At 54.3% G+C, this 272,943-nt stretch overlaps 13 protein-coding genes across 47 annotated transcripts; 8 read left to right on the top strand and 5 right to left on the bottom strand.

Annotated features, from left to right (window-relative positions):
- Nucleotides 1-50,364: 50,364 nt before the first annotated feature.
- LOC110473425 (green-sensitive opsin) lies at nucleotides 50,365-56,156 on the bottom strand. Of its 2 annotated transcripts, XM_021535959.4 has the most exons (5): nucleotides 54,803-56,156; nucleotides 53,019-53,187; nucleotides 52,582-52,747; nucleotides 52,237-52,476; nucleotides 50,365-52,079 (listed from the first exon to the last, which is right to left on the bottom strand). In XM_021535959.4, the coding sequence occupies exons 1-5, from the start codon at nucleotides 55,161-55,163 to the stop codon at nucleotides 51,948-51,950; spliced, it is 1,068 nt and encodes a 355-aa protein (XP_021391634.1). In that variant the 5' UTR covers nucleotides 55,164-56,156; the 3' UTR covers nucleotides 50,365-51,947. The 2 variants fall into 2 exon arrangements, with proteins under 2 accessions (XP_021391634.1, XP_085417314.1); XM_085561188.1 differs by having other exon boundaries at nucleotides 51,961-52,476.
- A 9,946-nt stretch (nucleotides 56,157-66,102) lies between these two features.
- MLN (motilin) lies at nucleotides 66,103-70,733 on the top strand. Of its 4 annotated transcripts, none has more exons than XM_085561193.1 (5): nucleotides 66,103-66,302; nucleotides 66,717-66,842; nucleotides 68,469-68,591; nucleotides 69,732-69,834; nucleotides 70,594-70,733. In XM_085561193.1, the coding sequence occupies exons 1-5, from the start codon at nucleotides 66,300-66,302 to the stop codon at nucleotides 70,599-70,601; spliced, it is 363 nt and encodes a 120-aa protein (XP_085417319.1). In that variant the 5' UTR covers nucleotides 66,103-66,299; the 3' UTR covers nucleotides 70,602-70,733. The 4 variants fall into 4 exon arrangements, with proteins under 4 accessions (XP_085417319.1, XP_085417317.1, XP_085417318.1 ...); XM_085561191.1 differs by lacking the exon at nucleotides 66,103-66,302 and adding an exon at nucleotides 66,399-66,610 and having other exon boundaries at nucleotides 69,735-69,834; XM_085561192.1 differs by lacking the exon at nucleotides 66,103-66,302 and adding an exon at nucleotides 66,415-66,595.
- A 4,696-nt stretch (nucleotides 70,734-75,429) lies between these two features.
- Nucleotides 75,430-87,241, top strand: LEMD2 (LEM domain nuclear envelope protein 2). Its single transcript, XM_021542648.4, has 9 exons — nucleotides 75,430-76,830; nucleotides 77,968-78,008; nucleotides 79,162-79,237; nucleotides 80,447-80,523; nucleotides 81,168-81,247; nucleotides 82,958-83,103; nucleotides 84,015-84,116; nucleotides 84,199-84,301; nucleotides 85,347-87,241. Exons 1-9 carry the CDS (start codon nucleotides 75,465-75,467, stop codon nucleotides 85,495-85,497), a joined length of 2,142 nt encoding a protein of 713 aa, XP_021398323.4. The 5' UTR covers nucleotides 75,430-75,464; the 3' UTR covers nucleotides 85,498-87,241.
- Nucleotides 87,242-89,178: 1,937 nt separating this feature from the next.
- Nucleotides 89,179-104,352, top strand: IP6K3 (inositol hexakisphosphate kinase 3). Its single transcript, XM_021542618.4, has 6 exons — nucleotides 89,179-89,832; nucleotides 94,393-94,725; nucleotides 99,204-99,384; nucleotides 100,568-100,740; nucleotides 101,363-101,538; nucleotides 102,936-104,352. Exons 1-6 carry the CDS (start codon nucleotides 89,565-89,567, stop codon nucleotides 103,386-103,388), a joined length of 1,584 nt encoding a protein of 527 aa, XP_021398293.4. The 5' UTR covers nucleotides 89,179-89,564; the 3' UTR covers nucleotides 103,389-104,352.
- A 1,903-nt stretch (nucleotides 104,353-106,255) lies between these two features.
- On the top strand, nucleotides 106,256-110,228 carry UQCC2 (ubiquinol-cytochrome c reductase complex assembly factor 2). The gene is made up of 4 exons (XM_021542617.4): nucleotides 106,256-106,411; nucleotides 108,903-108,977; nucleotides 109,279-109,348; nucleotides 110,051-110,228. The coding sequence occupies exons 1-4, from the start codon at nucleotides 106,274-106,276 to the stop codon at nucleotides 110,143-110,145; spliced, it is 378 nt and encodes a 125-aa protein (XP_021398292.1). The 5' UTR covers nucleotides 106,256-106,273; the 3' UTR covers nucleotides 110,146-110,228.
- A 930-nt stretch (nucleotides 110,229-111,158) lies between these two features.
- On the bottom strand, nucleotides 111,159-148,639 carry ITPR3 (inositol 1,4,5-trisphosphate receptor type 3). Of its 2 annotated transcripts, none has more exons than XM_077789078.2 (58): nucleotides 148,328-148,639; nucleotides 142,204-142,274; nucleotides 138,653-138,774; nucleotides 136,082-136,168; nucleotides 135,796-135,954; nucleotides 135,586-135,684; nucleotides 135,416-135,499; nucleotides 134,238-134,384; nucleotides 134,058-134,153; nucleotides 133,042-133,092; nucleotides 132,446-132,588; nucleotides 132,214-132,313; nucleotides 131,771-131,931; nucleotides 130,966-131,107; nucleotides 130,598-130,759; nucleotides 130,343-130,515; nucleotides 130,138-130,257; nucleotides 129,570-129,752; nucleotides 129,234-129,485; nucleotides 128,863-129,007; nucleotides 128,568-128,715; nucleotides 128,077-128,273; nucleotides 127,819-127,948; nucleotides 127,508-127,565; nucleotides 127,169-127,334; nucleotides 126,863-127,027; nucleotides 126,613-126,681; nucleotides 126,136-126,261; nucleotides 125,884-126,006; nucleotides 125,521-125,721; nucleotides 124,879-125,130; nucleotides 124,658-124,783; nucleotides 124,323-124,448; nucleotides 124,103-124,223; nucleotides 123,254-123,438; nucleotides 122,998-123,146; nucleotides 122,712-122,820; nucleotides 122,480-122,570; nucleotides 122,106-122,275; nucleotides 121,501-121,675; nucleotides 121,227-121,411; nucleotides 120,430-120,630; nucleotides 119,970-120,080; nucleotides 119,537-119,632; nucleotides 119,189-119,290; nucleotides 118,875-118,961; nucleotides 118,194-118,304; nucleotides 117,612-117,804; nucleotides 116,762-116,887; nucleotides 116,172-116,344; nucleotides 115,915-116,079; nucleotides 115,236-115,428; nucleotides 114,802-114,897; nucleotides 114,348-114,469; nucleotides 113,978-114,143; nucleotides 112,921-113,081; nucleotides 112,334-112,495; nucleotides 111,159-112,040 (listed from the first exon to the last, which is right to left on the bottom strand). In XM_077789078.2, exons 1-58 carry the CDS (start codon nucleotides 148,414-148,416, stop codon nucleotides 111,972-111,974), a joined length of 7,992 nt encoding a protein of 2,663 aa, XP_077645204.1. In that variant the 5' UTR covers nucleotides 148,417-148,639; the 3' UTR covers nucleotides 111,159-111,971. The 2 variants fall into 2 exon arrangements, with proteins under 2 accessions (XP_077645204.1, XP_021398322.1); XM_021542647.3 differs by having other exon boundaries at nucleotides 114,348-114,472; nucleotides 148,328-148,552.
- A 16,230-nt stretch (nucleotides 148,640-164,869) lies between these two features.
- BAK1 (BCL2 antagonist/killer 1) lies at nucleotides 164,870-180,996 on the top strand. Of its 3 annotated transcripts, XR_014950148.1 has the most exons (8): nucleotides 164,870-165,121; nucleotides 168,402-168,507; nucleotides 172,566-172,701; nucleotides 172,771-172,914; nucleotides 175,579-175,759; nucleotides 176,699-177,322; nucleotides 177,370-178,039; nucleotides 178,143-180,996. XR_014950148.1 is itself a non-coding variant. In XM_077789033.2 (6 exons), exons 2-6 carry the CDS (start codon nucleotides 168,432-168,434, stop codon nucleotides 176,798-176,800), a joined length of 639 nt encoding a protein of 212 aa, XP_077645159.2. In that variant the 5' UTR covers nucleotides 164,870-165,121; nucleotides 168,402-168,431; the 3' UTR covers nucleotides 176,801-180,996. The 3 variants fall into 3 exon arrangements, 1 of the variants encoding a protein (XP_077645159.2); XR_014950147.1 differs by having other exon boundaries at nucleotides 177,370-180,996; XM_077789033.2 differs by having other exon boundaries at nucleotides 176,699-180,996.
- Nucleotides 180,997-187,865: 6,869 nt separating this feature from the next.
- On the top strand, nucleotides 187,866-192,695 carry TSPO2 (translocator protein 2). Of its 2 annotated transcripts, none has more exons than XM_085561195.1 (4): nucleotides 187,866-187,936; nucleotides 189,154-189,363; nucleotides 190,301-190,439; nucleotides 192,087-192,695. In XM_085561195.1, exons 2-4 carry the CDS (start codon nucleotides 189,191-189,193, stop codon nucleotides 192,267-192,269), a joined length of 495 nt encoding a protein of 164 aa, XP_085417321.1. In that variant the 5' UTR covers nucleotides 187,866-187,936; nucleotides 189,154-189,190; the 3' UTR covers nucleotides 192,270-192,695. The 2 variants fall into 2 exon arrangements, with proteins under 2 accessions (XP_085417321.1, XP_085417320.1); XM_085561194.1 differs by having other exon boundaries at nucleotides 189,159-189,363.
- Nucleotides 192,696-200,286: 7,591 nt separating this feature from the next.
- Nucleotides 200,287-205,096, top strand: APOBEC2 (apolipoprotein B mRNA editing enzyme catalytic subunit 2). The gene is made up of 3 exons (XM_021542645.4): nucleotides 200,287-200,443; nucleotides 203,627-204,174; nucleotides 204,563-205,096. Exons 1-2 carry the CDS (start codon nucleotides 200,319-200,321, stop codon nucleotides 204,165-204,167), a joined length of 666 nt encoding a protein of 221 aa, XP_021398320.3. The 5' UTR covers nucleotides 200,287-200,318; the 3' UTR covers nucleotides 204,168-204,174; nucleotides 204,563-205,096.
- Nucleotides 205,097-206,052: 956 nt separating this feature from the next.
- Nucleotides 206,053-209,208, bottom strand: OARD1 (O-acyl-ADP-ribose deacylase 1). Its single transcript, XM_021542646.4, has 6 exons — nucleotides 209,118-209,208; nucleotides 208,758-208,825; nucleotides 207,932-208,076; nucleotides 207,765-207,823; nucleotides 206,951-207,063; nucleotides 206,053-206,662 (listed from the first exon to the last, which is right to left on the bottom strand). The coding sequence occupies exons 1-6, from the start codon at nucleotides 209,191-209,193 to the stop codon at nucleotides 206,560-206,562; spliced, it is 564 nt and encodes a 187-aa protein (XP_021398321.2). The 5' UTR covers nucleotides 209,194-209,208; the 3' UTR covers nucleotides 206,053-206,559.
- A 326-nt stretch (nucleotides 209,209-209,534) lies between these two features.
- NFYA (nuclear transcription factor Y subunit alpha) lies at nucleotides 209,535-225,252 on the top strand. 26 transcript variants are annotated; one of them, XM_021542639.3, is made up of 10 exons: nucleotides 209,535-209,737; nucleotides 212,367-212,454; nucleotides 214,507-214,593; nucleotides 216,641-216,787; nucleotides 218,598-218,729; nucleotides 219,399-219,504; nucleotides 219,964-220,112; nucleotides 221,117-221,290; nucleotides 221,775-221,876; nucleotides 222,633-225,252. In XM_021542639.3, exons 2-10 carry the CDS (start codon nucleotides 212,380-212,382, stop codon nucleotides 222,684-222,686), a joined length of 1,026 nt encoding a protein of 341 aa, XP_021398314.1. In that variant the 5' UTR covers nucleotides 209,535-209,737; nucleotides 212,367-212,379; the 3' UTR covers nucleotides 222,687-225,252. The 26 variants fall into 26 exon arrangements, with proteins under 26 accessions (XP_021398314.1, XP_085417335.1, XP_021398310.1 ...); XM_021542635.3 differs by having other exon boundaries at nucleotides 209,608-209,737; nucleotides 219,946-220,112; XM_021542637.3 differs by having other exon boundaries at nucleotides 209,608-209,737; nucleotides 214,507-214,590; nucleotides 219,946-220,112.
- Nucleotides 225,253-227,373: 2,121 nt separating this feature from the next.
- Nucleotides 227,374-231,659, bottom strand: NCR2 (natural cytotoxicity triggering receptor 2). Of its 2 annotated transcripts, none has more exons than XM_085561214.1 (4): nucleotides 231,388-231,652; nucleotides 229,444-229,785; nucleotides 228,260-228,317; nucleotides 227,374-228,138 (listed from the first exon to the last, which is right to left on the bottom strand). In XM_085561214.1, exons 1-4 carry the CDS (start codon nucleotides 231,617-231,619, stop codon nucleotides 227,925-227,927), a joined length of 846 nt encoding a protein of 281 aa, XP_085417340.1. In that variant the 5' UTR covers nucleotides 231,620-231,652; the 3' UTR covers nucleotides 227,374-227,924. The 2 variants fall into 2 exon arrangements, with proteins under 2 accessions (XP_085417340.1, XP_021398291.3); XM_021542616.3 differs by having other exon boundaries at nucleotides 227,792-228,138; nucleotides 228,260-228,314; nucleotides 231,388-231,659.
- Nucleotides 231,660-232,375: 716 nt separating this feature from the next.
- Nucleotides 232,376-240,190, bottom strand: TREM1 (triggering receptor expressed on myeloid cells 1). Its single transcript, XM_085561196.1, has 8 exons — nucleotides 240,022-240,190; nucleotides 237,836-238,174; nucleotides 237,029-237,319; nucleotides 236,075-236,401; nucleotides 235,373-235,436; nucleotides 234,496-234,611; nucleotides 234,182-234,231; nucleotides 232,376-233,727 (listed from the first exon to the last, which is right to left on the bottom strand). Exons 1-8 carry the CDS (start codon nucleotides 240,068-240,070, stop codon nucleotides 233,527-233,529), a joined length of 1,437 nt encoding a protein of 478 aa, XP_085417322.1. The 5' UTR covers nucleotides 240,071-240,190; the 3' UTR covers nucleotides 232,376-233,526.
- Nucleotides 240,191-272,943: the final 32,753 nt, after the last annotated feature.

Raw genomic sequence — 272,943 nt, forward strand, 5'->3', positions numbered from 1 at the left:
ACAGAGCTGCCCTGCCCAGTCCGGGTGGGAGGCTCGTGTTGGGGTCGGGCTGTCAATTCAAGGAGCTGAGCTTGAGCTGGGGGCAAAGAGCCCTCGCTGGAGCTTGGAAAGTGAGTGGGTTTGATCTGGAAGTCGCTGGTGGGGAAAATAAAGTATGGGAAATCAAGAAATCATTGTTCCTTCTCTGCTTTTCTGAGTGCAATTTTTTTTTTTTGTTTAGGCGATTTTTTTCTTTTTATTTTTTTCTTTAATGTGAATCTGTGTGGAATAAAACAAGCGACTGCTGCCTGTGTGCTGCCCGTGCTTTCCATCTCTGCATTGATCCAATCTGCCTTTCAGAAGTGCTTCCAAAAAGTGCATGAACCTGCTGCTTCTGGGTGTAACAGAAGCTTCTGATTTTTGTTGTCGTTATTGTTATAGTTTTGGTCTTCTTTGGGTTTTTTTAGGGTTTTTTTTTTGGGACGGTTCTTTGTTTGTTTGTTTTTTGGTTTTTTTAATTAATGTTCCTGCCAGTTTAATCCAAAGGCTGCTTCCCATCAAGCCCATGGATTACCAAGCACAGGGATGCCCGAGGGTGCAGCCCAGACCCTGGAAATTCTGTGGGAAGGGAAGAATCTCTGGCCAAAGAAGGGGAAAGAGCTGGGAAAGGCCAGGGTGCTGCTGTGGAAATGTGCTCAGGCAGTGAGGGGTGATCTGCAGCTCCCAAACAATTCCCAGGCAGGACTTTGGGAACAATTCCCAGGCAGGACTCTGGGAGCAGCTGGACTGTCCAAAACAGCCTCGGACAGGCAGCCCTGGGAGCGTTCAGCTCCTTCCTTGCTTTGCTCTGAGTGCTTTGCGTGCACTTAATTCCAAACGCAGAGCTTGAGGGAAATGTTTTTCCTCCTGATTTTGAGGGACGTGCAGCCGGGCACTGGGAAATGGACTCGGTGATGGCCTGTCGTGAATGAATTCCCTGCGTTTTCCTTGGAGAGGCCTCGGAGATGGAAAAATCCTGCTGAGCTTTCAGAGAGAGGCCGTGCTGCCTATTTGCATGCGTGCAGCATCGAGCGGGCCAGCCGGGGCTGAAATTGCCAGTCCTGAGCAGAAATCACACCTTGTGCTGATCTGGTGACTTCAGGAGGTCCCCAGGCTGCTGGTGGCACTGGCACGTGCTCCAAGCTTCCCCAAAGCAGCTCCAGCTCCAGAGTTTTTTCCCCAGGAAGCTGCTGGAGATGGTGCTAAGCCAAACCCTGCCTTTCCCAGGCACCGTGAGCAGTGTTTGTTTTCCCCAGTCCCTGACTGAAGTTGCCATATACAGTGAATAAATATTGACTTAAACTCAGTTGCTGAGACGAGACCCTGGTGAAGCCGAGGAATTTCTCTTTCCAGCTGTTTGCAAGAGCAGAGGATGGGTCAGAGGAGGGGGAGCTGCTGCAGGAGCCCCTTTTCAGTGCTCTCATCACTCCTCCTGCTCCCTCAGGCTGTGACAGAGCAGTGCTGCAGGAAAAAAATCACTCCAGTGGTCAAACTCCATTCCAGCTTGGAAAAACATCTTCATTTGTCTTGAGAGGAAAAAAAAACAGATTTGGGTTTTGGTTCCTCAGCCAGGAACAAAACTCCCTGAGCGTGAAACAGGTGAGTGCCCACCTGCCATGGATCCTTCCCTTCCCAGGGATGCTCCTGCTCCCTCCTGGGGAAGTTGTTTAGTGCCAGGGAGCACACAGAGCCGACCCCTGGAGCCTGAGCACACAGAAACTGATGTTGGCTGGCTCTGGAATGCAGCAGGGAGGGATTTAGGGCCTGAGAGATCCCCCTGCAGCCTCTTTGCTGACACCACCTTTCTCTGCAGGTTGTGCTACTCCACCTCTGCGTCCCGAGATAAATCCCTTCCTGCTGTAATTACAGAAACTCATTTGCCTGTGATTAAGCACTCTGATGGAAGGTGTTGGAAAGGTGGGAGCTGAGCTCTGCCAGGTTGTGCTTTAATTAGGATAAAAGGGTTTCTCCCTCCCGCGGCTCCCCTGGCCCTGCCGTAGGGCTGATGGAGACAAGTTGCTGTTGGCTTGACCCCGCTGTTGCTGACTTAAATGAGTTCATTCAGCTCAGCGCAAGCTGTGGGATGTAAATATTCTGTAATTATTGGTGTTTGCACTGGCAGGATCACCCCGTGCCTGCTGGGCAGCAGCTCCCTGCTGGTCACCTCTCCAGGAATGGAGGAAGGGCACAAACCAGCGGATTTAGGGGAAGAAAGGATGGCCTGAGGCTTTGGGGCACTGGTTCAACTGAAGGTTCAACTCTTCCCATCAACTGGTAGGACAAATTTCCTGGTTCTTTATGAAATCCTAAAGCCGAGAGGGGAGCTGGGGGTGTTTGATCCCTGTCGGGTCAGTGGGAGCCGGTGTCTCGCTGAGCTCCAGGAGCAGTTTTCTGAGTGGATTTCAGGATTTCAGCTGGATTTCCTGATGCCAGGGATGGGGACTGTGCTGCCTGCTCTCCAGGGATGGATAGAGGCTGTGAGGATGACCTGGAGGTGAAGGGCAGTGTCGCTGTAGGACACGAGAAAGCACAACACGAGCCACTGCGATGACAAGATAAAAAAGAAGAAGGTTTATTTTCTGACTCCAACTTTTATACTTTTCCAAAGGTGACAGTGGATTGGAAAGTGAATGGGCCACCTCTCCAAAGACATTGGACAAACTACTAGTACATTAACTTCCTCCACCCTCATGAAGGAATGCAGAACAATATGTTGTTTATAGAAAATGTGTGGGGAAGTTTTCTAACAGAATGTGAACTCAGAAGGCTTTAGGAAATCTTAAGAATCAGGGCGACAGGGCAGGTCTGGGAATGAAATATCAGCCCCACTTTGGCAAAACTGGAGTGGGGAAGGACTCTGTGGATGGAGCAAACCCAGCTCCTTCTGCAGGAGACCTCCCTGGGAAGTGGGAGCAATCTGACGAACAGGGAGAAAACGCCGATCAACAGACGAATCGGAGTTTGTGTGGCTGCAGATCTTGTTCCCTTTAACATCCCTGCTCCCCGGCGACGTTGATTGCTTGCGAAGGCTCTGAAGAGTTCTGCTGTGAGGATGTGTTTGCGTGAGCCGCGAGCGACCGAGCCCCTGATTCACCCCCAATCGATGGGAGCCTGCTGAGCTGGCCGGGGGAAGGGGATGGGGTCCTCTGGGCTGAGCTGGGGGTGTTGGGGTGCTCCAGGGTGAGCTGGGGGTGTCAGGGTGCTCCGGGGTGAGCTGGGGGTGTCAGGGTGCTCCGGGGTGAGCTGGGGGTGTCGGGGTGCTCAGGAGCATCAGGAGGAAGAGAGGAGATGTCCTGGCTGCTCTGGGCCACCTGGGTTTTGTTTCTCAGCCTGAGCACCCCTCTGGGATGGAGACTGTGTGATTTAAATGAAAAGGAGCTGCTGGGATGAGCAGAGCAGTGTTCTGCAGAGCTTCATCTCAGAAGATGAGCTGCATCTGCCTGGGAGGTGCTTCTGTGCCTCCTTCTGCGTCTCCTGGTTCACATCTGGCCGATGTGGGCGGCTTTCCCTGCTGCTCATGCTCCTGCGAAGCCATTTGACTTTCCTGGCTAATAAACCCGTGTTTTATGAGACGGAAGCAGTTGTTTCCCCTCCTCCCCGAGGATCAGCCCTGGGCTCTCAGCTCCCATCAGGAGGCCAGGGCTGGAGCAGCACTTAAAGCACCAGGGCTTAAAGCAAACCCTGCTTGAGCTGCCATGGCAAGGATGCCCACGGTGGCTTTGGCAAAACCACCCAAAGCTGGGCTGCTCCTGAGCACCAGGGAGCCAGCAGCGGAGCCTCTTTCATCCCTGACATGCTTTTTGTGGTTAAATTCCAATTCATCTGGAAGCAGGAGTGTGTTCCCTGTATCCTAGCGTGCCCTCAGAATCAGGCTGGGCCGCCGTGTGCTGCTGCTTCCCTGGGGCTGGGAATTCTGGCTGCTGCACAGGGCAGACCTGCAGCAACACCCTGAGCCCTGCCTGGGGCTGGTGGCTCCGGGGATGGGGAGGAAACCACCCAAGGGAACGTTCTTGCTCTTTATTCTCTTTTTTATTTGCATTACCAATTTCGCTGCAGGGAGGAGAGTCCCTCAGATTGGAGCTGTCCGTGCTGGGGAGGCCCTGAGCTCTCTGTAGGTGTGAAGGATGCTCCAGTGCAGGGGACAAGGAGGGTAAGAGCAGGATGAGGGACAGCGATCGGTGACAAAGCCGGGATGTGACCCTGAGCCGTGTCTCTGCCTCCAGCTGCCGGCGTGGGAGACTCCCTGAGGAATCTTTGCATTCCCCATCAGCCCGAGGGGCGATGGGATGGGAAAATGGGATAATGGGATGGGATGGGATGGGATGGGATGGGATGGGATGGGATGGCATGGCATGGCATGGCATGGCATGGCATGGCATGGCATGGCATCCCCCGTGGCAGCTCTTCCCCGTGCCCAGAGCCAGCCCCGCTTGTGCCAGCGCAGGAGAGGCCGTGCCAGGCCATGGGAGAGGATCCCATCTGTGCTGGCATCGTGGCCTCATGCTGGCTCTGTCCCTCCTGTCCGTTCCAGGGGATGCTGGAACGACACTTTAAATAACTTTGTCTTTGGCACCTGTTCCTTTTCCTGCCTCTAAAGCGATGGCGCGGGGAGAATGGGCGGTTGTTTGTGAAAACAAAGAGCGCCCGGAATGGGCAATCACCAGAGGAACAAGGGGCCGGTGAAACACCCATAAATCTCCAATCTGTGTTTAAATGGAGCAGGGTTTGGTTTTTAATGCCCCTCTTTGTTCCTTCAGGGAGGATTATATCCTAACAGATGGGCAGCTCCAACTGCACCATCAGTCACCAGGCCCTGAGGAAGGGCACGGTTTTGTCCAATACCTCCAAGCTCAAGCCCAGTAATTTCTCTTTTTTCCTCCTTCCCTCTCTCCCTTCCATGGGCGTAAGAGAAAAAATCCCGCAGGAAAAAGGCCTTGGTTGTCGGAATCTGAGGTATTGATGATTCTGAGATTGTAAAAGTCTCTGTCAGCCCTGCTGCCAAAGCAGAAGCCATAATTGGTCTGTGCTGGTTTCCAGGTTGTTTATTCTGTTTATCTCTAACATGTTCTGCTGCCCTGCCCAGCTCTGTCCTGCAGGGCAGCGTGTGGGGCTCTGCCCTCAGTGGGATGTGACAAACATTAAATACCAGAAACTCCCTGGGCTGCATTTACAAGAACGTGCCAATATCTGTCACCTACGTTGGACAGTGTGTCCCCAGCCTGAACCAACAGAAAAATGCCAACACCACAGTGAGACATGGAGGGCATGAAGAAGGAGAAAAAGGACAAGGCACACCCAATTTCCTCCAGCTTGTCCCCTTTGGACCCCTCATCTAGAACCCTAAAATTTTACTTTTGCACCCGTGCCACACTTAATTATTACTGATATCAAACCCTCAGAGCTGGTAATTGATCCTGTAAGACTGAAAACTCTTTTCCATGGCCAGAGATCACAGCCAGTGTCTCTGGGGGCTCTGTCCAGGGGGGTTCCTGAGCCCTGCCAGGGTCCCAGGGCAGCCAGAGGGAAGCTGTGCATTGCCACACTCAGTGAGGCTGGACCTGGAAATTTCCACCAGGAGAAGCCCCGGGTGAAGCTGCACCTGCACCAGGAGGGTCCCGTCCCACCTGGAGCCTGAGCTGCACTGGTGGCAGAGATTCGGATCATCTGGAAATCTCATCCTCCGGCCTCTTAAGCACGAATCACTCGTAGGAGGCTCAGAGCAGCTTTGGCAAGAGATTATTTGATTCCTGGCTCTTTTCTTCCTCCCTGGCTGTTTTCTTCTCCCCAGAGCATTCATCTGGAACCTCCCGCTGGCCGAGGCTGGATGGATGGCCCTGGGACTGCCGGGTGCATTCTGCTGCTCTCGGTGCTTTTGAAGGCAGCAAAGTCGGGTCCTTGAAGTGCTGTCAGTAATCATTTTTATAGTGGTCAGATTGCTCATTAGCACATTTGTTTTCAGATGTTTAAGCTGGAAAGAAATCCATAGTCCTTGCATTTTTAACTTGATGACCACTCGATAGAACAAATAGAGTTGGAAATTAGAGCAGGGCTGGACTGGAACTGAGCCCTGAATATTCACTTTTTACTCCGAAGGGTTTGGAGGCAAGATTCCCCCAGAGCTTGGGGAATCGCACCCATTCCAGCCTGCAGAGAGCTCAGAACAACTCCAGCTTATTGTGGTGATTAACCTGCAGGTGGGTCAGGGCTTGGAGGTTGCACGAGCGGTTTTTATAGGGAAAATTCTGCCAGAGGCCAAGATTTCGGCAGTCAGTCTTTTCTTCCATTCAGAGTCCATAGGTTAATAAGATTCTCTTTTTTGGTGATGAGGAAGAACAATTCAGTGTCAGGAGTTGTTGAATCCCTTGATGAAATTTACGGGAACACTGCATTCACATGGATCTGCCTGAAGATTTCCATGAGATCCATCTCGGGATCTTCCTGAGGATTTCCATGAGATCCATCTCAGGATCTGCCTGAGGATTTCCATGAGATCCATCTCGGGATCTTCCCGAGGATTTCCATGAGATCCATCTCGGGTCCTTCACGTGATGATCAGCGCCTGGGGTCCCTGTATCTCTCCAGCCATGGCCCATCCCTGCTGAGCCACACCTTCTTACTTGTAAATCAATTTCCAAAATACACCCGGTCTCACTGTAGGGGGTGGGGGGACTCCTAATCCAAAGTGTACACTCCAACAAATATTCAATATCACATCTATCATACTAGAAATGGCGTGAATTATATCTCCTGCACACAACACCCCCTTCAGTGCTGGCAGCAAAGCAGGGAAGGGCTGCAGGACCGTGCTGGGATCATTTTATTTTCTGTAAAGCATTTTGGGATTCAGTTGGAGGCAAGGTGCTGTGCAGATGCGAGCTCGTTAGAAGATGATTATCATTATTTACCTGCTGTGTGTGTCTGTCTCTAAATAGCGTTACCTGCCAGCCTATTTATCCACGTTCCCCTCTCACCCTCAGAGTGGCGAACACCAGCTCGCCCAGCTCGCCTCATCCCTCCCCAGTTCCCACTGGTCGCCTTGGGCTGTGTGTTACGGGAAAAATCGTTTTTTTGTGGAAGCTTTGAAATGCAGGGAGCGTGCCCAGGCAGAGCGGGTCCCCCTCGCAGCCTCGGTGCCGCAGTGTCACAGCGCTGTCGTGGTGCTCAGAGGAGATAATTAGGATGAGGAAGCTAAAAATTTTGCCTTGCACTTTTTTTACAGCCTCTAACCCTATTAGTCAGGTCATTTGGAGTCCGGGGAGAGTTGTTTCTTGCCAGAATAGATTGCAAAAGAATTGAGTTCCATTACACTGTTAATTAAAAGGAATAGGAGGAGAGAAAAAAAAAAATAAAAGGAAAAGAGGAGAAGTGATGGCGTTGGGTGAAACTTTGGAAGGAAAATGAAAAACCACCTGGGGATTTTCCACTGGTGCTCCCACAGATGTTACCTTGGTGCTTGTGAAAAATGCACATTATATGGCTCTACACAGATAGTTACTTTATGTATTATGTTATATTGATTAGTTGTGCTTCTGTAGTTAAAAGGAAGACTTTAGTAGTTAAAAAAAATTATGTATATAGAGACTCTGTATGTGGGAGGGAAGGTTTTTTTATTTTTTTAGGATGAGATACTCACTTCAAGGAACACCTAAATCCTCCAAAGGAAAGGAATTTATGGTTTTCTTATCAGAATAAACTAATTTCTTCAGGCCTTGCTCAGATTCAAAGATGCCAGGGGATTAAAGGAAACAGTTGACATACAACTGACAGAGTTTCTTGTTTAGAATAGAACATATGCATAACCATGAAGGATATTTGAATATGCAACAAGTGTATGGTTTTAAGTTTATTCCTTTGTTCACAAGGGATGCTTTTCCTGACTTAGTGTCTGAGAGCATCCTGACATCCATAATTCATTTCTTTTTATTGTCTTGGAATTATCCTAACTCTAAACTTTATTACTCTAATAGTATGATTCTTTTTATAACCGTTTTATTATTATTAAATTTTTAAAATTTTAGAAACCACGTGGCTGGTGTTTTTCACAGTGCTTCATCCACCCTGTTGTTTTCACTCTTTTTTTTGCCACTGCCACCCCCCTGGGCACCCTGAGGGGTTCGTAGCTCGGAGTGGCACCCGGGGCTCAGGCACGGCGGCTGGGGCAGCAAACCCCAGCCCAGCTTTGGGTCCCGGCTTTTTATAAATGAAAATTTGTCCAGCCAAATTAATATGAACAAATAAAAAAATTATTTTGCAATCCAATTCTATCTAGCCAGCCACAAGGAAAGAACAGGGAAGATTCCAAGATGGATCTCATGGAAATCCTCAGGAAGATCCTGAGAGGGATTTCATGGAAATCCTTGGGCAGATCCCGAGATGGATCTCATGGAAATCCTCAGGAAGATCCCGAGATGGATCTCATGGAAATCCTGAGGAAGATCCCGAGATGGATCTCATGAAAATCCTCGGGCAGATCCATGGGAATGCAGCATTCCCATAAATTTCATCAAGGGATTCACCAACTCCTGACACTGAATTGTTCTTCCTCATCACCAAAAAAGAAAATCTCATTAACCTATGGACTCTGAATGGAAGAAAAGACTGACTGCCCAAATCTTGGCCTCTGGCGGAATTTTCCACCGCTCGTGCCAGGCTGGAGGTGTGTGGGCACAGAGGAAACCTCTGCTGGGGCTGACTCCTTGTGGCACACCCAGGGCCGACCCCGGGCTCGGCTCTGTTCTTTCCTTGTGTCTGTCTAGATAGAATTGGATTGCAAAATAAATATTTTATTTTTTCATATTAATTTGGCTGGACAAATTTTCATTTATAACAGGCTTGCCCAGCCTCTCTCTTCACCTGTGTGGGGGTTTTGCAGTGCTCGGGCAGACAGGCTGCTGTCCTGGCTGTGTCCCATGGAGCACAGGCACAGCTCACCCTTCCCAAAGCCTCTTCCCAGCCCAGAGAGATCCCAGGGGTGCCCGGGCCACACGAGGCACCACCGAGCCTTTTGCCTGTGCACGTTGGAGTCGTCCAATTTGCCAAGCAATGAGCAGGGAGGAGGGAAAAAAGGTTTTTAATTCCGTGTTTTTACCATCTTGTCAGCGCTCTCTTTGGGGGGTGGCTGATCTCTGACCTGGCGTAGCCACAGTCCTTGTTTAGCAGGCTCTGGGCTTGTTCTCCTGGTTCCTTACAGTGGAAAACAACTCATTAGCACGAGGAAGGAGCAGCCCTGGAGACTCTCCTCCTGCTTTTTTTTTGCACAGCACAAGGATGGAGTCTCTTTCTCCCGGCGCTGAGCAGCATTGCAGACTCGCCTCCTCATCCTCCTCCTCCTCTGTGCCCGTGTTCCGGGGTTAACGCCGAATTCTTCCTCCCTTTGATGCGGGCTGTGGAGCTGGGGGCAGCAAATCAAAAGTAGGATCCAATTTCCCCCTGCCTTCTCTCCTTAACGCTGTGCATTTATGTTTGTGTGCCGGGCGAGGGGCTCAGCCCACGGCGCGCCGGGTGGGGAAGGGAAATGAAGCACCAGGACGGCGCTGACAGCGGCTGGCGAGGGCCTGATCAATCAGGATGTAATAGAAAAATGGCTCTGGCTCCTGAAGGGAAGGGAAGCAAGGGATTTGATTAAAAAGTAAAGCAGAGGCTGGTTGGAGGGGATGTGGTGGAGGCGGATGAATCACCAGAGGGTTGCAGGGGGAGGTTTGGGTCTGGGAGCGAAGTGAGGGACTCTGTCCCCACCCTGGGCTGGCCTCTCTCATCACTGTCTGTCCTGGCTCTCTCTGCTTTTCCTGATGGGAATCTTGGGTTCCTGAAGGCAAAGCTGTGATGGGGCGTTGCTCGGGGAGTGGGAGTGCCCTGCAGCAGAGCAATGCTGCCCAGGATGGACTCGGGGATCAGGATGTGGGAAACATCAAACCCAAGGCCTGAATCCACTGGAAGAAGGGACAAATTGTCCCCAGATGGCAAATCCTGGTGTCTAAGTTGGTTGTGTGTCCCTGCTCCTGCCTGTGAGCTCCTGAGCAGTGCCAGGCTCCTGTCTAGAGCTGGGTGCAGGTGCTGGTAGTGCCCTGCTGGCATTTGGTGTGGGCAAACAGGCACTAAATAATCGGCAGCTCATCGATCCAAGGTCACCCGTGCCAAGGTGTGATCGATAGGAACGGACAGCTGAGTGCTTCTGTAATGAAGTGCCTTCACCTTAGTGGATTTGGGAGAGAGCGAGGGTATGGGAGATTAAATCCTCCTGCCATCGACAGCTCATCAAGCAAAAGATGTATTAGTGGAGAAAAATTATGCTTGCCGAGCCCTGAGGGGAGGAATCGAGCTGCTGGGAACTGTTTGTGCTCTTTGGGGGAACATCAGCCAGGGGAGAAGCTCTGCTGCCTCCCAGCACTCCCAGCAGGACTGCTGGGAACTTCCCGAGGCCTTGGAAGGGATTTGGGAATCAGAGAGGGAATTTGCCACCAGTGTGAGGCTGCTGAGGATGTGGCTGTGCCATGCTAAAAGCACCGGTTTGCCAGCAGCTTCCAGGATGCCACAAACCACGAGGGTTTGGCTGTCTCTGGTGGGATCAGGCTGGTGGTGTCTGGTGTTGCTATTGGACGCAAAGTACACAAAGGTTTGGTAAGTTTAAAGCCTAAAAAAAGAGTGTTTCATTTGAGCAGCTGATATTTATAGAATTCTAGAGGCGACTGTGGGTTGGAGGATGGAATTACTACTTTTCCAGCCACACTGGTCAAATTAACAGTTTATTAATTCTCTCCTCCTATAAAGAAGAATGCAGAACAATTATCATTTACATGAACAGTGCGTGAGAACTCCAGTAGAAATATTTAAACAGATCAGAAGGCTCAAGAAGTTTTATGAGAACTTGAAGACTTTTAAAAGAAAAATTAACACTTTTAAAAATCAGGGCAACAGTCTGAAGCAGAGAAATGACAGGAGCAGGGTTAGATCCCACATTTCCATCCCTCACCTGCTCCCGGCTGGCAGCGGGAAGGCGAGGAAGTGAAAAACGCCCCGACACCTCCCAGCCTGTTCTCCCAGACAAGCTCTCAGCCGTGATGCACACGCCGCTTTATTGAGCTCCATTTCCTGCGCTCGGACCACGGCACGGAATTGGCGGCGGCCGCGCTCGGCCGCGGGGCCCCCGGGCTTTTACTGCCCTGCCAAGCCCCTACATCACGGTGACAAGGACATAATTACATATTGGACCGGGGAGGATGAAGCGCCCGGCACCTCCTAAACGTGTCAACATGATTTGAGAGGTTTGGGCTCGGCTGGGCTTGGCAGGCACTGGATTGTGGACTCCAATCACACGGGCATCCGGGGGATCAATAGGCTCCCACCTCCAGGCGTCGGCTGCGAGGTGAGGGACGGGGGCGCCGCGTGTCAGGGACATCGATTAAGTTGATGTATGGCTTGGGTTCGGGGTTAGTCACTCTCCCTTCTTGCTGGGAAGAGGAAATCTCGTGGGCAGACCAAGCCTTGGCAGCTCCGTGCCACGGCAGCAGCTTTCCTGCAGCAGGACAGGACCATCGGCCCCTTTCCCCTCTTTCTCAGCTCCTGGTGGGCAAAGAGCCAAACGTGCCACTCATCCCTCTCCATTCCCTGTGCCCACATCCCTCTCTGTCCCCCGTGTCCTCCACCCTCACCATCTCCACAGGACCAGGGTCTCCCCTCCACACCACCATGTGCTGCAGGATGCTCAGCTCAGCCCCTCTCTGTCCCCACTCGTTTAATGTGACAAAATAATTTCCCAGTGCTCCAGCCCCAGGGCCCTCCTGGGATGTCCCACCCTGGCCCTGGCTCAGCTGGTGCCCCTGAGTGTGGCTCCCCCGCCAGCCCCGATTAGCCAGCGCCACTTAAGAGGAAAACACCTGCAAACAAATTGGATGCTTCTAAGTGCAAATTGGTTTTCCAACTGCTCGAGATTTAAAGTGGCACTACTGCAAAATAACATTATTTTAGGGCTGGTGTCCTTGGAATACAGATACTATTTTCTCTCGGATTGTCCTGGAGGAATGTGCCACGTGGGGAAGGCGAGGGAGAGGGGGAGAGGCGCTTCCCTTGTGGAGTGCAGGAAGTTTTTACCTGGCTCCTGGCACTGTGCAAGGCAGGCAGGTCCTGGGAGGCTGGTTGGACTGGGATGCCTTGGATTGCATCTGGAACAGCCAGTGGGGTAGGATTAAAATTAGGATTATGGTTAGGATTAAAGTTAGGATTAGGTCTCACACCTGCATTGCTGTCCTGAGCTGCTTCCAGCCTGATGCTCACATGGCAGGGAAGGGAGGACACACAGCCCCTGCAAAAGCAGAGCTGCGAGGCGCCTGTGCAGGTCCCTCCTGTCCAGGGGAGGATGTGACCCCTGCTCCGTGGGCTGCCTCAGAGCTGGGAGCTGACGGATCCGAACGGAAGGCTCCCACCCTGCGGCTCCTGCGAGGCTCGGAGCCCCTCCAGAGCCACCCTCCCCTCTCTGCAGCTGCTTTTCCACTCCATCACCTCCCTGGGCGGGAGCGGAGCCACGCTGCGAGCGCCAGGGCTGATCTTTTCTGACATTTAGCACCACTCCTGGCGGCGGCTGTGCCTGTTTAATTCACCTGTTGCTCTGCCCCCCGTCAATCACTGTCAGTGCTGGAGCAGATCTGACACGGGGGGCTGGCAGGGAGGAGTGTGGGGGGCTGGGTGAGACCCCCTCAATTTTTTTGGAGTGGGGACATCCACGTGGAACCGGTGCTGGTGGTGCCCTGTCCCAGTGTGCCTCGGCCTGCTGGCTTCTTCAGCACAGCTGGTGTGTTTTATTGATTATTGATATTGATTTGCTGCCTCAGCTCCTCACCCCCCACCCTGCAAAACCCCCCCTGTCTTTTGGGGAGCTGATGAGGTTCAAGCTGTTGAGCTTTGCATGGTTTTGTGGCAGTTCCCACCCCACCAGCCCCTGGAAGAGCCCAAAAAGCTCAGCAGCAGAGCAAATGAAGACAAAGCAGCCCGAGGTCTCACTTGTTGCCCTTTGCAAGAAGAAATTACATGAATACACCTGCAAGCCTGGGTGTAATAACAAAGCTGAAATTCCACAAATTTGGGTGCGGGAGGGGCTGAGCTGGCTGCTCCTGCCAGGAGCCAGGGCTGTGATTGATCTTCCAGCACGGAGAGGGAAATGCAGCAGCTCCGTGTGAGTGGTTTGTGCAGGGATGGCTTGCACGGCGCCGCTGCAGCTCTGAGCAGGGCTGTGCCGCAGAAGAGACACTCAGCCCCGGGCTCCCACCCCAAACCCCCCTCCTGGGGTGTTTGCAGCTCGGTGGCTGAGAGCTGAGCCCTTCCCTGGGATCCAGCCCCACGGGATCTGCTCTGGCAGCAGGTGGGAGCAGTGCTGGGCCAGCTGTTGGGGCTGTGGGACCAGCCCCGGGCTCGCTGCGTGGTTTTTGGGGCAGAAGCAGGTGTTCTGTGCACTTGCAGATGTTCTGAGCAAGTCTTTACTGCTCACAGCTGGGCTGTGAACCTCCCGGGCTGCTCTCAGCCTGTTGGCACCTTGGATGCGAGGCTGGCTTGGGGATGAGCTCATGAGAGTTTCTGTTGGGGTTTGGGACCTCAGGTTTTGATCATCTGCGAGTGATGGGCTCTCCTTCACCCCCCCAGCCCCAAGAGACAAATTCACTCCTTTTTCCAAATAAATCTCAGCCCTTGTCTGAGGCTTCCCGGGTTTTCTGGGCAGTGGCACAGGGCATGGGATGCTCTCATCCCTCCACCCAGCCTCAGAAGGGTCTGGCTCTCACCTGGCCTCAGGTGGCTGAGATTCACCCTCCAGCAGGGCTGGTTTGTGGGTGTTGCTGTCGAGGCAGGATGGGAATGAATAGACTCGACTCAGAAGGCCGTGAAAGTAAAACTCCGGTTTATTCAAAATACCCTGCTTTTATACAGAGCCTCGTGAGGGCCAACTCCAATGGTCCTGAACTGAAAACAACTCACACCATTGGTGCAGAGTGCTTGACACACAATGATAAGTATAAACAATGTGAAAAACAAGAGAGATAAAGAATTATTTACATCCTTCTCCAGCTCTTTCCCAGGCTTCTGCCTGTCTAGAAACTCTTGTTTGTCTCTTTGGCTGAACCTGAGTCCCACATATGGGATCTCCGTGTGGAGAGGCATTTCTCCCTCCAAAAAGGGAGGAGAGGATCTGCAGGAGCAGGAAGGGCTTCCAGCCTGGCCAGGGGGAGGCCGTGGGCTCCCCAAACGCTCCCAGCTGATCTCCTAAAACCTGGAACACGAGGATTTATAAGGGAATGGCTGCCGGAGCAGGAGCCAGCAGGGTGAATGGAGCTGCTCTAATGGATATTAAGTGATTTGCGGGGCTGCTGCTTGCAAACACAGCTGTAAATAGCAAAGGGGAGGGGGAGCAGATGAAGGAGGCTCAGACTCTTTAGCAGCAGCGTGTGAAAAATGGGGAGAGGCTCCTGGGCAGGGCTGGAGCAGCCCTGAGAAACAAAAGCTGCAGCATCTATTTTCATATCTTTTATGTCTTCCTTGCACTTCATCTTGTTTAGCTCCACAATTAAATTTTAAGACGCATAAGAGTGTTCGCTTACACACTTGGATTCTTCGCAGATTGAATTATTTAATAGAGTGTGGAGCGGCTCCAGGATCTCGGAGCTGTGGCACCGAGCGCAGCCAAGCAGAAAATTAATAAACACTGGCTGCCGCAGCCCGCCGCCCCCTCCCCGGCCCTGCTCCAGCCTTTCCGCCGGGATTTCCTCCTTCTCCTCCTTCCCTTCCCCTCTCCTCCTGTCATTTCAGCCCCCTCGGGAGCAGGGATGTCCAGGGCACCGAGCTGCTGGGATCCCATCCCTGTGGGAGCTCCATCCCCACCTTCTCTGGGAAGCCCCCGTGCCTTCCTACCATGGCATCCCTTTGCCCTGGGATAAATCACATTTCCAACACCGCCAGCTTTGTCTCTCCCCTTCTCCTTTATTCCCCCACCAACAAAGTTGTCCTCCTCTCCCTTTCCTTTCTTTCCTGGTAACCTTTCCAGGCAGCAAATGGCGGGGGGCAATTATGCCACGTGCTAAGGAGAACATGAAGGCAGCCCCAGTTTCGGCGGAGGATGCTGCTCGGCACGCAGCGACACAAGAGCGGGCTGTGAAATTCATCAAATTGCCTGTTGGCTGGAGCACACATTTACAATGCACCCGGAGCCCCAGCACATTATCTGAAATCAGTTTGTTATTTCTTCTCCTTTTATTTCCCCCTTTTTACAAGGAACCAAATAAAAAGGTTTGGAAATTGCTGTTGAAGAAAGGGTCTGGCCTCTCTTTCCTGGGAGACTCCGGCGGTTTTCCTCCATCGATTCTGGGCTGGAACGTGCTGGGGGTTGTGGCCAGTGCTGGAATCACTGAATCCTTGACTGTTTGGGTTGGAAAGGACCTTAAACCCATCCTGCCATGGGCAGGGACATTCTTCAGGGCGTTCCAAACCTCATCCAGCTTTGCCTTCTTCCCTCAGAGCCTCCCCTCAGGCTGTGCTGGTGACAGCTCTTGGACCTTGTGGTGGCATTTTGTGGGGCCACCCCCTGTGGGTGACAGTAACAGAGGCACCAGCAGATCCCCATACCCTGGGCCTGTGATCCCAACCCCTCTCCTCAGGGAGAGAGCTGCTGGAGAGGATCCTTCCCTTCCCTTCCCTTCCCTTCCCTTCCCTTCCCTTCCCTTCCCTTCCCTTCCCTTCCCTTCCCTTCCCTTCCCTTCCCTTCCCTTCCCTTCCCTTCCCTTCCCTTCCCTTCCCTTCCCTTCCCTTCCCTTCCCTTCCCTTCCCTTCCCTTCCCTTCCCTTCCCTTCCCTTCCCTTCCCTTCCCTTCCCTTCCCTTCCCTTCCCTTCCCTTCCCTTCCCTTCCCTTCCCTTCCCTTCCCTTCCCTTCCCTTCCCAAAAGCTACAGGGGGAAGATTTCTGCTGGATTGAACCGAGATTCTTTCTTCTATTTTCCTTTTTTTCTTTTTCTTTTCTTTTTTTCTTTTCCTATTTTTCTCTTTTATTTTTTCTTTTCCCAATTTTCTTTTTTCCCGAGTGCCGCCTTCCCCGCTCCTCCCCAAGGCTTTTTGGTGAGCCTGAGGGCAGGGGTCAGGCAGTGCTGCTTTCCTGGCCCTCACTTGGGTGGAAAAAAGCTCTTGTGGAATTGAAATTCTGGAGGGAGCAACGGACAGAGCAGAGAAGCAGCTAAAACACCTCTCTAATTGCTAATCGATAACCTAAAGAAACGCTGCCCTGCCTGAAACCTGCTCTGGGGAGAAAGAACAAAATTCCCCATGATTTGTTTCGTGAGTCCAATGAGGGGTTTATTTGCTTTCTGCTTTGCTGCTCCACCTCTGGCGTTCTTTGGAGCCCCCACACCGCGGGCTGGGGTTTATGAAGTTCTCATCCTTCCAAACCTTGGTTGGAAATTTGGGTTCTGCAGCCAGCCTGGCGCTAATCCCCTGTAATTGAATCATCCTATGGATGTTATTCGGCGGCTCCGAAACTCTTCTGTTCTCCAGTCGTGTTTTTATTAGCTCTGCTGTGGCTGCAGAGCGGGGTTTTTCCAGCTGTAATATCATTTCCTTGCTCTCCACGCCGGCTGCAGCGCCGCTCTTTATTGATGTCTTGCAGGGATTTTTGGGGCCGTCCTTAAAAAAATAAAATAAATTTCCCCGCAGGTGTGAGGAGAGGTGAATTCCCACTCCCTAATGAGGGCTGTGGTGTCTCCAAGACCGAGGAGAATCCACCCGTGGGGCCAGCTCTGATCTCCCTGGCAGAGCTGGCAGCTGGATGGGATTTCCTCCATCCTTTGGGAACGGGAAGGGAGATTTATGGGACACTCCTGTATGGTCTCTGCAACCCAATATCCCCAAATTCAGCTCCATTCCAAGGGAAGGGTGACCTGGATTACTCCTGAGGAAGAAGAAATCCTGGATCAGAGGAGAGGGGGAAGGAGCCGGGGTCGGGCTGAGCTGTCGGGGCTGTGGGAGGGATTTGTTGAATCCTGAAATTGCCTGAATTCCTTTCGATTATTGGCAGCGCTTCTCTACAGAACTAAATAAAGTAAAATAAATCAGGGAAGCAGAAGGCAATCCTGGAGCAGTTAGAGGGGATCAGTGGCGGATTGAATAATTCATTCAGGAGAGAAAAGGAGCTATTTGCCATGTCACTCTTATCTTGATTGTATTTACAGACAGGAACTTTTGACAAGGAAATTACCTGTAAATTCTTCTTTTTATTTTTTTTTTCTTTCTTCAATCTAGAAAATAACAGTCAGGAAGATTTTCTGCAGGGTTTTGTATTGGTTGGCTTTTTTTCCTGAGGTGATTTGATGGATCTGGAATTTCATGACCTCCCCAGGAGCCCATGGAAAGCTGCTGCTGGGGTGGAAACAGAGCTAAAGGCAGCTGGAAGCCAGGAAGGAAAGGAGGGGGAAATTATTCCTTGGTGCTTCCAAAGAGAGACGGAGCCTGGAGGTTGGAGCAGGAGGGTCTCAGAGTGGGACCTGGGGTGGTTGGAAGTCACTACTCAGGGTTTCCATCTCGTGGAAGTGGAGCTTTTGGGATTTTGGGGGTTGGCAGGGAGGATCCTGCAGGACAGTCGAGGAATGTAGAAAGGTGCCTGGGGTGCCCCAGCTCCTGCAGAGCCAGCAGGGCTGTTTGATTTCCAAAGACATCATCTGGAGTGAAAGATGAGTCCAGAAATGTGAATCCTGCAGAGTTCCTCCAACAGAGAGAGAGCCCCGGGCTTAAAAATTAATTTACAGCTCTTGTACCTCATGTTATTTCCCCTTCCTGAGAGGTGGGGCACTTTGGGGATCAAATTCCACTTTTCCACCCTAAAGAGTGGCCCTGGAGGGAGCTCACAGAAACCCAGCCCGGGGCAGGCTCTGCCACAGAGAAGCTCCAGTTCTGCCTCTGTTGCTGTGATTTGTTTTCCTGCCATTCCCCACCCTCCCATTTCCAGTTTTGGGGAAGCTCCAGCTGTTTCTGGCCCTCCCATTTCCAGTTTTGGGGAAGCTCCAGCTGTTTCTGGCCCTCCCATTTCCAGTTTTGGGGAAGCTCCAGCTGCTCCCGATCCTCCCATTTGCATGGAGGGGAGGTTGTGACGTGATCAGAGCATGGAGAAGCGCTCGTGGGGAGCTCTTGTCTCCAGAGCTCAGCCTCGTGGATAATTGGGTTGTTGTAATGAAGTCTGGGCTTGCTTCCTCAAGAAGGAATTTGTTTTGGAAAGAGACTCTTGACTTAATTTAGATTACACGCTCTTCCCCGGCGCTTGCTGCTGCTGCTGCAGGTTTGATGGGCCAAGTGGGTAATTCCTGGGGGTTGAGTGGGAACAGGATGTGGCTTTCCAGGAATTTAGGGATGGGATAACCAGCCAGTGTCCTGTGGCAGCAGCTACAGAGGGTCTGAGCACAGGGCTGATCCTGCAGAACAGCGGGAGCTGCCACATCCACGGGCTGGTGACATCCCGGAGTCCCCAAGGAGCTGGAGCTGGATGTTGGCTTTGCCTGGTGGAGCTGGGAGGAGTTTTCCCTGTTCTGTTCCAGCTGAAATGGAGGAAATAGAGGATAGATCTCCTTCCCCAGTGCTTCCTTACCCTGTTCTTCCTGCAGTAAGAACAGGTAAGGTTTGTGGGAGACACAAACCAGCTGGGTAATTCCTGGAGGCTGAGTGGCACCAGGATGTGGCTCTCCAAAGAATTTAGGGGTGGAATAACCAGTCTGTGGTCCCATGGCAGCAGTCACAGACAGGGCTGAGCCCAGTTCTGACCCCACTGGAGCTGCCACATCCACGGGCTGGTGACATCCCAGAGTCCCCAAGGAGCTGGGGCTGGATGTTGGGTTTGCCTGGTGGAGCACGTTCTCCAGGCTGGGAAAAGAAGAGTTTTCCCTGTTCTGCTCCAGCTGAAATGGAGGAAATAGAGGATGAATCTCCTCACCCAGGGGGACACAAACCATTTCCAACCAGGATTTCTCCTCTGCTGCTCCCTGGGAGATTCCCCTCCTGTGTTCTGGTGGATCCTCCACAAGCTCCATAACTCATCCCTGAGAACACATAAAAGCAACAAGCAAATAACTTCCTTTCCCTTCATTTGTGAGTCTGGGTTTTAAACAATATGTTTCCAGGGATAAACGCTGGCAGCACTTGAAATAAGTTGTATTAATTAATGAATGAAGCACTTAATTTTGGTTTAATGGGATAATCCTTTGCTGCGTGTTCCATAAATAGTAATTGAATATTAAGAATGTATTGAACAGGATTTCACTGCTGGGAGAGATGGAGTTTATGGCATCCCTGTTATTGCTCAGCTCCAGCCTGCTCTCAGCATGGGAAATGTGGATTTAAAGGCTCTGGAAGTCAATGCAGAAACGGCTCCGAGGTGTGTGTGGAGCTCAGGGTGAGAAATTCAGACTTTTTGTTCTTCCCCAGTCCATGGCCTGACCCAAAACCACGGGGCTGAACAGGAGAGGCTCCCAAACACTCCCAGGATGAAAAACCCTGGTGTGAGGCTTTGCTTTGCCAGCTCTGCTGGGTCTGGGCAGCACCAGGGTGGGTCCCTGACATCCCTTCACAGCTCAAGCTGGGAAAAGCTGTCCCAGGGCACCCTCTGGATCTGTCTGGTCCCCTCCCAACACGCCCCTCCTGAGAAATGCTGTCCCTCCCTTGCTCCTGGGGGGAATCTGCTGCCTTCTTTTACTCTGGGATTTATTTATTGCCACTCAATGACATCATTGCAAAGTGTGAGTGATAAACCCCTCCAATTACAGCTCATCCTTGTTTGAGGGATAATTAATGTGCCCCAAACACGGAGTGGCTGCTCAGGATGGGAAATTCAGCCTTCAAGGATATTTCCCCTGCAACTCCTGCCGCATCATTCAGCCTGGTTACACAAGAGTTTTGCTCTGTCTGGCCCTTAAACTTTCCCTCCTTTCCACATCTCAGCACTGAGCAGTGAAAGTGCTGCAGGCCCTGCTCAGGGCACCGGCCCAGGGCTGCTCCAGCAGCTCTGGAAATGACATTGCATCCCTAAATCCTGCCCTGCTGGAGCAGCAGTCCCTGAGATGCTCCCCCTGCTCCCTCCCTGCATCTCTGCCAGCTCCACCAAACCCCAAAATGCAGCTTCTGTGGGCTAAGCCCAAGCCTGGCACTGGGGGTCGAGCTGATCTCGGAGTTTCTCCGGCTCTTAGTTGTTGTTATCCCGTTTTTTTATTGTTTTTATCCCAGAAAAACTGCTGCAAGCCTCTCCCCTCCGTGTCCCCGCAGCCTGGCTGGGTGATGGGCGCAGCAGGAGGGAGGAGATTTAGCGATTGTTTCCCACCAGGTGCAGGGAGGTGGTGAGGATGGGGACATTTTTCACTCCTGACTCAGCTGCTGCCACCGTGGCAGGTGGGGAGAGCTGCACAATTCATCACCCGCAGCAAACCCAGCTTGCAGCATCCCTGCTCTACCTGGGCACGGGTGGCACGTGGGGGTTTGGGTGCCAGGAGAGGGGGGAACGGGCTGGGGTGTGAGGATGTTGGACTCCAGGATGGTTTGGGTGGATGGAGAGCAGAGATCTCTGAAGCTGCTCTTGGAATATCTGGTTTATTAGAGAGGGTGGAAGGCCCTGCTTGGAGTCACCAGATGTGACCCGTGGCAGGTCCCAGGGCATGGAGGAAGGGAGAGGCAAGGGGCAGAGGGAGATAAGAGAGGATCCCAAGAGGATGTTCAGGAGAGGGACCCTTCCAAGAGAACAGAAGTTCCAAGAGAGCGTCCGGCTCCTCAGGGACTCCTTGTCAGGGGGTTCAAGGTGGGCTGGAACAAGATTTAGGCCAGTGGGGTCACAGACTCCTGATGCTTCAGGGGAGGGTTACAGGTGTGGATGAACCACACATTGGGGTGAGATCCAACAGTCCATCTGACCCTTGGACCTGCCTGTAGGTAAGGGCTTTGTCCAAGCAGAAGGGGGATTGTCTTCATCCTGGCTGTACTATTGTTTTCTAGTTGTTCAGTAACTAAGGTTTGGTATCTCACAACTCGTTACCATCTCAATCTCTGTATTTCCTAAATCTTTTGCCAGGCAATCCTATTTACAAGGGTTTCTTGTTTCATCTTCCCCAGCACTGGGGGAGCCTCTGCCCGTCCCAGATCCAGCGTGGAGGCGGCAGCTCGGCGGCTGCACAGCCCAGTTCTCTCTCTGTGCTAATGAAATGGGACAGGCACACGGACCTGGCTCTGCTGGATGAGAAATCAGCTGGAAGGTGGCTCCTTTCCCGAGCCCTGCTGCTTCAGCAGCCGGGCTGCAGGGAAGGCGGGAGGAGGAGAACGTCCCTGCGTTAAATGTAATGAAAATAAATATATCAGCTCTGCACGCAGCAGACGGGACCCGATGAGGGAACAGCGAGCCCGGCTCATTCCTCAGGAGCTGTAGCTTTGGGCTGGCTCCCAGCCTGCTCAGTGGCTTGGTGGCTTTTTGGGAGGGGCAGGAATGATGCCTGGGAGGCAGGAGAGACAGCCTGGGAGACAATGATGGATGAAGTGATGCTTCAGGACGCTGGCACAGTGCCTGAGGATGAGGCAGTTGTGCTGGATGCTAAACTCCAAATGGTGACTGAGTGGTGCTGGAGGATGGAGACTGTGACCTCCCAGAGGATTTGCTGGGAAAAACTTCCAAACTTCCTCCAGAGTTCCTCAGAGGCGTGGGGGCCTCGTGGGCTCATTTGGATTTGTCACACATGAACTTTTAGATGCCTCAAGCAAACGGGTGTTTCTCTCAAGTGCTGAAAATAAGACAGCTGTGGTTTCTCCTATGGTTTGTTCAGCATCCCAGCACAGGTTCCTGTCCGTGGTGGGGGACCAGCACCTCCCTCCTCTCCCCATTCCCCTTCCTACACCTCCTGGGGAGTGGAAGAGGGGAGAGCCAGGGGGTGACTGCCCCCAGCCCAGGCTGAGGGGTCTGTCCCTGCCCTGGTGGAGGCAAAGGAGGGGTCTGTGTGTGTCCTGTCCTGTGTGTGTGTCCTGGGAGCCATCCTGGCCTCTCCCTGGCTGTGCTGGGCTCTCCCTGACCATCCTGGGCTCTCCATCCCCATTTTGGGCTCTCCATGCCCATTCTGGGCTCTCCATCCCCATTTTGGGCTCTCCATCCCCATTTTGGGCTCTCCCTGCCCGTTTTGGGCTCTCCATGCCCATCCTGGGCTCTCCATCCCCATTTTGGGCTCTCCATGCCCATCCTGGGCTCTCCATCCCCATTTTGGGCTCTCGCTGCCCATGCCAGGCTCTCCCTGGCTGCCCTGGCTGGCACTCAGAGCTGTTTGCAGGCAGGGCTTGCTTTCAGGCCCGTCTCAGCCCCGCCGTGTCTGGCAGTGACATTTCCCGTGGGGAGGATGGGGCCGGGGACGTTTGAGAGCCTCAGCGGGGAGGGACGGGGCGGGAGATGAGGGATGAAGGACGGGAAAGGGCTGGAGGAGAGGATCAGGGCAACAGTAATAGGAAGTGAAAGGAAAACAAAGTTCAAGTCAGGCCCCAAATGCCAGGACGGTTGGGTGGTCAGGAAGCTCCTGCAGAGGCCGTGGGATCTTTCAAAAAGCAATTAAATGCTTTCCTGGGGCAATGGGCTTACTGGAGAGGATAACCACTCCAGACTTTTCCAGTCCCTGCTCTCCTTAATCATCTTCCAGCAACTTGAGGCAGCTGGTGGCTGAAGGCAAGAGGCAGGACTTGCTGGAGGAGCTGGAAAAGTGGCAGATCCCGGGGCAGGTTGGGCAGAGCCACACGGGATGGGGGTTCTGGGGAGCGCTGCAAGGGAGGAATCCTCCCTGCTCCTCTGCCTTGGGCCCCAAGTGTCCCAAAAATCCCAATCCCCCACCCTCCTGGGGAGGAACAGAAAGGCATGGCTGCCTTTATTTATTTATTTATTTTACTTTCCTTTTTCTATCCCGATAGGAACAAATGTTGTGAGGAGATCTCAGGGAATGGGGAAAATAATGATTCCCTTCAGCGTGGCGCTTTGGGGACAGCTGATGGCAGGGAGCTGCAGCTGAGTGACACCTCTGACAATGTGAAATGTGCAGGAGACAGAGGGCTGGAAATGATTTCCCAGGCACAGCCTGCCCATGGCACCCTGTCCCACGGCCCTGGCTGTGCCCTGTCCCCCCAAACCTGAGTGGGGGCTCAGGATGTGGCTGCTGCCAGCACCCCTGGACACCCCGAGGCCGTGGGGAGGGGGGGCTTGAATTAATTTTCCATTTTAACAAAGGAAGTTGTGTTCTTTCACTCATTTGCATTTAAATCAACTCTGTTTCATAACCCTCTTAAAGGGGCTCTGCTGATCTTGGGAGGAGCAGAGTGGGGGGTTTTTCTGGCCCTGCTCACACCGGGGGCTCCCAATGGCACTTTTGGCTCCTTGGTGGCACCTGCTGACCCCCAGCCATGGGGGCTGGAGCATCCCAGACCCCTCCGTGGGATGAGCAGCAGGGTGAGGGTGGCACAGAGGGGAGCTGGAGGGCACCACGAGTGGCTCCTGCCAGCCCCGGGAAGCTGCAGCAGGAAGGAGCGCTCATGGCGCAGTGCACGGAAGGGAATTATAAATTTTTAAACCTGCTTTGGATGGACTCCAGTGTTCTGCTCTCAGCCATTTGAAAGCTTTTCTCCTTTCAGCTCTTTTTTGGCCTAACCCCATTCAGGCTCCAGCAGGAAACACAAGATCCTGATGAGAGCTGGCACTCGTGAAGGCAAACCAGGAGGAGATGCTCTGCTCTGAGCACCTGGAAAGCTTCTCCCATTCATTCTGCTCGGAGTGAGCTTCCCCTGCTGCTGACCAGCTTCCATAAAAACCCCTGCAAAAATTCTGCATTTTCCAGCACAAAAACCACAGCACCAGGGCCCTGCCCACTGCATCTCCTGCACTATTCCCCTCCCCATGTCCTGGGGGTGCCCGAGGTGCCACCTCCTCGTTGTCCCTTGAGGTGCCACCTCCTCCTCCTGGTCCCTTTTGTTTGCAGTGCCTGAGTTTGCCATCAAAGCTTTTCACCTGCCTTTTGTGAAAAATGCACATTTTATGATTGGCTTTTCGCAGATGTTACAATGACTGTTATATGTCTAATGTTATAGAAAGTGATGCTGTATTAATTCTCTTAAGTAGTGTGTTAAATAGAGTTTTAGGTTCCAACATAATGACTATGTATATGGGGAAGGTTTTTTTTTAGGATGAGATACTCGCTTCGAGGAACACCTAAATCTTCCAAAGGAAAGGATTTATGGCTTTTTATCAGAAGAAGCCAATTTCTTCAGGCCTTGCTCAGACTAGAAATCATCAGGGGATTAAAGGAAACAGTTGACATAGAACAGACAGAGTTTCTTGTTTTAAATAGAATGTATGCATAACCATGAAGGATATTTGAATATGCAACAAGTGTATGGTTTTAAGGGTGATTCCTTTGTTCACAAGGGATGCTTTTCCTGACGAGAGCATCCTGACATCCATAATTCTTTTCTTTTTATTGTCTTGTAGTTGTCCTAACACTAAACTTTATTACTGTAATTGTATTGCTATTTTTATAACCATTTTCTTATTATTAAACTTTAAAAATTTTAAAAACCAAGTGATTGGCGTTTTTCACAAGAAGAAACTAATTTCTTCAGGCCTTGCTCAGACTCGAAGATGCCATGGGGATTAAAGGAAACAGTTGACATACAACTGACAGAGTTTCTTGTTTAGAATAGAATATATGAATAACCATGAAGGATAGATGAATATGCAACAAGTGCATGGTTTTAAGTTTATTCCTTTGTTCACAAGGGATGCTTTTGGTGACTTAGTGTCCGAGAGCATCCTGACATCTGTAATTCTTTGCTTTTTATTGTCCTGTAATTGTCTCTTTATTACTCTAATTGTATTACGTTTTTTATAACCATTTTATTATTATTAAATTTTTAAAATTTTAAAAACCAAGCAATGGGCGTTTTTCACAGGCTGATGTGGTGACAACGGAGCTGCAGGGCCACCAGCCAGGAGGTGATGGCCACAGGGATGTGGCCTGGCTGTCCCCTCCTGCTGCCAGGGGACACCGAGGTGCCACCCGAGGTGCCACCCGGTGCTGTGCCACCCCTGCTCCTCCCTCTGAGGGATGGCAGGGGCTGAGTAAAGGCAGGGATAATTCAGTTTGATTTCCTGCCGGCCTCTTCATTTGCTGAACATGTCACCAGCCACGTTGTAGATGGGCTGCTCTGTATCAATTTCCCGTGATGCCAGGCCATAAATAAAGAAAATAAATGGTGGGCCCGTTAATCAGCCGCTGCTCATCCAAATGAGCTCCCTCTGCATTTTCCTGTTCTGTAATTACTTGTCACCTCTTGCTGGTTTGCAGCTTCTCGCTCTGTGATTCTCTTGGGTGCCTTTCCCCTGCTTCTGACAGGATCCATCGCTTCCTGCGGGGCTGCGGTGGTTTTTCTTTTCTCTTGTTGGGTTTTATTTGGCTTTTTCTTTATTCCTTTACCCCAGGTGCAGAGTGCCAAAAATCCAACTGATTGTAGCAAGTTGAGTCACGGGTGAGGAGCTGAGAGGAATCAGCCCCCACCAGAGCTGGATTTTAATTTCCAGAGTGTGGGAATGCAGAGCATCCCTGTGGCTCTCCTGGGACCCTGGCAGGGTCAGGAACCCCCTGGACAGAGCCCCCAGAGACACTGGCTGTGATCTCTGGCCATGGAAAAGAGTTTTCAACCTTACAGGATCAATTACCAGCTCTGAGTGTTTGATATCACTAATAATTAAGTGTGGCACGGGTGCAAAAGTAAAATTTTAGGGTTCTAGATGAGGGGTCCAAAGGGGACAAGATGGAGGAAATTGGGTGTGCCTTGTCCTTTTTCTCCTTCTTCATGCCCTCCATGTCTCACTGTGGTGTTGGCATTTTTCTGTTGGTTCAGGCTGGGGACACACTGTCCAACGTAGGTGACAGATATTGGCACGTTATTGTAAATGCAGCCCAGGGAGTTTCTGGTATTGAATGTTTGTCACATCCCACTGAGGGCAGAGCCCCACACGCTGCCCTGCAGGACAGAGCTGGGCAGGGCAGCAGAACATGTGAGAGATAAACAGAATAAACAACCTGGAAACCAGCACAGACCAATTATGGCTTCTGCTTTGGCAACGGGGCAAAAACACAGAGACTTTTTACAATCTCAGAATCATCAATACCTCAGATTCCAACACCAGAGCAGGTGATGGCTGCTGCTGGCAATTCCTGCAAATGGATTTTTTGCAAGCCCAGAGTCACTGTTCCAGGTGGCTGCAGAGCCACAGGAGCAAGAACAGATGCTGGGTGCTGTCCCCTGTCCCCTCTGTCCCCTCTGTCCCCTCTGTCCTTCTGCCTGGTTGTTGCAGCTTTCCCGTGCCCTGGAGTAGATCCTTCCTCCCGTGAAAAGCGCCCATCACTTGGTTTTTAAGATTTAAAAAATTTAATAATAATAAAATGGTTATAAAAACAGCAATACAATTAGAGGAATAAAGTTTAGAGTTAGGATAATTCCAAGACAATAAAAAGCAAAGAATTATGGATGTCAGGATGCTCTCGGACACTAAGTCACCAAAAGCATCCCTTGTGAACAAAGGAATAAACTTAAAACCATACACTTGTTGCATATTCAAATATCCTTCATGGTTATGCATACATTCTATTTAAAACAAGAAACTCTGTCTGTTGTATGCCAACTGTTTCCTTTAATCCCCTGGCATCTTTGAGTCTGAGCAAGGCCTGAAGTAATTAATTTCTTCTGATAAGAAGCCACAAATTCCTCTCCTTTGGAAGATTTAGGTGTTTCTTGAAGTATCTCATTCCTTAAAAAAAAAACAAACAAAAAAACCCCAGAAAAACTCTCCCCCCCCCACCTACCTAGTCATTATTTTAACTCCTAAAATCTTCACGTTTAACTACAAAAGCACAATATATAATCAATATAACACAATACATACATACCTACCTGTGTAGAGCCATATAACATGCATTTTTCCCACTCCCATCCCTGCTCTCCATCCCCTCCCGGGCAGGAATCGCAGCTCCCGGCTGCCCCGGGAGGTGCTGGAATCCCCCTGGATTTCAAGGACCATTTTAGAGCAGACAAGTGCAATGGCTGAGGAACAGCTGGAGCAGCTCGCTGGCATTTTTCAGCCGGGCTGGGATCCAAATCTGCCTCCCCCTCCCTTCCCCGTGCATGGAAATAATTCTAATTTGCACACCAAAGAGCAGCTTTGGCAGCGAGGCTTTCGCTGCGGCCACCCAGGGATGGGTTTGGGGGTGGGGGGGAGGATGCAGAGGTGGATTTTTGGGGGAAAAAGCAGGGAAAATGAGCATTCAGCACATCCCATGTCCCTCTCTGGGCTGGCACCGGGGGTTGCCTCATGCTTTATATCCTTCCAAACGCGCCCGGCAGTGGCAAAGTCCAAATTTTAACTCAGGAAAGGCTAAAAAAAACCCCAAAAAAACCCCACAACTTGGTTTTTAAAATTTTAGAAGTTTAATAATAATAAAATGGTTATTAAAAATCGTAATACAATTAGAGTAATAACTGTATTCCTGGCAGCGGGGCCAGGAGAGGGAAGGGTTTCCCCAGGGGGATGCAATTCCTCTGCTCCCAGAGGGAAAAGTTCATCACAGCAGTGGGGATGAATTCCCCTCTCCGGGGATGAATTCCCCTCTCCGAAGGGATTTGTCTTTACAAACAACCTGTGGGTCTGCTGATAAATCAAATTGGATACTGAGCTATGAAAGAAACAAAGGGAAGAACCATAAATTCCATAGGAATTCCACGGATGGATGGAAGGAAAAAGGAAAAAAAAAGTGGGGGGTAATACTAATAATACTAATAAATAATTAGAAGGGGTGCTTAGTTTTAGAGTTTTGGGAAGTCTGTACCTCCCAAGTAGCCCATGGGGAAAGAGAGAAGAAAATGAAGATAAAAAGGAGGCTGCTTCCCCTAAAAATCTGAGAGAAGAAATGGCCCATGGCCTCTCCCTTTATTTGAATAAATGTACAGAACTTCTCTGACTCCTTTCTGGGCATAAACCTCTGATTTTGTGCATTAATTTCCCTGGGATGCTGGCACTGGTTCCTGCAGGGAATTCCTGCTTCATTTTCCTCCAGCTCAGGCTCTGCGCTGGGTTTTTTGGGCAGGTCAGAACCTCGTCCTTGCCCTGGGTCTGCCGGTGTCAGACCCCCCTGTCCCCAGCCTGTCCTGTCCTTCTGCCAGCACTTCTGTCCAGAGCTCTCCTCTTAAAAACAGATTAGAAAATATTGTAAAATAGTTGATAATTCTGAAGCAGGTACTGTTTGGTTATGGTAAAAGGGGTTAAAAGGGTAGTTGTAATAAATACACGTGAGTAAAGTGCACCACCCCCAAGCTCTCTTGTTAAAAACAGGTTAGAAACCATTGTAAAATAGTTGATAATTGGATAATTGTGAAGCATGTACTGTTTGGTTATGGTAAAACAGGGTTAAAAGGATGGCTGTAATAAATACACCTAAGTAAAGTGCATCACACCTAAGCTCTCTTGTTAAAAACAGGTTAGAAATGGCAATAAAATAGTTGATAATTGTGAAGCAGGTACTGTTTGGTTATGGTAAAACAAGTTAAAATGGTAGTTATAAGAAATACACCTAAATAAAATGCACCACCTCCCAGTGAAACGATCCAGCCTGGACAGAACTGCAATGGGCCAATCAAATGCCTTAAATCTTCATGCAAATGAAAGATTCAAAAAGAAACCAATGCAAAGGGACAAAAATCAGAATAAAAAGTATAAAAAGGGGCATCTGACCCACTGAATCTCTGCCACCCCACCTGGGATATTGCTGTGCAGAAGACCCAGCTCCTGCTCAGCCACTTTGCTTTAGGCCTCTCTTTTTATTATAATAAATGCTGAAATCACTTTTAGCCCCAGGAGCGTGGCCCCGTTTATAACTCTGCTCTAGCCCTGAAAAATCCTGCAGGGGTTGGGATGACAGCTGCAGATTTGGGGTCCCTGGTGGCAATGGAAGGATGGAGCCCAAGCATCCATCTGGCCCGAGTCTGACCTGCTACAGCCCTCAAACCGCCCCGGGCCTTGGCTCCTCCAAAAATTCAGCGTTTTCCTGCAAGGATGTGGGCTGGAGAATTGTTATTTGTGTTCAGAGAGGCTGGAAATCAGCTGGGGGGGCCCAGGGGCTGAGGCTGATTGAGGCAGGCAGGGCTGTGCAGGAGGCAGGCTCGGCCTTGTTGCCAGCCCTGCGTTTCCCCACCAATTATTTATCAGCATTAAAAAAAAAAAAAAAAAAGAAAAAAGAAAGAGATTTGTCAGGATAAATAAAAAATTATTTATCAGAAGAAATAATTGTATCTGAAGGTCACAGTGGATGCAAATGATTTAATTAATAGTGCATGCTTTGAGAGGAATTTGCAATTTAAAGGGCTGTGTGAAAACCCAGTATTAGCAATACTTATTTTTATTAATTAATTGCTGTCTCCCTGAATCTCCATGGTGAATAATTTCCCCCATATTTTTAATTTTTAACTTATTTCTGTGGCTTTGGGAATAGGAAAGGCCACTTTGCAGGGAGCTCGGGGGGAAGGGTGGGATGGGGGTCCCTGCCCCTTTGGCCAGGCCGTGGCTTTGTTTGTTCAGTGCTGCAGATTTGGGGCTGGAGCTCTGTGGGAACCGGGGTCTGTGCTCTCATCTGCAGTTTCTAATCTTCTCAAACAGGTTTTGTTCACTTTTGCAGCTGCTGCCTGTCCCCAGGGACTGCCTTGCTGCTCTTTTCAGGGCTGGGTTTGTCTGCTGCTCCTCGGAGCTGGTTCCAAAATCGGGACGTGGAGCTTGAGCCGATTCCTTCAGCACTGCAAAAAAGAGATCCTGGGATTTACACCTTGGAAGGAGCTCTTTGCCTCTGCTTCCTCTTCTTCCTCTTCTTCCTCCTCCCAGCACAGAGAGCAGGGCTCCAGCCTGGCCCAGGACCTGCAGCCGTGGAGGCAGAGCTGCTGGAAGGGGCTGAGCAGGAATTTTGGGTTCATTTCCCCTTTCCAAGGCAGGAATGACACAGAAAAAGCTGCTGGAAGGGGCTGAGCAGGAATTTTGGGTTCATTTCCCCTTTCCAAGGCAGGAATGACACAGAAAAAGCTGCTGGAAGGGGCTGAGCAGGAATTTCGGGGCTCATTTCCCCTTTCCAAGGCAGGAACAACACAGAAAAAGCTGCTGGAAGGGGCTGAGCAGGAATTTTGGTCTGGGTGATGAGGTCCTGATGGATCTGTCCAACACTACCAGGGCTCAGAGCTCCAAAAATCCAGGAACCAACTCCAGCTGTTTTTTTGGGCAGTGAGGAAGGTGATTTCTTCTCCCAGCAGGGATCAAGAAAATCCTCTTTAAAGGGAGCTGGCTTTGCCCAGCCCAAATTTTGAGGCTGTGGAAGCTCAGCCAGGTTTCTGCAGGAATTTTAAAATTCTGCAGCCCAAATTTGGGAGCTGGGACCCCTTGGCTGGATTCTTCTCCCAGTCCATCACCCTCCAAGGCCACACCTGGCTCTGATCAGTCCTTACTGCTCCAATGTGTGGCCACGTGTCTCCTTCTTCAGGGGGGACATCTGGGGGGGACACGGGGGACAGAGCAGCCCATTCCTCTTCATCACCAGCAGCACATCAGAGCAAAGCAGTTTGGCAACAAATTTAATAAATTGATTCATCCTGGCGAGGCAAAAAGGAAGCGAAAAAGAGAGGGAGAGATTAAAATGTGAAGGAGGAAATTACCCAGAGTGCTCCCAGCAATTGTGCTGGATGGTAAATCTCTTCTTTATTACTCCTTTATTATTTCCAGAATCTGAAGTTTAAATAATTAAGCAGAATAAATGGTGGATGAATATTTTTTTTGTTGGAGTTTTATTTATTGGTTCTTGCAGGACAGATGTGCAGAGAGGGAGCAAATTCCCCCCCCCCCGTGGTATAAATCAGGGCAGGATCATTAACACGAGTGTCACTTAGGGGAGATTTACCCCAGCTGAGCATCCAACCTCCTCATTTTGGGAGGAAAACGTGGAAGGCTACGTAGATTTTAATAATTCTCTCCTCTGTCTGCTGTGTGATTAATTTATTTTCCAATTTAGAAGCACATCAGGTTTGGGTTTGGGTTGGGGCTATTTTTTTTTTTTTTTTTTTTAATTTAAATACCTTTGTTGGCAGTGCTGCTCACTCTGAAGGTCTTTGTGGGAGCCTGGGACTGGAGAGGCTCCACATGCCTGCGGGGTTGTGCTCAGAGCATCTGCCAGCCTGGGCTGGGGAGGAGGTGCTGGACCCCAAGCTCAGGCCTTGGGGGCATTCACAAAGCCCAGGCAAGGATTTTCCAGGCTTAATTCCCCATTTCCCCTTGCTCCTGAGAACACCCACTTATCCAGTGGGGGGTGTTTATTCTTTTAGAAATGAAGGAACGGCCCCAGAGGCCTGGAGCTCATCTCTCAGTGCATCCCAAGGCTCCAGGAGGATTTGGGGTGAAGATCTTGTGGTGCCTTTGCTGTTTTTAATGGCAGTTCAGTCCTGGGGGTGTCAGATTGCACGGATCTTCAGTTCTGGGCAGTTTGGGGCAGGAGAAGGAGAAGGAGAAGGGGAAGGAGAAGGAGAAGGAGAAGGAGAAGGAGAAGGAGAAGGAGAAGGAGAAGGAGAAGGAGAAGGAGAAGGAGAAGGAGAAGGAGAAGGAGAAGGAGAAGGAGAAGGAGAAGGAGAAGGAGAAGGAGGAGAAGGAGAAGGGGAAGGAGGTGGCAGCTGCTGCAGGAGAGGAGCAGGAGCCTCAGAGAAGCAGAGGCTTGGAGCTGGTGTTAACAGTGGGGCCAATTAAGGAGAGCAGGAATGAAAATCTGACACCTGTAAAGTAAATTTGTGCTACTCAGAGCTCGACAGGGACTCAACAGCCCCATGAGGTGATGATCAGGGGCTTCCCTTTGTCATCCAGACCTGTGTGCTCAAACAATGAGCTGGTGATGGTGCCCAGAGCAAGGCACTGCCAGGAGTCCCCAGCTGCATCCTCGAGGTCTCAGCATCACCTGCAGGAGTTTCTTGTGCCAGGAATGCCAGGCTGGGAGAGCAGCTCCAGCTCTGATGGCTTCATTCTCCACCCAGGAACTCAGATGGAGTTGTTGGAGTTGCAGGAGGTTCCCTGGAGTTGTGGAATTGTCCTTGCCCACAGCAGGGAGGTGGAACGGGTTCATCTTTAGGATCCCTTCCCACCCAAACCATTCTGTGCTTCTGGGATCCTACAAATCTGTTGTCCCCCAGCAGCATGGGGGAGAGTCTTGGGTGTCAGGAGCTTGAACTGGGTCTTCTCCCACCTATCACCAGCCTGGAAATGAAAAATCTGCCCGTGGTTGGCAGCAATTGCAGCGGGGCAGGAAACATCTGCAATCCCTCACTCTCTGTGCTTGCTCCTCACTCCTGGCAGCGTCTGGGGTCCCACCCCATGGCCCATCTCCCATCTCCTGGCTGAGCCACATCCTTTAATGTGTAAATTTGGTTTCAACATACACCAGGTTTCACCTGCGAGGGTGGGGGGACTCCTAATCCAAAGTGTATACTCCAACAAATATTCAATATCACATTTATCATACTAGAAATGGCGTGAATTATATCTCCTGCACAGACCAGGGGTAAGAGCCTCTTTTGGAAATCTTTGCCATCTCCTGATATTCCTCCCCTCAAAGCCTGGGATCTCTGGGCTAGCCTGATAATTTAGGGGCTGAGAGGGGGGGAATATCAGAGCTGGAGGCTGGGGAAGGAGCGTGGCCGTGCCAGCGCTGGCACCCTGAGCCCAGCAGGGCTGGAGCAGGAGGTGACACACGGAGCAGGGACCAGCTCTGGGCTGGAAGAGCAGCAGCACGTCCATTCTGTCCATTCCTGCCTGTCCATTCTGTCCATTCCTGCCTGCCAAAGCACCTGCACACGCTCCAGGAATCCACAGGAGCTTTTCCAGAAACATCCAGAGGGGACCTGCTGGACAAACCCCTGCCAGGGGCAGAGCAACTGAGGCACGAGAGCTGCCCTGAGCCTGGGGCAGCTCCTCTGGCTGGAGAAAGCTCTGGGAGATGGATTTGCCATTCTTGGCCGTGCCGTGGGATCCCTGGGGATGCTGGAGGACTGATCCTTGCAGTGGCAGGAATTTGGGGATGGATGGGGGTTCTCCCCCAAATCCCAGCCGTGCCGGTGAGGGCACTAGTGTCGTTTTGTTGAGGATTCCTGGGAGCTCTCCAAGCTGCTCCTGGGGAGGTGCTGATCCAAAAAATCCCTCCCTAGATCCTAAAAATCCCTGCCTAGAAATTGCTGCCAGCCTGTGGGAGCCGTGGCAGCAGGGCTGGTGTGTTTGGCACATGTCTCAGGGAGGATGAGGAACAGCCAGGAGAGGCGAGGAGTCTGGAATTCTGCTGCTGGAGGGGAGAGCCTGGGTCCCTTCTCCCACTGCTCCCTTCTTAAAAATTAGGGAAGAATTAAATCCCATCTGTGGTGTTTAAAAGCCAACTGAAAATGTCCTTTATTGAATTAGCACCCTATTGATCTCACAGTGGTCCAGGAGGGGATTGATTGAGGGCTTAAACAGACCTGCAGCCGGGCCAGACGTTCAATTAATGTGCATAAACGGGCAGGGGAGAAGCAATTTCCAGAGCAAGTCAAGCAAAAGATCAGCCCTGCTCTGCCTTCCATGCCAAAGTTGCTTCTGTATTTATTTTCATGTTATTTATTTATTTTTTGTTTTAATTCCCCTGTCCCTCTCATGATAAGCTGAGAGGCAGCTCTCAGAGCTCAGCTCATGAAGCTCAGGGAGCCTCAGCTCCCTTGGGAGGGTTGGGGGGAGCCACATCCCTTGAAGGTCTGAATCCCTAGGGGATTTTGAGTCCTGGGAATCCTGGGATCTTTAATTCCTGCAGGGAAGGGCCCCTGCAGCAGCAGAACCATCGCCTGCTTTGAGCATTCCTGCCTCTGATGGGCCTTGAAGTTCTTCCAAATCTGGGGAGGAATTTTGTGCAGAAAACCTCATTATTGATGGAGGCCATCCCACCCCTTCACCACAGGGTGATTCCAGCTGGGATTGGGTACAGAAATACCCAATTTCAGTTCAGCTTTGGTGTGGCTTGCCTGTGACGCTCCTGGAAGCAGAGGGAAGCACCAGGAGGCAAATCCCTGCTCTGGGTCTGTGAGCAAAGTACAGAGTGGATTTTTTCTCTGCACTTTGTGAAAATCCTGACAAACTCCGGCCTCCGAGGCTGCCCTGGCAGCTCCAGGGCTTGGCTCTTTGAAGCCAAGGTGGGTGGCACCGCCCTGGGCACACGGAGGGGTCACCTGTGGTTTGAGGTGGGGCGAGGGGAAGGAGCCCAGGGGGTCCCCAGGGTTGGGGCAGATGGAGAAGCCACTGTCCCCTCCCTGTCCCCTCCCTGTCCCCTCTCTGTCTCCTCACTGTCCCCTCCCTGTCCCCTCCCTGTCCCCTCCTTGTCCCCTCCCTGTCCCCTCACTGTCCCCTCCTTGTCCCCTCACTGTCCCCTCACTGTCCCCTCTCTGTCCCCTCTCTGTCCCCTCCTTGTCCCCTCCTTGTCCCCTCACTGTCCCCTCACTGTCCCCTCACTGTCCCCTCACTGTCCCCTCGCTGTCCCCTCTCTGTCCCCTCTCTGTCCCCTCTCTGTCCCCTCGCTGTCCCCTCCTTGTCCCCTCACTGTCCCCTCCTTGTCCCCTCACTGTCCCCTCACTGTCCCCTCACTGAGCATCCCCCTCGTGCTGCTGCTCCGTGTGACAAGGTGACATCTGCCACCCTTGGCAGGACACAGACTCGAGGTCAGGAGGCTGTGGCCAAAATCCCCACATTTATTGAAACCCCTTCTTTTATACCTCGGTCTGGCACAGCTGGGTCTCACTGGTCATTTAATCACATTTCACACGATTGGCTAATTAAGAATGTGAAAAAATGCATGTTTTATGGCCTTAGGCAGATATTTATATATGTGTTATGTTTTATTGATTCGTTGTGCTGTATTAACATTTTAATAGTATGGTAAATGTAGTTTTGTAGTTAAAATAGAAACTATGTATGTGTTTTTTTTTTAAATAAATGAGATACTCACTTGGAGATCACAGTCACAGAACACCTAAATCTCCCAGAGAAGAGGAATTTATGGTTTTCTTATCAGAAGAAGCTAATTTCTTCAGGCCTTGCTCAGACTCGAAGACACTTGAAGGAACAAAGGAAACAGTTGACATATACCAGACAGAGTTTCTTGTTTATGCATAACCACAGAGTATATATGAATATGCAACAGTGTATGGTTTTTAAGGGTTATTCCTTTGTTCACAAAAGGTGTTTTTGGCAGCTTAGTGCCCAAAAAACATCCGGGCAGCTGTAATTCTTTGCTTTTTATTGTCTTGTAATTGTCCTAAGTTTTTGTTACTCTAATGGTATTACTATTTTTATAAGAATTTTATTATTATTAAACTTTAAAAAATTCTAAAAAGAAGTGATTGGCGTTTTTGACATCCACAGGCCTGGTGGCCTCTCCTGTGTCCCCCGTGCCACAGGGGGAAATTGCTCCAAGCTGCAGCCAGAATTACCAGGAATTCCTCACAAATCTGATCAAGGACCTGCTCATTCCTCCCCCACTCTTTTATCAGCTTTTCATTCCCTAAAATTTTAAATTCCCTTTATTTGTCGCTCAGGAGCTCCCCACAAGCCCACGGCCCAGCAGCAGGCGGGGGGTTGGATGGTCCCTGTTAAATCAAGGAGAGCCCAGCAGTTAAAAGGCATTTCTTGTGTTTGTTTTTTTTTAATTTTTAACGGCTCTGCTTTGGGGTTCAGAGCCAGGGTTTTATATTAGCCCGTTACTTTGTCCCTGCTTGCACAGGCTGTAATTTAGCGATTCTGCATTAATAAGAGATCATTCCTCCTTCCTCTCTCGCTTGTCCTTCCTTTGGTGATAATCAAATAAATGGAGCGTGTCAGGAAGGGGCTGAGAGCTCCAGAGCGTGCCTGGAGCCACGGACCTGGCTGGACCTTCAATCCCTTTTCCTGCATCTTCACCATCCTTGAGTGTCTTTTTTCCCCCAAAAAAAAGTCCCTGCGGCATTCCCCCGCTCCAGGACAGAGGCGCAGCGCTTGGCTCCGCGCATTTTGGGGTTTACCCAGCACACCCCAACCCCTGAGCGTGGGATGGGGATGATTTGGGGGCTGCCCATCACCCAGCAAAGGCAACCGGGACAAACCTCTGTGCCAGGGGCTGCTGTGCCCATCCCGAGCTGGCAAACACCGGGATCGCTTCCCTTGGGAAGCCAAAGATGCCCGGAGCATCCCCGCGGGTTTGGGGGGCTGGGGGAGCGCAGCGATTTCCGCCGCTTTTATTTGCATTTTAAATCACGCTCTCCGGCTAAAAACCAACGGACCTCCCTATTTATAGCTGACTCCAGCCTAAAGTGACTGCTAATTACTACAATTAATACAGCAGCGAGCCTTTGCAGCCAGCTCCACTGCCAAGCCGGTCGCCTACTCATTTTCAATTAAGGCGCATTGACAGGGAGAATACGCGCTCATTAACGGCGCGGGCCTGGGGTGTAATTACATTTTGCCAAGGTCATTAATCTCCTGCAGCCACCTGGGTGTGCCCCCAGGGCCGGAGCGGACAGGTGAATAAAGGTGTGGGGGTTTTTTTTTGGCTGTCCCCTGAAGCCAGCCCCGCTTCTACCCGTCCCCAGCATCTCCCTCCTCACCTTTCCAAGGAGATTTCTTCACTCTCCCAGCCCGCTGCCTGTAAAAAACAGCAATTACTTGTTTTTTAAAATTTTTAAAGTTTGTAAGTAATAAAATAGTTATTAAAATTGTAATAAAATTACACTAATAAAAATTTGGACAATGAGGATTAGGACACTACAATAAAAAGGAAAGGATTATGGATGTCCGGATGTTTTTGGGCACTAACACACCTTGTGAACAAAGGAATAACCCTTAAAAACAACAGCCCGTTGCATATTCATATATCTCATACATGGTGCATAAATTCCTAGGAAATTAAGAATATTTTCTGGTTTTTGTCAGCTTCTTCCCCTTAATCCTAGTGGTTCCATAAAGATGGAGAGAAGGTGGAAGAATATTTGTCTTTTCTGATAAGGAGGTTGTAACTCTTCAGGTTTCCTGTTGCTGTTATCTCTGTGTGAAGAGCTTTTTGATTATCTTATCCCTTTTCTTGAGCTAGTAAAAAATATCTTACGTAGCAGCGTTTCTATTCTAGCATTCTGTTATAACCTAGAACTACACTTAACACACTACTTAAGAGAACTAACACAGCATAACTTTCTAACACTACACATATAATATTCATTTTAATATTTGCAAAAAGCCAATAATAAAACACGCATTTTAAGGCTTTCAAAAGAACTATACAAGAAAACGTAACGCTTTTAAAAACCAACGCAGCACGCTCTTTTTGGAACATGCCTCTGGGAATGCAGATCCTCCCATGGCTGCTGCTGGAACTCAAAACGTCCCTCAGACATTTTTGGATGTTCTAGGCCCAGGTCAGAAGCATTTGAGACCCTGGCACAGCTGGAAACAGCTGTGATTTTGGGTTTGAACCATGGAATGAGTTACCAACCTTGCAGGAAGAACAAGGAGTCACAAAAGTTTAGATATTAGAGTAGAAGCAGTCACAAAGTAGAGGGAAGAATTTCTGAGTGCTGTACAGGGGGTTTTGGTTTTGTACATGGGGGTCAGAGGGTTTAAGATGGATTTGGGCCTGCCCTGTCCTCCCTCTTTCTCCTTCCTCACCTCCATGTTCTTGGTGATGTTGGCACTCACAGATTGGTTTAGAGTAGAAAATCACCATTTAATATAGGTAATAGGCATTGGGAAAAACTGCAAACATGTAACACGTAATGTACCATATAAAAGATAGAAAAGCACCATTTAATATAGGTAATAGACATTGGGGAAAAACTGTGAACATGTAACACGTAATGTACATATAAAAGATAGAAAAGCACCATTTAATATAGGTAATAGGAATTGGGGTAAACTCTAAACATGTAACATGTAATGTACATATCAAAGACAGCAGCAGCCCTGGCGGGGAGAGAAGTAGCAGTCGGGGTCAGAGAGGATGTCAGGGTGTGTGTGTGCCTCTGCCTGAGCTGTGAGCAAACCACAGCAGCCCCAGAAGAAAATCTTTTAGATAACTTGCAATAAACTGCCTTGAGACTGAACAGCAAGAGCCTGTGCAGTTTTTCTTTGGAATCACAGGTTGGAGGAGAAATTTCACCACCACATGGGACCCCAGAGCAAGGCTGGGGTTCTCACAGCTGGGGAGCTGATGGGAGGAGGAGAGACACAGGCAGGGATTGTTCCTGAAGCACTGGGGGGGATGAGGATGTAGATCACCAGAATTGGCGGGGGACAGGCCATAAAGCAAAAATAAAAAGGTATTATAATTTATGATGCACAGTAAAAATACCCTGGGAACTGGGTTATGAAGAAGAATTCATTCTCTGCGTATCTTTAAAGATGACAAATGATTCTGGTTGTTCCTTGTATCCGAGAGCTGGGAAATTCTCTCCACCTCAGAGCTGTTGTCACAGCCCCTCTGTGCTGCTCCTGCTCCCCAAAATGGGGGGGTGAGCTCTGCCCTGCTCCCCAAAACACACAGATGAGCTCTGTCCTGCTCCCCAAAACAGGGGCTGAGCTCTGTCCTGCTCTCTCCTGTCCCTGTGCTCCCCAAAACACGGGGGCTGCCAGCAGGATCGGTGTTTCCCAAGCTGGATCAGAGAAATCTGCTCCTTTCCCCTCAGTTCTCCTCTTTTTGTTTAAAAAAACCCTCTTTATTCCCAAGCAAGTGATGGATGCGACAGCCGGAACGGCCCCACCGCCTCGGGCTCCTCCCGTGCCTTGGTCCATCTGCCACGACCAGGGGCCTGCGGCTGCTTTTGTGCTGGGAAAAGCTGAAAATTCTGATAATTCGGGGAGTTCTGTGCCTTTTGGCTGGAATTGTGGCTGGACACGCGGGGGGGAAGGAGGACAGGGAGCTCACACCCCCTGCCCACCTCCCAGCAGCTCCTCAGCCGCAGAGATTTGAGGATTTGAGTTCATTTTGCTGCCACCAGGAAAACACAAGTGGAGTGGGGATGGAGGGAGGGGACAGAAGGATTTGGGAGCTGAGGTGAGGGTGGGGAACAGCCCAAACCCTAACTAGAGAGGGAGTGAGCAATAAACAGGGGTGGGGATATTTGCCGAGATAAATGGCCCTCAGAAAATCTGCTCCTCGCAAACTTCGTGGGGATAAAAATGATTTAGGGAGACGCTGTCAAGATAAAAATCATATCTATTCAAGAACAACTCCTTACAAGTGTTATTAATAGCACTGGGGATGCTTAGGCCGGGAAGGGTTTGAAAATATTGTGTTTGCTTTGGGCTGCCTGGTGTAATTCCTGCAGGGAGTAATTCCTGCAGGGTGTAAAATTCCTGCAGGGTGTAAAATTCCTGCTGGACAGCGCGGGAAGTGGGAATAAGCAGGAAAGACCCCCGGGATCCCTGAACCTGCCTCCTCAGCAGCCTCGGGGATGTGGGGTTGGGGTGCAGGGGAATTCCCTGTCCCGTGTTCCAGCCACGTCCCACATCCCAAAGTGCCTTGAGGGAAACTGGGGAGTGGAGAGGGGAATTGGGGAATTGGAGAGGGGAACTGGGGAGTGGAGAGGGGAACTGGGGAGTGGAGAGGGGAAATTGGGGAGTGGAGAGGGAAATTAGGGAGTGGAGAGGGGAATTGGGGAGTGGAGAGGGAAATTAGGGAGTGGAGGAGGGAATTGGGGAGTGGAGAGGGGGATCGGGGAGTGGAGAAGAAAATTGGGCAGTGGAGAGGAAAACTGGGGAGTGGAGAGGGAGTTTGGGGAGTGGGACAAGGAATTGGGGAGTGGAGAGGGGAATTGGGAAGTGGAGAGGGGATTTGGGGAGCGGGGCAGGGAATTGGGGAGCTGGGCAGGGAATTGGGGAGTGGAGGAGGGAATTGGGGAATTGGAGAGGGGATTTGGAGAGCGAAGCAGGGAATTGGGGAGCTGGGCAGGGAATTGGGGAGCAGAGAGGGAAATTGGGGGGTGGGACAGGGAATTGGGGAGCTGGGCAGGGAACTGGGGAGTGGAGAGGGAAATGGGGAGCAGAGAGGGGAATTGGGGGGTGGGACAGGGAGCTGCCGGGAGGAGCTGCCCCAGCCCCACTTGGACACGCTGTGCTCTGCCCCGGGGCCAGCTCAGGGCCGGACAGACAGACGGACACCGGGAGCTCCCAGGTTTTTGTGGAATCTCGGGTTAGGGAGCCCCAGGCAGTCCGCAACCCCTCCCGCTCCCCCAGGCTGGGGGGAAGGGGCTGGTGACCCAGCCGGGGACACGAAGCTTTTTCTGGGAACGGGAGCGAGCAGGGGCCGGGGTTGGAGGGATGAGGCTGAGCTTTGCCTGCTCCTGAAGCTCCCCGGTCTGCCCCTCCACTGCCGAGCCCTCCGCAGAGCTCCCCTTCCCAGGCAGCCCAAACCTCTCCATCCCTGGCCCCAGGGACGGATTGTTCCTCTCCTCCTTCCCTCCCATCTCCCATCTCCCCCTCCCTTTGCAGCCCCCATCACTCTCGCTGCTCTCCCCGGGCTCTTTCCCAGCACTTGACACCTCTCAGCTGGATGAAGATTCATTTTCCCTGCTGGGATGCCTGGAAAAGGAGGGGGAAGTCGCTGCTGCGCTTGGGTTTGGAAGCTGTGAGAGCAGAGCAGAGGATTTAATGGCACTTTAAATATATGGCTGATTGTTGGGTCCAATTCTGATTTGAAAGCAAATACAGGCCTGGGAATTAAGGAGGAAGATGAGTTCCACTAGAAGGTAAATAAAAATTAACTGCTGGTGATATAAACATACCTGGGTACAAATGCAAGCATGTGGGTTTTGAAAGACACTCCATTAGAGAAACGAGAGTTTGGGGTTCTTTTTAATAAAAGGTTCATGGCAAAACTTCAAGGACTTACAAACAATAAAACCACCCCCAGCTGCACCATCCAGCTCAGGATGTTTATGGCTGTTTAGTGCTCTGAGCATAAAATAAAAGCACCACCACAAGTGAGCTGGTTGGTTGTGCCACCTCTCGTCCCTGATCCCTGCAGGCTCCAGGCCCTGACTGGGAGTGAGGAGGGGACCAGGGCAGCCCGGGTGTGGAACCCAGAGCATCCCTCAGCTGCCCTGGGACCCTGGCAGGGCTCAGGAACCCCCTGGACAGAGCCCCAGAGACACTGGCTGTGATCTCTGTCCATGGAAAAGAGTTTTCAGTCTTACAGGGTGAATTACAAGCTCTGAGTGTTTGATATAAGCCATACTTAAGTGTGGCACGGGTGCAAAAGTAAAATTTTAGGCTTCTTGTTGCCTTCAGGGGAAGGCAAGGCGACCTGGTTTTGAGGAACAGCACGGCAGCCTGGTCCTGCCCAGGCCACTCGGGCCACCAACACACGCTGACACCAACGTGGTGGACGGTCAAATGGGCTTTTATTGTCTTATCTCATGGGTTTAAATAGTCTCGGGGGACTTTGCTACGTCAGGGGGGGTTGGTAGGGTCTCTAGGGTTAGTGAGGGGTGGAAAACTACTGGGTTAGGTGAGGTTACATGTTCTGGGGGTAATGGATAATGTGTTGCAGGGTGAGGGAGGAAGGGTCTTGCTTTCTGTCACATCCCGAAATCTTCCGTTTGCCTGTTCCTATCTACTACAGATTCTAGATGAGGGGTGCAAAGGGGACAAGATGGAGGAAATTGGGTGTGCCTTGTCCTTTTTCTCCTTCTTCATGCCCTCCATGTCTCACTGTGGTGTTGGCATTTTTCTGTTGGTTCAGGCTGGGGACACACTGTCCAACGTAGGTGACAGATATTGGCACGTTCTTGTAAATGCAGCCCAGGGAGTTTCTGGTATTGAATGTTTGTCACATCCCACTGAGGGCAGAGCCCCACACGCTGCCCTGCAGGACAGAGCTGGGCAGGGCAGCAGAACATGTGAGAGATCAACAGAATAAACAACCTGGAAACCAGCACAGACCAATTCTGGCTTCTGCTTTGGCAGCGGGGCTGACAGACAGAGACTTTTACAATCTCAGAATCATCAATACCTCAGATTCCAACACTGGGATGTCCCTGGAGATGTGTCAGGCCTCCTGCCCAAGCTGGGAAATGGGAGGGTGTCGCTATAGGACTTGAGCTACCTGCTATTTGCAAGGTAAAGAAGAAGGTTTATTTTTCTGACTCTAACTTTTATACTTTTCTAAAGGTGATAGTAGATTGGAGAGTGAATGGGCCACCTCTCCAAAGACATTAAACAAACCACCAGTACATCAACTTCTTTCACCCCCACAAAAGAACGTAAAACAATATGTTGTTTATAGAAAATGTGTGAGAAAGTTTTCTAACAGAATATAAACTCAAAAAGCTTTAGAAAATCTTAAGAATCAGGGTGACAGGGGGGAATGGAGCAATTAGAGGAATTAATTAGCAGGGGCCCCTTGGCTGGCACTGCTGGGCATGGGAGAGGTGAAGCATCGCCCTGCTGCTGATGCTCTCACGGGTCTGTTTGTTCCCAGGGTGCTGGGGCAGGGCTGGGGCACTGGGGCTGCTGCAGCACCAATGTGGGAGGTGAGAAATTGGGGAGGTGAGAAACTGGGAGGTGAGGAATCGGGCTGGAGCAGCTTTGGAGCAGCTGAACTCACATTTTGCGTGGGCAGCACCTCTGGGAACCTGCTCTGCTTGGGGAACCCAGCTGGGCTCCGTGAATCCCAGGGGCCGGGGGGCTCGTCCTGCAGCTCCCTTCAGCCACAAAATCCCTAAAATGAGGCAGGAGGTGAGAGAAAAGAGAAAACAGGGAAGGGAAAACTCCTGCTGGACGCCTGCGGTTGTTCCCAAACTTCTCTCGCGAGCGGGGAGCAACAAAGGAGTGAAACGTGGAGATAATTAAGGACATAATTGTACACACACAACTGCTTAATTAAGCTTTTCCTCTTTAAACCTGACAGAATCTGCTTACAAGGTGCGAGCATGAGGGGAGGCTGCCCATATGCTGGGCCATCTGCACCGCAGGCGGGAGGCAGCAGCCCCGGAGCGGGAGGAGGAGGAGGAGGACTGGGAAAAGGAGGAAAAACATAAAAAATATGGGGGGAAAAAAAGTGGAAAAGGAGGCGGTGGCTGCTGCCCTCAAAAAAAAAAAAAAAAAAAAAAAGAAAAATAAAAAAAAATGAAAAGAGCATCACAGTCCTGCTCTGGGCTGCCAGTGGCCCTTGGTCCCTGCCTGTGCCCATGGCATGGATCAATCCAGCCCCCACTGCCCAGTGCTGGGAGCTGCCACTGCTCAGGACCTCCAGGATGCAGGAGCCCCAGGAAGTCCCAGAGCTCAGGGCAGGGGCAGAATGAGACCCCTCCCTCACTTCCCTGCAGGTTCTTGGGATGGGAATTAGGGAAAAACTTCATTTTTTTGGTTCATTGAAACAAGCAGGACTCAGTAAAGCTCAGGATTTTGGTCCCAGCTCTGCCCCAAGGGTCTCTGTCATCTCTGACAGTTGGGTATAGATCCAGATAAACCCTCGGGAGTGTGACAGGATCCAACCAAGCCCTAAATCCACGTGCCAGCCCCTGCTGTGCCAGCCCCTGCTGTGCCAGCCCCTGCTCAGCACAGCCCTCAGCGAGGGTGGGCTCTGTCCCTGGGGCTGGGGTCCCTCCTGGCTGCTCCCAGCTCCTCCTGCCGTGCATTTCAGGTTATTTCATCCTCCTGCCTCCTTTTTGGGGCTGGACAGCAGAGATCCCTCCCAGCTCCAGCTCCTCTCCCTGTTCCACCCCCAGCATCCATCGCTGCGGCCTGTGGGGATTGGGACAAGGAGTGAGGATGAGGAAATTGTTATAAATGAAAATTTGTCCAAATTAATATGAACAAATAAAATATTTATTTTGCAATCCAATTCTATCTAGCCAGCCAAAAGGAAAGAACAGAGCCAAGCCTGGGGTTAGCCCTGTGTGTGCCACAAGGAGTCAGCCCCAGCAGAGGTTTCCTCCATGCCCACACCTCCAGCCTGGCACGAGCGGTTTTTATAGGGAAAATTCTGCCTGAGGCCAAGATTTGGCAGTCAGTCTTTTCTTCCATTCAGAGTCCATAGGTTAATAAGATTTTCTTTTTTGGTGATGAGGAAGAACAATTCAGTGTCAGGAGTTGGTGAATCCCTTGATGAAATTTATGGGAATGCTGCATTCACATGGATCTGCCCGAGGATTTCCATGAGATCCATCTCGGGATCTGCCTGAGGATTTCTATGAGATCCATCTTGGGTCATTCACAGGATGATCAGCATTTGGCCATCCCTGGATCTCTCCAGCCATAGCCCATCTCCAGAGGAGCCACATCCTTTAATGTGTAAATCGGGTTTCAACATACACCAGGTTTCACCTGCGAGGGTGGGGGTACTCCTAATCCAAAGTGTACACTCCAACAAATATTCAATATCACATCTATCATACTAGAAATGGTGTGAATTATATCTCCTGCACAGAACAAAATGATGAGGAAGGGTGGGGGCACCTGGCCTGAGCTTCTCCTTCCCAAGACCCCAACTGAAGCCCCCCAGCACTGCTGGGAACGGGATGTGGAGGTTATAAACAGGTTTTGAATGGATCCATCCCCACAGCCCCCCAGACTCCTGGGAAATGATGAGGGGTGACACTGCAGTGTTGGTTTCATCCCATGGAAATCCTGGGTCTGTGTCAGAGCAAATTCCAGCGTCTGGAGACTGTCCCAGGCTTGTGGCACAGCAGGACATGGGACGCCACCTGTGCCCCCCCTGTCCCCAAACCCGCTGGCCCAGAGCCTGCAGGACCCACCCAGGCTCCATCCCACCTTCCCACTGGCATGTGCAGCGTGTCCCTCCTGCCTGGGCACCCCCAGCTGTTCCTCTGCATGGAGCAGCTTTATTCCATTTATTCCTTCCGCGCTTCCAGCAGCCAGGACCTGTCACATCCCGGCTGCCGCAAGGAGCAGGCTCTGCTGCCCTCTACCTCCGCCGGATCCGCGGGGCCGGGAGGGGCTCTGGGGAGCCCAAAAAATATCCCGAGGCGAGGCTGAAAGTGCTGGGAGCTCTCAGCAGCAGCACCTGGGCTCTCCTCTCCAACTTCTGCTCTCGCTCCGTGCTCTCCCTCCAGCATCAGCCCGGGGATTCCTCGCTGGGAATTCCGCCCTGATCCCTGGGGAGGAGGAGGGAAGGAGGTGGAAACGTCCCCTTGGCACCACGTTTCATCGAGGTTTGCTGCCAAAACCTCGTGTCCCCGCAGCTCGGCCCCCGAGGGCAGCGGCATCATCCTCTGACACCAGCCTGTGCCACCTCCCTGCTGGCACCTTCCTCCCTCCCCTCCCTGCTGGCACCTTCCTCCCTCCCCTCCCTGCTCCCGGGGTCACCCTTTCCTTTGGAGGGGCACAGCACAGCTGGCAGGGCACATCTGGATGGGATATTCCCCCCCAAAAACCCCTGGCTGTGCTGATCCCACTGCAGCAGGGTTGGCATGTCCTGGTCCTTCCCTTCCTGGCACATCCCTGTCCCTCCCTTCCCTGCTCCAGCCCATCCCCTCGCACTTTTTGGGCTCAATTTGTAGTTTTGTGTCACTCCCCCTCCCCAAATCCCCTCTCCCACCGATGTGCTCCAGCCCTTAAAGAATATTTAACCAGCTGGTAAATGATTTATCCCTCGGAGGTTGGGGTGCGCTGGGGGCAGCTCGGGGCCCTCCTGGAGAATTAACAAGAGCCATAAATCAAAGAGATTTTGGAGGAATTCCCCATTCCCGAGCTGAGCCCCCAAATGCCACTGGCAGGGAGGGAGCCGGGCGCTGCCACTTGCTGCTGCCGCTTGTTTAGGAGCTTGTTAAATGTTAAATGTAGAAGTTAAATAGACTCCAGGAAGAGGACGAGACACAGCAGTGGCTGCCTAAGGGGGAAATTGGGCGGCTGCCACCTCCTGATGCTCCTTTTGAAGGTGTTTTTTCCCCCGGCTTTGCAAAGCAGGGCCATCAGTGCCGCTCCGGGGCAGGAGGAGCCGCTGTGCCCGGGGGATGGGGACGGTGGCAGGGCTGGATCGGGGGTGGCACAGGGGACAGCGGTGCCCACGGGGCTCCTGGCAGCGCTGGGGGTGGAAAAGGCCGGTGGCTTTTGCCCGGCGTCCTGCTGATGGGCTGGGGATGGAGCGAGGTCCCTGCATCCCACCGGGATGCTCGGGCTGGTCCTGCACTGCTCGGGGACAAGGGACAGTGACACGGCCCGTGCTGGGTGTCCCGAGAGCCCCCCAGGCAAGGATTGGATCAGAAGGAGACCCAGGGAAGAGGAATCCAGCACACAGCACGGATCCCAGCTGGGACAGCTCTCCCTGCACCCTCTGGCTGAGATTTTAGCAGGGTTTGTGTTTATTCCCACACTCCAGGCTCATCCTGAGGGGCACAGAGGGGTCTGGGACAAGCCCTGGCAATGGTGGGATCCCTCCTCCCCCTGGGACAGGCTGTCCACAGAGGGGCCAGACAAACCCCAGCTCCCTTTTGGTAATAAAAGGATTAATTTATCTCCCCGTGGGGTGATGTGAAGCTGCAGGCAGACCCCCCGAGGTGGGAGGTTCCCCCCTCCCATGCTGCTGCCAGCCTGCCCGAGCCCTGCTGCTGATTCCCCTCAGAAATGGGAATTTTGGTTTCTCACGTCTGCCTGGCGGGCAGCAGGAGCTGCACAGCGAGCCGGGGGAAAGCACAAGGTAATAGAGGTATTTATTAAAGCAGGGAGGGAATTTATATGCTATTCCTGCTTTTTCAGCCCTCAGTCATCGCCGAGGGGAGAGGAGGAGTGGGCAGCCTGTGCAGGAAATCACCAGGAGTCTGTTTTCTGCCCATTTGTCAGTCTGATGAACAAGAAAAATACGGGCAGGCTGGGTGAAGGAGAAATGGAGAGTGTGGAGCACGATTCTGCACGGGCAGGAGCAGCCCCAGGGGCCTGGGGAAGCCTCCCCAGATCCCTCAGGAGCTGGGGGGGATTGTGCCACCACGGGCTTGGGGTCCCTGAGGCTGCCTGGGTGGGGAGGGGGAGATGGGAGAGGGAGAGGGAGGAGAAAAGGGCTCTGGAGGGGATGGGCTGGAGGGAAAAGGGGTTCTGGAAAGGAAAGTCTGGAAGAGAAAAGAAGCTCGGGATGGGAGGGGATGGGAGGGGATGGGATGGGATGGGATGGGATGGCATGGCATGGCATGGCATGGCATGGCATGGCATGGCATGGCATGGCATGGCATGGCATGGCATGGAGGAGAAAAGGGCTCTGGAAGGGAAAGTCTGGAGCATTAAAGGGGTTCTGGAGAGGATGGAACAGAGGAGAAAAGGTTGGGCTGGAGGAGACAAGGGATTCTAGTGGGGCTGGGCTGGAGCAGGGGCCTGGCAGTGGGATGAGGTCGATCCCAGTGTCCAAAGCCACCACCCCAATCCCTGCAGCCCCCCTTGGCAGTGCCCTCCCAGCTGCTGGAGCACCAGAGCATTTAGCATCTCCTGGAGAGGAGCACTGAGGAGTGCAAACCCACCAATATTAAGTGCTAATAATTCCCTCCTTTCATTTGCAGTTATCCACCTACATGTGAGAGGCTGGGATTTTGCTGACACGTTCTGGCTGGGAATTGAATGCTGCCTGAATCATCCAGCCAGGGCCATTTGTTCATAAAAGTAAGGAATTGCTGTTTGAATCCTTTTATTGCTGCTAACGTGACACAGGCAGCCGTGATGGATTCGGGCTGGGGATGTGACACAAACACAGACGTGGCCCTGCTGGCAAGTGACACAAATGTGGGGACACCTGAACCCTCCTGGGTGGGAGGCAAACACTGCCTGGGTGTCCCTGGGGCTGTGCAGGGTCCCCCTGGCACTGTCAGGGGCAATCCTGGCTTCTCCCAAGCTCTAATTCCAGCAGTTTTTCCCTTAAGGAGCAGCTCTCCCCCCTGGTATCAGCATCTGGGCACTCCAGAGAGGGATTTGCCCCCCCAGTGCTGTGTGTGATGGCACAGAGGGAAGGGGGGAGTGTTTGAGGGTTTTAATCTTCTTGTTCCCAGAGCTGCTGGAGTGGCTGGACAAGGAGATGTTTTTCCTTTGGCAGAGACAAATGAGCAGAGCCAGACCCTCTGGCATGGAGCTGCTCCTTCTACACTGATGGGATAAAAACGGCCTGGGAGAAATCCAGGCAGTGCCATTCCAGCCTGGAGAGATCAGCCCTGGGCAGGATGTGGGTTGTGGGGAACAGCACTGGGCCAGGACCCTGCTTTGTCCCTTTTTGGGGGCTTCTGTCTTGTGGGAATCCAGAGCTTCCCTCTGGCTGCCCTGGGACCCTGGCAGGGCTCAGGAACCCCCTGGACAGAGCCCCCAGAGACACTGGCTGTGATCTCTGGCCATGGAAAAGAGTTTTCAATCTTACAGGGTGAATTACCAGCTCTGAGGGTTTGATATCAGTAATAATTAAGTGTGGCACGGGTGCAAAAGTAAAATTTTAGGGTTCTAGATGAGGGGTCCAAAGGGGACAAGCTGGAGGAAATTGGGTGTGCCTTGTCCTTTTTCTCCTTCTTCATGCCCTCCATGTCTCACTGTGGTGTTGGCATTTTTCTGTTGGTTCAGGCTGGGGACACACTGTCCAACGTAGGTGACAGATATTGGCACGTTCTTGTAAATCCAGCCCAGGGAGTTTCTGGTATTTAATGTTTGTCACATCCCACTGAGGGCAGAGCCCCACACGCTGCCCTGCAGGACAGAGCTGGGCAGGGCAGCAGAACATGTGAGAGATCAACAGAATAAACAACCTGGAAACCAGCACAGACCAATTATGGCTTCTGCTTTGGCAGGGGGCTGACAGACAGAGACTTTTTACAATCTCAGAATCATCAATAGCTCAGATTCTGACACTGTCTGTGCCCAGGGCTGTGGGGCAAAGACCAAGCCCACCTCACTGAGATTTCCCCTCATCCCCGTGGATGTTCCCAATCAGGACGTTGTTAACTCCGAGCTGCTTCTCCCTGAGTGCTGCTTGTACAAATGAGAACTGATTTAAAATGAATTGAGCCAATTACTGCAGTTTTCCTAAACCAGCTGACAGCAGTGCTGGGATGAGGGGGAACAGTCCCAGCTGCAGAAAGATGGGAGTCAGACACTGAAATGCCCTTTGGGCTCGAGATTCCAGCTGTCTCCATTCTCTGGAAGGGTCTGGCTGCTTTCCTCAGATTGCATCTGAATTTAGGTGGCAGCAGTGCCAGGCCAGCGGCGCTGGAGCAGCTGGTGGTGCCTGCTCTGAGTGGGTGATGCCAGGATGGTCCCTGCTGGTTGCAAATGCAGTGCCTGGATAAATCCATGTATTTATGGAAAAGAGGAAGGAAAGAACTCCTGGATGATTTTTCAAGGGGAACTTTGGAATAAGATGCTTTCTGCCATGGGAGGGTTGGGTCTGTTGGGCTGGGTGAGGTTTGGGTTTTTGGTTGTTTGGTGGCTGCTGCTCCCCTGCCCCCATGGTTTGAAGAAATCAGTTCTGGGCTTGGATATGGGCTGGGCTTGGGGCTTTGTAGGGAAGGAAAAAAGGCTCCTGGGTTGGGCAGAGTGGCCACAAATCACCCAGTGTCGAAATCTGAGGTATTGATTATCCTGAGATTGTAAAAGTCTCTGTCAGCCTCGCTGCCAAAGCAGAAGCCAGAATTGGTCTGTGCTGGTTTCCAGGTTGTTTATTCTGTTGATCTCTCACATGTTCTGCTGCCCTGCCCAGCTCTGTCCTGCAGGGCAGCGTGTGGGGCTCTGCCCTCAGTGGGATGTGACAAACATTAAATACCAGAAACTCCCTGGGCTGGATTTACAATAATGTGCCAATATCTATTATCTACGTTGAACAGTGTGTCCCCAGCCTGAACCAACAGAAAAATGCCAACACCACAGTGAGACATGGAGGGCATGAAGAAGGAGAAAAAGGACAAGGCACACCCAATTTCCTCCACCTTGTCCCCTTTGGACCCCTCATCTAGAATCCTAAAATTTTACTTTTGCACCCATGCCACACTTAATTATTACTGATATCAAACCCTCAGAGCTGGTAATTGATCCTGTAAGATTGAAAACTCTTTTCCATGGCCAGAGATCACAGCCAGTGTCTCTGGGGGCTCTGTCCAGGGGGTTCCTGAGCCCTGCCAGGGTCCCAGGGCAGCCAGAGGGAAGCTCTGGGTTCTGACAACCCAGCGCAGCAGGAGTGATGTGGGAGCTGCTCCAGGGCAATCCTGGCCAGGAGCCCCGAATTTGGGTGGGTGCAGAGACAGGAGGGTGCCTGGAGAGCAGGGCTGGGGCTGGGGCTGCATCCTTCCCCTCCCAGGCCTGCTCTTTTGGGGCAAAAAGTCCTTCCTATCCCTGCCTTCCCATGCCAGGGATGAGCCTGGGACTGCCCGCTGGTTTTGGTGGCTTTGGACCCAAAAATGAGGAAAAACACCGGAGAGGGGAGGTGTGAGCTGGGCAGGGAGGGGAGGAGGGCGAGGTTCTGGCAGCGATGGCACCGGGATCGCTCTCCAGCAGCTCCTGAATGAATTCACTGACACAGGGAACAACTTCTCCCTGATTCTGCCAATTCTGCCCAATTTTTCCCTGATTCTGCCAATTCTATCACGACGCTGCCTGCAAGGGTCCCGCAGGAAGAGGAGCTTGATCTCTGCGAGAAGCTCTCAGCTGAAGATTTATTTAAGGCTACATGGGGAAATCTTAAATATTAAACTACAAAAGTCCCTGGTTTGGCAGTGAGGGCTGTGCCCTGTGTGTCTCTTTTTGCCTCTAAACACCTCCAGTGCTCCAGCTAACGGGGCTGTCACCCTGTGGGGATGGTGTCACCCACAGATCCCCCTTCCCATGGATTTTGGGACAGCTGCAGGCTTGTGTCTCCAAGAGCAGCTCATGTTCCCCCAGCTGGCCACCAGCATCTTGTCCCCACAGCCCAAGAGAAAGGACAATTACTGAGCATCTGTGTTTTTCTCTGTGCTGCTTCTGTTTATTTCTTATTATTTTAAATCCCTACTCCTTGGCTGCAGACATCCTTGTGCTGGCATGAGATTATTTATTTATAAAATATGTACAGGAAAGCGCTCGGGTCCCGGCCCCACCCTCCAAGGTTGGCTGTGCCTGTCCAGCCAGAGCAGAGGTGGAAGGGGAATTTCTCTGCTTCGGAGTGGGGAAGAGAAGGAGAAAGGAAAGGGCTGAGAGAGATAAAGATTTCAAAGGACATGAGCAAATATTTACAGGTTCCAAGACAAAAAAATGTATCTACAGTGTTGTCTTGGGGATAGAGGGAGCCGAGCTGGAAGCGGAGCCGCTCGTGGCTGCGTTTGTTATGTTGATTTATAGAGACTGCAGGAATCGATTCCTGGTGGGAATCCCGGCGAGAGCCTGGCTCCAGAGAGCCCCGGGCTCAGGCCCTGCTGAGGGGCAGGTGGGGCCACCCCAGCCACGGGGTCCTGCTCCTGGGGATTGCCAGAATATTTAGATTTTTGCAAATGAGGCTTGGATGCTCCTGTGATGCTGCTGGGAGCACAGGGAAGGGCGATGCTGGCCAGGAATGGGATTCAGGCAGGAAAAGGTTTGGGGTCCCCACCAACTGCTGCTGTTTGAACTCGATGGGGACAGGGAGGGTGTCACCCCCAGAGGTGACGAGCTCCTGGGAGCTGGGGCACGGCCCTGGGCTCCCCGGGCTCGGAGTGGCAGAGCTCCGAGTGCCACGCGTGGGTCCCCGTGGGTGCGTGGGGTGGGGTCTGCACAGCTATGGCAGGACGGGCACAGCTAAATTCCCCTGCAGGGGAGGGGGCCAGGGCACGAGGGAATGGCTGTGGGGCGTCTGTCTGGGTCCCCGAGCTCGAAAGGTCACCCCAGTTCAAACTGTCCGTGCTCTACGCGGGTGATACTTGGCTGGAGGAGACGGAGGAGACCTCGGTCTTGCTCTGGGATACGGTGGAGGAGGTTTCTTCATCCCCAAAGGGGTTCTTGCCGCAGCAGATGGTGGTGATCATGCAGTTACGGAACTGGGGAAGGGAGAGAAATGACAATGGTGGCACTGGGGGGCCAGCAGGGACGTGCTGCAGGCGCAGGAGTCCCTGCATGGACTGAGATCCCTTCTGGGAAGGAGCAACGTGCCCGTGGAGCCCCCAGACGTGCTGCCCAGCCCCGGGGGTGTCTCACCTGTTTGTTCATGAGCACGTAGATGATGGGGTTGTAGAGGGAGGAGCTCTTGGAGAAGAAGGCAGGCACTGCCATCAGCGTGGCCGTGAAGTCGGCGCCCTTGTTGGTGAAGATCCAGAACGCCACCACGGCGTAGGGCGTCCAGGCCAGCATGAAGCCCAGCACCATGAGGATCACCATCCGCGTCACCTCCTTCTCCGCCTTCTGGGTGGTGGCCGACTCCTGCTGCTGGGCAGCTGCCTGTGCACACAGAGGCTGGTGAGGGGCAGCTCCTCACCCCCAGACCACGTCCCCCATCCTGCCCGAGCCACCCCCCTGTCCCCAGGAGTCCCATCCGGCCGTTACCTCCCGGACTTTGCAAACGAGGCGTCCGTAGGAGAAGAAGATGATGACGACGGGGATGATGAAGTGGATGACGAACATGTAGAGCACGTAGGACTCGTTGTGGAAGTCGGGGTTGTGGGTGTAGTAGTCGGGCCCGCAGGAGCACTGCATCCCCTCCGGGATGTACCTGGCAGGGAGAGAGGTGGGAATCTGCTCCAGGACCCCACTTGGGGGCAACAGGGATGGAATTCCCTGAGGATGGGGGATGCTGGAAGGTGGCACGCGTGGTTTGGGCGCACTCGGGCACGCAGTGTCAGCTTGCTGTGACACTCCCTCCCTCCCACGGGCACAGGACATTCATTTCCCTCCTCCAAGGCCAAGCACTTCCCTGTGGGAGCCACCTGCTCTCCCCGCACGGCCAGAGGGATCCGGGAGCTGCTGGGGATCCTCGGGCTCACCTGGACCAGCCGAAGAGCGGCGGGGCGGCGCAGGAGATGGCCATGACCCAGGTGAAAGCGATGCCCATCAAGGCGTGGCTGGCGGAGAAGCGGAAGTTGCCCATGGGCTTGCAGATGACAATGTAGCGCTCGATGGCCAGGACAACCAGGGACCACAGGGCGACCTGGCCTGCGGGGAGGAGAGGGAGAGCCCACCGAGTGGTCAGTGCCCCTCTGGGCTCCACCTTCCCTTGGTGCTCCCAGAGGAGAGCAGAGGGAGCTGGGATCAGCGTGGGATGAGCAGCATCCTGCTAGAAAACAAGGAATCCTCCACCCGTAACGTGCAGAAGCTCTGGGAGCTGAGGGGATGCTGGGGGCAGAGGGGTTTTAATAATAAATTAAGAATCAAGGGAGTGAATCCCACCTGGGCATGGGGAAACACAATTCCTGGCAATGCTGCCAGATGCCTCCAAACCTGTTGATTCCTTTAAATGTGCATTTCACCAGCCTTCTGCTGGTGCTGGATCAGGGGGAAGTGCGGGGAGGGGGGACTGTGTGGGTGGGAAATGTGCACATGTATTTATGAGGGATAATTAAACTTCAGGGGATTTGGGAGCGTTTAGTCGGTGCTGTAAGCCTGCTAATGCCCCCAGCTGTGATAAGCTGCTGATAACGACACCCTGTGCTGGGATTCGCTGGGGACCTGCTGCTCAAACAGCCGCTGCTTCCCAGCCAACTTCCTTCCCTGGGAACAGGAGCCTCCTCCTCCTCCTCCTCTGAGCTACAAACATTGGGAAGGCAAACTAACGCTGCCCAAGGCTCAGTGAGCAGGGATGGAGCAGACTTTGGGGTCTTCTGATGCCAAACCCAAGCTTTTCCTTGATTCTTGGCTTGGATCAGGACATTCAGCTGTGCCTTTGGCAGAATATCCGTATTTTTAAAATGTGTATTTTCAGAGCAGCTTCACTGTGGGAAATGGCATTGTTTAGGGGAAGGAAAGCAAAGTCCCTGTGGTGGCTCTGGGTGTCTCCAGCAAGGACTGGCGGCTGTCAGATCCATCACGAGGTGTGGCGTGGGCAGGGCTGGCTGCGTGGGCTCTGGCTGCCGAGTGAATTCTCCCCGGTTTTCCGCAGGGCAAAGCATTGGCAGCACTTGTGTGTGTCCCTGAGAAATGCCTCAAGAAAAATCCCAAGGGCGCCCAAATCTGGTGCAGCTGGGACAGAGCTGAGCTATCCGTGTGGAACCTGAGAACCACCCTGGATCCTCCTCCTGAGCCTTCTCATCTCTCTACGCCTCTAGCTCTTCCGTGGGGTTCCCCTCCTGAGGGATTTCTCCTCCCCTTCTAAACACTGCATTTCCCCAAAAAGGGAAGCCTTTGGGCAAAGGAACAATCATGGAATCGTGAAGGTTGGGAAAAGACCTCTAAGGTGATGAAGTCCGAGCCTGTGCTTGGTCCGAGCTGCTTGGTGTTGTTTCGGGAACACGCTGTGGTCATCCCTGGCAAGTCTCTGGTAACCACCTTGGCATCACACCCCCAGTGACCAGCAGGTCCTAGTGACCTCAGGCTGGACCCTGCGAACAAGGATCCCTTCCCAAACTTCCCTTCCTCGCCACCATGCCATGGAGGCTCCTTGCTATCAAGGTCAAACACGCAGAAATCTCTTTTCCTCCCCTATTTTAAGCGCAGGGCGAGCGCCACACGAGGGAAAACGATGCTGCACATGCCAACAGCGCCATGAAGAGATGGAACCAGACTCCCAAAGCCCCGGAGAAGAAAGCCCCAAGCCCCCATTCCCATCCCTTACCTCCCAGCGTGGCAAAGAATCCCTCCACGGCGCAGCCGATGGGGCCGAACACGAAGTAGCCGTTCCAGGCGGTGTAGAAGGTGACGGTGAAACCAAAGCAGGCCATGCACAGATCAGCCACCGCCAGGTTGACCAGGATGTAGTTGAGGGGCTGCCGGAGCTTCTTGTGCTTGAAGGTGACCAGGAGGGTGAGGAAGTTGATGGGGAAGCCGGTGGAGATGAGGAAGAAGATGTAGCAGCACACCAGGCGGTATTTCCAGGGCTCGGCCAGGTAGTACTGCGGGTACTCGAAGGGGCTCCGCACCACCCCTGTCTTGTTGGACATAGGCACGTAAAAATTGATCCCCTCCGTCCCGTTCATCCTGCCCTGGCTACGGGAGCTGCTCTGCCGGAGGGGTTTTCTGCAATTAATCACGTTCCAACCCTGATTAATTAAAAAAGGGAAGCCCCACCCCTCCCAGCGCGGAAAGCGCGCAGCGAGAGGATTCCCCTCCAACCCAAAGAGTGAAGGAATTGCAAGGAGCGGCAGAAGTTGAGGGGATGGAGGTGGTGCCCTGCCCTGTGCCGCGCCGGGGGCTGGCGCTGCCACGCCTGGGGTGGTTTTATACCCTCCGGCCTCCTCCAGGGAGGGGGGAGGCTGACGAGGGGCTCGGCTAACTTTGTATGACAAGGCCAACGGGATTGAGAGGGGTTGATGGTTTAAGCACCCTCTAAGCAGCCAGTTGGCCCCAAAACCTGCATTAAAGAGTATTAATTGCCATTAAGTGTTTAATGTTTGGGGGCAGGAAGGGATGGGGTGGGGAGAGCTTGGAAAGAGGGGCAAAGGTGGGAGGAGCAGTGGGGAGTTTGGGAGTGGCCGATGTGTAAATGGGCTGCTCTGGGGTCCACAGTGTGTCACAGGTTTGGGGTGTCCCTGGGTGGCTGAAGGACCCCGTGAGACCACCTGAGGACTGGGGAGTGGCCAGCTCTGCCCCACTGACCTTGGGGAGGTCACTGGGGGAAGACTGGACTGGGCTTTGTGGTCTGAGCTGCTGGCTAGGCTCTGTTTCGGGTGCCTGGTTCAGTGTGGGGGCTGCTGGGGTCTGCATCCCAAATCCAGGCTCTGCTGACACAGCCAAGGGCCTGGAGCTGGGCAAAAGGTAGGAGGGGAAGCCCCTTCCCATCCCACAGGTAATGCAGTTGATAATTTTTTGGTAAATGTAGCATTTTGGGGCAGGGCTCTTGGCTGTGTGACCCTAATCCCACCCCTGGTTGTGCCACAGGGCAAAGGGCAGCAAAAATGTCCTGAGGTCCCTGCAGAGAGTGTGGAGAGACCAGCGTAGCCTGGGAGAGCCAGAGGGATGGAAGGGAGCTTTTCCCAGGCTCCCAGCACGGAATGTGGGAGCTTTTTCCAGGATCCCAGCACAGAGTGTAGGAGCTTTTCCCAGGATCCCAGCACAGAGTGTGGGAGCTTTCCCCAGGATCCCAGCACAGAATGTGGGAGCTTTTCCCAGGATCCCAGCACAGAATGTGGGAGTTTTTCCCAGGATCCCAGCACAGAGTGTAGGAGCTTTTCCCAGGATCCCAGCACAGAATGTGGGAGTTTTCCCCAGGATCCCAGCACACATGAGCCTGGGAAACCACTCCCAGCAGGGCCAGCACCAATGCTCCATCTCACCCAAGTTCTTCTTCCCCATTTCTTTCTTTTGGGTCATGGGTGCTCCTTCTCCAGGGGAGCTGCCTAAGGCGCCTTAGGGAAGCTCTTCCATTAATCCTGGGGATGTGGGGCGTTAAGGGAGCTGATCGGATAATGAGGTAAGCTGGGCCTCCTCCTCCTCCTCCTCCTCCTCCTCCTCCTCCTCCTCCTCTTCAAGGCACGGCCCATGGAAAAAGTCACCGCTGTCCCGTGGGATGAATGAGGTCTCCTGCACGCCTGGAGCATCTCCGAGCTGGAGGTCGGGAGCGGAAGGCTAAGGGGGAGCTGGGGTGGATGGTGTCCTAATCCCTGATCCGTGGGAGCAGAAGTAGGACGAGGTGCAGGGAACTGGGTCAGGTCAGCCTCAGGTGCCCCGGGAAGAAGGCTCCCCACGGGATGGATGTGCCTCTTGGAATCAGGCACCAAATTCCTGCTCCAGGTCTTCCCTGAGGAGATGAGGGGAAAGTGGAGGAGTCCCATGGCCCTGCTTCTCACAGAGCGTTCCCTGGAGGAATTTCCCGCCTCTTCTGGCCATAGTCAGGCTCCAGATGTAAAAAAATTGGGCACAGAGTTACAGAATGAGTTGAATATCAAAGGAGATCCCAGAAATTCTAATCCACAAAAACAGCTGTGCATCCATCTCAGTTCCAAGTGTGCACCTCCCAGCTCCCATGGGAGAAAGCAACTTTCTCCAGCTCCAATATTTCACTGTGGTGACCCACCTTCAAAAGAAGAAAGCAAGTCTTCAGCTCCAATATTTCACTTCAAAAACACTTATGCCTCGCTGCCAGTGTCAGCAGAATCCCAAAGCTCTGGTGTTTCTCCAAGGTTTTGCATGTGGACACCACGGGTAGCCCATGGGAAAGTTGTCACCTCCCATCCCTTCCTGGCACCCCTTTGAGGTGTCCTGCCCTCTTCTAAAGTCAAGAGTGGTACAAAGGAAGCTGTGGGGGGAAGAAGGATGCTGAGTCTGGGTGCTGGGGGAACACTCAGCTGCACTTTTTGGGAGAGGGACCTTTCCTGGCTCAGCAGATCCTCTCCACTCACCCTGGCAGCTGAATGTGGAGGAGATTTGGCTTCATGGGTGGCCCCCAGCCACCTTTCAAAGGGACAAGAGAGACTTGAAAGAGGACTGGACTGCACTGAGAGGGTTTCAGCCAACCAGGACCAGGCAAGGCTGAGCCACCTGTGTTTTGTGAGAGCGCTGTCCCCTCCCAGCTGTGTCCCCTGGGGTCACTGCCCCGAGGCTGGTGGATTTAGAGCTCCGGGCAGGTCAGCACAGCCGGAGCAATGGCCAAGGCCTCGAGTAAACCCAGAGCAGGGAAATGACACCGCTGAGGGTGGCTGGTCCCTCCAGGACGTGTCCTGAATGCAACCTCGGCTCCTGTTGCAGCCCTGCCACAGAGATGGCTTTAATTTGCTGTCTCTTAGCAGGGAAAGTTTATGAGCCGCTCTCTCTCCAGGAGAGCTCCCAGTTGTTTTCTGTGCTGACTCTACAGCAGCAGCAAATTCCAGGCCCTGCCTAATGCGGGAGGAGAGATTTGCTGCTCTGTGTTTGTGCTCAAGAAAAGGCTTTTCGTGCCCCTTGCAGGTTTTCCTGCTTTGAGCTGGGATTGTCTCTCGCTCGTTGTTTGTTGGCGTGCGGCGTGACGGGGCCCTGAGCTGCTCTGGGCTTTCATGTCCTGTGTCAAGCAAGAGATGATAATTATAATCAAATAACCGGCTTGCACAGAGCCGACACGCCTGGTTCACAGGGATCAGCGACAGGCAGAGCTCACATGGAGGAGCTGGGCTCCCCCTTTGTGGTGCCCATCCCCAGCCCTGCTGGGCACAGGAGCCGCTTGCCCGGGGGTGCCCAGGGAACACCTGGCAGAGCAAGGTGGAGGGAAATGCAAAAGCACAACAAATCAGTCATGAAGGGAACACCTGCGCTGAGCTCCTGCTGCTGGGCTGTGCCGGCTGTGAGCACGGCTCTGACTGCACGGCTGAGCTCACTCCTGTGCTTCTGGCTGGTTTTGTAACCAGTGCTGCCCTGAATCTCCCTCCCGTGGGGGCTCATTCCTCCCCGGTGGGCAGGAAAAGAGGGAGGAATTGCCTCTGGGTGCCCTGGGAAGACCCCGTTTCCCGTATCACATAGCAGCCACCCCGGGCTGTGGCGCTGAGCCGCTTAGGCCGGGCTTGTGAGCTCCCTCACCAGGAAAGGGGTTAAGGCAAGATAAAGCCACAGCGTTATAGAGACCATATGGAGGGGAAGAAAACCCTTTATCCTGTAATTGGATTCGCTCTGCGCTGGAGGTGAGGCTGAGTGGAGCTGACAGGCCGTGATGGGCGAGGCGCTGCCAGCCGCCCGTCCAAAGCAGGATGTGTGTGCACAAACTTGTAGATCAATCCATTAGAGTGGATCAAATAGATTTAAACGTGTGGCAGGGAGAAGGAGGACACTGATGTATTTACAATTGAGTTCACTGGGCTGGCCTTCCCCCAGCAGGGATTACCTGGCCATGGCTGGTGGCTCTGTGGCTCTGTGGCCGTGCCCTGGAAACCCACTCAGGACAGGGGCTGGGTGTGGATGGGGAGGTGACCTTGCTTTTGTCCTAAAAAATAAGAGTGCACAGCAGGCTGTCTTTTGTCTTTCAAGCACAAAATTTGAGCTGGAGAGACCCCAGCTCCCGTTTTCCATGCAGGTTCTCCATCTCCATCCTGCTCAGGCTCTCCCCCATAAAGCAGCTGGGGTGTGGGGAGAGCTCCCCAACGCCAACCTCTTCTCCTGGTATCTGCACTCTCTGTCAGCTCCCAGCCTTTTCTTCCCAGGCTGCAGGATTTCCTTGGAGCGACAGGCACGCTTTGGGCCCTGTCATTTCCCTGCCAAGGAGCTGAGCAATCCCGGCTCAGCTGCGAACCTGCTCCGCTCCGTGTGGTGCTGTCAACACTTCTCCCTCGGTGACAACCCGGGGCTGTGGCAGAGTGGGCAGGTGTGCAAGACATTCCCCCGGCCCCGCAGCGAGGAGCAGCCGGCACAGCCGGCAGATCCCGGCAGCTCCGGCAGATCCCAAAAGATCCTGGCAGCTCCGGCAGATCCCAGCAGCTCCAGTAGATCCCAGCAGCTCCGGTAGATCCCAACAGATCCCGGCAGCTCCAGCAGATCCCGGCAGTTCTGGTAGATCCCAAAATATCCTGGCAGCTCCAGCAGATCCTGGCAGCTCTGGTAGATCCCAAAAGATCCCGGCAGCTTCAGCAGATCCTGGCAGCTCTGATAGGTCCTGGCAGATCCCAGCAGATCCAGCAGATCCCGGCAGCTCCGGCAGCGCTCCCGCAGCTGCGCCCAGAGCGAGTCGTGCTCTGCCGGGGTGATGGCAAAAACGCTGCTCTGATCTTCCAGCCTGGCAACCTGGAACCAGTCTGGATTTCGGTGTGGTTTCTGGGCTCTCGGTGGAGTTGGACAGGAGTTACCAGGGGAGTTACCAGGGATCTGTGTCCAGCTCTTCTCCTTTGCCTGACACCGGGCAGGTGCTTGACTGCAAAGTCAGAGGGGCAAAGGAAAGGCTTTTCCCAAATTCCCAAGGGATCCACGTGCATGCACCCCTCCCCACCCTGAAGCATCCACTGGAGGCTGGCTGAGCAGCCAGGAAAGGGGGTTCAGGCACACAGAAATAATCCAGCTCTTTTATTTTAAATTTGTAAATCTCATTTGAAGTGGAATCCTGTTACTCCCAGGGGCCTTGTTGTGGCTGCTCATGGGCTTCCACAGCGGTGCCGTGAACGTGCTGCTTCGTTTTGTCATAACTGGGTCATTTTATTTTTTTTTTTTTCCCTCTTTCTAATACAAGCCCTTAGTTTTCTCAGTGGAAGTCTGGAGCCTGCTGTGACACGGGCAGCTGGGTTATAATCTTATGGAATCAGCACGGAGGAAATTTGGGGGTTGCCTGCTTGCTTCCTCTTTCCAGCAGGGCTGTTCCCTGCCGCCTGGCTGGGCTGGCTCCTCGCTCCAACATCCCCAGGAGCAGCCAAACTGGTGTCCCAGCTCCCAGAAGAACCACACCCTGGCACTGCTCCTCCCTCAGCCAGGAGCAGAGCCCCATTCCTGCCTCCTGCCCCATTCCAAGGCCCCAGCTCTTCTCGGTGGTGGCCGCGTGTCCCGCACCATGATTCGTTCCTCTTGCCATCCCTGCTATAAAGCTTTTTAGGGATTTGCTCCAGACCAAACGTGTCCATCCTCTCCCTGTGCCCTTCATCCTGTAATTGGATTCATTTCCTCCATCCAGGCTGGGCTGCTCTCCATCCCTTTATGTAACAGCGCCGCTCTGACCCGCAGCCACTGACACCAGCGCAGGCTTGCTGCACGTTGAATCCCATTATTGGCCCTTTTTTTGGGCAGTCCCTGCTCTCTTTTCCCTCTCCCGTGGGATGTGGGCTCTCTCCAGGCTCTGTGTGGCTCGTGCTGCAGCTCCATCCCAGCACGATCCCTCCGAGCTCGTGCAGCTCCCGCTCCAGAGAGCCAAAACCCAACGGCCCCGGGCAGGGGAGCACGGGCGGGGTTGTCTGGAGAAATGATGCATTTTCCCACCCCTTTAATTAATATTTATTCTCCTTAATTCCCAATCTTTACCGTTTAGCCCTCTAAAGCCTTTGTGGTTGAGAGGCTTTCGCTGAGGTTGCTATTCCACGCCTAAGCAAAACATCCACGGATTAAACGGGCATTTTATCAAAAGTGAGCCCTGGGTGGGATCAGGCCTGGCTGCACAGGCCCCGAGGCTCTGCAGATCTTTCTGCTGCTGTCACCATTTTCCATTCTGCTTTTCCCACATCCCAGCTGGGATGGATGTGCTGCTGTTCCTTCTCCCCAGTCTCTCCCGGGATTCCTCGCCTGGGAGCTCACTGACCTGCCACACGTGAGTCTCTTTTTCACCCTGAAGCCATCCAGCTCTGCCTCCTTGTTCCTCCCAGGATGAATTGGTGCCTTGAGAGCCACAACCCTTCTCCTCTGTGGCAGATAAATGGCCACTGATTGCTGAGAGGTGCTGGGATGAACGGGGAGACTCCAGTGAGAGCACCAATAAATCCTGGGAATCTGGCATCATCCAGTCTTGGGAAATCTGCTGGCAGCTGGCACTGCTGAGCACAACGATGCTGGACCCCTTCTGTCCCTCTTCTTACTTCTTTACCTCCTTTTATTCTCCTCCCTCAATTATTTTCCCTGGTCTTCTTTCCCTCTCTTCTTTTTTTTACCCTCTTCTTTCCCCACAATTGTTTTTCCTGCCCATCTTTCCCTCCTTTTTTCTTTCTTTTCCTCCTCTTCTTCCTTCTGCTTGTTTTCCCTGCTCTTCTTTCCCTCTTTTCCCCCCGCCTTCTTTTCTTTCCCCTCAAATGTTTTCCCTGCTCTTCTTTCTCTTTTCCCCCCTCCTTTTTCCCCATCCCAGCACCCCAAAAGGACAGTGGGGTGCCCAGGGACACCACCCAGCCCCATGGGACATCCTTTCCCTGGGTGTGGGGCTGCATTTTGTACCATTCCTAAAAATATTCCTGATCCCTCAAGTGAAAACCGGGTGGCTTGGATTTGAAAACCGAAATGGGAACAGCTGAGCTGCATCCCATCGTGATTTCTCACCTCCTCTCCTTTCTCTCTTTGCTCCTTCCAGATCGGGGAGAGGGTGGCAAAGGAGTGACCAAAAATTAGAGAAACAAGGCAAGGAAACATTTTTCTCCTGTTTATTTCTTTCCTTATTTGAGAGTAGAGAAAGTTTTTATAAGCCCAGACATTTATTTTATTAGAAAAAGGGATTTTTGAAACTGTTTGGGTGTTTTTTTCAGTGACAGAGTGAAATCCAGTGACAGAGGATTGTTATGGGATAGGATGTTTTGGTCAGTGCCTGTCCCCTCCAGCACTTGTAGAGGAGCCAAATCCACCCAGGCTCTGTCCAGAAAATCATTTTCCCTCTCTTTTATTCTTTCATGGAAAACTGAGGCAACAGGCAGAATTTCCCCAGTTTTGGGGTGTGCAGGTCACCTCAGGGCTGGTTTCCAGAAGGGGCTGGGTGTGCTGCTGGCACGGGCAGCTCGTTCTGCCCCTTGTTCCTTGGCACTGCTGCCAGGCCCACTGGGCTGCACTCCACTGCCAGTTTCCTGGGAAAACGACTCCCAGTTGTGCCAAACGTTTAACTTTCAGAACGAGCAGAGCTGCACTCAAACCCATCCTGCACATCATGTTTCTGTTGAGCCTCTAACCTCTGCTGCCACTTGGCACCGCAGCCCAAAGGGGAGTTTTGGGAACTGCACGGTGCAAACTGTGCCAGGGATGCAGCAGGATGGAATTTTGGAATTACAGAGCTGGCAGGGAGACCTCCAGCTGGGATTTTTTAAATTTTATTTTCATTTATCCTTGTTTTGCAGCCAGGATGTGCCAAAAGCTGCATTTATGGACTGAGCCAAGCCAGAACCAGGAGATGCCTGTTGCTCCCACCTGCCCCGGCACTTCCAGAGCTGGAGTCAGATCCTTTATTTTCAGCTCCACAATTCCTTCCTGTCAGAGCACTCTTGCATAATTAAGAGGTGAAGCTGGCAGGCTGCATGCAGCTAATACAGATATGATTAATTTTCATCCCTCTGTTTGATTTGGAAGGTTGTCCTTCCCCAGGCAGAAGGCTCCATCCCAGATGGATGGAAAGCTGCCAGCCAGACACGTCTTGGAGGGACAGTGGGACAAGACACGGGGAAGTTTAGTGCTTTGGAAAAGTGACCTTTCCTGGTAACTAATTTGTCACTTCCCAGCACCATCTGCTGACTCGTCAGCTGCATCCATCATAACCATGTGAAGAAAAGGACTGGAAAAGTCGATTAAAATGGGAATCGGATGGGGTTTGTGCAAATTGTTTAGCGAAGGGAGGGGAAAACCCCACACTGGGTGGGTGACATCCTGCCCACCACCCCCAGCCGCGTTCCCAGGGAGGTTTCCAGGGAGCAAAGCTGCTCTGGAGTCTCTGGGAGCTTTCCACTGCCCAGGGGTTGGTAAGCTGGGAGGATGCCCAGGGACCCGGGAAGCAGCTCAGTGCTGGACATGAGGTTTTTCAGGAGGGCTCTGTCCCAAATCGAGTGTCACTGACAGCTGGGACAGCAGCAGGTCCCTGGTGTGCCCCTGTCCTATTGACTGGCTGCCGTGGGGCCTGGTGACAAAAGCCATTCCCCGTGACAAATGGAATTCCCAGATGACAAATACCATTCCCAGGTGACAAAAGCCATTCCCGGGTTACAAATGGAATTCCCAGATGACAAATACCATTCCCAGGTGACAAACGCAATTCCTAAGTGACAAATGCCATTCCCAGGTTACAAATGCCATTCCCAGGTGACAAACAGCATTCTCAGGTGACAAATGCCACTCCCAGGTGACAATCGCCATTCCCAGGTAACAAACACCGTTCCTAAGTGACAAACGCCATTCCCAGGTGAACAAATGCCATTCCCAGGTTACAAATGCCATTCCCAGGTGACAAATGCCATTCCCAGGTGACAGTTGCCATTCCCAGGTGACCATCACCATTCCCAGGTGACAAACGCCATTCCTAAGTAACAAACACCATTCCTAAGTGACAAACGCCATTCCCAGGTGACAAACACCATTCCCAGGTCACAAATGGAATTCCCAGATGACAAGTGCCATTCCCAGGTGACAAACGCCATTCCCGGGTGGGCAATCGCCATTCCCCATCTCCCTCCCCAGGCAGGCAATGCTGCTGCTCCCCGCTCTGCCAGCCCACGGAGCCCGTGGATGCAGGAGGATTTCCCAGCTCGTTTTTCCCTCCTGCTCCTCGCCTGGCTGCTCCCAGACTCCCTCAGGAGCAGCACCAGGAGGTGCCTGGCCTGATCCCAAACCCTCTGGCATCAGCTCCTGGCTGATGGTCCCGGGAGAGCTCGGATGAGTTCTTGCACAATTCCCTCCCTCTCTCAGCACCTCGTTTGTCTGGAGAGGGATGACAGTGCAGGATTTGTGTTCCCGAGGGGGATCAGCGTGCCAGGCTCAGCGAGGATGGGAGAAGGAGCCACTTGAACACTCAAAGTGGCAATTTTGATATTATTGTGATTTGCAATTACAGTAGAAAGATAATTGACACAGGTGTCATTGTAGTGCTGGGACATTCACATCCTAAAATCCTTGTCTCGGTGCCTAGAAACACAAGCCAGGAGAGAGGGATTTCTCCAAATTAGAGATGGAGAAACTGAGGCAGCCTCAGCTGTGGGGCCACCAGGAACAGCTGAAGAACCTGGGGAGGGAGAAGAGGGGATCTGCCTGGAAACGAGAAACTCAGAAAACTCCAGTGCAGATAACAACATTCCCTGCCTGGGAAAGCTGTTTCCATGCAGGCCAGGCAGCCGGGCAGGGTCACAGGTGAGTGCCTGCAGTGCCTGGGTGGGTTTATAAAGGGAGGAGAAGCAGCAGGAGCACCCAGGTGTGTCAGGAGGGAGAAGAGCTCCGACCGCCAGTGTCCCGTGGCTGCACTCCCAGGTAGGTCTTGGCACCTCTTGGCCACAGAAGAACCAGCTCAGAGGAGGAGGAAGGAACAAAATCGATGCTGAAACAAGGGGGAAGTTGCTTTTCCCTCATCCCCATCTCGGGAGCACCAATTCCAGCAGCTCCTACCTCCTGTGGGCACCTGGCACTGCCACAGAGCTGTGCCCTCTGAGCATGGGGAGCTGCTCTGAGCAGGCAGAAAATGACTCTCAGACAAGTCCTAGAGCCAGGAATGGTTGGATTTTTTGGGAACAGCTCAGTAGGTGAGTGTCCTGTCCTGTTGCTGTGCCAGCTGCCCACCCCTCCTGCCCCCACACTGGCACTTGGCTGGGTTTTGGGGGGTGAGCAGAGCTGTGTGCCCGCAGTGCTGATGCTGAACTCGGGATCCTCCTGCTTTTTTCTTTTCCCTTTGGAGCTGAGAAGCAAATCCACCGAGTGCTCCCTGCCTGGAGAGGTGCTGAGCTGGAGCTCTCGGGGCTGGAATGCAGGTCCTGCTTGCCAAGCAAGGGAGGGCTTTCAGCAGGGACGTTTCTGAGTGGAGAGGTCTGTGTGGGTGTTTTTCTGGGAGAAGAGGGAGACAATCAATTCCCAGTGGGATTAGCCAAGAGGAGATGAAGGAAGTGACTGGGTGTATTTTCTTTGTATTCAGCAGTATTTTATTTATTTATATATTTACTGCAGGGATAGAATAAATGAAAAAGCGCCAAAGATTGATGCTGCTGAGGTTGCATTGCAAGGGCAGAGCCTGAGAATTCCTGCTTGGAGCCCTGCAGGAAACAGGGCTGGGACACCCTGGGACATCCCAGGGCAGGAGGTGGCTCTGCTGGTCCAGTCTGGGTGGGCAGGGGGAGGTGGCACCAGTGCAGTGCCCAGGGAAGGGAGAGGAGAGGATGTGACTGACAGGGGCTATGGAAAGGGAATATTTATTAACTTCCACTGGCCCTTGGTTCAATCCCAGCTGATATTTATGGGAAATCTAATTCAGGAGTCAAATCTAACTTAACAATGTCTTCTCAAGAATGTCCAAACCAAGAGGTTGCTGAAACTAATTAAGGATCCAGCTCCAATCAGGTGAAGAAGTTAAGCTGTAGGACCAGACTTCATTAAGTCTGTCCAGAGAGACTATTTTAATATTTAAAGAGAACATTCAATGTTTACATAAGTCCTTTCCTGATGTGAAGCCATAGTTAGATCACTTCAGAGGTGGTTTTTAAAGCCTTTTATTCCAGGCTCAGAGCCGGGCTGGAAAATGCCTTTCCCATTTCCCTTGGACTCAATGAAGCTTCTTAAAAGATCCAGTCCACCCAGGAAGGTTTCCAATGGTGAGGAAAATCAACCCAAAAATTAAAGAACCGTCTGTGTGAAGGTTTTTCTCTTTCCAGCATCTCTGTCTGCCGTGCTGGAGCTGGGATTGATGGGTTTGTTCTGGATGTGTTCAGGTCTTAAACCAACACAGCTGCAGGGCTGAGGCTCGAGAACTCGGGGAGGTGGAGCAGGGCTGGGCTTGAAATCCCTGGAGATGTTGCTCGAGAACAAATCTGTTTACACAAACAGCTTTGAGAAGGGAATTGCCAGTCAAGGCACTTCTATTCTCAGCTCAGGAGCAACTGCAAGAGTAAATATCCCTGAGGTGGGCTGGGGCTGAGCTGGGTTGCAGCTGGTGTGGAGCCAAAGGCGTTTCATGTCAAAGCTCCATCTCCATCTTGCCCTGGTGTCTCCTTTCCCGTGTTGTCCAGGCTCTCGGGATGGTTTCGAAGAAGGTGGTGGCCAGTTTGCTGCTGGTGTCCCTGCTGTCCGTGCTGGCTGAGCAGACCCAAGGCTTCATGCCCTTTTTCACCCAGAGCGACTTCCAGAAAATGCAGGTAACCCCTCCGGAATGAATAAATCAGGAAAGGTTTCTCCTGCTCTCATCCCCCAAACTGCAGTGACACTCTGACATCCTTCTCCCAAAATCCACGCCTTTGGGAGGAGGCAGAGGGAATTTTTAAGGTGTGAGGTAGAAAGGAAGAGCCTGGACGCCCCTGCCAAAGGTCTGCCACTCCTGTGGGGGCGTCACCTGCAGCCCCTGCGGGTCCTTTCCCTTTCCTCGGTGCTGGAATTCTTCCAGAGCAGCTGCAGCCTCCCATCAGTTCAGTGATGGCTCTTTTGTTGTAACAAATAATTAACCATCCCCCGGCTGGTTGTCACCTCTGGGACGTGCCGAGAGAACGTTTTTTCCTTTTGAAGTGAAACAAATACCGTTGAAAGGTGTCAGGCAGGCTCAGAGCCGGCAGCTTCTGAAACACAGCCCGGTGAGCTTCCCCCGCACTGCCGAGCCCCTGGATACCGGGAGAAATCCCATTTCCAACACCCACCCCTGGATAACAATTGCTTTTTGTGGGCAGCACAGGCATTCCTCAATGTCCTTGAGGAGGATGGGGACCCACGTGGGCTGTGTTTGTACTCCACAGCCCTTGTAGCTCCGTGTCTGCCAGGGACTGGGGTTTTGGGACGAGCAAAGGGGAAATCTGTCCCCAAAGGCTGTCCCTGCCCCTCCTGTGCTCACACGCTGGGCACTGAGCACGGCCTGTGCCACGTTTGACACGTCCTGCTGTGTCTGTCCTATTCCAAAGCACCTTTGGCTTTTTCCAGAGGGTTCTGAAGGCAACTGAATAAATGGAGATGGGCTGACATTACAGACCTGCAGAACGGCTGGGAAAACGTGACCGCTCTGCACATGCAGGGTTCAATTTCCTCACAGTGCTCCAGCACAGAGCCAGGCCAAGTTCTGTGGGACAGCTGGGGCAGGTCCCGGTGTTGTCAGTCCCATGGACAGGTCCCGGTGTTGTCAGTCCCATGGACAGGTCCCAGTGCTGTCAGTCCTGTGGATAGGTCCCGGTGCTGTCAGTCCCATGGATAGGTCCCGGTGCTGTCAGTCCCATGGGCAGGTCCCGGTGTTGTCAGTCCCATGGGCAGGTCCCGGTGTTGTCAGTCCCATGGGCAGGTCCCGGTGTTGTCAGTCCCGTGGGCAGGTCCCGGTGCTGTCAGCTCCCATGGACAGGTCCCGGTGCTGTCAGTCCCGTGGGCAGGTCCCAGTGCTGTCAGTCCTGTGGCAGGTCCCGGTGTTGTCAGCTCCCGTGGTCAGGTCCCAGTGTTGTCAGCTCCCGTGGTCAGGTCCCGGTGCTGTCAGTCCCGTGGGCAGGTCCCGGTGCTGTCAGCTTCCACGTCCTGCTGACAGAGTTCCCCCACCACACGTGGCTCCTGTTCACTGCAGACCTTCACACCCTGCCCCATAACCTGACCTGACCTCACCCGCAGCACTGCTGAATTTCAGTCCCCAAAGGCCACTCGGGTCACAGCTGATGGGCCCTTCCCAGCAGGATTCAGCATCCTGCTGGTTCTGTGCCCAGCACCGTGGGTTCCTGGCTGTTGGGACAGCACAGAGTTTGGGTTTGGGTTTGCTGCAGTCCCAGCATCACCAACTGCCCCCTCTGCTCTCTGCCCCGAAGCTGCAGGAAAAGGAGAGGAACAAGGCAGGGCAGAAGAAATCCCTGAGCTCGCTGCAGCAGCTGGAGGAGGAAGGTTTCTCTGAGCAATCTGGTGTGGATGTCAATGCAGCCAAGACCCTCCAGGTATGTGGAGCCATTTGACTCTGAGAAGCCCACGAGGACGTGCAGGGGATGAGGAGTCCAAGAGGCGTCCTCTGCCAGCCTGCCTGCTTACATCAGAGAGAAGTTTTAGCTCCATCCCAAATTATCTTGGTCGTTCAGCAGCCAGGTCACCCCTGAGGCCCAACAGCTTCTCCCTGAGGAAGGTGGGAACAGCTTGAGGTCTCTTTGGCAGGCAGTGAAGCCCAGCCAGGTGCAAGGCAGGAACTCCCAGTTCTGCTTCAGCTCCTGCTTGGTGGCACCTCTGACCCCACAGTTCTCTGCACTGGCAAAGCCTTATTTAAAATCTTGGCCTCGAAGTCTGTACACAGAGCAGAAAATGGGCAATTTGAGGGATTGAAGTGCCAGGCTAAGCCCTCAAAGGCAGACTTAACTGGTGAGCCAAGTCTGAAAATTGTGCTTTGCCACTTGAGCACAGGCAACTTTTTCCAGTGTGGGCAGCCACTCCTGCAGGGAGCTTGGCTGTGCTCTGCCAGCAAAAGGAGGGTGCAGATCCCCCAAAACAGGGACAGATCCCGTGGGACAGGCAGCAGGATCAGCCAGGCTGGAGTTTGTCCAAGGCACAGCTTCATGTGCAGCTCCTCCTGCACTCGTGATGCTCCAGCACTCGGTAACAGGATTTAAACAGCAAAATGCCCAGTTCAAAGTGTGAAATACCCAGCACATCCCCACGGCTGGCCAGCACCAGAACAGAGCTCCTTGCTTCAGGCACAGCTGGCTCCGAGTGCAGCAGGCTGGAGCAGGACCACAGCTCGTCCTCAGCTGTTGCTAGGGCAGGAGCTCTGCAGGCTCAGGCTGGAAGGGTCCATGTGCCACACAGTGGAGGATTAGAAGGTTCAGAAATTATTTTCTTTGCAGTCCCTGCTGCCAGGAGGTGCCTTTATCTGGATTTCTGAGCCAGCCCACGGGTTATGCAACAGCACTGTGAACGACTCAAGAGTGTGCCGCCTTCAAAATGTTGCTTTTCCCCATATGAGGCTCATCTTCTTCCCTCCAAACCCTAAACCTTCCACTAATTCGATCCAAGTGGGGTCAAAGCACCCCAACCTCCCCCCCTCTGCTCCCTCACCTTTTTTGTTTTGACTTCTCTGGTTTCCTCCACAGCAGGCCCTTCCTGTCAGAGCTTGGCTTACCCCAAGGCAGCTGGAAAAATACCAAGATGTCCTGGAGAAACTGCTGGCAGAGCTGTTACAGGACACCCCAGATGGTACTGTCAGAGGGTTGATTTCTGCCTTGGGAATTCTGCCTTTCCTTCTTCTCACCAGCTCATCAGCACAGAGATATTTATATTCCCCAGAAGGGTTTTTGTGTCATGTTTGCTCACTTGTGGAGCCCTCAGATCCCAACCACTCCCGTGTGCACCCTTCTGGGAAGGTTATTCCCTTGTCAGGTGCTGCCTGTGCCCCAGAGCTGGTATTGACTGGAAGCAGCACCACAACCCTTCCCAACAGCTCTGTTTGCCACTTCCCTGCTCCTCCTCCTCCCCAAAAAGTCCTCAGTCTCCAGGGAACAATTTCCAGCAGAGTTTATAACAGCAACTGTACCTGCGAGGCAGCTCAGCATGTGCAGCCAGCTTGGAACACCTCGCTGCCTGCACGGGGGCTTAACACTGACACTTAATTACACTGCAATTTGCTGCAAATCCTCCTTTTCCTTTGGGAGATCGTGTGTGGGAATTGCAGCAGCAAATATCCAGGGGCAGGCTGTTGTGCAGCTCTTCCTGCCTGCAGGATGAGGGATGGTGGGATGGGGCTGTCCCCGTGCCTTTGCCTTTTCTGGGATGTTTAAGCCCAGGAAAGGGGGTCCCACTCTCCCTGTGGGATTGCTCTGCTCTGCCTGTGCTCATCCCAGTTTGCCTCTGAGCTTTCAGCCGGGGAGCTGAGGAGGAGGAAACAACACATAAAGCTCTGGAAAGACTGAATGCCAGATTTAAGGACACTTGTGCTTTTCTCTCTTTTCTATTTAGCTGACTGATATCTGCAGGATCAGAAGAGAAAGCGCTGGAGCTGCTCAAGCTGAAAGACTCCACTTATGTAAATGAAATTTGTCAGAGAGATTAACGAAATCTGAGGTGAGATAATAAATATGCAGCGTAATTAAAAAGTAGGATTTGTGTCTTCTGTCCTGCAAGCTTCTCAAACAGATGGGGAGTGCCCAGTGTGGGAAAGAAGAGACAGGAAAGGCTCCAGGTTTTGGTGAACATCCCTGTTTTCCTGAGCACTGCTCTGAGAGTCCTGTGAGGAGCTGAAGGAGCTGGGAAGGGGCTCAGCCTGGAGCAAAGGAGGCTCAGGGGGAATTTCTGGCTCTGCACAACTCCTGACAGGAGGGGACAGCCAGGGGGATTTGGGATCTCATCCCAGGGAACAGGGACAGGAGGAGAGGGAACGGCCTCAGGCTGTGCTGGGGAGGCTCAGGTTGGACACCAGCAGGAATTTCCTCATGGGAAGGGCTGGAAGGGGCTGCCCAGGGGGTTTGGAGTGCCCATCCCTGGAGGTGGCACCTGGAGGTGGCACTGAGTGTTCAGGGTGGGGATTGGGCACAGCCTGGACTCAATGATCCCACAGGGATTTTCCAACCTCAGGTATTCTGCGATTCTATGAAAGTACGTGGAAAAGCCCAGGAAATCAATCTTCGAGGAGGATTAAGTCTTATCCCTCCATTTTAGCAATGAGGGAAACTGAGGCAAACCTTTACCAGATCTCCTGGCAGAACTGGTGAGACAAGTGGGGGGACCTGGGTGTCCCTAACGCAGTTCCCTGCTCCAGGAGGGTGCTCTGGCACACTCCCACACTGCTGGAGAATGCAGGAGCCCTGATGGGCAGCCCCTCTCTGTACCCAACCCCTCCTGTCAGCCTGGAGCTATAAATCCACCAGCACAGTGAGGAGCAGCTGTGCCAGGCACAGTGTGAGGGAACTCACTCTGCCCTTTCTCCTGCCTTTCAAACACACCCCGAGGTGAAATCCTAATTCCACTTGAACATCCTGCTCTCCATTTCCATACCTTTGGCTTGTCTGAGAGCTACTCCTCTCTGCTGGCAGCAGGAAATCCAACATATGTAAAGTAGGGATGGATGAGATCAATGGTATGTACGTGAATATATCCAATTCCAATCCAATTTTATCCTCTCAACCTAACAGGACTTCTGTTCTCGCTGAGCTCATTCCAAGAGCTCTGTTTGTGCTGGAACAACACCCCTCGGAGCACTCTGCCATAAGCAGCCCTGGGGAGAGGAGAAAGCTCCCAATGGGTAATGGAACAGGCAGCGTGCAGTGGATTACAGCTCTAATGTTTGATCCAAAGGCACACTCCTTGTCCAGGGACTGATCAGCTCCGGGAAGCTCCCAGTATTGCTGAGGCAGTGTGAGCTCTGGAAGCTCTGTAATGACTCTGAGTGGGAGGGAGATGGGAAATAACACATTCCATTAGGCTGGGAGTGAGAGCAGTCTGGGCTGCAGGAGCTCCATCTGCACAGGGGCGATATCCATGGAAGAGCTGGCATGGGACTCGCAGGAGGAGCTGTGCCACATTTGGGACATTTACACCAGTGTGCAGCAAGGTCAGAGGCTTGCTGGCTTCAGAGGGCACCTCTTGCCTTGTTACTTCACAGACACCCAAACCTTTACTCCAGGTTTGATTTTGCCACATGGAAACAAAAGAGAATTCCCCCTCGAGGGGTAAACTACCCCCAAACCCCCTCCATAAGCTCCAATGCAGGTCAGAGCTGTCCCCGCAGTGTGCCCTTTCCCCAGCTCCTTCTCTCCCAGGAGATCACCTCCCCTGTGCCACCTAGGAAGGAAAGTTTTCCAATGATGGAAAGAAAGAAAGTGAACATGAGCCTCTTGGATTTGCTCCCTGGACCATTTCCCACTGGGGTGATGGTGGGGCTGACACGGTGGAAAATTCCAGAGGGAGATCCACCAGCAGGACTCTGCTCCTACCCTTGGACCCAGACAAGCTGCATCAGCAAGGGCCAGTCTTGAACCCAGCCATGGATTCTACCAGTGGCTTGTCCCAGTTGTCCCAGTTATAAATGAGCTTGGGATGTAATGGCTGGTTGTGACAGAGACCACAGGAATAATTCCTGTCCTCTCCTGCAGCACCAACTGTGGTGTCCAAACAGGCACCAAAGTACACCTTCAACTTTTGGGAGTAAATTCCTTCCACCATCAGGGACCTGAGCAGGAGAAGCAGAAACGTTTCCAATGGAAAGAGATGGAGGGACCCCAACCAGGCCCCTCCCGGCTGCCCAAGCTCTGGCTTTGGGTAAGAAGGAAGTGGTCTCCAGGTTTCAGGGCAGATCTCCATTTTCCCCTGCCCTGGAAGGTGCTTTGGCAGCCAACAGCACCCAGGTCACACCTGCTGGCAGGCAGGAGAAATCTGCTGCTCCAGAAACCAAACAAGAATTTCATGGTGGGATGAGCAGCCCAATAGCTGGGGAGAAGAGGAGGGAAGGGAATGGAGTCACCTCTGACTTCCTAAGGAACCGGGCAGGCGGCTGAGGGCTCTTGGGTCACACCTGTGCTGTGGCTGTCAGTGACAGGGTGACAAACAGGCACAGCGGGCTCCCAAGAAAGCCCTGACACTTCCCTGGGTGCCATGCGCAGGGCTGTCACCCAAAAGCCACGGCTAAGGAGGTGGCTGGGGACGCGGGGTTTCAGCAGCCCATCAGTCAGCGGTGGAAGGGTTCAGCTGCGGGGTTTGGGGTGCAGCCGTTCCCTGCTCCGGCACGGATCCCTTCCCAGGGCTCTGCTCACGCCAGCCCTGTCCCCAGGCTGCCAGAACCGGAGCGGGCGTCTGCTCCTCTGGCACAGGAGCCGCTGCCAGCAGCTCTGAGGCAGCTTCTGGGCGCGCAGGGAAAGTGGAGGCTGTCCCCCTGTGCTGTCCCAGCTTCCCACAGCCAGCTCCGGCTGTTTCCAGCCAAGAAACGCTTTTTGCCGAGCCCATCTGCAGCCTCGGCACCGCTTGGTGCTCCCAGAGCCACGAGGATGATGAAGGGGCTGCAAAAATAGAAAATCCACTGTCAAATTCAGCATTGGCACTGTGGGCAGGGGATGGGAACAAAGATTGCCCGTGGGGGATATAGGGTCTGACACGTCTGTTCCTGCTGCCTTCCCTGTGGGGGCCAAATGCCTTCCAGGGAAGGCAGAGATTCTCCCATGGGGAGGAAGGCAAGGGGTGGTGGATTTCTCTCCACAAAAAATAGGCACCTGATCCTGCTGAGCTTTGCTGCTGCCAACCTCCTTCTGAGGAGGAATCACAGCTTTTCCCCCATCCTCCAGTTGTCCAACACCAATCCCATTTCCTCCCCTCCAAAGATTGTGCAATGGGGCTGCTGGGCCTGGGGTAATTCCCACGATGGGCAGAGCCACAAGTTGAAAGGATAGGTTTGGGCTTTTGTTGCTGTTTTCTCCAGAAAAAGGTGAGTTCATGTAATTCCAGGTTTGCACCAGCTCAGCCAGCGCGCAGCTGCATGCCCAGGCAGAGCTTCTGCAAAGTGAGAGCTGTGAGCTCACAGGATCCGTGTGATAGGAGCAAATTGGAATTTTTTATTTACTTTAGACCCCTCTCCACATCATGAGCTGGCAGAGGAGCACAGAGGAAGCTCAGCTTAGCGCGTTCACACTTCCCAGCACAGCTGAGTTTGCTCTTTTAATGGGCTCCCTGGCCTCTGCTGAGGATGTATTTGCTGTTGCCAACCTGATGAACAAATCTCAGCATCTCGTTGCTGCTTTCTTGGATAAATTGGGAAGAGTGATGTGAGCTTTGGGGACCTGCTAAGGAGAGTTCCTGAAAGAAGGAATAGGGACAGGACAGGATGCTCCTGCTGTGCCAGGGGAAGGTCAGGTTGGACATCAGGAGGAATTTCTCTGTGGAAAGGGCTGTTAGCATTGCTCAGGGAGGTTTGGAGTCCCCATCCCTGGGGTGTCCGAGGAAGTTTGGACATGGCACTCAGGTGGGGATTGGTCACAGCTTCGACTCGATGGTGTTGGATGGATTTCTCAGCCTCACTGACTGGGATTCTGTGATTTATGTCGGGAAGAGCTTAGCTCCTTCAGCTTCGTGCTCCTCTGGAGCCTCCTTCTCCCCACAGGTGCCATTCCCAAGGGACCACGGCGTGTCCCCCACGCCAGTGTCACACATCCATCACCAAACCCGCGGCACACAGCCAGCCCTCAGCACCTCCAGCACCGCTGCTCCACTACCTTTCATTAAATTCCAACATGACGCCACCGTATTTCAGCCGCTTTCATCGCTTTCTTTAGCGGCGGCAGCAGGAAAAAGCAATTACTGTTCATCACAGCTGTGCCAAAATAAATTTGCAAGTCAACGCTTGGGTTTGCTGTTTTAGGTGTGGGGTGTGGAGAGATCTCCCCTTTCCCGGGAAATATTTCATGGATCTGGATCCTGGTCCTGCCTGAGGTTCTGGCAGAGCTCAGCAACTGGGCAGCGATGATGGAAACGCGTGTGGGGGTGGCAGTGGCTGGGAAAGGGACGTTTTGTAGGAGAATGGCCCTAAAAGTGTCAGAACATGGGGGTGAGCGAGGCGGGACTCACTCCCACACAACCCCTCATCGACACCGGCTCGTCCCGCAGATGAAGCAGCTTTCGCCTTTTGCTTTCCCCGTTTTTTCCGTTTTTTCCTGAGGGAGCAGCGCGGAGCGGGAGCGCCTCCCCCAGCACACGGAGCCCGCGCCCCGCTCGCCCTTCCCAACATGGCGCCCGCCCCGCGCCGTTCCCCACACGCCCTCCCCAACATGGCGGCGCCGCCGGCTCCTCCCAAGATGGCGGCGGCGCTTCCCGCCCGCGGGGCGCTTCCGGCGGGGCCTGGCGCGGCCATGGCGGAGCTGACGGACGCGGAGCTCCGCAAGGAGCTGCTGGCGCTCGGCTACCGCCCGGGGCCCATCACCGCCACCACCCGCAAGGTCTACATCAAGAAGCTGGGCTGCCTGCGGGCCGAAGTGGCGGCGGACCGGCGCAGCGGCCGCACCGCGCCGCCCAGCCCCGGCCGCTCCTCCGCCAGGCCGCCGCAGGCCTCGCCCTCGCGGCAGCGCTCCGGCTTCACCGGCGGGGCCGCCCGGGAGAGTGAGGAGGAGGAGGAGGAAGAGGAGGAGGAAGAGGAGGAGGAAGTGGGGCGGCCGCCCGCGTCCCGCTGGGGGGCGTCGGGAGAGAGCGGCGGGCAGGCCTGGGGAGACCCGCGGGGGTCCCCGCCGGGCCGGGCCGGAGCCAGCAGGGTTGAGGGCGGCTCCTCCCGGGACAGCCTCGGGAGGCTGAGCCCTTCGGAGCAGTGGGGCACGACTGTGGAGAGAGGTGGCGGTGGGCTGGGAACATCCCTGGCCGGGCACGGGGGGCTCAGTTCGCCCTCGCAGTGGTACACGTCCATAGAGAGGAGCGGCGGCCTCGGGGCGGACAGGGCCGGGGCGTCCCGCTGGGAGACATCCAGAGATGTGGCAGAGGGGCTGGGGGCGACCCTGGATGGGTTTCGGGGCTCCTCGCTGCAGTCGGGCGCTTCAGACAGGAGTGGGGGGCTCAGCAGTGGGCTGAGACCCACCCTGGACAGGTTCCGGGGGTCAAACTCCACATCCCAGTGGAGCCCCTCGGCAGAGAGGAGCGGGGGGCTCGGCAGCCGGGCTGGCTCGGGCTTGGATGAGGTTGGGGGGCTGAGCTCCACACCCTACTGGGGCTCCTCGGCAGCCTCCAAACCCCTTCCCAGCGAGGAGAAATCCAGGAGCCATTGGTGGACATCGGCAGGGGGAATTGGGGCGCAGAGCTCCCGGGCTGCCTGGGACACGGCCGGGGAGAGGAGGGGGCTCTCCTCCGACAGCTGGTGGAGCCGGGAGAGCGAGGTGACCCCCAGCACCCAGTGGGGCTCCTCGGCAGCCCCCGGGAGGTTCAGCAGCCTGTTCAGGAGAGGGAAGGAGGACTCGGCTTCCAGCGTAGAGCGGGACGCGGGCGGCAGGGCTGGGGGGCTGATCCGGCGCTTCCCGTGGCGGGCGGGCAGCGATGGGGGGCACGGGGTGACCCCGCGTGCCGCCCTGCTGCGCTCGGCGCCCCGGCAGCAGCCCGAGCGCAAGGGCAAAGGCCTGGAGTATTACCTGTCCCAGTTCCTCTGCCTCGCCAGCTTGGTGCTGCTGCTGATCTTTCTGGGCATCCTCATGGTGAAGATGGCTGGGTCAGGCTGGTTGGACGGGAGAGAGGAGAGCTGTACGTGCATTGGTTTAATTCTCATTTCAATGTTATTCCTCACCTGCCTGCCTGCTTTCTCTTTATTGCTTCCATTCCCATCACATTTATCATTCTCATTGCCATAACCTGACATCTCTTGTTTCTGTCCCTTTCCCCTGTTCCTATGGGGACCCTTGTTAGCCATGGGAATCCAATCAAAAGTTTGCTTTTTCCAAACGAGTTTGGCCTTCAGTCCCTCAGATCCATGGGGTTTATGTGGAGTGCCATTCCTGCTGGGCCAAGGATGGATTTTATGGTGTGACACGAGGTCTCTGTAGTACCTGGGGTGTGTTTTTGATGTTCCCTCTGCCAGCACGGCCCTTCCCAGTCTTTGTTCTGTCAAGGGGGAAGTGCAGAGATCAATTCAGCACTTCAGGTGTGGCAGAGTGTGTCTTTCTCTTCTGTGACAAATGAAAAGGAGTTTCCCCAGCAACTGGCTTTTAAGGCAGAGTTCCCCAGCTGGAACAGTTGGAAATGGGGATATTTCAGGCTTTGAGCTGAACAAAGAAGGGTTTGAGGGCTGTTTTGGGAAGGTGCTGGTCCTGGGCACACTGTGCCCGTGGTGTGGGCTAGGAAAGCTGCTGCATTCCCAAAGCCAGGATAAAGCTGCCCATTGTCACTGGTTTGTCCTGTTCCAGCTGTGACAGGAGCTCTGCAGGCAGGAATGTTGCCCAGGTTTGAGTTGTGCCACAGGTGCCAGGAGCTGTTCAAGCCCTGCAGAGCCCAGAGCAGCAATCAGCCCTCCAAGGGGGGGTTCATTTCCCTCCTTGGCTGTGCTGGGATATTTCAGGTGACCCTGGTGGGCAGCAAGAGCCAGCACTGGGGTGCAAAGATCAGCATGAAGCTTCTCCTCAAACAGGAGCTGTTCAAACATCCAGCCCCACTTTTCACCCCCTAGCTGAACACATTCATCAGCTCCATCACTGGTGTGTTCTTCCTCAGGGCTGCTCCCAAAGCAGCTCCTGGAGGGGCTCTTTGCATCTCCAGGTGCTGCCAGGGGGAGATGAACAATAGCAGAACCAGGCTTTAAGTTGAGCCCGCTTTTAAAAAGATAATTATTTTCTTGATCAAAGCTCTTGTTTGCAGACAGCTAACTCACCCTCTTCTCTCTCCTAGTTAATCTCTTGCCTGTGGATTGTGAGAAAAGAACGGATGATGTAAGCATTTATTTATTTTTCCTCAATCTTGTGAGCTCTCACAGAACAGTGATTATTCTAGGTAGTCGATTCTACCCATAACAGTATCACTGTAAAATGATTAGTTCTGTCGTTTTACAGAAAAATTGGGACTTGATGAGATGGAATTAATGGGCCAGATTAAGTTAGGAGCGTGTATGAGACTCTGAATGATAAAAATTTAAATTCTCAATTATGTGAATCAATTTCTTTCTTAACAGTTGTACCAGCAGTGGTATTGGTTTGCAATAAAGCTGTTTTCAGCTTTAACAGTCTAAGATTTAATCCAGCTAATTCCCTGAGCTCCACTGTGGAGTGCCTGCACAGCCCTGCTCCCTCTGTCAGGATGGATTTTGGGAAAAGCTGGGGCTGCTCCATCCCTGGGAGTGCCCAAGGCTGGGTTGGATAGTGGATAAATGGCAACCTGGGATAATGCCAGGTATCCCTGCACAGGGGATTGGATGATCTTTTCCAACCCACACCATTCCAGGATTCCATATGCTGGTTTGGATGGGATATTGGGAATAAATCCTTTCCTGGGAGGGTGGGGAGGGGCTGGGATGGAATTCCCAGAGAAGCTGGGATGGAATTCCCAGAGAAGCTGTGGCTGGAATTCCCAGAGAAGCTGTGGCTCCCCATCCCTGGGAATGCCCAAGGCCAGGGCTTGGAGCAGCCTGGGATAGGGGAACGTGTCAGGGATGGAACTGGGTGAACTTTAGAGGTCCCTTCCAATCCAAATATTCCATGATTAGGAGGGAGAAGGTTTCCTGTTGGGTTCTGAGTTCTGGTGTGTGGGAAGTTCTGGAGGTGATGCATCCATCTGTGGTGGGTCCGAGGCTGGTGCTGCAGGCTGGGCTGTGGGTTGGTGGCACTTCCAAGAATCCCAGAATCCCAGACTGGTTTGGACTGGAAGGGACCTTAAAACTCACCCAGGTCCTCTGGGCAGGGACTTCCAGAAGATGCTCAGGATCAGTTGTGCTGGAATGTTCCCCTGCTCAGGAGATTTGGCTGGAGCTGGTGGTGCAGGACTGAGCCAGACTCCAGTGCTGTGGTTCTGCCTGGTGCCTGGAGCTGCACTCCCACTGTCCCCGTGCCAGTGCTGACGTGTGTCCCTGTCCCTGTCTGTGCCCTGCAGTTCTGCCAGGCCAAGCACAAGGATGCGACCATGGCTGTGCTGCATGAGCTCTACAGTTACCTGTCCGTGCAGGCAGGTGAGTGCCAGCACATCCCCACCCCTGCTGAGCCTGCAGGAGCTGCCTCTCCCAGCTCCTGCTCACTTCTGTCCCACTCTGGAGGAGTTTATGGAACAGGCAGTTCCCTCTGAGGAGTTCTGAGGCAGGCAGGGAATAGGAAAACAGGGGAAGGTGGGTTTATTTTTGTTCTGAGTGGTGCTTGGCTAATGCACTCCTGTCACCCTGCCTGGGTGAGTGGGCCTTGTTTGTACTTGAAGTGTTGGAAGATTCAGGTAGGATTGGTTGGGTTTGTTATTCTTTTCTACCAACAGCTTGAAATTGTCATCAGGATAGAGGCAGGAGTGTAAACTGATGTGTTCTTACACATGAAGTGTCCTAAGAAATTGTCATTTCTGCTGAAATGTGGCGGCAGACGTGTGAGTGCCTCTCCTTTTCCTCACCACAGAATGGGACAGGCTCTCTGAGATGAGGAGCTGACCCAGCACAGTCCCTGCTCCAGGAGTAAATCCAGCTCATCACTGTATTTTGGGATGGAGTAGGCTGCTAGAAATCCACTCTTTGAGCAGGGACTTGTTCAGCAAGATTCACAGCAGTGGTAATCAGTACAAGGGTTTCAGTTCCATTTTCTGCATTTCAGACCTCAAGGCTGAAGCCTTTGGATACTGAAGCTGCACAGAATTCCTAAATCTTTTCAAATCTGTCTTTGGATTTCCACCAGATTTACTTAGCACATTTGTTTAGTCAACTCGGTGAGGCAAGATTTAGAGGATTTAGTGCCTCGCCAGCATTTCTCTGCCTGGGTTGGAGGCAGAGCTGTGATTTCAGCTCCTTGGAGGCATTTTGAACACTAATCATTAGCTCCACACCTGATACCTGGTGGCAGCTGTGGTTCTGTGCTCTGCAAGGGGCAGGAGCAATACTCTGCCCCTCATTGTGTGTTCAGCAGCTCTGAAGTGTCAGCTTTGATTGCCCTTATCCAGCAGCAGCTCTGAAGTGAGAGGTTTGATTACCCTTATCCAACCTCTGTGCAGTGGCTGAGCATTTTATTAATAGTCATCTGATCTGCCTGCAGTATAAATCTCACCCTGGAATCATTTTGCTGAGGGCTGGGGCTGATTGGAAAGGAGAGCATTTCTTGGTGTGCGTTCAGAGCCTGGTTCTGAGCTGTTCAAGGGCTTTTTTTTTTTTTTTACAAACATGATTTTTCTGTTTGACTTTTCTTACCAGGTAATTTTGAATGTGGAAACCCTGAGAACCTAAAAAGCAAATGCATTTGGGTTAGTGAGGTGAAGGATCACGTGCTGGTGAGTGGGCTCTGAGCAGCTTTGTTACAACCCAGTGCTTAGTCTCTTATAAAGCAATAAATAATAGACACTAAAACAATTCACCATCCATTTTGCTTCCTCATCCTGCTTTGATTCTCTCCAATATCTCTCACTTCCCCTTTGGCCAGTCCTGTTCTCAGCAGTTCTTTTGAAAATAATTTTCTCCTCCATCTCTGATTCACCCCCTGTAAATCTTAATGGTTTGTTGTTTCACTGGAGCCATCAGTCATGTGCAACCAGAAATTTCCCAGGATTGAGGGCTGGGCAGAAGAAGGATTTTCCTCTGCTGCAGAGTGTCAGGAGACAGACTGCTCTGATCCAGCATTCCATTTCTTTCCTGGTAACCTGTCAGTAAGATTATGTTGTATTTAGTGGTTAGCCCTAAAAGTCTGGGATGGTGTTATTTCACAGAGTGCTTCATGCATCATCTACCCAGTCAGAAGATTTTAGGCCAGGCAGATCTTCAGGCTTAGTTCTCCTCCCTCCAGTTTGCAGAATCCTGATAAGAATTAACCTGGGGGCAGCCCCTATGAAATTAATTGCCCCACTGCTGTAATGAAATCATGTTGGTCAGTATTTTAAATGAATGGAGGGCTAATCTCCTTATGGCTTCCTTTGCACAGAATGTAACTGGCAGCACCTCACAGAAGTTTGAAGCTGCCCTGCACTGGATACTGAACAGCAACAAGGATTTGGGAATTTGGTGAGCAGAAACCCCCTGTGTCAAAGTTAGGGATCTGCTGGTATGAACAGTAGCAGGGATTTGGGATTTGGGTGGGCAGGAGCCCACTGTGCCAAAGCTGGGGATCCGGGTGTTGGCTGGGGTGGAATTCGACAGGGTCAGTGGTGCTCGTTGGGCTGGGATTGGCTGTGGCTGGGCTTGCTGGGCAAATTTCCAAAGGAAAAGTACAGCCCAGGCTGTGGGACACTGTCCAGGGATGTGTTGCAGGTGAGATGGACCTGGGAGGTCAGGGCTCCTTGTGGCCATCAGTGGTTGTGTTGTGCCTCCTGTGGCGTGGTCCTGGTGTCCTGCCCATGGTCCTGTGCCTGCAGCTCTTCCTTAACTTGCCCAGGTGGTCACTTTTCCCAGAGTCAGCAGCCATCATCACCTTCCTCTAGGAAGCGTGGGCTGCCTCCAGTCTGCTCTGACTCTAAAGCCTTAACAGTTGTTTGCATTTTCACGTTGCTAAATGTGTCTCTGATGAAGTGAATTGCAGCAGTTGTGGTGCTGGGGTTGGTGGGCAAGCTTGTTGGAATTCCCACTGCTCCATTTGCTCTTAAATATTCCTGCAGCTGCTGCTGTGATCCACGGATCAGACAGCATCTGCTGCTTTGATTCCTGGGCTGTGCAAATTCCCAGGACAGGGCACGGCTTCTTTAGGGGCAGGGCTGGATTTGTAGGTGGGCTGGGATGCAGAGTTTTCAAATTTTGTATTTTTATACTCCAGCACTTTTCCAGTCAGAAGCTGTGGTATACAATATCCTCCCACTTTTTATTTTGTTAATTAGCAGCTCTGCTGGCTGGTCCCCAAACTGCTGCACTTCCCCGGAGCCAGCGTGGCAGCATCCCCAAAACCCTGCCCCTGGCATTTTTAGCTACGTGAGATTATTTTTTAGTTGCTAGTCTGAGAGGCAGGACTGAAAATGAGCTTTGCACTGGGTTATTCTGCTGCGTGTTTTAAATATTTCTGTGGAATTTGGGTTGTAAATAAGAACAGGGGGGTGGGATCCAACCGTGTGTGTGCAGCTCCTGCAGAGCCCAGACCTGCCCGAGCTCTCTGCAGTTTGTGAGCTGAGCACCTGTAAATTGAGCAAACCTCTTTGTCTAACGGGCTGTTCATAATTAGGAGCTTAAAAAAGTACAATCCCCTTTGTTTCAGCTCCCCTGGATCTGCTGGCTGTCCTTTGGACCCCTCAGTGCCTGGGCTCTCTGGGAATGGCTCAGCATGGAGCGAGCCTGGGCTTGGGAGCAGCAGCGCTGCAGGGAGGGGAGCTGGGGGCTCTGCAGGGCTCTGTGCTGCTGCTCTGTCGCTCTTGGAGCTGCTCCTGCTCCCAGCCTGGGTCCCCCAGCTCCCACTGCCAGGGCTCTGACTCAGGGAACGTTTCCATGTCCGTGCTGGGAGGTGGGAATCCAATTCCCAGTTGAGAGGGGACCAAACCCTGGCTGAGAGGGGCTGTCAGGGAGGCAGTGCAGGGATGCTCAGCGTGCCAGTGGGAGCTGCAGCCCCGCTGCCTCCCTGGAGCCACATCCATCCCTGGCTAAGCAGCCAGTCCCCAAATGTTCTGGCAGGAGGCTGTGCCTGGGTGTGGGGGCATTTCCTGCAGCCGCAGTCTGCTCGTTCTCCCGGCCTTGATGAAAGACTGCAGTTGCAGCCTGCTCTCTTCAGTGAGTGTTGCTTCCTCTTCCCATCAGGTTGAAAGGCAGGGACCTGTCGGAGCCAGTTTCCAGCGTGGAGGAAGTGTTCTGCCTGGAATCTGCCCACCCCCAGATGGGGCTGGGCTGCCGCTTCCGCCGGGCCGTGGTCACGGCCATCACCAACCTCTTCTTGTTCTTCTGGGGTAAGTGGCTCTTGGGGCTCGGCTGCAGGGATGAAGCCCCTGTGATCACACATTCCTCAGCTACAGGAAACACCTAGCAGAGGTGAAATAAATCTGCTGATGAGTTAATGTCTAATTAACCTTTGTTCTGGCAGCAGAGGAGAGCCACATCCCTCCTCTTGTGCTGTGAGTGCTTAAAAGTTGCTTTAAATCAGGCAGCTGATGAGCTCTCTGGGTTTTCCTCAAGTGCCCATTATTATGGGCTGCAGAATAAGTGTGTTAACTTACCTTAAGGAGTCAATTTTTCTTTTTTTCTTGCTCTAAGCTCCCAAGTCCTCCAGCCTCTTTAATAATGACTTGTAGCATTTCAGGGTTGGAGGTTTTATTGGAATAGTCTGTCACGCCTCAGCTGAGACAGGGGTTTTACCCAGAGAGGTGATAACGAGAGCTGTGTGACTGCAGGAGTTTCTAATCCAACCTGACAGGGAGGGGGTGACAAGGGACAGTTCTGTTTATTGCAGACACTGAAGTTCTACTGGGGGCATTGTAACTGCTAAACCTTCCATACACATCTCCTTCATTTTGGGCTGCCACTGGAGCCCCAGGCTTTATTTCTCTATCCAGCAGCTCTCCAGTGAAACCTGACAGTCTTCCAGAGTGATCCTTGTAGGGGAGGCCTCTGGCAAAGCCTCCTCTGGGATTTGCAGACATGGGGCCCTGTAGTTGTGCTGAGGCTTCCCCACCACCTCATCCCACATCCACAGGTGCTGCAGGGGGGCAGCACCAAGGGGTTTTTGGGGTGCAGCTGCTGTGGGGAACGAAAGGAATCGCTGGGATTCGGTTCCAAGCAGGCCTGGGTCACACTGTGAGATCTAAAACAGCATCCAGCAAGCACACAGCAGTCTGAGTCCCCTTTGTTTTTATTCTCCCAGGTCTGATAACCCTTTGGGGCATCCTGCTCTACCTCCGCTATCGCTGGCGGAAGATGGAGGAGGAGGAGCAAGCCATGTATGAGATGGTGAAGAAGATCATAGGTAGGAGCTGTGGGAGCACAGGGGAGCCCTGCTCTGCTCCTGCAGGGTTGAGTTCTCACTGCTGTGTCCTCCTGTCCTCCAGCTGTTGTCCAGGACCACTACAAGGAATGGGAGCGGAATTTGGAGCGTTACCCCTACGTTGGCATCTACCACGTCCGGGACAGCCTGATCCCTCCTCAGAGCAGGTGAGCTGCTCTGGGCACTGCAAGCAGCAGGATGGGATTCAGCACAGCTCCAAAATACATCCCTGGAGCTGCTCTGCAGGAGGAAGATGGAGCCTTTGGGTTGGGAGAGGCTTGGGCACAGCTCAGGCTGGTGCAGATCAGTGTGGCAGCCCCAGGGTTGTCACTTGTGCAGTGCCACAGTTGTGTTGTCCTTGTTCTGTCCAGCAGTACCTGGGTTTGGTTTGCTTGGACCTGGAGCATCAGGTGTCCTCTGCTTCATCTGCTGGGTGTCTGGTGCTGTCCCCTTTCCCAGCCATCCTGCCTGGCTCTCCAGACCAGAGCAATTCCCATGAGCTGAGCAGGATATTGGGGCTCCTCTGCAGTGATTGTGTGCCTGGAAAGAGGCCAGTTGGAGTTGTGCAGCTGGGAAGGGAGCTGGAGTGAGATGATTTGGTTTGGGGCATTCTCAGGTTGGGTTTGGGGCACTCTCAGACAGGAATTGTTGTCAAGGCCGTTGCTGTGTGGGTGGTGGGGCTGAAAGGCTGCAGGGCTGGATCCTCATGTTTTGCTCCATTTCTGCAGGGTTATTTATTTCTTGTGTTTTGGTTAAATGGAGCTGCTTTGTCCTCCTGTGAAGTGTTAAACATCCTCCCTCTGTATCAGAAACAGGATTCCTTTTCCTACAAGGGATGACTGCAGCTGTTAGAGCCATCCCTGGCTGTGAGATGCTCAGGACAGCTGGATCCAAAGCTGGGGTGAACATTGGGGTGTTCCCCTGGCTGAGATCTCTGTGTGCAGGATGGGGGAGGGTGATTTGCTCAGCGAGTCCCTTTGCAGCACAAATTGAGGCAGAAATTCAGGGCACTGCCAGAGCCTCTCATCTTCCCCCCAGGCAGGATTTGTGTGGCCATGCCCTGGTCTGCAGTCTCTAACCCAGGGTTTGTTTGATGCCCTTTTCTGCCTGCACAGGGAACAGCAGGCAGCCAGATCCACGGGCACACTTGCTGTAGGCACAGAAGCACAACCAGCTTGGGATTCTCATTTATTTTCTCGCTGTTCCTTGCAGGAAGAAGATGAAACGGGTGTGGGAGAGAGCCGTGGATTTCCTGGCCTCCAACGAGTCCAGGATCCAGACAGAATCCCACAGGGTGGCAGGGGAGGACATGCTGGTGTGGAGGTGGACTAAGCCCTCGTACCTGTCGGACTCGGAGCACTGAGGGCAGCAGAGGAGCAGCCCTGGAGCCGGGTGGGACACGGAGCCTGTGCAGCCCTCGGGGCCCTCGCTGCTGCTGGGAGGAGCAGGGCCTGGCCCAGGGTTGCTCTCACTGCTGAAACTCTCCAAACACACACGTTCGGGGCAATACTGGCTTGGAAAGAAGATGGGCTTGAGCTGGTGGGGAGCTGGGATTGCACCAAAGTGAGCCTTCCACAGAGACCTGGCTGCCCTGGCAAGCAAACAACCTGCCAAGGATAACTGCACCCCCCTCTCCAGGGCTGGGGGGCTCTGCCAGAGCCTGGGGGTGCAAAATTTGACCTCAATTCTGCAAAGGCCAACTGGTGGCAGAGTCCATCAGGGAATGTACTGAAAGATAACATTTCCCATGGAAACATTAGGGTGGCAGTTGCAGGCGTGTCTTTGTGTTTGTTTTTATCAGTGCAGAGACAGTGAGGAAGCACTCGCTGCTTCCCAGCAAGGAAAATGTTTTGTGCTGGCTTCATCCATCCAAAACTGGGGAGAGGGGGAATTGGGGAAGGTGGGCTTGGAGAGAGGGGGGAGCCTGATGTGCCTTGGTGGTTTGGGCTGGGCTGGGGGTGGTGGAGGAGAGTTTGTGATCCTGTTGCATTTTTAAGTCTGCAGTCTGTGTGCTTTATTATTTTCTGGGGGCGTGGGGGGGAATTTGGGTGGAAAATAAAGGATATAGGAAGCTTCTAAAGGTGTTTTCCTGGGGCTGCTGCCCAGGACTGCTCCGTGGCTGTTACAGAGCAGCTTTGGGAGGGCTCTGAGGGCTCAGTGTTCATGGCTGAGCTGGGCAGCTGCAGTGTCTGTGTTGGTGTCAGAGCAGGAGGTGCCAGCTCTGGGGCTGGCGCTGTTCCTGCAGCCCCCCACGGGTCCCAGGAGCAGCCTGGCTCTGTCCCAGCCCTGCTGCATCCTGTCTCATGTCTGTAATCACTTGGTTGCTTCAGTTTCTGTTCTGTGAAGGAACGTTTCTTTCCCAGGAAATGGCACCAGTGCTCGGCAGAGGAGCTGCTCTGCTCCTCCCAGGGCTCTGCAGCAGCTGCTGGGCCTGCAGGACCCAAATCCTTTGCTGGCCTGGCAGGAGGAGTCACGGAGTGAAGCCAGCAGTGATTTGAGTCCCTGGATGTTGCTGTCCCCGAGGACATCCTGGGGCTGGGTGCTGGGGTTGCTCCTGCCCCGGGCCCTGGGTGGCTCAGGGCACAGCCCTGGGCAGCTGATGCCACCCCAGGTGTGTTCCTTGTGCCTGCTCACCTGGCAGAGCCTGCACCTCTCCCCACGGGAGTGGAGCAGAGCTCTCCAGGAGCAAAACCAGCAGATCTTTCCCGTTAAATGGGGAATATCCTGCATGGAGGTGGCTCTTAGCCCAAATTTTTGGGTGTGGGTGTTTGGGGAGGAGACTCAACAGCTCTCCTAGGCAAGGACCAGCTCCTTGCACTGCAATAAATTGGGAATAAAGGCAACTTGATTTTTCCCACATGTATCATCAGTGCTGCCAGAGAAGATCTCTCAAACACCGGTGCCTCTGTTCTTAAACCTTTTTAAACTCTTGGTGGGGTTTGGGTGAGCTTTTTTAACCATCCAGAAGCAAAGAGTCAGGCATTGCTGTCATCCTTTTGTATTAAACCTGGTTTTGTAGAACAAACTTCAATGGCTTGGTGCTGTTTCTATGTTCCATTTAGCTCTGTAAAAAAAATCAATATCCAAAATAAATTTATTACCAATAATTTACTACTTTTATTTGTGCTGAGACATCACAGACTGTCCCGAGTGCTTTTGCTTGGATCGAGTCCCAGCTCTCTGGGGTGTGGCAGGAGTGGTTCCCCACCACTGTGACCTCTGTGGAAAGGGGTGACTCAGTTGGGGTGAATTCATCTCCTCCTGTGGCTCTGGGTGCCAGAGGGGATTTCCAGTGGCACAGGAAGGGAGTGGCACCCTGGCCAGCAGGAGCTGCCTCCTCCTGGCTGTGGTTGTTGCTGAGATTTGGGAACAAAGGGGAGGGAATCAGTGCAAGGCTGATTCTCCTCAGGCCCCACATTCCTGGTGGGATGCTTTTATTGAGGAAAGGCTGCTGAATTCCAGCTGGAATCCGTTCCAGGTTAGGAAATGGTGCTGTTTGGAGCCACTCCATGTGCCAGGGGCTGTTGCTGTCTGATGGTGGCTGTGAGTGTCACACACCGTGTCCCCTGTTCCATCTCCTCTCTCCAGGTGGAGCAGCCCCATTCCATGCCAGACTGGACTGGAATTCTGGCAGTTTTCCTGGGAAAAGCAGGTTGTGCCCCCCTGCCCTGCTCCCCTCCCAGCCCCCACTGCCAACCAGAGCTGCTGAGGGCCTTTTCCCACTTTTTTGCAAAGTAAATTTGTATAATGAACCACATTTCTATAAATAACTCACCCACTGGAGCTGCTGCACCCCTCCCTGTCAGGGAGGCAAACATGGCCCAGGGAGGCTCTGAAATGAACCCAGCTCTTCATCTTTTCCTTTCCTGCTTCCATTTAGGGCCCTTCCCACGGGATGTTTTTGCTGCTGCTGGCACCAGGGCTGATGCTGCAGGAGTCAGGGCACGGGGCCAGATCTGGAAAGATCCAGGGGAGCTGGGGAGCCAGGCCTTGGCAACCTGGGTCTTCCTTTCATCCGTGTCTTCCATCTCAGCCTCTGCCCTTGCCACCATTCCATCCCTCTGCTCGAGCCTGCTGTCTCCCCTCCAGTTCGTGGGCATTTCCACATCCACCTGAGATAGGGTAAAAATTTAACGGGGTAGAAATCCATTTGGATTTAGGTGAAATGTGCCACCTTGAGCTTGCTAAATGTGCTGTTTAGTCTGGTGACTGCAGCCCTAGAAAAACTACCCCAGCTAAAGAGAAAGAATGCAAATTTCCACACTAAAAGATAAGATAAAAAAGACTCCTCAGACCTTAAAACGGACAGGGCAGAGTGACCCAAGAGTTCTTTCTGTACTTTCTGACAAAAACTGAGTACAAGTGTAACTAGCTATACGTGTAATGCAAAATCAGCAAAATAAATATACCTATTGTGAAATTCTATGCATATAGAAATCAGTAAGGGTAATTCATCCGTGTTTCACACTGATCCTTATCCCCCAGCTGTGAGGTTTTCTTCCCCAGCATTTCCCCCATGGCATCCTTGGGGACCCCAGGCCTGGGCATGGCTGTGCTGAAGTCCTCAAGTTCCTGGGGTGAGCGTGGGCACCGTCCCCTCCTTGTCCTGGGTGCTGCCCAGGCTGGGTGTTCCCTGTGATTCCCTGAAAAACACATGGATCCCATTCCCTGTGATTCCCTGAAAAACACATGGATCCCATTCCTCGTGATTCCCTGAAAAACGCATGGATCCCATTCCCTGTGATTCCCTGAAAAACGCATGGATCCCATTCCCTGTGATTCCCTGAAAAACGCATGGATCCCATTCCCTGTGATTCCCTGAAAAACGCATGGATCCCATTCCCTGTGATTCCCTGAAAAACACATGGATCCCATTCCTCGTGATTCCCTGAAAAACGCATGGATCCCATTCCCTGTGATCCCTGAAAAACGCATGGATCCCATTCCCTGTGATCCCTGAAAAACGCATGGATCCCATTTGTTGGGGGTGCAGGGGCTGGCAGGAGCCCTTGGCACTGGCTGCGGCGGCAGCGAGGCCTGGGGGGACACGCTGTCCTTGAGCAGTGGCTGCAGGGGACAGCGTGGCCCTGGCAAGAAGCTCCCTGGGACTTTTCCATTCCCATCACGGCTCCCGGCTCTGACGCGTCTCCCTCCCCGTTGGCAGGGCTGCAGCTCTGGATCCACTCATCTCCTGCCCAGCTTCGGACAAACCCTGGCCTTGCCCACACCCTTCCCTTGCCACCAAGGAGGATTTGGTGTCCCCCAGCCCGTGTCACCCCCCTGTGCCTCTCCTCCCCATCTCCCTGGGCCGTTCTTCCCGGTGCTTTGGGAGCTCTGGGAAGCTCCATCCCTCCGCCAGTGTCAGCCCACTGTGCAGGGAGGTGACAAACTCGAGCTGAGGGGGGAGTTCCGTGGAAAGCAGATGGACAAATGCCCAGCTGTTTTCCTGGAGAGCCGATTTCCCAAGGCGGCCGGAGCGCACGGCCGGCTCCTCTCGTTCTGTTCCCTGTCCCGGCCAGGCCGCTCCTGCTGGAATGTCAGCTGGGCATTCCGGGCTCCTGCCAGCGCCGACGCACTCGGGCCATGCCCAAATGTTCCCTCACTGCTGCCTCTGGAGCTGCAGCGAGAGGCAGCGAGGAGCCCGGCCCCGGCAGCGCCCCGAGCTTCCGCAGCCCCCGGCGCTCTCCTGCACCCCCGGGTGAGCTCCCGGGGCAGGGTGGGCACGGCTCTGGAGGTGGCTGGGATGTTGGCAGGGATGGGAGCAGCAGGGACGGCGCTCGGGGCTGCTGGCAATCTCTGCAGTCGCCCTGGAGCTGGTGGCTCTCGGTTCTCCATCGTGCTGGTGGCATGGCTGGAAAGCGTTGGGCTGGGAGGAGGGGAGGGAGGTGCTGTGGAGGGCAGAAAGTGGGCAGGGGGGTGAGGGAACCTGTGCCCTTTTCTGCAGGGTGTGGTGGCACTGGGTCTGTGGTGGCACTGTGCCCGTGGTGCCACTGGGACCCTGGTGGCACTGGTCTGTGGTGGCACCATGTCCGTAGTGGCACTGGGTCTGTGATGGCACCGGGTTCTGTGCTGGTAGCTGGTCTGTGGTGACACTGGGTCCCTGGTGGCACTGTGCCTGTGGTGGCACTCAGTCTGTGGTGGCACCGTGTCCCTGGTGGCACTGGATCTGTGATGGCACTGGGTTCTGTGGTGGCATCTGGTCTGTGGTGGCACTGGGTTCTCTGGTGTTACTGGGTCCCTTGTGGCACTGTGTCCGTGTTGGCATTGTGCCTGTGGTGGCACTGGGTCCCTGGTGGCACCATGTCCGTGGTGGCACCATGTCCGTGGTGGCACTGGGTCCCTGGTGGCACTGGGTCTGTGGTGACACACAGTCTGTGGTGGCACTGTGCCCGTGGTGGCACTGTGCCCATGGTGGCACTCAGTCTATGGTGGCACTGGGTCTGTGGTGACACTGGGTCCCTGGTGGCACTGTGCCCGTGGTGACACTGGGTCTGTGGTGACACTGGGTCCCTTGTGGCACTGTGCCTGTGGTGCCACTGTGTCTGTGGTGGCACCGTGTCCCTGGTGGCAGCAGGTCCCAGCTCCGGGGCTCCGGGCAGGGCTGCCTGGCTCCAGGTGAGCTGCAGCCCCGGGAGCTGTGCCCGCACACATCTCAGCCACGTCCTCTTCTTGCCTTTCTATGGAGCGAAGAATCCGCGGGGAACCCGACCTCGGAGCCCTGGGATGCTCCTGGAGCGGGGAGGTGGCCACGAGGGGACCCCGAGAGCACCGGGCTGTCACAGAGCTCTGCTTTGTAGAGGGATTTTGCATTTTAACATTCCTGGCTGTTCCTGCCACAAGGACTCAGCTCAGCTGTGCATTCCCATCGGGGGGAGTCGATGGGATGGGATGGGATGGGATGGGATGGGATGGGATGGGATGGGATGGGATGGGATGGGATGGGATGGGATGGGACGGGACGGGACGGGACGGGACGGGACGGGACGGGATGGGATGGGATGGGATGGGATGGGATGGGATGGGATGGGATGGGATAGGAGTAGGTGCCATTCAAAAATTAGCGAATGGAACCTGCCCAGTTCCTTCTGGCTCAGTTTGGAGTCGGGATGCACAACCCCTTTCACTGAGCCTGCTTTGACACTTGGCCCTGCCTGGGAGCAGGGTGGGAGGTGACGGTGCCAGGGGAGCAGCGCTGTCCCCAGCACTGGGGCAGAACTCACCCAGCTCCAGCCCTGCCAGGAGCAGGGACACCTCCCATGCTTTCTGCAAAGCCCCATCCCCTTCCTGGAGAATGGAATATTTCTCTTCTATGCAGAGGAATGTTCTCCACATCCTCCTTCCCCAACATTTCCTGGCTCACCTCCACCTGCACCACCTGAGCTGCTTTTCCTGTAGCTGGGGAAAAAACACTGACAGATTCTGGTTTTTCTTGGAGGGTCTTGATTTATCTGCAATTCCGTGTATTTTTAGTGACATAAATATCTCCTGGCATTTGCGATACCTTGAGCCAGTGGAAGTGATTTATTTCCAGTGTCTTGTTTCAGGGGAGCTCAGTGTTCACAGGAACATTTATCTGCTCCGAATGGATGAGCAGAAACTCCCAGAAAAGAACCTCCTTCTCCTACTGCAAATCCTGCTCCGAGTTTTGCTTGGGAGAAAACATTCGGGAGCTTTATCAAGCTGTGGATGCTTTTCCCCCAGTTCCCTCTGCAATGCTAAGGTTGCCAGAGCTGTCAGGGGGTTGAGGCAGCTGAGTCTGAGCCTTGGACTGTCTCAGAAGCACGAAAAGGATTTAAGTCGTGTTGTTCCCTGCTCCAAAGAGGTGTTATGACAAATCCTCTTGCTTTTGGCTTTTCTCCTTCTTTTTAAGGATGGAAGGAAAGGGGGGAGGGCAAAGCCACACAAAACAAACCACAACAAACCTGCGGCTCCTGAGGCAGAAAATCCTCTTTTTAAAATGCCACAACTTAACAAAATGCTTTTATTAACGCCCAGGAAAGCTCCGAGGAGCCGCTTTCTTCCCGGCTGGAAAGCGCTCGGCTCGGGGGCCTGGCTTTGTTCCTCCGGGAAAGGTAATTGTAGAGCAGGAATTCCTCTCCGAGGAGGAATAATTGGAGGGGGAAAACCCCACCCTGGCGGGGATAAAGGAGCGTTTGGAGGTGGGAGCGGCTCTTCCCTGCCTTCAGCCCGCTCCATCCCTCCGCTCCAGGTGGGAAACCAAGCAGCGCCTCCGCCGGGTGCTTCTCCCTCGGGGGTTAATCCCAGCAGGAGGGGCAGGCTTGGTTTGAGCATCACAGAATATCCCGAGTTGGGAAGGACCCAGAAGGATCCAACTCCTGAGCTCTGATCCTTCCTGCAGGGTGGGGAATGGTCAAAGCCCTTCCCGCAGAGCCCTCGCCCACCGTGGGGAGCTCCAGGTGCCTCCAGGAGCTGCCAGCACCCCTCTGCTGTTCCCTGTGTTATGAATGACAATTTGTCCAAATTAATATGAACAAATAAAATATTTATTTTGCAATCCAATTCTATCTAGGCAGCCACAAGGAAAGAACAGAGCCGAGCCCAGGGTCGGCACCAGGAGTCAGCCTCAGCAGAGGTTTTCCTCCATGCCCACACCTCCATCCTGGCACGAGCGGTTTTTATAGGGAAAATTCTGCCTGAGGCCAAGATTTGGCAGTCAGTCTTTTCTTCCATTCCGAGTCAATATGTTAATAAGATTCTCATTTTTTGGTGATGAGGAAGAACAATTCAATGTCTGGAGTTTGTTGAATCCCTGGATGAAATTTATGGGAATGCTGCATTCACATGGATCTGCCCGAGGATTTCCATGAGATCCATCTCGGGATCTGCCCGAGGATTTCCCTGAGATCCATCTCAGGATCTTCCCGAGGATTTCCATGAGATCCATTTTGGGATCTGCCCGAGGATTTCCATGAGATCCATCTCGGGATCTGCCCGAGGATTTCCATGAGATCCATCTCGGGATCTTCCCGAGGATTTCCATGAGATCCATCTCGGGTCCTTCACGTGATGATCAGTGCCTGGAGTCCCTGTATCTCTCCAGCCATGGCCCATCCCTGGCCTAGTTGCACCTCCTTACTTGTAAATCAGTTTCCAAAACACACCCGGTCTCGCCAGGGGGGTGGAGGGACTCCTAATCAAAGTGTACACTCCACCAAATATTCAATATCGCATCTATCATATTGGAAATGGTGTGAATTATATCTCCTGCACAGAGCACCTGGCTCCTGCACGAGGGGTGACAGCGCTGCCCGGGTCTCACCTGCCCCGTGGGGCTGCCGGGGGGGCAGCTGCTCACCTGGAGGCTCTCCTGGCAGAACTGGGTCTTGCAAAGGCATCGTTGTCCCTGGCACTGCAACCCTCTGCAACCCTCCCCAGGCTGTGCTGAAGCTGGAGCAATCAGGAGAAAGGGCCTCTGCTGCCATGGACCCGTCCTCAAATGATGATTTTAATCTTTTTCTCCCCATCCCTGTGAGTCTGGGATGTGGAGTGTCCATCTCTGGTGTGAAGCCAGGCTGCTCCAGCACCAACATCAGCTCCTTTTCGTCATCCTTGGTGCCTGTGGGATTAAATTCTTGATGTCCACGAGCCATCCGTGGGTTTCCTGTGAGGGATGGGGGAAGGAGCAGGTGTTGGTGGCTGCTGCTGGGGATGCACCACGGATGTGCTCCGTGATTTTCCTACACTGCTGCTTTGGAGCCAGGCCTTGCTGCTGTCAGAATCAAGGAGGAATTTCTGGAATCAGGGGTCAGGGTGAAAAGCTGGGTGTGAGCCCTGTGGGTGCTGCTGTGACACATCCACATCCCCCTGGTTGTGTGTGTCACTTTGGGAATGAAATGCTGCTGCTGCTGCTCCGGTGTTCAGTGACAGGGAATGTCCCAGGCTGAGGTTTCTTTGGAAGGTTCAGGAATTGTTGTAGAGCAAGGGAGTGCCTGGGGACTTGCAGGGGCTTTGCAGCAACGCTGCTGTGCAGGGGAAGTCCAAGGGAAGGACTGGGACAGGCTGGGGGTGTTTCACAGATCGGTGCAGTGTGTTAATCCTGCTGCATCGATGAGGCCACGGCTTTAATTCACAGCTCTTCCGATCTCTGTCTCTTGTCCCCAGCAGATCAAAACTGGGCCTTTCCTGGACTCTGTGTCAGGCTGGGGCTCCCTGCCAGCCCCTGAGCGCTGACAGACTCATCCCACCCAGCTGCTGGGTGACCCTTCTCCTCTAACTCCTTCACCCCTCTGTTTTGCAGATTCCCTTAGCGCAAGGCCAGCGCGGAGGAAAACCCAGCGCGGGGGAAACACCAGAGTGGGTGAAAAGCGGCCCGGCCCTGCCCGTGCCAGGCTGCGTGTCCCAGCTCCGTGTGCTGCTGGAGCCCCCCGGGCTGTGCCTGGCACCATGGTGGGGCAGACTGCGGAGCCCAGGGCCGCCGTGCTCCTGCAGCCCTTCGTGCACCAGGTGGGCGGCCACAGCAGCATGCTGACCTACGACGAGCACACCGTCTGCAAGCCCCTGGTGTCGCAGGAGCTCAGCTTCTACGAGTCCCTGCCCCTGGCCATGAGGCAATTCACGCCTCAGTACAAAGGTAAGGGGAGCTACAGAGCTCTCAGCTCCCTAAAAAGCATCCCCAGCTGCTGCAGGTGAGGCTTTGCCAGGCACAGAGGGATTTTCCTGCTTGCCCCATCCCTGACTCCCATTCCCAGCTGAATCTCTCGGCCCCTGGAAAGCAGCACTGGGAGAGCAGCACCAGCGTTTTTTAAGACATCCTCCCTCCCTTCTCTTTCTTATTCCTTCAGTATTTCCTGCTTTTACTGCCAGGCTTGTGCTGCTCATAAAGCTCCCGACCCTGGCTTTTGGGGGAGGCGAGAAGCTCGGTTGTCACGTAAAAACTTAAAATATCTCTTGGTCCTTCAGCGTTACAGCAAAGAGCTCAGTCAGCCACGGCTCCAATGTGCTTCCAGCCCAATCTCTCCCTTTCCCAGAAAGTCAGGGGCCTCTGCAGATTTATGGGACAATATTAAAAAGATGCTTAAGGGAGAGAAGTTTCCTCGGAGCGGTTTCCTCTGGCAGGAGCTGGGGTTTGGTGCTGCAGCACCGGGCCCTCACTGATAAAACCATTAAACAGTCCCACTTTAACCAGGCCAGGGGTGCCCTTGTTATTCAAACCTTTGTGTCTTTTCTTCTCCTATTTCAAATCCCAGAGAATTTTATGATGGAGGGTAATTAAATAGCAATTCTCCAATCTGGCATTGGGCTCAGATGTTTATTCCTCTCCTGGCTGTCCCAGCCCTGCTGCCAGGTAATTAAAGAGCTGGAACACTTTCCTGTGAGGATGATGAGGGGGATGATCCTGGTGGCTCCATCCACACGTAGCCACGTAGCTCATCTCTATTTCTGGGCTGTGGGAACAGCCCTGGGACCGTTACATAATGATGACATTCTGTGCAATGGTGACACTGTGCAATGGTGACACCCGTGCAATAACCATGGCATTCTCCACAATGGGGATCAAATATCATTCAAGCCTCACCCCGAGCCCGTGGCTTTTGCTGCTCACCTCGCCCACATCAAGCATTTTGGTGACCTTGGGACTGACTTTTATCCCCTCTGAAGGCCCTGCCGTGTCCCAGTTGAGCTCCCAGCGGGATGCTGGGCTTGTTTTCCAGCCCAGTTGTGCTCAGGCTCCCAGCGCCCCGGGCAGTAGAGATGAATGTGCTTGTAAACACCAAAATAAACCCACGAGGGCAGAGTTACAGAATGAAACCTCCTGAGAGCCTCTGGGATGACTCCAGCGTGGTGACAGCACCCAGAAATACCCTCTGGCTCCTGGCTGGTGGCGGCAGGAGGGGTGCTGGGGTGTCAGTGACACCAAAGGCAGCTCAGACAGGCACCCAAAGCCTTTGGAGAGATGCAGCACAGGAGCAGCTCTGGGGGTTGTCTGCCACACACAGGTCACGGCAGGACACCTGCAAACCCCTGTGGGATCCCCCCAGCAAACAAAAAAAAACACATTCCAGGCTGATCTGTAGGTTTTTTGAGAGCTGAATTTCCAGCTGGGAGGAGGGAGAGGATCACATTCCCTTCCAATTTAACGCTCGGTTCTCGCCTTTGAAAATCTCCCCATTAATTTTCATATTAATGGCTGATATTTAACAATTCTTACTTTCACGCTATATATAAGTTTTCTGGGGCCAGCCTGTCAGCACTATGCAAATGAGCACAGCCCTGCTGACTGCAGGCAGGAACTGGGACAGTTTTTAAGGTTATGGTGTTTGCAATCGAGGGCTCTGGTTGCTTCCCAGTGACTTTTTTAAATGAAAAATGCTTTGATTTAGGGAAAAGACACGCTGGCTTTTTTTTTTTTTTTTTTTTTTTTTTCATGTCTACATCACCTGAAAATGTGAAGCAGTCATCCAGGCTGAGAGGAGATCTGTTTGCTCTCAGAAATATGGATTTTTTTAAGAATAGGACTCAGGGAAAAGGTAATGCTGGAGCCTGAGCAAGATGGAACTCCCTGAGCTCACCACAGAGGGTTGGGAGGGATACAAATATTGCTTTTTCCCCTAGTGAAGGTTTGCAGCCCCTCAGCAGAGCAGCCTGGGTAGATCCCCCCCATCTCTGTGTACAGCCAGCCCATTTAACCCAGCCTGTTCACAATAATGCTGATTGTACAGCAGAAGGGACCAGGAATGGCTGTGGGGAGGGAAAAGCATCCAACCCCGAGGTTTTGGGGCGCAGGACCCGGGGAGGGATGGGCACCCCAGTCCAATAGGGTGGCTGCAGGGACAGTTCAGGTGGGGAAATCCCTGAGGCAGCAGAACCTGGCAGGCGCAGGAGGCAAAGGCTCTGCTCCATGTTTGCTCACTGGAATCACACTTGAAATGGAGAGAAGGGGCTTTGCACCTTTTCTGGCTTTGGCACCTCTGCCTGGGAGAGCAGGACTGTTTGTGGAGCTGCTGAGATCATCTCCCCACATGCCCAGAACACCCGTGAGGATGCCCTGGGCACAGCTGGATCCAGCCCAGCTCCCCATGCCCCCAGCTGGGCTCTTCCTGCTGGTCCCACTGCCCTGTCCTTGGACCCTGTCCTTGTTCCCTGTCCTTGGACCCTGTCCTTGGACCCTGTCCTTGTTCCCTGTCCTCATTCCCTGTCCTTGGTCCCTGTCCTCATTCCCTGTCCTTGGTCCCTCTCCTCGGTCCCTCTCCTCGTTCCCTGTCCTTGGTCCCTGTCCTCTCTGGGAGCTGGCAGCCCCCCAGCCCCAAATCACAGAATGAACCAGGCTGGAACAGAGCTTTGAGATCACCACGAGCTGACCTGACACCTCCTCATCAGCTAAACCACGGCACCGAGTGCCACGTCCAGGGTTTTTTACTCACATCCAGGCACGGTGACTCCGCAGCAGCTCTGGCCACAGAGAGCAGGCACAGACTTCTCCAGGCATTTTCCTGGGGAAGGCTGTGAGAAGATCAGAGAAAAGAATGAGAAACAATTCTTATCTTATCTCCACTTGTTGCACCTGCTTACCGAAGGGTGATTTCTTAATTGGACACTGGATGGTGTTTAGATGGATTAACCAATTACGTCCAAGCTGGATCAGTCTGGCTGTAAGGGTTACTAATTTTCTTAATAATAAATATAGTATAACATAGTATAAGGTGATATAATAAACCAATTAATCAATTTTGCAATCATAAAGTCAATGCTAATTATTCCCTACAGCGACACACCACCTCCGTGGGCAGACAACTGCAGTGTCCAGCCACTCTTTCAGCGAATAATTGGGTTTTTTTTAAATATTTAACCTAAACTTCCCATGGTGCAGCCTCAGGCTGTGCTCTGAGGAGGCTCAGGGAGCCGTGGCAGAGCTGAGGGAGCGGGCTGGCGTTATCAGCCTTTCCCAGAAAGGGCAGAGCCGGCGGCAGTGAGCTCCGTGGCCATTCCTGCGCTGTCACTTGAGACCAGCACACAGCCGGCCCCGTGCCAGGGATGGGCTCGTGTTGGGCTAAATCCGTGCTGGACTGGCTGGCATTTGAGCCCTGTGATTCCTGTCAGAGTCAGGGAAAATTGCGATGTTCAAATGCAGAATGGTGTTTTAAGCACTCAGGGTGGAAAAAAATAACCTCCGGTCACAGTCCTGGTCCCTGTCGGGTACAAACATGGATGTGTGACACTCCAGCCCCCCATGGGATATTTAGGAGCTGGTTCTTGGTGCTGGGGGAAGGGCACAACCATGACAATGTGTGGGCAGCGCTGCCAGCCCATGGCCACATCCCTGCCCTGCTCCTGGGGCTCTCCAACTAAAAGAAGCTGTTGGCACGCTGGGTGTCCTTGGAAAACGCCTTGTCCCCAACCCTGTCTTTGCTTCCTGCCAATGAAAAGTGTTTCCAGCCATGTGCTGTCTTTAAAAAGCACTTAAATCCCATGTGACAAATAAGCTGAGAGCTCCTAGGCTTCTCTGGGTCACAGCAGAACTCAGAGGGGTGGGGGACAAAGGAATGTGGGGTTCAGAGGAGGCAGGTTTCAAACTGAGCCTTGAGAGGGGGAGCACTTGAAAATGCTGAGAGTGTTTCCCCAGGTCTCAGCCTAATGATGCTTTATTGGGCTTGAAATCAGAGTGGGATCAGTAAAAGGCCACCAAAACATCAGGTGGTGGCCAGGCTGTTGCCTTCAGGGGAAGGCAAGGTGACCTGGTTTTGAGGAACAGCACGGCAGCCCGGCCTCGCCCGGCCACTCGGGCCACCGACACGCACAGACACCAACGTGGTGGACGGTCAAATGGTGTTTATTATCTTGTCTCATGGGGTTAAATAGTCTAGGGGGACTTTGCTACATCAAAGGAAGGAGGTAGGGTCTTCTGGGATGAGTAAGGAGTGGAAAACTACTGGGTTAGGTGGGGTTACATGTCTTGGGGGTAATGGATCACATATTACAGGGTGAGGGGGAAGGGTCTTACTTTCCGTCACATCCCAAAATCTTCCATTCACCTGTCCCTATCTACTGCACCAGGCCTCGGTGATACCCCACGGGCTCATCTCTGTCTCGTTTGTTTTCCCCTCTGTCCAGGCATCGTGTCCGTGCACCTCAAGAAGGACAGCCTGGGCAACCTGACCCTGATTGCGAGCCCTGGCCTGGGCCAGCCGGACGGCTGCGGCCGCCTGGACAGCGCCGGCGGCGACCCCGCCGTCACCCTGTGGCACAGGTGCAAGTGGAGCCACACCCAGGTCACCAAGACCTTCAAAGACAGGTGAGGGTCGGTCACTCCCTGCCACCCTCCTGGCTGTCATCTGCCACGTGGGTGGGGTTGGGATGGGTTGGGATGGGTTTGGGATGGGGTTGGGATGGGTTGGGATGGGTTGGGGTGGGTTGGGATGGGTTGGGGTGGGTTTGGGATGGGATTGGGATGGGGTTGGGATGGGTTGGGGTGGGGTTGGGATGGGGTTGGGATGGGGTTGGGATGAGTTGGGATGGGATGGGATGGGTTTGGTGGTCCAGCTGTGAGTTTAGGGCAAAAGCAGCAGCCAGCCAAGGTGAAGAACAGCAGAGCCGAGCCCTGTGTGTGTGGTTCTGCTCTTCCCCAGTTTGGGGACAGAGTGAGGTGGATCTGGGATGTTGTTGCTCAAATATCTGCCTCAAGTTCTGCTCTAAACCCCATTCCTTGGAGCACAGCAGGCTCCAGGAGAGGGAGAACACTCATTGAGCACAGAATGTCCCTTTGCTGGCAGCAGAGGGGCTTCAGTGCCATCCCATCCCATCCCATCCCATCCCATCCCATCCCATCCCATCCCATCCCATCCCAGCCCAGCCCAGCCCAGGGAAGAGCTCTCCCAGGAAGGCCCCCAGTGCTCCCAGCACCTCTGCCTCACAGAGGTTTTCTGCAGGACATCCTTCATCCCAAACTGGCTCAGAGCAGCCCTGGGCCACCTGGGACTGGAGGTGGAATATTCCTGCTGCCTTTGGAGAGATGGGAGTGGTGGAGTTGGGATGAGCAAGACCAAAGAATGACCACCCAAGGAGAACAGATCTTCTCATCAATCTTTCCCTCCCTCCCCTGCTTGGAGCCAGCCCTTCCAAATTGGGAATCATTCCCATTGTTGGAGCATTTGCCTGTGCTGTGCCCATTAGTTGGATAAATAGAGATCCCTGGCAGCTGGGGCTGTGAATGACTTTTTAAGGGAGCCAGCACACTTTAAATTATAATGAAAAAAAAAAAGTATTGGCAGGCAGCAATAGCTGGCTTTCTGAAAATTACTGTTATGGAGTAACAAAGGATCTCTGCAGGTTGGACATGATCAATATGGTTCCTTTGAGAGTCCCTGAAAATCCACCTTATCAAGTTTAAGGCTCTACAGGAAAAAATAAAATGGGGAAGAGAATATTCTCCTCTGGAGCTCATAAACCTGATGTGTCCCTTTGTGTGCTTTGTCTAGCTGCCCTGGGAAGATGCTTTTGAGGACAGACCTTCAGTACCACACAGATTCCCTTCTGGAAGATGCAAATGGGAAGCAGGCAGAAAGGAAGAGCTACAACCCCTGGGGACTGCACTGTCACCGGCAGCACCTGAACCGCATGTCCTCCAAGCACAATGAGAACAAACTTCATCGTATCCTTTCTCCTCTCTCCCCTCCAGCACAGTCCTGGCCACAGATAGCAGCTGGGAATCAGTGTAGGGTTTATTGCAGCGGGATGCATCCCCTCCTCTGCACAGACTCTGGGAAAATAGGGAATATTCTCTGTTATCTTCTATAAAAAAATAAAAGAGAAAGAATAAAAAAAAACATTTCCCATAAAGAGTTCTCAGCAGAAGTCAAAGATCCCCTTGGCGTACATTTAAAAACACAACTATACAGGAATTAGCAGCTGCCTCGCCTTTTATTTTCCTATTACACTTCATTACCCACCAGTCATGTGAGTAATAGAGTTTAACAACTTCCCCCACCCACCGGAGCGAGCTCAGCACCTAGGGAAGGTGTCAGAGTGACAGCCCAGGGCTACGGTGTCACTGGAGAATGGAGCTGCCGGGGCTTTAATTGGTAGGGCTGTAGTACAGTAAATTAACTGGAATTGGCAGCAGGAGGCCCATAGCAATGACACGTCGGAGAAATTGGCTGAGAAAGTCTCATTACAGTTGTGAGCTGTTATGGAGAGTGTCAGCAGTTGCTTTGATTTAAGGCCTCTTTCAATTAGAATATAAAAGTCTTGGGTTTGCCTTCACTCGCGCTCAGAGTTTCTCCTGCTGGAGAACGTGGTGTCCAAGTACAGCTACCCCTGCATCCTGGACCTGAAGATGGGCACTCGGCAGCACGGGGATGACGCCTCGGAGGAGAAGAAAGCCCGGCACATCAAGAAGTGTGAGCAGAGCACCTCGGCGTCGCTGGGCGTGCGCATCTGTGGGATGCAGGTAAAGCCTCCATCCCCTCGGGATTTAAGTGCTTTTTGTTGTTGTTGTTGTTGTTGTTGGTTCCCCCCTTGGTTCTTCCCTTGGAAGCAAGCTGGAATCTCCAGGGGTTCTTGGCTGATGTGAATTGAAGCAGTTTTATTCTCTTTTCCCCTCAAAAACGGGCTGTAAAAAGTGGCCACTTGTGGGAATTGTTAAAATCAGAAGGTTTTGGAAAAGCTGTGAAAGACACACCTCAGAAACAGCAGAACTGCTGTTAGAGTTAAGCAGTAGCCTTAAGATTTGTCAGAAGAAAAGTTATTTAAGAAGTAGAAATTGGGGACAAATAGAACAATGGTCTGTGTATTAACCCTTGGATAGAATAACTCCCTAACTACAGAAAAGTGTATCTAGCAAAATATTAGGAAGAACCCTCTGATTTTAAGGATTCTCACAGCTGCTCGGCTCTGTGTCCTCTCAGAGAGGGTGTCAAAAGTGGCACATTTAGGGTGACCCTTTCTCTATGCCACTGCCACCCGTGTGAGAAGCTGGAACCCTTCACCCCATCTGAGAAGCTGCTTTTACACACAGATTCCTGCTCAGCTCTTGGCTGCTGCATGGAAAAACCCCAAAGCACCACATTGCCTCACTTGTGCTTTCACTGAGCTGTGAGAGCCAGGGGTTCATTTTGAACTAAATTTCTCCTGCTGGAAATCCCCATCCTTCCTCCTGGAAACCCAAACCACACGTTTCCCTCTCTCATTATTTCTCAAACAGGTTTCAAAACCCTGCCTGAAGAATAATTTGAAGTAATGAGAATAGAATATAAAGCAAAATATATAAAGTCAAACCCCATGTCTTTTTCTGATCTCTGGTATCCTCAAACAGACAGAGTTGAACTTCAGTGGTCATATTGATCCTTGGAGTGGCTACCTAGAACAGAGGCTAGACAGAGTTAAGAGAATAAAGTGGGTATTTATTAAAATTAATAGATACACCTTGGGCAGCCAGAAGCCTCCCAAAGGCTACACCCAAGATAGAAGATGGTCACAAACTTTTCAGACAGATATGAGTTTGGTCTATTTGCATATCAGGGGTTAATTCTCCAATTACAGCTTCAGTTAATCAAGTCATAGACCCTCAGTTTGCTCCTCCCCAACTCACTTTTGTTTATACTTTTCAGGGCCTGAGGCTGTAGGATGTCCTTGGGTTCCAGGCCCAGGGGAATTGTTTTGTCTGACCAAAGTGTGTCAGTGCCAAGTGTTAACTACCAAAGTAGTTATATGAAGTTTAAAGTTATGCACTAATACAGCGCAGGATTTGAAAAATATAGATGCTAAAATCTTTATCTCTAGGGCATCATTTGTGAATCCCTCACAACTCGGGATGATTTTATGGATTATTCCTCTGTTCCCTTCCAGGTTTACCAGGCAGACACGGGTCATTTCTTGTGCAAAGACAAATACTACGGGAGGAAGCTGTCTGCGGAGGGGTTCCGGCAGACGCTGCGGCAGTTCCTGTGCAACGGGAACCAGCTGAGGACCGACCTGCTGGAGCCCATCATCCTGCGCCTCAAGGCCCTGCTGGCGGTGATCAGGAAGCAAAGCTCCTACAGGTTCTACTCCAGCTCCCTCCTCATCATTTACGATGGGCAGGAGCACAAGGAGAGTGCGGATCAACACCTCTCCTTCCCAAAAACTCAGGGCACGAACCCCTCCAGGGTGGATGTGAGGATGATAGACTTTGCCCACACCACCTTCAAAGGCTCCAAAAGCAACCCCAACCCCACCCCGCATGATGGGCCGGACCATGGCTACATTTTTGGCTTGGAGAACCTCATCAAAATCCTTCAGAACCTGTTGGAAGGGAAGTGAGAATTTCTGTGAAACGGCCTGGATTTCCTAATGACTGATAGCCCTGAAAATCCCACCTGGGATCGGCTGTGTGGGACCCTCCGGCCGCTGGATGTGGCACAGAAAAATCGGGAAGTGCTGAAAACTCTCCATGTGTTGTCACTGAACTGAAGCGTGGAAAGCAGAGAGCTGGAAGAATCTGCTCTCTCTGCCATCCAGCAGAAGATTTATTTTGCTTTCTGGTTTTACTGCTGTCCTTGATTTATTTGTGAGCCAAAGAAAGCATTGCTTGGGAAGAGTCTTAATGATAAACCAGGAGATGCTCGCCCCACAGCTGAGCGGGAGGAGGGGGTTTGAGGCAGGAATGAACAGATGGAGCTTCCCTTTGGAGCTTCCTTTCCTGCTCCTGCTCAGGTGGGAGGGAAAAACACCCTCCAACATTCCCAGTGCCCTGCTTGGGATTCTCTGTGCACGTGTTCAGAGCAAGAGCCGCACCTCACCGAGCTTTAACATCCCTGTGGGGTTATAACAGGGAATTTTCCACGCATTTTCTAGGAGAGCGGCTCCACTGGACTGGAAGTGTGGGAATGAGATGACTCTGTCAGGTATCAGCCACAAAAAGCATTCACATCAAGGGATTTTTGCTTAAAAAAAAAAAAAAAAAACAAGAAAAAAAGAAAAAAAAAAGTGAGTTTGAGTCAGGGACTGGACGTCAAAGGTCACCCAGAAATTCTTTGATACAAATACTGTGTGTGTGTGTGCGCGTGTGTGTGTGTGTGTGTTTGAAGGAGACAGTAACAAAAGACTCTAAAAAATAATGTTTACAGCTTTTGTGGACAGATTTTATTATTATGATGGAACAAACACAATTCCTTCCTGCATGGTGTGGGAAATCTGAAGGAGAAGTCCTTGCACAAGGAATAGAGCTACAGAACTCCACTACTGGGGAGAGGGGATATAAATAAAATTGTGAAAGTAACTCCCACCCTTGTCCATCTCTTTTTCCTTCCCACAGCATCCTTGAGGTGCATTATCCTTTGTTTAAGCCCATCATTTTTTACGAGAGCCGTTATTGCCATGGGTTTAAACACCAGATCCCGAGGGAGACACTTTGCTTGGATTTACAGCAGAAAGCTGGGGAACTGCTGCAATTTATAGCTGGAAAATTTCAGACATCTGGCCCAGCTGTGTGTTTGGCTTGGCCCGGAGTCCACCTGGGAAGACTCTTGTTCACAGTGCTGGGTTATTGCTTGACCACAAACTATATAAAAAAAAAAGCCACAAACACCCAATTTTAGTAGGGGTTGAGCCACAGATTGTCCTGGCTCACACCAGAAGTCTGTGATAAGATTTTGTGGATGAGTTTTACAGAGCCACCTGAGCATTCTCAGGGTGCACGGCAGGACACGGGTGGGGTGAGGGATGGATGAGAAGAGTCTGAGCGTGACACCAACGCCAGAGCGCCTCGTTGGGCAGCCCCTCGCTCCTCATTGCTGCACAGAAAACAACTTTTGGCCGAAAAATTAGAAAAATCTCCATGTGCCCTCCCTTTTCACCCCTCACACAGCTGCACGGTGTGGCTGCCCCATCTCTGGCAGTGTCCTAGGGCAGGTTGGACAGGGCTTGGAGCAACCTGGGATAGCGGGAGGTGTCCTTGCCATGGCAGGGGCTGGGATGAGACGGGATTTAACTAAAACCTTCAACTAAAACCATCGTAAATCCTGTGAGGAGTGGCTGAGGGAGCTGGGAAGGGTCAGGAGCACCAGGAGAAGCTGAAAGAGATGGGAAGGGTCTGGAGCACCAGGAGAAGCAGAGGGAGCCAGGAAGGGTCTGGAGCAGCAGGAAAAGGGGAAGGAGCCAGGAAGGGTCTGGAGCACCTGGAAAGGATGAGGGGGCTCGGAAAGATCTGGAGAAGCAGGAGAGGCTGAAGAAGCTGGGAAGGGTCTGGAGTACCAGGAGAGGCGGAGGGAGCCGGGAAAGGGGCTCAGCCGGGAGAAAAGGGGGATCAGGAGGGATCTTCTGGCTCTGCACAACTCCCTGACAAGAGGGAACAGCCGGAGGGGGTCATGCTCTGCTCTCAACGGAAAAACGCCCTCAAGCTGAGCCAGGGGAGGTTCAGGTTGGAACTCCCTCACGGAAAGGGCGGTCAGGCTTTGGAAGGGGTTACGTGGGGCAGTCCCCATCGCCGGAGGTGCAGCGCTCGGCGCCCCGGGCTGCCCTCAGGGCGGACGCCGAGCGCTCCCCGCCCCGCCGCCCCTCAGGGGCTTTTCCCCCTTAGAGACTTTTCCCCCTCAGGGGCTTTTCCCCCTCAGGGGCTTTTCCCCCTCAAAGGCTTTTCCCCCTTAGAGACTTTTCCCCCTCAAGTGCTTTTCCCCCTCAAAGTGCTTTTCCCCCTCAGAGCCTTTTCCCCCTCAAAGGCTTTTCCCCCTCAGGGCCTTTTCCCCCTCAGGGGCTTTTCCCCCTCAAAGGCTTTTCCCCCTCAAGTGCTTTTCCCCCTCAAAGGCTTTTCCCCCTCAAAGGCTTTTCCCCCTCAAGTGCTTTTCCCCCTCAGGGGCTTTTCCCCCTCAAAGGCTTTTCCCCCTCAAGTGCTTTTCCCCCTCAGGGCCTTTTCCCCCTCAAAGGCTTTTCCCCCTCAAGTGCTTTTCCCCCTCAGGGGCTTTTTTCCCCCTCAGGGGCTTTTCCCCCTCAAGTGCTTTTCCCCCTCAGGGGCTTTTCCCCCTCAGAGCCTTTTCCCCCTCAGGGGCTTTTTTCCCCCTCAAGTGCTTTTCCCCCTCAGGGGCTTTTTTCCCCCTCAAGTGCTTTTCCCCCTCAGAGCCTTTTCCCCCTCAGAGCCTTTTCCCCCTCAGGCGTTCCCGCCCAGCCGCGCCCGCACGTGACCCGGCGGCGGCGCCACGTGACCCGGCGCCATGGCCGCCAGCCGCTACCGGCGCTTCCTGCGGCTCTGCGAGGAATGGCCGGTGGAGGAGACCAAGCAGCAGCGGGACCTGGGCTCGTTCCTGCGGCAGCGGGTGGCACAGGCCTTCCGCGAGGGCGAGAACACGCCGGTGAGGGGAGGCAGGGCGGCACCGCCGCGGCGCCGGCCTGGGAGGGCGCGGGGAGCGGCGCGGCGGTGGCTCTGAGGGAGCTCTGAGGGGCTGTGAGGGAGCTCTGAGGGGGATGAGGGGGATGAGGGGCTCTGAGGGAGCTCTGAGGGGTTCTGATGGAGCTCTGAGGGGCTCTGAGGGAGCTCTGAGGGGTTCTGATGGAGCTCTGAGGGAGCTCTGAGGGGTTCTGATGGAGCTCTGAGGGAGCTCTGAGGGGTTCTGATGGAGCTCTGAGGGGCTCTGATGGAGCTCTGAGAGAGCTCTGAGGGGGATGAGGGGCTCTGAGGGGCCAGGGCAGAGCACGGGGCTCGGGGCTCCCTGGTGCTTCACGGGCATCCTGAGCCCCAGGGGTGATGGAGTCCTGCTGCTCCCAGCTCCTCCGGGGCACTCAGCAGCCTTTGGAGAACACATCCCGGGAATACCGGCCACAAGCTTGTGCTTCCATGGGGCAAAGTGTACCTGGGACACATGACTGGTACCCAGGACAGCAGGTTTGTATCCGGGACCACCTGGTTTGTACCCTTGACAGCGGGTTTGTGACCAGGATAACAGGTTTGTACCTAGGATATATGGTTTATGCCCAGGACACTGGGTTAGGTACCCAAAATAAATGTTTGTGCCCAGGACACCTGGCTGGTCCTCACGACAGTTTGCACCCAGGACACCTGGTTGGTGCCCTGGACAAATGGACACTGGGTTTTGTACCCAGGATAAATGGTTGGTGCCCAGGACACTGGGTTTTGTACCCAGGATAAATGGTTGGTGCCCAGGACACTGGGTTTGGTACCCAGGATAAATGTTTATGCCCAGGACACCTGTTTGGTGCCCAGGACAGTTTGTGACCAGGACACCTGGTTGGTGCCCTGGACAAATGGTTTGTGCTCAGCAGGCCTGGTTGGACCCAGGACAGCTGTTTGATCCTCAGGATAACTGCTCTATGCCCAGTTCTTGCACCCTTTACGCCGTGTTCTTTGGTGAACCCCGTTCCTGTGCTTATGGGAGCGGGGTGCAGGGCTTTGGGAATGTGTTAGCTGTGCTGGAATCCAGTTAATTCCTGTGATCTCCTTACCCCGGGGGTGGGATGATGGGATGCTGCAGCACTGCCTGACACTGATGGAATGCAGCGGTTGTACAATTGAATTCCGCCTCCAGCTGTAATTCTGTTGGAGTTTAGGCTTTGCTGCTGAAATAAATTAGGGAATCCAATGCCTGACTTGGCTGCAGACCTTCCCAGGCATGGAGGTGTTGCTGCAGAATGCAAATGTGCCCTTTCTTAGCATAAAAACATTGTTCCAGAGATGCATTTTCAACCTCAAGGGGCCATTAGAGGCTCCTAATCCTGTACTGGTGACCAGAATAGTCTGCAGCCCACATTTTGGGAAGGGTTTTATTGCTTTTCCATATGCTCAGGACAGCTTAATGTGTTGCACCAGTTGGCTCCAAGATCCCAAAGCTGCCACTGATCCTGGAAATCTGAATTGATGCCTGCAGCAGTGGTAGCAATTTGTGTGTAGAGAGGTTGAATGTGCTGGCAGGAGGAGCTTCTAAGAGGGGAACTAGAGCCACAGGGCTTCTTTAACCATCTAATGGGATGAGATTTGCTGGATTTCCAGGGGAGGGATGGTGTTTGTGCCACCCTTTTAATGGCTGGATCTGCTGGAGCCTTGGCAGGGCCTGTTTGGGCTGCAGGACAGAGGTGGGGATCACCTGCAGGGGGATGTGGCTGTCCCTGTGTCCTCTCTCCTGCAGAGACCTTTTCCTTACTCTTCCTATTTCATCCTGACACCTTTCTCTTGGTGTTATATTTTCTCTTGACCTGTTTTAACCATTTGTGGACCAACATTGAGTTCTGGGGTGAGCTGGTCTCAATGTACCACAAAAAAAACCCAAAAAACCCAAAAAAACCCCACACAGACCAAAAAAATTAACAGGGAAAACAGGGAAAACAGCTGAGCAGGGGCTGTTCCAGGCAGACACCAGGGTGAGCTGGATCTTCCAGCTGAAAGAGAAATCCAGTTACCCCTCAAGCTGTTCCTTGTCATTGGTGCTGATTTCCCTAATCAATTACAGGCTATTTTTAGCTCCCTACAGGGAGTCCTGGCACCTTGTCCTGGGTGATTCCCTACCACGAGGCAGGTGACAGAAGCAGCCTCGCAGCAGGAAGGGCCACAGATTTCACAGCACCAGTCAATAACGTTCTCTGAGGCTGAGTATTCACTGCCAGATCTTGCTGATGCAGAGTTTCAGATCCAGTCTGGAAATCTCAGGTGTTGTTATTCCTGCAGGCTGAGCTGGAGAGGAAAAACTTGGAGCAGGACAGCAGATGGACAATATCCAGCAGTGCACTGGGAATTCTGAGCTACTCCTTTGTGGCCATTGTCCCTTGGAACAAGGAGGGTTTTTGCTGTGGAGGTGTTAAACCAGATTTGTGTGACATTTGTGTCCCCTGCAGATCTCTGACCCCGAGGCCTGTGACCAAATGTACGAGAGCTTAGTCAGGATCCACACCAACTTCTACAAAAACAAGGTGAGAGCTGTGGCACTGGCCACTGCCCCTCTCTTTGGAGGGGAGCCACCACCTGCTGCAGGATTCCTGGGAATGGCAGAATTCCTGGAATGCCTGAGGGACAGCTGAGGGGTGGATGCAGCCGTGCCTGTGGTCACCTAGGGCAGCTGCTGGGTGAACAGGGCAGGCCTGGTTCTTGGTGTGGGTGAACAGAATCCCAGCTGAAAACGCTCTCAGGCTGTGCCAGCTGGTGACACTTGCACCTTTTTCGTGCACTGCAAGTGACTTGTCTCTCTCCCTCCTTTTGCTGCTCTCCTGGAAGTACCCCCGCCTGAAGGACACCACCTTCACTGGGGTGACAGTGGAGAATTGCAGGACAATCCTGGCCACAGGTACTGCTGCTGGGCTTGCTCTGAGAGGGCAGGGCAGGGGAAAGGGACATTTGGGGTTTTGGGGTGCTCCCTGGCATCCCTCCTCAGCCCCTGGCACTGGAGGGTACCGAGGGGCTGCCTGCAATTCTGTGGAGGAGTTGGATGAGGAGTAAGTTCAGGAATAATTCAGTTCAGGAGTAACTCATTATTTTGGGGTGAAGAATCAATTGGATTTTGCACCGTCAGGAACCACAGATGGTTTGCAAAGGCTCTGTGGGGTCAGCCAGCAGGATCCGTGTGGAAGGAACACATTTGCTATGTCATCCCAGCACTGAGCTCAGCTTCTCTTTCACCATCTTCCAATTCCCTTCGTGTTCCTTCTGTGCCAGACCTTGGGAAGGAGCGGGTGCCCCACACAGAAATGCTCTCACCACATCCCTTATGAGGGGCAGAGCTGGGAGCCAGAGCAGTTTTGTTCTGCTCCAGTTCCTAACTTTGATTTCAGTGCGTGGAAACTGAGTATCAGTTGTTAGTGATAAGAGACTCCCTGCATTGATTGGAAGGGAAACCAACCTCGCCTCAGGCCTGGAATGAAAATTCATTAAGAAGAAAAGTCAGGAAAGGAAATTAGATGGAAGGCAGAGCTGTTTTAAGAGGGTTTCATTCCTCTGCTTTCCTGCTTATCTTCCTCTGGCCCCATCTCTGTCATTTCTCCTTTTGCAGACATTCTGAAACAGATGGAAGACAGGAAAAAAGGGACGTGGAAAAGACTGCGGGAAAAGTTCTCTGCCAAGAATCCTGAGGAGGACTTGAAGTGAGGGCCCAGCTCTCAGCTTCTCACTGTACATATCCCTGAATCTCTGTGTGTTGCCATGATGAATAAAACCACTTATTCCTCTTAGCAACAGCATTTTTGTTCAGCCCTACCCTGTACATTCTTCATATTTAGTGCCTCCTTTTTTTTTTTTCTGCTGAGAATCTGGGGCAGAATTTAACACATCCATGCTGGAGCAATGTTGGGAAGGGAACTTTGTGGTGTCAAACCTGGCCCTTTGTATCTCAAAAAAATGGAACAAGCAGGAGCAGCCCGGAGGGAGGTGGTGCAGCTTTAAATGTTCCTGTGAAGGGAACAGAGAGGATGTGAGAACCTCGCTGTGCTTGTGTTTGTGTGTTAGCCCAGGGACCAGGGCAGCACAGGGAGGGAGAACTTTAATCACCACATTTATTTTCCTTCGGAGGAGACAGGGAGGACGGAGGGTGACTTTGCCATGGTGACAGTGGAGCACTGCACGAGTTTAATTGAGATTTTAATCAGCTGCTGCTGGAGGAGCCAGCTCAGTGCAGATTCCCCCCAGCCTGAGGAGAGGGATGTGTGGGTTAGTGCAGAGCTGAGGGTGAAAGCAGCATTAAATGACATGCTGCTAGATGGAGCCATAAACACATTTCAAGTGTTCTGCAACTTCCCTGTTATGGGCTTTTTTATTCCTTTTTAGAGCTTTACTGCTTTCATCAGTGTCTGTTCTTGGGCTTGGGAAGGATGAGTGTCTGGAGCAGAGCTGTGCCAGGGCTCCACAGCACCAACAGCTGCTCCTTTCTATGGGTTTCAGCAGCGATTTCCTGGCAGGCACTGAAAGAATTTGAAACTGCAGCGGGCTGTGGTCCAGAGCTCCAGGAACCAAGGCTGGTGCTCGTGGTGGCTCTTCATGGCAGCGTTTGGCAGGGGATGTGCAACACCTGGAGCTGGGAGCAGCGGGCTGGGGAGCACCTTGGGTGCCAGCCCTGCTTGGGTTCTGTTTGACAGCCCCATCACACACCAGAGGGCACAGGGAGGGGACTTTACCACCTTGAAGTTTTTATTATAACATGATTCTGTATTTAATTTAGTTAAGGCAATTTACACTTCAGTTCTTAAGTAACAACGGTAACAACTAAAAAAACAAAACAACAAAAAAAAAAAGGTAGAACATGACACCAGAGATGAAACTAAAACACAGGACACCCCTTCACAGTGAACTCCTGTAAACCTGCACGCTCCTACTACTGCTGCCCAAAGATCCTTGGTCCACAGAAGGCAAAAGATTTTTAGTTCCCACTAGGGCAAGCTCAGCTCCTCATCTGACAACTTAATTAAATTAAATCCACCTCCTTGAGTTCAGCTGCTCTTTACTGCAGCACAGGATGAAGAGAATTCTGGAAATGGAGAGAGGTCAGCGTGGAGCAGGCACAGCAGATAACGAGGGCTGCTTGGCAAATACCCACAGGGACAAGTGGCACTCAGAATAAGTTAAATAGTGCGGCCCTACAGCTACTGACCCCACAGCCGAGGGGCTGGAGCACATGGAGATAAAGATACAACCCTCCACAGTTGCAAAATAAAAGAGTTATTGCAGTGAGGAATGAAAGTCCTGTATGGTTTATCTTCCTACGAGGGTGTTATTAAAACACCTGGGCCCAGGTGTGGGTGGGCTCCGGCCCGTCCCTGCCCCTGGCATTGCTTACAAGCGCTCTAAGGGAGATGCTGCCTGGGAAGCCCTTTCCATGTGGTCCATTGTCCCCAGGCAGTGACAACCCATGCCTGGAGCCCAGGGAGGAGCAGCCTCCTCAGCTGACACAGGTGCAGTCCCTCGGTGGCTGGAGCTGTGTCTCAGTGGTTCATGGAGTTCTGCACATCCACAAACCCCATCCTCTGCCTGCGCTTCCGCTGCTCCGTCATCTGCAATTCCAACAAGGACACGCTGAGGCAATTCTGGGCCCTCCTGCTCTTGGATGTGCTTCCCAAGTGTCTGACTCTGCTGCTTTGAGCCTCTGCCAGCAAAGTCTGAGCTGGTGAGGCACTTCCCAAACCCACGTGTCCCAGGTGTCCCCAGTTCCCCCAACAAAGAGCTGCAGGGGCCCTGTGCTTGTCATTGTGCTGCCTTGGGCAGGACCTGCCTCCCGCTCCCTGCCCTCAGTGGCTATTTCGGGAAGAACAGAGAGTTCCTACAGGGGCTTTCCCATTTCCCATACCTGTTCCTTCAGCTCGTTCAGCTGGGAGGTGAGGTGGGACACGAGCTTCATGGTGGTGTTGAGTTTGTCCTGCAGATTGCGGATCTCGTTCTGCTCCCCTTCCCCTTCATTGCTGACCAGAGACATGGCTCGCATCCGGGGGAACCAGTCCAGGTTCTTGTTCTGGGAATGGGACCACGGACAAGGGGAGTTGGGGTGAGAGGTCAGAGAGGAGGAGGGAAGAGAGAGTTTAACAGGTAACCTCCCTGTGTTGAGGGATTAAAGAAACTCTCTTTGCAAAAATCTGCAATTTTCCCATTTCTAGGCTGATTCATGGGCCCAAGTGCAGAAGTTTTTCTTTCCTTGCTTTCCTTTCCCTCCCTTGCCTAGAAACCCCATTGAAACCCCACTCCCTGCTTGGTTCAACCCTTCAACTCACAGGACAAACCCTCAAATAAGACCACGTGTTAAAAACCAGCAAAGAACAAACTCGGGCACTGCGCCATTAGCCAGTATTTTCCAAAAGGACTTCCCAGAGCTGTTTTTCCTTGGCCAGCCCCTTGTCCCCGGAGCAGGCAGATTGGGATAGCCAAGGAGGGCACCTGTACCTTGATCATCTGTGCCACGTAGCTCTCGGGGCCGGTGTAGTCGGTCTTGTTCTTCACCCGCACCAGCACGATGAAGTACAGGTAGTTCCACATGTTGTGCTCGTATTTGATGTGCTCCTCAAAGGACACGGTCTTGTTGTCAAACTTGTCCCTTTCCAGCCCTGGGAAAGGCAGGGAAGGGTGGAGGAGGACAGGGAAGAGATGGGGAGGGGAGGAGGTGAGTGAGCAGCAAACACGTGGAAGGAAATTCAGCCCTGTGCATCCCCTCCCAAAGGTGACATTCAAGTGGTTTTAATAATTAGTTGGCATTTAGCACATAAACATCCAAACCAGGAGGCAGCAACCCAGCTGGGGGTTCAGGAGACTTCTCTTTAAAATCACAGAATCAAAGAATCATGGAGTGGTTTGGGTTGGAAGGGATTTTCCACCCCCTTCCACTATCCCAGGCTGTTCCAAGCCCTGTCCAACCTGGCCTTTAACACTTCCAGGGATGGGGCAGCCACAGCTTCTCTGGGCACCCTGTGCCAGGGCTTCACCACCCTTACAGGGAACAATTTCTTCCCATGTCCTGCTGGTTCTGCCTCTGCCCAGTAAAATAAACCCAGAGGATCATTAGAGGAAAAAGCAGAGAAATTTACTGGTTTTTTTTGTTTGTTTGTTTGTTTGGTTTTTTGTGGGTTTTTTTGTTTGTTTGTTTGTTTGTTTTTCATGCCTACTGCTGACTGAAAAGATTCCAGAGCATTTTGTCTATTATATTTCCCCAGTGATATGCTGCTTTTTTCCCCCCACTGGCCAAGGGAAGGTCTCAGGAGTGAGATGCACAGTGGTAAGAACCCTACAACGTGGGGTTCAGTAGCAGGGTGAGGAACAACTCCTTGAATTTCCCTCCAGCTGATGCCTTGTTTAAACCCTTCCCAGTGCAGTGACCTCCACAATGACCAGTTTCAAGTTTTGCAGTGATAAATAAAAACCAGAATCCAGCTGAAATTCTTTTCGTTCCCCCAGCCTGGGAGAGGAGGAGGAACTTTGGGGCAATTCCTGTATTCCCAGTGCTCACCACAAATAAAACAGGTGGTCTTCAGGATCTCTTCCTTCTTCTGTTTCTCGCTCCTCAGATCAGCAAAGGTGTCAATAATGACCCCAAAGATGAGGTTGAGGACAATGATAATGACAATGAAGAAGAAGAGGAGGTCGTAGACAACTCGAGCAGGGAACAGGGACTCCTGTAATGGATGAGAGGGAGAACTGGGAGTCTTGCAGAGCTCTGCTCCAGCCAGCCCTGTGACACAGCCGTGGCTGAGGCACCAGCGGAGGAGGAGAACGTCAGGGACGGAGCTGGATGTGTTGCAGCTCCCAGGAAGAGGGCCAGCAGTGATTGCAGCAGGGTTTGGCAGAAGAAAGAAGCCCCAGGTGCTGTCCCCACTCACATCCTTGGAGGGTTTCCTCAGGATGTCCCCCACGCCGCCGCCGTTGCGCAGGCCGTGGTTGAGGACGGTGACGATGCACATGAGCAGCGTGTCACAGGCACGTTCCCACTGCTCCGGCTCGGCTGCTGGGGAGAGAGCAGGGCAAGGGCTCGGAGCACAGCCAGGGCACCAGACCCTGGCAGTGACAAGGAGCAGCTGCCTGTTGTGATGTCCCAGCCAGCAGCATCTCGGCAGCTCCTCCAGCAGCCAAACACTCCTGCAGCTCCCACCTCCTTTCTGATTAAATGAATGCACCCCGATATTTTTTTATGCCAGGGTCAGTGCAAAATTCACAGGCCAGTTATGTCTCAGGAAGTGGATTGAGTTTCTGCCTTGGAAAAGGTGGGATTTTCCTCAGCTGGCTGGCAAATCCATGCTGCCACACACAGCTGGCATTTCCACAAGGCTCTCTTACCTTCCAAGGCAGTGGGTGCAGCAGAGCAGCTGATTTTGTCACTGCTGCACGACTCCATGAAGGACTCCATGTTCTTCTGCATCCCCAAGGGATCATCTGCAAGGAAGAGACCCCAGCGCTGTGAGAGCAGCACCTCTCCCCAGCAAACCACTGCCCGTGGGCTCCCAGGAAGATGCCAACCTGGGAAAAGGTTGGCATCTCCTTTCTCCTATTTTTAATAGGCCCTGAAGCTTTTTCTCAGAGTTGAGACCCTGACCCTTCATTGGTAGCTCTGTGCCCCCTTCTCTGCCACCACTAACCCCAAACCCTGCTCTGTGCAGCACGAGCACAGGGCTGTCCCAAAAGCAGTGCTCGCAGTGTAAAACCCACCCAGCACACCCTGAGATGTGTCCGGAGGGTCCCACAGTGTCCCCCGACCCCCAGCACCGCCCAACCTTTGGCTTTGCTGTCCGGCAGCCGGTCCACCTCGAGGATGAAGTCATCCTTCAGGAAGAGGAAGCCCACGATGGAGAAGAGGTAGACGAGGATGAGGGCCAGCAGGGCTGTCAGCAGGATGGAGCGCCCGTTCCGCGTCACGCTTTTGATGACGTTAAACAAGGTCTCCTCACGGTAGATCAAGTCAAACAGCTGAAAGGACCCAGGAGCAAAGAAATGCTGCGGGGTGCTTCTCTTGATAATGCCTGGTCTATCTATATCTCCTTTTATCCTGAGATCTTCGATCGCTCAGCAGACCTTGACTAACTTTTCTCACAAAGCCTTTAAGTTTCCCAGCTTACTGAAGGGAAGCAGAGAAGAATGGAGTGACTTATACACAGCAGGAGAGCCAAGAATAGGCCACATGTACCCTGGCTCTGCCCTCACCAGCTCACGTTGCCTCCCAGCTGACCCAGATAAAGCACACAGCAGATTAGAAGGAGAGATACAGCCCAGGACCAGGAAAGAGACAGCAATAGATACTGTCAGGAGGCAGAAAGCTCAGCCTGTGCAAAGATTAGAGCACAGGGAATTGTTCTCTCTGCAATCAATCAGCCCCTGGGAGGTGTCACAGGAACCTTCCAGCTCCTAAAGCACAGCCAGGCTGCCTGTGCCCCCAAGCACCTGAATTTATCATACCAAGATGCTGTAGAAGAGCTCGTGCACGAAGAGCCCCAGGACGCTGGTCACGATGTAGCCAACGTGGTACAGGAATTCCACATCCATGATCATGGCCTTGTAGCCACGGATGAAGGTGCCTCGGTTGCCCACGAAGCTCACCACGAACACGATCTTGTTGGTCAGCTGGGGACAGCCAGAAACGGGAGGGAGCGGGGTTTGCTGCGCTCTGGGAAGGAGGGACAGCTTCCTGATCCCCCAGCAGCTGCAGAACTCACATTGAGAGCCCCCAGGATGTTGAGGGTGAGCCCGATGCCCAGGTAGTAGATGGAGCGCAGGATCAGGGCCACCAGCAGCGGCCTCACCCCGTAGCGCTTGGTGAACAGGGCCATGATGGAGAAGCAGATCAGGATCCAGAAGAGCAGGGAGATCAGCGGGGAATCCAGCACTCCTGGCAAGAGGAACACGTGGATGCTAAAGGCAGGGGCACTGCTGCTGCCAGGCTGCCCAGCCTCACTAATGAGCTCTTTATCAGAAATGATGGTGCTGCACTGCAGGATTTGTGTTGGTTCAGATGGTTTTTCCTGATACATTTTCTAACATCTTTTATCCGAGAGCTCAGAACCACTGTAGGTGATGGAGGCTACATCCATCACTGCTCCCCACGTTGTACAAACAGGGGAAGGGCAGCCCAGGAGAAAACAGGTTTCCCTGAGAAGGAAGGGGTGGGAGAGCTGGAATCTGAAATCCTGAAATCCTTTATCCAGCAGAAAGGATGTGGGGTTGTAGGAACCCAAGGATCTGCCTTTATCCAGCCCAAGGACCTTCTCCTTCCACCCCGAGGAGCAGCAGGTGCTGGGGCACTTACCCATGGAAGTGGCTTCCACGTAGGGGTAGAAGAAAGCAATGATGATGTTGATGAAGACGGCCAGGTTGAAGGAAATGCTTCCCCAGAGCGTCATTCTGCGGGAGAACCAGTACATCAGCGGCATGCCTGGGGGGAGAGGAGGCAACACACAAACCTCAGCCAGCCTCGTGCCAACCGGGTCCTCCTGGAGCCCCTGTGCCCTCCCTGCCACCCCAGAGCCCTGTGGGCTCTGCAGCTGCTGCCCCCAGACTGACCCAGCCTCCCACCTCCTTCAAACCATTCCTGAAGTGTTTTGGAAGCATTCCTGCTCATCTCTTAGGAGTGCACCTTCCAAGTGGCTCTGCTCACATTCCTTGGTTTCCCAGCCCTCTGCAAACCCACTCTAAGACCCTGGATTCAGGTTGGTTCTGTCCTCCCTCACAGCTCCTTCACTATTCCTCAGCTGCATCCCAGTAGCCATACTCATTTCATGGGATTTACAGCCAGGATTTCCACCCTGGAAGCCCCTGAGCAGGTCTGCAGGGAGCAGAGAAACAGGTTTTATTTCCCGTGTGCAGCTACAAGCCTCTGGCTTAGGGGAAGGCAACTGAAAGGGCTTTCCAGGGAAAACACCTCAGCTGGAATCCCAGGGGAGGTGAGCAAGGTGCCCCTCAGCCTGTGCAGAAACTGCCCTGAGAGCAGAGAGGAGCCCCATGGGTGGGCTTTTAACCCTCACTCCCTGCACTCTGCAGGTGTGGGGTGCTCTGCAGAGCTCGGGCAGCTCAGCACAACCATTCCCAGGTGGGAATTCCTGCTCCCTGCAGGAACATCCCCCGGATTCCCAGCAGGGGAGGCTCTGCCTTGCTCTTACTGCGCAGCTTCTTCTGCCACTCCATCTCGTTGTGCAGGAAGGAGGACTGGTCGAAGAAGTCGCTGACTTTGCTGCCCTGCTCGTCCTGCTCCGTGGTGGTGAAGAGCCTGTACTTGGTCTCCTTGGTGAGGAACTCGCAGATCCCAGGCACAGGGAAGATGATCTGCTCCATGCTCCGGTCCAGCCGCACGATCTGCGGGAAGCAGAGCCCTCAGATCCTGCCCTGCTGTGGTTTTTTCCTCCTTCCCAGATCCAGCTGTGCCTTCCCCTCCTCCTTCCCGCTCCACAGGGCCCAAATATTGTCAGCCACTCTTTTTAAAGTTTCCAAAGCGCCCTGAGCAGAGGCAGCCCTGGCTGGGCTAAGTGGGACTGTGGGAATGGGGGATCCATGCCAAGGATGAGGCTGCTGGATCAGCTGCATCCCACTGCTGCTGGGAGAGAAGGGAAGGGTCCAGGGGGCTGCTGGAGCTAATGGGGGTGGGAAGAGGGGACAGCTCCCGGTGCCAGATAATCAGATGTGAGGTATCTGGAGCCAGGTGGGATTCATGGAGCAGGGGTGGGCTGGAAATGCAACAGCCTTGCCTCGATCTGGGACGTGTGCTTCTCGTAATAAGCCAGCGGATCCTCCTCTTCCTCCTGCACTGGGGCCGTTGACTTCAGCATCTGCGACAGCTGCTTGTTGTTCAGGCTGAGCTGGATGGGGAGAGGTAAAGGGAGAGGATGAGGATCCAGCCAGAAGCTGGATCCGACTGTTCCCACAACGTGCCTCAACATCTCCCACAGCTGATGAGGTTTTCAGGGAAAAGCAAATGAATTAAAGCTTCCAAGAGGGGTGCGAGTGCTCCCTGCAGTGACAGACAATCGATTCGCTGCAATAATTACATCCAAGTGCTGCTAATCCACAAATTACAAACCAGTGCTCACAAAACCCCCGGGGAAATCACATTCCTGCTGAATCTTGTCGGGTACCTGGGCAAGGAACGGCAGCAAAGGACTCGTCCCTTCCCTTCTGAAGGGAAGGGGGGCAGTGGGTAAGGGCAGGACCCCCCCAGGGCCACCAGCCTGTGTCACCCCACAGCAGGGCACACACACCTTTGGGCTTCTACCTCTGGCTAAAAGGGCATTTAGGTGTCTCTCCCTCTTTAATCCCCTGGAGAACACCAAAATCCATCAAATCCTCAGCAACAAAGCCCAGGTGAGCTCTGCAAGAGCTTTTTACAGCGTTGGCTCAGAGCAGCTTGTGGGGGCTGTGCCTCTCCATACCATGGATGAGATTCCCTCCTCCTCCTCCTCCTGGATTCGCTTCACCGGCTTCAGGAGCTGCTGCAGGGACTTGTTGTGTCGGGAGAGCTGGGAGGGGACAGGGATGGTGACAGTGAGCACAGGGTGGCAGGCAGCCACCAGCAGCACCACACAGGGGGTGCAGGGTGGCCAGCAAGCCATGGCTGCTCCCCACAGCCAAGGGCACACTTGGCTCCCTAGGGAGGCCAGTCTGGCTGAAGGAAATGTGCACAATTATGGGGGAAAAAGTGCAAGCTGTGAGCACAACCTGGCAGGATGCTTTTACAGCTCCCTACCTGCAGCGCCAGGATATAAATGTTGTGTCCGACTTCCCGGGGGGAAACCTCGGCGTTCTCACACTCCTCCTCCTGCAGGTAGGCTTTCTTAATCACATCCACCTGCAAGGCAGCACAGGGCACTGAGCTCCTCCCCACACCCTGCTTCATCCTCCAGCCAGGATTTGGGCAGCAGGAGCAGCACAGGGGGCACTGAGCTCCTCCCCACGCCCTGCTTCATCCTCCAGCCAGGATTTGGGCAGCAGGAGCAGCAGTGGGGCAGAGGAGGCAGAATCTGCAGCATGAGCCAGGGCAGAGGATGTCCAGCTGTGGGCTGGGGGCTCAGTGGGACATTCCGAGTTCCCTCACCAGTTCCTGGGGACGGAGGCTGATGAGGATCCGCTCGGCGTTTTCGCTGTCGTGCCTGCTCTCCATGAGGGCCAGGAGGAGTTTGGAGGCATTGTCCTGGTGAGGAGAAGCCCTTGGTGAGGGGAGCCGTGCCCTGCCACTGCCCAGGGCTTTGGGGTGGGCAGAATTATCCTGTGCCCCCGCCAACTCCCTTGTGCCAGGGACATCTGAGTGTGGTGGAGATGCCCCAGCCCTGCTCCACCGAGCCCATCTGCTCCCACACCCGAGGGTCTGACACAGGCAGGGTCCCCTCTCCAGTGCCACCCTCACCCCACAGCACAGCCCGTGACCCTGCCAGTGAGTCCTTGCAGTGACACGCGTGGTGACACATGCAGTGACACACCCAGTGACACACAGACACGTCCCCACCGCCCCAGCCCAGGCCTCGGTGCACCTTCAGCTGCAGGACCAGGTCCATCCGGTACTTGCAGAGGGGGCTGATGTCGTTCAGGATCAGGGCTGTGATGATGTCGATCCCGTTGGACTCGTGGGTCACGATGCAGCTCTGGGGTGGTCGGGCAGTGTGTTAGCCCTCAGATCCTGCCAGTCTTCCCAGCCCCACCCTCCAGCACAGCCCTGGTCTGAAACACTGCCCTGCCCGCAGCCCTGGGCCCCCAGACTCCCCTCTCCCTGCAAAGGGCCCCGATCACACCACTGAATTATTTACCCCCCATCTGCATCACCCCATTTTGCAGCCAAGCAGCAGCTGGTGACCTGTGCAGGAGCCCTGTGACCTCTGCTGCCCACGTTCTGCTCCTGCTCACACTCTGAACCCAAAAACCTGTCCCTGCTTCACCCACATCCCCCCAGAAGCCGCCCTGGTCTGGGACGAGGTTTGGGGATTGTCCCCGGACCTGGTTCTCGTGGCAGGGCCCCTGGCAGTACTCGGTCAGGGTCTCCAGGGTCTGGGTGATGAGAGCCACGTTGTACTCGTTGATGTAGAGGCCGAGCAGCCCCAGCCCGCCCGTGGTGCTGCCACACATGATGTCCAGGAACTGCAGCGTCTCACACACCAGGTTGTAGTTGGTTTTGTTGTTCTGGCACCGCAGGAAGTTCTGTGGAGCAGAGCCCAGCAGTGGGGTCCTGATCCCTCTCTTCCCACACCCCTCCAGCCGCAGTTTGAGGGACATTTGGGCTGGGATTGCCCCTGCAACCTACGGACCTCAGTCCCACAGCCAGTCCTGCCACAAACTCCTCCCACAGCCCCAAGCTGGACGGTGCACTGTGGGACTCAGATTCAGTCAAAGAGAGAAACAAGAGTTTCTAGCCAGGCAGAAGCCTGGGAAACAGCTGGAGAAGGATGTAAATAATTCTTTATCTCTCTTGTTTTTCACCTTGTTTATAGTTAAGTTCTATCACTGTGTGTCAAGCACTGTACACCAATGGAGTGGATTGTTTTCACTCCAGGACCAATGGAGTTGGTCCTCACGAAGTTCTGTATAAAAGAGCAGGGTATTTTGAATAAACCAGAGTTTTACTCTCAGCAGCCTTCTGAGTCGAGTCTATTCATTCCTGTCCTGCCTCAACAGCGACAGTGCACTGATGGGGAAACTGAGGCACAGAGCTGCTGGGTGCCACAGCATTCTGGGGGCCAAAAACTGGGGCAGATCCCAACCTTCCCCCAGCCCAGCCCCGGAGCCCCAGCAGCAACCTGCAGGTCGCGGTTGTGGTTCTCGCAGAGCAGCTGCAGGAAGCGCAGGATGGGCTCCATGATCAGCACCGTCACCCCCATCTCGTTGTTCTGGCCCTGCTCCCCGGGGTCGTGGCCCTTGCGGAAGCCCACGGCCATCGGGTACCGCGTGGGGGTGCCGGGCAGCAGGAAGGTGTCTCCTCGTCCTGGAGGCAATTGTCCCCTCGTCAGTCCTCAGGCTGTCACCCAGCCGTGCTGGCCCTGCCGAGGGGACGAGGGGACACAGCCCCTGTACCTTTGGTGCCAGGCTCTGGCTCGTCCTTGTCCTCGCGGGGCTTGTTCCCGATGTCGCTCATGTTCACCGACACCGTGGACTTGGTCTCCTGCTGAGCCTTCTTCATCCGGTCGTGCAGAACCTTGAAGAACTTCTCGGACTTCTTGTCGCTCGTCATGAGGTTGTAAAAGGATTTCTGGTGAAAGGACACTCGTTCAGGTCCCCACCACGGGATTCAAAGTGTCCCTGCCTGTCCCTCCGGGCAGCAGGCTCAGCACTGCAGACATTGCCCAGCATAACCTGCTTTTTGCTGGAGCCCCTCTGGGATTTGCACACACCATTTTTCAGCTTCCCTGTGACAAAGGGTTTGGGATAACCCTGGTCCCCCACCAGTGCTGCAGCCCTCAGCCATTTTAGGAATTCCCAGCAGAGGGCATCAGCAGAGCTCCAGAAACAACCTGGAACCACCTGCTCCTCCCACAGCCTCCAGCCTTTCATCCAGCCCTGGAGCTGGGGAACTCAAATCACCAGATTTCAGCACAAACAAGGGGTATTTTGGCCAAACCCACTGCCCGGGGCTGAGCACTGCACCCCCACGCCGACCCCTGCCCAATCCCCCTCAGCACCTGGATCTCGGTGTTGCCTCCATCCAGCAGGCGGATGGCCAGCAGGATGCTCTCCTGGAAGATCTTCTCGTTCTTGGTGTTCATGATGAGGTCAGCCACCAACTTGGTGGCCCCTTCGCGGTCCAGCCGGCACTGGACAGCGGCGATGGCCGACCAGTCCTGGTCCTGGCCTGCGTGAGAGGACAGGAGGGGTGTGATGCTGTGCCAGCACTGAGCCAGCACAGCTCCACCACTGCTGGGGCACCTCAGTGCCATCCCTTCACCTCCCCAAATGCTCTGTGGAGGTGGAGACATGGCAACCAGCCACACACCTGCTCCCATCCCTGTTTGGGAGATGGGAATTTGAGGGGAAGGGGCGGCAGAGGGGCACTCACCTCCCCCAGCAGCATCCCCCATCTCCCCCTTGGAGCTGGACCTCTTGTTCTGCAGGTAATTGTTCATGAGCATTTTCCGCAGCAGGTTGCCCTGTCGAGGCAAGCAAATGTCACCAGTGTCCCCACGCCAAGGCTGGGGCCAGGGCAGAACCAGCTGAGCACCCCTGGGTGCCCAGGGTGGGCTCTGCCAGCCTGGGAGTGGGGCTGGAGGGACACAGATCATGGTGCTCACCCTCTCTCCATACTTGTTCCTCTTCACCAGCATCTGCTGCAGCGTCCTCAGCACCTTGATGCAGAGCTTCTCCTCTGTCTCCATGAGGTCCTTGGTGTGCTGCACCAGCCTGGCACAGCAAAGCCATCGTCACACAGCCAGGATGGACCCAGGGATCCCTGAAGGAGCCACCCCACCGCCCCTCCAGGCTGCAGGCACGCAGGGATGCACAGCCCACCCGGGATGAGGGTCCCAAACCCTGCCCAGCACCCCCAGCACCCCCAGGGTGGTCCCAAACCAGCCTCACTTGGACAGGAACCCCCCGCTCTCGCATCGCTGGAACGCCTCCGTCCCCTCCATGAAGAGCAGCTCCGGGCGGTGCAGGACATCCACCAGCACGGACAGCTCGGCCTCCACCAGCGGCTTCAGGCGATCCTCCAGGGCGCTGATGATGTCCTGCAAGCCACAGCACCCCCCTTCAGAGCCAGGGGACACACGGGACAGGGACCCCGCAAGGCCAGCGCCCTCCTGCCACCCGAGCCCTGCCACGCCCTGCCCGGTACCTGCAGCTTCTCGATGATGTTCTTGTAGTCCCACTGGTTGGGCGTGGTGGACACGCGGGGGAAGGAGCGTGTGGCCGCCTTGTAGCTCGAGGTGTTCCTCTGCACCGTGCTGGTGGAGCTGCTGTTGAGCAGGGAGCTCACGTGGGCGTCCAGGTCCATGGGCAGCGCGATGGAGCGGCTCTTGGCTGCGGGACACAGGGATGGGGTTGGCACAGCCACCACCCAGCTGGGTCCCACCACCCTGTCTGGGCACCTCTTTGCCAGCGTTCACCTCATTTGCAGCAGAGATTTGGGGTAAATACACGAGAAAACTCCTCCAGGCCAATATGGGCTGGAGTGTTCCCACACATCCCAACACCCACAGTCCCACGGAGGTGGAAACTGGTGCCAGCCCCAGTTTTTGGTTGGGAAAGCCCAGTGTGAGGAGGCTGCAAGCACCCTGCTTGGAATTCCAAAGGGAAATCCCCACCCAGAGCCCAGCCACCAGCAATCCTTTCCACGGTGACTCAGTGCTAACAGCCCTCAGCCTGAGCCAGGCAGCTGCACACCGAGGGCAAGGTCCTGGCCAGGGAAAACCACTGTCAGTGTTGGCTTTGTGGCCAGGGACACACCAGGGAGCTCCCAGCCAAGCCCAGGCTCTGCTTATCCCCACGTTACCTTGGGAGTGCTGAGATGAAGCTCAAAAAGAAGCAGATCCCAGAGCTGAATGTCCCAACCCCAGCTGGCAGCCCCTCACCGTGGTGTCCTGCCATCCCCACAGGAGGGACAGGCTGTCCTGCTCGCTGCTGGGCAGAGACAGCCCGGGGTGGCCCTGTCCCCTGCCCCCTGGGCACAGCAGTGGCTCCTTACCGACCATGGCCAGCGTGCGGATGCAGGACTCCACCGAGCTCTTGTGCTGCTGCTGCAGCCACGGACACTCCAGCAGCCTCATGGTGGACTGGAGAAGCTGCACCACGATGGTCTGGTGGGTCTGGAGGAGACAGGAGTGTCAGCACGCGCATCCAGACCGTGTTTTGGGGGCCTGGCTGAGGCGCTGTGCTCCCCCTGCCACCCTGGCCAGCCTCGTCACCTGCAGCGAGGTGCTGTTCTCCGAGAAGGGCGAGCTGAAGAAGGCGTTGATGGTGTCCAGCACCACTGTCAGCACATACTTCTCCAGCGTGGCGTCCGGCAGGCGCTTCTCCCGCTTCTTGCACATCTGTGGGGACAGGGAGGACACTGATGGCACCAGGGACAGCTCGTGTCTGCCCAGAGGCTGCTGGCACCACCCTGAGCTGAGGGACGTGGCTATATGAGGTCCCACATGTGTATCCTTGCAGGAGGCTTCAAGGGAGCCTTGGTGACACCACCCTGTCCCCATCCAAGCCACCACTGCTGCGTCCCTCCCACCCAACCCTCCCCACGCACCTGGGCCATGTCCAGGGTGAAGTTCTCAAAGAGGGTCCAGATGTGGTTGCTGGTGTAGATCTCCTTCATCTCCACCTCCGTGTCCACGTAGCAGTGGTTGACAAAGTTCACATAGGCCATCTTCACCTGTCAGAGAGGGGGAAAGGGGCAGGGACAATCAGGGGACAGTCAGGGGACAATCAGTGCAGAGGCCCAGTGTCCTCCTGGCTGCCACCCCGCACCTCCGTGATGCAGTCCTCGTGTGTCACCACCCGCACCACGTCCTCCAGGGGCAGCAGGGACGTGCACTTGATCTCGGTGTAGACGTTCTTGCCCTCGGCGCAGGCAGCCAGCAGGTCCACCAGGGAGATGTGGTACATCAGGGGGCTGTTCTCCTCCACCCCATCCCTGGCCGCCGTCATCATCTCCAGCAGGGTGGCCAGTGAAGCCTTGTCGTTGTAGAAAACCACCACATCATCCCCGGCGTTGGTGAGCTGCAGGGAAGGGTCAGTGCCCAGTGCTCAGGGATCACCACTCCAAAAAAGGAAGGTCAGAAGCCTCCAAGGCCAATGGTGTCCCCTCTGCAGTGGGGGATAAGCAGCAGTGGCTGGCAAAGGGGACAGGGATTTGTGTTTACAGAGAAAACCAGGCATTTGCAGTGCAATCAAAAACTGTGGGACTCCCAAATTGACTCGTGGACCTTGCATTGAGCCCCTGGAGATGGCTGGTGGCCACTCAAGATGGCCACCAACACTGGGGCTGGCTGGTTCCAGGAGGATCCAGCATGGCTGGAAGGCTCTTCTCAAGGAAGAAGCCAACAGTGCAGGTTCCCAGAGCCTTGTCCTGCTTCCTCCCCACTCCTGCCCCACAGGAGAGGTCCTCACCTCTGTCATGATCATGTCCTGGCACTTCTTGACGTACTTGCCCTCGGCCTTGATGATGGTGTGCAGGAAGTCGAGGTACTGGACGTGGCGGCCGTGGGTGGCCACGCAGTGGATGAAGTGCTGCGGCACCGTCTCGTTGATCTCCGAGCACAGCTGGTAGTTGTTGAGGAAGATGTGCTGCATCGTCTCTGCCTCCAGCAGCTGGGGACAAGGGGCAGAGTGAGGTCAGGGGGCTGCAGGAGCTGTCCCCAGCTCCTGCCCTGCCTGCTGTCTCCTCCTGGCTCTTCCATCCTGTTCTCCCAGCCCCAGGAATGGTGCCGAATTCCCTCCCTGTGCTGCTGCCCCTCCGTGTCCTCTCCTTACCCCCGGAGTCAGGAACAGGTTGAGGTGTTTGTGCAGCAGGGCCTGGTTCTCCTGGTTGCCAGCACAAAACTTCTGCAGGAACTGGTGGGTGAACTTGAGGATCTCCATCATCTTGGCATCCCCCTGAGGAGGGGACAGAGGAGAAACACGTGAAGCTGAGAGGGATGGGAGTGGCAGGAGGCCACTCAGGGGGGTCCCTGCGTGCCCCCTTTGCCCTGGGCACTCAGGACCAGTTGGTTTCTGTCCACCCACCTTCTCATAGGGGATCTGCAGCAGGTCCAGCATCACTTTGTGGGCGTCCATGTTCTTCAGCAGGCGCTGCTGCTTCTTGCGCACCTGCTCCCCCACCCCGCACATCTTGTTCAGCCTCTCCAGGATCTGGGGACAGAGGGACCATGGTGGGCAGGGGCTGAGCCTGGAGCCCCTCAGGATGGTCACCAGCACTGGGGCTGCTTTGCGTTCCAGGTGTTCCCTCCGTAATGCCAGGTGTTCCCTGCTTTGCTCACCAATCTCAACCCCTCTCAGGGATCCTCCATGCACAGCTGTCACCCACCCAGTCCCCTCCAGTCCCCTCAGTGCAGGGATGTGACAGCTTTTCCCTGTGCTGAGCTGGCAGGAGCAAGCCAGGCGTGGACTTGTTTCTCCTGAAGCACAGCAGAACTTGGAAATCCCCCCCAGGATTTCAGCCCTTTCCTTCCTGCTGGTACACCAGGGTTTGGTCTCACTCACCCCCTTCACTATCTGGTAGTTCTCGCTGCTCTTCTCTCCTGGAGCAATGACCTCCTCGTCGGCACCGTGCTGCAGGGGACACGGCAGCACTGGGGTCACACCTGCCCCTCCAGCCACACCCCACAGGACCCTCTGGAGCCTCCCCATCGAGCCCATCGAGAGGCATCAGGTGTTGGATTAATGTGAGCTGCTCCCCTGCCTGCCACTCCTTCCCCACCCTGGATCCCAGGATCTTGCTCAGGGCTCTCACCTCCTTCTTCTCCTTCTTGTTCCCCTCCCCTGTGCTGTCCCCTTTGGTGCTGCCCTTCTTGTCCACCCACAGCTCCGATTTCTCCACCATCGTGCGGAGTTTGTCCAGCTCCGACTTGATCACCTTGTAGTTCTCCACATCCTGGGCTGAGATCAGGAGCTGGACCTGCAGCGACATTCCCAGGGGTTTCCAGTTTGGGGCACAAATCCCACTCCCAGATCTCCCTCCCAAGAAAAGGCCAGGATCCACGCCACGTCCCCCACCCACAAGCCAGGCGTGGGATGCTCCAGGTCCCTTCAGCATCACCTGTTTGAAGGTGTGCAGGACCTCCTGCCTCTGGCTGAAGTGCTTGAAGAGGAGCTGCAGGGAGCCGGAGATGAGTGGGGGGTAGTCGTGCATGGTCAGGTGGATCAGCACCCGCAGGAACATCCTCCCTCCCTCGTCATCCACCTCCAACATGCTGCTCGACTTCCTGGAGCGGGATGGAGGCGCTGGGTGTTAACCCAGAGCTCAGGGGCTGATGGGGACAGCTTTAGAGCCTTTAGAGGCTCACCCTGCTCATCACCTGCAGCTCCCAGACTGGGCAGGGTGGGCAGAACGGGAAGGGCTCTATGGCCAGGGGAGCTGTGGGGGGCAGGGACTCACCCCACACCAAACATGGCCTCGGCGTGTTCCCCGATCCGGTCCAGGTTCATGGCTGCGGCTGCAGGGAGAGGAAGGGAGTGACAAGGGTGGACAATGCCAGCCCTGTGTCTTGGCAGGAACCCACAGGAACCAACCCAGCTCCCTGATCCTGTTCCCACCAAAACACAGACTCCATCCCTCCCTGCCTCCTGCCAGCAGCAGCTGCTGGAGATGGCACTTCTGCTGGAGATGTCACCTCTGCCACCTGTGTCCTCCCAGCCCCTGGGGATGGCTGAGCCGGGGGTGTACCAGGAGCAAAGTGGGAGAGTTACTTGTGGAGTCAAAGGCTGGAGCTGTCCCATCGGCTGCACTGTCCTGCATGGGGTAAACCTCCACAAACTCCTTCTTGAAGACAGAGAGCAGGTAGGAGATCCTGTAGTCCAGCCGCACGTTCAGGATGAACTGGAGGCCGCAGGGAAGGAGAAACCAGAAGTGACTGAGTGCCCTCTTCACACCAACTGTGCCCCTGCTTGAGAAAATCACGTTACACACCCCCGTCCCACCGGTCCCACCGCTCCTTTGGCTCCAACCTGCAAGATCTCCAGGATCTTCAGCTTGGTCTCCATCACCACAATGTTCTCGTTCTCAATGCTCCTGCCTCTGTCCACTTGCTCCGGGGCAGAGCCGGTGCTGAGGCTGGGGGGGCTGAAGATGGACTGTTTCCTGCTCAGCACCATGGTGGACATCATCTGCCCCACGCCCTGGATCGACCTCCGCACGTTCTTCCCTGCAGAGGCAGCCACAGTTAGCGTGGGTGGAGAGGGAGGTGGCAGAGGACCAAGGGAGGACCCACTTGGACTGGAAAATGCCCTAGACTAAATCAGAGAATGAGCAGAAGGCACCGAATATTTCTTTTGACATGGGCAAGGGCTCACCACCCCACGTCCTACTGCACACCCAGCCCCATCAGCAAGCCAGTGTCTGGTTCTCTTGCCAGAAAAACTGGAAAGCACTGGACAGACCATGGAAAACATTGGGCAGACTGTGGAAAACACCTCCCTGGCCATGGACAGGGACTCACCTGTCACCTCGTCATTGTAGACTGCCTGCATCATCAGCTGAGGGTTCTGGACGCAGTCGATGATGCCCAGCAGGGTCCGTGTCAGGCGCAGCAGCTCGCTGAAGCTGTAGAAGCCGAAGTAGATGAGGTTGTGGGCAAGGCTGACGACCTGGGGAAGGACAAGGCAGCTCCAGACCTTGCCCTGCTCAGGGCTGAGCAGGAGAATCCATGGTGGGGGACAGGGACATTGGACAGCAGCAGCAGCCAGACCGTGCCACACCCTGCAAGGTTCTGGCGACACCAGCAGTGCCCGCACCTCGAAGGTGAGCTTGTTCTTCTCCTCGTTGGCGAAGGGCACGGCCTCGCTCACCACGTTGTTGAGATAGTCCTCCACAAACTCCATGGTGCTGGCAAACTTGTTCTTCTTGTCATCACGCGAGACGTTGAGGTTGGAGTCGTAGCTGCAAGGGGACACATCGGGGTGAGCTGGGGACAGTGGGTGTCCTCTCACACAGCTGGCAGGAGCACTGCCTGAGCCACCATGACCAGCAGTGATGCTGTGACAGATGGAGCCCACTTCCTTCTGAGGGCTCAAACCCACCCAGGTCACTCCACAAACTCCCTGCATCTGCCACCCCTGGTCCTGCCCTGTCCCTCAGAGCCATGCCGAGCCCTGGCGTGTCTCACTCTTTGATGGTGATGGCTGTGGGGATCTCCGTCCAGAGCCGTGCAAACTTCACGGGCATCACCAGCTCCTGGGGGTCCCTGTCCACGTGCACGTGCAGCATGAGGTGGCAGAAGGAGGCGCGCAGGTCGAAGGGCAGCATCTCATCTGCCATGCACAGGAAGATCAGGTCCACCCCCAGCTGCTGGGAGATCTCCTTGATGGCCAGGTACTGGCGGTCCAGGCACATGCGGGCAAAGAGCTTCAGCTGGTACCTGCCCAGGGGTGAGGGGGAGAGGGAGTGAGGCCGTGCAACCCTCACAGCCTCACCTGGAGAGGAGGTGCCACAGGAGCATCACCTGTAGTAGCTGAGTACGTTCTCGTCGTGGGCATTGCCAGCCCGGGCCTCCTGCGCCAGCTGCCGGATGCTTTTCTCGTGGTGGTCGTTGTTCTTGTCCGTCCAGGTGAGCCAGACCTCCTCCTCCAGGTACTCGATGCTCAGGTACTCGTGGGTCTGGGACGTCTCCTTCACTGGCCTCAGCCTGGGACAGGAAAGGGGAAATCTGGAGATGCTCCCATGGATGGAGGGGCTGCACCTCAAGAGGTGATGGAGCTTCAGCGGGACCAGGCCCATGCTGTAGTGGGTTTCTTGTAGGGTGGGGAGGAGGTGTAAGGGTTGGATTTACCTTCTCATTATCCTGCTCTGATTTATTTAAGAATAAACTTAATTCATATCCCTAACTAGAGTCTGTTTTGCCTGTGGCTGTATTTGATGAGTGATTTCTCCTGGTTCTTATCCCAACCAATGAACCCTTCGATAAATTTTCTCTCCTCAGTCTGGCTGCAGAGTGAGAGCCTTTGGTGGGCGCCTGACAACCAACCCACGACAAACCCCTGATGTGGCAAAACTCTCCCTCAGCCACTCACTCGGTTTTGATGAGGATGTCGCTGTTCTTCGAGTCCAGCACGCACTTGCAGATCAGCTCCTGGGTGACGGGGATGGCGATGTGGTTGGACACGCAGAGATCCGAGAGATAATCCAAAAACCTGCCGGGGAGAGGCAGCTCTGCCGTGAGAAGGGGGCTCCCCGTGGCTCCCCTTCCCCTCTCACCCCGCAGGGCCCCCCACGCACCGTGGCTCGCGGTTCTTGCGCACCAGGCTGACGAAGGTCTCCACCTCGGTCTTGGTGATGTGCTTCTCCAGCAGCTTGCGGTTGTTGTGCAGCAGGGCCGTGATGGTGTCCTCGGCCAGGATGTCGTAGCCGATCTGGGACTGCATCATCCCGAACTGCTTGGCAATGTGCTCCTGCAGCGGGCACAGAGGGGCTGTGAGCGATGTCCCCCTGCCCCCCGAGGCCCCACGGGGACGGGGAGTCACCCCCTGGCACCTGGTTCTTGCGGTAATCCTCCTGGGAGTGCCGGAGCACGCGGTAGCACAGGCGGAACATGTATTGGTAGGGAGCGTTCTTCTGGTCTGACAGCTCTTCCAGCCTCACCAGGGGCCCTTCCCCGCCCTTGTCCTTGAAAGGGGCCTTCAGGATGCCAAAGATCTGCCCAAAAGCAGAGATCAGGGCTGTGTCCATCTCCACACCAGCCCCTTGTGCATGGCTGGACACCATGGCATGAGCTGGAGGCCAGACCCTCCTCCATGGTGTTTTCCATCCCTCTGGTCCCCAGAGTGGCCCTGAGCAGGACAGGACATGTCCACAGGACACGTCCCAGCCTTGCTGGGATGCAGGGCCCCAGGGCCACCCACCTGCTTCAGGATGTTCTGCTCCCGCATCAGCTTCTGCCGCTCCCGGTTGGGCTTGGTCACCACGATGTCCAGCACGTTCTGGCCGTTGTTGGGGACATCACTGACAAAAAACACCAAGTCCTCCAGCAGCTGGATCACAAACCTGTGAAGGGACATGGGGTGAGTGGGCTGGGGGCTGCTCACCTGCCCAGACTCAGGAGCAATCACCTGCAGCGATGCTGGTGGGTTTTGGGGACCAAAGAGCCTCAGGAACCTGCCAGGGGAGCTGCTGGCCCATCCTGCACTCCCTGATGGAGCTCAGTGGCTGGATCTGCAGCCCCTATGGTTCCCATATGTGCCAGGGTGAAGGTCTGGGGGGCTTTGCTTGTGGCTTACACCAGGGATTCTGCATTTAACACCACTGTCCCCCTGGTCACCCCTATGGTCACCCCCGTGGGCCAGGCTGGCGGGGCGGAAGCCGCTCGCTCTGTCCCACAGGGATCTGTGTTTGCTCAGGAAGCACCAAGAACCCACCCACCTAAAAATAATACAGTGACTAAGGCGGCTGCCCCTATCGTGGGGCCATCTCCCAGCCCCTCGGATATTTTTCTGGGATATTTTTCTAGGATATTTTTCTAGGAGGGGCCAGAGCGGGGCTGTGCCGTTATCTGGTTTCCTCGCCAGGCTTCTGGGAGAAGCAGGCATGGATTGGGGCTGTGGGCAGGGAAGCGAGGGCAGCACTGGCACCAGCAGCAGGCAGGGGCCCTGTCCTGCTGGGGAGCCCTTGGAGGAGCCCAGCACGGCCCCATCTCCCAGGGGCTTTTACCTCCGGTCGTTCTGGCTGAGGAAACCCTCGTTCATCTTCTCCACCACGCTGGCCAGCATGGAGCTGGCATCGTTGGCAAAGTCCAGGTCCCGGATCTCAGACACGGGCACGGAGACGATGGCGAAAGCTTCTTTGTCCTCTTTGGTGGGGCACGTGCCCAGCTGGGAAGCAGCAGAGAAGCAGCATCACACAGACAGGGCCATGCCAGGCGTGTCCCCACCATCTGCCACCGCCCCTGCTGACATCAGTGACCCAGTTTGTCCCCATCAGAGCGGCTGGGGTGGGCTCTGGCTGACTGGAGTGGGCTCCAGGCTGGTGTCCAGCCACCCCTTTGGATCACCCAGGGTGTTTCAGTCTCTAGGTGCTGTGAGGGAAGGAGCAGCCTTGGAGCTCTCGGGGAACAGGGAGCAGCCCCAGGGAGAGAGGAGGGAGCGGGGCCGTACCATGAGGCGGATGGGCCTCTCCTCATCGATGTCGATGGGCACGTTGGTGCTCTGGATCCAGGTGTTGGTGCAGAGGTGGCGCAGCCTCACGTAGGAGTTCCTGCCAACAGCACAACATCAGCTGAGTGACCCCCCCAGAGTGTCCTGGCAAGTGACCCTCACGGGGACACGCCAGCACTGCCCTTCCTCCAGCACTCGGCCTCCTCCCCTCGTCCCGGCCCCGCTGCCGTACCGTGGCACGAAGGAATCCGTCTTCTGCAGCGTGGTGGGGTCCAGCTCGAAGAGGGAGGCGATGTCGTTGCCGTGGGGCACGGCCACCAGCCGGTACTTGATCTTCTCCCCGGTGTTCCTGCGGCTGGCACGGCTGCTGCCCCCCTGCACGGTGGGGAGGGGGTCTCTGAGCCCGGCTCGGGGGTCCCCTGTGCCCACGGCATCGGGGGGACGCAGCAGAAGCTTTGCTGGGGCTGAGCCTCGCACGAGCGGAGCACAAGCGGCATGGGTGCACCTGAGCTACGAGGCCCCCCCCGACCCACACCTCACCAACAGCACAGAAAAACCCCCCTGAACATCCAGCTCCCTCATCTGCCAAGCGTTTCCCTGCGGCCTGGGGAGCCAACATGCACTGGGACCCCTCTGAGAGGTTTTGGCAGGGCTCTCTCACGGGCGGGACACTGCTCTAAGTGCAGGGCAGGGGATGCTGGGCTGGCACCATGGGACAAACTCGGCTCTAGTCCCCTCAGAGGGCTCTGTTTTGGGGCATTTCTCTGCTTTCAGGGCATGGCTGAGAGCTGGCGTGGTTGGGGCAGCGGCAGCAGCGGTTCTGCTCACCGTGGGCGCTGCTTTGGGCTCAGCCACGTCTCCTTTATAACTTGGGTTTTCCTGAAAAGTTAAAGAGGGAGATGAAAAGCAGCTGTCAGTCCTCCTGCTCGGTCCCTCCAAACCCCTGGGGATGGTGTGTGATCCCTGCTCCTGCCTTCCCTGAACACGGAGAGGGAAACATGCCTGGCTGGGGCTGGAGGATGTGACCTGTGCCCAGTGCACAGTATCCCAGCCCTGGGAGGAGGATGGGGGAGCCCAGGGGAGCAGACCTGGGCTCTGTGTGGCACCAAGAACTCCCTGAAGGCTCCAGGCTGAGCTCCCAGTGAGCAGCACCAGCCCAGGATGGGCTCAGTCTGAGATCTTTGGTCTTCAAGTGTTAGCAGAGAGTCTTTGGGTTTAAAGCACCCATTTCAGAGCCCCAGCATTTGCCATTTTCCATCCTGCAGTGATGGAAGGGTCCTGGGAGCTGGGGAGCATCCCCAGGATGTCCCTGCTGCCCTGACAGTGCCAGGCACACCCCAGTATCCAAGTGCAGCAACTCCTTTGTGCCTCGACCAGGAGACCTTGAGCTGGCCTTAAAAGGGAGCAGAAAAACCTGGCAGATGGAGCCTCCAGACCCAGATTTTGCCCTCTGCCAGGCGAGGACAGTGGGATGAGTCACGTCCCATTTCCACCTCACTGGGCTGTGCCAGTCAGTCCCTTGGCATGGGGTGAGCACAGAAACGCCCCAGCCACCTCGTCCTGTGCCCCTGGGCCAGGAAAGGAGCCAAGCCCAGCCATCTGAGCAAGAAAACCCCTCCACTGGGGGATTTCAGGGGGAAGGTTTGGTCCTAAACCAGGGAAATGATGGTGGTGGTCAGGTGTCAACGTCTCCTGCCAGCAAGGAGTCACAGGGGCTCGCAGAGCAAACCAGAGAGGACCAGAGGAAACAGTGGGCATCACTCCTTGCCTGAGGTGGGCACTGCCTTTGCCAGGGGTGCCACAGCCCCAGGGCACCTTCTTGCACCCCTCTGCCACCCCCTTACCTCTGCTGCCAGGTAGTTGCCCGTGGCGAGGTGCTTGAAGCGGTACAAGCCATTCCAGTGCCCGGCTCCCCCTCGGCACGGGTCGTGGTGAACCACCTGGGAGAGGCAGGGCAGAGCTCAGCCACAGCACAGGAGGGACTGGGAGGTCTCCAGACACCCCCTCAGACCCTCCCTGCTCACCTCCACCTCCCACAGGGCGTTGGAGCTGGTGGCCGAGGTGGCTGACTGGCGCAGGGTGGTGCGGAGGAAGACGTGCAGCTTGCCCTTGTACTCGTCACAGGTGAGGAATTTCTCCTGCTCAGCGTGGAACAGCCTCACCACATCCCCCTGCACCGGGACACAGGGGTCAGGCTCAAAGAATCCTGGAGTCTTTCAGGTTGGAAAAGACCTCCAGGATCATTAAGTCCAATCTTTCATCACCATGCCCATTAAACTGTATCCTGAAGTGTGTGTCTACTCATTTTGGAGCACTCCCAGGGAAGGTGACTGTCCTGGAGAGGCTGTTCCCATGTTTAACCCCAGTCAGTGGGGAAATTTCTCCATGACTCTCCTGCAATGCATCTCCTCTTGTGACCCCTCGTGCTGCAAAGGGGATGGGATTTCTCCTGGACTCAGCTCCCAGCTGCATGGCAGGGCTGTGGAACCCTGGGGACCACAGGACACTGTCACCTCTTCCCATCCAACCTCCTGGAGCTCTGCTAAAACCTGCCTCAGGCAGCTGAAATGCTCCTCTGAGCCCAGGAGACAGGACACAGGCACCCTGCACTGCCATCACTCCCTTTATCCATGCAGTGACCCTCTGCTTCCACTCCCAGGGGATGAGTGGATGTGAATCCATCACTTTCCACCCCTGGGCTCTGCCCCTGGACATGTTTGAGGCATTAACACCCCGGGAAGGAGGATGTGGGAAGCTGGGATAAGCACAGTGCCTGGGGATGAAGGGCTGTAAGATCCTAACAATCCACATCCATCCAGCTGCTTCCTGGAGGGCCTCAGCCCCGAACAATAGCTCAGCAGGGAAAGTTCCTTTCCCAGGCAACAGCCACCCTGCTGCAGGGCTGAGCAGCTGGAATTGTCCTCACACAAGAAGCCACCGCTGGCACTGCGTGGGGTTGTCCCCAAAAGTCAATTTAACACCCTGAGGTCAGTAATTTGTGCCCTCAGCTCCCTGCTGCCAGCAGATCCTAAAATATCCCACTCCGCCTTGCTGTGCTGTTCTCCAGGTGATGAATTCGAGCAGGAATTACAGCCCTCAAGGCAGGAGCTCTTTTCTGCCCTTGTCACGGAGCCAGGTGGCTGCTCACACGTCCTGTCCCCCAGAGCCTGCCGGGTCCACGCAGCCAAAGCTCCTTCCTTACCCCCTTCAGCACTTCCTCCATGTGGTCGCAGAACTGCATGAACAGGTTGATTTTCCAGCTGGTGTTACAATTGACCGAGTTCACCTACAGAGCAAGAGAGCGTGGTCACGACCCCAAGACAAAGGAAAAAAAGGGAAAAAGAAGGGAAAAAAAAACAGCCCCTCCTGTACCTCCTTGCAGCCAGCATTGTCAGCCAGCTCGTAGTTGCTGGCGTGCAGCGGCTGCCCGGCGTTCACGGGGTTCAGGATCACTTTGTCTCCCACGACTACCTGGGGAGCAAAATGGGAAAAGGAGAGCGAGGATGAGACCCGGTGTGGAGCCGAGCCCAGGCACGGAGCTCTTTGAACATCCCTCCAGGGACTGCTGGGCCCCACGCTCACGTTATCCCCGTTGCTCCTGAGCTTCCAGAAGGGTTGGATGAAGAGCCAGGAGCCCTCGTTGCCGGTGGCATCCAGGGTCACCCGCATGGCGTTTTTCTCCAGCAGCGCCGGCAGCCGCTTGTTCACCGTCAGGTACTTGTTGCTCTTCATGTGCAGCAGCTGGAGGAGCCAAGGGTGGGAGAGATGAGAAGTGCAGCCCTCAGAGCACCACCAGCCCCTTCCCAGATGTGCTGGATCCGTGCTGGATCCGTGCTGGATCCGTGCTGGGTCTGTGCTGTCCCCATACCTGGATGACGCTCCCATACTTCACCACGTCCCCGTGCACCTTCTTGTTCTCCGTCTCATTCTGCTTCTGCTCCATCTGGGCCGCATGCTGCTCCAAAAGGAGAAGAGCTGAGGGTGGAGCAGCACCCTCCTCCCTCCCCAGGGGCAAATCCCAGCAGGGTCACTCACAGCCTTGGCTTTGGGAAGGATGGGACGGGCTGGGATCAGGGTCAGCATCCCTCTGTGCCCCGGGGCCACAGCAGGGAGCATCCAAGAGCTCAGCCCAGGGCCGAGGTGTGGCCTTGACAGCCCTAGGAAGGCCATGAGGGCTTTAAATTGAGGGCTTTAAAAACTAGGACATGGAGAAAATGGTACCAAAATTCCCCCAGGACAGCAGGTTTTGGGATAACACCCAACAAGGATGCTGGGCTCAGGCTGGGGATGGGGGTACAACACCCAAATTAGGGGATGTGGGCACTGGCAGCACCAAAGCCAAGCAGCCAAAGGCAGCGTGCCAGCGGTGCCGTGCCCAGCGATGGAGCAGGCCTGGACGTGCTGCTGCAGGATGTGTCCCCAGGAGTGAAGGCTCAGCAGCCCCTCTCCAAAACCACAGAGATTTTCCATGCGCTGGCCCTGGCAGTCGGAGCAGTGACGGGATGTTGACACATGTGGAGCGAGGCAGGAACTCGCTCCCACAGCAAATCTGGGAATGGCGAGGGAGCGCCGACAGCCCTGGCGCCAGGCTGGGCATGGCCCGGGCAGCTCCAGCCCAGGGCTCCCCCAAAACTGAGATGGGAAGATGGGAAGCAGTGAGGGATGGAGCTGAGAGAGCCTCTGCCCTTTCCCAGCCTTCTCTCAGCCCTTCCACCTGAGGGCACAGGAACTGGGAAACATCTGGAATCACGGCTTGGCACTGGGTGGGAGGATGGGACTGCAGGTCCTGAGTGCCCAAGGAGGTGAGGGCTGCTTGGTACCCACAGAGCTCTGAGTGCCACTGGGAGTCACCCTCCATCCCCACAGGGCTCTGGGTGCCACCTGGAGTCACCCTCACCACCCTGCAGTGGTGGCTGCTGCCATCAGGAGAACAAACCCGCTCCAAGAAATCCCGCAGTGATGCTGCTCTGGGAGTTTAACAACAACTCCATAGAGCAGCAGGGCTCTGAAGGGAGATCCAGCACCTCGGGATATCCTAAATCTCCCTCCAGATCTGAGCCACCAGCCAGGGGGGCTGGCAGTGGCAGCTGGCTGCCCCAAGCACTCAAGTTCCCGGGGCTGATGTCCCCACACTGTCCCTTGGATGGGGAGGGTCTGTCCCCAATCAGGGATGCCCACAGAGGATTGGGGAGGACTGGGAAACATCAGCAGAGGGTCTGGAAAGCCCCCCAGCCTGTCTGAGCTGCTTTGGGCCAAGAAAATACAGAGTTCAAACCACTGAAACACAGCAGCGAGGGGCACGAGCTCAGGAAGGCAACCTCGGGCATGGCAGGCAGGGCTCCCCCACTCCAGCCCTGGCTGCTCCTGCCTCAGGAGATCATCTCCGTGGGCTGGGGGATGCTCTCAGCCTGTGCTGACGAGGGCCAGGCTGCAGCCCGGTGCCTGCAGAGCTCGGCAGGGCTGGGCTGAGCTCCGGCCACAAAGGGAAGCACCGGGAGCAGCAGAAAGGAGCCAGGAAATGGCAGAATCTCTTCAAGACGAGCCCTAAACAAGGTGCAATCAATCAGGCTCAGAAATGAGCCTCTGGGGCCACTCGTGGCCAGGACAGCTGTGAGGTTACAAGCCCAGCTGAAGGGAGCAGGAAAATGGGGGTTCTGTGTGCCAGTGACCGCGCAGGGCTGGGCACGGAGCAGGCACTGACCCTGTCCTGGCACCTCCAGGGCAGCACACCCTGTCCTGGCACTGCTCAGCACCCCCTGCCCGAGGCAGAGCTGGGGATGGCGGGGCTGGGGCTGGGCTCCAGGCCCGATGAGATGATTTAGTGAAATCTCTCCCCAGCCTCGGTTTTATGAATCATCGGCGGGGCCTCGCCAGCTGCCTGAGGCCGTTGTGCAATGTTTGATGTGGGCCCTGGCCAAGGCTGGGGGAAGCCAACGGGAGCCTTTCCCTTCCCCAGCCCTTTGGAACACGTTCTGGAAGCAGGGCTCCCTCCTGCATGGCTGTCCTGGGGTGCTGAGGGGTGTCCTGAGGTGATGAGGGGTGTCCTGAGGTGCTGAAAGGTGTTCCGGGGTGCTTTGAGTGTCCTGAAATGCTGAGGGGTGTCCTGGGGTGTCCTGAGGTGCTGAGGGGTGTCCTGAGGTGCTGAAAGGTGTTCCGGGGTGTCCTGAGGTGTCCTGAAATGCTGAGGGGTGTCCTGAGGTGTCCTGAGGTGCCCTGGGGTGCCCCAGGGTGCAGGGCTGTGCTCACAGAGCTCCTCTGCCACAGCACCTCCACACAAGAAGCATCAGGAGGGTGACACAGCAATGACTGGTGGGGGACAAGGGGGAGAACATGGCTGGAAATCCCTTCTCATCCCAAACCAGCATCAGCAGAGGTCTGGATGCCATCACCCAGGCAGCTCGTGGGCACTGCCAGCTCTGGCTGCCTCGCTCCTGCTCACCTGGAGCTTCTGCAGCAGCACCACGTCGGCGATCTTGTCCTTGTCCTGCTTGGTTTGCTTGGCCTTCCAGTACTGCTTCTGGGCAGAGTAGCGGTTCATGGGACACACTTTGAAGAGGCAATCTGGGAACAAGAGCAGAGCCTGATGAGGCTGCAGCAGCCACCAGGGTGTCCCCAGCGGGGCCAATGTCACCAAGGGGCAGGGACACTCCTGGGATGGACCGTGGTCCCCCCATCAGCGAGGGAGGCACGGCGGGGACTGGTGGAGGTCACGTCAGCGTGTGCTGGCTGCTGGGCCGGCTTTAAATCAGGATAAATAATGAGTCCAGGAATTACTGCACTTCTTGGACTCGTGATTAGAAGTGTTCCCATCGGAAATGGCTGTGCCGGTCGGGAAGGAAAGCTTCAGGGGGGAGAAGGAGCTCTGACGGAGCCCAGCTGCACCAAAGCAGGAGAGGATCCTGGTGGGAAGGATCCAGGAGGGAGTCTGGGACACCATCGGCCACCTCCACATCCCTTGTCACCCACGGGACACCCTGAGCCTGCAGGAGGTGTGGAAGGAGCCTGTGATGGCCGTGCCATCGGGACACACGTGTCCATCCCTCCCTGACCTGGATCACCAGCACTGGATGCTGCGAGCGCCCGCTCCCCAGATCTCCATGTCAGCAGCTCTATTTCAAGATCCTGAAGGATGCACAAGATGCATCCCAGCTCCTCCAAACCCTGCACTGCAGATTGCCCCGACTGGCCTGTTTTCCCCCAGGATGGTGGGCGGGAAGTGCAGACAACCACGGCCAGGCTTCGGGAACTGAAGCAGGAGAGCAGATGTCTGGAGACAACGAGGCCCTCGCATCTCCCAACCCCCTTCCTGAGCTGGAAGCAGCACAGGGCGAGGGCAGGAAGGGCTCTGCAGCCTGAATCGCCCTAATTATGCCTGAAATAGCAGCCCAGAAAGTTCAGACACAGAAAACAAAATTAAAAAAAAAAAACCCAAAAACAAAACAAAAAAAACCCAACCGAGTCCCTTCCCTGGCTGGCGGCGGGCCCGAGCGTGTATTTATTTACCTGGGAGTGCCGCTGGGGCAGCGCCGAGAGCGGTTCTCACCGGCCGGGGCCGCTGGGGCAGGGCCAGGTTTCACATCTCGTTTCCCCAGCCCCGTTTGCCCGCGGCACGTCCCGTGCCAAGCAGCCGGAGCAGCCGGCGGGGCCGGGGCAGCGGCCGTGAGCCGCCCCCGAGCACCTGCACGGGGCTCCAGAAATGGGAAATGAACGGGAACCATTAATGGGAGGTGAAAGAACCCAGCACAGCCGCTCTGAAATGGCCGCGAGTCCTCTGTAAAGCCGAGCCCTGCTTTGCAAGGAGGGAAACTGAGGCACGGCGGGGGTTGGCGTGCAGAAAATCTCCAGCTCAGCTTGTCTTGGGAGCAGGAGGTTTTTGGCAGCTGGGCTAAAGCACCGCCAGATTTCTGAAAATGGGTTGGGATGGAAGAGGGGAGGTGAAGGAAATGTCTGCACTTGCAGTGCCCAGAGTGAACAGCTCGGAGGGTGATGTGGGGCCGACCTGACAGGACCCAGAGTGGCTTTGGGGGCAAAACTTCCCACACAGAGAGGCCTGGGGGGCAAAAATTCAATCTAGAGAAGCCTGAGGGGTAAAATTTCCATCCAGAGAGGCCTGAGGGGCAAAACTTCCACCCAGAGTGACTCTGGGGGGCAAAACCTCAACCTGGAGTGACCTGGGGGGCAAAACTTCCACCCAGAGGCCTGAGGGGCAAAACTTCCACCCAAGGTGGCTTTGCAGGAAAAACTTCCCATCCAGAGAGGCCTGAGGGGGAAAATTTCCATGTAGAGAGGCCTGAGGGGCAAAATCTCCTACCCAGAAAGGCTTGGGGGGCAAAACCTCTGACCCAGAGTGGCTCTGAGGGCAAAACTTCCACCCAGAGAGGCCTGGGGGACAAAACTTCCATCTAGAGAGGCTTTGAGGGCAAAACTTCCACCCAGCATGGCTTTGGGGGCAAAACTTCCCATCTAGAGAGGTCTGAGGGGCAAAAATTCCATCTAGAGAGGCTTTGAGGGCAAAACTTCCACCCAGCATGGCTTTGGGGGCAAAACTTCCCATCCAGAGAGGTCTGAGGGGCAAAACTTCCATGCAGAGAGGCCTGGGGGGCAAAATCTCCATCCAGTGTGGCTTTGGGGGCAAAACTTTCCACACAGAGAACCCTGGAGAGCAAAACTTCGACCCAGAGAGGCCTGAGGGGAAAAATCTACTCAATGTGGATTTGGGTGCAAAAGTTCCACCCAACGTGGCTTTAGGGGCAAAACTTCCCATCCAGAGAGGCCTGGAAGGCAAACCTTCCACCCAGAGAGGCTTTGAGGAGCAAAATCTGCAGGTGACAGGGACAGCAGTGGCACCGCTGAGGGTGGAAGCTTTTCCTGACGTGCCTGAACCGGGCTGGGAGAGCCTCGGCGGGAGGAGAAACCGCAAGAAATAAAAAGCAAATAACGGAGAGGTGTCGAGCGTGTCTCCAACAGGAGCAGCTCCCAGGTGGATTCTGGCATTTCCAAAGAACCTTTCGGAGCTGCCCTCGGCGGGAGGGTCCCGTTTTCCCAGCGGGAAGCCCCGGCACGACCCGTGTGCGCTTCAGGATAGGGCAGGGTCCGGCCGCAGGATGTGGGGACGGCGACAGAGCACGAAAATCCCCTGCAGCCTCTGGGCCAGCAGCCCCAGCCTGTTGTTTCCATGTTTCCACCTCGCTGCGGGCGATGGCTATCGAGCAGGGAGAGCTCTACCTTTCCGGCCATTAAAACAAACAGCTGGATATCCTGATAGCGAGAGCAGGGCTGAGCCCAAAAACCTGCGCCTGGAAAAGAGATTCCAGCCACGTGCATGCCCGGGCAGGGGGACGGGGAGGATGCTGAGCATCCAGCCCTGGCTGGAATCTGGGGATGGAGCTGCTGGGGGATGCTGGAGATGCTGGATGGGTGGTTAATTAGATTAGTGAATAAATTAATGGTAATAATGTCCGTGGAGAGCCAGGTCACTGCTTGGTGGGATCCTGAGAGAGTGGAATTGGTGTCTTGAGACATTTTGGGGTGTGGGGGGAAAGGAGGGTGGTCAGGGGGATGGGTGCTGTTAAAGCCACCCTGAGAAAATGTGGAGGCACAAGGCAGAGTGGAGAATGGATATTTAAAAATTCTTATTTAAAAGAAGAGATAAAATGACAACAGAGGGGGATGAAAGGAGCAGCTGCCCTAAACCAACTTCCCAGTCGTGGGTTTGGGGAGATTTCCCAGCTCTCTGCTCCCTGGTTGTGTCATCCAGGCACTCAAATCCTGCCGGGATAGGGCTTTTCCCTGAGTGTGGAGCACCCTGAGCACATGGGGTGGACCATGCCAGCACCTCCCAAGTGGGTGCAGTGCAGGGCAGAGCTGTGCCCCCATGCCATGCCATGCCATGCCATGCCATGCCATGCCATGCCATGCCTGCTGTGGATGCTCAGGACCAGAACTGGCCCCGATGCTGCTCGCAGAGTGATGGAGCTGCCCCAGCCTCACCTCGGAACTTCTTGGGGGGATTGTCCAGGTCTCCGGCTGCTGGCTCCACCACGCACCGATCATCCACCAGCCTGAGGGGGACAAAAATTGAGAGCGGGGTCAGGAACAGGAGGGCTGAGTGTGCAGAGTGGTTGTGCCACCATCACCTGGCCCAGAGTGACAAATCCAAAGCTGCACCTCCCATTTCCCACCTGTTTCCCGCCCATAAATATTTTTTAGGAGCTGAATCCCCCTTCCCTCGGTTCCCACTGCTTCCCTGGGTGTTTTCCACGCTGTTGCCTCAGGCACACAGGGCTGGTACAGCAGTGAAGGACCAGGGAGGGTTTGTGGCAGTCACTCCAGGCCCTTTTACAGTGCCCTGTGCCACAGGGGACCCTGCCCTGCCCAGCTCTCCCCTCTGCACACAGAGCTCTGTTATGGCACCCTCAATCCAGCAAAAATGGATTTGGATTTCAGCTCTATTCACCAGTTCTCCTTCCCTGGCTGGGAACTCTTCCCACGGGGACACGGAGGGTGCAGGTGCTGTGCATGGAGGTGGCAGGGCACCCCCAAACCCAGTTATTAATTATTATCTGATCAGAGCTGCAGGCTCTGCCCATCAGATCAAGGCTCCGTGTCTGCTCCCTGCCCACCTCTGTTTTCCCAGCGTTGAGCAAAACCCTTGAGGCTTGGCCTTGGGTGCTGAGAGCTGATTTTGGGGTGGGTGGGACGTTGCTTTTCCGAATTAGGGAGAACAGCAAAGCAGAGCCCGGCAGGGGGATCAGAGGGGCGAGCATCGCCCGAGGGGCTCCCTGTGCTGGGAGCCCGGTGCGGGGCTCCCGAGGGAACCGGGAGCTCCAGCAGGACAGGCTGTACCCGCTCGCCCGCTTTCCCCAGCCCCGGGAAGCCGGAGCAGCAGGAGAAACTCTGCTCCTGCCCGGGAGAGCCAGAGGGAAGCGTGCCGGAGGATGCGGGAATGGCCCGCAGCGCTGCCATCCATGGGGACAGCTCTGTCCCGGGCACACGAGGGCACGGACAGCCCGGAGCAGCAAAGGCAAAGCGGAGCCTGCGCTGTCCCCGCCGTCCCCGAGGGACTCTCGGTGTCCCCAGCAAAGCAAACACCCCGAAAATCGCTGGAGATGGACGCGCTGCTCTGCAAAGGGCTAAAACCCAAAAGATCCATCCCACCCGCAGGTCCGGCCTCCCTCCCTGAGCCCAGCCGCTCTCTGGAGGAGGGGAGAATTCCTTTCGCTCGCACAGAGGAATTTGGCCTCGGTGCTGATGGATGGGGACCCCGGGGAGCCCGGAGCTGCCGTGTCCTTGCGGAGGAGGCGTGGGCTGGCACCGGGCTCTGGCACCCCTGTGCTCCTCACGGCTCCCCGGGGCCGGGGAGAGCAGCCTCACATTGCACATGAAGAGAAAAGCAATTTGCCCGGTGGCAGCTTCAAAACCATTAGCACAGACATGGAAGGTTGGAAAAACCCCAAACCCACGAGCTGTGGCCAGACAGGGCAGCCTGGGCTTTGCAAACCAGGGGGTTTGGGGCTGTTCAAACACCTTTTCCTTGGGTCGTGTCAGCAGGGAAGTAGGCAGGGACATTCCCAGGTTCTTGCAGAGCCTTGGGAGGGCAGGGAACGAGGGAAAGGGGAAAAACCAGAGCGGCTGCAGCACCACAGGGGACATGCAGCCCAGCCCTGGTGTCACTCGGGGGCAGTTTTGATTTCTGTTCTGTTATTTTGATGGGAGACAGGGCAGAACAAACCCTTGGGATGTGCCTTGGAGCAAAAACCACCGAGGGCTGAGGACACCAATCCACGGGTGGGGCTCAGGGAGTGAAACCCTGACCCTCAGCACATCCCCAGCTCCCATCAGTGCCCACGGAGGCAGAAAGGCTCGATTGATTTGGGCACTTTAAACCCCCAAATCCTCCACTCTTATTGCTGGAGGTCTCTGAGGAAGGGCCTGACCTGCCGGGTTTATTTTCAGCACTGAAGAAAAGAGCAGGAGAGCCTCTCACTCCTCTTGGCCCTGCTGCAGCCCTGCCCTGTGCCCGGCATCCCCGCTCCACCGGGCAGGATTACAGACAGTGACCTGCCAGCCTTGAAGTCTTAATTAGTTAACGATCTCAAGGCACTTTCAGCATCTGTAATCCCAGGATTACGCGCTCGGCAGGAACACGAAGCGTTCTTTTTATTAAACTGATACTCTGGGCAAACATTCCTCGGTTAAAAATTTCCTAAAAATATTAAAAAAACAGGGATTCTGACAGAGTGGACATGAGTCACCTGGGAGGCTGCTGGGGCCGGGACATGCTCCCGCTAAAAACCGGCATTCCCGCGGTGGGATGGGCCGGGGAAGCTCCCCAAAGAGCGGCGGGGATGTGCGAGGGCACCTTTTAATGGCAAACCGGTGTCCAAGCAGCGGGAGGAGGATCCTGAGCGAGGCAGAAGGCGGGATGCAGCCATGGAATGTCATTTTGCCATTCCAAATTCCCCCTCCCCGGGAGCAGGAGGATCCAGCGCTGGTGAGCCCCTCAAGGCGCGGGCGAGCATCTGGCCGGCTCTTAGCCCCGGGCTTCCAGCGGGGCTTCCTGGTGCTTCCGAACCCCGAGCACAGAGTGATTCCCTGGCCCGGGGCCAGGGCGTTTGGCCTCTTGCGAGGCAGAGCCTTCGCCGAGGTCAGGAGAGAAGGAGCTCGTCCAAAATCCGGAGCAGTCGGACCCTCCCGACCCCTCTCCGGGGACAGCCCCCAGCTGGAGCCCGCTGGGCTGGGCAGAAACTTTCCTCAGATGTGGCACAGAAACTTCCTCAGATGTGGCACAGAAAGTTCCCCCAGATGTGGCACAGACGATGCCAAGGGGCAGTTCAGGCATGCCGGGGTCCAGGGAGCTCTGGGAAAAGGGAAACCCCAGTAGAGCCAGGAGAGCCCCAATACAAAGCCCAGCAAAGCCTGAGGTGAGGAAGAGGAGGAAGAGGAGGAGGAGGAGGGTGATGAGTGCTCGTTGTTGGCCGTGGAGCCAGACCAGCCCCTCTGGCACCCGCAGGATGGGCACTGCCCCAGGGAGGAGAGAGTAAAGGGAGTGGGGCAGCCACAAAAATGCAGCTTTTTGGTGCTGTCCCGGTGCCAGGAGGGCTTGGACTCCTCCTCCCTCCTCCTCCTCCTCCTCCTCCTCTCGGCAGGGACGGGTTCATCCTGACCCGGCGGAGATGGAGTTACCCTTTAACCAGTGCATCTCCCCGAGCTGCTCCACCCCGAAATCCACCTGTAACCACAGGTACAGGTGTTATTTCACCTGCAACAGCCACCCGGCACCCAGCTGGGTTTGTCACCGACCCTTCCCCTCTGCCAGTGTCTGTTCTGAGCCCCTGAAGGGTTCTAGGAGCCTGGCAGGGATGCGGCAGCACAAAATCCTCCAGGGCAACTTCCCACATCCCCAAAACCACTTCTGGCCACTCCAATCAGCCCATCCCGTGCCCCAGCCCCGCAAGGGTCACCGTGACCAGCCCTGAGCCCGGTTCTCCCTTCCCAGGGCACTGCTTTGGGCTGACTCGAGCATTTGGGCTGGTTTGGGTATTTTGGCTCGGCATTTTCCCCCCTCCGAGCCCAGCCTGAGCTCCACACCCGGCCCGGGATGTTTTTCCTGCTCAGGAGCAAACGCCCACTGCAAAGAGGGGGTGACAGGGAGAGATTGGAGGAGCAGCGGAGCCTCAGGTGGGGGCTGCAGGGCTCCCCTCACCTCTGCCCCACACCCCGGAGACCCCCGGGGCTGCTCCACAGGGCGCTGGCACAGGGATGTCACAGCAGCCACCCTTAACGTGACACTGGTGATCAACACCTGGGGACACTCCGTAAAGAGAGGATCCCGCTGCAGACCCCAGGCGATCCCACAGCCCGGAGCCAGCCCCTCCACAAGGAAGGATGTCAGGAAAGCTTCCTGAGGGCGCCCGCGTGGGCTGGCAGAGCTGTTTGCCTTGCAAATGAGCTAAGGAAGGTCCCTGTGGCAGGAGAGCACTCTCGGTGAGTCACCTGGTCCCTTATCGCAGGAGTGATTTAAGGTGCGGTTGGGTCTCCCATGTCGCAGGGCACCAGGGAAAACAATTTTAGGAGGGAGGGGAGAAAGAACCTGCAGGAAGCAGAAGGCTGGGAAAGTGGGGCTGCCCAGCAGAGGATGTGTTGGGCCAGGAAGAAGAGGCTCCCCAGGCAAGCCCTGCTCTTCAGCTGCTTCTGAGGAAGTCTGGGAAAACACCTGGCAAAAAGGGGGATGTGAGGGCCAGAGCTGCAAAGGGATCAGAGCTCTGAAAAATCCACATTTTTCTAACTGAGCTACTGGGACGTGTTCTGGGGGCAACAACGAGTGCTGCTCCCTGCAGAGCCTCCTGCAGAGCCCATTTCCAAGAGGTTGGAGGAGTGCTCAGCACCCCCTGCCTGGCACAGCTCTGGCACTGGGGCAGCTCCAAGGAGACCTCTCCAAAAGCACCCGTGGGGTGCAGGGAGGGCTGGCTCAGCCAGGCTGCACCTGCAGGACCTGCTGCCCGGCACTGTGGCTGCACACACGGGGATTCTGGGCACTTCTGCACCCCATTTCTGAGCAGCCAGGTGGAGGGAGCCCCGGTGGGCAGCAGCCCAGTGCCACGCGTGCCCGGGGGTGGGTGAGGGGACGCGTGTGGGCGCAGGTATGTACGGCTCCGCTTCGGCACAGGCATGTGGGAGCAAGTGCATTCAGCGCAGATTATAGAGCCGGGCAGCTCCTGCCCCAGGAATCCCATCCAAGTCAGCATTCCTGCCTGAGCTCAGCCTCTCCTACACGCAGCGGCGTGGGGCAGGAGCTGGCACGGCCCCACATGCCACTCGCCCGGGGCTGCGGGCACGCTTTGGCATCCTGAGTCAGGGCAAGGAAAAACCCACCCGTGCCCCAGGGCGGCCCTGTCGGAGCCCTCCCTGTCACCCCCCTGTCCCTGTGCCACCGGGCAAACATTCCCGGTGGGAGCAGAGGGGCATCGCTGGCCTGGCTGTGCCCAGCGGCGGCTCCGGCCGCACCCTTGGCTTGCAGGGACACGGGACAGGTCCCCAGGCTGGGCAGAGATCCCCCGGCCCGTTCTGCCACGTCCAGGGAGCTGCCTCAGCCCGGAGCTGGCACTGCCCTGTCCCTCAGCCCCTGGCAGCACTTGGTAGCCACGGGCAGCCCGGCTTGGTGACCCTGCAGCGATTCCCGCTGACCACCGGCTGTGTGCGACACTGAGGGGACAGCGGCAGCCGCCACTGCCTGTCCCCGGCCCCGCTGGGCAGGGCTGGGGGCACAGAATGCCCAGGAAGGGCCCCGGCTGGCCGAGCTGTCACCCCCAAGTGTCCCCGTCCTCGTCCCACTGACCCCTGGCGCTGCTCAAACCCATCTCATCCGCCAGCCCCTGAGCGGGGGGAAGCAGCTTCTGGCCAGGGGAAGGGGGGCTGAGGGTCCCTGCAGGGCCACATCCAGCCCCTGGCAGCAGCGGGAGCCGGGGACAGCCCGGGGACAGCCCGGGACAGCCCGGGAACAGCTCGGGGACAGCTCGGAACAGCTCGGGACAGCTCGGGACAGCCCGGGAACAGCTCAGGACAGCCCGGGAACAGCTCGGGGACAGCCCGGGACAGCCCGGGAACAGCCCGGGGACAGCCCGGGGACAGCCCGGGACAGCCCGGGGACAGCTCGGGACAGCCCGGGAACAGCCCGGGGACAGCTCGGGGACAGCCCGGGACAGCCCGGGAACAGCCCGGGGACAGCTCGGGGACAGCCCGGGGACAGCCCGGGAACAGCTCGGGGACAGCTCGGGGACAGCCCGGGACAGCCCGGGAACAGCCCGGGAACAGCCCGGGAACAGCTCGGGGACAGCCCGGGGACAGCCCGGGACAGCCCGGGAACAGCTCGGGGACAGCCCGGGGACAGCTCGGGGACAGCCCGGGAACAGCCCGGGACAGCCCGGGAACAGCCCGGGGACAGCCCGGGACAGCTCGGGGACAGCCTGTCCCCCTGCCCGGCTCCTCTCCCCGTCCCTGCTGAGCTCCCGGCGCTTCCCGGCTCCTTTTCCCACCGCGCTCGGGCTCAGCTGCCCCGTCCCGTCCCGTCCATCCCGGAATCACCGCGGGGCGGCCCCGGGAGCCCCTCGCTCACCCCAAGGTGCTGATGAAGCCATTGACGGAGCCCTCGGCGTACAGGGAGACGATGTCCCCGATGTGCAGGAAACTCGACATCTCATTCATGGTTACCCTGACCCGGCGCGGCGCCGCTTCCTCCTGCAGTCACCTTCCCGGGCCGAAATCCAGCATGGGCGAGCGGAGCCGGGGGGGTCCCTGCTCCGGGGGGCGCGGAGGGGTCTCTGCTCCGCGGGGGGACGGTCCCAGCCCGGCTCCTGCCGCCAGCAGCACCGGCAGCGGGACGGGAGCGGAGCCGCACGCACAAGTTTTACATGTGCCGGGCAGGAAGGCAGCCGGGCAGGGAGGGAGGAGGAAGACGAGGAGGAGGAGGAGGAGGAAGAGGAGGAGGGGGCGGGGGATGAAGCTCAGCTAAGGGTCCGCATGGGCTCTGTCCGTCTGGCCGTGCCCCGTCCCGCACAGCTGCGCTACCTGCGGCCAATGCGGCGGGATCAGGAAGTCCCGCCGGCAGCAGCGTGCGGGGAGGGGACCCGGGGCCGCCCGGGACGGGGGGGGGACACCGGAGGCCCCACCCCCGCCCCCGCCTCCCGTCGGGGGGGGCGCGGGCTGCGCGCCCCGGTGCCCGCGGGCAGCCCCGGCTGCGCTGCCCGGGCTCGGCTGCGCGGCCCCCGGCCCGGCACGAAACCTCCTCGGGCCGCTCTGAGCCAAGCACGGAGCCCCCAGCCCGGGGGTCTCGACCGCGGCTTCCCCGCTTGAACGGCCCCGGGCGCTCGGGGGTCGCGGGGAGCCCCCGCGCACCGTCCGCAGCCGCCGGCGACAGCGAGCGGGCACTGCCCGGGCTCAGCGGGCTCAGTGGGCACTGCCCGGGCTCAGCGGGCTCAGCGGGCACTGCCGCGGCTCCGGCCCCTCCCGCACGGCCCCTCGTGTGCCGTCCCCTTGGTGCAGCCCCTCTCAGGTGGCACCTGTCCCTATCCCTGTCCCTGTCCCTGTCCCTGTCCCTATCCCTGTCCCTATCCCTGTCCCTGTCCCCATCCCTGTCCCTATCCCTGTCCCTGTCCCTGTCCCTGTCCCTGTCCCTGTCCCTGTCCCTGTCCCTATCCCTATCCCTATCCCTGTCCCCATCCCTGTCCCTATCCCTATCCCTGTCCCTGTCCCTATCCCTATCCCTGTCCCTGTCCCTGTCCCTGTCCATATCCCTGTCCCCATCCCTATCCCTATCCCTGTCCCTGTCCCTGTCCCTGTCCCTATCCCTATCCCTATCCCTATCCCTATCCCTATCCCTATCCCTGTCCCCATCCCTGTCCCTGTCCCTATCCCTGTTCCCATCCCTGTCCCCGTCCCCATCCCCATCCCTGTCCCCATCCCTGTCCCTATCCCTATCCCTGTCCCTGTCCCTGTCCCTGTCCCTGTCCCTGTCCCTATCCCTATCCCTATCCCTGTCCCCATCCCTGTCCCTGTCCCTGTCCCTGTCCCTGTCCCTATCCCTGTCCCTGTCCCTATCTCTGTCCCTGTTCCCGTCCCCGTCCCCTCGGCCGGAGCATTCCCGGGTCCCGCACCGCCCCCGCAGCAGGGAGAGCCCCAGGTGAGGCCGAGGCGGCTCTCGGTGGATTTTCCTGCCCCAGGTGGCTCCTGCAGCTCGGCGCTCCCAGCTCGCACCTGCTCTGCCTCTCACCAGCGCTGTCCCCGCAGCGCTGCCAGACCCTGCCCGTCCCCGCCGCGGGGACAGCCCGACCCCGGGAGCGGCACAGGGCTCAGCCAGCACCCAAAAGGTCACCTCCAACCCCTCCATCACCACCAGGAGCTGTGGGCAGGAAGGAGAGACCCTCACGCCCTCCTCCAGAGCCCACCCCGTCCCTGCAGTCCTTTGAGGAGCCTTCCCAACACCTCCAGACTGGGCCAGCTGCTCTGGGCTCCCAAATTAACACTGGTGGGAAAGGACCACGTCCTCAGAGCATCTTCTGGACAGCACAAGCGACCCAGTTTTTCACTTTTAATTAAAACTTGCCTGCTGTAAAAACAATATTGGGAGAGGGAAAAAAAAAAAAAAAGCAGCATGATGCTTTTCTCATTTATTTCCCTCCTGTCCTCTTTTCTCGCAAACAAACACAGGTTTCAGGAATATAAACCTTGCCCTAAATAGTGATTTTTTTTTTTTTCTTTCCACTAGGAAACGGACAGGTCCCCTGGCAGAACAAAGGGAAAAAAAAATTAGTGCAATTCCTCTGGGGGGGAGATGCGAATTCAGGTCCATCAGGATTAGCTGCGTTTTCAGCACAGGACAAATTTAGAAGCCTTTATCTCAGGGCAACAGAGGGGGAAAAGAGAAGATCATGAGAAAAAAAAAAAAAAACCCAACAAAAACTCACTGCTTTTAGAAGCAAATGAAGGTTTCACAACAGGAGCTCAAGGAAACCCCAAGGAACCAAAGTCCCAAACTTCACACCCGGATCAGCTGCTCTGAGCACAGACACGAGCAGTGCCTCAGCTGAGGGGCACACCAGTGCCACCAGCCTCACCGGGCATGGCTGGGCAAGGAAAACCCTCTGGGAGTGTAAAAAACCCCGTGGCACTAAATAAACTGGCACCTGGCCTGGTTTCTGCCTCCCAGGAGGACTGGGAACAGAGAGATGGAGCTTCTGGAAACCTCCATCCCACCCATGGCACCACCAGGGTGCTGACAGTGCCCAGCCAGGCACTGAACGTCCCAGCTCAGCTGAGGAACCCAAAATATTCCAGGGGTGTCACCCTGCCCACTCTGAACCCTGGGAATGGTGACACAACATCCCCAAATCTGCCCTGGATGGAGCTGGGATGGAGGAAACCCTCCTCATCCCCCAGCTCTGGGGCATGGCAGCTCTGTCCTTGTGGGGGGCACAAAGAGGGACCCTTGGCACCCCAGGGTTGGTGACAGCTCTGTCCTTGTGGGGGGCACAAACAGGGACCCCCAGCAGGTCACCAAGGTTTGTCCCCACAGGAGCAGCAGCACAGGCAGGTGGCTTTAAGGGCAGAGAAATGAATTTTCCCCGGGGCTCAGCGGATCTCAGCTGCCCTCAGCGTGGTTGTGCCCACACCGAGTCATCCCCCTGCCCACCCTGGGTGTCCCCACTCTGCACAGGGTCCCTCGATGCTCCCAGCCTGAGGGGACACTCCGTGCGTGGGCTCAGAGCCTGTGGGGAGCTGCCAAAGCCTGCAGTGCTCAGGTGAGGGGGAGCCCTGGCCACAGGGATGCTCCTGGTGGTCACCTCACCATGCCAGCGCTGGCCCAGGCCCCGGGGACACAGAGGAGTTAAAAATAAGAACATTTCCTTCCTTCACCCCTACTTTAAGCCGTGTGATAAATAAAAACTGGGAGTTTCTGCCTCCCGGAGAGGAAGCGGCTGTGAGGAGGCCGCCAGTGAGTCAGGCCAGCAGAAATCATCCCTATTCCTGAGCACAGCCTCCATCCCATCCCTGGCAGGGCCGGGAGCCACATTCCTTTCTCATGCTGAAATTGCTCCTCTGAAGGAGCTGCAGGGTCCCCTCCCTGCCCCAGGCCCCCGCCCTGCCCGCGGGATGCTCCCTTGGCAAAGCTCCCCTTACCTGCCCACCCTTCCCACGGGGAGGCTGGCAGGGAGTGCTCCCTGCAGTTCCTGCACTGGGATGGGGTGGGATGCCCAGAACAGATCACCGGGGTCGTATCCTCGCCCCCAAAGCTCCACAGGATCCCGCGTGGAGCTCAGCTTTGTGAGGATGTCCTGGGAGCCAGCAGGAGGGGATGGAGCAGGTGTGGTGCCAGTGCCCAAACACCTTCCCAGCCCTGCCAGGGCCCCCTCCGGCTTCTGGTCCCCTCGGGAATCCCAAATCAAGGCCGGCAACTCAAGGGTGAAACCACTTGGAAGAAGAAGAAGGCGAAAAATAACTGTGGCTGCCTTTGTCTGGGGAGGAGGGAGGGAGACACTCGGTCCCTTGTGCCAGGCACTGAGAGGGCTCTGCTGAGGGTCAGGCAGAGGAGGGGGGTTCTCAGGCCAGGAGAGGAATTTGTCCCCTCGTCTGGTGGCTCTGGGGGCAGCAGGGGGGTCAGGGAGCACCCAGAGGCAGCACAAAGCCTGTGTGGAGCCTTTCACGCTGCTGCCCCGTCCTCCCATCCCAGAGAGAAGCAGCGTCAGGGCTGGGATGGATGAAACCAGGGCTGACCCCAAGCCAAAAAAAAAAAAAAAAGGGTTGTTTCACTCCCATTTCTCCTGAGTGAGGATTTCAGAGCGCAGAGCAGCTCCCACTGAACAAAGCCGCTCCTTTGGCGCAGAAAATCCACAGGGATGAGGGTGAGACCCCAAATCTGAGCTGCGAACCCAAACCTCCCCCCGCAGCAGCCGCTGGAAAGGCGCCCCAAGGTCTGCGGGGAAGGGCTGAGCCCCCTCGGGTGATTTCACTGCCGGAGGAGACGGGAGCAGCTCCCTCCTGCCTGTGCCACCCGTGGCCGGCCGGCTGCGGCGGCTGTGCCGGGGCTCCCGCGGGAGCAGCCGCGCTCCCCTGAAATAGCATCTCAGGCTGGATGACTTTGGCCCACATCCTCAAAGGTGGTGAGGCTCCGGGTTACCTCGGAGCACCCCAACCCCCCCACACACACCCACAGCGGGGGCAGGAGGAGGCTGGGAAGGAGGAGATGCTCGGGGCGACCTCGTGGGTCGGGGAGAGGGAAAAGCGGGGCAATTCCTAGAGGAATATGGGGTCAATTCCTCAAACGCCACGTTTCTCCATGCCCAGCTTGCTGTCCACCCGTCCAAACCCATCCTGCTCCGAGCAGGAGCTGAGAAAAAGGGAAGAACCCCCCCACACACACTCCTTTCCTCCCACTCTCCCTCCTGGGAAGGGTTAAACGGCGCTGGCGTGGAAGACACTTTGTACTTGGATTTAAAAATACAGCCAAAGCCCCGGTGGCCCAGCGCCATGCAAGGCACAGGTATATTTCCACACTCGAGCCAATAACCTTCCCCGAGGGAAATTTAGGCTTTTTATGATTAAAAGGGGAAAAAATAATAGTGGGGAATTAAATATAGTACAGAGAGCGAGAACAATTAGCAGTTGCTCTTGGCGACACCGGGCCAAGTTTGGGACAAGCGCCGCGGTTGTGTGGGAGCGGCGGGGTTGGGGACAGCCAGCGGGTGACACGGGACTGGGCTGTGGCAGGGAGGGATGCTCGGACCTTGCCAGGTGGGCCTCGGGAGCCCCCGCTCGCCCCAGACCCCTGGGAGGAGCCACACCTCGTGGGCAGGGCTTTTTCTTCCCTTGGCTTTATCGAAAGCAAATGGAAGTGTTTGCACAGGCTTGTAACTCCCCTAATAAGCAAACACGGGTTAATTGGGGGGTGGAGCAGCGGCTGGGGCTGCCAGCTGTACCCTCAGCCCAGGCCAGGATGGCAGGATGGGTGAGGGAAGAGCCCTGTTCCTCATTTCCCATCCCTTCGTCAGCTGCACAAGAGGTTTTGCACTGCCCAGCCCTCCTGGCTCGCTGGCCACCCCTGCCCTGCACCTCAGGTGTGCAGCCACCTTCAAAATCTTCCACAGCTGTGCCCCAAATCTGCTGCTTTTTTGCCCATTGCAGCTGTGCCCATGTGGGAACAGCACTGGCTCAGCCCCACACAATTTATATCCCAGGAAAAGCCTCCTTTATTCACCCAAGGCACATCAGGGCAGGACCCAGGCCAGGCTGGTCCCAGCAGGGTTTGGAGCAGCCTGGAAGGTGCCAATGGCAGGAGGTGGAATGGGATGAGCTTTGAGGTCCCTGTCACCCCAAACCTGCCTGGGATTCTGTGACAAATGAGCAAATTTCCCAAGCAGCCCCGAGCAGTGCTGGGATCGGATCCCACAGCGTGCCCAGCCCCTGAAGAACCCCAAAGGGCTCCACCACGGCCAGGCACAGCCTCTCCTCCCAGCAGCAGAGGGGCTGCCAGGCCACGCCGCGTTTCCTCTGCTCCCAAGTGGGCCACGCCGGGCCTCTCATGTGGCCTGTGGTCAGCACACAGCCGTGAATGAAGGCACATCTTATCAGAGCCTGGCAGGAAATGCGCCGGGGCACGCAGCCCGCCGTGCCCTGCCAGCCCCGGGGCACGCTCAGCTCCAGCCCAGCCTGAGCTGGCCTTTGGGGGGTCTGCCAGGCAGATTTGAAGCGGGGGGGTACAACAGGGAAGCTCCTCTTGGGGGTGGTCTGCTCTGAAAGGACCCATGGGAATGTCACAGAGAGAAGGGACAGAGCCAGCCCTGTCCTGGCTCCGTTTCTCCCAGCACAATCCCACGTAAAATGGCTGAGCTGTGGTTTCTCCCCTCCTCCCCGGCATTTTAAGGCAAGTTAGTGCCAATCAGCCTAATTACAGCCCTTGCTGAGCAAACCACAGCCTTGCCTTCCTTCCTGCTGAGCGATGGGCTGGGAAGCCAGTGGCCCATGGCCTGTGCCTCCCTGGCCGGGCCAGGCCACCACCCCTGTCACATTGTCCCCGAGGGGCAGGGGGACGGGTGGAGGTTGCTCCCCTCGGTGCTCACACCCTGCCTGGGCTCCTCCAGGTAACAACGTCAGGAACGGGGCTGCCAGCTTGGAGCGCGGCTGTTCCTGCTTGGATGGCACCGGAGATGCTCGGGGCAAAGCTGGAAGGGACCCCGTGCCCTGCTGGACCCCCATCCCAGCACAGCCAGGAGTGCCCTGGGCACCCTGCACATCCTGCTGGGAGAGGATCATGGATGGGTTGGGTTGGGTTGGGAGGATCCTAAATCCCATCCCGTTCCACCCTTGCCATGGGCAGGAACAGCTTCCACCATTCCCAGGCTGCTGCAAGCTGGCCTTGGGCACTCCCAGGGATCCAGAGACAGCCACAGCTTCCCTGGGCACCTGTGCCAGGGCCTGCCCACCCTCACAGCCAGGAATTCCTTGCGTATTATTCCTTCTGTGCACATATTCCATCACTTTAAACCGGGGACTGAGTGTGGGGTAGCAGAGCCTCATCAGACGTGTTTCCACCCTCGGGGACGGCGGCGGCTGTCCCTCCCAGCTGAGGGAAATCCTCACTCCCAAATCCAGATGAGGGAAATCCTCACTCCCAAACCCGGGGAATCCTCACTCCTAAACCAAGGTGAGAAAAATCCTCACTCCCAAGCCAAGGTGAAAAAAATCCTCGCTCCGAAGCCGAGGTGAAAAAAATCCTTGCTCCCAAACCTAGATGAGAGAAATCCCTGCTCCCAAACCTAGGTGAGAGAAATCCTCACTCCCAAACCTAGGGAATCCTCACTCACAGACCCAGATGAGGGAAATCCTCACTCCTAAACCCAGGAAATCCTGAGTCCCAAACCCAGATGAGGAAAATCCTCACTCCCAAACCCTGATGAGGAAAATTCTCACTTCTAAACCCAGGAAATCCTGAGTCCCAAACCCTGATGAGGAAAATTCTCACTCCTAAACCCAGGAAATCCTGAGTCCCAAACCCAGGTGAGAAAAATCCTCACTCCCAAGCCCGGCTGCTGGAAATCCTGACTCCCAAGCCCACCCCATGATGCTGGAGGGTGAGGACAGGCTGGTTGCAAACCCCATCAGGATGGATAAACCCTCCCAGCGTGCCCAAACCCTGCTGGGGAGGAAACAACCCAAGGAGCCCCGGGAAAGATGGGCAAAATCCAGGCTGGCAATATCTGATTTCAAGGCGGCACGGGGATGCGGGGTGCGATCCCAGCCGGACATCTCCTCCTCGGGATGAGTCAGCCGGTGCCAGGGCGGTTCTCCGGCAGCGCGGAGCAGGGCGCTGGGCGAAGCCGCCATCCCTGTTCGCCGGAGAGGGAAGAGTTAGTCACGCCGGGCTGAGTCACGGCAGCCGGGACGAGGGACCGAGGGACAGCGCGGGGCGGGAGCGACTCTTGATGGGCTCCGCATGGAAATCGGTCCCGAGCTCGTGGCGATGCCACAAACCGGGACAGGCACGGGCGGAGGGGAAACAGCCAGAGCTGGGCGGAATTTACAGCTGGGAAAGGAAAAAAGGGAATCCCACAAGGGCTTTGTTTTGCGGGGTTTTAAGAATTATAGGTGACATTACGGTGTGTTTCACACCCCACCAGCAGACCCCAAAGCTGTTTGCTGTGCTGAGCGGGGCTGGATGTGTGGATGAAGCAGCTGGGGATGGCCCATCCCTGGAAATATTCCAGGAGAGGTTGGATAGACCTTAATGATCTCCCAGTTCCATCCATCCTCTGCCATGGGCCTGGACATCTTCCACCAGTCCAGCTTGCTCCAAGCCCTGTCCAACCTCCCCTGGAGTAATTCCAGAGATGAAATAGGTGCATCTGGATCCTACAAAAGGGTTCAAGTCATTCCCAAATGTAAAGCAGGAATGATATCTGCCTGGAAAAGCAGCCCCGGCTCTCACTGCAGCCATGGCAGAGCTGCTCAGCCCATGACAGGAGAATTTCCTACCCACGGCTCCTCGGCCGCCTGTGCCAGAGCTTGAATCATTTCTGTCTTCGAGGCAGAGAGTCAGAGGATTTCCTTGAAAATAGAGCCTTTGTTTGGCAAATATTTCTCCCATCTGCTCCGGAGCTGTGAGTGCCCTTTGTTGGTTTGATGATGGTCCCTTCCTCAGCCAGGGCAGTGCCAGTGGCACAGAGGGGACCCTGTGGCCTGTCTGAGCTGCCAGGGCAGGGAGGAACTGCTGCCTGTGTCAGAGCCCGGGTTTGGTGTGTCAGAAATACCAGGCTACATCCTTAGCGGTTTGGAATTTGGGGCACAGATCGTGGAGCTGTTCCGTGCTTTTAGAGCACCTGAAAAAAAAAAAAACCCAAAAAACTGATCTGAAGTTGGAGGCGACCGCCTGGAGCCTCCCGGCCCCATCATCCTACAAATGGGTCATAATAAAAAATAAATTAGTGTGAGTCCACAGAAGGCAGCAGAGCTCTATCGCTTTCGCAGGCTGAGGATCTTCATGAATATTTTATTTAAAATATTCTCCTCTGCTGGCTCGGATCACTGGAATATCCGAGTGGCTCACATTTGTAATGCAACTTTACAGCAGCTTCATGAGCCCCGTGAATCTCAGCCTGGACGTTATTCCAGGCCTTTCTTTCCCTCCATGCTGGTGCAGCATCCTGCACGGAGGAGGCCACGAGCAGGACTTTGTGGAGGTGCAGCAGGAGCAGGACAAGCCCGAGTGACTCAGGGCGAGGAGCAGGGTGATGGAAATGGGATCCAGCCATCCCACCAGCCCATCCACCTCCACAGCTGGGACAGCTCTCCAGTGCTGGATCCTGGTTTTCCATCGGCGCAGGGGAAGCCAGCGAGGCTGGCAGAGGCTTTTCGTCATGCACGGGCCATGTTTGTAAACTGCTGCCCTAAAATACTGCCAGCAGGATGTGGCAGCACCTCGTGCAGCTGTGCCAGGGTGACAAGTGACCTCAGAGGGCACAACAGCCCGCTTCCCACGGGGACAATGAACATGGTGACACCGTGGAAAGGCCCGGCTGTCCCTGCCAGGCTCCTCTCGGCAGATGACACCAGCAGCTTCCCTCAGAGGTGCCCAGACCCCGCCAGGAGCTGCCCTGCAGTGACTCAGCCGGGTCAAACCCTTCCTCCCGACGCCTCCGCCGTGTTTGACACTTGCCCTGGCAGAGGCTGAGTGCTAATAATAACCCCCACATCTGCTCCAGCTTCGGGAAATCTCGAGCGGTTTTGCACAGCCTGGAGTCTATTTGGAGCTCAAGGCTTCTAAGGATGTGTCAAGGACGGAGAGTTTTGGTACCCGGGAAGGCATCAGGAGAAGGGGTTGTTGCCATGACAGCTCGGCTAAACCACACCATCAGGAAAACAACGACGGCTGCATGAATTTGCCCCTGTCAGGGTCCGGATTAAACACCCTGGGGGTGACCAGGGCGTGCATCTCTCTCACAGCCCTGGGTTCAGGCAGTTTGGGTGCTTCATCCCCGTGCTGTGACGTTCCCCAGGGATGGGCAGGAGCACGAGGCGGCTGGGAGAGCATCCAGGTGTCACCAAACTCCGTCCCACACCTGGAGCAGGTGCCCAAGGCTGGGCAGGGAGCAGGAGAGGCCCCGGGACGGCTCCAAAGCAGCGCTGGGGCGCTCCGGGGGAAGCTCGGGAGCGCTGGAGCGTGGAGCGAAGCCTTTGTCCCGGCTGGGTGTGCCCTTCCTGGCATACAATTCCCAGATTAGTCCGGGCGGCGCTGCCAGCAGCTCCTCCGGCCCGTGACCGGCGCTGGGAACGCTCTGAGGGCTGGGAATGGCCTGGGAATGCTCTGAGGGCCAGGAATGCTCTGAGGGATGGGAATGCTCTGAGGGATGGGAATGCTGTGAGGGCTGGAAATGGTCTGAGGGATGGGAATGGCCTGGGAATGTTCTGAGGGCTGGGAATGGCCTGGGAATGCTGTGAGGGCTGGAAATGCTGTGAGAGCTGGGAATGCTCTCAGATCTGGGAATGCTGTGAGGGCTGGGAATGCTCTGAGGGCTGTGAATAGCCTGGGAATGTTCTGAGAACTGGGAATGGTCTGGGAATGCTGTGAGGGCTGGGAATGCTGTGAGAGCTGGGAATGCTCTCAGATCTGGGAATGCTCTGAGAGCTGGGAATGATGTGAGGGCTGTGAATAGCCTGGGAATGCTGTGAGGGCTGGGAATGCTGTGAGGGATGGGAATGGGCTGGGAATGCTGTGAGGCCTAGGAATGGACTGAAGGCTGGAAGTGCTCTGAGGGCTGGGAATGGCCTGGGAATGCTCTGAGGGATGGAAATGCTCTGAGGGATGGGAATGCTGTGAGGGCTGGAAATGGGCTGGCAATGCTCTGAGGGTTAGGAATATTCTGAGGGCTGGAAATAGTTTGGGAATGCTGTGAGGGCTGGGAGTGTTCTGAAGGCTGGGAATGGTCTGGGAATGCTCTGAGGCCTAGGAATAGTCTGTTAATGCTGTGAGGGCTGGGAATGATCTGGGAATGCTCTGAGGGCTGGGAATAGTCTGGGAATGTTGTGAGGCCTGGGAATGCTCTCAGGGCTGGGAATGCTCTGAGGGCTGGGAATATTCTGGGAATGCTCTCAGGTCACCGCTTCCAGCGCCCGGCACTGCCCGGCCAGGCCAGGGCATGGCTGGGGATGGATGTGGGGACAGGGACGCTCCTGCTGCACCCCAGGGAAGGTGAAGGGACATCTCATAAAGGTTTGGATCAGGAGGGACCCTAAACACCTCTGCCATGGGCAGGGACATCTTCCACTATCCCAGGTTGCTCCAAACTCCATCCAGCCTGGCCATGGACACTTCCAGGGGTGAAGCAGCCACAGGGACAGGAGCCAGCCCCTCTCACAAACCTCTGCAAGCTTTAACCCCTTGGGCTGGAGATCGCCCCCAGCCAAAATGATCCCACTGATCTTTTCGCAGTGTGGGAGGGGATAGATGCCTCTTCTTACTACGAAATTAATGAATAAAGCCCTTAAAAGCCACAGGGAATAAATAATATAAAAGCTGGGGGGAGGAAGGTTGGGAAAGGAGGAAAAATAATTCAACACAGAGCTGTTTAATAAAGAAAAGGGAATAATCAAGAGGGAGAAGTGAGAACATCTTAGTCACACTAAACGCCTCATCTTAAAAAGAAAAAATATCCAGGCCGTGGCAGTCGAGGTGGGGGGAGACTCAAGGGTCCTTCCCCAGGAAGGGGAAAGGGGAAAGCAAAGAGGAAAATGAAGTTTTTTCATTAAGCCAAGGGAAAAGAAGAGACAAGATCTGGAGCCAGGCCTGGGGTGGGGAACGAGGCAGCAGCACCGACCCCAGCTCGGGGGATGAACGTCGGGAGCCGCTCCCCGTGTCGCTGGATCTGGGCAGGGATGGGAATTAGACTGGATCTAGGCAGGGATGGGAATTAGGCTGGATCTAGGCAGGGATGGGAATTAGGCTGGATCTGGGCAGGGACGGGAATTAGGCTGGATCTAGGCAGGGAATGCCTGGCACTGACTGGCACCATTTCCCCAGCCCTGGCTCCCATGCCCCAGACCTGACCCACAGTGGGCATGGGGCAGCCCTGGAATGCCCAGGGATGCCCAGGGATGCCCAGGGATGCCCAGGGATGCTGGGACAAGCTGGACCCCAGCATTTTCCAGATGGAACCACGCCAGGCGTGTCCCTGCTTCTCTCTGTGAGTGCGGATCTGTTCCCCACAGACACCCCCCTGGCTGAAAGGAGCCTCTGTGCGGCTCAGGGGCGGAGGGTTCACACGGAGGAGCACCGCCGGAACTCGGGGCGCTCTTCCAAAAGCCTGCCCTGCCCACGCACTGCCCAGCTGGGAGGCTGCGGGGCGGGCACGGATGGGGAAGAGCTCGGTGAAACTCCTGGAGACCCCGGGCTCTGCTTCCCGGTGTTATTGGGATCTTCCCAGCGCTGGATGCAGCTGGAGAACGCGTCTGCTCCTTGCGGGAGGGAGAAGCCGGGAGCTGAGGTGCCCCCAGGTGCCCCCAGGTGCCCCCAGGTGCAGATACCCGGCGGGCAGCGAGGGCACCGAGCCCCTTCCCCAGCTCCAGGCGGCTCTTCCTGTGCCCGGAGTGAAGGAATTCGTTTTTCCCTCTCTCCCGTGCTGCTGGCTGAGGGCAGCCAGGCTCGGGAATTCCCCACCGGAATGGAGGCTTTCCTCAGCCAGCGGGCTGATCCTGCCCAAAGCCTCTCTCAGTTTGAAATTTAGAAGCGTTTACAAGTCCGGCAGTGACCCATGAGGTGCTTTGGAGGGGAGGATGTGCTGTGCAACCCCGCCACAGGAGAGGGGAAACTGAGGCAGGGAGTGCTGGTCCAACCTTCTCTCAGGAGAGACTCCAAACTGGGCTCGACTGAAACGTGCTGGGTTTGTCTGCAGGAGGTCCCAGCTTTTCTGAAAGGGATTTATGGACCTGGCACTGCCGTTTTAAGCACGTTGGCCCAGGTGGTGCCACAACGAGGTGGCAGAAAAGCAGCTGTGACCAGGGCACACCATGGTGACAACACAGCTCCCACAGAGATGTCCCAGGTCGCAGCTCCAGTGGTGCTTTCCCCTCCCAGACTCACCTCAGCCATTTCCAGAGGCTCTACCTGCTCCCAGCTGTGCCCAGCTTCTCCCAAAGCAGCCAAAAGCTTCTGCTGCTCCATCCACCCTCAGGAAACCTCGGGGAGAGAGAGAGAGAGACCCGTCAGACCAGGCAGGGTGAGGAAAAGCACGTTGGGGTGGCATTCCCAGCTGGAATTCCCGCCACCACACCCTGCAGGACCTTCCGAGCTTGTCCCAAGGATCTTTCAGGATCTTTCCCGAGGATCTGGGAGCCTTTCCAAGCTGCTGAGCCTCAGGACTCACCCCCAGCACAGGATGCCTTGGATTTCCTACCTGAGTGGATTTTTCAGCCCTCCCACAGCCTCTCCCTCTTCCCGTGTTTGTACAGCAGATTATCAAAGGGGGATTTGTGAGGAATTTTGTCCTAACCAGCCTGGCAGCTCTTCCAACACTTGGGAAACACGAGCTGGCTGTGCTGGCTGCTCTGCACTCCCAAACCCAGCGTGATTAAGCAGCTCCAGGAGCTGTTACAGGAGCCAGGCCTGGATCTGGTGGGGGTTTCAATCAATTTGATGAATCTGTGTGTGAGAAGCGCTTTGCTTTGCCCGAATCCTCATGTTCTGTGCTTCTGCAGAGCCCAGAGGCAGCACAGGGTGCCACCCCGGCGTGGGGACACAGGTGGGACCAGGGAAAGGTGCCCTGTCCCCCTCGGAACCCCCAGAGGGCACCGGGAGGAAACTCTGGCACAAACCTGACCAACAACAGGGGTTTGCTGGGTGGGGTTTTTACCATTCTGGGATTTGCTGAAGGTGCAGGAGGTGAATCCAGCCACCCAAAAAAAACCTCGGAAAACCCCTTTGACCCGTCCGTCGCTGTCCCATCGTGCTGTCCCCGCTGGCCCTGGCCCGGAGCCGGAGCCAGCGGTGTCTGCGTCTCCCAGCCGGGTTAGCCCGGCTCAGCTCAGCTCGCTGGGAAGCCGGAGAGTGCCACCTGGTGCTCCGAGGAGATTCAGATCCACAGAATCCTCGCATGGCTTGGATTGGAATGGACCTTAAAGCTCCTCCAGAGGCACCACTGCCATGGGCAGGGACACCTTCCACTGTCCCAGGCTGCTCCAGCCTGGCCTTGGGCACTGCCAGGGATCCAGGGGCAGCCACAGCTTCTCTGGGCACCCTGTGCCAGGGCCTGCCCGCCCTCACAGGGAGGAATTCCTGCTGAAATCCTGTCTAGCCCTGCCCCTGGCAGTTAATTTCTCTCCTGGCTCAGCTCCTGAGCAGCAGCACATCCCAGGGGTTTGCAGGGCCCTCTGCAGCCCCTCTCAGGAGCGGCTCCTCCCTTCCCATCCCACTGCCCAGGGCAGGAGCCTGCAGTGCAACCAGGAGTGGGAAGAGATGATGTCAGTGCTGACAGAGTGGCTGTGCCCAGCAGCTCCCTTCTGATGGAACCGACACCAGCAGAGTGTCAGTTCTGGGAGAAAACCTTTCCCTGTGCCCCCCACCCGCGCAGTTTCATCACCCAGAGCTCCTGGAATGCTCCGTGGCACGGGGCAGATGTCCCCTGGCACCGATGGGCCAGGCAGTCCCAAAAGCCAAGGGCTGCCCGCTGCTGACCAGCAGCACCCCAAGGTTATTCCCTCCTCAGCTGGGAAGGGCCATGGAGGGATGGAAGAACCTCCAGGGCACCCCAGGGGGGCACAGCATCTGACAGGGCGGAGCTGGGATCAGTTTTGCTCATGGTTCTCCACCCTTACACCTTTTTTTCCAAGGTCTGGGGGCACTGGGACCCTCCTCAGTAGCATCCCCCACTCTCCCCATCCTCTCACCCACCTTGTCTGAAACCCTTCGCTGTCTGCTCGTGCTCCAGAGCCTCTTCTCCGGGGACACCTCTGCTTTTGGGGGCCCTGCACCTTTATCTGCTGATCGAAACAAGCCCAAAAAACCCCCCAATGACTTGCCCAAAATGCCACCTCCCCTCCCTCGTGTGGGAATTGAACTTTCCTCAGGAGCGGCTGAGAGAGGATCCCGTGCCAGCTCCAGATATTCCAAAGCCAAGGGACCCATTCTGGGCATGTTGGACACTGAATTTGGAGGGTGCCTCAGCCTCCCACACCTCCTGGGTGCTTTCCATGTCCACTCACTCCTCAGGGCTCCTCCCCCAAGCACCAGGCAACCCTCGAGTCAAGGGTGAGGGGGGATTTCCCTTCTCTCTGAGCCCTCCCCTCACCTTCCAGGAGCTGCTGCTTCTCCCACTCAGCATCAGAGCCCACGGAAAGCGTTGGCTCAGGGCTGGCACCACCTTCCCCATGGGCACCCGGAGCTGGTGGGGGCCCATCCCTGTGGGATGCAGCACCGGGGGGTGAGAGCAAGGGGAAGGCTCAGGGAGATGAAACCTCCTCCATCCATCCTGGCAGTGGCTCCTGCCACTCCTGTCACCGCCGTGTCACCCTGCCAGGGCGAACTGCAGGACCTGCTGCTCCCTCAGCTCCCTCAGCCCCTCATCACGTTCCCAGTGCTGTTTTCCCAGGGCTGCAGCCTCTGGCAGGGTTTCCCCACGGTGTCCGGGTGGCTGCAGTGACATGGAACAAAGCTGCTCAGGACCCCTGGGAGGAAGGCACAGCCTGGTGGGCACAGCCCCCACGAGCTGATTCCTCGCTCCATGATGATCTTCCTTCCCTGAAGGACAGCCAAGTGGGAATCCTTTTTTTCTCCCTCCCAGCAGCTGTTTTGCACTGTCAGTACAGCCCCACCCTCAGCAGGGTGTCCAGGCCAGTCCCCAAACTTCCGAGGGAGCCAGAGCAGGACCCTCTGCAGCCAGGGGCCGGTTTTCCCTGGAAAAGCTCAGCCAGTGAGCCAAGAATTCCAAAACCCCTGGCTGCGGTGCAGAGGAGGTCCCGTGGGGGCCTCAGAGCGCTCCTGCCATGGGGCACAGAGGTGATGTGATATCAGTGATATCAGCACTCAGGCTCTGCCCAGCCCCAAAGCTCTGCTGCTTATCTGGCATTTTCCAGCCCCAGCAAGGCCCTGGCAGTGGCCCAAGGAGCGAGGAGAGGAAAAGCAGCTGGGGCAGATTGCTGAGCCCTCCAGGGCTGAATCTCTCCCGCGCTCTCCTCGAGCTGCTGGGATTGCCCCAAAATCTCCAGGGATTTCGAATTCCCAAAGGCACTCGGTGGGAGCCGCCTCTGCCACCGGGGACTGTGGTTTTTTCCCTTGGATCGATACAAGTTTCCCTCCCAGGAGCCAGAAACTCTCAAAATCGTTACTTTAACCAGGCTCTCAGCCGGGGAACCTGGCAGAGGGCGAATTTAAGGTGCAGCCATAGGGAAAAGCTCCCAAAACCGCTGGAGAAGCCAAGGAGGAGCCGAGGATCTCCGGGAGGCTGCGGGGGCGGCACGGGGTGTGCGGTGCCAACCCCGCACCCGGCACCCCCCGATCCTCTTCATCGTCCCCTGAACCCCCCAAAAAGGAGGACCCCCAACAACTCCCCAAAAAGGAGGAGCCCCAAGAACCCCCCAAAAAGCCGCCGGTGCTCGGCGCTGCCCCACGCCGGGGTTGGTGCCTCTAGAGGGAGCTGAACCCTGCGCGGCTCTATCTATGGTCAGCGCGCTTGGGTTTCTGCTTTCTGCTTGATTTTTTTTTTTTCCCCCTCCTTTTCTTTTTCCCTCCTCCTCCTTCTCCTCGCGCTTCCTTTGGCCGCGCCGCGCTGCGGGCGGGACGCAGGAAGGGAGCGGCCGGAGGGATGGAGCGGATCCCGGCAGGGATGCGGTAGCTCCCGGGATATCCCGACCCGCTGCACCCCGCCGGGACGCGGTGAGTGCCGAGGGCAGCCCCGTTTCTTCCCCCTGCCCGGACTCTCCTGGGATGGGTTATCCCTGTTTTCCGGGACTCTCCTGGGATGGGTTATCCCTGTTTTCCGGGCCGGGATGGGCAGGGACGGAGCGGCAGCCGCGGGGTGCGGGGGTCCGGGGGTGCGGGAGGGGTGACAGGGACAAAGTGCGCCCTGGCTCCTCAGGGGACGCGTTTGGGTGCGGGAAACTCCCGGGCCAGGGCTGGAGGTGCCGCTCCGGGCGGTCGCTGCCCCAAAAAGGGAATTTACCCGCCCCAAAAAGGGAATTTCCCCTCTTTTAACCGTATTTTCTTCAGCCGGGCTTTTTACGCCGCGGTGGTGACAGTGCCCGCGCAAGGCCCGGAGTGCTCAGGGGAGGGGACATCGGTGGGCAGAGCTGTCCCCGCTGGGGAACGGGTGACACCCGTGCCGCCACTCCCGGGCTGTGACCGGGCACGGGCACGGCGCGTGTGGCTGCGCTGGCCCCGCCGGGGACCGCGGCCACGGGCGCGGCTTGGGGGGCGACCTGGGCTGGGTGGATGCTGGGGGTCGTGTGCCCACCCTGGGGCCCTGCTGGGTGGGCAAACCCCCAACTGGGCAACCCCCAAACTGGGCAACCCCTGAACTGGGCAAACCTCGAACTGGGCAACTCCCAAAATGAGCACCCACCGAACTGGGCAACCCCTGAACTGGGCAACCCCCAAACTGGGCACCCACCGAACTGGGCACCCCCCAAACTGTGCAACCCCCAAACTGTGCAACCCCTGAACTGGGCACTCCCCAAACTGTGCAACCCCTGAACTGGGCACCCACCGAACTGGGCACCCCCCAAACTGGTCACCCACCGAACTGGGCACCCCCCAAACTGGTCCTGGCCCCGCTGGCCGCGCGGGTTTGGGGTCAGGGATCCTGCGGGATCTCTGGCCCGGGAGGAATCGCTGCCAAAGGCTCGTCCCAGGGGATGCCACATCGATTTCCTGGCATTCACAACATGTCAGGGGGTGATTCCAGAGCCCGTGGCCGGGATATGGGATTGCAGCTGCTTTTAACCCCTTGCAGCCTCCTCCAGGACCCTCGTAGGGTGGATGAGACCGTGCAGTTCCCCTGAACCCTGACTCAAATCTTGGAGGGTTTTCATTTCCTGCAGCCCAGGGCTGTCTCTGGGTGTTCGGGTGTCACCTCCTCCTTCACACCCTTCCCTGTTCCTGTAACAAAGGTGGAATGGGGAAGATGGGAAGCAGGAGGAGCACGAGCAGCAGCTCTGGAACGCAGGGAGGATGGTCCGAGGCACTCTGAGCCCTGCAGAGAAAGGGAGATTTTGGGAGAATGGGCACTTGGGGACGGCAGAGGGTGGGGACAGCAGTGATAGGGCTGCAGCGTCATGTGTCACCGTGAAGATGGTGAAAACAGCGCTGCCAGGCCGCAGAAGGAAACCGAAAACAAAAGTTCCCGCAGGGTTCAAAACGAAATTCAAGTGGAAAATCATGAGTCATCTTCCTCTGGGTTTCTGTGCTACCAAGTCCTTGCTCCTGATGGCTCTCACTCACAGGCCGAGCTGGAAAAGCTCCAGAGGCTCCTGAGCTCTTTGCTGGGTGCACCCACACCCTGCCCAGCATCCTGTGCCACCTGAGCAGTGGCACCGTGGGGTACAGAGGAAATCCCCACTGTTTCCACAGCTCCAAGGAGCTGCTCCCAGCTTGGGAACGGCTCTGAGTCCTCCCAGTGCAGGTGGGCTCAGGCATGGCCTGGGATGGGCAGAGGATGAAGCACAGGAGGCTCCTCAGTGGAGGAGGGGATGGACACCATCCAAGGGATGGACACCATCCAAGGGATCTGCACCATCCCAGGGATCGGAACCATCCCAGGGGATCTGCACCATCCCAGGGGATTGGAACCATCCCAGGGATCGGAACCATCCCAGGGATCTGCACCATCCCAGGGGATTGGAACCATCCCAGGGGATCTGCACCATCCCAGGGGATCTGCACCATCCCAGGGGATCTGCACCATCCCAGGGATCTGCACCATCCCAGGGGATCTGCACCATCCCAGGGGATCTGCACCATCCCAGGGGATCGGAACCATCCCAGAGGATCTGCATCACCCCAGGACAGGGAATTCTGTGATTCTGAGAGCCAGGAGAGGCAGCTCTGGAGCTGATCTGGGCAAGTGGCCAGCAGCTCTCCCCAGGGATTTGCCCCTGGCCCCAGCTGATGATCCTCACTGCGTTCTCAGCTCTTCCTTGGATGGGGGTGTTTGAGTTTGGGGAGGAAGGGGGAAATCCTGTCCTCCCATCCTCGGAGTGTAGGAAAAACCAGCATTTCCATCCTGGTCAGCAGGCTCAGGCCCTGAGTTCAGCTGTGCAGGACCTCGTGGTTTTCCAAGCTTTGCACTTCCAGGTCCCATCCCTTGGAAAATGGGCTGTACTTCCTGTCTCCCATTTCTTTTCCTTCTGAGCAATCTCCAGTGTGATGCCACGAGCTTGAACCACCTTGTGCACTTCTCTCATACCCATGGGTGGTTATTTATCCCTAGCCCAGCTCTTCCTTTATTTTTGCCCAGGATGCAATTTAAATTTCGGGGTGTCAGGAATTGTGTTTCATCTGTGAGTTCAGGCTTGGTGCAAATCAGGAAAGGCCCCAGCTCAGCCCTGCTGAAGTGTGGGCTGGGAATGTGCTCTGGAATGTCAGACAGCAGCCAGGAGCTGCCCTGATCCCGTTAATCCTGACAGGAACTTTGTGGCCTCAAGGAGCTCTGATGAGCCCTGAACTGCAGGTTTAGGATACCTATGAGCTTCAGGGAAAAGATGAGCTTTGTGTTTTGTTCTCATTTAATTTTCTTATTTTCTGAGAGGGGAAATGTAAAGAACAAGGGGAGTCAGAGGAAACGAGTGCTGGAGAAAATCAGGGCTCATCTCGTGTGGTCGCAGCCGGGGAGTCCCGGAGTGCTGGAATTTTTGTTACAGCTTTTTATGAACCTCTGTGGTCTGGGCTGAGGAGAAGCTGGTGCAGCCCACGGGTCTCTTCGAAGCAGGAAGGAAGTCTGTTAGCATGAGTGTGAGATGCGAGGTCCTTTCTGTGATGAGATCCTCGGAGAGGGTGAACCCAGCCGGGTGGGAGTGGAGCCGGTGTCCTCACTAGGTAGGGAAGGAGCGTGCCCCGAGGGAGGAGCCAGCCCTGGCAGAGATAAAAGCACAGGGCTCTGATCCTCGGGCTCTGAGGGACCACAGAGCTCCACCACTCACCATCTCCATCACCCTTCCAGGTGAAGCTGCCATTCCCAAAGCTCTCTGCAATGGCCTCGGGGAATGAGGGGGACCCTCCGCAGGATCAGGGGCGCCGGGGGAGCCAAAGGCGCAGGCTCAGCGCAGGTAAAGGGTTCTGGGGTGCTCAGGGGAGGGAGCAGCCTCAAACCTTTGCTTGTTTATTCATTCCCTGGCTGTGTTCCTTTGGCAAGATGGGATTTCCTGTCTCCAGGGCTTTTTGCAAGCCTGGGGTAAGGAGCTGGATTGAACTGGGAGGTGCTCGGTGCTTTTGGGACATGAGCGTCCTGGTCTAGAGGGAGGCGTCCCTGGGTGGAACAGGGTTTGAGGTTCTTTTCCATCCAAAATAATCAAGGATTGTGGGCTTGGCATTGGATGGGCAGCAAGGTGGGATTGAAGCAGGGAGAGAGAACAAAGTGCTGGGAGCTGCCTGGTGTCGAGTATTTCCTTCCCTGAGCACGAGAGAGCAGGAGGTGCTCGGGGTTTGAATCACAGAGGAAACCACAGATCTCAGGAAGTCTGGGTGGCTTTGGGGTGACATCAGGTCCCGTGTGCCCTGGCAGGGCAGTGGTGGCGAGCTGGGAGCAGGGTCAGTGTCCCCCTGCGAGCCCAGCCCAGCCCTGCTCCGGTCAGTGGGTGAAACTGGGAATGGGAAAAGCTCTCGGCTCATCCCGGCAGAGGAAAGGTGGGACACGGGGACTCTGGTGCTGCTGGCCAGGCGGGGAGGGCAAACCAGCTGAGTCAGCTCTGTCAACACCCGGAGCTGCTCGGGGCTGGTGGAGCTCAGCCCAGCTCAGGGCTCGGCCCTGCAATGGCATTTCGGCTCTGCTGCTGCCTGGGCTCCTCTCTCAGTGCCAGACCCTGAGGCTGCACCAGAAGGAAAATACCCCGTCCTCGCCATGGCGGAGTCCAGGAGGTACAAAAATCCACAGACAGGAGCAGTTTGCTGATTTCCTGTTGAGGCCAGCGAAAACCAGTGAGAAATCAGTAAGAAATGAGGTGAAAACCAGTGAGAAATCAGTGCGAAAACAAGTCAGAAATCAGTAAGAAATGAGGTGAAAACCAGTAAGAAATCAGTAAAAAATGATGTGAAAATCAGTGAGAAATCAGTGTGAAAACAAATAAGAAATCAGTAAGAAATGAGGTAAAAACCAGTAAGAAATCAGTAAGAAATTAGGTGAAAACCAGTAAGAAATCGGTGTGAAAACCAGTAAGAAATGAGTAAGAAATGAGGTGAAAGCCAATAAGAAATCAGGCCCTGAGCTCTGAACATGCTGGGTCACAGTCCCAGGTCCTGTTTTCTCAGACTCATACTGGCAGCCCCAGCATTCCCGTGCTTCCCAAAATTCAGGGTGGGTCAGGAGGAATTGCCCCTCTGGAATTTGGAGGGGCAGAAGCCCGGTGGGCCCCAGCGGGAGCAGGGACATGCACTGTGAGACCAAGGGCTGGAAAGAGGCTTTGTCCCAGGGGCTGAGCCTGGATTTCATCTGGGACTCTGCTTCCCTGCCTTTGGATGCAGCAGAGATTTCTCTCCTGCTCAGGGATTCGCTTGGGCATCGTTGGGATCAAACCCAAACCCAGCTGCCCATCCCACACTCAAATTGCAGCTGCAGTGAGGTGGAGCTGGGCATCCCTGGGGGCAGAAATCTCCAGAGGCTGCTTCTGCTTCCTGGGGCTGTCTTCTTTTTCCAGGCTGGAATGTCCCAGTCTGCTGGGCTCCGAGGGATGGGGCCAGGTTTCAGCAGTCCCTGTCACTGCCTGGAGTGGTTTTTTGGGGCTGACGGAGATTTTTGGCCAGAGCTGCCAGTTTTTCCCCACAGCACGGCTGCTCCTGGGAGATGGGAGCAGTGAGAAATGAAGGATCTCGGGGAGAAATGCAAGTGTTGAAGGTTTGGGGCTCTCTGGATCCGGGCAGTGCTGTGGATGCAGGGTGTGGATCCCAAAGCTGAGTGAGCTGGGGGTGGAGGGAGCAGCCACGGAGCAAACATGGAGCAGTTCCTTCCTTCCAGAGATCCCTGAGCAGCTCCAAACCTCCCGTTGGCACTGCTGCCACTGGGAACCCACCAAGCAAACCCTGACCCAAATCCCTTGGGAGGGAGAGATTCCAAGCCAATCCCAGTGGGGGTGGCAGCCGTGGGAAGGGGGGATGTGTCCTCCTGTTGTGGTGTTACTAAAAACAGCTCCAGGGATTATTTTAGGGCAGAGATTTCCTCTTGTGTCTGGCTGAGTGTTTGCCCTCCTCTCCCTGAAACTCTGACTCAGTTGATTTCGTTTTCTGATTCTCTCTGGAGTGTCACCAACTCCAGTTCCTGGAAGGTGAAGGATTTGTTTGTCACCAAACAAACCCGTGTCTGAAAACAGAAAGCAACCCCTGGAAAGTGACAGCAGCTTTCCCTTCAGCTCTGCTGGTGAAACCTGAGCTCAGCAGATCCAGGACAGGGAGGTGGGAGCAGCTGGAAAAGCCCGTGAGGAGGATTTGGTGTGATCTGGGGGCTTGGGGATGGGGTCTGTGGGGCAGCACTGCCAGCACAGCTGTGCCCTCACTTCCCAGCAGGAAGATCTCAGGTTGGAAATGCAGATTCTGGAGAGCTGCGTGGCCAAGTCTGCATTTCTGGGATGGTGGGACAGGTTTGGCTGCTGTGGAGCTGCTGAACGCTGAGGACAGGGTGGTCCCCCAAACCCACAGTCCTGCAGGACCCCCACTCCTGCCCCTCCTGTACCTGGGCAGTGGCTGGGTGCTCTGTGAGAGGAGCTGAGCTCTCATCCTGCCCCTCTGCTCCTGATCCCAACAAAATTTTATCTTGGGAAAGAAACGGGGAAGAGCGATGCTCCTGGTCCCTGTGGGAGCCACTGGCCCTCTCCAGGTGCTTCTGGAGCTGCTGAAACCGAGCTCTAATCCAGGACATCCGTGGGGACTTGCCCTGGAGCCACGGAATGTGTGAAGAGGGATGACACTGAGGGGTTCCTGCTGCAGGGAGCTGGTCCTGGCCGTGTCCCTGAGCAGTGTGGGGACAGGGACACGTGTGTGGGTCTGGAGAAGGTTCTGTGGGGACGTGTGTGGGTCTGGAGATCGTTCTGTGGGTTTGGAGATGTTTATGAGGGGACAGGGCCGCATGTGTGGGTCTGGAGAGCATTTTGTGGGGACACGTGTGGCTCTGCAGAAGGTTGTGTGGGAACAGGGCCGAGTGTAGGTCTGGAGATGGTTCTGTGGGTGTAGGGACACCTGTGTGGGTCTGGAGAAGGTTATATGGAGACAAGGACAAATGTGTGAGTCTGGGGAGGGTTGTGAGGGTTTGGAGATGTTTATGTGGGCACAGGGACATGTGTGGGTCTGGAGAGGGTTATGAGGGTACAGAGACACATGTGTGGGTCTGGAGAAGGTTTTGTGAAGACAAGGACCAATGTGTGGGTCTGGAGAGGGTTGTGTGGGAACAGGAACATTTGTTTAGGTCTGGAGATGGTTCTATGGGTGCAGAGACACGTGTGTGGGTCTGGAGAAGGTTGTGAGGGTGCAGAGGCACATGTTTGGTCTGGAGAGGGTTGTGTGGGGATATGTGTGGGTCTGGAGAAGGTTGTGTGGAGACAAGCACAAATGTGTAGGTAAAGAGATGATTCTGTGGGGACGTGTGCGAGCCTGGAGAAGGTTCTGTGAGGACGTGTGTGGGGCGGGAGATAATTCTGTGGGTGCAGAGACATGTGTGTGGTCTGGAGAAGGTCGTGTAGAGACAAGGACCAATGTGTGGGTCTGGGATGATTCTGTGGGGCCGTGTGCGAGTCTGGAGAAGGTTCTGTGAGGACGTGTGTGGTCTGGAGAAGGTTGTGTGGAGACAAGGACCAATGTGTGGGTCCGGGATGATTCTGTGGGGCCGTGTGCGAGTCTGGAGAAGGTTCTGTGAGGACGTGTGTGGTCTGGAGAAGGTCGTGTGGAGACAAGGACCAATGTGTGGGTCCGGGATGATTCTGTGGGGCCGTGTGCGAGTCTGGAGAAGGTTCTGTGAGGACGTGTGTGGTCTGGAGAAGGTTGTGTGGAGACAAGGACCAATGTGTGGGTCCGGGATGATTCTGTGGGGCCGTGTTTGGAGAAGGCTCTGTGGGAATGGCCTCATCCAAGCTCGGGGAAGGGAGGGAGAGGCGTGCCCGCCCTGAGCGCTGTCCTGCCCGCGCAGAGGGCCGCGTGGCGGAGGAGGCCGAGGAGGTGTTCCGGAGCTACGCCTTCTACCGCTACCAGCAGGAGCGCGAGGAGCGCGGGGCCGAGCTGCCGCGCGACCCCGAGATCGAGCAGATCCAGCAGGACCCGTGCAGGTAAACCCGTGCCCTGCCCCTCGCCCGCCGCGCTGCCCGGCCCGGCCTGACGCCCTGCCCGCCCCGCAGCACCGAGAGCCAGGTGGGGCAGCGCCTGGCCATCATCGGCGACGACATCTACAAGCGCTACGACGCCGAGTTCCGCACCATGCTGGGGAGCCTGCAGCCCACCCGCGACAACGCCTACGAGCACTTCACCAGAATTGCCTCCAGGTAAAGCCTCAGGAGCTCCTGGCGTGGGCTGGGGGTTTTCCCTGGAGGAGAAGGGAAGGGGAGGTCGGGTGTGCTCAGTGCTGTTGGTTAAACCCGCTCTGTCCATTTGATTTCGCTCTCCGGCCCTGGCCGAGCTCCCAGCGAGCTGCCCAGGATGGTTCCTGTGTCTTCTGCCTGGTTGCTTCTCCTCTGCACACTGCTCCTGTCATTGTCCCTTCCCGGTCCTTGCCCAGCTGTGTGTAGGTGACACACAGACGGGCTGGGCTCTGTCAGGGGATGTCCCTGGGACCCCTGTCCCAACCCCCTCAGGGGCACAACCAGCTCCTGCTGTGCCCTGCTCCAGGCTGGGACGTGCCAGGGAACAACCCCAGCCACAGCTCCACATCTGGAGGTGGGATGGTCACAGAGAAAATGGAATCGTGGAATGGTTGGGCCGGGAGGAACCCTGAAGGTCATCTCAGAGCAACCCCCGCCATGGGCAGGAGGCCACACACGGGATGAGGTGGCTCAGAGCTGCCACCCAGCCTGGTCCTCATGGACACATCGGTATGGGGGCTGCCCCACGGGCTGGCAGAGCCTGGAGGTGACACACAGAGCCTGGAGGTGACACACAGAGCCTGGAGGTGACACACAGAGCCTGGAGGTGACACACAGAGCCTGGAGGTGACACACAGATCCTCGTGTAGGTGACACACAGAGCCTGCAGGTGACACACAGAGCCTGGAGGTGACACAGAGCCTGCAGGTGACACACAGAGCCTGCAGGTGACACACAGATCCTCGTGTAGGTGACACACAGAGCCTGCAGGTGACACAGAGCCTGGAGATGACACACAGAGCCTGGAGGTGACACACAGAGCCTGCAGGTGACACAGAGCCTGCAGGTGACACACAGAGCCTGGTACAGGTGACACACAGAGCCTCCAGGTGACACAGAGCCTGCAGGTGACACACAGCCTCCTGCAGGTGACAGCCACCCAAAGCACAGTGCCAGGTGAGGAGTGAGGGCACAGACCCAGAAAACTCCTGCCAGGATTTCCCAGGGAAGCTTGGATCGAGATGGGATCGAGGGGTTCTGTCTGCAGGGAAATGTCCAGCCATGCCAGGCAGCCCCTGGCACAGGCAGGACGGGTCTCTGCGCTCCTGCCCCTCCTCCAAACACCCCTGGCTGTGACAGCCCTGTCCCTGTGCCCTCTGCTCGTGTCTAATTCCTTCTTTGCTCCAGTGTTTAACTCCTTCCTTTCTGTCCTTTTCCTGCTCCCCTGTCTGGGAAGCTGCGCTGGCTGAGGCGGCAGCACACGCAGGTAAATTAACCCCTGTCCCTGTCCCACTCAGGTAAATTAATTTGACCCCTGTCCCTGTCACACTCAGGTAAATTAACCCTTGTCACACTCAGGTAAATTAAATTAACCCCTGTCCCTGTCACACTCAGGTAAATTAACCCTTGTCACACTCAGGTAAATTAAATTAACCCCTGTCCCTGTAACACTCAGGAAAATTAACCCTTGTCACACTCAGGTAAATTAAATTAACCCCTGTCCCACTCCTTGTCACACTTGTCAAATTCAGGTAAAATAAATTAACCTCGTCCTTCCCCTCATCACACTCAGGTGAAATAGCCCCTGTCCCTGTCACACACGGGTGAATTTCCCCCTGTCCCTGTCCTCATGCCACCTGCTTTTTGTGTCCTTTCCCAGGCTCTAAGTCCCTCTCCAACCAGGCAGGGGCCACCAGCCCAGGGCAGCAGATTGAACCAGAGGCCTTCACTTTATTCTTCTTATTATTCTTTTATTGCCTTTTCCCCTTCTTGCTGGAAGCCAGGAAAAGCACCTTCCAAACCTGGTGTAAATAATCGGTGCCAAGCCCTGCAAGAGCATCGAGTGACACATTGTGGAGCCTCTTCCAGCCACAAAATCTCTGTGTGGCTGGGATGAGCCTCCCCAGGGTTCAGCCACGGAATCACAGAACGCGTTGGGTTGGGAGAGCCCTCTCAGAGTCCACGGCCAAGGCCACCACTAAACCCTGTCCCCAAGGGCCACAGTCGTGTGGCTTCCACATCTGTCCAGGGAGGGTTCTGGCAGCTGTGGCAGGGCTGCAGAACCTCCCAGTGAAAAGATTTCTGCCTTATCCAACCTAAGCTTTTCCTGGTACAATTTGGGGCCGTTTCCTCAGTTTTGACTCCACTGCTCAACATTCCCTGGTGTAGACAGCTGCCCCTCCAAGGCTGGGCAACCCTTCCAGAGAAAAAAAATTCTCCATAATACCCAATCTAAGCTTTTCCTGGTACAATTTGGGGCTGTTTCCTCAGTTTTGACTCCACTGCTCAACATTCCCTGGTGTAGACAGCTGCTCCAAGGCTGGGCAACACTTCCAGATAAAAAAATTCTCCATAATACCCAAGCTAAATATTCCTGGTATAATTTGAGGCCGTTTCCTCAGTTTTGACTCCACTGCTCAACATTCCCTGGTGTAGACAGCTGCTCCAAGGCTGGGCAACCCTTCCAGAGAAAGAAAATTCTCCATAATACCCAATCTAAGCTTTTCCTGGTACAATTTGGGGCCGTTTCCTCAATATCGACCCCGCTGCTCGAGTTCCCCCTCCCTTGGCAGCTCAGAGCTGGGATTTGGGGCAGGAATTCAGGGAATCTCCTGGCCTTTGTTGCAGCCTGTTCGAGAGTGGCATCAACTGGGGCCGGGTGATCGCCCTGCTGGCCTTTGGCTACCGCATGGCCATGCACGTGTGGCAGCGTGGCGTCAGCGGCTTCCTGCGCCGCATCGCCCGCTACGTCGCCGACTTCATGCTGCAGAACCGCATCGCCCGCTGGATCGCCCAGCAGGGAGGATGGGTGAGCAGGGCGGCTTTGGGGTGGCTTTGGGGTGGCTTTGGGGCTGGGTTTGGGGCAGTTGTGGGGGCAGGTTTGGAGGCGGGTTTGGGGTAGGTTTGGGGGTGGGTTTGGGGTAGGCTTGGGGGTGAGTTTGGGGCCAGGTTTGGGGGTGAATTTGGGGCAGGTTTGGGGTGGGTTTGGGGGCAGGTTTGGGGGTGAGTTTGGGGCAGGTTTGGGGTAGGTTTGGGGGTGAGTTTGGGGCAGGTTTGGGGGTGAATTTGGGGCAGGTTTGGAGGTGGGTTTGGGGGTGAATTTGGGGCAGGTTTGGGGTGGGTTTGGGGGCAGGTTTGGAGGTGGGTTTGGGGCAGCTTTAGGGCAGGTTTGGGGTGGGTTTGGGGGCAGGTTTGGGGGTGAGTTTGGGGCAGGTTTGGGGGCAGGTTTGGGGGTGAGTTTGAGGCAGGTTTGGGGGCAGGTTTGGGGGTGAGTTTGGGGCGGGTTTGGGGTATGTTTGTGCAGGTTTGGAGGTGGGTTTGGGGCAGCTTTGGGGCAGGTTTGGGGTGGGTTTGGGGGTGGGTTTGGGGCAGGTTTGGGGTGGGTTTAGAGGTGCGTTTGTGGCAGGTTTGGAGGTGGGTTTGGGGCAGCTTTGGGGCAGGTTTGGGGGTGAGTTTGGGGCAGGTTTGGGGGCGGGTTTGGGGCAGCTTTGGGGCAGGTTTGGGGTGGGTTTGGAGGTGGGTTTGGGGCAGCTTTGGGGCAGGTTTGGGGTGGGTTTGGGGGTGGGTTTGGGGCGGGTTTGGGGGCGGGTTTGGGGCAGCTTTGGGGCAGGTTTGGGGACAGGGGGTGGGTTTAGGGGCAAGGGGCAGTGTTTAGGGTTAGGGGGGCCAGGGGAGCTGGGGGAGTCAGGAACTGGGGGTCAGAGTTTGGGGGTCGAGGACTGACCCCGCTGTGTCCCCTCCCTGGCAGGAGGCCGTGAAGACCCTGGACAATGTTTACATGAAGTACGTGCTGGTGGCAGCCGTGGTGGCACTGGGCTACCTGGTGCTGCGACGCTTCTTCAACCCCTGACGGGGCACGGGGCCGGGGGGCACCGGGCACCCCCTCCTCTGCTCCACACCCCCGGCACGGGGGAACCCCAGGAACCCCCAGGAGAGAGCATGGCCTGGGGCTGGGAGCCTCCTGCTGCGGGGTCTGGGGTCTCTGCACCCCCAGGAGAGGACTGGGGACAAGGGGGGGCTCTGCTTCGTTGGGTTTGATGCCTCAAAAAGCTGCTGAGGAGGGGACATCTCTGGGAGGGGACATCTCTGGGAGGGGACACGTTGGGATGGAGTGTCTCTGGGATGGGCCATCTCTGGGAGGGGACATCCCTGACCCCCTCCCCGGTTCCTCTGGAGGAGCAGAGGGGTGTGACAGTGCCCCAGCGGCTGCGTGTGACAATGACAGTGTGGCACACAGTGGCTGCGTGTGACAATGACAGTGTGGCACACAGTGGCTGCGTGTGACAATGCCTGTGTCCTGCGCCCCTGGGGTGGGAGCAGAGCCCCCTCCCCATCGCTGACAGCTCCAGCTGAGGCTGAGGCTGATCCCAGGGTGACCCCAAGTTGATCCCAGCCCTGGCTGCTCCAGGGTGATCCCAGGGCAATCCCAGGGCGATCCCAGGGCAATCCCAAGGTGATCCCAGGGTAATCCCAGCCCCGGCTCCTCCAGGGTGATCCCAAGGTGATCCCAGGGCGATCCCAGGGTGATCCCAGGGTGATCCCAGCCCTGGCTGCTCCAGGGTGATCCCAGGGCAATCCCAGGGCGATCCCAGGGTGATCCCAGGGTGATCCCAGGCTGCTCCAGCTGTTGGAAACCCCAGCAGGGACAAACCCAGTGGGGCTGCTCCACCTCCCGCTGCTCCTGAGCCCAGCACTTGATCCTTTCCCAGCCCTTGATCCTTTCCCAGCCCTTGATCCTTTCCCAGCACTTGATCCTTTCCCAGCCCTTGAGCCTTTCCCAGCCTTCCCATGGACATCCCCACCCTTTTCCATGGAACCCCTCCTGCCTGGAGCCCTGCAGCTCCCGGGGGCACCAGCAGCTCTCCCATCACTAAAAGCTGCAGGCTTCGGGACAGGCAGGGGCCCTGCTCCCCTCCTGCCCCAGTTGGGCTCCCTGGCTCTTACTGGGAGGCACTGGAGCTGCAGCCCAGCCCTGGGGCAGCTCCGTGCAGGACCAGGCTGCGCTGGGCAGGGGCTTGTCCTGGTCCTGCTGAGTGATTTTAGGGTGAGGAGGGGAGCAAGCTCCTCTCTCCCATCCCAAACCTTCCTGGTTTTTGCAAATCCAAGCTGGCTGTTCCCTGTCCTGCCCAAGCTGCAGGTGAAGATTCCCTCCCTTTTCTCCCCCTGCAGCTGCCCAGGCTTAGCAGGACCAGCCCGGATTTTTTAAAACTCCCATTTCTCCTGTCCCTGCTTCTTTTTTAACAGAATCACCAACTTTTCGGCCTGTTTCCAAGTCTGAGCTTGTCATTTTCCTCCTGGCTGTCCCTGCAGGATCCCTTTTCCCTGATGGGATTGCTCTGGGCTGTACCTAAGAGAAAAAGCATTAACATATTTGCTGTATTATTCCCACTCCTGCTCGGCTGTGCTTGCCCCATGCAGGGCAGCACAACTTGGCCACAGCTCAGGTTTTGTGCCCATAATTCAGGATTTGTGGCCACAGACCAGGTTTTGTGGCCACAGACCAGGTTTTGTGGCCATAACTCAGGTTTTGTGGCCATAACTCAGGTTTTGTGGCCATAACTCAGGTCTTGTGGCCACAATTCAGGTTTTGTGGCCACAACTCAGGTTTTGTGGCCATAATTCAGGTTTTGTGGCCACAATTCAGGTTTTGTGGCCACAGCCCAGGTCTTGTGGCCACAATTCAGGTTTTATGGCCAAAATTCAGGTTTTGAGGCCACAATTCAGGTTTTGTGGCCACAGACCAGGTTTTGTGGCCATAACTCAGGTTTTGTGGCCACAATTCAGGTTTTATGGCCACAATTCAGGCTTTGTGGCCACAATTCAGGTTTTGTGGCCCCTCCTGGCTCACCTGAGCCCCCCTGGCTGCTTTGTCCCCTTGCAGGTTCGTTTCTCCACCCAAAATTCCCGTTCCCATCGTGCCCCCTCTTCTCCCAACTCGGGAGGAGTTTAAGCTCGAGTTTAAAGTGGAGTTTAAGCCCTGGCTCTGCTCTGGACCAGTTTAACCAGCACGGTTCAGGCTCCCCCTCGCCTCCCCAGCTCCTTTTTGGGTGCAAACGCCACCAGATGGAGCCTTTTGGCCACGATGGGTACGAGCCACCGCTGCTTATTTCCCTTTTTTTCAGCCCCTTGATCGACAAATCACCGTCGGTTCTCTGCTTGGGTTGTGTCCAGCAGGACTTGGGGAAAAAAAGAAAAAAAGGAAAAAAAAAATCAGTGCATCAGCTTTAATTCACTACTTCAGACGCACTCCTGGAACCTCAGCAGATCAGGGAGAGCTTTTGCTGCTCGTTCATTTTCATTTCCCAGCTAAAGGTTCTCCTTGCAGCTGTGAGGCCATAAAGGATGTTTTTCAGATTTATGGGAAAGGATTGAGCCTCCGTGAGGTCCAGGACAGAGGGGAGAACTCTTCAATGGGTGCTGTACAAAGGAAAAATTCCATTTTTATCCGTTTTTCTCAGGGGATTTGCAGAGGGAGGAGCCTCTCAGGATTTCAGTGCCTCTCCTCCCTCTGCTCTCAGCTGTCCCAAGTTTCTTGGGTGGAAAAAAGCTTGAATTGGGGCTGTGGCAGTGCTGGACTGGGGCTGTGCCCCAGCCCCGTGTGGCCACAGCCCCGCTGCCCCTGCCAGCCCAAAGCAGGGAAGGGAAAAGGCACCTGGAGGGATTTCTGGTGCTGCCCAGGAGGGGAATGCAGGGCCCAGAGACGGGGAAATTCTCCTGGGCTGGCAGGAGGAATTCACCCAGGAGGAATTATCCAGGAGGAATTATCCAGGAGGAATTATCCAGGGGAATTATCCAGGAGGATTAATCCAGGAGGAATTCACCCAGGAGGAATTATCCAGGAGGATTCTTCCAGGAGGATTCATCCATGAGGAATCATCCAGGATTAATCCAGGAGGAATTCATCCAGGAGGATTAATCCAGGAGGATCCCTCCAGGAGAATTTATCCAGGAGGATTAATCCAGGAGGAATTCACCCAGGAGGATTCCTCCAGGAGAATTTATCCAGGAGGAATTCACCCAGGAGGAATTATCCAGGATTAATACAGGAGGATTCCTCCAGGAGAATTTATCCAGGAGGAATTAATCCCAGAGGTTAGGGTAGTGCATGGAAAAGGGGTGAGATCCCAAAGGAGTTTCATTTCCTCCTCTCGAGTCGATTTTTCCTCCTCCTGAGCCTCTTTTGACACCTTTTGAGCCTGGTTTTTACCCGGATTGAGCCGATTTGAGGGCGGGTTTGGATCCCACCCTCTCCCTGCTGGATGCAGGGTCTGTCCCAGCTCCCGGGGGTCAGAGCCAGCGCTGCATCCCGAGCCACCCCCAGCCACCCCCGGCCACCCCCGGCCACCCCCGGCCACCCCCGGCCACCCCCGGCCACCCCCAGCCACCCCCGGCCACCCCCGGCCACCCCCGGCCACCCCCGGCCACCCCCAGCCACCCCCGGCCACCCCCGGCCACCCCCGGCCACCCCCGACCACCCCTGGCCACCCCCGGCCACCCCTGGCCACCCCTGACCACCCCTGACCACCCCCGGCCACCCCCGGCCACCCCTGACCACCCCTGACCACCCCCGGCCACCCCCGGCCACCCCTGGCCACCCCTGACCACCCCCGGCCACCCCCGGCCACCCCTGGCCCAGGGCTCGGTGAATGTCCCCTCCTGACCCACGCTGGCACTGCCACCTCTGCTCCTCCCCTGCCCTGCTGGCCCCCAGGGCACAAAGGGACACTTGCTGGTGGCCCCCAGGGCACAAAGGGACATTTTTTGGTGGCTCTGGGAGGGTGGGACAAGGACACCAAGCTGTTTTTCCACGGGGAGAAGAGGGGAGATGCTCAGCTCCTCCCTGGGCGAGCGGGGAGGAGCGACCTGCAGGTCACCTTTGCACTGTGGGACACGGTGGGGTGGCTTTGACCTGCAAAAAACAAAACAAACCAAACCAAAAAACAAACCCGACCCGTTTGTTTTTTATACAAATAATCTGTTTTTAAATGATATAATATATAAAAATATGTATCTGTGTCAAAATAAAAATGGTACAGTGAGTGCAAACTCACCTGGCTGCGTGCAGGGTTTGCTTCCAGAAGCTTCCAGGAGCTTTGTTCACTCCACGAGCTCTGCAGCCTCAGCTGCTGCCTTAATTTCAGGATCCCAGGGCTCCTTTAGGAAATTGGGATGGAAGATTTTGGGGGTGGAAAAGGGGAAATTGGGATGGAAGATTTTGGGGTTGGAAAAGGGGAAATTGGGATGGATGATGGTGCTTTTCGACTCTAAACCAACCCGTGAGTGCCAACATCACCAAGAACATGGAGGTGAGGAAGGAGAAAGAGGGAGGACAGGGCAGGCCCAGATCCCAAATCCATCTTAAACCCTCTGACCCCCATGTACAAAACCAAAACCCCCTGTACAGCACTCAAAAATTCTTCCCTCTACTTTGTGACTACTTCTACTCTAATATCTAAACTTTTGTGACTTCTTGTTCTTCCTGCAAGGTTGGTAACTCATTCCATGGCTCAAACCCAAAATCCCAGCTGTTTCCAGCTGTGCCAGGGTCTCAAATGCTTCTGACCAGGGCCTGGAACATCCAAAAATGTCTGAGGGGCATTTGGAGTTCCAGCAGGATCTGGGGGCTGCCCCAGGGGGTGGCTCTGCTGTCCCCAGCCCAGCTGTCCCCCCTGTCCCCATGCCCAGGGCAGTGCCAGCGCCCCAGGGGTCCCTGGCTTGGGTTTCAGGATGCCAGGGGGGGTGGGACAGGATTCCTGCCAGGATGGTCGGGAGCAGCCGGAGCTGAGCCCTGTTCCTGCAGAATTAATCCCTGGGAATGTGCTGGGAGCAGAGAGAGAGGGAGGCTCTGCAAAAATTCTGCAGGAGGAGCAGGGGGGGCTCAGGCTTTCCACAGAACCCGCCAGGAGCAGATGAAGGAGCAGAATCCAAAGAGTTTTATTGGATATTTCCCCCCTCCCAGGCCCTGGGGGTTATAAAGAACCTCCCCCAGCTCTGCCACTTTGGGATCTCCCCCAAGGATTCCCAGAGCTGCCCCTGGGAGAGCAAAGGGTGAATTTAAAGGGAGGAGAAATGGCCCAAATTAAAGAGGCAGCTGCTCCCCTAATCCACTTTGTGCCCTGCCCCAAACCCAGATCCCGCTCCTAATTAAATACCAAAAAAAAAAAATAATTAAGGCCACACCATCAGTGCAGTGTTTGCCTTTGGCCATTCAGATTTGGGATCGAGCCCAAAGCAGAACCCAGGATCTGGTGCCAGGGTAGATCTGGAGCTGGAATTTCGGTCAAGTGTCCCCAAAACTGGGTCACACCCCAAAACCCCCGAGTTTTGTGGGAATAAAAGTTTCCATACTCCAAAATCCCCAAATTTTGTGGGAATAAAGTTCTTTCAAACCCTAAAACACCCAAATTTCATGAGAAGGAAGCTTTTTCAAACTCCAAAATACCAGAGTTTTGTGGCAATAACACTCTTAAACCACCAAATCCCCCAGTTTTTGTGGGAATAAAGATTTTCATATTCCAAAACTCCCAAGTTTTGTGGGAATAAAGATTTCCAAACTTAAAATCCCTCCGTTTTTGTGAGAATAAAAATTTCCATACTCCAAAACACCCAAGTTTTGTGGGAATAAAGGTTTCCATACTCCAAAACCCAAGGTTTTGTGTGAATAAAGATTTCCATACTCCAAAACACCCAAGTTTTGTGGGAATAAAGATTTCCATGCACTAAAACCCCCAAGTTTTGTGGGAATAAAGATTTCCAAAATCCAAAACCCCCAAATTTTGTGGGAATAAAGGATTTCCTAGGTAATTTCCAGGGCACAAAGTGAAAGGGACTGAGGAAGGCCATGGAATAGAGATGACGTTGTTGAGAGGCAGATTGAACTAAAAATAAGTTTTAAAAAATAAGTTAAAAATAAGCCTTAATAAGTTTGAAAGGGTGGCTTGGCAAAAAGACCAGATATTTTAGAGAATTAGAACTGCAAAAGGTGCATTGTAGTAGGGCTACGCGGGGTGCAAACATCGGTGATTGGTGACGGAGGTAAGAACAGCATCGTTCTCACCTCTAACAAAAATAAAAGTGAAATAAAAAGAGCCGGGGCCGCTGGAATTCGCTCCTGCGGGCAGATAAGGGCGAGTCCCGGCGCGGCGTTATCACCGGAGGCAGCTCCTGCCGGCCCCTCCAGCTCCCTCCAGCCACTTTCTGTCCCCTCCTGTCCCCTCCTGTCCCCTCCTGTCCCCTCCTGTCCCTTCCAGCCAGCTCCAACCCCCTTTCCATCCCCCTTTTCCATCCCTCATTTTCCATCTCCTCCTTTTCCATCCCCCTTTTCCATCCCTCATTTTCTATCCCCCCTTTCCCATCTCCCCTTTTCCATTTCCCCTTTTCCATCTCCTCCTTTTCCATCCCCCATTTTCCATCCCCCTTTTCCATCCCTCATTTTCCATCTCCCCTTTTCCATCTCCTCCTTTTCCATCTCCCCTTTTCCATTTCCCCTTTTCCATTTCCCCTTTTCCATCTCCCCTTTTCCATCCCTCATATTCCACCCCTCATTTTCCATCTCCTCCTTTTCCACCCCCCCTTTTCCATCTCCCCTTTTCCATCTCCTCCTTTTCCATCCCTCATTTTCCATCTCCCCTTTTCCATTTCCCCTTTTCCATCCCTCCTTTTCCATCTCTCATTTTCCATCCCCCCTTTTCCATTTCCCCTTTTCCATCTCCCCTTTTCCACCCCTCATTTTCCATCCCATTTTCCATCCCCCTTTTCATCTCCCCTTTTCCATCTCCCCCTTTTCCATCCCATTTTCAATCCCCCCTTTCCATCTCTCCCCATCCTCCCTTTCCATCCAAAAAAAAACCCCAAAAACCCAAAACCCCCAAAAAACAACAACAAAAAACCCACCAAAAAATTTTAAAAACCAACCAAACTAAACCACAAAAAAAAAAAAAAAAAAAAAAAAAAAGTATGGCGGTAAAAAAGAAAAGCTTTGGTTTGATTTTTATTTTTTTTTCAGTACAGCACAAGGAAATGCCGCAGTGTCGGGGCTGGCAGGTCGCAGGATGGCCACAGGGTCCCCTGGCACGTCCTTGGTGGCAGCCGGGCGCGTCCCCATCCCTGCCCGGGCTTTTATTGCCGCTGTAAATCAGGGGAGCTCCGCCGGCTCTGCGGATTGATGCCAGCGGCTGACCCGGCATCTCTATTTTCAAATCGAGGGCGGATTGAAATATGCTGCTTTTCAATAATATATTCAGGTTAACAGGGACTTTCTAGTTGAGCAATTAATCTTGCAGGGAGCCGGCACCTCCGGGGAGACGTGCGGGGGTTGCTAAGAGAGGAGGAAAACAAACAGGGGTTGTGTAACCCTGCGTGTCGCACACCTGCAGGGATGCAGCACAGCCCAAATCCCAAATCCGGAGTGTCCCAGCCCTGGGAGGGACTCGGTTCCACTGCAGGGCAGCCTCAGCTCGGCCTGGATTCCAGAGAAATCACCCAAAACTGGAATATCCAGGTGTAAATCTATGGGAAGGGGAGAAAATCAGGGTTGTGCTGGAGGAAACCTTCCCAGAGCATTCCCAGGGCTGTTCCCTGCTCCAGGATGTGCCCAGGGCACGAGGGGCACTGAGGGCATCACCCACATCCCTTGGGGTGTCTGGGCATGGATTTGTGCCACAGGAACCCCTCTGGCTCCAGCACTGCTGGTGCCACCAAAATCTCATCCCAAACCTGATCCTGCTCCTTCAAGGCTCTTCCCAAACCTGATCCTGCTCTTCCCCAGCCCTGGGATGGACTCGGTTCCACTGCAGAGCAGCCTCAGCTTGGCCTGGATTCCAGAGAAATCACCCAAAACTGAATATCGAGGTGTAAATCTGGGGGAAGGGGAGAAACTCAGGGCTGTGGAGGAAACAAACAAACAAAAAAAATTAAAAATACAAACCAAAGCTTTTTTTTTTACCACCATACTTTTTTGGGGGGGTTGATTTGGGATTTTTTTTTTTTTTGCTAGTTTATTCTGGTGGGTTTTTAATTTTTTGGTGGGTTTTTTGTTGTTGTTTTTTGGGGGTTTTGGGTTTTTTGGGGTTTTTTTTGATGGAAATGGAGGATGGGGAGAGATGGAAAGGGGGGATGGAAAGGAGGGATGGGAAAGGGGGGATGGAAAAGGGGGATGGAAAGGAGGGATGGGAAAGGAGGGATGGGAAAGGGGGAATGGAAAATGAGGGATGGAAAAGGGGGCATGGGAAAGGCAGGGCTATGCTGGAGAAAACATTCCCAGAGCATTCCCAGGGCTGTTCCCATCACGGCAGGAGGACACAGCACACATCTCTCACGGTGGCTGTGCACCGAGTCCTGCCACAGGGAATTCCAGGCTGGCTCAGCCCCCAAAACTTCCCAAACCTGATCCTGCCCTTCCTGCCTCCCTCTCGCCATCTCCTCCCAAATTTCGGCTTCATCCCCACCCAATAACCACCGGGAGAGAGGCTCCAGGCCAGGCAGCTCCCTGGTGCCCAGGAGGGAATGGGAACCTGCTGGGAGCTACCTGGGACAAATCTCAGCCCATTTTTCTGCGCCCCTCAGCTCTCCATGGGAGTGACTCAGGAAGGGATTGTTCCCTGAGAGGGAGGTGAGAATTCCCAGAGCAGCTGTGGTGCCCCTGGATCCCTGGAAGTGCCCAAGGCCAGCTGGAGCAGCGTGGGGCAGTGGGAGCCATGGCAGGGCTGGCACTGGGTGATCCTTAAGGTCCCTTCCCACCCAAACCATTCCCTGGGCCTGATCCTGTTCTTTGCCCTAAAGCTCAGCAAAGACACAACTTTTAGGCCTGGAACTCCCTCTGTTCTGTTTTCCCTGCTCTCATTTTTCTGTTCCCCCATCACCAGCAGCATTCCCAGCGTCACACACTCCCAGATCCTCGGGATCCGACCCTCGGCTTCTCCATCCTCCAGCACGCTCCATCCCAAACCAGCCTGGCCACTCTCCTGCCCACTGCAGGACTGGGCTTGTGCCCAAGGGGGAGAAAAATCTCCAGCTGAAAATGGTCAAATTTTGCCTGGCTTTTTGCCAGAGGTGCTGGAGGCAGCGGGGGCTGACGGCGATGGAAACCATTCGGGCTCTTTTAGGAGCTGCATGCTTCCATGACACAAATTTCCAGGCACAAATAGCAACAGGCTCTGGGAGAAGGTGCAGGTGGCTGGGGCGTGATTAACGAGCTGTCACTGGAAGTGGGAATTCCATTGGGCCAACCCACAGCAGGGCTGAAAATCTGCCTTTTTACAGTGTTTTTTTCACCCCCCTTTCTTTCTCCTCCCGTGGAAAAAAAAAAATCATTTCCTCGGGAGCTCAGTACAAGAGGAGCCAGCCCTGCTCCTGCCTCCATGAAATCCAGGTAATGACCCAGAACTGCTGGGAATTAGTGCTTCATTTTGCCAGACAGCTCCCTAATGGAAATGGATTTCTGGCTTTTCCCTCTGCCATTTCACACACCCCTGCAACAGCTTCGTTTTACCTGCCGGGGAAATTTCCGCCAAAGGACCGAACAGGCGGCCCCGGGAAGCACCCGGTTAATTAATGGGGTGTTAATGAGTGTCTGGAGGAGGGTGGGACAGGCCAGGAGTGTGGCAGGGACACCCCGTGAGTGTGCCAGGCAGGGACACCCCCTGAATGTGACGGTGAAGCTCCAGCACCCCAAATTCCCAGTGGTTGTCCCCAGGTTCCACCACCCCAAATTCCTAGTGATTGTCCCAGGGCTCCAGCACCCCAAACTCCAGGCTCAAATATCCCAAATTCCCAGTGATTGTCCCCAAGCTCCAAAAACCCAAATTCCCAATGATTGTCCCCAGGCTCCAGCACCCCAAATTCCAAGCTCCAATATCCCAAATTCCCAGCAATTGTCCCCTGTGTTCCACCATCCCAAACTCCCAGTGGTTGTCCCCAAGCTCCAAAAACCCAAATTCCCAGTGATTGTCCCCAGGTTCCACCACCCCAAACTCCCAGCGATTGTCCCGGGGCTCCAGCACCCCAAATTCCAGGCTCCAATATCCCAAATTCCCAATGATTGTCCCTTGGGTTCCACCATCCCAAAATCCCAGCGATTGCCCCCAGACTCCACCATCCCAAACTCCCAGTGGTTGTCCCCAAGCTCCACCGCCCCAAATTCCCAGTGACTTTCCCCAAGCTCCAAAAACCCAAATTCCCAGTGTTGTCCCCAGACTCCACCATCCTGAAATCCCAGTGATTATCCTGGGGCTCCACCGCCCCAAACTCCCAGTGTCGTCCCCAAGCTCCACCGCCCCAAACTCCCAGTGTCGTCCCCAAGCTCCACCACCCCAAATTCCCAGTGATTATCCTGGGGCTCCACCGCCCCAATTCCCAGTGGTTGTCCCCAAGCTCCACCGCCCCAAACTCCCAGTGTCGTCCCCAAGCTCCACCATCCCAAACTCCCAGTGTTGTCCCCAAGCTCCACCGCCCCAAACTCCCAGTGTCGTCCCCAAGCTCCACCATCCCAAACTCCCAGTGTTGTCCCCAAGCTCCACCGCCCCAAATTCCCAGTGGTTGTCCCCAAGCTCCACCACCCCAAACTCCCAAGTGTTGTCCCCAAGCTCCACCACCCCAAATTCCCAGTGATTATCCTGGGGCTCCACCACCCCAAATTCCCAGTGGTTGTCCCCAAGCTCCACCATCCCAGATTCCCAGTGATTATCCTGGGGCTCCACCGCCCCAAATTCCCAGTGGTTGTCCCCAAGCTCCACCGCCCCAAATTCCCAGTGGTTGTCCCCAAGCTCCACCACCCCAAATTCCCAGTGTTGTTTCCAAGCTCCACCGCCCCAAACTCCCGGTGTCTGTCCCCAGCAGGAGCTCCGGGTTTAATCTGATGCAGCCCCTCGGCACCGCCCAGTCTGGGGCTATTTGGGTCCAACCCAGCTGCCAGCTGTGACACTCGGGGACAGCCACTCCTGGATGTCCCAGCCCTGCCCTCGCCACCTGCAGCGAGGCACCGACCCAGGTAAGGCTCAGGCAGCTCCAGGGGCGGCAGCTGAGAGGCAGAAGAAGGTTTCCAACCCTCCTCTACCTCTGCAGCCCCAAAGGAATTGGGAAAAATCCGATATTTCCCCATATTCCGTTCCTGAGAACTCGGCAGGGCTGGGTCACATTTAAAGCAGAACTGAATTTATCTCATTTTCAGCCGTTTCCTGCTTCCCTGGGTGCTCTGAGAGCGCCATGAATTGTCATGTGAAGAATTGTTGGGTGAGGGGTGTTTGTTCCTTGGCAGGTGGGAATTTGGCACTCCCAGCCACGTCGCGGTGCGGTGACAATAATGACAATTAGCGGAGCGTGCAGCAGAGTGTTAATTTGTTAATTGCGAGCCGAAATCCCAAGCGGAGCCTGCGGAGCTCAGTCCCAGCCGCTATTCCCGGTTTCCCTGGGCAGGGCTCCGGGATATTTCCCTGGCCCGGGGAATTTCCCTGAATTCCTGGATCCCAAACCTTGCCAGGCGCGTTTTGTGCCCGTGCTGGCAGCTCAGAACTCCTGCGAGCCATTCCCGAGGAATGCTAATGAGGGTTTCATTCCTGGCATGGATCCGGAGGGAATTTGGGGAGGATGGAAGAGCGGCAGGTTTGGAGCTCTGCAGGGAAAGATGCAGGACAGACACAGAATTCGGGATGAGTCCTGCTGTTACTCTGCATTGTGCAGGAACGTTTTTATTATTAAAGGAATTTTCCTTTGGTTTTATACAAAAGGAAGTCCGTGAACAAATTCAGACCCTCCCCCTGTGCCAAGGTGAGAGTTTTCTCTGCTGTGGGTTCCTGGAGCACTTCAAGCTGCTGGAAGGACTTTTCTGTCATAGACCTCTTTTAAAATCGAAATTACAATAGAAATCCACGTTGAAAAATCAAGTCTGGATGGGGTTTGGGTTTTCATCCTCAGGGCAGCAGGGATGGGGGAGCAGCTCCAGGAGGCACCTCGGAGCCTGCCAGCCCCGGGAGCAGGGATGGGGACAGCCCTGACAACCCTCCCAGCTCACCAGAATATTGCAGGGAGCTGTCAAAGGGTGGGGAAAACATCCCAGACAGGAATGATCCCCGTTTCAGAGAGGGCTGAACACATGCAATCCTCTCCGTCTGCCTTAGGGGCTGAAGTGGAACACGGAGTTAGAGGATGGAAGCAAGGAGGAAAACGTGCTTTAAAAAAGCGATGCTGTGATTTTTGCTTTTAACTTAGAGCAGGGACAAAAGCAACCCCAAGCCCCCGAGGGAGGATGTGGGCTTACACCGTGGGCTTCACCGTCCTGCCCCACGTCGGAGGATTCCTTGGCTGGTTCCTGAACAGGAAGGAAATCCCAGCGTGGTACGAGAAGCTGAAAAAGCCCTCGTGGTGCCCGTCGCGCAGAGCGTTCCCCGTGGCCTGGACCATGCTGTACACGGGCATGGGGTGAGTGCTGCCTCCCGTCCTGCCCGCCTGGCACTGCCCTGCCAGGCTCTGCCCGGCTCTGGGGGCTCCTGGCCCCGCCAGGGGTGAGCCTGGCATGGCACAGCCTGGGGGGTGGCACTGGGCAGGGCCAGGAGCCACTTTGGTGGGACCGGGGAGGTTTGGGAGGAGTGAGGGACAAGGAATGGTGGAATGGAATAATGGAATAGCCTGAGATGCAAGGGGGTCATCCAGTGCAGCTCCTGGCCCTGCACAGACACCCCGAAATGACAGCCTGGGCATCCCTGGGATCCCAAAATGCCACCATGGGCATCCCTGAGATCCCAAAATCCCAACATGGGCATCCCTGGGATCCCAAAATTTCCCCCTGGGCATCCCTGGGATCCCAAAATGCCACACTGGGCAACCTCGAGATCCCAAAATGCCACCCTGGGCATCCCTGGAATCCTAAAATCCCACCCTAGGGATCCCAAAATCCCACTCTGGGCATCCCTGAGATCCCAAAATCCCACCCTGAGGATCCTAAAATCCCACTCTGGGCATCCCTGAGATCCCAAAATCCCACCCTGAGGATCCTAAAATCCCACTCTGGGCATCCCTGAAATCTCAAAATTTCCCCCTGGGCATCCCTGGGATCCCAAAATCCCACCCTGGTGATCTCTGGCATCCTAAAATGCCACCCTGGGCATCCCAAAATGCCACCCTGGGCATCCCTGGGGAGCTGTGGCAGCCTCGGGGCCGTGCCCATCCCTGAGGGAAGAACATTCCCTGACCTCCAGCCTAACCCTGCCCAGAGCTGCTCCCCGCTCCCAGCCAGCAGCTCGGTGCCCGGCGCGGCTCCTGCTGGGTGCCAACCTCTGCTGGGGACACCGCTGGTGCAGGAGGGACTCTGTCGGTGCCCGGGGTGGCAGCGGGCACCGACGGGTGTCCCTCCCCACAGCTACGCCTCCTACCTGGTGTGGAGCGACCTGGGGGGCTGCAGCAGCAAGGCCATCGTCCCCCTGGGGCTCTACGGGGCTCAGCTGCTGCTCAACTGGGCATGGCCACCCTTGTTCTTCGGTGCCCGCAACCTGAACATGGTAATGGGGCTTCCCTGCTGGTTTTGGGGCGCTTTGGGGTGTGCTGAGGGCAGTTGTGGGGCTGGGCAAGGGGGTTTAGCCCAGCTGCAGCCGCTGCTGCCCACGGACACGGGTATCAGCCCCCTGCAGCCTCGCCCCGCTCCGATACCGGGGTGGGGGATCGGGGATAGCGCCAGGGCTGCACCCCCCAGTTAAGGGTCCGGGCTGGGAGATAAAGCCCTTTGTGGGGTCACACCCTGAGTGACAGCAGCTCCGTGGTGTCCCTGCGGGGAGCAGCTCCCCGGGGCTTATCGGGCACAGCCAGGGCGCGGCCGGGCACTGCCACACCCGGGCTGGGCCAGCGGGCTCTGCCCCAGGTGCCACGGCCCGAGGGGACAGGGGCACAGCTGGGGATTCGTGTTCCCACCTGGATTTTGTCACCCAGGGGGTGAAAGGAGAGTTGGGGGGTTTGTTCAGTGGCCACCAGCACGAGCAGGTTGTGTCAGGTTGGCCACGGGCAGGGGGTTCATCTGCAGGATTCCATCGTGAGCAGAGAAAAGCGCATTAATTATTCATGGTGTGACACACTCGGGTGTGATCAGAGCCCAGGGACAGCATCCAGGGGGTTGGGGTCTCTCCAGTGGGGTAGGGGTCACTCAAGGGGGGTTGGGGTCACTCCAGTTGTGGTCACTCCAGTTGAGGTCTCTCCAATTGCGGTCACTCCAGTGCGAGCCCCCATCCCAGCCCCAGTTCCCCCATCCCAGCCCCAATTCCCCCATCCCAGCCCCAATTCCCCCATCCCAGCCCCAGTTCCCACATCCCAGCCCCAATTCCCCCATCTCTGCCCCATTTTCCCCCATCCCAGCCCCAATTCCCCCATCCCAGCCCCAGTTCCCCCATCCCAGCCCCAGTTCCCCCATCCCAGCCCCAATTCCCCCATCCTAGCCCCAATTCCCCCATCCCAGCCCCATTTCCCCCATTCTAGCCCCATTTCCCCCATCCCAGCCCCAATTCCCCCATCCCAGCCCCATTTCCCCCATCCCTGCCCCATTTCCCCCATCCCAGCCCCAATTCCCCCATCCCAGCCCCAGTTCCCCCATCCCAGCCCCAATTCCCCCATCCCAGCCCCAATTCCCCCATCCCAGCCCCATTTCCCCCATCCCAGCCCCAATTCCCCCATCCCAGCCCCAATTCCCCCATCCCAGCCCCAATTCCCCCATCCCAGCCCCAATTCCCCCATCCCAGCCCCATTTCCCCCATCCCAGCCCCAATTCCCCCATCCCAGCCCCATTTCCCCCATCCCAGCCCCATTTCCCCCATCCCAGCCCCATTTCCCCCATCCCAGCCCCAATTCCCCCATCCCAGCCCCAATTCCCCCATCCCAGCCCCAATTCCCCCATCCCAGCCCCTGTTCCCCCATCCCAACCCCAATTCCCCCATCCCAGCCCCAATTCCCCCATCCCAGCCCCAGTTCCCCCATCCCAGCCCCTGTTCCCCCACCCAGCCCCAATTCCCCCATCCCAGCCCCAGTTCCCCCATCCCTGCCCCATTTCCCCCATCCCCGCCCCAGCTCCCCAATCCCCAGCCCAGCTCCCCCATCCCCGGGCTGTTTTGGCCGTGTCCGAGCCGTGTCCGAGCCGTGTCCGAGCCGTGTCCCCGTGTCCCCAGGCCGTGATCGACGTGCTGTGCCTGGACGGGCTGGCCTTGGGCACGCTGTGCTCCTGGTACCGCATCAACCGGCTGGCAGCGCTGCTGCTGCTGCCCTACCTGGGCTGGCTGGCCCTGGCCACCTGCCTCAGCATCCGCGTCTGGAAGGACAACCCCGAGCACAAGTCGGGAAAAAGCGAATAAAAAAAAAAAATCCCATTTTTGTGCGGCTGAACTGTCCCCCAGCGCACCCAGGCGTAACAATTCCGGGCGTTCATTTTTTGGGATTTCCATCCTCCTCCTCCTCCTCCTCCTCGCAGCTCCGCGGTGAGATGTTTGCACCGTTCCTTCCGTCGTAGCGTTTTTTCCAGCAGGTTTGGTGGCTCCAAATCTGAATTTCATGGTGCCAGGTCAAATTCCAGCAGTCAAAGCATCTGGAATAATCCAGGCTGGGAACCCCTCACCACTGGCACGGTCCCCCGAGAGCAGAGCTTGGGCAAACACGAGGCAAATCCCATCTCCTCTGCTGGGACCAAGCCAAAATGGCCTCACCTCTGCACACCCAGTTTTTAAGAACTTACTTGATTTGGTTTTTTATTTTGTGAGTTTTTTTCTTTTTTTTTTTTTTTTTTTTTTTTTAATAAATGGATATTTTTAAAAGAAATTACTTGTTTTTTAAAGGAAATTACTTAATTTTAAAAATAATATATATTGGGGTTTTTTTAAGCTATTACTTGTTTTTTTAAAAAAATTATTTGATTTTTAAAATAAATTACTTGATTTTAAAAGAAATGATTTGATTTTTAAAATCATATATCTTGATTTTTTTAAAGATATTACTTGGTTTTTTAAAAGAAATTATTTTATTTTTAAATGAAATCACTTGTTTTTTTAAAGAACTTGTTTTTTTTTTAATGACTTGATTTTTTAAGAAAATATTTGATGATTAAAAAGACATTTCTCCATCTTTTTTTTGCTCTTTGTGCTATTGCTTCGTGTTCCTGTGTGCCCTAGCTTTCCCCTGGAAAGCTGAGCTCTGCTGTCTCCAGACAGAATTAATATCATTTTTAATTGCTAAAAGCACTAAATGCAAAGACAAGGGCCACGTGGATCTTCTCCCTGGCCCTGTAATTTGGGCTGTAATTAATTGGGTTGTGACTGGGGCTGTAATTGGGGGTGGGGGGTACCCCAGGGAGGGTGGGGGGGGCTCAGCTGGGGCTGTACCATAAATTGTATTTGCTTTGAATAAAACAAGCCATTGTTGTGGTTTTTTGGATAATAAATCAATAAATCCGAGTTATTCTGGCCGGGCTGGTTTGGGGTGAGGCTCCCAAAAGCTCCAGGCACCAAGGGAAGGGATTTGGGAAGGCTCCAGAGGTGGATTCGTGGTTGGGAGCGCATGGCCTGGGTGGGTTTGGAACTCCAAAGGTGCCCAGATCCCTCCTTGGGGACACCCCTGGGGACATCCCCGTGGGGAGACCTCCGTGCCACCAGCCCAGCTCCGAGGAGAGCAGGACAATTCCTGCCCCCGGGACCCCCAGCTCCCACCCAGCTGGATTTTGGGAGATGGATCCAGCTGGATTTTGGGAGACACTGAACGTTCCTGGGTCCAGCTGGATTTTGGGAGATGGATCCAGCTGGATTTTGGGGGACACTGAACGTTCCCGGATCCAGCTGGATTTTGGGAGATGGATCCAGCTGGATTTTGGGAGATGCTGAACGTTCCTGGATCCAGCTGGATTTTGGGAGACACTGAACGTTCCTGGATCCAGCTGGATTTTGGGAGATGGATCCAGCTGGATTTTGGGGGACACTGAACGTTCCCGGATCCAGCTGGATTTTGGGAGATGCTGAACGTTCCTGGATCCAGCTGGACTTTGGGAGATGATGAACGTTCCTGGATCCAGCTGGATTTTGGGAGATGCTGAACGTTCCTGGATCCAGCTGGATTTTGGGAGATGGATCCAGCTGGATTTTGGGGGACCCTGAACGTTCCTGGATCCAGCTGGACTTTGGGAGATGATGAACGTTCCTGAATCCAGCTGGATTTTGGGAGACACTGAATGTTCCTGGATCCAGCTGGATTTTGGGAGATGATGAACGTTCCCGGATCCAGCTGGATTTTGGGAGATGGATCCAGCTGGATTTTGGGGGACACTGAACGTTCCCGGATCCAGCTGGATTTTGGGAGATGGATCCAGCTGGATTTTGGGAGATGCTGAACGTTCCCAGATCCAGCTGGATTTTGGGAGACGCTGAACGTTCCCGGATCCAGCTGGATTTTGGGAGACACTGAATGTTCCCGGCTCCAGCTGGATTTTGGGAGATGGATCCAGCTGGATTTTGGGAGATGCTGAATGTTTCTGGACCCAGCACCACAGAACCACAAACCCCAGGAGCAGCCGGAATTTGTAGTCCCATGGAAAATCTGGGGATTCTCTCATTTGGATCCATTCTTTTTCCCCCTCCCTGGCTTGGGATTTCTTTCCCCAGGGCTGCTGCCAGCCCAGGGCTGCGTGTCCTGAGGAAAAGCTGCAGGAAAAGGCTCTGGAGCAGGAGCAGCCCCACAAAGCCCTGCCAGCAGCGCTGGTGACATCAAAAACTGCTGGGAAAAAAATCCCATAACACTTCAGGGCTTTTTTTCTGTGATACCACTGCACCAAAGGACAAATGTAAATTATTCCTCCCTCAAATGAAGGTGGGGTCTGGCTGCACGTTGGATTTGGGGGAATTTGGGCGGATTTTGGCTCTGCCCATCCTCTCCTCAGGGAACAGGGATGAGCAGGGCCATGCAGAGAGGGCAGGAGGGATTCCAGGAGCCTTTATCTCCTTTTGGAAAGGGAAGAGAATGATTTAAATCTCGTTTTAATTGATGGCTCCAGATCTGGCTCATACCTGCAACTCTTTAATAACATTTCCAATTAAATAGATGAATGCATATTTGATCAGCTTTCATAAATTGGGTCTATTTCCTCTTCCCACTTTTTTCTGCAGGCAATGGAGAATCTGAAATTAAGATTAATAGATTTTTTTTATCATGTGTGCCCATTTTCCCAGGTGCTGGGACTGGCTGCCTTGCTCTTGTTTTCCTTCCAGTTTCTCCTCCTCCCAGCCCACCTGTAAGTACAGAAGGAGCTTTTCTTTGCCTCCTGCCTCTCTCACAGGCAGCAAAAATAGCAAATATTCCTCCCTGTACTATCCAGAGCAACTTGAAATTAATTGGGAAAATTAAATTCAGTGAGACACCCTCCTGTATTAATATTTAAAGCATCATTTGGTGTATTTGCTGTTTAAACAGATACACCGAACCCCCTTGCATAAAAATAACTTTAATGACATTTCAAAGTCATCTGGAGGGTTTCTTGCCCAGACTGCAGCACAGCCCCAAACCAGCCTTGGTTTCACAGAATCCTGGAATTCTGGAATGGTTTGGGATGGATGGGAACTCAAGGATCATCCCAGGGACTCCTCCCACTGTCCCAGGCTGGTTCAAGCCCTGTCCAAGCTCATGTTTGTCCAGCCCCAACCCCAGATTTTCCTTTGGAATGAGAAAATAATCTTCCTTTCCTTTCCTTTCCTTTCCTTTCCTTTCCTTTCCTTTCCTTTCCTTTCCTTTCCTTTCCTTTCCTTTCCTTTCCTTTCCTTTCCTTTCCTTTCCTTTCCTTTCCTTTCCTTTCCTTTCCTTTCCTTTCCTTTCCTTTCCTTTCCTTTCCTTTCCTTTCCTTTCCTTTCCTTTCCTTTCCTTTCCTTTCCTTTCCTTTCCTTTCCTTTCCTTTCCTTTCCTTTCCTTCTTTCCTTTCTTCCTTTTTCCTTTCCCCTTTCTTCCTTTTTCCTTTCCCCTTTCTTCCTTTTTCCTTTCCAATTTCTTTTTCCTTTCCCCTTTCTTTCTTTTTCCTTTCCCCTTTCTTCCTTTTTCCTGTCCCCTTTCTTTTCCCTTTTCTCTTTCTTTTTCCTGTCCCCTTTCTTCCTTTTTCCTTTCCCCTTTCTTCCTTTTTCCTGTCCCCTTTCTTTTCCCTTTTCTCTTCCTTTTTCCTGTCCCCTTTCTTCCTTTTTCCTTTCCAATTTCTTTTTCCTTTCCCCTTTCTTTCTTTTTCCTTTCCCCTTTCTTCCTTTTTCCTTTCCCCTTTCTTTTCCCTTTTCTCTTTCTTTTCCCTTTCCCCTTTCTTCCTTTTCCCTTTCCCCTTTCTTTTTCCTGTCCCCTTTCTTTTCCCTTTTCTCTTCCTTTTTCCTTTCCCCTTTCTTCCTTTTTCCTCTCCCCTTTCCTTTTCCTCCCCACTTCCTTTTCCCTCTCCCCGCAGCTGTCTCAGCTCCCTGCTTTGCTGCTCCCTGCTTTGCTGCTCCCTGCTTTGCTGCTGCCTGCTTTGCTGCTGCCTGCTTTGCTGCTCCCTGCTTTGCTGCTGCCTGGAGCTGTCTCAAAGCACCCACCGAGGTGCCAGCCAGGCTTTGTCACCTCCGTGCAGGTGACACAGCTGCTCTGCCGGGCCCTGCCACTGCAGGACACAAATTCCTGCGCTCGGAGCTCTCTTCCCACCACAGCTGCTCGCAGGAGGCCGCAGCAGGAGCTGCAGGGAGCTGTCATTAACTCCCCGTTGGGATTTAATTAATTGGGGAGGCAGCAGCGCCTGCCAAGGCTCCTCGTGTGCCAGGCTGGGAATGGGGAGCCAGGGAGGCTCTGGATGGGAGGGTGGGGCAGTGCCCAGGTGAGGGCATCTCTCACCTGGGCTCAGCACAGCTGGAGCATCTTCCAGCAGGATTTGGGCACTGCCCAGGTCAACCCCGTGGGTTTCCAACCCTCCTTGAAACCTTTTTGGTCCTGAGGCAGGAGGAGAAGGTCAGGTGAGAACCCCAAAGGAAGGGAGGAAGGGAGGAAGGGAGGAAGGGAGGAAGGGAGGAAGGGAGGAAGAGAAGCTGTCGGTGTTTATTTATTTATTTGTCCCGTAGTTACAGCTGCAAAAAGCAGCAGGGGGCTGGCTGCCAGACAATGTCTCCAGGGAGACATTTGTTAGTGCCACCAGCTGTCCCCTCGGCATGGAGAGCACGGCTGAGCCGTGACTCACTCGGCCTGGCTCCTATTTCACTCTCCCATCTATCCCAAAATGTTCCTCTGGCCCCAAAATGCCATCAAAGCTCCTTTTTTTTTTTTTTTTTTTTTTAAATTTTTTTTGGCACAGCCTGTGGCAGGCAGGTGTGGGTGATGGGGAAAGGGAGCAGCCAGGTTAACTCTGGGAATTGCTGCTGCAAGGAGAGGGATGGCAGCGACCTGAGGGGACACGGGGCTGCAGAGATCCCTGGGGGGATAAAAGCCATGGGAGCGCTCCGAGGTGCCTCTGAAGCTGCTGAAGAAGCTGCTCTGGACTTGGATGGACGCAGGACCCTCAATATCCAAAATTCCAGCAGAGCCTGGAAGCTTCTCCCAGCACAGGCTGTCCCCTAGGAGCCGGGGAAGGGCCTGGAGAGCCCTGAGGGAGAATCCTGAGGGAGAATCCTGAGGGAGAATCCTGAGGGAGAATCCTGAGGGAGCTGGGAAGGGATTGGAGAGCCCTGAGGAGCTGGGAAGGGTTTGGAGAGCCCTGATGGAGCTGGGAAGGGTTTGGAGAGTCCTGAGGGAGCTGGGAAGGGTTTGGAGAGTCCTGAGGGAGCTGGGAAGGGTCTGGAGAGCCCTGAGGGAGCTGGGAAGGGTTTGGAGAATCCTGAGGGAGCTGGGAAGGGTTTGGAGAATCCTGAGGGAGCTGGGAAGGGGCTCAGCCTGGAGCAAAGGAGGCTCAGAGGGAATTTCTGGCACAGCCAGGGGGATTTGGGATCTCATCCCAGGGAACAGGGACAGGAGGAGAGGGAACAGCCTCAGGCTGTGCTGGGGAGGCTCGGGTTGGACACCAGCAGGAATTTCCTCATGGGAAGGGTTGGAAGGGGCTGCCAGGGGGGTTTGGAGTGCCCATCCCTGGAGGTGGCACGGAGAGCTCGGGGTGGCTCGGGCACAGCCTGGACTCGATGATCCCACAGGCATTTTCCAACCTCAGTGATCCTGGGATTTCATGAACAAATTCCGAGGCAGGTGGATAAAATATGAAATCAGTGGGGACAGGGACAGGTGGAGAGGAACCTCAACACAAACTCTGGCTGGCAGGTGCACAATTTGGGGTTCCCTGCGTGCTGCTGGGTGGCCCCTCCTGAGCCCCTGGGGACACATTTGGGGTCACAAGCAGCCAGCAGAGCCCTCACCCACCCCAGCTCCGACTCAGCAGCTCCGTGGTGCCCTTTTATATTTTTGGCTGCAGTGGGGGGAGGATCGTGGCTGCTCCAAGCACTGCCCTAGAAGGAGCTGGGGAGCAGCTGGGAAGGGCTGGGGAGAGGGGGAGCCTCGGTGCCACATTCCCCAGATTAGATTAGAGCTCAGCCCTCGGAGGGGCCAGGCTAAAGCTGCAGCAAAACTGGGACCCCAGCCATGAAGAGCTTCCAAAAATAAAGCAGAGTGGGTCAGAGGGATTGGAGAGGGGCTGAGATGCTGCTTGAAAATATCAGGATTAGGAGGAAATGAGCTGTCAGTCATTGGGAGAGGATTCCCACCCTAAAAGCAGCCCCTGAAATGTCAGAGGTGACAGCAATTGGAAAGGGGAGGTGGAATTTGAGCGTTGTCACCACACAGGAGGCAAAACACTACCCCTGCCCTGCAGGAAAGTATTTTAGGCTTAAAAATAAATAAAATCCTGCGCCGTGGAAGATCTATGTTCCATGGATAGGATGTCTTGAAATTTGTCAAATCCTCGGTTGGGCTGTCACCAGCTCTGTCACCTAAACAACACCACCTAAACAACAACTCATCAAAGGGGTGCTCTGTCCCCAAAACCTGCATCCAGGGTGGCACTAGGGAAAAGCTCCAAAGGATTTCCAGCCCAGCAAAGGCAGGGTGATGACAAGGGGGCTGGGAAGAGCAGCCAGGATTAATTATCTGTGATAATTTGTTATTAATTTTCTCTGATAATAAATGACCTGGCTGATGGCGTGGATTTATTTCACTTTGTGATGGTGCAGCCTCCTCCCAAGGCTCTGAAGAGCTGAATTTAACAGGATCACAAAGGCTGACTTGGCTCCAAAGCAGATATTCCCACTAATGTGATTTTTATGGAATTCCTCTTCTCCTCCTCAAACTAAGAGCAGGTTTTCCCACTAATACTGACTGAATACTCCATCAAATACAGGTGAATATTCCATATTTACTCAAAGTTTGCTGCTGGTGGGTTCTGAGCTAAGTGCAGAGCCCACATTGGCTTCCAGTGTGCTTTGATTCCAAAATCCTGCACAGCCACACTTTTCCCACTTCCTTTGCCCCATGGCATGGCCAGGATTGGTCCCTGGGAAAACCTCACCCAGGTTTTTAATTAAACTCAGCTCAGGCAGGATTGATACAAACTGAAAATGATTGAAATTAATGAGACGCTGGGATAGTTTCATATAACCCTGAGGGGAACAAAAAAGAGAGGGAACAACCCCTCCAGCCCAGATCTATCCCAGTGCACTGGGAACTTCTGGAACACTCAGGCAACGGGGAGGAAAATGCAGAACAATGGGAGAAGCAGCACTGCTGCCCACTGGGAATTCCAGCTGCACTTTCAAACATCTGGGAGAAGGTTCTGGTTGGGATTTACAGCTCCAATGAGGAGATTTCCCCCTCAGAGTCCTGCTCGAGCAGGGTGGGAGGAACCACAGGATGCTCCAGGTGATCCAGGAAGCCAAACCCACCAAAACCAGAGATTTTCCAGCAAAACAGCCACGACCCCTTCTCCTCTTGCCTGAGCCAGGCCAGGCTGAGCTGGTCCTTCAAGGTCAGCCGTGGAATCCACTGGCAGAGGAGGGAGAGGCTGTGAGAGCAGGGAGTGCCCCGTGCCAGCCATCCATCACCCCACAGGATAAATACACGCTGGAGCTCCCAGGATTTTCCATCAGGGAAAATGATGGGCTCATCCCGCCCACTGAGAAGTTGTCACTTGGTTTGAAATTCAAAGGGGAGCAAAAGGGGCTGCTGAAAGGAGCTGGAGAGAGCAGGGGAAGGAGGTGACACCGGAGAGCCCTGGGTCACCCAACCCTGTCCAGCCCCTGCCGCCGCCGCCGCTTTGTTCCATATTTAGTTCCTGACAGCTGTGCCTGGGGCAGGAACTCCCAGCTCTGTTTTCCCTCCTCCCTCGGCTCCCAGAGCTCTCAGAATTTTCTCTTTCTCTCTCCCAGTGGCCACAGCTCAGTCCCAGTGCCCTGGGGAAGATGGCAGAGAAGCAGGAGGAGCCCAGCAATGCCCAGAACGGGGAACCCGACAACGCCGAGGAGGGCGAGGGGAAGAAGAAGAAGGTGAAGAGGGAGGACCTGCCACCCTTTGAGATTGTGACAGGGTAAGAGATTGGGATTTAAATGTGAAACTGGGGGAGTTCAGTGAGCTCTGTCCCAGCTTTTAGGTCGGGCAACACAAGCAGCATCTCCCGACAGTGCGTTTCTGAGGAGTCTGAAATGGTTTGGATTTGTTGGGGGGTTTTGTTCTAAGTTTTGCTGACTTTTAGAGGATGGACTCCCAGCAGGCAGGCACAGAAGTGCACTTGTTTTATAGGAACTGTTTCTGCAGTGCTGGTTGCCTCCCAGCCCCGCTGATGGGATGGGGATGGAGGTGTTGGCTTTGATGAGAGCTGGGTATTGATTTCTTGCTGTGATCAATGGCTCTTGTCTGAGAGTTTCTCCACCTGTGGATCAGGAAAAATACCCCTGCTATGGCTGATTGGCTTGATGGGCCTGAGGGACAGATTTTTCAAGAGACCTAAAGGTTCACATTTTCGACAGCTCCACAGCCACAGCTGGAACCTGACTTTCATAAAGAAACCAAAAAGCCCAACTTGCAGAAAGGCTCCAAAACAAGAGGCAGTTTTGAAGGCAGCAGGGCAGCAGGGAGCCTGGCCTTTGGAAAAGCAAGATATCACTGGTGGGAGCTGAACTCTCAGCCATAATTGACAGCTGCAAGTAGGAAAAGCCCTGAGTGTCTGCTCCCTCCAAATGCTCCCTGGAGGAGCAGCAGGATGAGTCCTTCTCCCCTCATATTTCCCTTATCAGTCACCAAAGGAGTGTCCCAGCAAATAAATCGACCCCTGGTTTTTTTCCAGCCCCTTAAAACTAAAGCTCAGGCCTCCAAAACATCCCCTGGAATCCTTCTGCCTGTGCCATGGGCTCTGCAGGTGAAATTTGGCTGCCTGCTCTGACCAGGAGGAGTGAGGCAGGACAGCACCCCTGCCACAAAACTGGGTTCCATTCCTGCTCAGGGGAGGAAAAATCTCCATTCTTTTCTCAAAATGTGACTGCTGTGAAAAAAAAACCCTTCTTGGGGTGGTCTCTGTCCCACAGAATCATAGAAATAAATGATTAGCAGTGGCTTTTGAGGAAAGAACATCGCTCTGCTAGGAATAGAGCTAAGGCACCCAAAATTGTGGATATAAACCACTGGGCCAAGTCCTGAACACTTAAGACATGTCCTAAAATGAATTTTAATGAGGAAATTGGGTTTTCTAGCCTTGGAGGGCTCAGTTGGAAATGCTGAGGGACTGAGCAGGATGTCCAAGCCTCCCTGCTCAGCCCAAGGCCCTGGGCTAAGCATGGCTGGAAAACTTCCTTAGCACCATCCTGCAATGAAATCCTTTCTTGGAATGCCACGGGTGCTCCAGGATTCGACAGGATTTTCCACCCTGCAAAGGGGAGAGTGAGGAAGTGAAGCAGAAATCCTAAAGGACCCCCAGAGAGGTCCGGAAAGGCCAGGGATGTTTTAGTTCCATTTGAAGGAGGACACCAGGAGATCAGGCCAGGCCTTGACCTGGGATTGCCACGAGGGTTTTCCAATGATTTACAAATTCCCAGGCAGGCAAGGCAGTTATGGGAGTGATGAGGAAACACAAGTGCAGCCAGGGAGGAAGCACTTAAACCCAATTAACGTTGCATTTCATCTTCAGCCCTTGGATTAGGGGCATCTCAGGACTCCCAGCCAAATTCTCACTCTGCTGCTTACAGCTCCAGGAGGAGTCTGGCTTCCAGGAAACACTGGCAAGCCAAATACTCTTTTTAAGAATATTATCCTTTTTTTTTTTTTTTGGCTGAACACAGCCTGTAATCCCATTCCGGGAGCATTTCCTGCCACATTTATTTCCGCTTTCCCCAGGTGTAAATGAGGAATAATTCCTTGTCAGCCTTTTAGATAATGCACATTTTTATTTCCTCATTAGATGTTTTCCTTCTCTCCTGTGTGACAGTGCCAGGGTTGCACTGGGTAGCTGCTCTTTCCTCCAGCCCACCTGATTTCAGCAACTTCAATCCCAGATTGAAGATTCTGTCTCAAAATTCAATATTTTTTTTGTCTCAATATGATCTATCACTTTGCTGCCCAGGGAAACCTGATAAATTAGGTTGGAGCATTTAGAAATCCCTAAAAAATGTCATTTAATGATGCTTTTTACAGGGGAGATTTCAATATTGACCGTTCCTATCCTCAGGTGAGCTGTGCCACCCCAACCTGGTGTCAGAGCAGGGGTTTATATTGAGAATATGAAGGAATCCAATGCCTTTGAACAGTTTTTAAATTATTTCCATAAACATTTTCACTCTCCACAACCCCCTGACAGGAGGTTGGAGCCAGGTGGGGATCAGCCTCTTCTCCCAGAGGGGAAATGGCCTCAAATTGTGTCAGGGGAGAACATCAGGAGGAATTTATTCACAGCAAGAGCTGCCAGGCATTGGAATGGGCTCTGAGTGTTGTTTCTATTCCTTATTGGAATGTTATAAATGGAACTAATGCAGATTCCAAAGTGCTGGGAGCAGAATGGAGGTGAACATCCCAGCTAAGCCCAGGCACACGCCGAGATAAGCAATCAAATCCATCAGGAAGGGCTGGCTAATTGCAGCTCCCAGTCAACCCAGCCTGAGTCAATCCATCCTGGAGCAGGCTGCTGCTGCTTCAGCTGTTCCATGAAAACCCAGAGCCAACCTCGTCACTGCTGTGAGCCCTTTGCTGTCAGAGTTAAATCAGGGATGAAATTCCCTGTGCCTCGGATGTATTTAAAAACCTGATGTTACTGTGAAACCACTCATTGCAGACATCGCTCTGGAATGGGTGTCTCACGTCTGCCCTTCAAAAAAATGATTCATTAAAGAATTTTTAGCCAAAGAAGCACCCATTATTCAGGATACCAAGCAGGAAATGTGCTATTCTTGGAACCACGTGTGTTTTTTCCCCACTTTCCCATCCCTTTCCCTTCCCATCTCCATGGGATGTTCCACCACGAGGTGATCTTGGAGTCACAAAAGGGAAGAGGTGGACAATCAATTAGAAGAGTAGGTGAAGTTTATCAGTAGGGACTCAAGCAGGAAATCCACATTTTCACAGCAAAGTTGGATTTGATCCTGGATATTTTACAACCTAAACCTTGGAACACAGAAATCAAGTGATTTGTCCACAGGATCTGGGTCATGGTAGGAGCGACCCAAAAGTGTGACCCTTAGCTAAATCTGCCTCTGAGCCTCCTCTCCGCTCTGCTCTGCTCCCCCAGGGAACGCCTGCCAGCCATCTTCTTCAAATTCCAGTTCAGGAACGTGGAGTACAGCTCGGGCAGGAACAAAACCTTCCTGTGCTACGTGGTGGAGACGCAGGGCAAGGAGCCGGCGACCAGCCGGGGCTACCTGGAGGACGAGCACGCGGCCGCGCACGCCGAGATGGCTTTCTTCAACACCATCCTGCCCACGTGCCAGGCGGGCGCCCGCCACGACGTCACCTGGTACGTGTCCTCCAGCCCCTGCGTCACCTGCGCCCAGAGGATCTGCGAGGCCCTGCGCAAGAACAAGGGGCTGCGCCTCACCATCATGGTGGGCAGGCTCTTCATGTGGGAAGAGCCCGAGATGCAGGCGGCCCTCAGGAGCATGAAGGAGGCCGGCTGCAAGCTGAGGATTATGAAGCCTCAAGACTTTGAGTATGTCTGGAAGAACTTTGTGGAGCAGGAGGAAGGGGAGGAGGCCAAGTCCTTCGTGCCCTGGGAGGATATTCAGGAGAACTTCCAGTACTACGAGGAGAAGCTGGCGGAGATCTTGCACTGAGGCTCAGGTGAGCGAGGGGGTCACTCATTAACTCCCCTCTCTTTAATTTGGGTTCCAATTTCTCTTACTGCCAGCTGAATATTGCTAATAATCCCAGGCAGTGGGTTTCCTCTTCCAGGGGTTCCCCCACAGCACATTCCTAAGGGATTTAGTGCTTTTCTGTCTTCTCCTCCAGGAATAAAGAATAAAAAGGTTCCAGGGCCACCAGAACACCTCCCTGTTCCCCACAGGGATGATGTTCAGGACAACGGGGAGAGGAATGGAGATTGAAGGGGATTTAACTCACACCCCAAAGTCTAAAAAACACCAGTAAAGGAAATCCCAGTGGTTGCAGAATTCCCTCTTCCTTTTCAGTCACCTCTGAGTCTCTGGGACGTCTCTTTTTCCCTCCCCAGGATCAGAAAGGATCCATGAAGAGATGTGACAGACCCGGACCCGTGGGACAGTCCTGCTTCCCAAAGCTTTGATTCCAGCAGGATGGAGAACCAGCCTCTGGGAGACAAGGCCCTGTGGGACTCCAAACACACACACACACACAACAGACCTCTGGTGTTTGGGATTTTTTTGGGTGTTTTTTGTTCCTCCCCCTCCCTGCCCCAACCAAACCCATGCTGTGGTGAAAGGGATGGTAGTGATCCACAGGCAGGCTGTGGGATCATATTCTGGGAATATTTCATGGGAAGAGACCTTAGAACAAAGCTGCTGGTTAGATAAATGCATTAGAAAGGGGAAAAGAAAGGGATTTAAGGTGAAAAAGATTTCTCCCTCTGTTCTCCTCAATAGTCAGAGCTGTGATTTAATTCAGGGCCAACAGCTCTCTTCCAAATCATGATGGAGCCCAAGAATTTGATATCAAACAATGTTGTCTGGGATATAAACCTGGGAAAAGCAGAGTGAAATAAAATGGGAAGCCATTGCAAAAGTCAAAACACTGTTTATTCCTTCTTCTCTACTTGCAAGAAGTCCTAAATTGAACCTGACAAGTCTGAGTTCAAGGGCATCCCGGGACAGCCACACAGGGAATATTTTCTAGCTGGGAAGGGAGAACTAAATGCCAAAAAAATTTCCAGAGTACACACAAGTGTTGGAGAGCAGGATTAGTTTCCATGTAAAACAAAGCTCACGGGGATGCCATGAGTAAGGAACCAGAAAAACCCAGACACAAATCAGGGGAAAGACTGAATCCATGAGCAGCCTCAGTGCCTGTTCTGGATCAGCTCACTGCTCCAAATTCCTCTTTGTGGTTTTTCCCAGCTACAGCAATTCCCCACCAAACAGGTCTACAAAATATGGGCAAGGAACAAGGAGAGTAAGGATAGGGAGATCTTAAAGACAAATGGGATTTGCAGCAGCAAAAAGCCCCACAGAATTGAGTAACCCAGTCCTTCCCAAGGAATCCAACTGGGAACCCTGTCATGTTACAAAATTCCCCACTCTTGTGTTCCATTTTTATATTTCTTCAACACACCTGGCACTTTTCTGGGCATTGAGAATGACAGAAATCCAAAAGATTTGTTATTGTGGGAGGGTTTAGAAACCAAACATGAAGGGAAAATCTGTGGCAGCTCCTCAGTTCTGGAACAAACTCTTCCAAGTCAGGAGTTTTCCACGGATCTCAGGAAGCAGGGGTGGTATTGATTTGCTTTTGTTTTGGGTGACAAACACCAACCTTTGTGTAACACCTGAACTACAAATGCAACAAAGAAATGTGAAAATCCCACCTTCAGGTCCATCCTGTGAGTTTTTAGAGCACATCAGCCTGTTTGGATCCTCACCAAACAGAGCTCTGCAGACTGTAAATTATAGAGATGCTGAATAAAACACACCCGCCAGGTGTATTGACCCCCCTCCAGCAATCCCAGCCTGTCCCCAGAACAGCCACAGGTACAATGCAACAGCAGGGCACTCTTTATTTCACATCCCAGCATGATCCTGAGTGAGCACCATCTCAGCAAACCAAATTTGTGACCGGAAGGGAGAAATGAAACCGTTCCAGCTGTGAGAACAGGTGAGTGACCCCGGTGCCAGGCAGGGCATCGCAAAGAGAACAAAGCAGAGGTGCCAGCGCTGCCCGGGGCAGCTCATCAGCACCAAGCCAAAGAGAAACAAACCCACGAGCAGCGGCTCCGTTGCCTGCGCGGAGCCCCAGTGACACCTGGTGGCTGCAGGGACACGCTGGGAGCTCCCCAGGGTTTTCACAGCGCCGCTGCCTCCTGCTAATTAACAGCCCAAATGAACTTCTCTGGAGCTTGTTGCTGCTGGAAGCCCCTGTCACTGTCACACGAGTGAGTGACACACGAATGCAGAACGTGCTCCACACACAGGTCCCCCCGCCTTGTCAGTTCACAGGTTCTGATGCCAAAATTGGGGGAAGTGGGGATCTTCGTTCTGCTCACAGGCTGTAAACTGTGATCTTGATGTCAGTGTTCTCAAACACCTCCTCAAGGATGGCTGACACCTTTTCCCACTGCAGGCCGTCCAGTCCACATCCAATCCTGGAAGATAAAGCACCAGAAGAGCTTTGTTGGGCCTTGTGCTGTGCCCAACCAGCCCTGGCAGCAGCTGCAGTTTGAGGTGGCCAAGCCACAGCTCCCCATAAACCCACAGGACGTGGGGAGAACAAGGAAATAAATGCACAGGGAAATGCAAATTAGATTTTTGAACAGAGGAGCTGGATAGAGGTGGAAGCTTGAATTCTTATTTCACAGCAGGGGATCATCCCTCAGACATCCTTATAGAAATTAAACACCTAAGCATTGGCATCCAGCTCCTGAGCCCCTCACCTGGGCATGGAGATGTCGGTGACTCCGTTGTTCAGGCAGTGAGCTTTCATGGCTTCCAAGCTCTTCTGCATGCTCTCATACGTGGGCTTGTGAGAAACCTTCTGCTTTGTAATCTACAGAAAAACAGAAAAGCTCAGCTGGGCCTTGGGCATGACCCCTGCAAACTTCTGTGTGTTAAAAATGCTGGCACAAAACACACGTTCCCTGATACCCCAAAACTCCACACCCAGAGTTGCTTCTGTGGAAGGACCTGAGCAAGGAACATTTCACAGCTTAAAACACCCAAATTTAGCAGCCAGTTCTGTCCATGTAAAGTTGAAATGCAGATGCACACAACAGCTTGGCTGCTCCTCACAGGCAATGGTTAAGGACACATCTCTTAGAGAGAGGAACATTCCAGAAACTCCCTTCCAGTGCCCCAAGGGAGCCAACAAGACACAGACTATTTATTTTCAAGGGTCTGGAGTGACAGGACAACAGGAATGGCTTCACATTGCCAGTGGGCAGGGTTAGATGGGATATTAGGAAGGAATTGTTCCCTGTGAGGGTGGCGACGCCCTGGCACAGGCTGCCCAGAGCAGTTGTGGCTGTCTCATCCCTGAGGTGAACAAGGCCAGGCTGGACAGGGCTTGGAGCACCCTGGGATAAGGGAAGGTGCCCCAGCTCAGGATGAGATTTAAGACCCCTTCCCATCCCAACCATTCTGTGATTCCCTGATCCCATGAACACAACCAAAACCCCCACAGCTATCAATCCCTGATATGTGACACACTTTAACTCCAGGGAGGTGTCCCAGTGCCAGCCCAGCACTTACCAGGTAGTAAATGTAGCGCTCATCCCTCTGCAGAACCGCCACCTCCCCTGTCTTCTTCTCTAAAGCACAAAAATCAAGGTTTTTTTAAAACAGCCACACTCCATAACCCCAAGCAGCTCCAACACTCTCCCTGCTGGAAATCAGGAGCTCCTTCAGGCCCCACTCACTTTGATCCAGGAGCTCCTGGACGCCTCCAAACTTCTTCTTGAAGAGCACGGCGATGCCGGCGCCCATGCGGCAATCCTCGCTGATGCAGTGGGCCAGGGCGTCCGTGCCCGGGCACGAGAACAGGTCCCCCTTCACACACCTGATCTGCAGGGCAGGGGCAGCAAAACCTCCTCAGAGGGCACACAGGGCTCTGCTGAGCAGGGGCTGGGCAGCAAGAGGGGCAGGGTTTGAGTTTGCTGTGCAGGGTGGAAGTGTTTGAGCTGGCACGGGCTACAAACCCAAAGGAGGGAATTGCAAACCCCACGTGTGGAATTGCAAACCCCACAGGCAGAACTACAAACCAAATTCACAGCATTACAACTCCAACTCAGAGAATAACAAACCCAATATAGAGAATTACAAACCCACTACAGAGGATTGCAAACCCACAACAGAGGATTGCAAACCCCATAGACAGAATTACAAACCCACTACACCTTCTCAACAAGACCATTTATAAGCATCACGGTGCCAGCTCAGCAGGTAATCTTACAAAATCAAAGCTTAAAAGGGTAATTATGTGATGGGGAGCACAGCTGGATTAGTGAAACCCCTCCAGCAGCACCAGTCTCAAGGTGCTCAGGCAGGCAGGTGAGCTCTGTGCTGCTGCACAGCATCTACCCCACTGACATTACACACAAAAAGCACATTGAATTCAGCACTGGCAGCCACTTTTGCTCTCAAAAGCTGCAGGATGCAGCCAGTGCCGTGCTGTCAAGACTATAATGAGGGGATGGCCTCTTTGAACAGACAATAATAATCCCATGTAACCCATTTCCTACGCACTCTCTCCTCCTGATCCTTGGAGAAGTGGGTGGCCATGGTAACGTGGGGTATGGAGAAGACTCCTGCGGCTGGAAAGATGAGAGAAAAACAATTATTAGGAACCTCAAGCTAGGCAGTAAGAGTGTGTTAGAGGGGGCAAGGCTGAGCCTAACTGATCTTTGACAGTGGGACAACCATGACACCCCTGAACATCCCCGGTCCTGCTGCGCCTACAGGTCCGGCCCGGGAGGAGGCCGCGGCCGCGGGTCACCGCAGCATGAGCACCCCCAGGCTGCCGCCCTCCTCCTCATCACCATTACCACCCTCCTCCTCCTCCTCCTCCTTCCCCTCCCATCCCTCAGGGCCACTCGGCCGCCGCACCCGCGGGGCGCACAGCGATCAACCGGGCCGGGCCCACGGCCTGCGCCACGCCGAGCCTGCCCAGCACCGCCCACATCGCTCCGGCCGAGCCGCAGGGGCGGCCCCGCCCCACGGCCGCGCCGCCTCCGCCGGCACGGCGGCTCCGCCTCGGGACGGCATTGGCGGTACCGCCTCAGCCTCGGCGGCTCCGCCTCGCGGGCGAAATGGCGGATGCCCACACGGCGGTATCGCCTCACAGAACACGGCGGTAATGCCGCACACAACATGGCGGCCATGCCCCACACGACACGGCGGCCCCGCCCCACACAACATGGCGGCCGCTCCGCGCGCGCGGGCGGGGGGAACCCCCTCCATGGTCCCGGCCCAGAACATTCCGCACAGGGGGCGGGGCTTAGGGGCGGGACCCGCCCCGCGCATGCTCCCCGCGGCCCCCACGCAGGCGCAGCAGCGCCGGGCAGGGCGAGGCGCGCGGTTGGGCGGCCCCGCCCCCGCCCCCCTCTCCCCCTTTGTCCGCGGTTGGGCGCCATTTTGCGCGGCGGGCGAGTGCGGGCGCTGATTGGACTTGGGGGCCGCGCGGCGGAGCCAATCAGCGCGGGGCGCGGACCGGGCAGCGCGGCACGGTGAGCGCGAGCGGCCAATATGGAGCCCCCGCGCGCCGGGATTGGCGGGGCCGCGGCCACTCAGGGGCTGAGGGGGGAACCGGGGCCGGGCCGGGCCGAGCGGGGCCGCGGCCACTCAGGGGCTGAGGGGGGAACCGGGGCCGGGCCGGGCCGAGCGGGGCCGCGGCCACTCAGGGGCTGAGGGGGGAACCGGGGCCGAGCGGGGCCGCGGCCGCTCAGGGGCTGAGGGGGGAACCGGGGCCGGGCCGGGCCGAGCGGGGCTGCGGCCACTCAGGGGCTGAGGGGGGAACCGGGGCCGGGCCGGGCCGAGCGGGGCCGCGGCCACTCAGGGGCTGAGGGGGGAACCGGGGCCGGGCCGGGCCGAGCGGGGCCGCGGCCACTCAGGGGCTGAGGGGGGAACCGGGGCCGAGCGGGGCCGCGGCCGCTCAGGGGCTGAGGGGGGAACCGGGGCCGGGCCGGGCCGAGCGGGGCCGCGGCCACTCAGGGGCTGAGGGGGGAACCGGGGCCGGGCCGGGCCGAGCGGGGCCGCGGCCACTCAGGGGCTGAGGGGGGAACCGGGGCCGAGCGGGGCCGCGGCCGCTCAGGGGCTGAGGGGGGAACCGGGGCCAGGCGGGGCCGCGGCCGCTCGGGGGCTGAGGGGAGAACCGGGGCCGGGAACACCGTGGCTGGCGGGGGCGCGGGGCCGAGCGCCGCAGCGGGGCCGGGCCGGTTCCCCCGGCGGGGCTCCGCCCTCCCCGGAGCCTCCCCGCCGGTCCGGGCTACCCCGTCCGGTCCCAGATGTGTGGCGGCACGCGGTGCTCCGGTGGCAGGGCCGGCCCTTGGGGGAGCCGCGGGTTCGAGCACACCGGGATGACCCCCGGCTCACCGCTGGCTCCCACCGGCAGCTCCGCGTGTGGTGCCCAGCCCGCCCCCGTGTTAAATCCCGCTCCGGGGCTGTGGGCGTGCGGCTCTGCCCGGTCCGCAGCTCTGGACACGCTCCGAGTGATGCCGCGGAGCTCTCGGGCTGTTGGCGGCACTGGTTTGGTCTTGGTGTGGGTTGGGTGTTGAGGAAGTTGTTCCTGGTGCAGCTATATTTGTATAAATATAAATTATGTGTGATATATATGTATATGTATAAATATTTGTGTGTATTTTTGGAGTTATCCTGTGCTGGGCCAGGAGTTTGATGATCCTAATAAGTCCTATACAACTCAGCAAATATATATCTATATATCTATCTATATATCTCTCTATATATATTATATATATACCTAAATATATATATATTTATTTATTTATATATATATATATATGGTGTCTATATAAATATCCACTGCTGGGACTGGAACACTCCCTGATTCCCAGAGCATTCCCAGTGAGGAGGAGCTGCCCATGAGCTCACTGAGGGAAGAGCTGTCATCCTCTGCCATTGATTCATCCCTGATCTTTAATATTTAATTTGGCTACTCCGTGTTTAACGAAGGGGATGAGATAATCCCTTGGATGGTGAGGATCCAGCACTGGCAGAACCTTGTCCATATCTTTAGGCAGCTGCTGCAGAGTGTAGGGATTACAGAGTTGTTAAATGTTTTACTTAAAAATTTTAATTTAAGGCAGAAATGAAGTACCCAGTGTGAAATTGAAATGAGAATCTAGCAGCAGCATTTTCAGAAAGAGTATTTATCTTCTTTTATTCTGGCTGTGAAAAAGTCTCAGGAAATGGGCAAAGGATGGAACTCAAACAGCAGCAGTAACCACAGCAACGGGTACAGAGAGTCTGTGACTTAATCCTGCCAGCATTCCTTGAAAAATTGAAGCAGCCAGAGGTTTTGTTGCTTTAGACTTGGAAAATTAAAGTTCCAGGCTGTGTTTTCTTTCAGCAGTGCAGCAGGAACTTGTTCAGTCATGGCATAAATCAAACACCTCACTAAAGCAGGAATTCTGCTGTTGTAGGGCCAGTGAGGAGAGAAGTAGTGGCAGGAAAAGTTGTTTTTATTTCAGCACAGTGGGGTTGATGTGTCCAGGGAAAGGGCCAAGGAGTGAGAGGATGGAGGTGCTGGGAAATCTGCTGGTGCTTCCCAAAATACATGAAGGTTGTATTTGAGTATAGAAATACTTCTTTAGAGAAGAAATTCCTCCCTGTGAGGATGGGGAGGCCCTGGGTTAGGAACTGTGGCTGCCCCTGGATCCCTGGAAGTGTCCAAGGCCAGGTTAGATCAACCTGGGGGTGGCACTGGATGATCCTTAATGACCATTCCATGAGAGTAGGAGGAGAGGGAAGAAAAATGAGAAGTCTTCACAGCTCTGCTGAATTCTTGAAGTGCAGTTCAATTTCACACCTAAATGTTGCATTTCCTGAGGTTTTCCAGCAGTGACACTCCCCTGTGTGGGCACCTGGCTGCAGCCCAGGATGTGCAGACTCACAGAGCTGGTAGAGTCCACGAAATTGGGCCAGAATTGAGCTGGTTTTGCTGCTCACTCAGCTTGGATGGGCCTGAAGTGCCACCTCTGTTTATCACCGAGATGGAGCAGCTCTGGGAGAGCCCTGCCCTGGGGCAGCTCCTGCTTGGCTTGGCTTGGAGCTGCTGGGGGACAGTGGGGATGGCCAGGCCTGGGGGCAGCAGCTCCCCTGATTTTTGCTGTCTTGCAGGGCCTGAGGCACCATGGAGCAGTACACAGCCAACAGCAGCAGCTCCACGGAGCAGATCGTGGTGCAGGCGGGGCAGATCCAGCAGCAGGTATGGCATGGGGGAATGGGGGAGCCCTGTGCACCCCACAGTGGGGATAAACCCCAAAGATTTCCTGTAATTCCAAGGAAGTGAGGGTTCTGAGGTCTTCCCTGAGGAGAGGTGGTGCCAGAGCCTGAGCTTGGACAGTGGGACCTTCTCAGCTGGGATTGAAAAGGGACAAGATTGGCACTGAGGGATCCAATTTTTTCTTCATCTGTGAACAAAAGCACAGGGAAACCCAGGAGCCATGTGGATCCAAACAGCAACACATCCCAGTTTGGAAAGAATTGGTTTCAGCAGCAAAATCCTGATCCTTCTGGCTACCTGTTGATTTCTGTTACCTGGGCACTGATGGCACCTGCCTGGAAGAGTAAACATGGTTTTTAGAATATACTTACTATATTTTAAAAAATGAAATTAAATGTATAAAATTGTATGTAAATATATAAAACTTTATATAAAATTAAAATGAAAATGCAGGTGTACATGTTACCAAATTTCAATGTAGCAGGGAGTTTGCAAAATGGTATTGACATGGGGAAAGTAAAATATAAAGACATATAAAAATATATTAACACATCTCTGAAAACGGAGGAAACAGAATATTAACAGAAACAAATTAATTGTCCACAAGAGAAATTCTCCCAAAGTTGAAATAGATTTTGTTCAAGCCCATGGAGGTTTCTTCCAGTTTTATCAAATGAACATTTATAGAGATTCTTTGTTTCAGAACAACAGATAGAGCAAAACAAAGACACAGAACAGGAATTTGACTGGCCATGTAGCTTAGGATGAACTCATCCATCCCACAAAGAAGTTCATGTTTCAATGTGTAAAATATCAGGGCTGAGTTTAGAGGTCTTACTGATTTCCATATCCAGATTTGGGGATGTGTTTTCGGCTGCTGCTGAATTTTTGTTGCATCTTCTGCTCTAGTTTGAGGGGGTTTGGTGGTTTGCCACACAAAGGGCTGAGCCACTGATGATGTTTTCAGGGAGATCTGCTTTGCTTTGGCCTCAGGAGTGACCAAATTCTTCTGCTGGTTTTAGCTGCAGTTGACTTTTTCAGCCAGAACAAGATTGCACTTGAGATTAAAACATTTTATATTAAGGATTATTCCAAATACCTGTTTACAGCAGATGACCAAAGATGTTGTTGGTTTATTGACATTTTCTAGGTGAAAAGGAGATAAAACCAACTCTTGGCTTTCATTTTGAGCACAACTTGAAGCCTGTGTCTGATGTGAAACACTTTGCTAAAATAAGTTGTTTAACCAGGCTGTTGCAGCACTTGGGAGGGAGCTGTCCTTCATCTCCCCATGCTAACACAGTTCCTGGGAGTATTTTGGGACTCTGAGCAAAGAGGCTAAAGATAGAAAAGGCTTTTAGCTCTGGCTGCTCCTGCAGCCTCTCCAGACCATCCCTCAGGGTCACTGGTGGGCAAACAGTGACACAGGGGTGGCAGAGATGAGCTCAGACTGTGCTGCAGGAAGGGCTTTGTTGGGAAAAACCAGTGTGCCCAAAATCTGGAACCCTTCACAGTGCCAAACCTGGGCAGTGAGCAGACTGAAACTCTGAAACTGAGCTTGAAATCCTCCAAAATTACCTGTCCTATTCCCTTTGAGTTAGACTATTGAAGCCTGAAACTTCAAAACTAAAACCCTGAAACTGAGTTTAAAATCCTGCAAAATGTCTAGTCCTTATCTCTGTGAGTTAGAATATTGAAGCCTGAAACTTCAAAACTAAAACCCTGAAACTGAGCTTGAAATCCTCCAAAATGACCTGTCCTGTTCCCTCTGAGTTGGAATATTGAAGCCTGAAACTTCAGAACTAAAACCCTGAAACTGAGCTTGAAATCCTCCAAAATGACCTGTCCTGTTCCCTCTGAGTTGGAATATTGAAGCCTGGCAGTGCCACGTGCAGTTCCAGGGAACTCCACCCTTAGGTTTGCTAAAATTCCCATTCCTGGTGTTGCTGGAGCAGTGTGTATGAACCCCACCCCCTGTCCCAGCAGTGTGTTGTGCATTTCCATGTTTCAAGCTCTCCCTGTTCCTGTTCCCAGCAGCAGGGAGGTGTCACAGCTGTCCAGCTGCAGACTGAGGCCCAGGTGGCATCGGCCTCAGGCCAGCAAGTCCAGACCCTCCAGGTAGTGGTGACCTCTCTGATTGTGTTTCTGAGCACTGCATGACCCTCCCCAGCACCACATATCTAATGCTGTGTTTTCCCAGGGTTTCCAGGAGGAGCAGGGGGATGTGGAGCAGGAATCTCTGCTGGCATTGGAGCTGTTCCCAGGTGCATGCCAGGAATTCTGGAAGGGAATTGTGGTTCAGTGTGACTTTAAAGTGATAAACACCAAAATGAGGAAGTAACAGTAGGGATAAACCCCAAAGATTTCCTGTAATTCCAAGGAAATTAGGGTTTTGAGCTCTTCCCTGAGGAGAGCTCTGCCTTCACTGCTTGAGGCAGACAGAGGTGGTGCCAGAGCCTGAGCTTGGACAGTGGAACCTCAGCTGGGACTGAAAAGGCACCTGGGCACAAGATTGGCACTGAGAAATCCAATTTCTTCTTTACCTATGAACAGCACAGGGAAACCCAGGAGCCATGTGGATCCAAACAGCAGCACATCCCAGTTTGGAAAGAAATTGGTTTCAGTGTGAAGTATTTTCTATCTTGCAGCCTCCACTTCCTTAACTCACCCAGGAGCTTTCCAGGAGCCCTTTGTAGAGCAGTTGACAGACCCTGGGCAGCCGTGGCAGTTTTGCACTCAGTGTTCTGGTTTGGTTTGTAGTTCTTCAGGGCAGGGTGGCTCCAAGGGGCTGGACTGGCCCTGCCAGCTGCAGAATTAACACAGCATTTTTTATGTTCAGAGTTCAAATCTCAGATGCTGCCTGACTTGGATTGCTGGGCTCACTGGGGCCTCTGGTTGTTGTTATGTTCTCCTCACCATTTTTTTTTTTTTTTCTATTTTGCCTTGCTGTGATTTATTAACAAAAATCCTGGAATGTCTTGTTTTCCTTTCTGCTTCTTGGATATTGTGCTGCTGCCTGTGCTTCTCTGTGCTGACCTGAGCATGCTCCTCCCTGTGTGACCCAGCCCAGGGGCTGAGGGCTTTGGATGGGACATGGACAGGCTGAGGGACACAGTGGGGACCTGGAAACTCCAATTCCCAGGGCAGGATTTGGCTCCTCACCCCCTGGGTGTGAAACACAGGAACTGGGTGACTTTACCACATTGTGATGTTTTTGTTCCTAAACAAATCAGATTTTGTGATCCCCGAGTTCATGAGACTCATTTTGCATTTAAGCTGTGGAGGTAGAGTATTTTTCAAGATGTGTTTTGGGAATCTGGGGACTTGGCAGGTGAGAGGGTTCAAACAGAGAGGTTTTCCCCTTGTTTTATTTTCCATGGGCCTTTTTCCCAGTGACCAGAGAAATACCAGGTCCAAGAGTCCAGAGATTCTCAGGCCAAAGTTACCTCAGAATCCCAGACTGGTTTGGGTGGGAAGGGACCTTAAAGCTCACCCAGTTCCAACCCCAACACGTTCCCCTGTCCCAGGCTGCTCCAAGCCCTGTCCAGCCTGGCCTTGGACTCTTCCAGGGATCCAGGGGCAGCCAACAGCTTCTCTGAGCAGCCTGTGCCAGGGTTCCCCACCCTCACACTTTATATTTATATATCCAGTTTAAGCCTTTTTGGGCCCAGAAGTGGCTGCTGCTCATCCACTTTGACTTTTCTTCCCTGAACTCCATTTCATGTTGCTCCAGTTAGAATTTCCCTCGATAACCATGGAGAGTTTCTCCCAGCACATCCCATGCTCCCTGTCAGTTTGGAAATGGGAATGTTGTAGGCATGAAATTGGAGGGAGCTGAAGCCACCTCAGAACCTCCCTGTCAGAACAGAGTTCTCTCAATAGGAACCTCAACTAAAAATCAGTAATTGTGAGATGAATAATGTTTTTTATCCCACTTTGCTCTTGGGCTGTGCATGAAGGTAGTGGCTGGAAAATGTGGTTTTCATGCTTTATAACACCTAGACTGCAGGAGAAGCAGATAACTCACTAAATCCATGGCACATGCTGGAACCCAGAGCTGCTTTGAAGCAGCTCAGTGCCTGTTCCCCAGTTCCTCTGCCCCCACACGGCCACGGCTGAGCTCTGGGGCCGCTCTGGCAGGGTTTTCATTGTTGCCTTGTTGTTGCAGGTGCAGGGGCAGCCGCTGATGGTGCAGGTGAGCGGGGGGCAGCTCATCACCTCCACGGGCCAGCCCATCATGGTGCAGGCCGTGCCTGGGGGCCAGGGCCAGACCATCATGCAGGTGCCCGTGTCCGGCACGCAGGGGCTGCAGCAGGTGAGACACCCGGTGCGGGGACGCTGGGCTCCAGGACGGTTTGGGTGGATGGAGAGCAGAGATCTCTGAAGCTGCTCTTGGAATATCTGGTTTATTAGAGAGGGTGGAAGGCCCTGCTTGGAGTCACCAGATGAGACCTGTGGCAGGTCCCAGGGCGTGGAGGAAGGGAGAGGCAAGGGGCAGAGGGAGATAAGAGAGGATCCCAAGAGGATGTTCAGGAGAGGGGCACTTCCAAGAGAACAGAAGTTCCAAGAGAGCGTCCGGCTCCTCAGGGACTCCTTGTCAGGGGGTTCAAGGTGGGCTGGAACAAGATTTAGGCCAGTGGGGTCACAGACTCCTGATGCTTCAGGGGAGGTTACAGGTGTGGATGAACCACACATTGGGGTGAGATCCAACAGTCCATCTGACCCTTGGACCTACCTGTAGGCAAGGGCATTGTCCAAGCAGAAGGGGGATTGTCCTCATCCTGGCTGTACTATTGTTTTCTAGTTGTTCAGTAACTAAGGTTTGGTACCTCACAACTTGTTACCATCTCAATTTCTGTATTTCCTAAATCTTTTGCCAGGCAATCCTATTTATAAGGGTTTCTTGTTTCATCTTCCCCAACAACCCTGGTGCACTGGGCACACTGCCACACAGGGCTCTGCTCAGCACCCCAAAACCACACTGAGCTGCTGCTCTGTGCCTCTGCCACGCTGGGGATGAGTGGAAGTCCTTTTTATGTTTTATGGCCTGGTGCAGACCTTATAAGTTCAATGCTAAAACAGCTGGGTTGGTTTGGGGTTTCTCATTGATTTGGGTTCAGTGAGATCTTTAAGCTCATCCAGTTGCACCCCCCTGCCATAGGCAGGGATATCTTCCCACAGAGCAGGATTTTTGTTTGTTGGGATATTTTATGTGGCCCTTGCAATGCAGTTGGGATCTGGTGCCTGTTCAATTTATGGTTCAGAAGGAGGATTTAAAAAAATTAATTATTTTTAAAAGCTTCTTGCAAGTAACTTGTGCTTAAAACCCTCTAATACGTGATGGCTGAAGGGGGATTTAAACATCCTTGTTGCACAGAAGGCAATAGTGAAGGAGGTGTAGAAAATGGATTTTTTTTGAAGTAATTACCTGTTTAAAAGATATAAAGAGTGTTCGAAGTGTTCCTGAAAAGGGAAGGGAAGAACTATAACCATGGCATAATGAAAGTGTACTGATGATTTAGGATGGGATTTAGGAACCCAGCACAGTCCAGGAAGGCAAATGATGTCTTGGTGTTTTGAGAGGTTTATTTAATATTTCCTTTGTTGAAAACCGCTGTAACTTGTATGAGGTTCTTCTCAGTCTGGTTGGTGGAGGAAAATCCATAACTGTGTTTTTAAACACAAACTTCAAACCGTATTCCAGCTCTTCTTTTTTAATCCAAGAATGTTCCACAGTGGTGGAAAAACTCTGCAAAGCTGAGGACAACTTTTTATATCCCAGAAGTACTTCTGAGTGCTGGATAATTAACACCCCACAGATGTCTTAAATCTTAGTCCTCCTTTTCCACCTGACTGTTTGTTCCCAGTGGATGTGAATAATTGATTTCTTGTGTAAGCAGTGCAGAACTGCTGGAGCACAGTGACACAGCACGCTGCTCCCTCTGCCCTGCGTGGCTGTGTCACAGGGAGCAACCCACTAAAACTCCTCATTCTCAACTGGAAAAAGAGAAGACTCCTTGCTTCCTTTTTCTGTGTAACTAAATCACCCTCAGAGATGACTTGGTCATGCTGAGGCCGAGGAGGGGGGCATAGTTAATGTTCCTTTCTGACTCTTTCTTCCACAGATTCAGTTGGTCCAGCCAGGTCAGATTCAGATTCAAGGTGGGCAGGCTGTGCAGGTACAGGGGCAGCAGGGCCAGACCCAGCAGATCATTATACAGCAGCCCCAGACTGCAGTTACTGCTGGCCAGACACAGGTAACTGCACCAGCATGAAAGGCTTTTCTGCAGAGGAGCAGGAAGAGAAACTTGGCAAATGATCTAAGATGTGGTTAAGTAAAAAAAAAATAAAACCAAAACAAAAAAACCACAAAGGAGAAAAAAAAAAAGGAATTCTTAATATTGAGGAGAAATTGAGAATAAGTGTCATGTTTTTGTAGTGTTTCATACATGACTCTGGGGCAGAAAAATTAGATTGCATGTTTTTCTCCATCGTGTTTCTGTATTTTATTGGTTCGTGGTTGTTTTTGTCTCTTTGTTGAATTTTGAAAACATGAAGCATTGCTAATTCCATACTTGGGCCATTGTGTGCAGTCACACCTGGGGATTCTGCTGATGCTTTTGGTTAGGGCTAAAATTAAATTTTGGAGCAGAACAGTTCTTCCTTTCACATCTTCATAGTGAGACAGGAAACCTAGAATTTGGGTTTTTCATTATTGAACTGTTGAAAAATGCATCTTACATGTGCTTCAGGTGTTTGATCTCCAGGTATTTGCTCTATGCTCCAGCCTGTTTCTTACTGCTGCTAATGAGGCAGCAGAAATAGACACCTGGAACACCTCAAGCACCATGTGTTCATTCAGGAATTGTAAACACTGGGAAAAAAGAGGCAATTTGTAACATTTTGGTGCTCTTTGTTTTGTTCAGACCCAGCAGCAGATAGCAGTGCAAGGCCAGCAGGTTGCCCAGGCTGCTGAGGGCCAGACCATCGTGTACCAGCCTGTGAATGCTGATGGCACCATCCTGCAGCAAGGTAGGAGGGCTGGGAGGAGCCAGGGCACCTCCTTAAGAGGCTTTTTATTTATTGAGGTGTTTGTGTGTGCTCTGCAGGAATTCACTCCGGGGTTCTTTCCCCAGAAACAGAAAACCTCCTTGTCTCTGGCAAGGGCTGGTAGAATAAAACCCCTTAATTTTGCTTTTCCATCTCAAGAGTACTTGGTTACTCACAGTGAGGTTACAAATGCAAAAACCAGGAATTCTGATGGAATTTAATCCCTCACTTCAGCACTTTCTTGACTCTCTGCATGCTTTGGAAGGATGAATGAGTAAAACACAGAAGTGGGACTAATGCTGTTCCCTTCTTTTTGTGTGCATGTTTTTGTTTCTTTTTTTTTCTCTCTCTCTCTCTTTTTTTTTTCTTCTTGTTTTTTTCTTTTTGTTTTTTCCTTTCCTTTTGTGTTCTACTTCCTTAAAGTTACAGTCCCTGTTACAGGCATGATCACCATTCCTGCAGCCAGCCTGGCTGGAGCCCAGATTGTCCAAACAGGAGCCAACACCAACACCACCAGCAGTGGCCAGGGGACGGTGACAGTGACACTGCCAGTGGCTGGGAACGTGGTCAATTCAGGGGGAATGGTCATGGTAGGTGTAAAATTCCCACTGCTGCCTCTGGAGGCTGGGCTCTGAGGTGTTTGTACTGAAACCTAGCAGGATTTGCACAGGGGTAGGGGTAGGATAGTGGGGATGGCTTTAAGTCAAGGGCAGGGTTGGGTGGGATATTGGGAAGGAATTTCTCCCTGCAGGGTGGGGAGGCCCTGGCACAGGGACCCCAGAGAAGCTGTGGCTTCTCCATCCCAGGCTGGAGCAGCCTGGGACAGTGGAAGGTGTCCCTGCCCATGGCAGAAAGTTGGAATTGGGTGATCCTTAAGGTCCCTTCCACCCCAAACCATTCTGTGATTCCTTGGTTCTCTAATAAATTCTTGTCTGAGATTGAGATACCATGGTCAGTCCTCTCTGTAAGTTCCATTAGTTTAATGTTTAAAAAATACAAATTTTCAGCTTCAAAGGCCTGGATCCTGCTGTGATCTTTGCTCTGGACTTTCTCAGAAATACAGAAATCCAAACTGAGCTGTCAGCTGATGAGCAAAGGTTTAAATAGGTTGAGTCACTTTTCTTGAGGGTCCCTGAGGATTTGTTTCCTTCATGTATAGAGGTTTTTCCTGCCAGCTCCTGTTTCTTTGTGGTGTGAGCCTCTTGAATGTTGCTGGTCCCCACTAGATGTCAGCAGCTCTGCAGTGTTGGCTCAGAGGTGCTCTGAAATGAAATAATTGAAATGAGAGATAACCCAAAAGAAAGGGTTAAACAGCCATGTCCTGTTTGTTTAATTGTCCAAGAAGCAGCAGCACAGTCGAGGAATTGTATTGAACCATTACTTTTATCAGGAAAACCCAGCAGGACTGATTTGTTTAGACTGGTTTTGCAGTTTGAGAACAGCTTCATTGCTCCTTTTCATTTAAGCAGCTGCGTTAGCTGAGCAAAACCCACTTTCTGTTTCAATGCTGGGGTTTTTAATGACATTTTTGTGTTCAAAAAAATGTTCATTTTGTGCGCTGAGCTGCAAGGACTAACCCACCCTGTGTGCACAGATGGTGCCTGGGGCTGGCTCAGTCCCAGCCATCCAGAGGATCCCTTTGCCTGGAGCAGAGATGCTGGAGGAGGAGCCCCTCTACGTCAATGCCAAGCAGTACCACCGCATCCTGAAGAGGAGGCAGGCACGGGCCAAGCTGGAGGCAGAGGGAAAAATCCCCAAAGAGAGAAGGGTGAGAGGAAAACTCAGATCTAACACGGGGTTGCTCTGTGTCAAAGGCACAGAATCCCACCTGGGCTGCAAAATGAGGATTAGAATCTTGGTGTTCCTCAACAATGTTTTTGTTGTTGTTGATGAGCTACATCAGAGTAAATTTTTTTAAGTCCCTTGAGGATAATTCTGCTTTTGGGTGTTTTTGGGAGTGCCTGGAGCTGTGTGAGCATGCACTGACTGTGAGCACAGTGTCTGTGGGGCAGGGGATGGATGGGAACCGGGAATTTCCTCTGGGAATGCAGTGACTGGGAATCTGTAGGGATGGATGGGGACTGGGAATTTCCCCTGGGAAAGCAGTGACTGGGAATCTGTGGGGATGGATGGGGACTGGGAATTTCCCCTGGGAAAGCAGTGACTGGGAATCTGTGGGGATGGATGGGGACTGGGAATTTCCCCTGGGAAAGCAGTGGCTGCTCCCTCAGCTGCCCCTTCCCTCACTGCAGAAATACCTGCACGAGTCCCGGCACCGGCACGCCATGGCCAGGAAACGGGGAGAGGGGGGTCGCTTCTTCTCCCCCAAGGAAAAGGACAGCCCTCACATGCAGGTGAGTGGGGTTTGGGGCAAATCCCCCTTCAAGCCTTCAGGATGCACACACAGAGGTGTCTGTGCTGCTTGCTTTGGGTTTTTGGGCTTGGCTGCTGACCCTCGTCCCTCCCTGCCTCTGAATTTTTCATCTGCTGCTCCTTGGCCTTCCCTGCCTTTAGATTTATTCCAAGCATTGGGAATAAAACCTCCTGTTGCTGCTTGTGGAGAGCAAGGGAATTAAATTAATGTGGATAGAAATGTGTTCACTTTGTAGTTCTTAGGATAAATGCACACAAACGTTCTGTGTGTGTAAAAACAGCTTTTCTGGGCTGTACCCCTTTTGGGTACAGGGGTTTTCTTTCAGGAATGAATTAAAGGTAGAGACTCCTTAACTTTACATCTGATGCAAAATTAAAAAATGGGAATATCTGATTCTTAGCTGCATCTTGATGTGCATAAAAGGTGCAAGGCATTTTTCAAAGGAAGGGACATAATGGAGTGGAATTAACAGATTCTGTGGTTGCTCAGTACTTTAGAACAGTCCTATGCCTTTAGGGAGTGTTTCTTATTTTGAACTAAAATCATTCCTAAATACCAGAAACAACAAATTCCTGGGAGGTATTAGGATTTTTGTGTCCCTGGCCTGTAAAACCCAGGAAAAATAGGACAGTTTTGGAGATCAAGGGAAATGCAGGAGTGTGTCCTGCTGATGGTTCCGTGTGGTTCTCTCTGCTTCATGGAAAAACGTGGAATTTCCACCCTTTTGTGTCTGCAGGATCCAACTCAAAGCAACGAAGAAGCAATGACACAGATGATCAGGGTCTCCTAACCCCAGCTTCCAGAAAAGAACACCTGAAGGGAATTCCCGTCCCTCCTGCCAGCCTGTCCTGCCTGCCCAGAGTGTCCAGTGAGTCCTGGAGTGGGACAATCTCCATGTCACAGCCTGTCCTTTTCCACAGAGCAAGCACCACGTGTTGAGGACGTGCTTGAGGTTTCAACTCTGCAAACAGAACCTTTCAGGCTTCCGTGGTGCCCTCTCCTGATCCAGCACAGGGAATTCGGAGTCTGAGCGCCCGTCTTTGGCTTTCCTTCATCTTCCCACCTCAATCCCTGTGGCTGGTGCAGCTCAGCCCTGTCCAGGGACAGATTCCAGCTCCTCCAGCCAGCACTGGATGGGTTTCAGTGCTGGCAAACCCACAGGGCTGGGTTTGCCCAGCAGAGATTTGTTATTCCATCCACTCCTCACCCCTTTGGACTCGGTTTTCCCTGAGCTGGGCCCTGCTGTTGCACCTGTGACCCTGGCAGAAACTGAAGGGGATTCTTTTCAATTCCTCCTTGTACATGTGTGAAGAAGCTCTTCTCTGGGACAGGTTCAGCCATCCAATCAATGCTAGAAATAGTCAAGATTACTGCAGGACTTGATGTGTTGTGTCTCTGTTGCGAGAGGGGTGGGAGAGGGAGATGTGGGGGGGATTGGGTCAGTAAATCAGTTTCTGGGTGGGTTTGGATGTTCATTGCCAGTATTTGTTGCTTTGGAAGAAAACTGGATGCGAGTATAGAAAGGATTGAAACTTGTCAATGAGTCTCTTCCAAAGAATTTTCTTTTTTTTTTTTTTTTTAAATCTTTTTCACCTGCCAGTGAAGTCCATGGTTCCTCCAAGAGACCCTCAGTGTCACAGTGGAACCCTCAGTGTCACAGGGGTGGCACTTGGCCATGGTTGGGGTGGAGTTTGATGCCTAAATCATTTCTACAAATCCAGAGTGAGGGATGATTCAGGACAGCAGCAGCTGGGGCAGCTCAGTCCCAGGTACCTGAAGGACTCAGCAGATACTGATGAACTTCCACAATTTTTATAAATTAAGCTCTTAAAAACAAAACAAAAGTGGCACTTAGTGAAGGAGCAATACTTAGATTATTAAAAAATAGGATTTTTCCATTACCTACACCTGGCTTTGGGCTGAGCATCTCCACAGAACACAGTTTTAATTTAGATTCTAAGCTTGCTCTATTATAATTTGAATTTTGGTGATGGGAGCAGTAGTTAAAAACATTTAACAGGTGATTTCTCACCACGGCACTCCTGTCCCCTCTCACCTTGAGTTGCACAGCTGCTCTGGGGATCATCTGCCTGCTGGAGTCCCAGAATTTCCAGGTTTTGTGTCCTGTAGTTCAGGCTGGATCACAGCAGTGAAATTTGGGGGTGGGAACGTTGTGTGGTGGACGTGAACCTGGCCAGGTGGAGCTGAAGAATGAGGAATTTTTGAGGAAATGATGCCAGGGATGGGTGAGGCTGGGTTAAATGATTTAAAGTGACAAGGAAATGCAGCTTGGAAATTGTATTTCCTCCCTCCCATCTTTTCCCATCTTTTCCCATTTATTGGAAGCTAAAGACAAAGTGGAGGATAAATCAGCAGGAAGGAAACAGAGCCTGGAAAATGCTGTTTCCTTTGGATGAAAGAAAAATACTCAACCTGAGAGTATCAGAGGGAGGAGAAATGTTGGATCCTCTTTGTGAGTTCCTTGTTTTTGCTCTTCAGTTGATGGTAAATCTGTCCTGAAACACCTTTTTGAGAGCTGGAAGTTCAAGAAGCAAAATTATTGCTCTGACATAGATTTCGTTTCTTTTTTTTTTTTAACAAGTAATTACTTTGTAAATTTTTCCCAATATCCTTTCATATCTAGGTTCTCTGATCTGCTGTTGTAGGTTGTGTGTGAAGAAATAATGGATTTGTGTTCTAGGAAGTCTTATTAATATTTTAAATAGTGATGTGAAAGCCAGAGAGCTCCTATCATTTTTTTATTTGTTTTGTGTTCTGTGTATCACTGCTGAAAGTTGTGTTTATTTGGTGAGGTTGGAGCCAGCAGTCAGCACCACGGTACCAAAAATATCTGCTTTCTTTTCCAGGGAAATCTATTAAAATTGGAGACATGTCCAATTCAAACCTCCCTAGTAATTAAATTGGAATTCTTTGTAGATTGGCTACACTTGAGCAAAAACTTCACTTTAGGAGTGAGTTAAGAGTGAGTGAGGATGAAAGAAGAGGTTTGGGAAGAAATGTGTTTGATTGACCTGGAGCAGTGAAGCATCAAACCCATCAAAACCCAGATTTGTAGGAGTGTAAAGATCAGGATTTGGATAAAAATGGTCCTCAAGTGATGCTAAATGGCTTTAAGGCCCTGCATGTTAAAAAAAGAGGGAGAAAAATAAACTTTTCTTTTGTGAAGGGGCGTGGGAGGGTCCTGAGCTTAAACGTAATGTCAGGCAAAGTTTGTACATAGTTCAAAGTTTTTAATTTTTTTTATATGATGCATTTTTTCAAGTGTATTTTGGTCTTTAATAGATGCAATTGTAAGTACTGTGTACACTCTCCAGCTAATAAAATTTATAAACTGACACAGCTTTTGCTCTGTGGTTGGAATTTTGTGATGGGGTGTGGGGAGGGCAGGGGGGGCTTTGGGGTGGCTGGAAGCTCAGGGCCACAGGCCACTTTCTTTGGCTATTATGTAATTTTCTAGCTATATATATATCTTTTTTTTTTTTTTTTTTTTTTTCCAGAGAATTTGCAGTAGAACAATTAAATAATCTCAGATACGCTGGTAAAAAACCCTGGTATTGTGTTGCCACATCAAAGCAGGCAACAGAATTTACTTTTCCCTCTCACCCTCACCTTCAGATCAGGATAATCACTCAGAGAGCAGAGTTGATCCAATCCATGGATGGATTTCCACCTTCCTTCCCTCCCCTGCCACCCAGCATCCAGGCTGGAGTCTTCCTGCAATCTTGAGATCCAAAAATTAAACTCAATTTCGTGTCCTGTCTGCACCCTCAGTCAGCAGCTTGCAGAATTAAGAGGAAAATCTCGGTCAGTTGAATTTGGGGATTTATCCATAATCCCTGAGGGATGTTTGCTCATGTCACCACAATAACAGGATTCTGTAGGTGGATCAACAGGGGTGTAATTTGTAATAAAATCAAGCTAGATTTATCCTGGAGGACAGGTGCGTGTTAATAAACAACAAACAGGGAAATACAGAATTATTTCTTTGTAAAACGAATCATTTGGAGTGTAAATTCCACCCCAGGAGTTCAAGCTGATGACAGTTTACACTATAAGGTAGATAAATATTTTCCAAGAACCCCTTGTTTATTAGAACATGTCAAACGCATTACTTGTCTTTCTGAAGCCCAGGAAAAATCTCATAGTTTTAAAATAAAGCAGATTTTTTACCACTTTGCTGAATCTTACCAGAATGGGAAGTAATTCATAGGTTTTTTTGTGAATATTTAAGTCCAGAGGAAGCAGCTCACTTGGCCTGGCTGTGGTGCTGTATCAGCTGCTGCAGACACAAGCAGTTTCCTTTATTTGGGTTTATAACTCTCTGCTATTTAAAAATAGAGTCATTTGGAAAAGAAAATGCACCACAGCTTTCCTCTGGGTTTGCTGTGCTGTCAGAAAAGTGCAGTTATTTTCCAGGGAAATGTGCACCCAGCTTTCTTTTCCTTCAGCCCATCACCACCCTCAGCAGCTGGCTACTAACCGAGCTGGGTGGTTTGAAGTGGTTTTGGCTTTCTGAAGATCAGCCTTGGTTCATCTACGGCTGCAAATATTTCCTCCTTGTCTCATGAAACTGGGGGAGAGCAGAGGGGATGCGTGGTAAATGAGACTTTGATCAGGGTTACCTTGAATTTGGGACAGCATTTTGCCCCAAACACAGGGCTGGAGTTTCCTGTTGGCATGATGGAGAGGGAGTTCCTTTTTTTCCTTTTTTTCCTTTTTTTTTTTTTTTTGCAAACAGCCCCAAAAGTTCTGCTGAGCCTCAAGCTGTGATTCATCGGGGTGAGGGAAGACAGGAAAAAACAACCCCATGGAGTGTCCAGGTCACCCACCACAGGAGCAGAGCCAACGTCAGCACAGAGGGAACAGGGGAAGGACAGAACCAACCCCAGAAGTACTTCTGCCCCAAACCCATTTGGTTTTGATTAACACAATCCTACAAATGACATTCTTTGTTTTTGATGGCAATCAGTAAGTTATTGATTCATTTATTTTTATTTCCTTGGAGATATTTTTATTTTAGATGGCAAATTCCTCTCAGTCATACAGCAAGTCACTGTCTACACCAGGAGAGAGCAGCAAACACAGATTTTCTTCCCCAAAAGTTGCTGATTTAAGACTGAGAACCTCACAGTGGTGGGAAGGAAAGGCTTCAGAAGGACAAAGGTTGCCAGATGTCCCCCCATGAATTTAAATTTCTGGACAAAACACAGTACTACTCTAAAAATGAGAACGGAAAAGTGGAATTAAAATAAGCAAATTTCAGTCCTTGATTCTGTGGGCAATGAGGGGTTGGGCTCTGAGCTGCTGTCCCTGCACAGGGCTGGCTCTGGATGTTCCAGCCTGTCCTGCTGGCTCTGAGTGCTCCTGGGTGTTTAAACACTCCAGGATTTTCCAAGCATCACCTCTGATCTGGGACGCCACTGTGACCTGGCGTCCTGCAGGAATCCACACCAGGCCAGAGAACCAGATGGATTTTATTCACTTTTGCAGGGATAAAGAAACGTGAGTGCCCGTGGGTTTGGAGCCTGGGAGAGCTGAGCGCAGCTCGGTGGGGAGGAAGGAGCAACCACATGGGAGAGAAAACATGGGGAGAACAACAGAGAGACAGCTCCTGTGTCCACAAAGTCCCTTCAGAGAGGAGAAGCTGGCTCGGAGACGCAAGGAGACCACATCCCTTTCCTGGTGTGTCCTGCAGCTCCTTTCCACGAGGATTTTCTCCAAGCAGCTTTTGGGAGCTGCTCTTCCTCGCCTTGGAAAGACAGAATGTGTCACCTGAGGTGACAGGAAGTTGATGGGTGTCCGTTCAAACTGATGGGATGGTCCTGGGAATGAAGTCTGGAATAACTGCCCGGGGATGAGGTACCGAGGGAAGTGGTGATGAAGAAGATGGGGACGTTCCTCTCCAGAGTGACAGGCTCTTCCAGACCTGTGCTTAGTAGTGATCCTTTCCTTAGGGCAGATGGCAAAGCCCTGATTTGCCTTTTCCATGGATTCCCTTTGGCTTGGCTCACACAGAGCTCTCCCAGGAGAGGCCAACTCCACCATGTCCAAGGTCAGCAGGGAGAGGGAGCACCTGCTGCTCACCTGGACCTGGGTTCTGCCCCCGCTCCCTGTTCTTCCTGCTGTGAGCAACAGCACAGACCAGCACGGCCACCGTGCACTTGGCCACCAGGAATCCAGCCAGGATGTAGAAAACAGTGAAATCCACATCAGGAGAGGACCTGAGGGGAGGCAGAAACGCAACCATGAAGGGGATGGTCCAACCTTGAAAAAAAATCTCTTGTAATGCTGCCTTAGTCCTAGGAAGGTGTGCGATCTCAGCACGAAGAGTTTTGGGCTCACCTGGAGATGCTCTGCACAGCTCTGGGCTCCTCTGGCACGTGGGTGACCAGCTCAGCTGCTGATGGAAGCACAACAGTTTAGTCTGCAGGTGTTTTGGGTGATGTTCAGCTGGGCAGGTAACCCTGGTGAGACGGGGCACTGGGAGCAATAAGGAGGTGACGTGACAGATACCCTCTAACAGTGAGGTCATGCTGCTGTAAGTCAGGAATAAAGAGAGGCAGTGAAACACAGAACCTCCTTAGAGCGAGACAAAGGTAGATATTGACTCAAGTGGGCCCTGGGAAGCTGCAGACACCCATGAAATTCCAGTAGGAACACATGAAATTCAAGTAGCAACCCATGAAATTCCAATAGGACCATGTGAAATTCCAATAGGAACCCATGAAATTCCAATAGGAACCCATGAAATTCCAGTAGGACCATGTGAAATTCCAGTAGGAACCCGTGAAATTCCAATAGGAACATGTGAAATTCCAAGAGGAACCTATGAAATTCCAATAGGACCATGTGAAATTCCAGTAAGAACCTATGAAATTCCAGTAGGAACCCATGAAATTCCAGTAGGAACCCATGAAATTCCAGTAGGAACCTATAAAATTCCAGTAGGAACCCATGAAATTCCAGTAGGAACCTATAAAATTCCAATAGGACCATGTGACATTCCAGTAGGGACACATAAAATTCCAGTAGGGACACATAAAATTCCAGTAGGGACATGTGAAATTCCAGTAGGAACCCGTGAAATTCCAGTAGGAACCCATGAAATTCCAGTAGGAACCTATAAAATTCCAATAGGACCATGTGACATTCCAGTAGGGACACATAAAATTCCAGTAGGGACACATAAAATTCCAGTAGGGACATGTGAAATTCCAATAGGACCATGTGAAATTCCAGTAGGAACCCATGAAATTCCAGTAGGAACCCATGAAATTCCAAGAGGAACCTATGAAATTCCAATATGACCATGTGAAATTCCAATAGGACCATGTGAAATTCCAATAGGACCATGTGAAATTCCAGTAGCAACATGTGAAATTCCAAGAGGAACCTATGAAATTCCAATAGGACCATGTGAAATTCCAATAGGACCATGTGAAATTCCAATAGGACCATGTGAAATCCCAGTAGGAACCCATGAAATTCCAGCAGGAACCCGCCAAACCCGCAGCCCCGGGACGTACCTGCCAGCACTTCCACCCGCACCTTCCTCAGGCTCTTGGTGTCTCCCAGGAACTCCGTTGTGCACTGGTAGAGCCCCGCGTCCTCCTTGCGGAGGTGGCCCATGGTGACGGTCAGGAGCCCGGCGCGGGCGTTGTCCCTGAGGGAGGTGCTGCCTCTCCTGGCCCTGGGGAAGGGCAGCCACGCGGGCGGGGCGCTCAGCACCTGCTGGCACCGGCTCTGGTCCAGCTGCCTGCACCAGCTCTTCTCCCGCCACCACTGCCGCGGGTCGTAGGAGCAGTTGACAGAAACGGTGTCCCCCTCCATGGCGGCCACCACGGTGACGTTCTCCGCGGCACAGGACGCTACGAGGGACGGAGGGACAGGGGCGGGGGTGAGCCAAGCCTCTCCCAGGTCTGTCCCTCATTGTGGAGATGCTGAACGGCACTGTCATCCTCTGGAGATGTCACCCGTAGGGCTGTCACCTGTAGGGTGTCACCTGTGGGGTTATCACCTCTAGGGTGTCACCTGTGGGGTTATCACCTGTAGAAGTGTCACCTGTAGGGTGTCACCTGTCCGCTTCCCCCATCAGCTGTACCCAGATTTGGCTCAGATATTCTGGAATTTGTCCCAGTGACACCTCCAAACCAGTGCCCAGCTCACTGGTTCCTTCTGAGTCCCACTCTCAGTGTTCAAATCCAGTTGAATTCTTTTTCACCCCATCTTTTAATATCTCACTAATTTTAACTGTGTTGACAACTGGTCTTTGCTTGACTTTTTTTTTTTTTTTTATTGTCTTGGTTCCTCATTTCTAATTTCCATTCCTCTTTGTGACAGGCAGAGAAGACAGTCTGAGCTATTAATACTTCCAGAGAGAAGTGCAGTGTGGTATTTGTGGAAATCTCTATTTCTAGTGAAAAAAAGTCACAGGCAAATGCTTCTGTGAGACCGTAAGTAATGATGAAACAGAGGTAAATTTAAAAATAGGCTCTTGTGAGGACTTTGTACTGGCTGAGCCTTTTAATAACACTTCTTACAATAATTCCAACAATTCAAAGTGAATTGTAAACTAAAAATTATGAAGTTCTTTCAGCTTGACTTGAAGAAGACCTAAAATGGGTCTGTGCTCTGCAATCCAACACCCACAGGCCTTTATCCTGACGTGTTGCTCCCCTTGGTTGTTCCAGTCAGGGTTTATCTCATGAAATATCCAGTCCAGTCCTGCTCAATCCCTCCAAAAGTCTTTAACTGCTTCTCCTATTCCCCCTTCCCTCCTCCAGCTCTGCCCCTTCGGTCCCGGAATTCCCACAGCACTGCCAAACATCTCTCAAACAGAATCACTGAAAGATTCCTCACATCCCTTTGGGAAATGTTGTGTTATTCTCTTCCCAACCAATTTTGCTGGCAGGTCACTACTGGCGCTCCTCCTCTCTTCTTGGGTGCCACTGGTCAAAGTACAGTGAACTTTTCCCAAACTCATCCCAATTTTTGGGACAGGTTCCTGTGCTCCCCCAGCCCGAGGCTGTCGCCTTTCCCGGCACTGCTGTGAGGATCTGGGATCCCCAAAGAGCTGCAGGGAGCCCCACTGGGCCGTACCTCATTTCACATGGACATTCCTCTCCAAGCTGGAAAACCCAGCTCTCGGGGGTTGCAGAGCTGAGCCCTTCTCTGGGTTTTATTTCCCTCCCTGAGCCCCACCTGCAATCATTTGCATCGATGTAAATCCCATTTGCTAATGCAAACAACCCGGGATTTTGCAATTTCACATTGCACACCGGACTTCTCTCATCAGTGTTTCCTGTTCTGACTCAAAAGGATCCCTGTGAGGAAATCTGGGATCACCCTTTGATGGGTGCTCCTTTGCTAAATAAAGGGAAAACCCTGAGGATGGAGCCTTCAGACCAAGACAAAGCTTTGCCCCAATCCTTCCCCCTTTACCTGACCCCAAAACCACGTGTGGTTCTTACCTGACAGGAAGACCAAGGTGAGGTGCAGGAGCTTCTCCATGGGGCCGAGCAGAGAAAGGGAGAGGAGCTGGAGAGGAGCTGGAGAGGAGCTGGAGAGGAGCTGGAGAGGAGCAACGCCGGCTCTGCCCATGGGCAGCTCCTCTCCCCCTCCTCGCTGTGCCGGAAGGAAGGAGCACAGGAACTTGGCATCTTTTTTATCCTGCACATTGAGCAATTCTCCAGGGACGGGCATTGCTCTTGTGGGCTCCAAATTCAGGCATCAGCAGTGCCCGGTCCCAGCCACAGCTCCGGCAGCCTGGGAGGGAGCAGCACGCCGTGGCCTGAAGCCACAGGCTGGGTGTCTGCTCCCACTGGAGCAGGATTTCATGGAATCATGGAATGGTTTGGGTTGGAGGGACCTTAAAGCTCATCCAGCTCCATCCCTGCCACGGCAGGGACACCTTCCACTGTCCCAGGTGCCTGTCCAGCCTGGCCTTGGACACTTCCAGGGATTCAGAGGCAGCCACAGCCGCTCTGGGAATTCTATGCCAGGGTCTGCCCACGCTCACAGGGAATAATTCCTTCCCAACATCCCTGTGGAAGCCATCCCCTTGTGCTGGCCCTCCAAGCACGGTGGTGATAAATGTGATAAATGATTTACAGGAGCTGTGCTTGGGGGGAATTTCGGGGAAGCTGAAAGGGAAGCTCTCCTGGGAGCTCTGGCAGCATCCTGGGGGTGAAGGAGAACAAGGACATCATCCCCTGGGTTTTCAGGAGGAGGAAGAACCTGTGCATGGAGCATTGTCTGCTCTGGGAGAAGCTGTGGGTGTGTTAAACAAGCCCAGCACCCACCTGTGTTCTGTACCTGGCACAAAGGCACAGGATCTCTGCTGGGGATGCTGATTTTGTGCCAGCCAATGCCACCGTGCTGGAGGGCTCAGGGATGCAGCCACGGACCCCCCAGAAGATCAGAAAACTCACTGGGGTGGGCTGCTGGTTTTTAATTTTTGAGGTGATTTATTTACTTGGAGGTCTTCCAGGAAAGTACAAATAGACCCTGGTTTTGAAACTGGTGTGGTGCTAAACCTGCAGGCCTGGCCATTCCTAAATGTGCCTTTCCTTGAGTTAGTGGTTGAGAAAATGGTCCCTCACAGTGACCAGAAATTCTTTGTCAGGTGACTGACTGCAGCTTTTGTTCCTTCTCGTTCCAGTGAGCACAAATACAGACTCTCTTCAAGATTCTCCCCAAAAATGCCTCTCTTCCACTCCACTGTTTTTTGCTATTACTCTTCCACAGCTTGACCCAGTGCAACTGCACGAAGAGCAAATTGTTGGGCTGAATGAACCATTTCCAGAACCATTTTCTTTTTCTTTCTGCCAGGTCAACTCTGAAAATCTCAAAAATTATCCATCAGCCTCCCTGCTGCAGCCCTGTCAAGAGGAGCCTGGTGGATGTGACTGGCCTGGGAATGAGGGCTGGTTCAGGCTCCTTTGGTCTGTCACCTCCAGCAGGGCTTGGGGCAGGGAAATCAGGAGCCAGAGCTCCTGGAGAAATGGAAGTGAGCCCCAAAAAGCCATCTCATGTTGCTCCCCACATGACTGCTAAATAAAATGTGTCATCTGGAGCGTTTCCAGCAGAGACAGGGAAGTGCAGGAGCTGGTTCTGCTTATTCTTAGAATCCAGCACATCCATCCTCAGCCCATTCCATGAAAAATGAGCCCAGCCACAGCAAGGTTTGAGCTCGATCCCTGCAGCGCTGGAATGAGTCTGCTTGGCCACAGGAGCTGAATTCTTGGGATCGGGGCAGGGACACAGCTGGGATATCCCACCCAGCCCTGCCCACGCTGCTCCTTCTCACAAGGCCAGGCCTCCACTCCTGCCTCGCCAAGACTGCACTTTAATGGAATTGGAAAAGCAGATGTACAAGAGATCCTGATTCCCCCCCAGCTCTGCCTGACCCGAGGCAACGTGCCACAAGCGTGGCCAAACCTCTGCCCGCCCCAAAACACGAGGGAGAGCTGAAGATGCTCAGTCACCACCACACACACACAACAGAGGCAGCAAAACTCATCTTGTGCATCCACGCGCCTCCTACTCCTCATTGCCACCCCGCTCCAGGTCCTTTCCCCCCATTTCTGCCCTGCTGGGGGTTCTGTGCCTCACTCCCTGCTGGTCCGTGGGGGCTGGCTGAAGGCGATGACGGCGTATTCCAGGTGCTGGCAGCTCCCGGGAGCCTGGCTCGCTTTCACGTTGCAGTAAAGAGGCTCCTCAAGGCTGGAGTGGGATTGCCCCTCCACGCTGATGTGTGCTGGCCCTCGGCTGTCATCCCGAGAACGTTCCCTCCTCCCGGTGCTGCCAGGCTGGGAAAAGGAAGGGAAAGAACACGAGTTCTCTGTGCCAGGCCACACCGCTGCCAGGAGAAGGAGATTTTCCAACAAGGAAAGGAGAAGTTGTGTCAGATTTTACCTCTGGTTGTGACAGAGGTGAAGGGACAGAGAACTCTTTTCTTCACCACCTCTCCTGGATACAGCTGGAGCCTCATGCTCTGACCCTGCTTGTTACTCCTTGAGTCCCCTCTCAGGGGTTACTAGAATTTGCTCCACTGGGTTTGTTCCTACTGGAATTCCCTTGCATTAATTACCCCCCTCTCTCTCCAGCTAGGGATATTCCTCTCTCTGCTGCCATTAAATTCCATTTACCTCCTGTTTATAACCAAACTGAGCTCCAAGCTCCCCACCAGGCGGGTCTGACAGCTCCTCCCAGACTGTTGGCCAGGGGTTTTGCACCCTGTGGGAAATGTTTCATTTTCCTTACCTGTGCTGTGCCCTCTGGTCTGTCACTGGTGTCCTCTGCTTCTCTGTTACCTTTGGAATGAGGCAAAATCAGAGGGTTTAGAGGTGGAAGCTCTGCTGAGGAGGTCTGGGAGGGCTGGGGGATTGCCCAGTGCTGGGATGTGCCTCTGCCCTGGGGCTGGGGACCACTTTGCTCCCTTTACTCCTCCTCGGAGGTGTTTGCAGGCTCTGGAGGAACCTGGGTTCGAATTATTCTGAGGGCAGGCAGGGGTGAGCCTGCCTTGAGGCCTCCCAGGCTGACCTGGGCCCTGCCTGGCCAGTGCCAGCCCCACGTACCTGTTGCCAGCAGGAGCCTGGAGTACCTGACACCCAGGGCTACGGAGGTGAGGAGCGCCAGCAGGAGCAGCAGGAGCAGCACCACGGACAGGATGAGGAAGGTGTTCCCACTGCAGCTGGAGCAGAGGAAGGCAGTCACCAGGGTGGGATGGTCCAACAGGGACCAAAAGAGGCACAGGGACGGGTTTTATGTGCTCAGTTCAAGCACCTGGAAGGAGGGTCTGGCTCTCCTGCAAGATCTCCAGCAGATCCTGCAGGATCCTCTGTCTATGAGTCCCTGCTGATCCAGAAGGGAGTAAAAGGCACTGGAGACCTTCCCTGGCTCCTGATTCTTGATTTTTCTACTTGACTATATCTTCTGAGCTTTTCCTAAACCATTCTCCAGGCTTTAGAAACGAGCCACTGTTCAAAGCTCCAAGCACAATTCCAGGCTCTCTGGAGCAGGGATGATTCTGCTCTTAGGTGCTGCTGAGGCACTGATGGCAGCAGATGTACAAAGGGAGGAAAATCCTTTACATCTAACTGGTAAATGGAATAACAGCAGCCAAGGACTGTCCCACTGTTAAATACTCAGACAGGAGGGTGCAAAGTCGAGGCTGAGGATCAGAATCTGGGGGTTCAAGTGAAGCGCAGAGCCCAAAGAGAGAAGGATAAAGAAGCAGAGAGGCTCCTGCAGAAGGTTGTGACAGGATTTTACCAATCTGCTTCTTCCTTTGGAATTCGGGTTAGGGCAGGAGCTGGAGGAGGAGAGGCCACCTTTGGTGAGGATCCTGTCACATCCAATTCCTCCAGGCAGGAGCCAGAGTGCCCAGGGCCTGCCTGCCCCAGGTGTACGACAGGAGTAACTGGTGTGTGCTCGGAGATTCTCAGCCCTTACCTGTCACCCAACAGAATTTCTTCACTTTGGCTTTCAGAGTCTGGAAAACCTCCTGGAGGCAACGCTGCAAGCACAGACACGGGGAGAGGAACGGTCACTGTGGGGCTGCTCTGCGTTCAGCAGTGACACCTCTGCCCCTGCTGCTCCCAGGGCTCTGATCCCGTGAGTTTGTCCAGAGCATCCCAACGTCCCCTCTCAGTGTCTGCACTGCTTGTTCTCAGTGCTGCCAGAGCCAGGCTGCAGCCTGGTGCTGCTCTGCCATCACCACCACCTCAGTGCCTTCCCTTTCCATTCAAACATCGTCTGAAACAGAACCCACAAGTGACAGAACTGTAAAATCCCAGTCTAAAGCTGTTCCCTTGACAACCCAACGGAAGGTGTTTGAAAGCCAAAGGATGAATGCTCTAAAGGGGCTCAAAAGTCACTCTGAAGAGCTGATAAAAAACACTGAGCGACAGAAACCCCGCTCAGGACAGCTGAAGCTGCTCCCAGGCTAAGGAGGAGCAGCACAGCACCGATGTGGATCAGCTCCCAACTCTGTCTGCTGCTCCACAGGGTGGAGGCCACGAGGAGATCCAAAGCTGCAGGGTTTGGGCAGGCAAAAACAGGCAAGGTGGGGAGTGGGGCAGGCTGGGCAGCACAGGAGAGAGCAGGGCAGGGAGTCTGGAATCTGCAGACGTGTCCTGCCAGCTCCACACCCACCCTTGGCAACGCTGAGCGTGACCTCCTCCATGCGGAGCAGCCCGGAGCCGTCCTGGAGCGCGCACCAGTACACGCCCGAGTCCTGCACCTGCAGCTGCTCCATGGTGACGGTGACAACGCCCTGCTGGGTGTCATCCCGGATCCTGACACCTCCCCGAGCCGTGCTGGTCCCTGCTGGGGACGCTGGCCTGGTGCTGGCCAGCACGTCGCACACCTCGCCCTGCTTCGTTTTGCACCAGGCTTTGCTGACAGCCCTGTAGTCTGCGATGCTGTAGCGACACTGGACGGAGATGCTGCCTGACTCCTTGGCTGCGTGCTGCTGAGTCCCTGCAAGACGCCCAGGACGTGTGCTGAGACCCCCAATGGGGTCCCACAGCGGCACCCCCCTCCCCAAAACTGCCATACCTGCAGCTGCACCCACCTCCACGCACCCCCCTGCACACCCCCCTGCCCTGAGCACAAGGGGGCTGCACCCAGATTCCCCACGCAGAGGGGAATCCATCTGGGGGTCCTGTCCCCCTCCTCTGGTTCCCTCAGAGGGGCACACTCAGCCCATAGGGTCTGGAGGGGTTGGTGGCTGTGGGGTCAGAGCAAAAGGCATGAGGGAGGGTCCCAGCAGCACCCAGTGGGAACCAGCGCTGGAGCCGCCGGTCTGGCCCTGCGGGAAGCACTTGGGATGAGCATCCCCATCTGTGGGACTCACAGGAGCCTCCCCTGGGGTGGGGAGCAGACAGAGGTGGTGGGAGCAGACAGAGCACGAAGGGGCTGTGTGAGCTTTGGCTGCAAGGTGCCAGGGTCAGCTGGCACTGTGCTGCAGGGACGGGGTCACCGGGGCTGAGACCTGCCCACGTCCACAGCCGGCTGCCAGGAGGGAAGGGCTCACTTTGGGCACTGAGAGGGCAGTGGGAGCTCACTCTTGGAACCCTTGGACGGGGAGAACAGGGCAGTACTCACTCCTGAACACAGAGAGCACCACCTCCATCTTGCGGCTGCGCTCAGGGCCCAGGGCACACCAGTACACACCAGAGTCCCAGACCTGCAGGTTCCTCATGGTGACCACGAGAGCCCTTTGAGGGTTATACTTCACTGATGCTCTGTCTCGCAGGGATTTCGTCTCGCTCTCTTTCGAAGCTGTTTGTCTGCCCAGCGGGGCCGTGCAGCCCGTCTGCCCTCCTCGGCACCACACCATGCCGTGCCCCGCCGGGCACTGCACTGCCAGCGTGTCCAGCTCCCACCTGAGCAGCTCTGTGAAACACCACGGTGGGCACTGCCCGGTCAGCGCTGGGCACCCGGACACACCGTGCCCTCCCTCGGGGCAGGGAGCGGGGAGCCAGCAGGACCAGGCAGGTCTGTGGGGCTCCTTCTCCCCCTGTGTGCGAGGGAAAGCAGGGGCGAGGCTGGGGAGGGGCTGGGGGCACCAGGGGAAGCTGCTCGGCCTGGGGCTGGGCTCTCTGAGAGGGTCACGAGTTGTGTTAGAGTTGGAGATAGAGAAAGCAGTGTGTAGTTTTGTATCCTCCTTTTATATAGCATATGAATGCATTTTAGCATAGTTATAATAAAGAAATAATTCCGCCTTCTGAATTGAGTCAAGACGTTGTGATTTCTTCCCCTTGGGCTCACCTGCATTTACAATAATTCCCATGCCCAGCTGCCCTTTCTGAAGGTGCAGGGCTGCCCACAGCCTACAGCGGGGTAGAGCAGGGGAAGGAAGGATGTTGCTTCCTGACAAGGTTTGGCTTTGGGTGGGGTACAGGTACTCACCCCTGAAAACACTGAGTGAGATCGTCCTTAGCTGTGGATATTCACGTTTGTAGCTGTTGTAAGCAGTACAGAAATACGTGTCCGAGTCCTCTACCTTGAGGTCAGTCATGGTGATAGACACGGTCCTGCTGGTGGTGTTATCCTTTATTTCAATCCTCCTATCCTTGGATTGCATGCTGAATTCATAGTATGTGCGCAGGATTTCTTCGCATTCTCCATATCTCAGGAGGCACCAAAATTTTGCCTGGTGGTTCGTAGTCCACACTTCGTAGGGACACAGCACGTAAAGGGTGTCCCCTTCCCGTCGCCTCTGGACTTCTGAGGTTTGGCCTTGGACACCTGGAGGGATCAGATGTGCTGAGGGGAGCTGATCACAGAACCACAGAACCAACAAAGCTGGGAAAGACCCTTGAGATCACCGAGCCCAAGCCATGCGCTGAGCCCACCCTGCCACCCAGACCACGGCACCCAGTGCCACATCCACTCTGCCTGAGCACCTCCAGGACAGGACTGCACCTCCTCCCCAGGCAGCCCTGCCCTGTGGCAGCACATTTCTCTCTCTCCCTCTCAGGATTTATTCGTAGGGGTGCACAGAGAGAAATGAAAGAGAAAACAATTTCTATTTCTGCTCCTTGTTTTTCCCATGTGGAATGTGTTGGGAGAATTGTTTACCTGGGGTGATGGCTGGGTTGGATTCTGGTGAGGATTGTTTGAGCCTGGTGGCCAATCCAATCCAATCCAATCCAATCCAATCCAATCCAATCCAATCCAATCCAACTCAACCCGATCCGATCCGACCCGACCCAACCCAATCCAATCTAATCCAATCCAATCCAATCCAATCCAATCCAATCCAACCCACCTGGGGCTGGGCTCTCAGAAAGGATCACGAGTTGTGTTAGAGTTGGAGATAGAGAAAGCAGTGTGTAGTTTTGTATCCTCATTTTATATAGCATATTAATGCATTTTAGCAAAGTTATAATAAAAAAATAATTCCACCTTCTGAATTGAGTCAAGACATTGTGATTTCTTCCCCTTGGGCTCACCTGCATTTACAATAATTCCCATGCCCAGCTGCCCTTTCTGGAGGTGCAGGACTGCCCACAGCCCCTCGGGGCACACAAGGAAACTCTGCCTCCAGCCTGCTGGGACACCGGTGGCTGGAAGAACTCCAAAACCCAAAATCCCTTCCCCACGCTGAGTTCACCTGCTTGGAATTGGGAAGGGCAGCATTGAGATTTTGGGGCTGTGGGTTAAAGCTCACAGAGAAGCACAGGGTGCTCGAGGCGCTGTGCCCCCCAGCCATGCGTGGCACGGTGCCTGCAGCTGTCCCCTTGTCCCCTGCAGGAGAACGGGGACCTGGAAAAGTCAGGGAACTGGAGCCTGGAAATTCACCTGGAAAAGTCAGGGAACTGGAGCCTGGAAATTCACCTGGAAAAATCAGGGAACTGGAGCCTGGAAATTCACCTGGAGGGTCAGGGAACTGAAACCTGGAAAAGTCAGGGAACTGGAGCCTGGAAATTCACCTGGAGGGTCAGGGAACTGAAACCTGGAAAAGTCAGGGAACTGGAGCCTGGAAATTCACCTGGAAAAGTCAGGGAACTGGAGCCTGGAAAAGTTAGGGAACTGAAAATTCACCTGGAGGAGGAAGGGAACTGGAACCTGGAAAAGTCAGGGAACTGGAACCTGGAAATTCACCTGCAGGAAGAAGGGAACTGAAAACTGGAAAAGTCAGGGAACTGGAATCTGGAAATTCACCTGGAGGAGGAAGGGAACTGAAACCTGGAAAAGTCAGGGAACTGGAACCTGGACAAGTCAGGGAACTGGAACCTGGAAAAGTCAGGGAACTGGAGCCTGGAAATTCACCTGGAAAAGTCAGGGAACTGGAGCCTGGCAATTCACCTGGAGGAGGAAGGGAACTGGAACCTGGGAATTCACCTGGAAAAGTCAGGGAACTGGAACCTGGAAAAGTCAGGGAACTGGAGCCTGGAAATTCACCTGGAAAAGTCAGGGAACTGGAGCTGGCAATTCACCTGCAGGAGCTTAGGGAACTGGGGCTGCCCTCCCCTCCCAGCCCTGCAGCAGTGCCCAGCTGGCAGCCTGGCTGGTGTTTCGGAGCTCCCGGGGCAGCAGGGCGTGGGGAAGGCTGTCCCTGTCCCCAGGGATGTGCCGAGCCCTTCTCCTACCTGGGAAGCAGAGCGCCAGCAGGAACAGGGCTCTCAGCTCCACGGCCATGCTCAGGCCCAGGGAAGGGGCATCACCGGGGCTGCCCGGCGTGTCCTGTGCCACTGTGGGTGCCCTTGGACCTCTCCTGCCTGGCAGTGACACAGCTAGGGGACGGGGAAGTGCCAAGTTCTCGCCTCGAGCGGAAACACCTCCCCATATTTTGTTACAAAATTCAAATGCCGGTAATCTCAGGGTGCTTTTGGGGAAGTGGCTGAGCCCAGAGCACAGCCAGCCCCGGGTTCCAAGGCTGCTGCTGCTCTCGCCTGCCTGGTGGCATTTGCATTGTCACCCTCCTGTCCCCCCAGCCTGTGCTGAGGTCCAACCACCTGGCTCCTCTTCCTCCCTGGCTGGTAAGAGAGAAGTGCTCCAGATTTTCGTGGCACACAGATTCCCTGCAGCTGATTCTGCAGCCAGGAGCTCTGCAGGCCTGGGCTGAGCCAGGGCGAGCAGAGGGAATGGGGAATGGCTTCTTCCCCTCCTTCCCCTCAGCCTCTCTGAGGAATTCTGCAAACCCACAGGAAGCCAGAGCTCCTGGCAAAGCCACGGCAGCTCCGTCCTGGAGCTGCTGTGTGCATCCACAGCCACATCCCAGCTCTGGGGGCTCCCTCATGACCTTCCACACCTGGTTCTGTCCCAAACAGCTGCTCTGGGAAGCAGGAGCAGTGTCAGCTCTTATCTGCCTCCAGCCCAAGCTTCCCTGGCTTTTCTCTCTCTGGGTGCTCCAAGGATGCTGGAGGAGGCCTCTGCTTTGCTCTGCTCCCTGACACCTCCTGCTTCCACACCGGGGATCGTGTCCCTCACCAGCAGGGCTTGGCTGAGCCTTTCTGCCTCCCTTCCAGCTCCCTGTGTCCTTCCCTGCCCTTGAAGGCAGCAGGGAGCTGCAGCATCCCCTGGGCCGGGACCTGCCCCGCTCCAGCAGAGCAGCACACGCAGGCTCCGCTGACACCCCGGCTGCAAAGAATTTCCAATTAGATGAATAAGCAGCTTATTAACAATACGTTCTGGCTAATCATTTTGTGCTAGCTATCTCTGCATTGTCTTGTCCCCAAATCCCTCTCTCATCAGGCACTTGATGCTCGGTAACGAGAAGGGGGAACGCGCTGGGGCTCGGGTGAACAAATCCCAGGAGGCTGCAATTAGTTCACTTGCTGCAACTGGTTGCCTCCAAACGGAGCCGAGAGCTGGTCCCCTGCCCTTCCCACGGTGTTTGCTGCATCCATGGGAGATCCTGGCCGAGGGGAGAGGCTCTGTGGGGCAAGACAGGTCGTGAGGAGACGCCCATGCAGGGCCTGGCATCTTGGAGCGGCAGGAATGTAATGAAGTTGGGCCTTTTGCTGCATCTCTGGCCGAGGATCGATGTGATTTTAATTATAGAATCACAGGGAAGAAGATGAATGTCATCTCAGGAGGTCACTTCATCCAGCCCAGTGACACAGCAGCGTCAGGCCTGTCCATGGCATTTCTAAAGATGTCTTTAAGCACTTGAGGTTGCAGCATTTTCCTGTTCCAGTGCTGCGCCAGCCCCATCTGAACACTCCTGCCAGCTCTGCCTGTCCCTGCTCTTTGATGCCTTGCTCCAATTTAATGTCTTTGTGTCCCCTGTGACCTCAGAGATCAGATCCTTCCCCTCAGTCCTTCCACTCCAGACCGACTCCAGATGGTTGCATCCCAAATATTTCAATTTTCCCTCCTCAGATAAGTTCCTGACGACTCGGATCATTTTTTCCCCCTTTCTCCGAACTCTGTTATTAACCCACCTCTTCCCTGACTGGTTTGATTCTCCGAAGTTCCTTTGGAGCTCAAGGATGGAGCCATCCCCTTTCTGCTGCCTTCCAGGAGATCCTGGAACTGCCGCTGGTTGCAGTCGATTGACTCTGGTTGCTGTCACACCCACAGAAGCTTCTCTGGGTTAGACTTCTCTGAAAATATCGGGGTTTGGGGTTTTTTGGGGTTTTTTGGGTTTTTTTGTGGTTTTTGGAGCTGCATTGGCGGGGCGCGGCCGCCAGGGGGCGGAGGAGGCTCAAGAATGAGCCCGGGGACACCGCGAGTCCCGGGGACGGCACCGAGAGCCCGGTGAGACCCCCGAGACAGCCCCGAGAGACCCCTAAAACATCCCGATGAGAGCCCTGAGACAGCCCGGTGAGAGCCCTGAGACAGCCCGGTGAGACCCCCGAGACAGCCCCGAGAGACCCCCGAGACAGCCCCGTGAGAGCCCTAAAACAGCCCGGTGACACCCCTAAAACATCCCGGTGAGACCCCCGAGACAGCCCGGTGACACCCCTAAAACATCCCGATGAGAGCCCTGAGACAGCCCGGTGAGACCCCCGAGACAGCCCCGAGAGACCCCCGAGACAGCCCCGTGAGAGCCCTAAAACAGCCCCGTGACACCCCTAAAACAGCCCGGTGAGAGCCCCGAGACAGCCCCGAGAGACCCCCAAGACAGCCCCGTGAGACCCCCGAGACAGCCCGGTGACACCCCTAAAACATCCCGATGAGAGCCCTGAGACAGCCCGGTGAGACCCCCGAGACAGCCCAGTGAGACCCCTAAAACATCCTGGTGAGAGCCCCGAGACAGCCCCGTGACACCCCTGGGACATCCCAGTGACACCCCTGAGAGCTCCCAGTGACACCCTGAGACACCCCCCAGTCACAGCCCTAAAACAGCCCGGTGACACCCTGAGAGCCCCCGGTGACACCCCTAAAACAGCCCGGTGAGAGCGCTGAGACAGCTTGGTGAGAGCCCTGAGACATTCCAGTGACAGCCCTAAAACCACTCAGTGACACCCTGAGAGACCCCAGTGACACCCTGAGAGCCTCCAGTGCCACCCCTGGGACACCCCCCAGTGCCACCCTGCCAGGACAGGGACCTCTCCCACAGCCCGGGTGGCTCCAAGCCCCATCCAGGCTGGCCTGGGACACCCACAATGATCCAGGGGAGCCACAGCCCCATGTCACAGCGTCACTGTGTCACAGTGTCAGTGTCACCGTGTCACCATGTCACCATGTCACTGTGTGACACTCGCGTGGCTTTGCCCCATTCCTGTGTATCACCTGAGGACAAGTGGCACAGGGACTGTCCCTGTCACCTGCTCGCTGCAGGCGGGTCCCCAAACTTGTCCCCAATTTGTCCCCGCCGAGCCTGGCTTCTCCACGCTGGGAGTTTGGCGAGGAGGAGGAGGAGGAGGATGGAAATTCCTGTGGACACCAGAGCAGCTGTGGCTGCCCCTGGATCCCGGGAGCACCCGAGGCCAGCCTGTCCTGGTGCCAAAGGCTGCTGCTGCTCTTGCCTGGCTGGTGGCATTTGTTTTGTCACCCTCCTGTCCCCCCAGCCTGTGGTGAGGTTCCCCACCCTGTCCAGCCTGGCCTTGGACACTCCCAGGGATGGGGCAGCCACATCTTCTCCGGGAATTCTGTGCACCCTCACAGGCAGCTCCAGGCTGGGAGCACCCTGGGGTGGTGGGAGGTCCACCTGCCACGGCAGGGGGTGGCACTGGGTGACATTTCACATCCCTTCCAACCCAAACCATTCCACCACTCAAACATATTCTTGCCTCACCTGCGGCGGGCTTTAAAAACGCTCCTTCCCAAAACTGTGAGCCGACTGCAGACCCACCACTGACTGCTCAGCTGCTGAGTCCGGGGGTCTCTCGGGGTCCCACCAGGCCCTCCCTGGCAGCTCCCACCAGCTGCATCCTCAGCAGCAGCCCCCCAGCCTCACCCCGCAGAGGCACCGATCCCAAAAAATCCTGGGAGAGGAAATCCTGGGATGAGGGAGAACGGGGCGGGGGGACTCTCAGGATAAAGAGGTCAAGGATGGCTGAGGGAGAGGGGCGCGGGGCAGGGGGAAGCTGGGACCCCCAGGCTGGGTGGGGAGGGGCTGCCAGACCCGCCGGACCCTGCCACGGCTCCGGAGGAGGAGAGGCCCCACAGCAGCAGCTTAGTGAGGGGGTTTGGTCTGTTCCACATCAATGGGGCGTCCAGCTGCGGCTGAGGATGAAAGCAAGCGAGAGAGAGAGAGGATTAAAGGCTCCCAGGGTCTCCTCTAACCCGCCCGAGACTCGCCAAGAGGGCAGCGTGCGGCTTCGGGAAGGCTTCTTCATATGGAAAATATTATGGGAGGGAGAGGAGGAGGAGGGGGAAGGGAGCAGGAGAGAGGGAGGCTCTGGCCAGAGAGTGCTGGGGGAGGAATGACCACTAAAAGGCTTTTGGAGGCTCGGCCCGAGCCACGAGTGCTGGTGGGGCACAGGTGAGATGAGCTCGGGAGGCCTGGAGACAGCAGAGCCGCGGCAAGGGGAAAAGAAAGGGAGGAAAGGGAAGTGGGGAATGGGAGCAAAAGGGAGGAGAGAGGGGAGAGGTGGCAGGGGAGGTGGTGAAAGGCTGGCAGGGGATGGCAGGGGATGGCAGGAGATGGGAGGGGATGGCAGGGGATGGCAGGGGATGGCAGAGGATGGCAGAGGATGGCAGAGGATGGCAGGGGATGGCACGGGATGGCAGGGGATGGCAGAGGATGGCAGGGGATGGCAGGGGATGGCAGAGGATGGCAGGAGATGGCAGAGGATGGCAGGAGATGGCAGAGGATGGCAGAGGATGGCAGGGGATGGCAGGAGATGGCAGAGGATGGCAGGAGATGGCAGAGGATGGCAGGGGATGGCAGGAGATGGCAGGAGATGGCAGGGGATGGCAGAGGATGGCAGGGGATGGCAGGCAGCTCTCTGCTGTCTCTGGGGTGGCCAGGTGGGAGCTCTGCTCCCAGGAGTGTCCCAGGGATGGGGAACAAATTCCTCCCAGGAGTGAGAAATTCTGCACGGAGTTTCCAGCGCAGGGTTTCCTGTCAGGGTGTGGAGCCCTCCTGCCTCTGGGGCAGGATAATCCCGGGAGTTAACACCCAGCTCTGCTTGTGGCCAGGATGAGGGACCTTTCCTGCCTCCTGTTCCGGCTGCCACCGTTCCCCTGCTTCCATTCCTGGGATTTTCCGCTCCCCCACGTGTGGCATTCCCGGTCTCATCAGCCATTCCTCCCCCTCACCTCCCACCGCCGGCATCCACAGGCTCCCAATCCCCTTCCCTCCTTGATTCATCCTGCCTGACCTTCCTCACCCTCGCTCCTGGAGTGTGAGCAGGGCCCTGGGGAGGGCAGGCTGCCCTTCCCTCGCTGGTCCGTGCTGCTCACACCAGGGTGGGTGTCCAGCACCCAAATCTGTACCCTGGGCTCAGGGGTATTGGAAGATTTGGGCTGAAAAGCACAGATTTTTTCCTCTTCCACCCTGTGCCATGGGCAGGGACACCTCCCACCATGCCAGGCTGCTCCAGCCTGGCCTGGGACACTTGCAGAGATGAGGCAGCCACAGCATCCTGTGCCAGGGCCTCAGCACCCTCACGAGGAGAAATGTCCAGCCTGGCCCGGGCTGCTGTGTTCTTGGTCCAGAAATTCAAAATGCAGAGCTGGGAGATGTGCCCTGGCCCTCCAGGATGGACACACCTGCCGGGTGAGGGGATTTCTATGACCACAAACGAGTGGATTTTACCAGGAGAGAGATCACTTCTCCCTCCTCCCTAGAAAACTCTTCTTAGTCTCTGCCCCAGGCTCTGAGGAATTTCAGATTAAAATCTCAAGGTCTGAAGTGTCAGAGGAGCAGCCACCCCAAAGGTGCTGCTGGGTTTTGGGACTCAGCTCGGCTCTGATCCTGCTGGGCACCACCCGTGACATCCCAAAGCTGAGTCTCTTCCACACTTCTCCTAAATAGTTGGCAAAGGCTTTTGGCCCCTTCCTCTGCCCAGCAGGGCACAAATCCCTTTGCCCCCAGTCTGGAAATCTGCCTTCCTGCCCCTCCCTTGCCTGCCTTCCTGGGGAGCCAGCGTGGATGCGGCGCTGCCGGCCTGCCTGTCTGAGCTGCTGAGCTAAGAATAATAAACAAATTCCTAAATGGAAGGATATTCTTTAAACCTGCCTTGTGCTGCCTGCCAGGGAATGCAGAGCCCACCTCCTGTCCCCCTGGCTCTCCTGAAACCTGAGCTGCTTCGGAGCTGCTCGGTGGCCTCTGCGTGCACCTTCCCCCCTGACCCCGTCTGGATTCTCCTGTCCTTCTCCTGACTCTCCCAGCCAGCTCCTGGCTCACACTCGCCCCAGCCAGGGGCTGGCAGCTGGGCACACCCGGGGGTTCACATCATGGAATCCTGGAATCGTGGAATTGGGCTGGGGGGACCTTCCAGATCACCCAGTGCCACCTCCCGCCATCCCAGGCTGCTCCAAACCCTGGCCTGGGACATCTCCATGGATAAGGCAGCCACAGCTTCTCTGGGAATTCCGTGCCACCCTCCCAGGGAACTATTCCTTCCCAATGTCCCGTGTGACCCTGCCCTCTGTCCCTTTTCCCATTGTCCTGGTCCTTGTCACAAGCCCCTCGCTGAGCTCACCTGTTCTCCTTCCCCGCTCCTCTCTCTGCAGCTCCTCTGACACAGGGATGCCTTTCCCTTCCTGCCCATGTTGCTCCTGCACCTTTTGCTGAGATCTTTCCCCACCTTGCCCTGCTCCTTCCCTGCTCCCAGCTTCTCCTCTTTCCTTTTTTCCTCATCCCGGCACTCCCAGCCCTCAGGAGCCGATGTCAGCTGGAGGCTGAGCAGTCCCCGGGACCCTCTGGCCCTGCCACACTTTTCAACCCACTTCCCATTTTTCTTCTTCTCCTGCTGTAATTTATTGTTTTCGGCTCTCCTCCTCCTCAGTTCCTGCTGAAGGGAGCTCATCCCCTGCCTCTTCCCTCTGTTTCCATCTTGAGAAACAGGGAAAAACCCATTTTGCTCTTTCCCCAGCTCCAATTCCCCTTCCACCCCCACACCCTCCCGCCTCCCTCGCCAGCCCTGGAACCTTTCCCTGGTAGTGTTGCTGTAGCTGTTCAATTAAAGGAGCAATTACAAAATCAATCAAGCCAAAGCAGAGCTGAGCAGCGAGGGGGGCCGGGCTGGGACAGGGACGGTGCCAGAGCCCGGCCCAGCCCGGGGCAGCTCTGCTCAGTGCTGGGGACACCGAGGACAGGCTGGCACTGCCACCACCACCCCCTGCAGAATTCCCTGGAAAAGCTGCTGGTGGTACCCATGGGTTGGATCAGCCATTTTAACAGGATAAATCCACACGTGGATTGGGTTTTTCTGTGATTTTTTGGGGTTTCTCCGGCTGATTCCCTTTCCCCTTTGGGTGGGTGTTCCTGGAATCGCTGTGTCCCTTTTGTCACATGCTGTCACACACCGGGGGACACTCACAGCGTCTCACTCCCCACCCTCCCTGTCTCCTTGGAGCTGCATCCATGATTTTCACTGCTGGAATTCCCTTCCAACACCTGCAGGCCTCTTGGTGCTGTCACAGTCCCTGGCAGAGAAGGACAAAACCTTCCAAACTCACCCCAACCAAGGCAAGATGAGCTGGAAAATGAGCTGGATTAAGGGGAAGCTGTACAAAGCAGATGAGATTGGGTTTATCTATGGGCAGAATGCTGACAGCTTCCCACAAGGAATTCATCTTTGGCACAAGGATTTCTCCAAGGAGACCCAGATCCTGCTCCTGGTCACACCAGGGAATCCCCATCACCACCTCGCCCCTGGAAAGGCTGAGGCAAAGCCAGGAGAATTTGGGATGGAAAGGATGGGAAAGGCTTTGTTGTCTTCTTGGGAAGAGATCCATGAAAGGAGCAGCTCCTGGGAGGGTTCTGCCTTGGGATGGCCCATCAGGACCCACCCAGCACCTTTTGGTGGCTTTACTGGGGTGATTAAAGTGCTGCCATTCATGGCCTTATAATTCAGATTTTCCTTTATAAATCCCTTTTCAGGCCTGGGTGATGTCGTGGCCATAAAATTCCATCCTGAGCTTGAATTCAGATGTAACAAAGGGCTCGGTCTCACGCTGGGCTCGGGGCCGCTCCTCAGGGAAGATCCCTCTGGTTGGAAGGGAAGAGGGACTGGAGCCATTTCATGAGGAGCTCTGAGCCCAGCCTCACCCCTGATTCTGCACAGTCAGAGAGGCAGCATCCCAAAGGTTTATCATTCCTCTCGGAGCAGGAATCTGGCAGCATTCCTGGGGCAGGAGTCCAGTTTGGCTTTCCTCCTCAGTGAGCAATCCCAAAATCCCAGTCACCCTGCGGGTGTGAGGGGCAAATCCATTTGCCAGGATGCTTTAAGGAGGGCCCCATCCCTGGGGTTTTGTAGGTTTATTTTCCAGTTTGGCCACCCCCAGCTCACCAGAGGTTGATATCTATTAAATATTGGAGATAAGCACACAAGTTCCCCCTGTTCCAAGTTCCCATGCCTGATGTTCAGTGCTGCTGCAAAACTCCTGCATTTCCCCACCCACCTGGAAACACAGGATGAGGAGGGCTGGAAAGGCAGGAATTTGGCACAGGGGTGGGTTGATATTCCTGCCCCTTATCAGGCTGGTGCCAGGTTATCTCGGATTGTGCTGATACCATTCAGGGTGCATTTACTGGGTGTGCCCACGGCCTCGGTGTTTGCATAAATCCAAGGAAATCAGGGGCTGTTTCCAAGCACTTTAAAGCCTGAAACATCAGCCCAGCTGTGCAGCCCCTGTGCAGGTGATGCAAGTCTGCAGATGCTCCTGGATTGGGACTATTTGATCTTCAATAATTTGGGAAAATCCCCCAGGTTTTGTCCTTTGGCTCTCAGTCCTAAATAGGTTTTAGCTTGTGCCTTTCACACAGGTCCCTTCCCCGCAGCCTTTGGTTGGAAGGATCAGCTCAGAGCCTGGAGGAGATTCCCATTTTTCCTGGTGGGTTTGGGGCCTGGGAGAGGAACCATTATGGGAATGACCTGAAATCCCTGGCGGGACAGGGAAGGATGTTATTTCACAAGCTTTTTTGTCCCAAAGCCACCGATCTGTCACCCACCCCTGGCTGTGCACCCACCCATCAAGGCATGGCTGGCAAGGAGCAGATCCCAGTTGAGGAGGGAGGAAAACCCACCTGGCTCCTTGGAAAGCAGCAGATGAAGACTCCAAATCCTCTGCTGGGCTCAGAGATCCCAGTCCCAATTCCCAGTTTGCTGATGGATGTGGATAATGGGCATGAACACGCTCCCACTGGTTTTCTGTCAGGTGGGGAATCGCAGTCCCCTGGGAACCGACTCGGGATCTGTGGGGGTCTCGCTCCTGCCTTGCAGCAGGATGAAAAATGGGATTTTTTTCAACCTGGCACAGGTTGTCCATGGAAGTTGTGGCTGCCCCGGGATCCCTGGGAGTGCCCAAGGCCAGGCTGGACAGGGCTGGGAGCACCCTGGCATGGTGGAAGCGTCCCTGCCATGGGATAAAACGACTTTTAAGGAATTTCATGTCCCCCCAACCCAACCCATCGTGTGATGCCACAAACGCCCAAACCCTCTGCTCCCAGATGCCAGCCTGGCATTCCTGCAGCTGCCAGGCTTTGCTCCTGTGTCCCTGTGCAGGGACAGGCGTGTGTGGGGACACAGCCACGTGCCCGGGTGGTGGCACCCGGACCAGCCTCTGCCCATGTCCAGCTGCCCGTTTGCCATCTATATTTGGCCAAAAAAAAAAAAAACAAACCCACTGGGAATTGTTTGTTTGCGGCTCCTTGGAAACCTCCCTGTGGAAATGGCTCCTTTTGTTTGGTTACTTGGGAAAAGTATTTTCCTCCCCTTCTTTGCCTGTTTCGAAACCCGAGAAAAGCCAAGCTTTAAAAAGAGCAGGAATATCCTGGAGTGTCAGCAGAGCTCTGCCCTGGCACTCTGCTCCACCTTCCTGCACATCCTGACAATGGAAACACCATTTCAATGTCCTCCAAGTTTCTCTTCCCATTGAAAGAGGGGATTTATTCTCTTTTTTTCTTTCTTTTTTTTTTTTTTTTTAAATCAGAATTAATGTGATTCTAATGTGTTCCTTTTGATCTTCAGGGGATTTTTTACACTGATGATCCCTAATTTCGAAATTTTTTTCTCCCTTTTCTTTTTTTTTTTTTTTTTTGGTTTTAATTGTTTTAAAAAGCTTTAGCAAAAAGGGGGAGGAAAAAAAAAAAATCCATCCTCCTTCTTTGGCACATCTTTAACCTTTAAGTACCTCTGGAAAAAAAATGTTTAAAATATATTATACATTTTTAAAGAGGGCGCGTTTGACAGGTCAGTCTCAAACCTCTCTCTCTTTCCTTGCGCTGTGTTGGAATAAGACAATTTTGCAGCTTGGATTTTTTTGACAGTTAAATTGCAATGTAGGCAGAGGGTGGAATAGGGATCCTGTCTCTTTAACTCTGGAACTAGACAAAGACTTTTCCCCTCTGAGAGCTGAGCCCGGGATCAGAACTGTCAGATGATCTCGTAGCACTTGGGAGAGTTTGCAAAGTCATAATTATATCTTTTAACCTGTCTTGCTCTTTGCAAAAGAAAGGTCCTATTATATTGAAATGAGATTATTAGCCATCAAATACTTTCTTTCTTGGGATTCTTCTTTCCTTAAAAAAAAAAAAATATATATATATATATATATATATAATATTCAAATACCTTAACTACTTTGCAATTGAATTTTTATAAGATTTACTTTTCGCTAAATAAGTGTTCAGGAGCAGCTGGGTTTTTTTTTTTTGAAAGTGTTTTTAAAAGGGTGTTTTCAATATGCAGATGTAAAAAAAAAAAAAAAAGTCAGACTAAATGTCTGAAATGTCACCTGGATAATTAAAGGAAGGTAAATTTTCAGGGCTCAGTTCAGGTTTTTTCCCTAACCCTGCTGCTTTTCCTCATTTCAATGCCAAAAACATATTTTCTCCCAAAACCCAAACATCTTCAACCTTCCATTTTCTCTTTTTTTTATTTTTTCCTGTCTTTTCTTCCCGAGAAAATGAAAATGAAACCCCAAATAACTGGAAAGATTTTGTTGTTTTTTTTTTTAATCTCCGCAATTAAAATCCCCACACTGCAGTGTCAGTGTGGGCTGGAACAAAAAGGGGATGAGTGCTTTAAAGGAATTAAGGTGTCACCAAAATCACAGGAAAATCCCATCCCAAATTCAAGGAAGAGCCTCTTCGAGGAGCTCACCCAGCACCAGTTGGCACAACAGCTACACCCAGGCAAAATTTGGAATTTGAGATTAGGAAACGGCAGCCATTCAGCATCTTTTAAAATATCTGGCGGAATAAGGATAGAAAGGATATAAAATAGTGGAAATTGGAAATCTGTAGAAAATCTGGGCCTGATCCCAAGACCTCTGAAGCCAACGAGGATCCTTCCACCTGCCCAGTGGCTCCAGCACCTTTTGCTGGGAGGGACTGGTGGCTTTACTGGGGTGATTGAAGTGCTGCCATTCATGGCCTTATAATTCAGATTTTCCTTTATAAACTCCCTTTTCAGGCCTGGGTGATGTCGTGGCCATAAAATTCCATCCTGAGCTTGAATTCAGATCTAACAAAGGGTTCGCTCCTGGTCCAAACTCCCAGGGTGACAGGAGCTCACCGCTGGTTTATGGGGCTTTTTAAGACATTAAAAAATTAAATTTTTAAAAATAATTTTTAAAATGCTCTGTAGGGTCCTGCAGGAGTCTCCATCATTTCACCGCCGTGAAGTTTAAGACAAGGGGAGCAGTTACCGTGAGTAAATTACTCCCAGGTTAAGTCTGGTGTGTGTTTGGTGCGCACCTCAGCTTGTATTTTCTTTTTCTGTTGACCAAATTATGCTTTTTTTTTTAATTCCAAAGCCTAAGAACAAAGTCCATTTTTAACCCCTGATGAACCACAGCGATGTCTCCTGACACACAGCCGGGTGAGTGACAGACCGACCCCACCCACCCCGTGTCACACCAGGCCCTGATTCGGGACCAAACCACCTCGGGAAAGGTGGTTCTGATGGAAAGAACATTTTTCAGGACGGGAAAGTTCAGGATTCGCTGAGCTGCACATCAGCACCTGCTGAATGTTCCAGAAACCCAGGCAGCTGCTCAGGGCTTCTGTGTCTCCAGAGCTCCCTCCTGCCCCTTTGCTTCTGAAACCTCTCCCTGCTTTTAATACCCCCAAACTAAACCTGCTTGAGCCTCTTTCAGACTAAAACCACTTATTTCCCCCTGGTTTATAGAACCAAATGTTCAAGGAAATTCCTGGACACTCTCAGCAGGTGTTCTGTGTCCCTCCAGCTTTGGTTTTCCTGCTGAAGCCGTAGCTCCGGGTTCAAGGTGGGAGCAAACGTCTGCTTTCACTCCTGCATTTTCGCCCTCCTCTTTCTTCTCCAAGGGGATGACTTCAGAGCAGAGAGTGGCAGATATTCATGGAGTGCCTGCCTGAGCTGCCTTTAATTGTCCCTGCGTGCTGGGGAGCCAGGAGATAAGAGCAGAGAGCCACTTCAACCTGTGTGAATTGGCAGCGGCCCCCTGACTCGCTGCAGCAGCCTCAGTTTACACCACCGAGGCTCTGACTTGGAATTTCAAGGCTTTCCAGTTGCTATCATAAATATCTCTTCTTTTTCTTGGCAATGAAGTCATCTAGAGAGTGGTTCCAAAAAATTAAAAGAAGCTGTTGGCAGATGTATCTATTAGCTTGAGCTGGAGGGTTTTGGCTTTTTTGGAGGCTTGAGCTCAGACGTGGTGTAGCCTGGAGGCTTCTGGACATCCACAGTAGCTTTACCTTTGGCTGGGCTGTGGTTCCTGGAGGAATGTGCTTTGTTGAGGTATAGGAGAGGTTGAAATAAAAGATCAGGGAAATGGGGAAGAATTCCAAAGCTGCCCCTTGTGTCCCTGATGGCCCCAGAGAATCTGAGTCCCAGGGGTGAATGTGTGTTAGGCCGTGTGAGGTGATATCCAAATTTGCCTGTTCAAAACACAAACCCAGCACCTTTCCCAAGGGCAAACACCTTTTTTTCCCGCTGTGGAAAACCCTCCCAGCCTCCTGGGAGCAGAATTCCTCAGTGGGGCTGTTCTGGGGACACCCGGCAGAGCCAGGCCTGCCGTGGCCGTGGCACGGGGCTGGCGCCGCTCTGGGCGTGGGTGTAAAAAACTGGGCTGCCAAAACCAGCCAGGTGTGCCAAGCCCGGCATGCCCCAGGTGTGCCAAGCCCAGCATGCCACAGGTGTGCCAAACTCGGTGTGCCCCAGGTGTGCCAAGCCCAGCATGTCCCAGGTGTGCCAAGCCCGGCGTGACCCAGGTGTGCCAAGCCCGGCGTGACCCAGGTGTGCCAAAATGTCATGGTTTGACACTGGCACAATGCCAGTGCCCCTATGAAAATGCAATCTCTCAATTGAATGCTGTGAAATGCAATTGAGAACAGAGCAAAGCAGGCCTAAGCTTAATAACAGGAAAAAACTTTATTAAGCTACTACTATAAAAGAAAAAAGAAAGGAAAAAAAAAAAACACACAAAGATCAAAATGAAAACATTGCAAAGTATTCTTCCTCCCAGTACCCAGCTCTAACAAACGTGCCCCAGGTGTGCCAACCCTGGCGTGTCCCAGGTGTGCCAAGCCCGGCGTGCCCTGGCTGTGCTGGCCTGGGGCCTCTGCAGTCTCTCCGGAGCCATCCATGCCCTGCTCCCAATTTCGGGGGATGTGGAAGTTGCCTCTCCTTTGGCATCCCCTGGAGGGCTTCCCTGAAGTTGAAAGTGGCTTTGCAGAGTGGAAAAACGAAGCAGTGTTTTGGAGAAACGAGGTCTTGATTGGTAGACCTCACCCCAGAGGGACACACGCGTGTCCTGCTGGTCCTGTCTCCAGCCTGTGCTCCCATCACCTACACAAATCCAGGTGAAACTCTGCATAATTCCCAGCTGGAGCTGAAATCGCCTGGATTTTTATAATTTGGTCCTGGGACTCACTCAGGAAAAGCATCACAACGTTGTGCTCCATCACCGAGCTAAAGTGGCTTTGGGGGTTCAGCTGCCCCCGCTCCCTGCAGGGCAGAGCAGTGCACGGATGCCCGCGTGCTGCTCTCATGGGTTGTGCCAGCCAGGAGCCAAAGCCACCAGGAGCTGAAATCCCACTGCTCCATGTGGTGCCACCCCTCCTATGGGTTCACCGTGGCCGTGGGAGCAGCAGCTCCAGGAGGGGAGCAAGGACCTGCTGTGGGCACCGTTCACCTTGGCAGCTCTCTGTTGGTGTGGGCCCAGAGAGCAGGATTTGTGTTGGTGTGGCCTTTTTGGGCACTACCAGCTCCCCAAACTTTGCAAAGTGGAGCATTTTTCCTAAAGCAGCTCTGCTTCTTGCTGCCAAGACAGTCCTATCACCTCCAGATACTCAGCACTTTCCAGGCTGGATCAATGGGCAATTGTTCCAGCAACACATGGAACTCCCCAGCCTGCCTCTCTCCTTCTGTTGTCTCGTGTTTTCATTGGGGTTTTTTTTTTTTGAAAATTTTATTTCAACCTTTAACAAAACCCCCAGAGATCCGAGCAAAAATAGCACGAATAAGAAAACAAATTCTATCATAATTTTTCTCCAGGCCAGGGAAATAATTGCCCGGCGTGCTCTGCTCCTCCTTCCCAGCCCCGGGAAGGTTTTACGAGCTGGAGCAGCCGCTCTCTCCGGAGGTGCTAGAGAGGAAAAGGAGCCCACGGAACCAAGGCCGTGTTTTCCATCTGCTGTTTCCCCATGGAAGCCAGGCTCAGCCCAAACCCCTCAGATCCTGGTCAGGGAGCTGAGCTGACACCTGGATCCGGGGCAGTGACCATTCCAGGGCACTGGGCTCAGCTCGATTTTGGGTTTCCAGGCCCCTCACAATAATCACCTCTTAACTCCCCCTCCCTCCCCGGCGCTGAGCAACAGCAGACGGGAGATTTCACGTGCCATAAATATTTAGATTGTGCCTGTGTGTTTATAACACTTGCTCGAGGTGGGACTGGAGCAGCTCACGCTCACACCTGATGCCGGGGAAAGTTTTCCATCACCTCACGGGGACCACGCAGCAGATGTGAGCTGGCCCTGACAGGGACCAGGGTCCGGGTTGTCCTTCCCTGTCCTCCTGCTGGAAAACAGCCACAGGAGCAATGTGAGGGGGATTTCATGGAGCTGCAGCTCCAGAGGATCCAGAGGGGAAAAAAAAATTTGTGGTTGGGATGGAATGGGAAATTTTTGCAGCGTTACCAGGGAAAACAGGTCCCCTCTGGGCCACAGAGGTTCCAGGCCTCTCCAACACGGAATCCCAACCTGGTTTGGGTTGGAAGGGACCTTAAATCCCAACTCATTCCACCCCTCCATGGACAGGGACACCTTCCACTATCCCAGCCTGTTCCAAGCCCCATCCAGCCTGTCCCGTGGCATGGCTCCCCTTAAAAAGCTGGAATAACTAAAGCAGAGGATTTAAGGGCAGGTTAGACCACGGGAAGGACATTAAAGGGGATTTTTGGGAGCAGAGGAAAAGCCCAGCTGAGGTTCCAGGCCCTGTTCCACAAGGATCAGGCCAAGCTGGGCTGTGCTGGTGGCCCTGGGCGGGTTGGACTGGGCAGACTGGGAGGCCCTGAGGGGCAGGCACCGTGCTCAGCCCAGCGCTCTGCAGAGCACCGGGGCTCTGAAGTGTTATGGAATTTTTGGGGCTTTAATAAATGTGTTTTTACGAATGTTTCTTTAGGGGAAAATATTTTTCTTTTGTTTCTCTGCGTAGCCTCTTTAGGACTTGCTGTGGAAGTGCAGCCAATACTTTGAGCTCTGGCTCATTTTTTTTTCCCCTGTCCTGTGCTTATTTTTCCTCCCCTTTTGGTTGGTTTGTTTTTTTTTTTTTTGGTTTTGGGTTTTTTTGGTTTTTTTCTTTTGAGAAGAAATAAATCTCGGGTTTTAGTCCCTTCCCTTGCTCCTATTCCATCTACCTGCCAGGTTCTGTTATGTGGATTTAGAAAAAGGAAAAATGACTCCATGGCAAACTTGGGAAGGATTTTCCTTCCTGGGCAGGAGATTTGATATTTGTCTTTGCTCCAACCTTTTTTCTGGAGCCTTTAATGCTTATCATGGTCAGAGATAAGGCATCACCAAAGATGGGTAATAAAGGATGCCCAGTTTGGAGATTGTTGGTTCCTCTTTAAATTTTGAGTTTGATGCAGTGAGGGCTGGAGTGAAGGAGGGAAAAAAAAACAGAGAAAAAGAGCGAGAAAACCCTTCCTCATCTTGTTTTAGAATCAGCAGATGGAAAGGAAACATAAACTCAATTTTATGTGGATTATAAGGCACCTATAAAGAGTCATATGAACTGAGACACTTGGCTCTGGCACCCTAATGATACCTATGGAACAATATGTGAAACCTATTACACTCTCCTGGCTGTATGTGCGTGTATATATTTATATATATGGACAGAGAATGAGCGAGGGGGACGAAATATGGGGCCTTTATTTTTATTGGCTTCTGCGAAGAATAAATTACACAGCAAGGGCAAGGTTAAATTATTGTAAATGTCTGTATGAAAGGCATCACTTAATTATTAACAGTCTGCTACAAATAAAAGGTACAGATGCTAAAATGGCCTGACCTGCTGGATGGGGGGGTTGTTTAAAGTTGGTGCTGAGGCCCACAGCTGACTTGTTCTGTCAGACAGGCTGGAAAAAGAGGCAGGGTAAGGTTTCATTGCAGGGTGGCTTGGAGCCCTCTTTCCCAGCTGGCAAAGGAAAGCTTGGAAAATGGGGCAGGGGAAGGTGGGAGCATTCTGAAATCAAGGGGATTTGATTTCCACCGTGAGGAGAGATGATGCTTAGAACCACCTGGATGGGGAAAAGATGGAAAGTCCAAGAGTTTAACTCCCTGTAAATTTTGTCTCTCAGTCTCTCTCCCTCGTGCCTCGCCCACGAAGGGCAAATCCACAGTGGATGTTTCTAAAAGTGGGATTAGGAAACTCACCCCTGTCCCAGGTAGGAAAAGGTCAGAACCCCTTTAAAGAGGGGGCTCACAGACAAAACCATCCCCACGTGGAATTTTCACAGGGAAACTTGGAGGCTGCACCAAGTTGGGAGAAAAAAAAAAAAAGTCTGAAACTCCACCAGGGATGAAAGAACTCCATGGAAAGCTCTCCTTTGCACTCACTCACCAAATTAGAGCTGCTTTTGGCAGGGAAGGGGCTGTGTCTGTGGTTCCATGTTCAGCCTCGGGGCCGGATGGAATCCCCTGGAGCAGCTGGGCTCACGCCCTGCCCATCCCACCCTCCACGCTCCAGGCACTCCCTGGTGGAGCCCGAGCATTGTCTCCTCGGGAGAGACATCCAGCCTTGTTGTAGGATCCCAAAATCCCTGAGAATTGCTGTAGGATCCCAAAATCCCTGAGAATTTGCTGCCTCCCCCCTCGCTAAAGCCTTCCAAAGGCTCGGTGTGCCAAGACCACCGTTCGCTCACGTGGAAAAACGGGACGGCGAAGGAAACACTTGGTGCGAGCTTGATCCTGATGGATTTTAAAGCAGTTGGACACCTGAGGGGATGGGACAAAGAGAGGAGCCCAGACAATCACCCTCCAGTGCTCCCCACATCCATGTTTAGGTGCACAGCATCCCCAGCCCTGTCTTTGACACAGAGCTGTGTAAAGCCACATCGCGTTACTGCCCTGAGCTTTCACCTCCTGATTTCCACACACACAGATTCCAACCAAACACGCCAGTTTCATCTCCCATCAGTGAAATTACTGAAATTCCCATCAGTGCTTGTGTCTCTGCTTCCTCTTCATCCCTTTGGCTCTGGCTGCTCCCTGCAGGAAGCCCTGGGGGCTCCTCAGTGGGAGCGGGATGCCCTCGCCCTTGTTCCAAGGCTCAGGTTTGTGGAGAAGATGTTGAAGAAATTACCCCCCCAAAAAAAAAAAAAAAAAAAAAAAGGAATTTTGGTGTGGTTTCCCACCACCTCAGACGTCTGCATGAAGGTTTGGAAATATGAGCCTCGAGCTGGGGAAATTTGAAGTCCAGATGGAGACTAGTTGGATGGAATTAGTGACAGGTAAATTCTCTGCTCCATGGGATTCCTCCCATCTCTGTGTTTTACCTTTGTGGGAGTCAGATGTTTTCCCACAAAGGCCTCGATGACAGCAGAGCAGGAAAACACTTAACCCACCGCTTCTTTGAGCTGTGGTGCTGTAGGAAAGAGGAGCAGAGGCTTTTCCCTGCTCCTGGCAGACAGGGATAGAATCCCTGCCGGGGAAAAGCTGCCTCCACAGGAGGTACAACTCGGAACAAGGGGGAGCGTGTCGTGACCAGGCTCCAACAGTAGCACAGCCCGCTCCAGACCCCATGGGCTGCCGAGAATCCCGATCCCTCACATCTCATGGACTGCCTGGCCCCTCTCCAAAGGCCCTTGGCAGCCGTTCAAGGCCTCGCAAGGTGCTGAACACGCCGACGTTCCTTTTGTCTCCGGCGTGTGTGTGTGTGGGGATGGATTACCCCAGCTTCCCCCCCTGGATTGGGGCTGGGATTTTGGCTGGAGGAGCCGGGCAGAGCTGCAGGTGAAGGGGTTGTAAGGCGGCTTCACCTCGCCTGGGAGCTCCAGCTGGTTCTCCAAAGGTTCCTGATGGGGGATCGGGGTTCCACTCGTGGCCGCGGCCTCGGGGGGCCGTGGGTGAAGCTTTGGCCAAGCATCAGGAATGTTGATGAGATCGATCCGGAGCAGGACAGGGTGGAGGTGTTGTTGGAAGCCCCTTCCGTGCAGCTGCTGAGGGGGAAGCGCTGGTGGCCACTGCTTGGGGCTGTAGCTGCAAAGGGGCTCCGTGGTGGCTGGTTGAATGGCGTGGGGGGAATTTTTGCTGTTGGGATCCAGCGGGAAGGGTTGGGAAGAGCAGAACTGCCACCGGGAGCTGGAGGTGGGGTGGGAAGGACACTCAGAGCCTCCTGAAGGTGCAGGAGCAGGTGTGTGGGAGGGGGTTCCACCAGTGCTCCCACACCCGCTGCTCCCACCCAGCCCCGAGGGGAGCCCGGCTGGGGGGAAACTTCCCGAGGCTGTAAAAGCCGGGGGTTCTCCACGAAAGGGAAAAAATGACAAAATGATGGGGGGGAAAAGCCAGGCCGGCCCCACCTGGCGGGGTCCGGCTGGAATGTGTTTGCTCTGGGGGGGAGCCGGTGCTGGGTTTGTAACGTGAACCCTCCGCAAATACCTCCGGGGCAGACAGGTCCCTTTCGGGCTGTGTTTATTTAATAAAGAGCCAGTGAAGTAACTGCAATTTCATTGTCAATTTACTAATGCGTTACAGTTATGTTTCTGAACCTCATTGTTTGGGCTCAGGAGCTCGCAGTGCCTGGCCAAAACTTTCCTTTTTTCTCCCCCTTATTCCTCCCCTCAAGTGTAAAACACGTTTTATTATGACTAGAATGTCTTCTATTTATCAAAAACTGGGATTAAAACCCTTGACTCCCCCCTTCCATGCACATATCCAACTTGGCAGCAGGTCAGTGATTAACCTCCTGAAAGCCTCACTTGCTCACTCTTTTGTTTTTCAAGTCTTTTTTTATTATTTTTAAGAGAGGTAAAACCATGCACGTTTGCACACACACTGACACATAACACACACATTTTAAAAGTTCATCTGGGAAGAATACGATGGAAACTCTGGCTGGAAAAGCCACAGAGCCGTGCGCCTTTGTGGTCTGGGAAGTCTGACTACGGCCTCCTACTCTTTTGGATTGAAGCACAATTGCAGGTTCTTAATAATAATAATAATAATAATAATAATAATAATAATAATACCCCAAGAACCACCCAGCCCTCCCCAGCAGAGAGTGGGAAAGAGAAATTAGGTTTTTGGATGAAGAAGGGGAGAAGGTGGCAGAGCAGCTGCTGAGTTGTTTTGGGTTGGAGATTCAGCAGGTCCTTCCTGCTTATGCAAAGGGGTGGAGAGCAGTGGTTTGGTGGATCCCCTGTCCCACACAGGGGGTTTATTTGGTTTATTTTCACCAAGGATCCTTGTAGGAGAGGACTTTCCTCCTCACAAAGCTGTGGAAGAGCCTTGGGTTCACCAAATTTCATTTCAGGGCTGCTGTGGTGGGAGCAGGGTGGGACATTTGGCTCCAGACAGGACATGGGGACCTTTTTGGGTTCCACCCAGGTGATGTTTTTGCTTTGGAGCAACTGCAAACTTCCCTATCCCACATTCCCAGGTACTGGGGGGGTTTGGGAGCAGCTCTGCCTCTGGGTACCTCTGTGTGTAACGGGGCACATCCACAGGCAAAGCTTGTGTTTGATTTTTTGTCAAAGGATTTGGGGTTTCATTCTGCCCAGGACACTCCAGGTGTTGCTCCCTGGGACAGAGCTGTGCCAAGGCTGTGTCCCTGGGATGATGGACCTGCCCGTGGATGGCTCAGGGTTGTTTGAGATGGGTTTGTCTGTCCCTTTCGGGGCCACTTGAGCCAGGTTTGTCTGTCCCTTTTGGGGCTGTTTGAGTAGGTTTTGTCTCTCCCTTTTGGGGTTCTTTGAGCCAGGTTCTCTCTCCCTCTCTGGGGTGTTTTACCAGGTTCCTCTCTCCCTCTTGGGGCTGTTTTAGCAGGTTTTGTCTCTCCTTTTTGGGGTCCTTTGAGCCAGGTTGCTCTCCCTCTCAGGACTGTTTCACCAGGTTTTTTCTCTTCCACTCAGGACTGTTTCACCAGGTTCTCTCTCCCTCTCAGGACTGTTTCACCAGGTTTTCTCTCCCACTCAGGACTGTTTCACCAGGTTTTCTCTCTCCCACTCAGGACTGTTTCACTAGGTTTTCTCTCCCTCTCAGGACTGTTTCACCAGATTTTCTCTCTCCCTCTCTGGGGTGTTTTACCAGGTTTCCTCTCTCCCACTCAGGACTGTTTCACCAGGTTTTCTCTCTTCCTCTCAGGACTGTTTCACCAGGTTTTCTCTCCCTCTCGGGACTGTTTCACCAGGTTTTCTCTCCCTCCCGGGGCTCTCTGATCACACTTTTCCTCTCCCGTGGGAGCCCCGGGCTCTCGCACATCCCCGCGGAGCATCCTCCCCGGCGCTGCCCGTGACCGGGCGCGGGTCCGGCTGTGCCCTCCGGGGCTCGGATCGAGCCCTTCAGGCCGGATCAGCTCCCGGGGCCCTCCACAACCCAGTCGGGACAAATGACACGGCCCGGCTTCAGCGGGGACCCCTCGGGCTCTTTGAAGGCGCCCCTGAGCCCCGCTCGGTCCGGGGCTGCCGGGGCGGCCCCGGCGCGGCGAGCGCGGCTCGCCCGTAATGAGGAGGAAGATTTCTGCTAATCTCCTGCTAAATGAGGGGCTAATTCCTCCCGCAGAAACTTGTCAGCTGCTTGTTAACAGCCTCTCGGACCCGCTCACGTGGCCTTCATTATTTTTAGGAGCTTTTTTTTTTTTTTTTTTTTTTTTTTGGTTAAACTTTGCTCGTTTAACAACCCCCGGCTTTAAATCCGATGGTTTGGGAGAGAAATCCGGCAAGAAATCCAGCAGCACTTGTTCTGAAGGATGTTTCATATTGAATTTTCCTCCCCTTCCTTTCTTTCTTTCTTTCTTTCTTTCTTTCTTTCTTTCTTTCTTTCTTTCTTTCTTTCTTTCTTTCTTTCTTTCTTTCTTTCTTTCTTTCTTTCTTTCTTTCTTTCTTTCTTTCTTTCTCTCTTGTTGTTTTTTCTCTCCTTTTTTTTTTTTTTTCATTTTTAAATGTGGAAACTTTTAGGCACAATCCCGGCCCTGTGTTTAAGTCATTAAAACATCTTTAAGCGTTTTCTGGTTTGAGTTTTCTTAGCAGCAGCCCTTTTCCTGGAATGTATTTTATTTTTCTTTTAAGTTGATGAAAAAAAAAAAAAGAAAAAATAATAATAATAAAAATATATATAAAAACCCGCCCCTTGTATTTCCAGGAGTTTTTTTTTTTTCTTTTTTTTTTTTTTTTTTAAGGGGAGTGAGGAGAGGGGGGGTGGAGGAGGTTGTGGGATGAGGAAAGTGAAAGAACAGGGCCCTTTCTGTGCTTTATTTCTAATCCGCAGGAATCCATTTTAGCCTTTTACGGCTGTTGCACTTGCTGACAGGATTTACATTCTCCGTATGTTATCTGAAACATCACAATCTGCGGCTCTGGGATTGTTTCATGCCTGGGTTAAAAACACGCCGGTGCTTCTGGGAGGCTGCGGGAAAGAGCAGGGAGGGAGAGGGGAAAGCTTTGAAAAAAGGGGAAAAAAGGGGGAAAAGTGAGAGCCGAGCACTTTGCGGGAGCTGCTGGCGCGGAGTTCACGGCCCAGACAAACTGATGTTCAAGGCAAGCGGGGAGGGTTTTAGATCCCTTTGATTCCAGCCTTGTTGGAGCACAGATCTGGGAAAGCGGCGATGGAAAAATCCACCCCGCGCTGGCTCCGTCTGCAGCCCCTCCGAGCTGAGCTGCGATGGAATCACAGGAGGGTTTGGGTTTGAAGAGGCCCGAATGTTCTCCCAGTCCCACCTCCTAAAATATTCCACTGTCCCAGGTTGCTGCACGCCCCTTCCAGCCTGGCCTTGGGCACTTCCAGGGATGGGGCAGCCACGGCTTCTGTGGGAATTCTGTGCCAGGGCCGGCCCACCCTCACAGGGACATCCAAATATTTAAATTTTCCCTCTTTCAGCTTTTTCAGTCATTCCCTTTGTCCTGTCTGGGGGGATGTCTACAGCAGTCTGAGGATGGATGGATGGATGGATGGATGGATGGATGGATGGATGGATGGATGGATGATGGATGGATGGATGGATGGATGGACAGACAGACAACATCATCCAGAAACTTTCTTCTCCCCTGCATATCAAGAGCTCCCAAGAACAAAACTTGATTTTGGTAGAAACCAAACCAAATGTGATTAAAATCCAACTTTTGCCAAGCGTTTGTTGAGAAAAGAGCAAACGCTGAGGGTGTGGTAACAATTTTCCAACAACCTCAAACGTTGCTGTGCCCATCAGTGATCCCAAACACTCATCCCTCCCTCTGCCTCAGCCTGGATACCCCAAAAATCCCCAGGCTGGGCTGTTCTCGGCATCCTCTGCTCTTCCCCACCAAGTCTCTGAAAGCACAAGGAGGTGCCACTCCTCGTTGTTGGCTCTCTGCTCATGACCAAGCTCTAAGCTCTTAAGGTAGGGACTTCAGCTTTTTAATAACTCACAGGAGAACCCAGGGAAAATGTAAGTTTTATGGAGTCTAGAGAATATTTTTAAAGGATTTAGATGTCTGGAAAAAGTGTCTTAGGAGGTTTAACTGCTTTGCAGTGGAAAAAAAAAATTAACAAATATTCTTATTTCTTTGTTAGTCCCTTTTGGGGCACAGCAGCCGCCACATGTTCCGGGCAGGGCTGTGATCCCAAGACTCTGGGCCAAATCCCAAATCCGTGCAAGGCAGCACAGCCCAGGTAGGGTGGGCTGGAGCTTGGCCCTGTGTGTGTTTAGAGGGTGAAAGCTCCATAGACACTGGGGATCTGAGAGATGATTATTTTTGGGGTGGTGTAAAACTCGCTGGGCTGTGAAAAGCTCCGTGTTGGAGAATCAGCAACATTATCCGGGATCCTAATCCAAACCAAGGGGGATTTGGGCTCGCCAGGCTCTTCTTGCACCCCCCTCTCTGTGCTCCATGCTGGTTTATCCTCTTAGTCGGCATGGAGCCACCTCTGCAGGAGCTGCATCACCAGCTGGGGTTTGTGCCGGAGCAGGAGGAGGTTCCAGGCTGGTCTGTGGCACCTGAGCTCAGGAAAAGCTCAGAAAACATGGAATTTCCCAGTGTGGCACCGGCACAATCCCACTCCACACCTGGCTGATCTCCTCAGGGATGGGCTCCACCTGGGATAAACTCACAAGAGTTTCCTCGTGGGAATAAAAAGGGTGGTCAGGTTGTGGCAGGGGCTGCCCAGGGAGGTTTGGAGTTCCCATCCCTGGAGGTGTGCAAGGAAGGACTGGATGCCACACTCAGTGCCCTGGGCTGGTGACAAAGTAGGGATGGGGCACAGCTGGCGCTGGACACCTTGAGGAGCTTTTCCAGAAGTTCTGGGATTCAGTGGGACTCAGCACGAGCCTCATCCCCTTGTGTCCCTGCCTGGGTCTGCTCCAGTGTCCTACACAGATCCCCTCCTGACCCCAGGTTTGACCGGGAACTCAGCTCCTCTCTCCCAGATAAGAAGGAGAGCGGGTTTGGATCAGATCCAGGGAAGAAATTCCTCCCTGTGAGGGTGGTGAGGCCCTGGCATTGCCCAGAGCAGCTGTGGCTGCCCCTGGATCCCTGGAAGTGTCCAAGGCCAGGCTGGACCAAGCTCGGAGCAGCCTGGGACAGTGGGAGATGGCAGGGTATGGAATAGGATGATCCAGCTCCTTCCAGCCAACCCACCCCACGATTCTGTGAACACCCAGCACCCCGCCGGCCATCCCCGTCCCCCAGCAGCCACAGGGAGGTTCTGGTGTCACTTCCACACCCCGTGGGCACCCCCAGCCCAGGGCAGAGCCCCACTGGAGCTGTGTCACTCCTCCCATCCCTGCCAGTGAAAGAACCCACCTGTGTCTGCGGGGCCTGTTTGGGATTCCTGGGAAACTTTAACCTCTATTAATACCGCTGAATTATTCCTTCATATGGCAAAGCACTTATGTAAACCGATCTCCTCCCGCCTCGGAGGAGGCAGGCGCTGCTCAGATGGATCTACCTGCTCTCAGGGGGCTCCCAAACCCTCCACATTCCTCCACGGCGCTGCTTTTTTTCCATTTTTTCCCCCCCTCGCAGGAGGACGTGCGTGTGCTAGGAGCGGGCACGTGATGGGAAAAGGGGGAGAGAGGAGAAGGAAGGGAGGAGTGAGATCACTGGGATAATTGGCTCCGAGGCCTCTGGAGCAGCAGCAGGTTGGGGAGTACATTTGTCTGTCCGTCAAGTTTTGCCGAGCTGGTGTCTGAGTCAGACCTCCCCAGAGCTGGAGTAAATTAGGAGGAGGCTGGCTGGGGTCAAGTGAGCTTAGCTGTCATTTACACCCACACCTTTTCATGTCGCAGCAGCTCCCGGCGTGGCCAGAGCAGGGAATCCATGGGAATCCATGGAAATGAGAACCAGGCCCGGGAGGTTCCTTTCAGCAGCACCAGGGATTCCCAGCCACCGGCGCCCAGAAGCTGTGGAATCATGGGGCTGTCCTGAAATTCCTCAGTTGGATCCTTTTACTTCGTTTCTTGGAGTTGATGGCTTCTGCCCTTGGCTGCAAAGGCTCAGAGGGGGCTTTTGAAACAGGAGCAAATGAGGGGAAGATCAAATGTGTCATGAAATCGTGGGACTCCAGCAGATGGGGCTCAAAGAAAAGAATGCCAAAATAGCTCGGGCCTGGCAGTGCTCCGGGGTGTCCCTGGGGCAGGATCAGACCTGGCCTGGGGGGCTGCAGTTTCAGGAGGAAAGGTTTCTGCTGTCCTCCTGGTGGCACTCAGAGAATCACAGAATGGTTTGAGTTGGGAGAGACCTTAAAGTTCATCTCATTCCGTGCCCCTGCCATGGGGACACCTTCCACTAGCCCAGGTTTCTCCAAGCCTCATCCAACCCAGCCTTGGACACTCCCAGGGATCCAAGGCAGCCACAGCTGCTCTGTGCCAGGGCCTCCTCACCCTCGCAGGGAAGGATTCCTTCCCAATATCCCATCTAACCCTGCCCTCTGACAGTCTGAAGCCATTCCCTGTGTCCTCTCCCTCCAGGCCCGTGTGAATATTCCCTCTCCATCTTTCCTGTCGGCTCCCTCAGGTGCTGGAAAGCCACAATCAGCTCACTCTGAAGCTTCTCTTCTCCAGACTGAACAATGCCACTTGTCAAACTACATTTGAACCTCTCAGGGCATTCCTAAAGCAAGGATTCCTAGATCCCAGCTCCAGCTGCCAGGATCCAAAGTTGGCTTTTAGCCTGGTGGGAATCCCACAGTCAGAAATGATCCCGAGTGCTTGGAGAGACTTTGGCTTTTCCAACCCAAGAGCAGAACAAGTTGGAAAAAGAGGAGTGGGAAGTTCTACAGCGTTGCACCCCTCTGCTCCCCAACAGATTCTTTGGGTTTTTTTGCAAGCAGAGTTGGGGTTTGAAATTCCACCCACATTGGGAAGTTCAAAATCCATTTTCCATCTCTCCAGTCACCCTTTCTGCAAGGCTGAGGAAAAGGGATTTTGGAAGACTTTTTGCTTTGTTAGGACCAAGTTAGAATTCAGCCTTTGGTCAGTTCTGAGAAGAGAGAGATGTCTGCACCCCCAGGATTCAGCTGTGTAGGATTTTCTGTCCATACTTGAATTAATCCTCAGGTGAGGCAACACACACAGCACTGCTAAAGAAATGTTGGAAATCGAGGATTTTCTTGGCCCCCACAACTGGCTTTGTCCTGCCTGCCCTGTCCCTTGGTGCTGGTGACATTCCTGGCTGGCTCTGTCCCCTCTCTCCAGCACCAAGCACAGCAGGGACCTGACTTCATCCCAAGCTCTGAGATGCCACCATCGAGCCAGGCTTGATGTCCCCGCTGTCCCTGCAGGCCAGGGCTGTGCTGTGACTGCTCCAGGTGATGCTGCACTGGAAGAGCTGCCCCAGGAGCTGGAGATTCCCGCGATTCCGTGGCTCCGGCCTTTCTGGAAGGGGTGTGCTGGTCACTGCAGGGGATTGGGTTAAGTCTGGACAAACGGGAGACAAAGGAATTACTGAGCAAAATGTCCTGGCCTGTCTTCTGCAGGAGGTCACCGAGATGATCTGTTTGTCCCTTCTGGCCTTTAAATCCACTAATCTATTTTCCCTTCCAGGAACTGGAACTGTATTCTGAGAACAGCCCCTTAGGAAAAGAGAAAAAAGCAGGCAAAGGAGGCCTTTGAAAAACAACAGCAAAGCAAAACCCCCTTCAACTACAAAATAAACTGAGGTACAAGGTGCAATTAACAATGCACCAACAGCAGAGCCTGGAATGTAAATTGTATTTAAATAGGGCTGTGAAGAATGTTTCAGTCCCCTAAATGGCTTCTCTCTCCTGCCGCCTTGAACCTCCAATCAAGCCCTGCCTGGGAGTAATTTGGGGCTGGAAATTGTTGCCACACGAACAGCTGAAGGCTGGCAGGGTCACCGGCCCCCCGTGTCACACCCTGTCATTTTAGATTAAGATACGCAAAGGCGACGCGGCCGCGAACTTTCCCTGGGCTGCGTCCATCCCCTGGCTGCGAGGAGAGGAAGGCGTAATTGGAGTCAACTGCTTGATTATGATAATTGCTACTGTCTGGGGGAAGGAACAGCCCAGTTCTGGAGCCGGAGCCCTGCTGCACCTTTGGGGTGCTGCCTGGCTGCTTGCCACCAGATGGGCCCGGCAAAAAAATGCCCTTTTTGGCCCCGTTTCGGCCCCTTGACCTCTGCTTGACCACTTGTTGACTCCGGGCAGGGTCAGGGGGTTTGCTGCTCCTTCTCTGCTTCCCAGCAGAGGATTTGGCCTGAAGGATTTATCCCCTAGGAGGGAAAAGAGCTTTTGGAAAGGCGGCACAAGCGGGAGATGAGGTGCCGTGTATTTCCCGCTGGGGTTTGGATTTGGGTTTCCATTGTGCAGCCCCAGCAATCTGTGGGAAATCCATGCAGGAAGCTCTGCTGGTCAGTCTGGCCCAGCCTGCCCCTTTTCCATTTGCTGAGAGAGCAGGGATGCTCCTGGAGGTCACTGGGATGGGAGTGAGGGGCAGGCACGGGGATTTCAGCGCTTCCAGCAAGATTTAACAGGGCCTTGTGGGGTTCCCTCGTGTCCCTTTGTCTTGGGGCCCCTTTGAGAAGCAACAACAACCCCTTCTCCTCATCAGTTTTATTTTCAAGGCTTTTAAATGCTTTTGAGGTCCTGGGATAGAGGAGGAAGGATCCCGGGGTGAAACCCTGAGGAAATGCTGCTGAATTCCCAAATCCATGCCAGGTTTGGGCTCTGAGGCCGAAGCCTTGGAGCTGTTGGCATTTCCAGGGGGAGTCAAACACTTCCATACCCCTGGGAAGTTTGGCAGCAATTTCCTTCAGCACCCGGGAGCTCCTCAGCCCAGGCCTGGAATGGAGATCACATCCATAATTAAGGAATTACTGTTAATTCCCGGCTATTATTTATTAATATCAACCCTCACTGCAAAGCTGCTGCTGTGGAGCAATAAGCACAGCCAGAGCTCCAATAATAAATAACAACAAATCCATTGGGTAGTTGTTTGCTTGGTGTCATAACAGCTGACTAAAATGGCGAGGTTTAATATTAAAAAAGCAGAGATCTGTGAGGAAGGTGTACCTGGATTTCTGGAGCAATGGGATAACAGGATCCATCTGTCCCTGTGCAATCTCCAGGAGTGCCCAGCCCCAGCTGCTCCAGGACAGGGTGCTCGTGCCCTCGTAGCACTTAAGGCAATGACTCAGGACCCTGTGGCTGTGACACCATTGATTCCATTAATTTATGGGATAACCAGTCCTTTGGGAGAGGTTCTTCCTAATCTCCATTAGTTCCAAATTGCTTTATCCCTTTGCAGCGAGGAATTCTGCGTCCCTTTTCTCTGTGAGCTCTCTTAAAATTCCATCCCCCTGATTCTGGGGATCATTTATTTCAATTTCCGTGGTTTTGTTTTCTTTGTTTTTTTTCCAACTCCTCGGGAATCACTCGGGGAATGAGCAGAGTGAGGCCTGCAGGTGAACTCTGCTTCTCCATAGAAGTTCAGATCTTTCTGACAACTTTGTTTTACTTCACCAAAAAATTGCCAAAATACACTCAGGGCCTGTTCTCTCACTCCATTTTCACTTTCAATGGGAAACTCCAAGAGCAGCTGACAAAACCCCTTTCACACTCTCCCGATTTTCCCTTACCAGACCCGAGTCCTGCTCGCTGCCAGCAAATCCTCCTCTTCTGTGGGGTCAGCTGTGGGGTCAGGAGCAGGACAGGGAAGTGAGGGCTCTGTCCAGGTGTCCAGCACGGGTTGGGGCTGCAAAACCCCAACTGTGCTCCCAGAGGAGCTGCTGGCAGCGCCTCTCTGGCAGCTGATTTGTGCCAGGGGGAGAAGTTTGCAGGGAGAGCACAACAGCCCCTGGCTGAGCTGCTGGGGGGGGCACAGTGAGACCCCAATATTGGAAATGCAGGTGAACCCGGTGGGCAGAAATGCTGATGTCTGACTCCAGCTCAGAAAGCTGAAGGATTTCTTTGTTATAACTATACCATAATACATTAATATGCTATTTAAAGGAGACACTAAAACTGCATACTACTTTTTCTAACTACCATCTCAAACTCACAACTCGTGACCTCTCTGAGAATCCAGCCCCAGGTGGGTTGGATTGGCCACCAGGCTCCAACAATCCTCACCAGAACCCAACCAAGCATCACCCCAGGAAAACAATTCCCCAAACACATTCCACGTAAGAAAACAAGGAGCAGAAATAGAAATTGTTTTCTCTTTCTTTCCTCTGTCCTCCTCTATGAAAAAATCCTCAGAGAGAGAGAAGAACGTGCCTGGCACACCCCAGCACCCCCTGAGCTGGGCCTGACCTCCTCAGGTGTGCTGGACATCACTGAAATAGAGCCATGGCCTCAGGGAGAGGAGATCCAGGGCCTGGGCACTCGGGAATGTTGTGGGATGCAGGATGCAGGGATTGGTGGATGGATGCAGGATGCAGGGATTGGTGGGATGGATGCAGGGGTTAGTGGGATGGATGCAGGATGCAGGGGTTGGTGGGATGGATGCAGGGATTAGTGGGATGGATGCAGGATGCAGGAATTGGTGGGATGGATGCAGGATGCAGGGATTATTGGGATGGATGCAGGGATTAGTGGATGGATGCAGGATGCAGGGATTAGTGGGATAGATGCAGGGGTTGGTGGGATGGATGCAGGATGCAGGGGTTGGTGGGATGGATGCAGGGGTTGGTGGGATGGATGCAGGATGCAGGGGTTGGTGGGATGGATGCAGGGATTAGTGGATGGATGCAGGATGCAGGGGTTGGTGGGATGGATGCAGGATGCAGGGATTATTGGGATGGATGCAGGGATTGGTGAAATGGATGCAGGATGCAGGGGTTGGTGGATGGATGCAGGATGCAGGGATTGGTGGGATAGATGCAGGGGTTAGTGGGATGGATGCAGGATGCAGGGGTTGGTGGGATGGATACAGGATGCAGGGATTAATGGGATGGATGCAGGGATTAGTGGATGGATGCAGGATGCAGGGGTTGGTGGGATGGATGCAGGGGTTGGTGGGATGGATGCAGGATGCAGGGGTTGGTGGGATGGATGCAGGGGTTGGTGGGATGGATGCAGGATGCAGGGATTAGTGGGATGGATGCAGGGGTTGGTGGGATGGATGCAGGATGCAGGGATTGGTGGGATGGATACAGGAACTGGTGGGATGGTGGGTGGGATGCAGGAATCTCTCATTTCTCACGGCCATCACAAGCAGCTGGAGTCTGAAGTGTTAACCAGGAGGTGACAAAACCCTGGCTTTTCTGGAAGTTTCCTCACAAACCCCGAGCCCGGGAATGTGACTGTTCTTCCTTCTTTGATCACAAGTCAAAGATGAAGGAAAAGTTTCACAACCCTTCAGCACTCAGATGTCTCTGGAGCTGGGAGCAGTGTAACAAACACCCCCAGCTCCCCAGGCCAGCCCCGGGGCCTCGCAGCAGGAGGGAAGGAGCATCACAGAACCCTGGGATGGTTCGGCTGGGAATGGCACCTCAAAGCTCCTCCTGCCGGGCATGATTTGGGAAAAGAGCTCTGCCCTCACCTGCAGGAGGTGCCCTCACCTGAGGCAAAGGAGCTTTTCCCCTCCCTTTGGAGGCGGGGGTGAGGATGGCAGCCTCCTCTGTGGGATCCTTGGAAGTTTGGGAATACCAAATGCTGCCCGAGAGCCGCTCATTGCTGCAGCCCCATGGCACAGCTCCGTGTCCCCACCCCGCTGTCCCATGTCCCCCCCCAGCTGCAGGGGCTGGGGTGGTGTGGTGCTCTCCATTGATGAAAATCCTGGCTGGGGAGGAGATTCCAGCTTGCTGTTATCCCAGTGGGGAGCGGCTGGTGCTGGAAGTGAAGTGAAAACCAAGCAGCAGTTTCGGGCCGTGGTCGCCCCGTGGCTGTGGTGGCACCCACGGTGACACCCACGGTGACACCCAGGGTGATGTCCCACGGCTGGGGCCGGCTCAGCCTGCCCGCAGAGGTGCTGCTTTCCTGCAGGAAGGTGCTAAGCCGAGGTGTTTTAAAGCAGCTTTGCCTAAATCCCTGTCTGAGGTGGACACAGACCTTCAGATTTGGTGTGCTGGGGCCTCTGCCCCGAGCTGTGATGTTTATCCAGAGCTGCTGCCTGGCTCGGGAAGGGAAGGGAGGCCTGGCTGGCACGGATGGAGCCCAGCTCTCCTGAGAGCCCATCCAGGCTTAATCCTGAGCCCACCGGGGCATCCTGCAGATCTCAGCTCCCAAAGGCAGCTCCATCTCCCACCTCCTCCCATCGCCTCCCTCCTCCCCTCCCGGCTGTGCCCGCTGTGAGGGACACGACAGAGAGGGGGGAAAAGCTCAGGTGTCTGTGGAGCATCAGCTCCAAAGAGGTGGCAGGGTGGGGAGGAGGCATCTTTTCCAAAAAGAGCCAAAAAAGAAAAAAAAACCCAGAAAGAAACAGTAAACGCATCAAATAATAATAAAAACCCACCCTTTTCTTTGAGCCTCAATGTATGCCGGTGCAGTGCTTAGGGGATTAATCTCTTAAAAAATAAGTGCCATGTGAGTAGACAGGCAGTGATTAAGGTTTTAACTGATCAGTCTGCGTCTGACAGTGAACCAGCTATTATCTTAACGGAATCAAACGAACATTCAGAGCCTCGCTCAGCCCCAAACATGAAAGGAGATGTCATCTGCTGGCAGTTGGCAAAGCCGCAGGGGAAGGGGGAGAGGGAGAAAGGAGGGAAGGCGAGGAAAGCAAAACAAGGGTGAGAAAAAGGAGGAAAGGAGGGGAAAGAGGGAGAAAGGGCTGAGAAAGGATGGAGGGAGCAAAGGGAGACAAAAGGGAGAGCAGGAGAGGTTTGAAGAAGTGCTCCGCTCTGGGGTTCCTCTCCTTCCTGCTTTCCTGAGTGTTTGGGAGCTGCTCCCTGAGCCTTTGGAGCCTTCTCCAAGCCCTGCCCTGCCTTTTCCCACAGCGGCCGCCAAGGTCTGCCCTAAACCAGGGAGGTCTGGCACTCTTGAACCTGAGGTCAAAAACAAGAGGGAGGAGAAGAATGGCCTTCAGGCCAGAGGAAGAAACCAGGGCAACGCGGCTCTTATCAGGATAAAAGGGCTTTATCTCAGAGCACTTCAACAAAACACACAAGGCCCGGAGAAGAGGCTCTGTCAAGTGTTGGCAGGGCCACGCTGGAGACAGCAAATCCCTGAGGGAATGGGGAGACCCCAAATCCCTGCGGGATAGAGGGGTTCATTCCTTAGGGAGCACCCCAAATCCCTGAGGTATAGAGGGGTTCATTCCTTAGGGAGCACCCCAAATCCCTGAGGGATAAAGGGGTTAATTCTTTATCTTTCTTTGGACAGAAGGGTTCATTCCTTAGGGAGCACCCCAAATCCCTGAGAGATAAAGAGGTTCATTCCTTAGGGAACACCCCAAATCCCTGCGGGATAGAGGGGTTCATTCCTTAGGGAACACCCCAAATCCCTGCAGGATAGAGGGGTTCATTCCTTAGGGAACACCCCAAATCCCTGAGAGATAAAGAGGTTCATTCCTTGGGAACACCCCAAATCCCCGAGGGACAGAAGGGTTCATTCCTTAGGGAACACCCCAAATCCCTGCAGGATAGAGGGATTCATTCCTTAGGGAGCATCCCAAATCCCTGCAGGATAGAGGGATTCATTCCTTAGGGAACACCCCAAATCCCTGAGAGATAAAGAGGTTCATTCCTTAGGGAGCACCCCAAATCCCTGCGGGATAGAGGGATTCATTCCTTAGGGAACACCCCAAATCCCTGCGGGATAGAGGGGTTCATTCCTTATCTTTCTTTGGGACAGAGGGGCTCATTCCTTAAGGAAAACCCCAAACCCCTGCAGAGGCTCCTTCCTTACCCTGTGCAGACCCTGGAGCTGG

The sequence above is a fragment of the Lonchura striata genome, chromosome 26 (assembly GCF_050655825.1).
Source record: "Lonchura striata isolate lonStrDom1 chromosome 26, ASM5065582v1, whole genome shotgun sequence".
In the NCBI taxonomy this organism is placed as follows: Eukaryota; Metazoa; Chordata; class Aves; order Passeriformes; family Estrildidae; genus Lonchura; species Lonchura striata.

Bases quoted from the DNA above. Each gene is read 5' to 3' on its own strand.
- LOC110473425 (XM_085561188.1), bottom strand. From the start codon at position 55,163: ATGAACGGGACGGAGGGGATCAATTTTTACGTGCCTATGTCCAACAAG. The intron at 53,188-54,802 runs GTAAGGGATGGG...TCCTCCCCGCAG, and splicing joins ATTCTTTGCCACGCTGGGAG to GCCAGGTCGCCCTGTGGTCC. The intron at 52,748-53,018 runs GTGAGCCCGAGG...TCTCCCTGCCAG, and splicing joins CCGCTCTTCGGCTGGTCCAG to GTACATCCCGGAGGGGATGC.
- MLN (XM_085561190.1), top strand. From the start codon at position 66,500: ATGTTGCTCGAGAACAAATCTGTTTACACAAACAGCTTTGAGAAGGGA. The intron at 66,611-66,716 runs GTGGGCTGGGGC...CGTGTTGTCCAG, and splicing joins CAAGAGTAAATATCCCTGAG to GCTCTCGGGATGGTTTCGAA. The intron at 68,592-69,731 runs GTATGTGGAGCC...TTTCCTCCACAG, and splicing joins ATGCAGCCAAGACCCTCCAG to CAGGCCCTTCCTGTCAGAGC.
- LEMD2 (XM_021542648.4), top strand. From the start codon at position 75,465: ATGGCGGAGCTGACGGACGCGGAGCTCCGCAAGGAGCTGCTGGCGCTC. The intron at 78,009-79,161 runs GTAAGCATTTAT...TGTGCCCTGCAG, and splicing joins GTGAGAAAAGAACGGATGAT to TTCTGCCAGGCCAAGCACAA. The intron at 83,104-84,014 runs GTAAGTGGCTCT...TTATTCTCCCAG, and splicing joins CCTCTTCTTGTTCTTCTGGG to GTCTGATAACCCTTTGGGGC.
- IP6K3 (XM_021542618.4), top strand. From the start codon at position 89,565: ATGCCCAGCTGTTTTCCTGGAGAGCCGATTTCCCAAGGCGGCCGGAGC. The intron at 99,385-100,567 runs GTGAGGGTCGGT...TGCTTTGTCTAG, and splicing joins ACCAAGACCTTCAAAGACAG to CTGCCCTGGGAAGATGCTTT. The intron at 101,539-102,935 runs GTAAAGCCTCCA...GTTCCCTTCCAG, and splicing joins TGCGCATCTGTGGGATGCAG to GTTTACCAGGCAGACACGGG.
- UQCC2 (XM_021542617.4), top strand. From the start codon at position 106,274: ATGGCCGCCAGCCGCTACCGGCGCTTCCTGCGGCTCTGCGAGGAATGG. The intron at 106,412-108,902 runs GTGAGGGGAGGC...TGTCCCCTGCAG, and splicing joins GCGAGGGCGAGAACACGCCG to ATCTCTGACCCCGAGGCCTG. The intron at 108,978-109,278 runs GTGAGAGCTGTG...CTCTCCTGGAAG, and splicing joins CCAACTTCTACAAAAACAAG to TACCCCCGCCTGAAGGACAC.
- ITPR3 (XM_021542647.3), bottom strand. From the start codon at position 148,416: ATGAATGAGATGTCGAGTTTCCTGCACATCGGGGACATCGTCTCCCTG. The intron at 124,449-124,657 runs GTGCGTGGGGAG...CTGTCCCCACAG, and splicing joins TCACCCTGGACATGGCCCAG to ATGTGCAAGAAGCGGGAGAA. The intron at 123,439-124,102 runs GTAAGGAGCCAC...TGTGTCCCGCAG, and splicing joins CCGCACGCTGGCCATGGTCG to CCAAGAGCCGCTCCATCGCG.
- BAK1 (XM_077789033.2), top strand. From the start codon at position 168,432: ATGGCCTCGGGGAATGAGGGGGACCCTCCGCAGGATCAGGGGCGCCGG. The intron at 168,508-172,565 runs GTAAAGGGTTCT...CTGCCCGCGCAG, and splicing joins AAGGCGCAGGCTCAGCGCAG to AGGGCCGCGTGGCGGAGGAG. The intron at 175,760-176,698 runs GTGAGCAGGGCG...CCTCCCTGGCAG, and splicing joins TCGCCCAGCAGGGAGGATGG to GAGGCCGTGAAGACCCTGGA.
- TSPO2 (XM_085561194.1), top strand. From the start codon at position 187,891: ATGTCCCAGCCCTGCCCTCGCCACCTGCAGCGAGGCACCGACCCAG. The intron at 187,937-189,158 runs GTAAGGCTCAGG...AACTTAGAGCAG, and splicing joins GCAGCGAGGCACCGACCCAG to GGACAAAAGCAACCCCAAGC. The intron at 190,440-192,086 runs GTAATGGGGCTT...CCGTGTCCCCAG, and splicing joins GTGCCCGCAACCTGAACATG to GCCGTGATCGACGTGCTGTG.
- APOBEC2 (XM_021542645.4), top strand. From the start codon at position 200,319: ATGGCAGAGAAGCAGGAGGAGCCCAGCAATGCCCAGAACGGGGAACCC. The intron at 200,444-203,626 runs GTAAGAGATTGG...CTGCTCCCCCAG, and splicing joins CCCTTTGAGATTGTGACAGG to GGAACGCCTGCCAGCCATCT.
- OARD1 (XM_021542646.4), bottom strand. From the start codon at position 209,193: ATGTGGGCGGTGCTGGGCAGGCTCGGCGTGGCGCAGGCCGTGGGCCCG. The intron at 208,826-209,117 runs GTGCGGCGGCCG...TCATCTTTCCAG, and splicing joins GATCGCTGTGCGCCCCGCGG to CCGCAGGAGTCTTCTCCATA. The intron at 207,824-207,931 runs GTGAGTGGGGCC...TTTGTGCTTTAG, and splicing joins CCAGGAGCTCCTGGATCAAA to AGAAGAAGACAGGGGAGGTG.
- NFYA (XM_021542635.3), top strand. From the start codon at position 212,380: ATGGAGCAGTACACAGCCAACAGCAGCAGCTCCACGGAGCAGATCGTG. The intron at 216,788-218,597 runs GTGAGACACCCG...TTTCTTCCACAG, and splicing joins GCACGCAGGGGCTGCAGCAG to ATTCAGTTGGTCCAGCCAGG. The intron at 218,730-219,398 runs GTAACTGCACCA...TGTTTTGTTCAG, and splicing joins TTACTGCTGGCCAGACACAG to ACCCAGCAGCAGATAGCAGT.
- NCR2 (XM_085561214.1), bottom strand. From the start codon at position 231,619: ATGCCCGTCCCTGGAGAATTGCTCAATGTGCAGGATAAAAAAGATGCC. The intron at 229,786-231,387 runs GTAAGAACCACA...CGTCCCTCGTAG, and splicing joins CACCTTGGTCTTCCTGTCAG to CGTCCTGTGCCGCGGAGAAC. The intron at 228,318-229,443 runs GTACGTCCCGGG...TGCTTCCATCAG, and splicing joins GCGGGTGGAAGTGCTGGCAG to CAGCTGAGCTGGTCACCCAC.
- TREM1 (XM_085561196.1), bottom strand. From the start codon at position 240,070: ATGGCCGTGGAGCTGAGAGCCCTGTTCCTGCTGGCGCTCTGCTTCCCA. The intron at 237,320-237,835 runs GTGAGTACCTGT...GGTGTTTCACAG, and splicing joins CTCACTCAGTGTTTTCAGGG to AGCTGCTCAGGTGGGAGCTG. The intron at 234,232-234,495 runs GTACGTGGGGCT...CTCATTCCAAAG, and splicing joins CAGGCTCCTGCTGGCAACAG to GTAACAGAGAAGCAGAGGAC.